General features: G+C 38.4%; 2 protein-coding genes, 1 long non-coding RNA gene and 1 other non-coding gene across 13 annotated transcripts; 1 reads left to right on the top strand and 3 right to left on the bottom strand.

The window, feature by feature from the left end:
- Nucleotides 1-43,548: 43,548 nt before the first annotated feature.
- On the bottom strand, nt 43,549-107,964 carry Ap4e1 (adaptor related protein complex 4 subunit epsilon 1). 2 transcript variants are annotated; one of them, XM_020184826.2, is made up of 21 exons: nt 107,594-107,964; nt 105,491-105,562; nt 101,736-101,859; nt 97,128-97,201; nt 95,473-95,594; nt 93,502-93,661; nt 91,888-92,054; nt 87,969-88,042; nt 83,533-83,655; nt 83,321-83,430; nt 79,569-79,708; nt 78,501-78,613; nt 78,292-78,410; nt 75,318-75,620; nt 72,707-72,821; nt 56,667-56,790; nt 53,392-53,644; nt 51,191-51,748; nt 49,411-49,601; nt 47,587-47,744; nt 43,549-46,567 (listed from the first exon to the last, which is right to left on the bottom strand). In XM_020184826.2, the coding sequence occupies exons 1-21, from the start codon at nt 107,741-107,743 to the stop codon at nt 46,407-46,409; spliced, it is 3,411 nt and encodes a 1,136-aa protein (XP_020040415.2). In that variant the 5' UTR covers nt 107,744-107,964; the 3' UTR covers nt 43,549-46,406. The 2 variants fall into 2 exon arrangements, with proteins under 2 accessions (XP_020040415.2, XP_073922040.1); XM_074065939.1 differs by having other exon boundaries at nt 51,335-51,748.
- Nucleotides 107,965-116,185: 8,221 nt separating this feature from the next.
- On the bottom strand, nt 116,186-193,662 carry LOC141420808 (uncharacterized). 3 transcript variants are annotated; one of them, XR_012445461.1, is made up of 3 exons: nt 193,590-193,662; nt 164,572-164,654; nt 116,186-116,546 (listed from the first exon to the last, which is right to left on the bottom strand). It is a non-coding gene; the product is annotated as an uncharacterized lncRNA (long non-coding RNA). The 3 variants fall into 3 exon arrangements; XR_012445460.1 differs by lacking the exon at nt 193,590-193,662 and adding an exon at nt 185,297-185,380; XR_012445462.1 differs by lacking the exon at nt 193,590-193,662 and adding an exon at nt 173,989-174,107.
- Sppl2a (signal peptide peptidase like 2A) lies at nt 193,232-240,770 on the top strand. 7 transcript variants are annotated; one of them, XM_074065938.1, is made up of 17 exons: nt 193,270-193,391; nt 200,561-200,649; nt 208,570-208,689; nt 209,034-209,216; nt 209,846-209,935; nt 210,631-210,764; nt 214,392-214,543; nt 217,289-217,385; nt 217,794-217,895; nt 218,857-218,938; nt 219,469-219,543; nt 223,518-223,574; nt 223,770-223,823; nt 224,253-224,355; nt 228,173-228,247; nt 229,963-230,123; nt 240,460-240,770. In XM_074065938.1, exons 3-17 carry the CDS (start codon nt 208,639-208,641, stop codon nt 240,532-240,534), a joined length of 1,491 nt encoding a protein of 496 aa, XP_073922039.1. In that variant the 5' UTR covers nt 193,270-193,391; nt 200,561-200,649; nt 208,570-208,638; the 3' UTR covers nt 240,535-240,770. The 7 variants fall into 7 exon arrangements, 5 of the variants coding, with proteins under 5 accessions (XP_020040384.1, XP_073922039.1, XP_073922036.1 ...); XM_020184795.2 differs by lacking the exon at nt 200,561-200,649 and having other exon boundaries at nt 193,232-193,391; XR_012445458.1 differs by lacking the exons at nt 193,270-193,391; nt 200,561-200,649; nt 240,460-240,770 and adding exons at nt 207,419-207,574; nt 224,933-224,985 and having other exon boundaries at nt 229,963-230,007.
- LOC141421112 (small nucleolar RNA SNORA42/SNORA80 family) lies at nt 197,519-197,658 on the bottom strand. The gene has a single exon (XR_012445788.1). It is a non-coding gene; the product is annotated as a small nucleolar RNA SNORA42/SNORA80 family (small nucleolar RNA).
- Nucleotides 240,771-262,432: the final 21,662 nt, after the last annotated feature.

The following is a 262,432-nucleotide window of genomic DNA, read 5'->3' as shown; positions in this document are numbered from 1 at the left end:
AAAGAATAACAATATTGAGAGGAAGAAGAAAATGAAGTGCAAGAGCTTGGCGCTCTGCCCCCTAGGGGTAGCAACCCCAGAGAGGCGCACATTGTGGGTCTTCAAGCTGGTCAGTGGGGAGCTAACGCATAAGACAACAGACAATCTGAATATCTCAGCCTCGCTTTCATACTGTAGTTTCGGACATCTTTTCATCAGTCTTAACCAACCCCAGCAATGTACTTCCACCATTACTATGTGGTGCCATATTGAGAAGTTTGCTTCTCTTCCACCTTGCCTCCAATCCCATTATGAATCTCTTGAATCACAGCCGTGGTTCACCCTACCACGTGACTTCTCTCCAGCAGGAGCACTGAGAGATGGTTTGTGGGAAGGTGTGATTCCATAGCCACTGAGCCAACTTCAGCCTCAACTGGGACTCATATCAACATTGTGCAAAGCATCCAGTTAAGCTCTTTAGCCACAGCACACAGAATTAGTTCATAGGAGGGATGTTCAGTACAGAATATAACCAAGCTAAGTCAGCTCCTGCGTTCTCTATATTTGACAGACGTGGCCTTGTCTTTCTTTTAGAGTTAAGGCTGAATGATGACACCCTGTGCACATCTGGGCTGGGGTGGATGCTGGCCATTTGGCTGTGCTGGTGAGAGTTGTAGGTGGCTGGTCCCCTTCCTGCCTAGGCATCAGTCTGGCAGTAGCTATATTTTCCCAGGCACAGTCCTTAAGGCCTGACTAGCTGTAATCATCTAAGGACTGCATTCTAGTTTTAAGACACCATGCTGGAAGTAGGTTCATTTTTATATCAAGTAAGTGAACCATTATGGAGACCTCCAACCCAAGAGGAATGGGTGAAACAGTCTCCTGTCTATCTGAGGTAAGGGGAGAAGTCAGGACCCCAGTCAACAAAGGTTGCTGGTCCTCTGCAGGCCACAGGCATAAACGGTGGCAGAGGAAGGCTGAATTGGGTTCCAACAGCCAAGTCTCTAAGGAAACTGTGTCCTTCCTGCTCTGGTCAAAGAAGGATTAGCATTTTCACCGCAGGTCTCAGCAAGTCCAGAAGTGTGCACTTAGGCTCCCCCACTGAGGGAGACAAGTGGCTTTCTACTACAAGACCAGCTTGTCAACAGCAGCCAAAGAGTGAGCTGGGCTACCCAGGTGCAAGTGCCTCCACCCCACTCCTCTAAAAATACCCAAAATAAATCCTATGCACATTTCAAAGTACTAAATTCAAGGGAGTTTAGGCAGCTTAAGGGAGTTTTATCAGGCAGCTGAAAGGACTACAAATTTAAAACACTTAACAATCTAGTGATTAAAGAAGGATTGTCATAACACAGTTGTATTGGTTTATCCTGAGGACTTCAACTGGATCATTTAGTGCAAAAGCTATTTTGGCTAACAAAAAGGTAACAGAGGCCAACAGATACTTTGAAAAGCAGTTGTTCTCTGTAGATATAAATTTATGCTCAAAACACTACAAAATTTTTCAATAATGAGAACCACAAAAGTGAAGTTAAAATATTTACATTTACACATCATCAATAACAAAGACTATCATTTTGCAAAAGTGATGGGAAATGATACCAATTTCAAAAAAAGCAACAGTTCAGAATCACTCAGCTGATGAAGCCCTACACAGTCTTCAAAGAGCAATGCTTGGCTCAGCAAATCAAATAAGGGATGTGACTCATTCTTCAAGGGTGTAGGTGGTGGGAACAGCTTGCATCAGTCATCTGGAAACACCACTGGGTCTTAAACCCTCCCTGAATACGCATCTGTGGTCCCATAGGAGCCTTGTGCCAGTGATGCTCCCTAACCACCCCTTGGTACATGGCCTTCCTTGTGTATCTGAACCCTGCAGAAGCACATTCTCTGCTGGCTGCCACCTCCCATGTGTCTTATATCATTCTTCTCCCTGGGTTTGCATCTGGGAGGCTTGACACCCTCAATGTCTCCAGGTCTCTGCTCAGTGACAAATCAAAATGAAAAGAACTTCTCCATCTGTGCATCTCCTCCAAACTCCCATCTCCCCCATCTGTACATTTTTCAGAAGCAAATCAGTACATTCATTGGCTGTTCCAATGAACTTGCATTCATTTACATGAGAAAGAAAGCAAGCTCCAGGCACCAGTGGCTCACACCTAAAATCCTGGCTATTGGGGAGGCTGAGATTGGGAGGATCCTGGTTCAAGATCAGTCCAGGCAAATACTTCATGAGATCCCATCTCCAAAATGCAACCAGATCGAAATGGACTGGAGGTGTGGTGCAAGTGGCAGTGCACCTGCTTTGCAAACACAAAAGCTCTGAGTTCAAAACCCCAGTTTCACAGAGAGAGAGAAAGAAAGCAGCTCAAATCATGCCTGCATGCCTCTGCCCCAATATCTTTGGGGTTTTTTTTTTAATTCAACATGATCCCAGAGGTCAAGAGCACAGTCAGTGAAAAATTTTTTATCAGCCCACTTCTGACTATAAAGATAGCATATTATTAGGAACTGAGATGCCAACAAAAGCCATGAATCATCCCAACTACTCAGGAGGCAGAGATAGGAGGATTGTGGTGCCAGACCAAAAAAAAAAGCAAGACCCTATCTCAAAAAACAACCTGGGCATCATGGGACATTCCTGTAATCCCAGCTACTTGGGAGAGATGAGGATCTCAGCCCAAAACTGGCCCAGGCAAAACTAAGAGACTTCATCTGAAAAATAACTAAAAGCAAAAAGGGCTGGAAGTGTAACTCAGGTGGTAGAGCACAAGGTCCTGAGTTCAAACCCCAGTGTAGCCAGATGCCACTGAGGAGAGGCCTTCCCAACTTAGAGTTGTGTGGCCAGATAGATTTCCCTCATTTAGTCTCATCTGGTGGGCCCTCTGGGCCCAGCCTTATGCTGTCTCCTTAAATAAAGGTCTAGCTTGTTAGGGGGAAAGACTTCTACAGCACTGTTCCTCAAAACAGCATCTACAAATCCTGCAGAATTACTGAGGCAGGCAGAGGAGTGGAGGTGGAGTCCATGAGTTCCAAAGTAGTTTTTCATTTTTTATTTCATTTTGGGGTAAATCAAGTAAGTACATCTGAATCATGTGGAAATGACCTTAGAGCCGAGTGATGCCATCTGTTTTCAGCGACTGAGTTTCTCTTTGTGCTATAGTGTCATTTGTGATAATTGAGTACCTCGTGTGAAAGAACAGACTTTAACTTACTGTGTTTTTCAGTCTAGGTCTGACCTCCCTGAGGGGTCTATGAGAATAACTTTGGAGTCCATGGATTCTCAATTTTGAGAAACACTACTACAACACATGAGAGGAAGGGCTGCAGAGAATGGATGGGTGTCACCCTGCCCTTGGCAGTGACTCATTTGCTGGAGCTCAAAGATTAAGGGGTGAACCTTTGTCTAGGGTACACACAGGTCTGCATACCATATGCAGGTGGAATTCTCTTGTTCTATCTGCCCTTTGAAAGAAAACTGACCCAAAAAAGCTACCACTTATAAACCAAATCCAAGAACTGACCAAGCCATCCTGGCAATCCCACACTCAGTCTAAAAGGCATATTATTCCTCACTGGCAATGCAGACACAGTCCTCCTAGGAATGGAATAGAGGAGAAACCTGTGAAGAAGAGAAGTCACTTGCAAATGCTCACACTGCCCAATTCCAGCTCATCTACTGGAAGGCCCTAGGCCTCAAGAGTTTGTGTAGATTCAGAATCTCACAGGCTTCTTCCCGAAGAAAAAGGTACATAGCACTCAGATCCTAGTGGCATCAAATTCCTTCCAGTCCCAGAAAAAGGAGGGCTTGGCCAGAGCAGACACTCGCAGCCTCTCTGTACACTACTAGCCTTCCCTTTCCTCACTTGTCCTTACTTTGCTGAGTTCTGTCTCTACAGAGGGTCCTGGCAGCCCACACAGGCAGCCAGGCCTCCCAGGCTGTGACATACATAGCGCTCCTCTTAGCTGACTACTAAGGGCTTCTGGACCAGTTCCTAGGACAAGGGAGTCTGGGGTTTGGCTCTGGGCTTAAGGAGAGACTGGGTCAGAGCCAGAGCTTGGCACAGATTGAGTGCAGGAGGCTAGCTCAGCAGCGATTAGGTTGTGCTAGGGAGAGGAGCACTTTTTCAGGCTCTCTGTCACTCATGTGAAAGTCTGTGGACTGGTCCTCAGAGAGTGATTTGGGCTCCTTCCACCTTTGAGCAGCTGGTTTCTCTGCTGAGAGGGTCATATTTCCTCTCAGCATAGCACTGGCTGCCCCTTTGTGTTTCAGAACGTTCCAACTTGGTTTCAGACATAAATTTGTTGGATTTGGGTTTCATAGCATGGGTATTTTGAAGTTCTGTTTTCTTTTCAGCTTCTGCAGACAGAAAGAATGGAACATGAATGAGTCATGAGTTAGAAGGTTAACACTACCTGGTGATTTCCACTACCTGCCTACTACCTGGTGATTTCCTTACAGTGCACCTCTCTGGGCCTCAGTTTCCTCAACTGCAAAAAACAGAGTTGTACAAGGTCTGGAAGAATCCATAGTTCTATGTTATGGGAACCATAGAAGAGAAGCTCTGGATATTTCTGCACTGTGGGTTTCTTAGAAGAGAAACTACTCATTATTCAAGTGAAGCAATTGCTTCCAAATGACTCTTCAATGATCTTTTTTAGCAACTTTGAATGTAGATCTAAGTCTAAGCCAGAAAATGCAAAGCAAAATCGAGAGTCCATAAAGACCAGAGAACTGCACAATATGGGCCCAGGAGTCAGCCAGTCAGCCAGACTAGCAACACCCACTGGGATTCAGCATGAGGCACAGCCCTCTGCAGAAACAATACATTTCAGATTGAAATTGTGTCAGACTCCGGTAATCTCCCTGCACAGATAACAGGGTAATAAGCAAAATCATGAATAAGTTATTACTGATTTGAGTCAAACAGGATATGATCAGAATTATTTTAAAAATATATTAAGAAAGCCATTCTTCCAATAAATAAAGTATTTTGTGGAGATCTCAGACCTTTTTCTCTAAACAACTTTATTGAGATATAATTCATGTAACATACAATTCACCTATTTAAAGATTCAGTGGTTTTTGATATATTTACATAACCACAATCTTTGAACATTTTCATCACTTCTTAAAAAATCCTGATGCCTTTACCCATCACCTCCCTTCCCTTTCAGGCCTTATTAGCAACAAAAAAGTTGACCTTTCCCCCAAAATATAAGAATATCTTAATGATAAGATAAGAATTTCTCAATATTGGAATTTCTCTGTGATCTTAAATTTAGAACAAGCAAATCCCAGTTACATGAGTGAAAGACTCACTGCTAAACTGTATCCTAGGATGCACATCAAATACCACCTGTGTTCCCCACCTCAGCAGTCCATGAGGCGAGAACCCTTATCAACCTTCTCAAAGGGGAGGCCTCTGTGGGTGGGAAGTGGATGCTGCCAAGTCAAGCTGCCCAAGGTTAACCATTCCCTCACCTTCCTCTGCTCCATTGCTGGTTGCAAAGTCAATGACCACGTGCTGAGGATGCCAGGAGGAATTCAGATATTGTATAAGGCAGAGGACCTCAAAATATGGGCCATAAACTACCTGCATCAGAATTGTAAGGGTCAGAGGATGGTTCTGTTTCAAATGCAGAATCCTGGGTTCCATCCCCAGGCTAAATGTTCCAAGTCTCTGGAAGTGCAGTTTAGGAATCTGCTTAGTTTAAAAGTTCCTGCTGATTTTTAGATATGTTCAAGTTTGCTAAATCCCAGTAGAGGATTTGACTTGAAATTCTCTGCACCTCAAATTCTTTGGGTTTCAGAGAATATAATTTCCTCCTGAATTGTTTTTCAATTTTTTTTTTTTTTTTGCAGTACTGGGGCTTGAACTGAGGGCCTACACCTTGCACCATTCCACCAGCCCTTTTTTGTGATGGGGTTTTTGAGGTAGGGTCTCTTGAACTATTTGCTGGGGCTGACTTCGAACCTCGATCTTCCTGATCTCTGCCTTCTAAGTAGGTAGGATTACAGGTATGAACCACAAACTGGTGCCCAGTCCTGAATTGTTTTTACCTCCTGCCTTTTTGAGCTTTGAAGTTGAGTCTATCCACTTCCTGCATCTAGGAGGCACCTCATAGACACTGGGCTCACCCCCACACTGCTCTTATTCTCAAATTTTCAACGGGTGTTCAGCAAGCCTAGTGTCTCTCCCCAACCCCGCTGCAAGTGCTGAAAGAACAGCCCCCTTCTCTGCAGAGCCGTGGGCACCAGTGCAAAAAGTGACACAAATTGTCCTAGCAATACCGTGAGTTTCACATTTGCTAAATCTTTTCCCATTTCTCATCTCTCAATTAATTAATTCCCTTCTAAAGCAAGTGTCTGAAACTTTTCTTCTAAGGACACTTACCTGGATGCTGATCTGCACATTCCATTTCCAGAACTACATTTGGCGCAGTTTCCCCAGGAAGAATATACACAGACCCCACTCCTAGAAGTAAGCATCATCTTCTACCAGGCCCCTCTTCGGGCTTTTCTTTCCAGTGCCTCTTTTCTAGTAATGTAGGAGCATCTGGTAACTCCAACATAGGGTAGGATTATTCCTGGAAGCTAGAGATAAAGGGGAACAGAAAGAGCCCCTCAAGTGATATGCCTTTCACCTAAAGGAGAAGCAGAATCTAAAAACTTGAATCGTAGCTCAGATCAGCCAGCCTTGGGACTCCCAAGCAGGAGGGAGAATAGGAGGGCATACAGAGTCCCAGGAGAGAGGCCTGCAGGCATATGTACATTTGGTTCTAAATGGTTCCAAGTAGATCAGGGCCACCCAACTCTTCCAGTGCTTCCTATCCAAGCTCTCTTTGAGCAAGGAGAAGAGAGCTTTATCTCAGAGAGGGAGCTTACAGCCAACGAAGGGGGGGAAAAAGAAATGAGGCTGAAGCATATTGCGGGAGCAGGCTCACGGGCCTCCCCAAAAGGCCAAGTCCCCTTTATTGCAGGTCCCCAAGACCAGGATAGGACAACTAAGGCTGGTGTGCAAGACTTCCGGCCAGAATTGAGTGATGCCCTGCAAAAATGCAGATTTGTCCCAGACTTCATGAATCTCACCTGACAATAGGCATTTCTGGAGAGGTCAACCAGCTGCTGGTTCAGGTTGTGAGGCCATAGGCCATTCCCCAAACTCAAGTACCCAGAGCTCAGCAGGCTTCTTTTGTCCAGTTTATGCAAATGGAAGCCTCTTCCCTCATCATTGTTTGGAAGGGGCAGAGAATTCAGTGTTTCCTTCCCAGTCACTCAACACAGTAACAGGCACATCCACTCTTGGGTCTCCTGCCTACTGGCCCCTGACCCGACCAGCGATGCACTATATGTATGACCCCTGCTTTCCTGCTCCACCCCTCTTAGACATTCAACCCACTGAAGAAGATGCAATGAAACCTGCTCAGCAATGGGTGTCAGTCACATATCAGGACTCATTCGTCCAGGAGAACCAGGGATGCACTTCTCAATCTAACTCCTCTCCTTCCTCCTCATTTTTTAATCACATATCCTTTCGTGCTTTTGCCTCACTTTTTACCAATGAGAACAAAATCCCAAGCAAAGGAGTGGGACTCATACCGTGTGTGCACATGTATGTGGAAACACAAGCACTTTTCAAACTCCCAAAACCACAGCAAAAAAACCTTTATTCCCCTTTTTTTGATTTTTTTTTTTTTTTTGGTGATACTAGGGTTTGAATTCAGGGCCTTGGGCTTTTTTTTTTTTCTTTTAACCCTCTTTAAAAGTTAAATCTAGTTGATAAATTTCTTCAAACACTCACTGAGTTCACTGAAGATAACATAGGATTGTGTGAATGATTCCTAGCTAGACTTTACATCCCCAAGAACTTGAATGTGGAGAACTGGCCCATCAGCACACATACTTGTTGCCTTTGGGCCTGGAGCAGGTCCTGCAACCATCACCAGGGGTGGAAAGAAGCAGGGATACTTCATCACCCATTTCTCCCTTTCCTTCCTCTCACCTTCTGGGTCATGGTGGGCTCATGGGTTGACTAATCAATGCTTGGTTGGTGTGCTAGAAGAGACATTGCACGTATTGAGAGAGACTCCTTCACCCAGGAGTGAGCTACAGCTTAACCAGGCTGCTGAACTTGGCCATTGTAGGGAATGGGATTCCCCTGGCTCTCCACCCTGACCTTGCAACTACCCAGGGAGAAAAGGCCCACAGGGGAATGGGTGACCCCCACAGTCAAGGCTGGCCAATTTCTCACTTGCCTGTGAGTTCCCAGAGGAAATGCAAACAAATCAGAACACACTTGGCTGCTAACCAATGAATCTTTGAGCTTCTTCAATAAAGTCTTTAAAACTTTGGTTCTGACCCAAATCTTTTGCTCCAACATAAAAACTGTGGGGCCTCAGGTCTTTCTGTTTAGAGAAACAGTGTGTTTGTGGCATTTGAATAAGGGTATTTATCTCAGAAATGGTTCCTTGAGTTCCACTGTGTGCTATAAGTTCACTGTGTACCTCACTTTCTGCCTTCAAAGTTTACTGAATATCTAGCATGTGTACCTATACCTCTTGCCGTAGTTACTGAATATATTTACTTGTGAATATTCCTAATCATCTTCTTACTTTGTAAGCTCCAAATTGTGGCTTGTAAAAGGCCCAGAGGCTGCTGAGTTTCACTGAAACCAGGATGAGAGAGAGCAAACTAGCAGAAGCAGTTTTTGAAAGTACTGGTCACCAGTGTTCACTATCCAATGTAGTACTGGAGCTACCACCATTTAAAAAATAAATAAAATGCTTGAAGAACTGATGATGTAATAGGCGTATCTTTTTTTTTCTTTTAGACTAACTTGTACTCTAGATTTTTTTTATTCTTTCTTTGTTGCTATCTTTCATAGCAGATTATACGGCAGATATCTACGGTCCAAAGCCACAAATCCTACCTTCAGTCCCAAGGAAGAGGGAGTACCAGGTTTTCCAAAACTAGGCATTCTTCTTCATCCCATGAGTTCTCCAGATTAATATCCTTACCACATTCACTTCCACACTCCCCTGTATACAATTTTATTGAATCCACTTTTGAGTCTCTAAGAGGAAGACTATATGAAATCAGAGCAGTTACCAGCACACCATTAAACAAGTCCCCCTTTTAATCCACCCTATTACCAAGTAACCCAAACAGGAACAATCAACAGCTGAACCCTCCCTAGTGTGTCTCCTGGAGATAGACTTGAGCCTCCTCAGCCTGAAATCCATCTGCTCTCAGCCTACAACACATGGGGAAATCAAAAAGCATCAGGAAAGTTCCAGAGTCTCAAGTCACTGGAAAAGTAACCTGAGAGCAGGAGAGGGTTCCAGACTCAAGAAAAGAAGAGAGAATCACAGGTGATACTCAAGGCGTACTTTTTAGAAAACTGGAGTAATAATTGTTAAACTTTTTCTATAACTGCTCATTTAGCTGGAGAAGTAGCTCAGTGGTGGAGCACTAGTGTAGTATCCACAAGGCCCTGGGTTAGAGCACAGCACCAGAAAAAAATTACCTTTTAAAACTGCTCTCTTAATTAACATCTTCATGGAACACAAACTGTTCATTTTTCAACCAGTTGACTTTTAGTGACAATAGATGGGAACCCACTCTTTCGGAATTAATTTTCTTTACGGCATACTTCTAGAAATGTCACATTCTAGAAATGTCACAGGGTACTACATGTTGTAAAATAACATTTTTTGTTACTCTTGCAGGGCCAGTATAAATTTATATGAGCATAAATCAGGACTGCACCACATCATTTGTTAAAATGGACATCACTAGCCCAGACCTCTCCATAAAAAAGAGGTTAAAAAGATGCCTGCTCCATTCCATATTTAGGCATCCTGTCTTTCTAGACAGGCAACAATACACATAGCATCCTCTCCCACACCTCTGCCAAAAATAAAGATTGACTTTAGCACCCGTTAAACATTTTCATAGTCTATCATAATATTTGTGGATTAAATGTAATACTTGACCTGATTTTGTTTTGTTTTCATTTTTTCCCTACCATTTTATTCATATATTTACATGGAAACTTCTAAAATTGGCCAGAACCATGTTAGAGCAGGAAAATTATGACAGCAATTGAAATAACATGTTCATAGATATTTATGATGTTGTAACTTTCCAAGCTTTATGAAGCCAACTCCTCATATCGAGGTAATATTGCTAGTGCTTGTGTTTATGGCAAGTCATAAATGAACATGTTGGGTGCCTATTTTTGGGTAATGGCTGATTTTAGGGCCTTAGAAGAATCTCTCACTGTGGGTCATTCTGCCTGACATTACGTATTCTCTGGGGAAGTTCTGGATGTTTAAGAGGAGGCTGATCTTTAAAGGAAGGTGGCAAGGCCATATAAAAGGGTATGGGCAGTATCACCTGCCAGGTGAAGAGTGGTTTCATTGTTATCAGTATTGAATCGGTTGGGGATTCACAAACCATATATTTGCTTCAGCTTTTCTCCTCATCCTTCTCTTTTCTCTGCCTCCTTGTTCTAGTTCTCTCTGCAGCATGATTGCTTTTGATCTCAGACACAACCACCTATCCTATCACTTCTGCATTTGCTTCCATGCCCTCTCCCCAGTGATGAAGCCCAAACTCTTCCTCCATCTTACATGCATTCCTCTAGAGAACAGGACTTAGCTATCCTATTGATTGGCAAGTCTTACTTAGAAGTCCACAGAAAAACAAATGGAAAAAAAATTGTTTTCTACTTTCAATCTATGGCTTCTGTAAGCCCAGCTTATTTCATGTTCAGCTTCCCAAATTCTGATCAGTTAGAGAAAATGAACTGTCTCAGTTAAAAACAACAACAACAACAAAAAAAAACTGCATGCTTAGTGAAGTTTCAGGAATTCTCAGGAAAAGCCTGAAATTCTAACATTAGGACCACTTCTTTTGGGTAAAAGCATCATGTGGCCACGATGGAGTTTGAATACTCCTGAGAAGGATGCACAGTAATGATTATCACGCCCTCAAACCTTGGCCTCACAACTTGTTGCCAAATAGCAAGCTGTTTTCTTGGGAAATGGGACACTGCACAGCAGTGGGACACTGATGTGGCAAATTTTGATAGGCATTAGAAGATGAACTGTATAGTGCAGCAAACCCAGAAAAGGATGACTCAATCCCACTAAATATATTATTAAAATGGGATGAGGTGGGCAACATTAAGCCCAAGGATAGTGACAAAAAGAAAATAGGGGAAGAGAGCTGAATCTGATCGAATAAAGAGTCAATCAGAAAATAGAAATCACTTTAAAATTTCAAACAGAATTTAATTCAGGGAATTAATTACCAAGTTGACAAAAGGGCTAAGCAGCCTATTAGCATACAGTGATGCACCCAAGAAATTAGCAATAGTGGGTAGCTGCTACCAAACCCCAGGGCTGCCAGGACTGAGGAGACATTTATTTGTTCTGAGGAGCTTGGCTGTACAGATTAAATCAAAACTTGAACTAAATTTTACATATTTCTGTAACCCTCTTTTTAGAATCTCACCTGAGGGTTAAAGATTTCTCTATATAGATTGCTTACAAGATTAAAGAAAGCCACTGAATTCCATGGAACCCAGTCCAGATTCCATAGGGCATCAAAGAAATCTTTTAGTCTTTTTCAGGTCTTTTTCAGGTCTTTGAGGAATGAATGCCATCAACCCTCCCCTCTGCTCTCTTCCTAGCTCAGAGGGCTCTCTCTCCCAGACCATTAGAGACAAAATACCCTGAGTTTCCAAAGACAATCTCCAAATCCCACCTTGTTCAGCTTGTATCTTGGAATTTCCATCTTATAATGAAGTATTATTATTATTAAAAGTTTACTGAACTAAACTGGGATAGGTTTGGTGAAAACCTTCCACCATAATTTCAGCTAATGGTATGTAAGACTCTTGTGCATGAGGAGATTTCTTATTCTAACACATCTGAAAGGCAACCATCCATAACTTGTATCTCCTTTCTCAACTGCCCAATCCTTCTCTGATATAAGAGAACTAACACATCCCTTTCAAAGATGGTTTGCAGAGTGCTCTCTGATTAAACTAAGTGCACCAGTGACTGGGACCAGCCACCCAGGCTTGGGTGATTGTGAAAGAAATATTTGTCACTCTTACTATCCTGTTCTGCTATAACCTTTCCAAGACACAAAGTATACCAACCACTAATTGGAAGGGTCAGTGAGAGGTTGTTGGGGTTGGTGTAGATGAAATATGAGGAAAACGAAAGCAGAACACATAAAGAAGGTTTTCTGAATGTGCTTGATATTATGGTTTTAGCACTTATTATATGATGCTAATCTACAACTGTTTATTTTATTGTTTTGGTTAATACTTTTATAGTTTGCAGTAAATACTTTCAGCAGCAATGACCTCAAAACCTGAAAGTGTTTAATAAAAAATTAAAGTACCAAATTTCTACTTCACAAGATAATTGATGATGGATCTGTAACTTGAACAAAATGTTTGTCGATATTTACCACTTGTCACTGTGATCTGATTGACTACCCAACACTGAGACACAGCATCAGCATCTGCTTCAGAAGTTAGCAAGTATTTTAAGAAGACTGCACCAACGACAGTGATTTATCATGGGCAGCTAACTGTACAAGGTGTGCTTACATTTCACCCTGCAAAGCAGAACTTTTCATTTAAAACAAATGTTTCCCTTCTTAACTGGGTTTTGCTCATTTTTTATCCCAAGTTTTCTCATCCACAAACAAAAAGTAAATTAATAGCAGAAGAACATTGCCAACAGTTAACTAATGCTATCTTAATACCCATGTTATCAGATGCTTCAAACAGAAAATCAATTAATTCCAATAATGCCTCAATTTTTCATCTAATTAAGAGTTTTTAAATATTCTGCCAAAAGTGAAACACTTACGATTGTGAATGTTATTGATTCAATTAAAAATTTGACACTGAAGACAGAATTATTTACTTTTCAATGGTAATACTATTACAAATTCAGTAGAGTTTATACATGGTAGTGAATGCCAAATGAAGACTCTAGTGAACAATAATGTACTTGGAATGGATCTTGTGCACATGTAATTTGTAATTCAATATTGCAAATTGTGATATGCTACCAATCGAAACAGCTGCTATACTTACTAAAGTTTACATATACTTTGTATACGCTGACTACAAAATTTCTGTGATAAAGATGATGTTGAATTTTTTTAAATAATGTAGTATACTTTTTACAATCAATTATATAGCAAAATAGCAATCAATTAGATTTCAAAAATGTCTGAGCTTTGAAGCATTTTTGAAGTCAGCTTAGTATTCTAAGTGCACAAGGAGTTTTTCTAACTTTTAACTGTACTTTGCTCAAAGTCAGTTGCAAATCTTTAATCAGGACATACTCAAGTAGAGTGCCAAAGCATAAGTTTTTGAAGCTGTTATCAAAGTATGGTTATCAATAGATATAGAAAAAATATTTGACAAAATTCAATGCTATTTCATGACTTTATGATAAATAACACTCGACAGATTAATGGAAGGAATCTTTCACAGTCTGATAAAAGAAATCATGAAAAACCCACAGTTAACATCATACTTAACAGTGAAAAACTGAAAGTATTAGTGTTCCCTTGCCATGAGAAATACCTAAGAGAAACAATGTAAAGGAGAAAGATTTATTTTAGCTCATAGTTTCAGAGGTTTTAGCCCAGAGTCAGCTGACTCCATTGTTTCTGGGTCTCTTGACAGAAGGGTGTGGTGCAGTAGGGCTGCTGCCCTCATGGTGGCCAGGAAACAGTGAGACAGAAACTGGAAAGGGTAGGGCAAGATACACCCTTCAACTCAATTTTTTTGTGCTTTGTTTTGTTTTGTTTTTTTGGTGGGACTGGGGTTTAAACTCAGGGCTTCATGCTTGCAAAGCAGATGCTCTATCACTTAAGCCACACCTCCAAGATAAATACTTCAAATACACACCTCTGGTGACCTACTTCCTCCAAAGAGGCCCCACCTGTTTAGTGCTCCAATGATCCAGTCATCTCTCAGTAGTGCCACCAGCTTGGGACAAAGCCTTGAACAATAATTCTTTTGGGGGAATACCTCATATCCAAACCACAGCACCCTCTGAGATCAGGAGTAAAACAAGGCTGTCCACTTTCACTATTTCTATTCAACACTACTGGACGTTCTTCTATCAGGGAATTTAATCAAGAAAAATATTAAAAAAATATAAAACCATATTTGCAGATGACATGATCTCATATATAGAAAGTTCTAAAGAATTTAAAAAAAAAGACACCAGGCACCAGTGGTTCATGCCTGTAATCCTAGCTACTCAGGAGGCAGAGATTAGGAGGATCATGGCTCAAAGCCAGCCCCAGCAAATAGTTTGTGAGACCCTGTCTCCAAAAAACCCATCACACAAAAAAAGGGCTGTTGGACTGGCTCAAAGTGTAGGTCCTGAGTTCAAACCCAAGCACAAACAAACAGCAACAAAAAAAAAAAGACATTAAATTTTGCTTTGATGTACATATATTTGTGGGAGTTTTCCAAAAATCTGTTGAAATCAGCTTTTTATTTTATTTACCTATTTTTATTGATTTACCAATATAATAAAACCAATTTTTATTGATACTTAAGAAATTATATAATTTAAATTATATATAAAACTCTAATATACTTCCAAAAGTGTCTTAGTTTCTATCAAAATTATATGGCTATGCTACTCAGAAAAAGTCCAGAGTGACAGGTAATAGCTCCTGTACCCAAATATGAGGGCACAGGGGCTGGGATGTAGCTCGGTGGTACAGCGCTTGCCTACCATGCGTGAGGCCCTGGGTTCAATCCCAGCACCAAAAAAGAAAAAACAAAAAAAAAAATATGAGGGCACAGGAAATTCCATACCTTTGCCAAGGGATGATCTCTCTGAGCACCCAATAGCTCCCAGAGTTACTGGTGTCTCTGCAACCAGCTAGACTTGGTTATTCAGGAATGCACCATCAAATGATTCTCCTAAACTATGAGCTCCCCAAGATTAAGTGTCATTGTCCAGGATCAAGACTGCAATAAATGATGAAAGGAAGGAAATGACAAAGAGAAAGGGAGTGAAGGGAGTGACGTCGGCTCTGTACTCTGGTCTCACAGCCCTAACCCCAAGGGTTTGTGTCCCCTCTGTTCTCTACTGTTGGGTCCCTTGAGAACCTAGCATGGGCTTGGCATTTCTCCAAGCTTCTGGGACTGGCAGCCGGTTGGTCCTGGATCAAACAGTAGAACTACATTTCCATCTCACGCCAGCCTCAGACCCAGCCTCGGATAGCTGGCCCTGAACTCCACCGTTCTCCTTGCTGTGGGCTTCTTGCCAGGACTCTGGACAAGAGCTGATTTTTTTCACACATTCTGCTCTGTTGGAGCCAGTCATGGCACTTTGACTGAGAAATATTATATTCAGAAGGTCTCAACTGATGTGGTTAAAACAATTTATTAATTTGAAAAAGATGTTTCACAAATATAAATTAAATGGTTAATAATTTCAAACATGTTTATTTCATTAAACATATATGTGCATATGTGGGTATATGTGTGTATGTTGGATTTATCTGAGCATTCATTTTGGTGATGATTGTTCTAATAAAATACCATAAAAACATAAGTGAATAATCACCAATGATTAACTTGTTAAAAATAATTTTCCTCCAGCTTCACAAATAACCTACTTCAAAAAAATAATCATAGCATTGTTTAATTTCCTGACCCAACTACCAAATTAATCTAAAATAATAAACAAGTTACTGTAATTTCTCAATTTTCTTTATTCTAGCTGAACTTTTGGCAGTCAGGAAAACTTCAAATTTGCAAGTAACCAAGAAAAGAAAAGGCAAAATATGTCTCTCCAATAGAAAAAAAAAGAATCCTTTCCTGTGACAGGCTGCAACTTGTCAATCTGCTCACAGGCGTTATGACACTCTCTTATTGGAAGAGCTCCCAAACAGCCAGCTGCTCCTCACCAAAGCCAAAAGGTGTGGAAGAAAAAAATGCAATAAGAAAAAGGTAGAGGATATTCAAGGAAGATCATGAAATCCCAGTGTAAGTCCTGACTCCACTGCTAGATACTTATGTGACCTTAGGCAAATCACATAAGCTCTCTGATCCTGTTTCCTCATCAGTGAAATAGGAAGATAACAATGATAGTGTTTAGAACAGCTTCTGATCCAGCTGCACGTGTTTCCTTCCTGTTGTGAAGAGAAATTACTGCTCCTTGGAGGCCTCGTAGATTTCATTAGAAATAGAAAGTCATCATAGATAGTAGATATACCATACAGAGAAGTGGGTCTGAAAAGTAATTGCAGTCTACAAGTTGAGTACCCCCAGTGTGACGGGAGTTGTGATAAGGCAACTTAAAACCAGAGGACTAGTAGTTTCATCTTGGGTGGCAGTTCAGATTAACTAGTAGTGGGCACCTGAAGTGCTATGGTAGGACGATTCTGAAGCTGAGCCTTGAATTCAAGGCAAGAGAGATGTGACAGACTGCGATACCTGCCATGATCACAGAAGAAGTGGTGGCATCTGGTCCTGACCTTCCATACACAAAAGATACAAGTGCAATGAATTTTATAGCCAACTTCATAAGAGAAACTCAGACAAGTAATAATACTCTTAAACCAAAAAATAATCTGCTGATTACCACTTCATTTAAAAAATTTAATCATGAAAAATGCTAGTACCAATTCTATCCATGGCATTTTAGGGACAACTCTTTAGAGATATCCTATTTTACTGACTTGTACCTTTGACATTGAGGAAAGAGGTAAGGAAAGGAGACATTGTTGGACAGCCCAAGGGTTGGCAACAATTTTCAACAGATAGAAATTTGATGTCCACAGAAGGAAACATTATTTAAGAAATAGCAACCCTATCTCCTCCCTACAAAAATCAATTAAACAAGCAAACAAAAAAGAACCCCCTACTATTATGCAAACAGACAAATCAGTAGTACAGAGTGTACAGTATTCTCCCACAAACAGCATTCCCAAATACCACTCACAATTCTGAGGAGAGTTCAGTTCAGACTGGCCAACCACAGAGTTTTAGACATGGGCTGCTCCAGAAAAGGCCTCTGCTCTGTGCTTTCCTGCCCTGAAGTATCTGTTGCTGCAAATCTTCAGGGGCCTCATTTTGATGGAAATGAAAGATTTAAGAATTCCTCTCCTTCACTCAGCTTTCTTTTCTTTTTGCAGGGGTAATGTGAGGAGGAAGAGAGTGGAGGGAGTGCTGCAGATTGAAACCAGAGCCTCACATGTGCAAAACACAGACAGGCTCCACCAGTAAGCTATACCTCCAGTCATCTACCCAGCTTTCTTAACCCGACACTTAGCCTGTCACAATCAGGGGCTCTTCCTTTTAATTAGAATTTACCCCCTAATTGTAGTTTCATTATCATAATAACCTGGTTATTTATCAAACCTGGCGTGATAAATATTCCCCAAATGCCCATATTTTAAAGGCTTGGCCACCAGCCCATGGTGTCATTGAAAAGTGGTGGAACCTGAAAGAGGTATGTCCTAGTTGAAAGACTTTAGGTCAATGGGGGCATGCCCATGAAGGAGATATGGGACCCAGCTCTTTCCTCTCCCCTTCACTAATCCCAGATGCTGTGAGATGATCAGCTGTTCCACTACACACTTCCTACCATGATATGCTGCCTCACCAGAGGCCTAAAAGCAACAGAGCCAATTGGTTATGGACTGAAAGCATTAGCTAAAATAAACTTTTCCTTCTCAGGGCTGGTGGAATGGCTCAGGTGGTAAGAGCACCTGCCTAGCAAGTGTGTAGGCCTTGAGTTCAATCCCCAGTGCCATCAAAAAAAAAAAAAAAAGGAACAAACTTTTCCTTCTTATAAGTTGATTGTCTTAGGCATTTTGTCACAGTGACAGAAAGCTAACACACTTGCCAAAGCCAAAGCATATAGAGAAGGGTTGTATCTACACAGAATGACACATACCTTTTCCTTCCAAATTCTATACTGAATTTGATCAAGTTTCTCACGGATTCCTGGAATAGGGTAGGGATGACTCTTCCATGAAATTAAAACCTGGTCAGGACACTTGTCAAGAATGACAAGAACTGGATTTACTCTCCTGTCTTAGACAACTAGAAAACTGGAGAAATTATATGAAATCAAGATTTTTAGACACAGAAGAACAACCAACACATGATTTCCCTGAAAGAAGGAAACCAAAAAGAAAGCAAGCTGTATGGTTGCCCAGGTTACTGCCTAGAGGCAGTTTTAAGGCACAGCCCAGGGAAGAGAAAACCTACAAGATCAGGACAGCCAGAATGTATAGAATTTGGGAGGGAAATAGTTTGTTTCCACTAGTCAGAGTGCCCTCATGATACAGAGGACATCTAGTATGTCCACAGAAGGGTGTTGCCATAGTGGAGATAAATTAACCCTGGACTACAGACTTCTCTGGACATAGCCCAATAAAGCTTAAAGTCAAATCTTGAAAGGGATTCAACTGACTGTGAATAACTAAGTGTGTACCTGAACAAAATCCAATACCACATAAAAGAACATGGAAGTTTAGCATCCAACAACTTAAAATTCACAATGTCTGGCATCTGGTAAAAAAAAAAAAAAATTACCAGACAGGAAAATATAACCAGTAATCAGGAGAAAATGCATCCATAGAAACAGACATAGAAATGACAGATGATGGAATTATCAAATGAGGATATTAAAACAGCTGTGAAACACAGTCCATATGTTCAGGAAAGTGCAGGGAAACATGAGCATGAGAAACTGAAGACATTGAAAAAGTACAAATGTAACCTCTAGAATGAAAAATACCCGAAATGAAAGCACATTGGATCAGATTGACAGTACATGAGATAGACAAGTTAGATACAAGAAGGAGGCAAAGAAAAATATGTAGATTTTTCCAGAAGTGAAGGGAAATTCTTCCTTTTAAAATATAATTTTAATTTATAAATTCTTCCTTTTAAAATACAATTTTAATTCTTTTAAGATACCTTAAAAGCAACTGAGGCCAATAGGAAAAGGGGACCAGGAACTAGAGAAAAGGTTAGATCAAGAAGAATTAACCTAGAAGGTAACACCCACGCACAGGAAATCAATGTGAGTCAATGCCCTGTATAGCTATCCTTATCTCAACCAGCAAAACCCCTTGTTCCTTCCTATTATTGCTTATACTCTCTCTTCAACAAAATTAGAGATAAGGGCAAAATAGTTTCTGCTGGGTATTGAGGGGGGGAGGAGAGGGAGGGGGCGGAGTGGGTGGTAAGGGAGGGGGTGGGGGCGGGGGGAGAAATGACCCAAGCCTTGTATGCACATATGAATAATAAAACAATAAATAAATATATATATATATATATATATATATATATATATATATATATATATATATATAATTCTCTCTGAACTGCCATTAATGTTTCAAGGATAATACAGATTTAGGGTTAGAATTAGTAGTAAGGAGAGATTAATCACTGATTTTTTTTTTTCTAGATTTGATCTTCATAGGACTGTAAATTAAAATCTTAATTGAAAGTTAGGTCAGAAACAATCCTGTCCAATAGAAATACAATTCAAATCACATACGTAACTTTATTTTCATTCAGTTTTGACTGTACTGGTGTTTGAACTCAGGATTTTGTGCTTGCTAGACAGGCCTTCTACCACTTAAGCCATACCTCTAGCCTATAACTTTAAATTTTCTTGCGACACATCAAAAATAAAAAGAAATCAAAACTTATTTTATTAATATATTTTGTTTAATATATCTAAAATATTAATCTGATGTTACTATAAAATTATTAGTATTTTCCATTCTTTTTTGTACTTATGTCTTTGAAATTCAACTTAGAGCACAGCTCAATGCTGACTAGCCATATTTCAACTGCTCAGAATTTCAGAACTAATGAGGATTTGAGAGAGCCTGTCTACACCAGTCCTGTCTCTCTTTTTACTTTGCTGGGCTGAAAACTGACTCCCAGAGAGAAAAGATGACTGTCCAAGGTCAGAACTAATTAGGTCAGATTGTAAGTCACAACTATTGATTTCAAGTCCACTTGGCCTCTGGAATTTTCCAATCTTGACTTTACTGATGGCAAATTTGTGGTACAGTTTAACTTGTTCCTCTGTCTTCAGTATTTTGAGCTGTAAATTGGCAAGTTGATCCAGAGACTTAAACTCAGATTATTCAATTATTTTGATAAGACTATGAAAGGTTTACTTCTTTTAACAGGAGGGACAAAGCATCTGGTTATCTTTCTTTATATTAGCAGTCATTGATGTTCAATGCCTAGACCCATTAATTCAATAAAAATTGCAAAGTAAGTATGAATATCCTATCATTTACTTTTCACTTATTAGCAAGAATAAGAATACTAAGAGATTTCTATTAATTATTTGACTACTCTGTGGTGGTTTTATCTTTCCCTAATTAACTAGTTTTCAAGATAATAAATTTATTACCTATAAATTTCCAAAGATAAGCATATTTGGATTTTGATACATTGCACTATTACCAGTATTGAAGCTTAAATGTTCTCATTTTGGGGTAATGAGAGCCTCTTCAGGGTGGCTATTGTGTCCTTTGTTAGGGCGTTGGTATTCTTTGATGGTATAAAAGATGGTCCAGGCCCAGACCTGGACCCAATCAATAAGTCTTAATTTCTTTTACTGGGATATGGTGTTAGAGTGTTCCAAGACGCTAACCTGGACTACTGGGAATTGTGCTGCATGAACATGGGAGTGTAGATGTATTTTCAATATATTAATTTCATATCCTCTGGATTCATACACAGTAGTGGGATTACTGGATCATATGGTAATTTTTTTTCAGGAAACTCCATACTGTTTTCCATAGTAGCTGTAATCATTTACTTTGTCACCAACAATGTATGGGTCCCCCTTTTTTACATTTTTATCAGCATTTTTTAGTTTTTGTCTTCTTGATTATAGCCATCCCAACTGGAATGGGGTGATAACTCATAGTGGTTTTAATTTGCATCTCTTTGATCTTTAGTGATGGTGAGCATTTTTTCATATACTTGTTGGTAATTTGTACATCTTCTTTTGAGGCGTGTCTATTTAGTTCTTTTGCCCATTTCATTTTCTTTTGCCATTTTTAATTGGTTTGTTTGTGGGCTTTTAAATTTTTTGCTGTTGAGTTCCTTATATATTCTGGAGATTATTCCCTTGTCAAATAAGTTTGCAAATATTTCCTCCCACTCTATAGGTTGTCTCTTCATTCTGTTGATTTTTTCCTTTGCTATGCAAAAGCTTTTTAGTTTTATGTATTCCCAGTTGTTTATCTTTGCTTTCGTTGCTGGTACTTTTGTTTTTAGCAAAAAAAAAAATCTATGCCCAGACCAATGTCAAAAAGTGTTTCCCAAACATTGTATGCACATGTGAATAAATGAATAATTAAAAAAAAAGTTTTTTCCTTATGTTGTCTTCCCTTATGTGGTGTTATAGTTTCCAGTTTTAATTTAAATCTTTAATCCATTTTTAAATTCATTTTTGTATATTGTGAAAGATAGAGGGTCTAGAACCATTCATTCTTTTATATGTAGACATCCAGTATCATTTATTGAAGACAGTATCCTTGCCCAAAAGTGTTCTTAGTACCTTTGTTTTAAAAAAAAAAAAAAAGCATTTGAATGTAAGTGCATAGTTTAAGCGCATTTTATTCAGTTCCATTGATCTGTGTCTATGTATGTTTTTATGCTGCTTTGCTCACTACAGCTTTGTGAGCTATTTGGGAGTTAAGAAGTCTGATGCTCAGCTTTGTTTTTTTTTTTTTTGCTAAAGATTGGATATTCAGGTTCTTTCATGGTTCCATATAAATTTTAGGATTGTTTCTTCGATTTCAATTAAGTATGACATGGCTGTTTTGTTAGGGTTTGCATTAAATATGTAGAACACTTTGGATAGCATAGACATTTTAACATTATTAATTCTTCCAATCTATGAACATGGGCCATCTTTCCATTATTTGTGTCCACTTCATTTTTTATCAATGTTTTCTTGGTTTTCATTGTACAGATTTTTTAACCTCCTTAGTTAAATTTACTTTTAGGATTTTTGATTATTTGTTTGTTTGGAGTCACTGAAAGTGGGATTGCCTTCTTGATTTCTTTTTCAGACAGTTCACTATTGATACATAGAAACACTACTGATTTTTCTACGTTGGTTTTGTATCCTCCAGTTCTACTGAATTTATTATCTTTTGATGGAATCTTTTGGACTGTATGTAAGTCAATTTGTAAGTCATCTGCAAACAGGGATAATTTGGATGCCCTTCTTTCTTTTGTTTAATTGTTCTGGCTGGACTTCCAGTAGTGTATTGAATAGAAGTGGTGAAAGTGGGCATCTTTGTCTTGTTTTAGACCTTAGAGAAAAAAAAGTCTTTAGTTTTTTTCCCATTTGGTATATAGGTTTGTCAATATAGGGTCTTTATTTTGTGGAGATTCATTCCTCCTATACCTAATTTGTTGAGAATTTTAGCATGAAAGGATATTAAATTTTATCAGTTTTCTGTTTATTAAAATTATCATATATATTTTGCCATGTTGATTCTGTTGATGTGATATATCACATTTACTGATTTGTAGATCTTGAACCATAGTGACTCCCACTTGACCATGATGAATGATCTTTTTTCTTCTTAAAAAAATTTTTATTAGCATATGATAGTTTTACAGGGACATACATTGTGTTGTTTACATATGTGCTTACAGTATATCTTAGTTAGATTTATCTCTTCCATTATTCTCCTTCACCCACCTGTTCCCTTCTTAGAAAAGTTTCAACAGGTTTCATTCTTCTATTTTCATATATGAAAGCAAAATACATCTACCATATTCACCCTTTCTCTTTTTTTGGTTTATTTATTCATTATTCATATGTGCATACATTGTTTGGGTCATTTCTCCCCACTGCTCCCCTCCCCCTCCCTCTACCCCCTACCCCCCTCACATCCAGGCAGAACCTGTTCTGCCCTTTTCTCCAATTTTTTGAAGAGAAGACATAAGCAATAATAAGAAAGACAAAGCATTTTCGCTAGTTGAGATAAGGATAGCTATACAGAGAGATTCCTAGCATTGCTTCCATGCACGTGTGTATTATAACCCACATTGGTTCATCTCTACCAGATCTCTTCACTACTTCCCGGTCACCTTCCCATAGTGATCTCTGCTGTTTTTACTATATTCGTTCCTCTGCAGCGAGCACATCAAACACTTTGAAGTTTTGGGTTTCCTACCTTTCCATATTCCTCCTGTATGTGTTCTTCCCTTAGTGTATGACCCATGTCCAATAATATTACTGCATCTGTTTTAGGTGTAAAGTCCACATATGAGGGAGATCATAATGATTTTTGGCCTTCTGAGTCTGGCTAACTTCACTTAAGATGAGGGTCTCCAGTTTCATCCATTTACTTGCAAATGACAAGATTTCATTCTTCTTCATGGCTGAGTAAAATTCCACGTGTATACATTTTCTTAATCCACTCGTCAGTATGGGGCATCTTGGCTGTTTCCATAATTTGGCTATTGTGAGTAGCGCTGCAATAAACATGGGTGTGCGGGTGCCTTTGGAATAACCTGAGTCGCATTCCTTTGGGTATATTCCTAGGAGTGGTATTGCTGGATCATATGGCAGATCTATGTTTAGTTTTTTAAGAAGCCTCTGTACTGTTTTCCAGAGTGGTTGTTCTAGCTTGCATTCTCACCAGCAGTGTATGAGGGTTCCTTTTTCCCCACATCCTCGCCGACATTTGTTAGTGGTGCTGTTTTTGATGATAGCTATTCTAACAGGGGTGAGGTAGAATCTTAGTGTGGTTTTGATTTGCATTTCCTTTATGGCCAGAGATGGTGAGCATTTTTTCATGTTTTTGGCCATCTGGATTTCTTCTTTTGAAAAAGTTCTGTTTAGTTCAGTTGCCCATTTCTTTATTGGCACATTGATTTTGGGGGAGTTTAGTTTTTTGAGTTCCCTGTATATTTTGGTTATCAGTTCTTTGATGTGTAGCTGGCAAATATTTTTTCCCACTCTGTGGGTGGTCTCTTCAGTTTAGAGACCATTGCTTTTGTTGTGCAGAAGCTTTTTAATTTCATGTAGTCCCATTTGTCCATCCTTTCCCTTAGTTGCTGAGTTGCTGGGGTTCTACTGAGGAAGTCCTTGCCTATACCTATTACTTCCAGAGTATTCCCTACACTTTCCTGTACTAACTTCAGAGTTTCAGGTCTGATATTAAGGTCTTTGATCCATTTTGACTTGTCACTAGTACAGGGTGATAAACATGGATCTAGTTTCAGTTTTTTGCAGATGGATAACCACTTTTCCCAGCCACAGTTGTTGAAGAGGCTGTCTATTTTCCATTGTATGTTTTTGGCACCTTTGTCAAAAATAAGGTGGGCATAGCCATGTGGATTCATATCCCAGTCCTCTATTCTGTTCCACTGGTGTTCATATCCGTTTTTGGGTCAATACCATGCTGTTTTTATTGCTATTGCTTTGTAATATAGTTTGAAGTCAGGTATTGTGATAACTCCAGCATTGCTCTTTTTGCTGAGTATTGCCTTGGCTATTCGCAGTCTCTTGTGTTTCCAAATGAACTTTAGGGTAGATTTTTCAATTTCTGTGATGAATGTCTTTGGAATTTTTATGGGAATTGTGTTAAACACGTAGATTGCTTTTGGTAGTATAGCCATTTTTACTATGTTGATTCTGCCAGTCCATGAGCACAGGAAATCTTTCCACCTTCTGTAGTCTTCCTTAATCTCTTTCCTCAGTGGTTTTTAATTCTTCTTGTAGAGGTCATTCACATCCTTTGGTAAGTTTACTCCTAGGTATTTGATTTTTTTTTGAGGCTATTGTAAATGGAATTGTTTCCATATACTCTTTCTCAATTTGTTTGTTATTGGTGTATAGAAAAGCTAATGATTTTTTTAAGTTGATTTTGTATAATGCCACCTTGCTGTAGTTGTTTGTGGTGTCTAGGATTTGTTGGGTAGAGTTTTTTGAGTCTTTAAGATATGATCATGTCATCTGCAAATGGGGATATTTTTAAAGTTTCTTTACCTATTTGTATTCCTTTTATTTCTTCTTCTTGCCTAATTGCTCTGGCTAGGAATTCCAGTACTATGTTGAATAGTAGTGGGGATAGTGGGCACCCTTGTCTCATTCCTGATTTTAGGGGAAATGGTTTCAGTTTATCTCCATTGAGTATGATGTTGGCTATAGGTTTGTCATATATAGCCTTTGCAATGTTGAGGTATATTCCTTCTATTCCTAGTTTTTCTAGAGCTTTTATCATGAAGTGCTGTTGGATCTTATCAAAGGCTTTTTCTGCATTTATTGAAATGATCGAGTGGTTTTTGTCTTTGCTTCTATTAATGTGCTGTATTACATTTATAGATTTGAATATGTTGAACCACCCCTGCATCCCTGGGATGAAGCCTACTTGGTCGTGGTGAATAATCTTTTTGATGTGTTGTTGAATTCGGTTTGCCATTATTTTGTTGAGGATTTTTGCATCAATGTTCATTAAGGAGATTGGCCTATAGTTCTCCTTTTTGGAGGTGTCCTTGTCTGGTTTTGGGATGAGTGTAATACTGGCTTCATAAAATGGGTTAGGCAGTGTTCCTTCCCTTTCTAATTTCATGGAACAGTTTAAGGAGTGTTGGTATCAGTTCTTCTTTAAAGGTCTGATAGAATTCAGCAGAGAATCCATCAGGTCCTGGACTTTTCTTTTTGGGGGAGACTCTTTATTGCTCCTTCAGTTTCATTTTGTGTTATAGATCTATTCAGGTGATTAATATCCTCTTGGTTCAGTTTTGGATGGTCATAAGTATCTAGAAATTTGTCCATTTCTTCAAGATTTTCAAATTTGTTGGAAAACAGTTTCTCAAAGTAGTCTCTGATGATTCCCTAGATTTCCGTGGTGTTTGTTTTTATCTCCCCCTTTGCATTTCTGATTTTACTGATTTGGTTTTTTCTCTCATTTTAGTCAGGGATCTGTTAATCTTTTTTACTTTTTCAAAGAGCCAGCTTTTTGTTTCATTGATTCTTTGGGTGGTTTTTTGGTTTCTATTTCATTAATTTCAGACCTTATTTTTATTATTTCTCTCCTTCTGCTTGTTTTGGGTTTTGCTTGTTCTCATTTTTCTAGGAGTTTGAGATGTAGTATTAGGTCATTGATTTGAGATCTTTCTGTCCTTTTAATATATGCACTCATGGCTATAAACTTTCCTCTTCAGACTGCCTTTGCTGTGTCCCATAGGTTCTTGTAGGTCATGTTTCATTTTCATTGAATTCCAGTGACCTTTTAATTTCCTCTTTTATTTCATCTGTGACCCACTGATCATTAAGCAATGTGTTGTTCAGCTTCCAATTGTTTGCATATTTTCTGCTGTTGTTTTTGTTGTTGAGTTCTAGTTTTAATGCGTTGTGATCAGATAAAATGCAGGGAATTAGTTCTATTTTCTTATATTTGCTGAGGCTTGCTTTGTGCCCTAAGATATGATCAATTTTGGAGAAGATTCCATGGGTTGCTGAGAAGAATTTGTATTGTGTGGGTGTTGGATGAAATTTTCTGTAGACATCAGATAGGTCCATTTGATCTATGGTGTGATTTAGTCCTAGAATTTCTTTATTGATTTTTTGTTTGGATGACCTATCTATTGGTGATAGGGGGGTATTAAAGTCCCCCACTGAGAAAATATTTGCCAGCTACACATCAGACAAAGGACTGATAACCAGAATATATAGGGAACTCAAAAAACTAAATTCTCCCAAAATTAATGAACCAATGAGGAAATGGGCAAGTGAACTAAACAGAACTTTCTCAAAAGAAGAAATTCAAATGGCCAAAAAACACATGAAAAAAATGCTCACCATCCCTAGCAATAAAGAAAATGCAAATTAAAACCACACTAAGATTCCACCTCACCCCTGTTAGAATAGCCATCATTAGCAACACCACTACCAACAGGTGTTGGCGAGAATGTGGGGAAAAAGGAACTCTCTTACACTGCTGGTGGGAATGTAAACTAGTACAATCACTCTGGAAAAAAATTTGGAGGCTTCTTAAAAATCTAAACATTGATCTACTATATGATCCAGCAATACCACTCTTAGGGATATACCCAAAAGAATGTGACACAGGTTACTCCAGAGGCACCTGCACCCATGTTTATTGCAGCACTATTCACAACAGCCAAGTTATGGAAACAGCCAAGATGCCCCACTACTGACAAATGGATTAACAAAATGTGGTATTTATACACAATGGAATTTTATGAACCATGAAGAAGAATGAAATGTTATCATTCGCAGGTAAATGGATGGAACTGGAGAACATCATTCTGAGTGAGGTTAGCCTGGCCCAAAAGACCAAAAATCATATGTTCTCCCTCATATGCGGACATTAGATGAAGGGTAAACACAACAAGGGGATCGGACTTGGATCACATGATAAAGTGAGAACACACAAGGAAGGTATGAGGATAGGTAAACCACCCAAAAAACTAGATAGCATTTGTTGCTCTCAACACAGAGAAACTAAAGCAGATACTTTAAAGCAACTGAGGCCAATAGGAGAAGGGGATCAGGAACTAGAGAAAAGGTTAGTTTGAGAAGAATTAACTTAGAAGGTAACACACATGTACAAGAAAGTAATGCAAGTTAACTCCCTGTATAGCTATCCTTATCTTAACTAGCAAAAACCCTTGGTCCTTCCTATTATTGCTTATACTCTCTCTTCAACAAAACTAGAGTTAAGGGCAAAATAGTTTCTGCCTGGTAGAGAGGGGTTGGGGGGGTAAGGGAGGGGGCGGGGGAAAGGGGGGAGAAATGACCCAAACATTGTATGCACATATGAATATAATAAAAAAAAGAAAACAAAAGTCTCTCACTACCACTGTATTGGAGTCTATATGTGCTTTTAAATCCTTTAAAGTATGTTTGATGAAATTGGGTGCACTGAGATTGGGTACATATAGGTTGATACTTATTATTTCATTTTGGTGTATTTCCCCCTTTTATTAGTCCTTCTTTATCTCATTTGTTCAATGTAAGTTTGAAGTCTACTTTGTTTAAGTAAGTATTGCTACTCCTGCCTGTTTTCAGGGGCCATTGGTTTGGTAAATCCTCTTCCAGCCTTTCACCCTAAGTCAGTGCTTGTTTCTGTCAATGAGATGGGTCTCCTGTAAACAACAGAGTGTTAGATCTTTCTTTTTAATCCAGTTTGTAAAACATTGTCTTTTGTTGGAGGAGTTGAGTCCATTGACATTCAGTGTTAATATTGATAGGTATGTAGTGATTCCTGTCATTTAGTTGTTTTTGTTGTTTAAGGGTTTGATTGTGTGCAGCTGAATCAGTGTTACTCTCTGAGTCCTTGTCTTGTCTTCTCCTATGGTTTGGTACTGCCTGTCCTTTCAAGGTTTTATATGCTTTCATTTTCTGTGTGCAGGATTCTTTGAAGAATCTGTTGTAATGGTGGCTTTGTGGTCACATATTGTTTTAGTTTCTGCTTATCATGGAAGACTTTTATTGCTCCATCTATTTTGAATGTTAGTTTTTCTGGGTAGAGTATCCCAGGGTTGAAGTTATTTTCATTCAGTGCCCAGAATACCTCACTCCATGCCCTTCTTGCTTTTAAGGTTTCTGTTGAGAAATCTGCTCTGATTTTGATGGGTTTACCTTTATATGTTATTTGTTTTTTCTCTCTTACAGCTTTCAATATTCTTTCTCTGTTCTCTGTTTGTTGTTTTAATGACATGTCATGGGGAAGTTCTATTTTGGTCAAGTCTGTTTGGTGTCCTGGAGGCTTCCTGTACCTGTATGGGCATAACTTTCTCTAGATTTGGGAAATTTTCTGTTACTATTTTATTGACTATATTACGAATCCCTTTTTGCTTGGACCTCTTCTCCTTCTTCAATGCCCATGATCCTCAGGTTTGGTCTTTTGATGGAGTCATTGAGTTCTTGCATATTCCTTTCACAGATCTTGAGTTGTTTGACTAACAGTTCTTCAGTTTTTCCTTTAATTTCTATTTTATCTTTGAGTCCTGAGATTCTGTCTTCTGCTTGTTCTAGTCTGCTGGAGTGGCCTTCCACTGTGTTTTGTGTTTCTGTTTCTTTTTCCTGAGGTTTTCCATATCATGGGTCACTTCCTCTTTATTTTTCCATTTTCATCTTTAATTCATTTATCTCTATTTATAGTGTTCTCTGTGGTGTTTATTTAGGGCCCTATGAGTTCACTTATTTGTTTCTGTGTCTTCTCGTATTCTTTATTTTTGGTGTCTTGAAATTTCTAGAGTGCATCTTGTACATTTTGGTTAACTGTGTCTAGTATCATCTCCATGAAATTCTCAGTGATTACTTGCAGGATTTCTTCTCTGAGGCTGTTTTTGTGGGCATTGTTTTGTTCCTTGGTGTCATTTATTTTTGTTGTGTTGGAGTCCTTAACTCGGTATCCATTTTCTTCATTTCCCTCTGAATCCTGTATTAAATTATTTTTGGGGGGACAGTGGTTTCCATCCCTTTTTCTTCTACCCATCACTCCACTTGGTACTGTGCAACTATGTTCTTGATAGGCTAGTTGGTGGTTTTAGTCACCTGTTTTCTTTCCCATGATTTAATTTTTGTTTTGTGGCTGTCTTGGGTTTTTAGCCAGATTGGTGTGTTATTTCTGTCCCTGGTCTGGGTGTAATTTAGTAATAACTAATTCACAGGTTTAATACATGACCAGTAGTTTATATATTATATAGAAGACCTCTTGGTGGTAATATCTGTAAGCAGTGGGAGTTGGGGAGCTAGTGTAAGGCTAGCTATAGAAATTTGAGGAGATGGATAGAGTAGCACTAAAGGGGGAAGTGGGAAGTGGAGTCAGTGAGTGGGGGATGCAGCTCAGAAGATGCTGGTTTTTGTAGTCCTTGTGTGTGTTTGGGTGTATTTCTTTGTTGTAATAGAGGGTGCTTGTGTTAGGGATTGAAGGGGGTTGGGGTTGTATAAAGTTGGTATAGTAGGTTGGTCAGCAGGTGATGAGTGTGTAGGAGAGAAGGGTAGTCTGGTGACAGGTTGGGGGAGAATGGAAGGGGAAGGTGAGGGCTGGGGGAGAGAGTAGGTGAGAAGGGGCAGAACAAGTTGTTGGGGAGGGGAGCAATGGATTTTAGCACAGGAGAAGGAGGGAGAGTGAAGGGGGTGAGAGAAAGAATGAGAAGATGATGATGGTAAAGTTGACAGTACAGAAAGAAAAAAGATAATAGGAACAGAAATAAAAACAGAAAACACAATAACAAAACAAACAAAAAATCAATGGTAAAAAAAGAATGAAAAAAACAAAAACAAAAGAAAAGAAAAAATAACATAGTAAGAAAAAATTTAAAAAGGAAAAACATGAGTTCAGGAACAATAGACTTTCAGTCTTAGTTTAAGCTCTGGAGTTACTGCTCTGGCATCCCAGTCCTGGTATTGGCATATAAGCAGAAGCTCTGACGCACACCCTTTCCTTATGTCCACACCCTCCCACTGGTATCTATCTACAGAAAAGAACAATTATGCCCTCCTCTCCTTCATTTTTTAAAAGTATATTGATAGTCCAAGAGGGTTTTGCCTTGGTACTTCAGGCCCATATATATTGTACTTTAACCAAATTAATCACCCAATTATTTCATCCTTATCACCTAATATTCAACAGTTTACATACAGTATGTTATATTATATTCATATATAGATGAGTTGTTTCAGTAATTTTTGTCCTTTCTTTTCTTTCCCTCTCCTCTCTCCTATAGTCCCCTCAGTCTCACTAATACAATTTTGTTCTCTTTCTCTCCCTATATATGTATATATACACATACACTCATATATTGTAGCGATATTATATGTATTTATATATACATTTAACTTGTAAGTCTAGCTTCCACATAAGAAGGGAAACATGTGACCTCTGACTTTTTAAACCTGGTTTACTTCCCTTAACATGATGTTCTCCAGTTCCATCCATTTACCTGCAAACAACATAATTTCATTCTTCTTTATGGCTGAATAAAAGCTCCATTATGTATTTATACCACATTTTCTTAATCCATTCATCAGCCATGGGACATCTGGGCTGTTTCCAAAGCTTGGCTATTGCAAATAGTGCTTCAATAAACATGAATGTGCAAGTAGCTCCATCATATTCTGGAGCACATTCCTTCAGATATATGGCTGGGACTGGTATCACTGGATCATATGGTAGCTCTATTTTTAGTTTGAGGGACTTCCATATTGCTTTCCATAGCAGTTGCACTAATTTACATTCCCACTAACAGTGTAGAAGTGTTCCTTTTTCCCCACATCTTCACCAGCATTTGTAGTTGTTTGTGTTATTGATAATAATTGTGACTGGGTGAAGTGGAATCTCAGTGTAGTTTTGATTTGCATTTCCTCTATGACCAAAAATGTTGAGCATTTCTTCATGTTTGCTGGTCATTTATACTTCTACTTTTGAGAATTGTCTGTTCAGTTCAGTTGCCCATTTATTCAGTGGATTGATTCTTTGAGCTCCCTGTATATTCTGGTTATTAATCCCTTTTCAGATGTATAGGTGGCAAAGATTTTCTCCCATTCTGTAGGTTGTCTCTTCCACCTACATTTCCTTTGTTGGTGATTATTTCCTTTGCTATGCAGAAGCTTTTTAGCTTCATTCAGTCCCATTTGTCAATATTTTCTCTTAATTGCTGAGCTATTTGAGTTCTATTCATAAAGTTATTACCTATGCCTATGTGGTCCTGTGTGTTCTCTATTTTTTACTGGATTAATTTCACCATTTCCAATCTTACATTAAGATCTTTGATCCACTTTGAATCGATACTAATACAAGGTGAAAAGCTGGGATCTAATTTCAGTCTTTGGCAGGTGGAAATCCAATTTTCCCAGCACCATTTGTTGAAGAGCTACTTTTCCTGCAATGCCTATTTTGGGCTCCTTTGTTGAAAATCAGATTGCTGTACTTGTGTGGGTTTGTGTTTGGGTCTTCCATTCTATTCCACTGGTCTTCATTTTTGTTTTTGTGCTAATACCATGCTATTTTTATTCTATGACTTGTAGTATAGTTTGAAGTCAGGTATCGTGGTTCCTTCAGCTTTGCTCTTTTGGTTCAGAATTGTTTTGACTTTTTGAGGTCTTTTGTGCTTCCATATGAACTTTAGGGTTGACTTGTCTATCTCATTGAAGAATGTCATTGGAATTTTGACAGGGATTGCATTGAACATATAGAGTGTTTTTAGTAGTACAGTAATTTTCACAACACTGATTCTCCTGATCCACAAGCATGGGATGTCCTTCCACCTTCTGATGTCTTTATTGATTTCTTTCTTTACTGACTTGTAATATTCATTGGATAGATCAGTCACTTCCTTTGTTAAATTTATTCCTAGGTATTTTTTTAAGCTATTGTGAATAGTATTGTTTTCCTCATTTCTCAGACTGTTCATTGTTTGTGTATAGAAATGCTACTGATTTTTGTGTATTGACTCTGTATCCTGTTACTTTGCTGAATGTATTTATGAGATCTAAGAGTTTTTTGATTGAGGTTTTGGGGTCTTTCAGGTATAGAATATCATCTACAAATAGGGACAATTTCACTTCTTCCTTCCCTATTTGAATCCCTTATATTCTCCTCCTCCTATCTTTCTAGTTCCTTTAGCTTATTTGCTTGATATCAATTTTTTACATAGGTATTTTCCCACAGGTTTTGATTTGTTGTGTTTCTATTTTCATTTGTTTGAAGAAACGTTCTGATATCCTTTTTAATTTTTTCATTGACTCATTGGTTGTTCAGGAGCATGTTGATTCGTTTCCATGTATTTTCATGACTCCCACCTTATTTCATTGTGGTCAGAAAAGTTACTTGATTTTCAATTTTTACAAATTTGTTGAGGCTTGTTTTGTGCCCCACATATGGTCTATCCTGGAGAATACTTTGTGTGCTGTTGAGGAGAATGTGTATTCTTCAAGTATTGGATGGAATTTTCTGTAAATGTCTACATGGTTTGGTCAATGCTACTTAATCCAGAAGTTTCTTTGCTGATTCTCTGTCTAGATAATCTGTCCACTGCTCAAAGTGGCATAATGAAGTCCCCTAATACTGTGTTGCCATTTATCTCTTCCTTTGGGTCTATTAGTATTTGCTTTATATACTTAAGTGCTCCAATGTTGGGCATTGAAATTGTTAAAACCTCTTGTGTATTAACCTCTTTATCACTGTACACTGTTCTTTATCACTTTTTAGTTTTTAGTGTTCCTCTGTAAACTCTTCCCCCATTTTTATTTAACGTGGTAGTCTTAACACATTCCCAGGTCATTAAATATTCAATAACACTGCGGGTTGATTTTTTTTTCTCCTTGAGTCTTGTTATTTTCCATAGGCTGCCCTTGATCCCAGTCTCCTGAGTAACTGGGATTATGGGATACACATCATAAAGCCCAGTTGTTGTTTTTTAATAGGTTTTGGATTAAGTCTTATTTTGTCAAATATATATATAACAAACTAAATTAGATATAAAAAATATCTAATGCAAACGTGTGTGTGTGTGTGCGTGTGTGGACTCCTACTCTGGCTTGGTTTCCATTGGAATTATTTCCCCCAACCCTTAAGATTGTCAGTGCATTTCCATATAGGTGAAGTGAGTTTCTTATAGCCAACATATGGTTAGGTCTTGTTATTTTTATTTATTCAGTGATTCTATGTTTTTAACTAGATAATCCATTTATATTTGAGGTAATTAATGATCAGGTCTGACTACTGCCATTTTGTTGCTTTTCTAGATGTTCTGTAAATCATTTTTCCTTTCTCCTCTTACCATCTACCTTTGTGATGAGGTAACTTCTCTAGTAGTATGTAGTGATTTCTTGGTTTTTACTTTCAGTGTACCTACTGTAAGTTTTTCTCTGTGGTTAATATGAAGCTTATGAAAAATATAGCTATAAGCTATTCTAAACAGATAGCAACTTAAGTTTGACCACAAAGAAAGGAAACAGAATAAAACTCAACACATTAGCTCCATACCCCCATACATTTTGAACTTTGATGTTACAATCACCTTCTTCCTATATTGTCTCTCTTTGACAAGTTGCTATTGTTATAATTCTTTTGAATGGTTTTGTCTTTTAGTTTTCATATTAAGTATATAAGGAGGTATACTATACCATGGTTACTTTATTGGAATGTTTTGAATTTGTCTACACAATTCTTTCTACCAGTGTGTTTTATACTTTCAGATGTTTTCTTTTTACATGTTAGCCTCCTTTTCTTTCAGTTTGGAGAACTATTTCCCTATTTAGTATTTCTTTCAGGACAGGTATTGTGGTAAGGAATTCCCTCAGCTTTTGTTTGAGAAAGTATATTTCTTCTTCATTTCTGAAGAGTAACTTTAATAGGCACAGTATTCATGGCTGAGGTTGTTTTGTTGTCAGTTTTTGTTTTTCCCCTTCAGCACTCTGAATATATTATCCCATTCCCTCCTGGCCTGCAGTCTCCACTGAGAAATCTGGTGCTAGATATATTGGGTGAACTTTATATGTTACTTGCTTTTCTCTTGTTGCTTTTGGAATCCTCATCTGTCCTTGTTTTTTGAGTTTGATTACAATATGTCACGGGGTGGTGATATACAGGTTGAATATTCAGCTTCCTATACCTGGACATTTATGTATTTCTCCAGTTTTGGAAACTTTTTTGTTACTACTTCTTTGAACACTTTCTACTCCTTTGTGTATTTTCAACTAGCTTGTCTTTGAGTTCACTGATTCTTTCTTCTGTTAAATCCCATTCTGCTATTGAGGCTTTTCACTGTATTCTTCATTCATTGTAGTTTTCAGCACCAGGATTCATTTGATTTTTGTTTTGTTTTGTTTCTATCTCTGTAAAATTCCTTTGGTAAATTTCTGTGCTTTCTTGGAGATCTCTTCATTCCTTAAAACAGCCATTTTGTCAATCCCAAAGACCACAAAAACAAAATACAAAATCAGAAAGATAACTAGCCATTTTGAATTGTTGGTCTGGAAAGTCTCCTATCTCCATCTGATGCAAGTGAATCACTGGCACTTGTCTGTTCTGTTTGGTGAGGTCAGTGTTCCCTGTTTGCTCTTGATTCTTTGGTTCTACTTCCTTGTCTATATATTTAAGAATTAGGTTATTTATCTAAGTCTTCACTATCTAGCTTACTCAGTGATTATCTTTTTAAGGTTACATCTTTTGAGAGGTTGTGAGCAGACTATCTACTGAATTCTCTTAACCCAAGGTCAATGTCTCTTTTCCTGCCCTAGATAGTGCCTGACGCCCAGAATTGACAAGATGTATGTTGGGCCTGAAGGGGACCCAGACTGCCTGTGAAGTTCAGCCTGGGACTCTTGCCGGGAAATTCTTTGGAGCATGTCTGTTATGGCATGACTCATTGCTTTTAAAGCCTCTCAGATGTGGTGTTTTCCTAGCCAAAATGGAGTTGTCAAAGGTCAGGGTTTTGCATGCTGGCTGGCACTAGTCCCACTCCTACTGTTTATCTTTAACTGGCTTCAAGAGCTGCAGACATACAGGTACTGGTGACACTTCTGAGTTAAGGCAGGCACATTTTTCCTGCCAAGGGACTCATAATGGTAGGAAAATCTCTATCTCATTTTTCCCAGTCTAGAGACTGTGAGCCTGGAAGGACTTCTCCATGTAGTACCTGTTGATATGGAGGAGGGGTATAGTGGATAGATGTATCTGCTATTTTATCATCTGCTTGCAATTTGTTGTTTTTTTTTTAAAGTGTTTTGCAGCTCAGGAAATCATCATAGTTTCAATTTTGAATTCTGGAATACTCCAGGTGATAACTATGCCATGGACAGAAAGTTGGCTTTCTGATGTTTCCACTCTGCCTCTTTGGTGATGTTCTCTGTAATTCTAAATTGTGGCGCACTGACAGAATTATCATGCAAATCAGTGTTTTTCAACCTGCTAATCAAAATCCATCACTTGGTCATGTAATCAATCTAAGTGGTTGCAATTAGTCTTTTTTTTTTAAGTGGAATACATCAGAATAGAGTATTAAAGTATATAATACTTGTATTGTTTAAGCTTTGGTTTGTGCAATTTTCATTTCAGTTATATACATAATATAACAACTAGGTCATGACATACAATGTACTTCTTACTACAGGATGCAGTCAATAACGTTTGAAAGTCTTTGATACTGCTTTAATACTTTTTGGGATTTGTTAGGCTGAATATAATTCTACCTGTATAATAAAATTATTAAATATTGTAAAGACTGACCTGCTACACTCATTTCAAGGATCCTTTCATTCAAATGGACCCCTATTCTTTCTGACCACAAATTCTCAGTCTTGCATCTCCTTTTTAAATCTGTTTCCAAACTATGCTATCTACTGTAACTCAATTATTCTATTTTCAGTTCCTATTATTTAAATTTGTTCTTGATGCTGGAGATGTATTAGTGGGTGGAGAAAACACATGTGAACTCATTAAAATGACACATCTCAGGCTAAACAATATCTCACCAGCATTTCCCATGTCCCATCAAATCTTCCTGGTTTTGTTCCTATGTCTACTCTGCGAACCTTCCTTTTAGGCCCCCAATCTTCTCATACAATTGATAAATTCAGCAACATGGGCAAATCTCAAACACATATACTGACTTAAAAAGAGCTCAATACAAAAGAATATCCTGAGGGGGGTTCCATTGATCTAAAGTTCTAGAACAAATGCAACTAAAGTAGAGTGAAAAAGAGAAAGTGGCTGCCCTGGAGCAGGATGATGATGGAGCAAGGCATTGACTCAGAAGAGACAAGAAGAACTTCTTGGTATAATAAAAATGCTTCACAGCTTCGTAGGAATGTGAGTTAGATAGATGTATCCATGTGATGAAGTTAAGTGATTGTGGGGAGCCAACAGGTATATTGAGTAAGCTTCGTGTTTGAGTTTGGCACAGCCCCAAACTGCCCAAGGGAGCAAGTATAGTTATATCCAGTAATTTGCACGCTTGGATTGGCAAAACCTCAACTGCAGAAGTGGGCAAGATGCAGTACAGCTGTTTTTCCTAAGATGTTTACATTCAGAGAAAACCTGTAACAGGTTCCTCCTGTTCCCAAGGATCACAGTGTCACGCCCCCTCCCCCGAGAATTACCTCTCCACCTCATGTTGCCACTGTGTATAATAAACTCACTGGAGGTGGAAGGGCTCATGTGTCTTCATCCGCGCACCCAGCCCACCTGGTCCCAGCTTTATGCGTGTTTTGTCTTGTCTGTTGTCTTTTCTAGCATCACCTGTCACCCCCAGTTAGGGTTATAGGACAAGCTCGTCCAGCATACAAAAGCAGTGAAGATTTATGCATTTCCGGGGAAAAAGGAACCCTCTTACACTGTTGGTGGGAATGTAGACTAGTACAACCACTCTGGAAAAAAATTTGGAGGCTACTTAAAAAGCTGGACATCGATCTACCATTTGATCCAGCAATACCACTCTTGGGGATATACCCAAAAGACTGTTACTCCAGAGGCACCTGCACATCCATGTTTATTGCGGCACTATTCACAATAGCCAAGTTATGGAAACAGCCAAGATGCCCCAGCACTGACGAATGGATTAAGAAAATGTGGTATCTATACACAATGGAATTTTATACAGCCATGAAGAAGAACGAAATGTTATCATTCGCTGGTAAATGGATGGAATTGGAGAACATCATTCTGAGTGAGGTTAGCCTGGCCCAAAAGACCAAAAATCATATGTTCTCCCTCATATGTGGACATTAGATCAAGGGCAAACACAACAAGGGGATTGGACTATGAGCACATGATAAAAGCGAGAGCACACAAGGGAGGGGTGAGGATAGGTAAGACACCTAAAAAACTAGCTAGCATTTGTTGCCCTTAATGCAGAGAAACTAAAGCAGATACCTTAAAGCAACTGAGGCCAATAGGAAAAGGGGACCAGGAACTAGAGAAAAGGTTAGATTAAAAAGAATTAACCTAGAAGGTAACACCCATGCACAGGAAATCAATGTGAGTCAATGCCCTGTATAGCTATCCTTATCTCAACCAGCAAAACCCCTTGTTCCTTCCTATTATTGCTTATACTCTCTCTACAACAAAATTAGAGATAAGGGCAAAATAGTTTCTGCTGGGTATTGAGGGGGGAGCGGGAGGGGGTGGAGTGGGTGGTAAGGGAGGGGGTGGGGGCAGGGGGGAGAAATAAACCAAGCCTTGTATGCACATATGAATAATAAAAGTAAAATGAAGAAAAAAAAAAAGATTTATGCATTTCAATGTATGCAAGTAAAATAAGTATAAAAAAATCTAAAGGGGCTGGGAGTAAGGAGGTATAAATAAAAACAGCAAAACTGTAAGAACTGAAGCTGGATAATGGCACATAGGGTTCATTATATTACTGTTTACTCGGTATCTATTTGAAAATTTTTAAAATAAAAATGTTACCTAATTATTAGTTTAATATTTCCAATTAGGCCACTTTAACTCATGGTAGACTAGTACAGGAAACACAAGTGATATTCAATGTCCTAATAGTCTTCAACAAAGTCTGAGTCCATAAGAAAGCAATGTCTAAGAAACATTATAAATGATTTATGTATAAAGACCTATGTATTTCTGGATTCTAAGATATATTTTATGTAGATTGAAGACAGCTCAGTATTTGACTTAAAATCATTTTCTCTTTCCTATAACTCACAATAATTGTTTTATTTAACCACACCAAGCATTAACCAGTCCACTAAATGAAAAACTAAATTCTCATACATTGACAAGTACCATCAATAGGGACCAGCTTGTTCCAGTCATTGCTTATGTCCCTAAGTTCATTAAATTATGTGGTAGCAATTAAGAACAACTGCCTCCTCTAAGAAGATATATAGGTGTGTATAATATATATATCTTTCCTCTGCTCCTTTCTACTTGTCACATAAGGGGTGGAGAAGATGTATAATACAACAGATTTCTAAGCACTCTTCTCTCACTGAAGCAAAAAATAATCTCCAGGCTGTAGTACCTCTTCATTTGCCAAACCCCATCAGAGAAAAGCTTCCTAAGGTCAGCCATGAGTGGCACTGGCAATTTAACATTTTGGGGAAGAAAAGCACTCATCCAGTTGGGAAAGTAGTTTAAACTAAAGAAAATTTATTCTCTCCCTTGGGACAAGTCCACAATCTAGCTGCAACCACTTATAAGGCTCTACTATCTTTTCTATATTAATGGAGTTCTAGGAAACGAATAGTGTGGTATCATCTGTACTTTCCCCACACCCACAACCATCTTTTCTCTATACCCAGGCCACAATCTTTTAGTTCAGAGTTCTGAACAATTAACTTTTTGGGTGTTCTCCCGCCTAGGATCCATGTATCTACCACAGTTTCTTCTGTGATATGTATGAAACACATTTTCTTTCTGCTACTTTGTCTCAGAGGGCCTGCTCTTTCCTGCCATTAATCTTATTAAAAATAGCTGTCCCTCCTATTATCCTAGCTCGCTTTTTAAAAGAAACAGGCAATGCTGATTTAGTTGATAAGCCTGCCTTATCATACTCATTTGATCTTAAACTGCCCTGATTAAATGTCCACTACCTTCCATCCAATAACAAGTTCTTTTATATTAGTAAAATTTATGGACATCTACCATAATACACAAAACTTGTAATTTCTATCTGTAATCACACTGTATCTTCTGTTATTATACAGTGTGACATGTCTTTATAAGGCAGTCTTCAATCTCGATAAAGGTCTACTACAGCCTCTTTCCAATGACTTATATCTAAAAACCAAATTAATTTTCTTTCCTTTTAGACAGAATTACCAATATCAATAACTGGCTATTATCTGGTCCCAGATATCAGGTTGCTTTAGTAATTCATACAATAAAGTGAGTCTTTATTGTACATCAGACAAACAAGATATAAAATACATATATGACTAAGAAAAAGAGAGGTCACAATTATTAATATCAGAACATAAGGAAAGGCCATAACTATAGATCCCAGGAACTTTGAAAGGAATACTATGAACAATTCTGTTGGCAAATTTGATAACCTCAATGAATCAAACCAGTTTCTTGAAGACACAATATGCCAAAACTGACACAAAAACAAGCTTGAATAGACTTATATCCATCAAAGAGACAGAATTAATAATTAATATGCTTTCAAAACAGAAGGAACCAGGTCCAGATGAGTTCACTGATGAATTCTACCAAACTTAAGGAAGAAATAATATCAGTTCTCTACCTCTTCCAGAGGATAAGAACAGAGAGACTACTTCTTAACTTAAGTCTATGAGGCCAGTATTATCTAACACCCAAAATCAGACAGACGTTATAAGAAAACCATAGGCCAATACCTCTCATAAACACAGATGAAAAAACAAAAACCTCAACAAAATATTAGGAAATAAAACCAACAGTGTAAAAAAAATGAATTATACAATATAACCAAGGAGGTTTTATCCCAGGTACACAGTGCTGGTTTAACATCCAAAAGTTAATAGTGTAATCCATCATATAAACAAACTAAAGATGGAAAATTGCATAGTCATATCAGTAACTGCAAAAAAGCATTTGAGAAAAATTCAATGGTCATTTGTAATAAAAACTCTCAGTAAACTAGGAATAGAGGAGAACTTCCTCAACTTGATAAAGGCTATCTACAAAAACCTACAGTTAGCATCGTATTTAATGGTAAGAAACTAGAAACTTTCCCTCAGAAACAAAGCAAGAATGTTCCTTCTCATCAATGCTTGTCAACATGGTGGTGGAACTCCTGGCTAATGCAATAAGGACAAAGAAAGGAAAGGAAGAAAGGTAGAAAGAGGAAGGAAGAAAGAGAGGGAAGAAAAGAGAGAAGAGGGAGGGAAAGAAGAAGAAAAAGGCATACTGGCCAGAAAGAAAGACAGCTGTCTTTGTTTTAGAAAACATGATTGTCCATGCAGAAAATTCAGATGAATCAATAATAACAACAAAAACTCCTGGAACTAATGATTATAGCAAAGTTACAGGACAATATACAAAAGTTAATCAATTTTCTCCATATAAGCAATGAACAAGTGGAATTTGAAATTAAAAACAGTATCATATACATTAGCATTCCAAAATGAAACAGGTATAAATCTAACAAAATGAGATCTATATGAGGCAAACTGAAACTATGATGAAATAAATCAAAGAAAAACTAAAGAAATGGAGAGATATTCCATGTGCCTAGATAACATTCAATACTACAAGATGTCTCTTCTTCCCAACTTGATCTGCAGATTCAATGAAATCCCAATCAAGATCCTACCAAGTTTTTTTTTTTTTTCGGGGGGGGGTGGCGATATTCTAAAGTTTATATTGAAAGGCAAAAGACAGAATAACCACACTATAATGAAGGGGAACAAAGTTGGAGAATGACACTACCTAACTTCAATACGTCCTATAGAGCTACAGTAATTAAGGCAGTGTGGTATTGACAAGAGAATAAACAGAGATAGATTAATAACATAGGAGCAAATCTACATATACTTGGGTTTGGTGATGACTTCTTAGATATAGCACCAAGACATATCTAAGAAAAACAATTCAGAAATGGGGCTTCACTAAAATTAAACATTTCTGCTCTGCAAAAGACACTATCAACAGGATAAAAAAACAAACTACAGGCTGGAAGAAAAAACTGGCAAAAGATACATCTGTTTTGGATAACAATCGTTATCCAAAATATACAAAGAGCTCAAACTCAACAACAAAAATTTTAAAATGGGCCAAACACCTCAACAGATACATCACTAAAGAAGATATATATGAATCGCAAACAAGTATACAAAAAGATGTTCAAAACTGTGTGTCAGGGAAATGCTAAATAAAATGGAGTGTCACCACATATTTATTAGCATGGTCAAAATCTAGAACACCACTATCATCAAATCCTGGCAAGGATGTGGAGCAGCAGTAACTCATTCTTTACTGGTGGGAATGCAAAAATGGTGCAGCCACTTTGGAAGAGTTTGGCAGTTTCTTACCAAACTAAACAAACTTTTACTATGCAATCCAGCAACTGTGCTCCTTAACACTTACCCACAGAGTTAAAAACTTAAATTCATTCAAAAATCAGCACAAGATATTAACAGTGGCTTTATTCAAAATTGTGAAAACTTGGAAGTAGCCAAAATGTTCTTCAGTAGGTGAATGGATTAAAAAATGAATTCTTCAGCACTAAAAAGAAATGAGCTACCAAGCCATGAAGAGACATGGAGGAAATTTAAATCACTAAGTAAAAGATAATTTGAAAAGCCTACATACTTCACTATTCCAACTATATAACACTGTGGAAAAGGGAAAACTATGGAGACAGTAAAAAAAAGCAGTGGTTGCCAAGGGTAGGAGCCGGGGTACTTATAGGTAGAGCACAGAGGATTTCTAAGGCCATGAAAATACTCTGTATGTTATTATAATGCAAATACATATCCTCATACATTGTCCAAACTCACAGAATATTTACCAAGTGTGAACCCTAAAGTAATTATGGACTTTGAGTAAAATGATGTGCCAAGGCAGGTTCATCAGTCATACACAATGTACTGCTCTGGTGGTTGATGTTAACAACAGGAAGGCTAAGCATGTGTTGGGAGAAGAGGGTAATGAGAAACCTCTATGTCCTTCTCTCAATTTTGCTGTGAACATAAAACTGCTCTAAAAAATAGTCTTAAAAAATAATACAGCATATTTGTAGAAAACACTCTCACATATGGTTTCTAACTATAGAAATGTTCTTAGTCTCTCATTATGCATACACATAAACAAATAACTGTAACACAATCACTAACCCTGCCCGATTTGGCTGCAGGCCACCCCTCCCGTTTTTTCTTTTACTAAAGTGGGTATGGTGTATTTAAATTGTTTTTTCCTCCAATTCTCCAAAGATGGATTTCCAGATTCAGAACTTTTTGCCTGCTATACATTGTAGTCACTAAGAGGCATAAATCAGTGGGATTTAAACTCCATTTCTGATCTAGCTTTGTGTTTTAGGATACACAATTTAGAGATGATAAGGACAATTATTCTTAGGTTACTAAGTTTATTCGTGATTTACTGTGTTTCCTGCACCTTGGGGTCTCCATAAAGGGCATTATAGAAATAGAACACTACTTTGAATATGGTGGCCAAACTAGTATTAAAAAAAAAAAAAAGCATGAGTACCATGAGAATTAATCCATGGTCTAATCTGTCTGAAATCACAAACTTCTCTCTGACATCATACAGGATAGCAGTATCTTTAGACCAATTAATCAGACTACAGGCATGGCTCAAGTATGCAAACACTGCCTACTTTGCAAGTATGTGCTTTGCATGTGCAAAGCCCTGAGTTGGAACCCCTGTTCTATCAAAAAACAAAAACAATCAGATCAGGTTGTTTGGTGCTGTAAGGAGCACCATTCTAATTGCTTCTGTTCTTTTTAGCTAATTTCTACCAAATTACTGATTAAATAATAATTTACTATGTAGCTATTTAAATAATAAGAACATGCAGACCAAAGAAAAGCAGGTATCACTTTGTATTTATTACATTTAACTTTTTCATATTACAGAATTTGACTCCAAAATAAGGTAATAAATGCATATTAAATTGTTAAGTTGCTTGCATTTTTATCTCCTAAAATTCTGACACAGCAACATTAAAGACACATGAAAAGGTTCAGTGCACTTTCAGTGGCTCACAATCATGAGACAAAGACAATGTTTATCTATAAAAAATGAGACAAGTAGCTCAATAGTTTAAAAAATTACTTGCATGAAGTAAAATAAAGGAAACATAAAATACTGCATTTTTACCACAATCTTTAGGTAGATGATGGAGAAATTTTTTAATAACGCTCTTCTGCAGAGCATATGCTGTACTTGGTAGGCTTGGCACATGAGCACTCAGTAACTGCTCAGCATCCTGCAGCTTCTTGAGCTGGACCCTAACTGGGGTCCACTTTCAAACCCATCTCCTCGGGAACTATTCTGATGGGAGCCTGACCCTTCTTCCTCCACCTGCCTGGCACAAAATGTACACAGCCGAGCAACCCTCCCAAATCTGTTAACCCAGATGTTTTGCCCCTTCACTTACAAAAGTATAGCTATGAAGAGAATGAGTCTATTTTCATACATCATTCTCCCTACTTTATGATTATACCCCTTATAATGCAAAAAAATGATGATGCCTGATTTAGAACTTAAAATAGTCAATGAGCTTAGGTAGACTATATACTGCTCTGAATTTCTTTAATATCTATTGTAAACATTCTACTGAACATTTAGTAGAAAACCCATTATCTTATTTTTTTTTTAGTGGGTTCAGAAAGAAAAGTGACACCATAGTCCCTTGGCAGACCCCAAATCACACTCCTAGCCCTAAAACTACCATTATACATCTACCACTAGACGGCTTTCTATGCCAAGCATGTCCTGTAACAACTGCTGTTGCCACTCATGATCACACCTTATACCAAGGCAGCAGAGAAACTGTGACCTTCTCCCAACAGCAGGCCATGTTCTTCCGAGGCATCTTACCCCCACAGCTCAACCTGTGACTCAGCCTCAGTGATCATGCAAGCATAGGGAAGAACACAAAAACAGGAGTGCCTCCTATGCCAAGAGCTCATTGCTTTGCAAAGTGAGAGCATTTCCTTTCTCTCTGTCAGAACAACAGGTTTAGGTGTATGAGTAGGAGAGGCTGCCACCAGGCAGAACGAAGAGGAGACTGATGAGGGAAGCCGCTGGTGTCCCCACACCCCCAGTCAGCACTTTCCCTCCATCATGACAATGCCGGGAACATGAAAATGAATCTGATCACCTGTCAAAAGGAGGGATCTATTATGTAGGAAATTCCAGTCACTTCTTGCTCTTTTAGCAAGGGTTTACCGCATGTTTTACAAGAGTAAAATTAGCAAGATGTTACATTTTTAAAATAAAGATTAAGGAAAAAAATACTGCTTTAGCTACAAATGACTAATGAAAGCCTTAGCATCTTTATCAACTATGATTGATGAATAATCCAAAACCAAAACACCTGACCTCGATGAGAAACAGTACCAATTAACTAGACTATTAACACAATGACTTAAAATTGTATTACCCGAATAGTCTCCATGGTGACATGTCAGAAAAAGTAAAATAATAAGTATTTTCCACAGTACCATAAGGTTGTATAAAATACTACTTGAGTTAATGTCTCAAGATTTTGGTCTAACTTTTTTTTTTGGCATAACCTCTTCTTTTACTGAAAATAATTCTGACCAGCCATGTAGGCACAACTCTAACATGAATATGATATATTTTACTGAAGAATTTGTATGGCATACGTATATGGTCAATGCTTCAACTACATCCATTGAGTACAAATGAAATCAAAGGCCAGGAAACACAGTTTTGCTATTTATATCATAGTCACAAATTTTAATTTGCCAAAAAGTCCTTAAATGGTAACAAATATTTATCATACCAAAAACTTCTTTATATTGGTTTGTTTTCATACTGTGCTCTTATGGGTTCTGTTTCTATATGATAACATTTTGTAAATGGCTCTGAGTTTTTAAAATAAGAATATAATGACTCGCTTTAAATTTTAAAATAAATGCAAATGGAAATCAGACAAATTCTATAGCCAAATTATCTGGAATTCTGTGTAGCAAGTTATCCACAGTAAAAAAAAAATATATCACAGACCAACTCTCCCAAATATCCAGCATACTCATGGATCCCCAGTGTGTGCTATGCCAACTTGGTTCAACACTGACCTAGGCAAAACATAACTGAAAGTATTAATTTACCTACCAACAAGCACACTGCATTCCAAAGTCAAATTTGAATTAGGTTTGGGATTATCAATTTAATGTCTTCTCTCCATTAATGCAGAGAACTGAGTCTTGGCTTTATTGAAATTTAGCTAGTGCTAGAGTAAACTTACTATAAAATTATTTATAACAAAATAAATATTTTCAGTCCCTCTACACTAAGTGATATATAAATCATTAGCATTTTATAACATTAGCTTAGGTCACTTTTTTGAGACCTAAACATACTGTACAATCCTGAGTAAAAGGTTAGGCATACAGTTTCCTGGGGATCTTTCTTGATCAGGAATCAAAAAGAAAACACAGAAACCATAATGTGTAATAATCCCCATTTTACATTAGAAGTACCATGAGTTCATACAAGTACCCAAAAATCCCCATTTTATATTAGAAGTACCATGAGTTCATACAAGTACCAAATAATCCCCATTTTACATTAGAAGTACCATGAGCATAGAAGTATGGTACATAGAAGTACCATGAGTTCTTTTTACTTTGGTAAGTAAGTTTACTTATGTAAACCATGTATCTTGATAGAGTAAAAGTAGACAGAGCTTCTGCTAGGCTCCCTCCATCACCTTTTGACACTGATATGATAAATAGTATGGAAGAGTAGAGCAGGAGGATCTGAACCACAGGGTTAGTGTATCAGCATGAACTCGGCAATGCAATAAGCAAGGGATGGATGGGAGCCGCTGACAGGCCAAAAGCCCTTCATTGCCTACAGTAAAACAAAAAGGAGAGAATATTTAATGCCAAAGAACTTCAGCACACATTTCTCCAAGAATATATGCAAATGGGTGGTAAGCACAGGAAAAGATGTTTAACATCATTAACCAATAGGGAAATACAAATCAAACTTCCAATTAGATATTACTTCACAGCCATTAGGATGGCTATTATTAAAAAAAAAACAAAGTAAGTGTTGATGAAGATGTGGAGAAACTAGAACCTTGTGTATTGCTTATGGGAATGTAAAATGGTATAACTGCTATGAAAAAGATATGGTAATTTCTCAAAAAAAGTCAAATTTGGAATTAACATATGATCCAGTAATTCCACTTCAGGTATATAACAAAAAGAACTACAAGTAGGGACATGAGTAAATATTTCTATACCCATGTTCATAGAATATTATTCATATCAGCCAAAAAATAGAAGTAATCCAAGTGCCCACTGACAGACAAACAATCAAAATGTGGTAATTCATACAGTGGAATAGTCAGACTTAAGGAGGAAAGGAATTCTGATACACGGTACAACATGGATCAATCATGAAGACATCATACTAAGTGAAAAGTGCCACATACCAAAGGATTTCAAATATTGTATGATTCCACTTATGTAAACTACCAAGTAGTCAAATTCGTGAACAAAAAAATAAGAATGGCGGTTGGCAGGGGCTGAGGGGGAAGGGGAAATGGAGAATTAGTGTTTGATGGGTACAGAGTTTCAGACAGGAAGGTAAGAAAGGTTCTAAAGACAGACCACGGTGATGGTTGCACAACAATGTCTGTGTACTTAATGTCACTGATATGCATTTAAAAATGGTTAATGTGATCAATTTTATTTTTCAATAAAAATTCCTTAATATAGTCTGAAAAACACACTTATCTGAAAAATACTCATAATAAGAAATATAGCTCTTAAGAAATCTGACACTTAAAAGATTTGATTTGTGTTCTGGTTGTGACAAAGTTCCTATAAACACAGAACTGCCTTTTCATAAGTCTTACGAACCTATAACGTCAATAACATGAAGTCTCAGTTTCTGCTGCAGCGGTTTTAGGGCAGAAGGCAAAGAAGCTTGAGATTCGGAGGTTTTTATATTTTGCTTCACATCATTTGCAAAAGATAACCAGAGTTTTCCAAAGTCTTCAGTTGAGATTTTTAATGGTCTGAAAATAATTTTTAAAATTAGATTTATGTCCATAAGAATAAAATGATGTAAACAAATGTATTTTAAATGACTCATGGAGATAAAATATCACTGTAAACCTGGGTGACACAAATTTATGTTTTTAAACCAAATATGGTTAGATTGCTCAGTGTCATCCTCCAACCTGATGAAAATACTAAAAGCAGAAGATACTGAATTGCAAATGTCATTTCTATAAATCACTCAGTTTTCTCTCTTTCAAGGTATTAGTCATTCCAATAAGACTGTACCAAGTAATTTCATGAATCATTTAAATATAATTTAAAATCTTTCTATCATGTGTATTTGGATTTGGGAATAAGGTATTCTATCAACATTCTGTCAAACAGAATGAATCCAAACACCCAACACCTTAAATAAATTAAACCAAGAGAAAGAATTTTAACAAACATATTATTTAAATAGCTATGAAGCTGGGCATGGTGGTACACACCTGTAATCTCACCTCTCAGGAGGCTGAGGCAGGAGAATCACCAGTTTGAGGCCAGCCTGAGGTACAGCATAGTAATTTCTAGGCCAGCCTGGGCTATCTAGTGAGGACTTGTCTCACAAAAAAAAAAAAAAGAAAAATGAGCCTAAAGATCAATAGTTAGCATGGGAAATATCTGGAGGGTGAGATTATAGGCACCTTTCATATTCTATTTATATTTTTCTATAGCATTTGAATTTTATGATGAGTATGCACTGATTCTATAATCAAGAAAAATACATTTTTAAAGACACAAAGAATTTTATTAATATACACAAACAACTATTTGTGTTATACATCTTATTCTTCTTTAGGTTACTAATTCTTACCATGGGATGCACACTCACAGTCACAGAACATCAGACTTTTTAAGGTTGGATTTTATCTTCTATAGCATGGACAAAAACACTCTGACAGATTGATAGACATGTTTTTACTAAAAGACTTTACAGAGTGGACAAAAATTACAGTTGTGTAACATATGTAGATGTGTGGAGGTTAAAAAAAATTGTACAAAATATTCATTTTGCATTCTTGGTTCAGGTAGCCTTCATTTTAAAACTGTTCAAATACAATATGATACTCTTTTAAAACTAAATGAGAGGAGAAAAATAAAGAAATTGTTTTCAATTATTTTGGTAACACTGCATAGTGCCTAATATAAAGGCTAAAAATACTGTATGTTTTAAAAGTTTAATAACTTATTTATTGTATAGTTAATAAAGTTCAATAATTTTCTTACAGATCTCAAATGCTTAATAAGCAGATTTTATGAAAAAATAAATCAAATGAATAAAATGCAAATAAGAGCAACTTTAAAAGCTTAAAGTCATGTAAAATCTTTGAAGTTATTTCAATTTAAATATTACTTTCTTTCAGAAATTTCTTACAGATCATCAACAACCTCCACCTAAATCAGATCTCAAAATATACTGTCTCAGCATACCACTTATTTCCTCTTCATAGCACATTCGTAACTACATGTATGTTTATGTGACTGTTTAACACCTCTTCCCTAGACTGGAAGCTCTCCAAGGTAAACACTGAGTCTAATTTTAAATTGCTACAGTCCCTTACAACTAGCATAGTGGCTCTATCTAGGAAAAAGGCCTAGAAAGAATGAGTAACTTAAATTAACATCTCAGAAAATACTTACCTAATAAAATCTAATAACAATAAGTTCATGGAGAATCTCAACTGAACAGAATGCATATCCATCATCTGATAAGTTATAAAACCAGAAATAGTCCCTTCTGTAAAAGGTTTTTCCATCTGCACATTATATTGAAAGTTTGCAGTGCTTTCTGCATCCATTGTAGGCAGACAGCATCCAGGTTGCTCAATGATCTGTAAATAAAAATATTGAAGAAAGAATCGATACACTCTATTATATGAATACCAATTTTCTATTTAATCAAAGTAGTACAAAAGCATACAAATGTGAGATGTCAATAAGTTACATTATGAAGATAACCAACAAAAAATTCACCAGCACAGACCAGGTACAGTAGCTCACAACTGTACTGCCAATACTTAGGAGGCAGAGATAGGAGAAACGCAGTTCAAGGCCAGCCTGAACAAATAGTTAGCAAGATCCTATCTCAAAGAATAAGGCAGGAGGCACAGGTGGTGCTCATCTACAGTCCCAGCTACGCAGAAGGCATGGGTAGGAGGACTGTGGTCCAAGGCAACCCCTGGAAAAAGTAAAACCCTACCTGAAAAATAACTATACCAAAAATTGCGACTCAAGTGATAGAGCGCTTGCCAAGCATGCTCAAGGCTCTGTGTTCAATCCCCGCACTGCAGAAAATTCTAATATGGTACCAGATTTATTTTGCTTTCAGTTCAAGGGATTGGACCCAGGGCCTTTGCATGCTAGACAAGTGCTCTACCACTAAGCTATCCCTGCAACCCCTATCAACAACAACAATAATATGGTTGTCTTGCATTCTCACTTGGTACCCTTACTCAAGTTCTAATGGTAGAGTTCAGACAACTGGGTTTTGTCTTGATTTTTAAGTTCCCTGGGTGATTCCAATGGACATTTATAGTCAAGACCTTCTGCCCTAGTCAGTGGCCCAGACAATATCCCATTCGACACATTCTAGGTCATGGGAAAACCTGGGTCGGTTTTCTGGAAGATGGATATTTGGGTTAAATCTCATCAAAACTTCACCAAGGCCATCCATCCAATAATGCAAGTAAACATACTTTCAGAACTCACAGTCTCTTGGAGATAGGAAAGAAACAGAACTGATCTGAGTACTCAGTATAAAAATAATAAATCAGTGACAGAAGGAGACAGTATACATATTTATCCTTCAATATTCTTACTCCTTAATGTTTCATTCTGTTCTGCTAAATAATTTGAGACTTTAGTTTCAGTGGTTGTGATAAGAGTAAATGAGACATTTAAAGAGTGCAAGAAGAGAACACAAATACTTACGGAGAATAATAACAGAACAATACTCACTGTATGCCATTTCTGCTTGTACACATTCTACAGATGCTAACTCATTTAATCATGATGGCATCAGGTACACGCTATTAATGCCCTCATTTTAAAAAAAAAAAAGAAAACAGGCACAAAGCAGTTAACTGATCTGACCATGTAGCACAGCTAATAAGGCAGGGAAGCAAGATTAGAGCCAGGCAGGCAATGTGTGTCAAGAGCCGAGGTTCTTTACTGTGCTCTATCGAAACTCACTTTATGTCTACGGCCTTCTCAATACAATGGTCAATATGCTCCCTTCTTTGTTTCTATGAATAATTTGTCCCTACTCAAAATATCAAAAATCTGTCACATCTCTTACCTATTTTATTAAAGAAGTAAGAAGGCTGTAGAAGAAACTTACAGACTTTAAGAGCCAACAGCAGAGACACTAAGTAAGCACTGTCCATTTAAGGCAGAAATAATAAACCATTCATTGTCTTACCTTGAAGTTTTCTTCAGGAAAAATTTCTAAGTTAGCACTTTTCAACTCTGAACCACTCTTATTAGTGAGTGACCAGACCACCAATAAACAATCATCTTTCCAAATTTTGTAAGATGACAATGATATGATTTCATTATCACAAACCTCCAAAAGACTTGAATGCATATACTCAGTACTTCCTTCCAACAAAGAAGAAGCTAAAGTGATTTCCTTAGCATCTGAGGCTGTAATAGAGGAAGGAGGGTGAAAAATTTCCATGTTGTTATCAGCAAACAAAGAAGTTGCAGCAAGACTACAATTTGAGAGTTTTTCAACCAAGGGCAGTTCTGTGAGAGACTCAGAATCCAAAAGTTCTGAACTAGGAGAAAATATCTTTAGTTCCTTATCTCCTCTATCCTGCAAAGTGTTCAAATAATCATCATCTTCATAGGCCACATTTGACAAAGAACTGAGGGAAGACGATCTCATATCATGAGCACTGGCTGCTTCTTCATTTTTGGCTTCCTTGACTTTTGGTTTCCTTCTGAACTTGTGAGACATCATGTCTGCTTTTCCCAGCTGCAAAAATAAAACATAATAATATAAAAAGAAACTATTTTACTAGTCATGCATTTTAAACATTCTTCTCTCATTTCAAATGAGCAATCTGCAACCTTACTAAGGTTCTATCTATAAAGCATAGATTAACAATGATCAGAGATGAATAAAATGTTAAATCCTAAAATTCTGACAGCTATCTAACTTTGAACTATTAGCTAAATCTTATTTCTCATTAAAATGCATAAAATCAGAAAAATAAGGTAAAAAAAGAAGTCAGCCATGAACAATTCTAAAAACTTGTTCCATTTCAGTATACTAGATTACAGAAGTGGAGAAATGAAAAACAGCAAGAAACTTAGCCATATTTTGAGTTTCCAGAGTTTTCGTATAGAAGCCTAAGTTACTCTTGAGTATTAGGATAACTAAAAGTCTGTTTTAGTAATCTATAATAATTGTGATTTCATAGTCTATGAGTTAATAAGCAGGGAAGAAAATCTGATTTTACTTCAAGAATTAAATGGCACAGGCTTACTGAAACACTGAACAGGAAAGAATGCTACAACTGACTAGAGATGTTTGCCATATACTCAGGAGACAAGAAGGACAAATTTGCCACAGCTATCAAACCCTAAGGAATGGTCTATGAATCTATGTAAGAAGAGTCATGGTACTGGTGTTCCCTTGCCTCACAAGTTCTATCTAGAATCAGTTGAGCAGACTGGCACTATTCTAAGTACATATCTCCATCCTCCTGTGGGCTTTGAGAATGCATGGCACCCTTCACATGATTCCACTTAACTAGAATTCCAATTCCCTTTTCATGCCTTCTCCATTCTCCTCAAGTCTCAACATCTTACAACTCTCAACAGATGAGTGTGTCTCTTATCTCCCATTAAACAGAATATTCTACTAAAAAAAAAAAGGAAGCAAAAGAGGTGAGGAAGAAAGCAGACTATGGGGCTCAAATTAGACTATTTGTTACTGTCCCTCAGGTCACTATTGTGCTATTCTTTTTGTTTTGGTTTTTTTCCTCTCTCTCTCTCCATTCTAGATAGTTTCTGCTACTTTGTCTTCAAGTTCGATAACTTCTTCTACACTGTCAATGTGCTATTAATCAGAAGCTAAATATGTCAGAAGACACTGTAATGACATCTTTGTTAAAATATTAAAGAACATTCAGCATAGTATTGCATACCCAGACAAAATGTCTTTTTAAAAAACTGAAGGTTAGAATACAGTAAAGGTGAAAAAAGTAAATAAATAAACCTTGACCCTTACCGTGAACTATGTAAAAAATTAACAATCGATCAAACCTAAAAATAAAAGCAGTTAAAATGGGGGAAAAAAATCAATATACCTTATCTATGTAACTGAGAACCTTAAACATTAGAAAAATAGTAGAATAGGACCGCTGGAGAAAACCGGTCATTGAAAGCAGCATGACACAAGGAAGCACATCCCAAAGCTGGAGAAAACACGTGACTCAAGTTGCCTGGATATTCCCTTTAGGGTGGTGGCTCTGGAGCCAAGAGATGATGGTGAGTAAGAGTTGAGGAAGCCTTTCCCCACCATGTGAACCTGAGAACCAGGAGCATCTAGAGAGCCAGTTTTTAGTACAGACAGAGGACACAGATTCTTAGAGGAACATAACAATTACTTACCAAATTAATTGTATTTTCTGATCCAAGCCCAACGAATAACGATGATGCCAACAGCTGCTTGTCTTTCTCCTCTTTAGACTGGGTAAAGACTTGATCCTTTTTCCTTATAACTTGATCTAGATTGTCCATTATGGCACTTTCTGGAGGAATAGGTAGAGCTTCTGCTTCATCCCCAGTCTTGCTCTCCTTCCTAGGGAGATAGCCCTCTTTCCCCCACAGTTTCTTTATACCTTCCAGCTTCAAGCTATTTGTCCTGAGGAGATTGATGAGAAAATTGAGCCAACTTAAATAACTGCAAAGTCACTATCCTGAGGCATTTTTTTCAAAACACTTTATGGCCCATGGCCTTTAAGAAATAGCTTTCATATTGCATTTTATATACCAGAAGCAAACTTAAATCCTTATACTTTATTTTCATTACAGCCAACTTCCCTAACCCTCTCTCCAAAGAATTTAAGACGGCAGAACTCTAAACCTAGTTTAAAAATCTCAGATTTAATTCTCACTTAATTGCTTGAATAAGTTGTACAAAAATAGAACTATTGTAAATCAGTTCCTTTCCTCCATTGACTTTTAAAAGTACCTTATCTTTAATTCTCATGGGCTGAAGACCATAAATGACTCAAATTTCTTAACTATATAAAGTTTAACTTATAAAGTTTCAAGTTTCTTAACTTAAACCTAAATTCATAAAATAATAACTGATAAACATAACTTCATTAAATAAAAAGAATTCCATTGAAAGTAAATACACTCCTAGGTGTAAATTTATTTTTAATCCAAAAAGTTTTCTTAATGTTAATACTAACTACCATTTTCAACTATCATAAATGTACTCTTATAAAAATGAAATTAGCTAGGCATGGTGGTAGATGCCTGTAATCCCAGCATTTGGGAAGCAGAGGATCAAAAGTCTGAGGCCAGCTTAGGCTAGCTAGCAAGTTCTAAGCCAGTCTTCACTCTTGGGCTACACTGTAAGACTCAATGTAACTATAACCTGTCTCAAAATAACTAAAAAACTAAATAAGTAACGCCAAAAAATGAGGTTTGATCTAGAAACAAAAAAGATTTTAGGAAAAAACATGAGCCATAGGAGGGTTTTTGGTTGTTGTTTGGTTTTGGTTTTGGTGGGACTGGGGTTTAAACTTGATGCTTCGTGCTTACAAAGCAGGCACTCCACATCTTGAACCACACCTCTGGTCCATTTTGCTCTGGTTATTTTGGAGATTGGGTCTCATGAACTTAAGCTCAGGCTGGCCTCGAACCATGATCCTCCGGGATCTCAGCCTCCCAAGTAGCTAGTACCTAGTAACCAGTACCTAGTACCTAGTACCTAGTAACTGGCCTAAGGAGTTTTTTAAGAGCTGAGTTGAAGGAGAACTAAAGTACTAAGTAGGAGCAAAGTGACCAGCCCAAAAAGCCAAGGCAAACATCTATGCAAAAAAAGAAAAAAAAAATCCAGACCCAAATTTAGAATATGGACTCACCTAACGGTATTCTAAAAGTTAGAGCTGTGAATCTGGAGTGACAGGCAATCATGAGTGCTGGCTGGAACAGCCAAGGATAGTCTCTATTGTTCTTATTTAAACCTGTATGTCTGAGCCAAGTGAGGTGACACACAGCTGTAATCCCAGCTACTCCAGAGATAGAGACAGGAATTGTGAGTTCAAGGCCAGTCTGGGCAAAGTTAGCAAGAGACTTTAATCTCGAAAAATTTAAAATGGGCTGGAGACACAGCTGGTAAAAGCACTTGCCAAACATGTGCAAAAGCACTAGGTTCAATCCCCAGTATCCCAAAACAACCCAAACAAAACAACAAACAAATAAAACCAAAATTATATTAATTGGTTTGCCTGTGGTATTCATCTCACAATATAAATGTGTATCAAAACATCACATCCTATACCACAAACCTTGCTTAAAACACCAAAACTAAATGTCTGGGAAAGAAATTAAGAGTGTTACTAGAACAGGAAAAAAAAAAAAAAAGGGTAGAAAGAGAATTAAAATTCATGTCATTTTATACAACATATCATCCTACATTCCTCATAATCTATTTGCCATTCTTTTGATAAACACTTCTCATAACCATCCCATTGGAAGAATGACAAACACAAGTATGGAAATAAATGACTGACTTCTTAGTGAATATACAAGATCTTAAAATTCAAATGTCATCCTTCAAAGATATCACCTCATTTACTCTAACAACACTGCCATTACATTTTAAACTCTTTTTGATATAGCTCATTCACAAAGAAAGTCATTTTTCGTTACTTTATTTTCATATCAAAATATTGACCAAAATAATTAAGAATGGTCACTATTTTTATTTAGTAAATCACTTTTTGATAGTGATGGTAATAATTATCACTAACAATAGTAGCTACCATTGATCAGTCACTTAGTATGTAATGGATTGTCCTATGTACTTCACACACATTCTCTCATTAACTTAGTCATGCTCCTAAAAGCTATTTAATCATATTTCCAAAATCAAAATCTATTTTAAAAGAATGAAATTTGGCTCCAAATAAGGTATTTAAGCAAAAGTATCAGCAGTTTTCCAAGTGGCTTAAAAGAAGCTCTGGAAGCACTCTGAGCAAAGTACACAGCTTCATCAGGTGAAACCAACCTTTTATTTTATGCTCATTTCTATCTGCCAGTCTTCCAATGGGACAGTTTGAGGAAGTATTTATCAGAAGAATATAAAAAATGATTCTGAGGAATGTCAAATAATATTCGTAATATTTACCTGAGTACATAAATTCTGATATGCTTCTTAAAATTTACAGTATGTAGCAATAGCAATAACGCACATATTACCACAATGTGTAAAGTTTACACCCATCTTTTCCTGTCTTGGAAGGTAAACAAGCTCTTACAAGTATCAATACACAGTATCAATACTTGAAAGCAATAAACAAAACAACTGGAAAGAGTCCATACAGAATTTAGCTTTTAGGAACCTTTGAAACCTATTAGACTGAAACACATTGTCACAAATATGCCTCTCCTTTTGAATTAATTGAAGACCACTGAAACCATAAACTTCTTCAAAGCTGTAAAATAAACAAAGATCTCAATGAGACAAATATGAAGCAAAAACCAAATGGAATGTTAAAAGACATTTAAACACTCCCAAATTCTCAACTTTAATAAGAAAGGAACTGGGCTGGCAGCATGGCTCAAGTGCTAGAGTGCCTGTTTAGCAAGCACAATGCACTGAGTTCAACTCCCAGTATTGCAAAAAAAAAAAAAAGAAAGGAACTTACTCCTTTAGTCCTGTCTCAGCACTATTCCCAGATATATCTGAACCAAGAGAAATGCCAGCAGGAGACTGTCGTCCAGTGAAGCCAGATGAAGAAAAGGAGAGTCCATATGGTTCAAAATTGAGTACTAGAATTTTAAACAATAAAAGGTTCATATTTAAAAACAAAGCAAAAAAACCCAGAAATTATGAGATGCCATTCACTACTAAAATAATTGAAAACTGGAATCCAGATAATTTTTCAATGGTAAAGGGTTTGGGGGATAATCTAGTCAAATATTTACAGTAACATTAAAGCAGCTAATGTTTATTGGAGTCTCCACAGACTAGGTGATCAGAGACAGCTGTCCTTCACTGTTACATTTTCACCTCCCTTACAAGCAAAAAAGAATATTCAGTTAGAAAAGACAACTGATAAATAAGGTCTACTGAAAAGTTGATATTTTCATACAAAAATATTTGATGAATTATAAATGAAGAGATGACCATGTTTTGCTTAACAAAAGTTCCTAGGCACATTCTTATACCAAATGAATTGATGAAGCCTTTGATGTGAAATCTTCCTCATAAAGAACAACGTTTACTGGGGTTCAGATTCTTTTGAGTACATATAATAACTTAAATGAACTCAATCAGAGCCATGTAAATTCATATTGGTATTTAGCAGAGCAGATGCCAAAATTCTAAGTAATACACCTTTCATTCCTAGTTAGGTACATAGCAGCCAGAAAAAAGACACTTACAAACTAAACTCCTTTGCCACATAACTAAGTTCTGGCCAGTGAAATTATACACACATTTTGTATGCAACATTGGGAGAAGTCTTCCCAGAAGGGAAAACAATCTCTTCTCCTCTTTCCTGCTATCTAGATTACAACTTGTTTGCTGGAATATCAGCAGCCATACTGAAATGAAACAGCAAGGATGACAGAAGAGCAAGACAAGTGAAGCTTGGGTTTTTCATAATCATGGCATCTTCAATCCTGGACTATTTCTTAATTTCTTTAATGAAAGAGAGCAATAACCACGTTGCCTATTTGTTTTTTAACATGATTAGCTAAACTTCATCTTAACTGGTAAATTTATCTTTTTGGATGGTTTAGATTACAAGAAAAAGGATCTTTTTTTTTTTTTTTTGGCAGTACTGGGGTTTGAACTCATACCTCACACTTGCTAAGCAGGCACTCTACCACCTGAGTCACTCTACCAGCCCAAAAAGGACTTAAATCATAAAAAGTATCTTAGAAAATATAAATGTCAACTTCTGAAATTAGTACCCACATTTTACAAATGAGGGTACTATTACTGAGTTTGCCACAAACTTACACCAGATTACAAACACAAGAAATGAGAGCCAGGTACAAACTTGGACACCTTGGTTTCAAAGATGTACTCTTATACAGCTTTCTCCAAAGGTAACAGCACCTAATCCAAAGAGTACTAACTAAATGTCTGTTAGGTAAAGGAATATTACAGAAGAGGAATCCATGTGCAGGGAAAAATGGGAAGGTGGCTAATTATCAAGAGAATTGAAAGTGTGTGTGTGTGTGTGTGTGTGTGTTTGTTTGTTTGTTTTACAGGAGACCAAACTCATGTCCTCATACATGCTATGCAAGAGCTCTACCACTGAGCTACATCTCCAGCAAAACATAATTCTTCATGTAAGTCTGATATTAACTAAGTATACAAACTAAACCTGTAAAAAAAAAGGAGTAACGTATCAGTGTTAGGAAGAATATCAGAGTATCAGTGGAAAGTAAGTGAAGAGTATCCAAGTGCTGCTCTGATAACCAGGACCAAGAAGACTTCACAGAATCTCCCAAGAATCTTTTTATTCATATAGCTGAGCCTTCAAAAATGCAGACAAAGAAGGTATATGAATAAGGCTCAAAAATCTGCCTCATTAAAAAAATAAGATTCCAATTCATGACTATGTTTAGAAACTACTTGTCTAAATTTGTCTAAGATCCTTTTCAGCTAGAATATCCTCCCTTTATAAGCCTTTCAATCATCTAGTTTAACCTACTATGCCATATTAGCCTCTTCTTAATAGCACCTAGGTCAATCAATCATCCAGCATCCGCATTAACAATTTGGGAACAGTGCCTTGCTCAAGAAATGTTTCCCATATACTATTAAAAATAAAGAATTTAATCCAAAGAGTGGACAGAAGTTCAAAATGAGAGGTAGAAAGTTTGAGAGTAGACAACAAAAGAAATGGTCTCTAAACTGAAGAGACCACCCACAGAGTGGGAGAAAATATTTGCCAGCTATACATCAGACAAAGGACTGATAACCAGAATATATAGGGAACTCAAAAAACTAAATTCTCCCAAGATTAATGAACTAATAAAGAAACGGGCAAATGAGCTAAACAGACTTCCTCAAAAGAAAAAATTCAAATGACCAAAAAACACATGAAAAAATGCTCACCATCTCTAGCCATAAAGGAAACGCAAATTAAAACCACACTAAGATTCCACCTCACCCCTGTTAGAATAGCCATCATCAGCAACACCACCAACAACAGGTGTTGGCGAGGATGCGGGCAAAAAGGAACCCTCTTACACTGCTGGTGGGAATGCAAACTAGTACAACCACTCTGGAAAAAAATTTGGAGGCTTCTTAAAAAATGTAAACATAGATCTACCGTTTGATCCAGCAATACCACTCTTGGGGATATACCCAAAGGAATGTGACACAGGTTACTCCAGAGGCACCTGCACACCCATGTTTATTGCAGCGCTATTCACAATAGCCAAGTTATGGAAACAACCAAGATGCCCCACTACTGACAAATGGATTAACAAAATGTGGTATTTATACACAATGGAATTTTATGCAACCATGAAGAAGAATGAAATCTTATCATTCGCAAGTAAATGAATGGAACCGGAGAACATCATTCTGAGTGAGGTTAGCCTGGCCCAGAAGACCAAAAAAGTATGTTCTCCCTCATATGCGGACATTAGATCAAGGGCAAACACAAGGGAATTGGACTTTGATCACATGATAAAGCGAGAGCACACAAGGGAGATATGAGGATAGGTAAGACACCCAAAAAACTAGATAGCATTTGTTGCCCTCAATGCAGAGAAACTAATGCAGAAACTTTAAAGCGACAGAGGCCAATAAGGAGAAGGGGACCAGGAACTAGAGAAAAGGTTAGTTCGAGAAGAATTAATTTAGAAGGTAACACACATGTACAGGAAAGCAATGCGAGTCAACTCCCTGTATAGCTATCCTTATCTCAACTAGCAAAAACCCTTGGTCCTTCCTATTATTCCTTATACTCTCTCTTCAACAAAATTAGAGATAAGGGCAAAATAGTTTCTGCCTGGTAGCATGGGGGTAGTGGGGAGAGAGAGGGGACGGGGTGGATAAGGGAGGGGGTGGGCATAAGGGGGAAGAAATGACCCAAACATTGTATGCATATATGAATAAAAGAAAAAAAAAGCAAGTTTGAGAGTACAGAGAAAATAACTAGATATGGAATGGGACAGAATCTGGAGAGCAGGCAGATAAAATTTCCATCCTGAGACGAAAGAATTACCTTGTCATCTGAAGTCTGAAACAACTCAAGGCAGAGAATGAAATTCAAATCGCATTACTTTCATTCTTTAGTGAAAATTTCCCTCAAGATCCACACACATATTTTGAAGAGTTAAGTGGATGTGCACGTGGGGCACAGAAGGATAACAACATGCACAAAGAGGCAGAAGGAAGAAGGCTGAACTGCATCTGCCTGACATCTAGAAGTTAACCAGATGAAGAATGAAGACAAAGGGCAGTCCATGCAAAAAGGGGAAGTATAAGGTGAAGTAGAATCCTTGGAATTAGGAGTCACTGAAGTAATGCAGATGTGGGATAATGCAGTATCAATGATCCTGCATAAGTAATTCAGTATTAACTTATTTGTATCTGTCATTACTTATAGATGCCTGGCTTAAACACACACTCCTTTATTTTACTTTGTACTGCAATTCTTTTATGCCTTGCCCATTTAGCTATACTTCCCTGACCATTCTTAGTGGTTATTATTCATTAAATTACTTAATAATTCACTTAAACTATTTAATTATTATTTTATTTTGGGGGAGATTAACAATTTCAACTTGACATGGTTTTCTAACTGCCATAGGCAATTACACTGCCATTTCCCCTTACTATTTCTGGTATCATTCTATACTGCAGCTACAACGTTTTTTAATCCACACTCTTTCTAAATGCTTTTCGCGACTGGAAGCTAGTGATAAAGTCTGTTCCCTACCACCTCTTCTCTATTTTTGTCAACTCTTAGCACCTTGGAATATTTCTTGGAGTTTATTTTTGTAAACTGGACATTTCTCTACCAAAGACAGCTAAGTATCATTTGCTAAAGTTATCTTTAATTACTTTTCTCTGCAAAGGACTCACAAAATCCCAAAGAAGAGCAGTATCAGAATTGACTGATATTTGAAAGATTCCAAAATTAATGACTCTTTATGCAGAAAATACCTATTTTCCCTAATCCTCTCTTATACCCAGTCATAATTCTAAGATATATCATTTTTTAATTTATTCCACATCTTCTATGTCCTGTTTGACAGCCAATTTCCTTTTGTATAACACACTTATGAAATTTCAATTGTGCTTTAAAAACTCTTGAAAACAGATTTCCAAGTCAAGAGGAAGAAGCTAATTTGAGAGTTTACTCTCATTTATAATGAGGAGTCTATGGGAAAATGTACTTGGCAAAGGACTGCATCAGCTCCATGAATTCAGGACCATCTATTGTATTTTCATCAGCCACTTAACTGACTTTGTTGTGGCAATATAGTCAGAGGAGAAACCAAGCGACACTCGGAGGAGTGGGGAACTCAGATTTTAATTTTACGCTACTGGGCCCAGACGTGTACCTGTGTCTAAAAGAGCCCTGAACAAAGGATTCACAGGATATTTAAAAGGCAGTGCAGGGCATCAGGTTACAACGAATGTACTCTCCCATAAATTAGGGGCTAGTAGTGGATTAGAGACCTAAGGTTTAGATAAGAACAGCAGGGGAGTCCTGCTTTGGAAAGTTTATTTACAAGTGGAGACATAGGAATGCAGGAATGAGTGTTTATCTCTGTATGGTGCCCTTCACCTGGGTCCTGAACTTTTGCGTGGCTCTAATGGGCAATTCCTCATGTTTTACAGCTCTGTCTGAGGTTACAGCTTTTAATTGACAGCTTACCATGTTTTACGACCCTGTTTCAAGGCTATCTTCCTCTTCAACTTTAAGAAAGGAAACAGAAAGTATCAGGAATTAGGTTTCCCATCCTACCTCTCCCCTTTCCTACCCTACCCCTGACTTCAGTAATGGCAACTGATGGCCTCCAGGAGTTTGAAATAAAGAAAACAGAGCAATGGACTATGCCTCCACTGTGGAACTCCACGAAATTTTTCACTCCAGGTCCTTATCACAAGTATAGTAACAGATTGGGCAACTGTAATTCAAAACTTCGTTCCCCAACACATTCTATCAATACATAAGGAGTCAGTGAGAAAGAAACCAGCTGAATTTTCCAGGCCACTAGGTATCACTAAATAATATATCAAAAGCCTTAAAAGATAGGGATTGCATTGAATTTGTAGATCACATTGGATAATATGGACATTTTAACAATGTGAGTCTTCCAATCCATGAACACAGATGTCTTTTCATTTGTTTATCTTGTTTGTTTCATCAATGTTTTGTAGTTTTCAGCATATAGGTCTTTCACTTCCTTAGTTAAGTTAGGTATGTGATTATTTTTACTGGTATTATAAATGAAGTTGTTTTCCTAATTTCCTTTTCAGAGAGCTAGCTGTTAATATATGTTGATTTTGTATTGTACAACTTACTGAATTTGGTGATTAGTTCTAAGAGTTTCTTTATGGGGACTGGGCATTGAGGTTCACACCTATTATCCCAGCTGCTTGGGAGGCTAGAGGAGGATCTGCCTGAGGCCAGTGCAGTCAAAAGAACAAGACCTTATTGGAAAAACAAGAAGAAAAAGGACTGGAGCATGGCTCAAGTGGTAATCCCAGTACTGCCAAAAAAAAAGGTTTCTTTATGGAGTCTTTAGGGTTTTTTATTTGTAAGATCAAATTGTCTGACTGTCCTAAAGAAGAGTAATGTTACTTCTTCTTCTCCAATTTGGATGCCTCTTCTTTCTTTTGCCTAACTGCTGTGGCTAAGGCTTCCAGTACTGTGTGACTAGAACTAAGTTTGAGCATACTTTCCTTATTCCTGACAGTCACAGGAAAGCCTTCAGTTTTCATCACATGGTGTTACAATGTTAGCTATGGACTTCTCATACATGGGCTTCATCATATTGAGCTATTTCCTGCTACTCCTAGTTAGTTCAGTTTTTAGCATGAAAAGGTGCTGAATCTTGTCAGATGCTTTTTCTACAGCTATGTAGACAATCATATGATTTTTTTTATATCCTATTTTCATTTATTGGAAGCACCCTTACTTACCAGTGGGATTTCCCTTGTCATGGTGCATGATCCTTTAATATGCTATTGGATTTGGCCTACTACTATTTGTTGAGGATTTTTGCCTCTACATTCATCAGGGACAGTGGCCTATAGTTTTCCTTTGTTGTAGTGAAGAGGAAGATAACCTTGAAACAGGGTTGTAAAACACTGGTAAACTGTCAATTAAAAACTGTAACCTTGGACAGAGCTGTGAGGAATTGCCCATTAGAGACATGCAAAAGTTCAGGACCCAGATGAAAGGCATCATGCAGAGATAAGCACCCATTCCTGCCTTTCTTTGTCTCCACTTGTAAATAAACTTTCCAAAGCAGGACTCCCCTGCTGTTCTTATCTAAACCTTAGGTCTCTAATCCACCACTAGCCCTACTTTATGGGAGAGCACATTCCTTGTAACCTGATGCCCTGCACTGCCTTTTAAATATCCTGTGAATCCTCTGTTCAGGGCTCAGACACAGGTACACGTCTGGGCCCAGTAGCGTAAAATTAAAATCTGAGTTCTCCACTCCTCCGAGTGTCACTTGGTTTCTCCTCTGACTATATTGCCACAACATTTGGAGGCCCCAGTGAGATTCCAACCAACTGCCCCTTGTGCCACCAGCTGTTGGCTGGGCTGCATCGGAGTAGGAGTAGGGAGGGACACGGGACCAAGCGAGGTGGCGCGCCACCCGATGGTATTCCGGTCCTCCTTCACCCCGGTGCGCCAATTCTCTGAGCAGTCTTGACTCAGCTTGGACTCCAAGGAGAAGTGGACCAACTCATTTGGCAGTCTCATAGGGACTCGGTAAGCACCACCCCTTGGAAATCAGTCCTAAGTCAGGTCCTGCCCCACTGGACAGAAGGGGAGCTTAATCCACTCCTGGGAACCTCCTAGAGGAGTTCCACAGGTCAGGGACTTCTCCCAGAGGGGGGAAGAAAAACTGTTATAACTTCCATGTGAGAGAGAGAGAGAGAGAGAGAGAGAGAGAGATAGAGTGTGTGTGTGTGTGTGTGTGTGTGAAATTTGTTTAAAGCATGGGCAAAATTTAATCTGCTCCTGGAATTCCAGCTCATTTTATATGCGCTTAAGTTGACATTTTTTCTGGCATGCTTAATTTATAAAACTTTTGTGTGTGTGTGTGTATGTAAACATCTTCAAAATGGTTCTTAAATTGCTACTATAAAGTTAATATGATACTCAAGGTAACAAAAACCAGGATATTTGTTTTAAAGATCTTTGTTATAAACTGCTTAGGCTTTTACATTTAAATATGTAAACATCTTATGGATGATTCTTATTATAGAGTAAATGTAAAAGTTATTACTCTGTTCTACTGCTACCTTAAACAACAACAACAAAAAAACAGGTTTTCAAACTTATTTCAGTCAGGTCTCACTAGGATGCACACATTCAGGGGTTAACACTCTGGCTTAGCCAGGAATTAAATAAAAGAGGCTACAGTCTGCAAAAAGTCTTGGAATTTAGGTAGTTAAAATGACCTTAGCCTGTTTCATTCTGTCATAACTAAAATCTGGGATTTAATTCTCTCTTATAATATATGGGTCTATTAACAAATGAGCATTCTATAAATTGCTTTTATACAAAAAATAATTTCAGGGTTGCTTTCTTTCTTGTTTTTTCATGCAAATATAAGGCTCTAAGTTAAAAGATTTTATGAGTTATTTTCAACAAGTAACAAAATATATAAAAGGTATTAAGGATATGGTTTTTTCAAAATAAATAAAGGGTTAAATGTATACTTTTAGATAAAGAGGAGGATAAAGACCAGCTCACCAGAGAATATAAAATAAATTGCCACAAAGATACAGAGTAAATTGTCATTAAATGGTACAGCTTATAGATGGTATATAACTGGTTAAGTTAACTACAATTCAGTTACATTAAAGGTTTTATAAGGTCCAAATTTAATTCTTAATTCTCTAAGCTTAATGAGCTTAGAGAGCTTAATTCTCTAAGCTCCTAATAAGGCTACCTTAAAAATATTATATTGGTCTAGATAACATTTACAAAAAATATGAGGGTTAAGACAGATTTACTTATGTGAAGCCAAAGTGCACCATCCAGACAGGATAAAAATAAATAAATAAACAAAAACTCCAAAAGGAGCACGACATTGGAAGTCAAGACCTCCAGACACAACAGAGTGGGGATGTTAGTCCTACTCCTTCCACATGGCAGGTGGAGGGAATTTCTTCCCAGGGATGGCCAGATTAGGCCTGTTATTTTAGGGGGGCTCCATTGACTACAAGTTGGTGGGATCTTACTGTATGTCATGGGCCATATGTTAATGTCAACAATCTAGAATATGATCCGTTATCAACATCTGAGCCATGGTTCTTGGCCACTATGTTTCCTAACTCCACAGTTAGTGCCCATAAATATTTACCTGTGTTCTCTGGTGATTTTTGTCAGGGTTTTAACTACTAAGGTAACTGAGTCATGTTCATTTAAGAGTTGGTTTTTGTTGGGGTTAACAAGGACAGCCATGTTAGGACCAGACCCCTCCCCCTTACAGGTGGCTTACCTTTATCATCCTGGATATATGCCAGGGACAGCTGGACAGACAGTGACCTTCCTGGTACTTTTCCACTAGCCCCCTCTGTCTAGCCCAAGCCTGTATATGGCAATGGGCTCTTGCTCTTTTGCTGGGGTCCCCCTCCCCAGGCCTCCTGCCTAAACAATAAACCCTGTACCAGTGTTTCAGCTGTCTCTGTGCCTCTTCCATGCCTCTTATTTTCTAAAAGTTACATAAACCTTTCTGGATGACCTCATGGTTAAACAACTGTTGTCTTGGATGATTCTAATACAGTTTGTACCCTGGGCTAGATTGTGACTGGGCTGTTTGGGTTTACTAAAACTGTTCTTTCCCCCTACAACTGATAAAAATCTAAAGTTTTACTTCAAGAACAACTAAACTAATATGTGTATTAACCTCTAATACACATATTAGAGGTTAATACACGTATTAGCTGTTGCTGGTTCCTATGTATTAAGTATATTGTATTTTTCAAGTATATCAAGCCTTCTATAATACAAAATTTAGATAAACATGGTAACAAAAAGTTAGTGGTACTGATGTACTTACTGTTCTGTTAGTTGCTAAATTGTCCATCAAAATTTTAACCATGGCTCTTTTAAGTTTTTGTCATTTCAGTTCTGATCCTCCTGGGACATTTACAATCAAGTCCACAAAAAATAACTCTATAAGTGCTTATGTTTCAACCAAGCTAGCTCTTTAGACATCTGCTTTTGTTAGATTTTGTTTTGTATTGTCCTTGTCTAAAAGTCCACTGCCTAAGAGCCCCTCCTTCTAAGCCTCTTTGTTGCTTAAATTTGGCCAAAAGGGTCTAATTGGCACTGACTCCCACCTGATCTGCTCGTTATTCCCTCCCAACATGGGACCAAAACCAAACAAAGAGAATCCAGGAAAAAGCAGCCAATCAAGAAGGATCTTCAGTCTATGGCCATACCACCCTGAACGTGCTGGATCTCGTCTGATCTTGGAAGCTAAGCAGGGTCAGGCCCGGTTAGTACTTGGATGGAAGACAGATCTTCAGAAGAGACTGTTTAGAGACTAACAATTTGGAGACAAAGGGGGGAATGCCATCAAAGTTCCAGTGGAGTCATTGGTGCCAGACCCTTCAAAGATAACCAAGGCCAAGAGGATTAAAAAAATGGTTCTTATGCATGTGTGGCTATCTGACATTAAAGCTTTTCCAGACACAAACTCGTATTTTTAGACAGGGTCGTCTACTAAAATAGAGACAAAATAACTATTTTTACTGGATCTAGACATGTCCTTTAATACTTAAAGATGGTGTTTTTAACTTTTTAAAAAAAAATAACGAGTTTTCTTGGACATATATACTGACCGTATATTGTTTCCAAGGTAATTCTACTCAGTTTAAAAAAAAAGAGAGATGATACATAAAAGATTAAAAAGAAACTACTCCAACCCAGTTGGACTGGCCCCATCTAGTAATGTCAGCAGCTCTTACAGCTGTTGAAGTTACACGTGTCACTCCCGGGACTCATCACTCCTGGATAAAAGGACAGCCGCCCCTGCAGAGCCCAATGTCTGACAGGCTGTCCGTGCCTCAACTAACCCCCCTCAGATTAAGGTTCCAGAGAACGTAACAACAGCATGCCATCACTGGAGAGATCTCCAGCCCTGCCCCAGCCACATCCTGGAAGCTGGTTGGTCAACACACGGTAGAAGCCTGAGGATTCATTCATCAGGACACAAACGTATCCTCTTCTCTGTCATCCATACCTTATCCTAATGATTAGCATTGTGCAATCTGTTTGCACTAGGACTTGCTGTCTCTGCAAGATTGGAACATAAGCCAGAGACTACCGCTGTCCTTCTGTTATCTTCTCATAGTAGGAAGCCTTACTGCTGTTTGGTGTTGTCTGTAGCCCAGACCCCAGTCTCAGGCATGAGGTCTCTGATGCGTTATTGCCTTCTGACTCTGCTACATTTTGAGGTTGTCCAATTGGGAGGCTGAGATGACTGCTCAGCCTGCGTAAGGCCGCTTTCCTTCCAGGGAAAACTTAGGTATGCCTTCACCTTTTATCAGTATCTGTCACCCGTGTGCAGCATATCAATCTTTGAATGCACCAGGAGAGGGATGATTTACTATAAAGAAAGGTGACAGGCCTAACTGGGTTGCAAGAACAAAGACACTATAGGGCATTTGCACATTAACATTCCTCACCCCAGATAAACATAGTGCCTAACAGTCAGACCACCCCACACACCTTTAATGGCTCATGTGCAGTCAGAGAGCTATCCAATTCATACCTTTATTAATAGGACTGGGGATAATGACTGGAAAAGGAACAGGCATAGGAGGGACTGCCTCTTCAGTCACCTACTATAATCAATTATCTGTGGACCTAACAAATGACACAGAACAAGTGGCTAGGTCTATAGTGACCATGCAGGACCATATGAACTCTCTAGCATCAGTGGTCCCCCCAAAAAACCAGAGGGCTTTGACTTTTCTTAAAAACAGAGTATTGTTTTATGCAAAGCAGATAGAAATAGAAATACAGCTGATTCCATTATCTGGCCCTCTCCTTATGCTTCTACTGGCACTTGTGTTTGGTATGTGACTTAACGCCATAACTAACTTCATTAGCTCGCAAATGGAGATGATAAAGTTACAGCTCCTGGTAACACAATATAGGTCTTTGGGACAAGAAAAAACCTTGTAAGATTTCTAACGTCTATTGCTGATGCTTGTCCAAAAGTGGAAAAAGCATCAAAGGGGGTAATGAAGAGGAAGATAGCCTTGAAACTGTCAATTAAAAACTCTAACCTCGGACAGAGCTGTGAGGAATTGCCCATTAGAGACATGCAAAAGTTCAGGACCCAGATGAAAGGCACCATGCAGAGATAAGCATCCATTCCTGCCTTTCTTTGTCTCCACTTGTAAATAAACTTTCCAAAGCAGGACTCCCCTGCTGTTCTTATCTAAACCTTAGGTCTCTAACCAACTACTAGCCCTACTTTATGGGAGAGCACATTTCTTGTAACCTGATGCCCTGCACTGCCTTTTAAATATTCTGTGAATCCTCTGTTCAGGGCTCAGACACAGGTACATGCCTGGGCCCGCTAGCGTAAAATTAAAATCTGAGTTCTCCACTCCTCCGAGTGTCACTTGGTTTCTCCTCTGACTACACTGCCACAACAGTAGTGTCTTATGTCTAGCTTTGGTACCAAGATAATGCTGGTAAAAAAGAAATGTGGAAGGACTGATATTAATCCTTCCTTAAATTTTTGGTAAAATTACCAGTGAAGAACCACAAAAGACCACAAATAGTTAAATCTATCTTGAGAAACAAGAACAAAGTGGGCTGGAGATGTAGTTCAGTGGTAGAGCACTTGCCTACCATATATGAGTATGTGGGGAAACACACAAGCAAAAAAAAAAACACCCAATCCTGGAGACATCGTACTCCTTGACTTCAAACCATATTACACAACTACATTACTCAAAACAATACAATGCTAGGATAAGCATATAGACCAATGGAACAGAATAAGAGTCCAGAAATAAATTCATGCATATAGGGCAACTGATTTTAGACAAAGGTATCAAGAATACAGTAGTCACTGGGCACCAATAGCTCATGCCTGTAATCCCAGCTACTCAGGATACAGAGATCAGAAACATCACTGTTCAAAGCAAGAGTGGGCAAATAGTTCATAAGACCCTATCATGAAAAAACTCATCACAAAAAAAGGGCTGGTAGAGTGGCTCAAGGTACAGGCCCTGAGTTCAAACCCCAGTACTGAAAAAAAAAAAATACAGTAACCACTCCCCCGCACTGTCCATAGTATTGCTGTGTGCAGTTTCAGTTACCCATGTCAGCCATGATCCAAAAATACTAAATGGAAATTTCCAGAAATAAACAATTCATAATTTTTAAATTGCATGCTATTCTAGTACATGATGAAATCCTGGACCATCCTCCTCTGTCTCACCCAGGACGTAAATCAGTGTATCCACACTATATACACTTTCTACCATTAGACATTTAGTAGCTGTCTAGGTTATTAGTTTGACTTTCATGGTATAACAGTGCTTGGATTCCAATTATCCTTATTTTACTTAATAATGGCTCCAAAGCACAAAGGGTAGTGATGCAGAAAAGACAACAGGGCATCAAATACGTAAGAATAAATTAATTCTGATATTACATAGCAATGTTATACAAATTATAGGAAAGAACACAGTATATAGAGGCTGGTACTATTCATAGCCTCAGACATCCACTAAGGATCTTGGAATGTATTTCCCCATGGACAAAGGGGGGACTAATGAACAAAACAGAAAATGGATAAACTCTTTAATAAATCATAGTGGGAAAACTGGATATCCACATCTTAACATCATATACAAAAGTCAACTCAAAATGGAACAAAGACTTTAGTGCAAAAACATAGGGGAAAAGTGTCAAGACACTGGCCTTTGCAATGATTTCAGGGGTATTATCAAAAGTATGGCCAACAAAAACAAAAACAAACAAGTAGGAATACATCAGACTAAAAAGCTTCTGCATAGCAAAGGAAACAATCAAGAGAGTGAAAAGGTACAGAAAGGAAGACATTTGCAAACTGTGTATCTGATAAGAGGTTAATCTCCAAAACATGTAAGAAACTCCTATGATTCAATACCAAACAAACATAGCTTGATTAGAAAATACGCTGACATTTTGGGTGTGACGGTACATGCCTATGATCCTAGCATTTGAGAGGCTGAGACAAGGAGATCGTGAGTTCAAAGCAGACCTAGGGCTACCTGCTGAGTTCTAAGCCAATACTAGATTGCTCAGCAATATAGCAAGATCCTGCCTCAAAAAAAGGCTAAGAACTTGAATAAACATTTCTCCAAAGAAAACATACAAATGGCCAATAGGTATATGAAAAACTGCTTTATGTCACTAGTCATCAGGGAAATGCTAATCAAAGCCACAATGAACCTCCTACCTGCCAGGACAGCTATTATGAGAGTGTGGAGGGAGACAACAGCCCGGCACTGGTGGTTCACATTTACAATCCCAGCTAATCAGGAGGCAGAGATCAAAAGGATCATGGTTCAAAGCCAGCCCAGGCAAAAAGTTTACCAGACCCTATTTTAAAAAAAAAAACCCTTCACAAAACAGAGCTGGCAGAGTGATTCAAGTGGTAGAGCACCTCCTAGCAAGCGTGAGGCCCTAAGTTCAAACCCTAGTGCTGAAAAAAAAAAAAACAACAAATGTGGGCAGAAATGTGGAGAAACCAACCCTTGCACACAGGTATGAATGGAAAACAGTGCCGCTGCTATAGAAAATAGTATAGAGATTCTTAAAAAAAAAAAAAAAACTTTAAAAAAAAGGCCTGTTTTATAATCCAACAATCCCATGTCTGGAAGTTTATTCAAAAGACTTGAACTCAGCCTCTTGAGCTGTGCCAGCATTCCCATATTAATTGCAGCACTATTCACAAAAGGCAAGATGTGAAAACAACCTAAGTGGCCATCAGCTGATGAATGGATAAAGAAAATGTAGTTTAGGGCTGGGCTCAATTGGCAAAGTGCTTGCCTAGCAAGCACAAGACTGAGTTCAAACCTCAGTACCACCAAAAAAAAAAAAAAAAAAAAGAAAATACACAGATAAAATGGTATACTATTCAACCTTAAAAAAGAAGGAAATTCTGCAAAGTGTGACAACATTGGTGAAATGTGAGGCTATTACACTAAGTAAAATAAGCCAGTCCCCAAAACACATATACACTGTAATCCTATTTATATATAGAGTATCTAAAACAGTTAAATTCATACAACTGAAGGTGGGGAGAGAAAATGAGGAGTTACTAACCACAGGCATAAGGCTGAAGTCAAGTAAGACAAATAAAAACTAAAGATGTGCTGCACAGTATTTTATCTACAAGACACCAATAATGTATTTTACACTGAAAAATTTATTAAGAAGGTAGATCTGAGCTGGGCACCAGCAGCTTACACCTATAATCCTAGCTACTTGGGATGCTGAGACTAGGAGGATCAAGGTTCAAGGCCAGCTCAGGCAAATAATTCTTGAGATCCCATCTGCACAATAACCACAGCAAAATGGACTGGAGGAGTGGCTCAAGTGGTAGAGTGCCGCTTTGCAAGTGCAAAGCCCTGAATTCAAACCCCAGTCCCATCCAAAAAAAAAAAAAAAAGAGGGTAGATCTCATGTTAAGTGTTCTTATCACAAAAACATAAATGTTTAGAAATTAAAAAGGCACAGAAGAGCAAATACATCCGTAAAAACACAGCATCAATCCTATTACTGGTGTTTATAACTTTTTGGTCTCATTTTAGCATCAGCTGTTCAGTTGTACTCATAACAAAATATGGCTAGTACAAGAGCCTGGAAAACAAAATCATTTGAATGATGAATAGAAAAAAAAAAATCTTTCAGCACCAAACTTTTCAGCATTGACATCCTGAACTCCTACAGAGATAAAATCCACTGTTTTCTCTTTATTCATTTGCATCTTTCCCATACACCAAGCATGACTTTCTCTTTGCCAAAACCGTGACATGAGTCTTTCCCTGACAGTTTGTATTTCTTAAAGTATAAAGTTACTCTTTCCTTTCTTAGCTCTTCCTAAATTCAGATATTTTTTGGAGAAAGTATTCTGAAACACTTAAGAAATACTAGATTGCACGGTAACCAGGATTTTGGCCTAAAGCTTTCCCAAATACATGCCAGCCTTCCAGCACAGTGAGCAGCAGCGTAACTTCACCCTCCAGTGAGTCCTTTCAAAATACCAGGGTGGTGGTCACATCTAGGCACTTACACATGCTTTGGGAATACTTCAAGGTTGGCTTTTTTTTGTGTGTATCTGAAAACCTAGTCAGAGTAAACAAATCGCGAGCAGGTTTAAAGAGGGAAAATAGAAAGTAAATGACTTTAATCATTTACCTACATGACTAGAATATCAACTGCATAAAAAATTATGTCCCTACCATCTAGCTTATTATAAATCAATGGAAAACTACCTTTTTCCTGAGAAAGCTTTTCCTCCTGACGTTGGTGGGGAGGTTTGTAAGGTGCTGCCCCCCGACTGAGTCCTTCAGCCACAAAACCATCCAGAAAAGATAAGGATGCATCTACCTGTTTAAAAATTAAGCAAAAATTAGGAATTAAAAAAAAATTTACTCTGAACAGTAGACTGTACATTCACATAATTTTAGCCCACACATTCTAAAAAGATTTAAGTGAAAAACAGAAGCTTCAATTCTAAAATTACTACCTAACTCTAGCTTTCTGAAACATCAATAATCAGATCAGAGTTAAGAATCAAACCACCTAAATCATTTGCAGTTAATTTCACTGCATTACAGAACATACTTCTGAGCATCTAATATGTTAAGGAATCCTATCAAGTGCTATGATTGAGACAGGGAAGACACAGTGTCTACCCTCAAGAACCTATAACTTCCCTGAAGAGACTGACATACATACTACAAGGCAGAGCAACCACCGCTGGGGGCTAAAATCAAGGTGTTGGCAGATCTAGTGTCTTTTGCAGTGGAGAATCCATTCCTTGTCTTTTCGGCTGCTAGAGATGCCTGCATTCCTTGGTTATGCCAAATTTTCCAATGTTTGCTCCTATTGTTACTTTGCCTCTGTCTGATCTTTGTGTTCATATATATCATGATGACCTAGACAACCCAGAATAACCTCTCTATCACAAAATATTTAACTTCATTACATTTACAACATTTTCACGCTTAAGGTAACACATGCCCAATTTCCATGGAGTAACATGGACATCTTTGGGTGGCCTTTATTCAGCCTTCCTCAGTGCCTTTAATTATCCTTTTCCCTTCTATATGAAAATGTTTCTACACTAGCCTATAAAGAATTGTTTAATTTCAGGGAAATAGAAAACACAAAAAAATAACTAAATAAAAAGATGAAAGAGTAAAGGGAAAAGGAGAGAAAAAATGATACATGCCTAAGAGAATATAGCAGAGACGACCTCAGCAACCACAGATTTTTGCTTCTCCACAGATCTGCTTGTTTGATTTAGCCAGCTGTATGTAAGCAGCTCAGATAATTTAGAACAGCAGATAATTCTCTAACATGCAAGTGCCACCTCACACACTAAACCTGGAAAGGTTTAGCTTCATTTAGTAAGATTCTTAAGAGATGGGGCCATGTCACTATCAGTATCTTTTATTGGGGGAAAAGGGAAGTGTGGCTACCTCCTGTCGTAATACTGAGTACAGCATATTTACCAATCATTTTAATGAACATATCTGGAATGATAGAACAATAATGTCGCCATTTTGTAAATCAGCCAAAATGGCAGCCCCACCCTTAAACAAATTCCCATGCTCTAAGACAGCCCCATCCCTACCAGAGACTACTGTACCTGTACTAACTTCCTACCCTCCCCCTTCTATAAAAGCCACTGCTCGCCCAGGCTCGGGGCTGCGCCATCTTTTCCCCGGCCAGCCTGGCAGTTTGGGCCTGCCATTAAACTTTGCTCTATGGACGTGAGTTTTCTCGTGAGCTTTCTTTGAGAGCAGTGTTTTTCCTAACATAGAATACCTACTAAACACTAATACAAGGCCTCACCTCTGAGGAGCTTTTGAAAGAACCAATGAACAAATATTCAAAATGAGTACAAGACATAAAAACCTAAGTCAAAATTGGTGGAAATATTGTCCATCCTCTTCTCTTTTTCAACTATATGACATCTAACTCACAAAAATCTGAAAATCAAGGTGCCATTGGCTTAAACTTGTAATCCTAGCTACTTGGGAGGCTGAGATCAGGATGATCATTCCAGGCCAGACCAGGCAAAAAAGTTTGTGAGACCCCATCTCAAAAGAAAAAAAAAAAGCTTGATTGTGGTATGCAGCTGTTATCACAGTAACAACGGAAGCTTAAAATAGGAGGATCACAGTCCAGGTGGTTCAGGCCAGCTTATGCAAAAAGCAGACTATCGCCAGAATAATAAGAGCCAAAAGAGCTGGCGGTGTGGCTTAAATGACAGAGTGCGTCACTAGCAAGTATGAAGCCCTGAGTTCAAACACAAGTACCTTTCAAAAAAAATTTTTTTAACTAATTTGGCTTCTTTTGGGGAGTTTTCTAATTCACACCAAACTGATGGGAGAGGCTGATATAAGTAGTAACTGACAACTTTAGGTTCAAAGGGGCAGTGGCTGAAAGTAGGCAAAGTAAAGGAAGGTGATGAAATTCTAACTAAAGCAATAAAAAAATTTAGATAGTAGATAGACAAAATTAAATTGAGATTTATTCTCAAAGAAAGCAGAATATGAATAAAATGACTTATAGAATTTCAAAGAAGTTGAAAACAAGTTTCCAAATTATTATGTATTAAAGGAGAGTGTCACAGGATATAAATGTCTACTGCTGTTTCCCAGAAAAGATACTCCTCTGTTTCTGACTATTTGATCAGTACAAAATGAAAGCTCTCAAATTCTCTCTTCCACTAATGTGAGAAAAACTACAGCCTTCAGTGTAAATGCTATAGAAACTGTAGTTTCATATATTCCTTACACATCACAAATGCATAATGCACTCTATGCTTAGACAACAACACAATTTTAAAAAGATGGAACACAGATGTCTTACCACCATGTCTTCACAACTCTTATCAACTGGAAACAAGCTCTTCATAGCCTCTACATTCTCATGCAAATGTTTTAATTCAAATGCATGCTGTCTCATACAAGTATTCAAAGATACAGTAAATTCCTGGATTAATCTCTCCACTATGTTAGAAGAATGTGCTTGGGGTGTCAATTTAGTCACAGCAGCAATTAACCAAGCCTTTGTTTCTGAAGAAATGGAGTCATTCATAAGTAACTTGTAGAGCCTCGTTATGACTTCCTCTGGTGCTTCTTTATGTAAAAGGTAGGAATACTCTCCTAACACCTATGAGCAAAACAGAGATGTTGTACACGTAACTATCAAGTTATACAGTAAACTATACTCAGGGCCCTAAACAAAGTGCCTACTGCTAATAGTGAATTTAATCTACATTAAACATACTCTCATGGTGAAGAAAGTACTTAAGAAACAATTGTAGATTTTAAGTCCAAAATTATACCACAATTTCTATACTCAATACAAAAACATTTTCTACATCTTTACTGTTAATAATATAGAATACCTTTACAAGCTAGCTTTCCTCTGAATCCAGAGTTAGTTGCTGATTTTTATAATACTTTCACATTCTGTTACTATTTCCTAGTAAGAATTTAAACAAGTGGGTCTCTCATGCTAGTATACATAAGAGTTCATAAAATTCAGATTTCTGGTATTTCATAAAATACAAATTTCTAGTCTCTATCGAGGATATATACCTTGGACAAATATCAATTGATTCTGATACAGATGGTCCAAAGAATAGACTTTGAGGAACACTGATCTATGTTACATATACTTTCTCTTAACATTAAACTTACTCAAGTGTCATACAATTTGATTGTTTTAAGAATCATTTTACAAATGATAAAACTATCATTTTATAAATAATGACTCAACGAGTGTAAGATTTTTCCTAAATAGTATTTATAGTGTATCTTTATGTCTTTAATGTAATATTGGCAACACCAAGAAAAGAGAGATGGGTTGATAGGAAATGGAAAATTTATAGCTACTAAAAAGGACATTAGGAAAAAGAAATAGGGTTAAATGAATTCACTCCTTTAATAGTACAATAATTAGCTCAACATGGTGGCATGTGCCTGTAGTCACAGCTACCTACAAAGCCAATGCAGGAGGATCAGTTGAGCCCAGGAGTTTGACGTTAGCCTAGGCAACAGTTAGACCCTGTTTCAAAAGAAAAAAATACATATAATTTTAATAAAAGATGGAAAGTAGATCCAGCAAAGCAGATAACCTGAATTCCAGTTTGTTTAAATTAATGGTTAATTGACTTTTGCTTCTGGGAAGACAGAGTAGGTCTGTTTTCCCCCCACTCTTCCCAGTAAGAGCCCTTACCATTCTATGTAAAACATACATTTTTAAAAAGTCTGAAAGGTGGAAAAAAGAAGGCAGACTGCTAAAGACCTTGGGACCTAAGGAAGAATAAGTGCATTATCTGTAGGAAGGAGAAAAAAACAGCCATAAGGGACATTTTGGGGGACAAGAGGATAAATCTGAATAGGTGGTACTGATGAACTAATGTTGTATTTCTTAGGTATGATAATGGTTTTACCTAGACAGTGTCATTCTTAAAGAGATTCATATTATTTTTTTAGGGTGAAGTGCCATAATGTCTGCAACTCAACTGTAAATGGCTCATCAAGTGCACTGCATATAGGCAGAGCTAGTAAAGCTAGCAAAGATGCAGATAAAGCAAAGCAAGTGTAGTTAAGATGTTAACTGGGAAGCTAAATGAAAAGTTGTCTAACTTTCCTGTTGAGGTGAAAAGAGAAAAAACAATTTAATGAAGTCTGAGGAAAATTAAGTTACCATGCTAACATTTCAACAATATAATAAAACATTAAAGGGTGTGTATCCTATAACCCAGCAATTGTTCTTCTCTAAATCCCACCTAAAGAAACACTCACACACGGGAGGCAAAGATTAGAGGATCATGGTGTGAGGCCAGCCTGGGCAAAAAAATCAGAAAGACTATCTCAAAGAACAAACTGGGTATGGCCCATAGCACACAGCTCCTACCTATGCTTCCTCCTATGCAGAATGCATAGGTAAGAGGATTATAGAGACCAGTCTCAAGTAAAGGCTCTATCTGAAAAACAAACTAAAGAAAAAGAACTGGGGAGCAGTTTACACTTGAGCACTTGCCTAGCGAGTACAAGGCCCCAGAGTTCAAAATCCCCATACCGCTGAAAACAAACCAACCAACCAAAAAGAAAACACACAGAAGTGCATAAGATGATACAGGATGTATGCAATTATATGTGATTATATTACATGAAACTGTGGCCTTTATCTTGCAAAGCTCTGATCTCTCTTTGCTGCTTCTGATGAAACAAGTGGCACTGTTGGGAGGCCCACATGGTGAGAAACTGGGTGACTCTAGGAGCTAAGGACAGCCTACAGCATGAAACTGAAACCTCAGCCACAGGAACTCAGCTGCAAGAGACTGAATGTTTCAATGACCACTAGTAGGCTCAGAAGTGGATCCTTCACAGTCAAGCTTTAGTTGACACCTTAACTGCAATCCTGTGAGAACCTATGCAGAGAGTCAGCTAAGCCATGGCTGAACTCCTGACCCACAGACACTGTGAGGTAATAGATTTCTGTTGCTTTAGGCCACTAAGTTTGGGGTTGCATTGTTATGCAGCAATAGAAAACTAATATAGCACAGCAGTCACATATTCAAATATGGACTCACATAAATACAATAAACAAACTGTAAACACAAACACACTTAAACAAACACCTATATTAAAAGCCTACACAAGTGAGATGGTAGAAAAAGAACAGATAAGTAAACAGTTAAAAGATAGAAGGTAACCACTGGGGAAATGACAGCTGAAGGAATTAGCTGACTAGAAATGAATGATTTCTGGAGGAAATATGGTAATATCCAGATTTTATAAAAATTTATGATGGAATGCACTTTGCTTACCCAACTCATAACTTGAAGAAATCTCTGTGGATAGAATACATTTTCCATATCTAGTAAAGTGAGATAAGACTGAACTGCATAGACTCTTAATTGTTGATCTTCTGTCTCATCATCAAAACCTACAAAGAAATTGAAATACTATTTTAATTTCCACTAAATTTCCTAATATCTGTAATAAAAAGACATTTAATTTTAAAATCTTTACCAACCTTCTGCTAGCAGTCTCAGAAAGTTATTGGGAATATCAGGATGTATTACATCTCCTCCCACTGAAAATACAGCATTCATTGTCTGAATAAACCATGCATTATCAGGAGCATATGTGTCCACAGTGTTAAGAACAAGAATACTTCCAAATGCCACTTACTAAAATTATCCTTTCTACACCAACTTTTTAAAAGAATAACCCCCAACTCATCCTACTGTGGCATTTTTTATCTTTAACTTCTGCCATAAAATGTTCCACATTCCAGTTTTATATAATTTGGGTGTTCAATAAACATTTATTTAATAAACTAAGTTTACACAACTTTATCTGGCATCAGGCTTACACATAATGGGCATCCAATAAATAAATACATACAAAATAATTTAGAGAAATGAACTAGCTAACTAGGGACAAATAAACAATTGAAAATATATCCACTTCAGAAAGGCTAAATGTTGTTATGTCATCTTGAACAAGTTATTTAATGTCTTTTCTAGTATGTTCCTCATCAGTTCTAAAATTCTATTATTCTCCTGGGCCAGAACTACAGCACTATCCAGAACAAAATTATACTTATGCTATTTCCAAGATAATTTGATTAACATTATTCATTCATTCTTTCTTAGCACTGAGCAGATGTCTTTAAAAAAAAAAAAGGTATTGTCTTTATGCTGTGTAAAGTTCCCCAGACTTTAAAAAAAGGTGAATAGTAAACTGTAAATGGAGTTTCCAACTACATTATTGCGACAATTTCCAGTATAAACAATATCTTAAAGAATGCATTTTAGAATCCTGATTTGTACTCTTCATTCTCCCTCAAGGCAAGGATTTTACTCAGAAAGGAAACTACTCAAAATATTGACAAACTGAATGAAAGAAAGCAGGAAAAAAGCCATCCCCCAAGAACCTACACAAATTCCTGTTTTTTAATAATAAGAGGCTTGAAATTTAAGAATGCAAGTTATTGCTGGGTCCCTAAATTCAACTTGCAAGTAACCATGTCTGTAGCAATCATTTTAAAGTAACCGTATAACAGTATTTTCTGACACATGGTAGAAGCAAAGGATATTTCTCAGCCAGCTCAGCTATTTTGCCAACCAAATTGACAATGATATACTCTTCTTTGCTCTGATGTAAATATTCAAGCATTTTCTGTACAATAACTGTTACATTCTGTGCATTTGTAATTCTGTAAAGAAGTTCCAGAGTCTATTTAATAAAGAGAAATAAAAACAGTATTATAAAACTGTGCATGATAACACCAATAAAACAGTTTACAATACAGCTGATTGCTCTACTTTTATGTAGATCTACTGGATAATCAGTTAATAGGTGATCAAAAAATCCAAGTTTTAAGAAAAAAACATTTAAGTAAAATTATTGCCCAAAAGTAAATTGTGATCAATTTCAAAACCTAAAAATTTTCTATTGAGATAATTAAGATTTGACATTTCTTACCGAGCATCCTGCTTTTCCTCCTAACAGTCATTTCCCTTCCCACATTCACAAAACTCCAGAGCTGCATGTAGCCAACACAGACCACATTTTTTTTCTAAAACACTTTAATCTAGTAGGTTTGAGAAAGCTACACAATTCCCTAAGTATGAGTAGTGTTAAATTTGTTAATAAATTAGTTTCCTGCAACTTTCTTTGAATAAAATATATATCTCTCAAAAAAAAGATTTGACATTTCTACATGACAAACATGTAAAAACTATAAAGTTTAAACATTTTTAATGTTTTCTAAACATGTAACAGCTTAAATTTACATTGTTTTGTCTATAGGATGTATGTAAATCCAGTCTTACAAACTATTTCCTGTACTACCCAAACAACAGAAAACAGTACTTGGGTGGGTTTGGCAGTTGAGAGCAAACATATGTAATGGGTGAACAAGGTTGGTAGCTTAAGCACTTCAAAATCTAGCAAGACCTACACTCAGAATCTCAAGTGTCAAAAAAGAACTACTGAGTAGATATTTTCTAAGTGCTAAGCTACGCTACCTCAAGTAAGGTGAGGGAATTTCATAACCACAATAAGCTCCCATTTGACCAGCTTCCCAAGGCCTGGATTAAGGCTCTAAAAATATCATAGTCCCAGAAATCGTTATGCATCAAAGGGCAGTACTGAGAAAGGAACATTTACTGGTGTTTCAGAATCAACAATATTAGCTGCAAAAGAATTTCACCTAATCTAGTTGTCAAACATGTTCAAAATATCTTTGTGGGAGGAAGAAGGAGAAAGGAAAAAGATGAAGGGAGTGAATCTAATTAAGATATACTGTAAGGGCGGGGGAGGGTAGGGGAGGGGGGAGAAATGACCCAAACGTTGTATGCACATATGAATAAAAAAAAAAAAAAAGATACATTGTAAGCACTTTTGTAAATGTCACAATGTACCCCTGGTACAACTATAATATGCTAATAAGTTTTTAGGAGTGAAAAATCCAGAAAAAAATAAAATGTATGCTGTAATACCCCCAACACACAAAAAATATCTTTAGGATTCTCTGATTAATTCTTTCAGCCAGTGTTTCAAATATATTTTGAAATATTCCATTTTAAAAACTGTTTAGTTAATGCTTAATTCCACTCAAAAACTTTAAACATCTAAGTCTCTCCCATCAATAGGTCTGAATTTATGGAGCTGTTTCAGACATGCATTCTGTGAGCTCCAAACTACATTAGTAAGGAAATCCCACCTCAAGCAACACGTCAAAGTCCTTGCATGTAACCCTAATTGAGGTTAAAGGTGACAATGGCATTCTGAAGACAGTACAATAGTACCTTCTGTGGGTACTACTGATACTCAAGCAGTTTCCCCAAAGAATTCAAACTACTTTTCTCATTGCAAGCAATGAATAAAAACAGAGCAAACTTGATATTTTTCAAGATGCCTATTTCCAGACTCTCATTTCCACATGAGAGTTCAGTAATTACAAATAGCAATAAGAAAACTATACTTAAGTTAACTAGGTTCAACTTACCCTGATAGTCAACTGAAAAAAAAGAATGGTAATGCTCTGTATCTGGTAAAGTGGAAGACTGTATAAATTAGTTTTTACTGACCTCAGAGCCTTCTTGTTTTTCTACAATGCCTACATACAGAAATTTATACACCTGCAAACTTCCCAGGCTCATTCAAGGCAGGTGGCAGGTGACAATTTTCAGACGATTAAAAATATGAATATATACATGTATACAAAGACAAATTTTGCAATGATATTTTTATTTCAAAAAGGTCTTTTAAAATTCAAAATTCATGAGCTTTAAAAAATTACAATTATTAACTGTAATACAGGATTTGCCTAAGCTCTCCTACTTTTACTTCCTTGCTTTTAAGATATTTCGGTATTTATTATTCACTCTTCTTATCTTTATTAGCTTTACAAATCAGAAATATAAATTTTTAGCCAGGCATGGTGGTGTGTGGCTATAATCCCAAACTACAGGGACGGCAAAGGTAGAAGGATTGCAGTTTGAGGCCAACCCAGGCAAAAGTTGAGTCCCCATCTGAAAAACAACGTAAAAGCAAAAGAAATAGAAGTGTGCCTCAAGTGGAAGGCAAGTGCTACACCCTAAATTCAATTTTAATCCTAGCACAACCGAAAAGAAAAGAGAAAGAGAGAGAGAAAGACAGAGAGAGAGAGAGAGAAGATGAGAAGAGAAAAAGAATTTTAGTCCCATATACCATTTTAAATGAAGGTATAAAGTGGATTTCTCTAGGATAATCAATAGAAATATTTATATAGACATCCAAATGGATACTGAAGCAATTTTACCAAAGAAAAATATTGAAACAAAACAAAATATAGAACCTTGTTAGTATATGGTTCCAAGGAGGGTGCTATGGAGGAAAACTCATGAATGCTCAGGATACATACAGCTTGATACTGTACTGCAGTGTGATTCGTTTTCCTCATAATACTGCCCAACTTCCACTAAAGACTTACCACCTTTCAACTAATCTAAAATGTTCACTTATCACTTAAATTAAGCATATTACATGCTCTTTTTGGCTTAGGAAGATTACCAAAACTTTTACCTTACTTTTGGGGCACCACTTGCTTTTTGGAAGTACACATTTGCACAAAATTAAGGTCAGGGAACACTCACCAGATCAAACAATTATTTAAACACAAATGACAATAGCATGGGACTAAGAGCTTCTCTGCACCCACTGAACTGAATAATACATGTGCACAGAATTTAAATTTTTTGGTTTTGAAATTTCTTTTGGCTTTTTATTTATAATTTTTCGACTGCACTTGGTGGCAGGCTTACTGTACATGATTAGACTTTCTCTTCCAAGAAGTTCAAATCATTTTATGTATAACCTTCATTAACTCTTTCAATATTCCTATCTAACAGTGAATTTATTTTACAAATATAAAAGAGAGTAATAGAAAAATATCAGCTCTCATAAATTGTATCTTATCTATAGGACTGTACCTTAAACAAACAAAAAGAGCTAGGACTAGATCAGGTCCCTATTGATAAAATGCTTAGGCCAAAAAGATGCATGTGAACTCATATATAGGCAACTAGATCTAACCTCTCCAAATCATAATTTTAAAACATTCCTGGTGGTGGTACATGCCTATTATCCTAGCACTGAGGAGACTGAGACAGGAGAATCTTAAGTTCAAGGTCAGCTTCACTACAAAGCAAGACCCTGTCTCAAAACAAACAAACAAAAAAATTCCTATGGCCATTGATTAAAATACATACGATGCCCACTACTCTAATCTCTCTCCAGAGTACCCACAAAAAGTTTTAAAGTTTTAGCATTTTATGTACACTATTCAAAATACTAGTTTACCTCTCTTTTAATAATGGGATCAGGATGGTCTAAGCACTCAATTATTGTCATCTGGTGTTGAAGAGCCAGAGTAGGATCTTGTTGGATAACATAGGTAAGAGCTTTCAGGCCTAGAAACAAAGATTACATTACGTGAAATGATTTAAAACAAATGTCCATCAAATTTCAAAAGCTCTCTATATAATTTCCACCCAAAGAGCCAATAATCTTACCTAAATATTTGAGATTTATTTTAGATGACAGAACAAATTTTCCAATGCATTTGGCAGCCTTCTCAAGTAATTCTGATTTAGGATAAATAGAATAGACTGTATGTACACATTCAAACAGAATAGCTGAAGAAGAAAACATAAAAATGGTGGGTATATTAAGACACAATAAAAAACATATTTGTATAAAACTTATGATAAACTAATTGGAAGATCAGGTTTAGTCAAAATCTTATTTATGGAAAATTTTCAAATAAACAACCTTTACTACCTTAGAATTAGACAGTTACTAGGATTAAGTTATCACAGTATAATTTAAAGAAAAGTGTATTACTAGTAGATAGGAGTGCATTCATCCCTGCAACAGGTATTCACTGAACACCTCAAATGTGCCAGACATGACATTAGTACTATGGATACAGCAGTGAACAAAACACAAAAAAAGCCTATCCTCAAGGAGCTCACATTCTAATGGGACACATACACAATATATTCATTGTTCCTAGATCTTTCCAACACTCCTTGAAAGTTTTAAAATACTTTATTTTCAAGTACTTTCTACCATTTATACACAGAAATTACATATGTAGTTTATTTCAATATAATCACTTTAGGATGCTCTAACACATTTCAAAGATAGGGTCACTATTCAAAAATCTTCAAACTACGTCTTTAAATTTAACCTCTAATATTCAGAACAGTCTACTGTACATCTAAGTGTTCACATTTGATATTCTGATACAGTCAAAAGCCTGATAAATAAAATGATTAAAGTGAGCACAAATTTTATTTTCAAATTCTTTAAAAGAACATAAGGAGCTGGAGCTTTGCCATAATAAGGAAGAATCTTCGAAATATCTTAAGTGCTATATGTGAAGACACAGTGAAGGCACAAAACAAGCAAACTTAAAAACAAAAAAAAAAGTTCTATGGGCTTAGCAATGTGGTGCAGACTGTGATCCAGCACCAGGAGGTGGATGCAGGAGGACTGCAAGTTAGAGGCCAGCCTGGGCTACATGGCAAGACCATGTCTCAAAAAACCCAAATGTTATATATATAAACACATATATGATCTTACATACATATAGGTATATACTATATGGAGAGAGGGAGGAGGGGAAGAGGAGGAGAAAGAAAAAGAGAAAGAGAGAGAAAGAAAGAGAGAGAGAGGAAGAGGAAGAGGGGAGAGGAGGGGATAAGAGATGACTGTACTAGTGGGCCTGTCTGAGGAGGCTATAGGGAGGCAGGAGAGGGAAAGAGAATGACAGTGAATAATACTGAAACACACTGCATCTGTGTGTGAAGATAGCATAACTCAATGCACTGTAAGCTGTTGAGTAACAGGGGTGCAGAGTGATAAAGAGTAAGTAACAGAGGGTTAATCTGATTAAAGCATGACATATACATGTCTGAAATTCAAAAGCAAAACCCCCTTGAACAATCAATATACACTTAAAAAATGAAGGACAGAAAGGCTAAACAGATCCTGTCAGGGGGTGGGAACCAGTGCGGGGAGTGTCAAAAGGAGAGGGAGAAGGAAGGCGAATATGGAGGATGCACTTTGTATTCATGTATGAAAATAGAACAATGAAATTGTTCTAAGAAAGAGGGAGAGGGGATGAAGGAGAATGATGGAGGGGGTAAATCTAATTATATTATATCATAAATACATGTTAATGTCACAGTGTATCCACCCCCTGTACAACTACTATATACTAATAAATTTTTAATTTTTTTTTAAATTGCCTTACCAGGTGAAGCATGTTGAGTATGGACAGAATCTCACTCCTTCTCTATTTCCAAAAGCTTAAAACATAGTAACCAGACACTTTCATTTTGTAGAAGATATATCCTGAATTATCCAACTAGCTACATTTACATTATGCCCATCAATTAATGCAGATAAATTTTGTAGAGAAGAAATTAAATAACCTCTGCCAGTACAGAGGAAAAATAAATCAGAACCTGAAATACTATTTAAGAAGGGAGCTGATTTTCATATAAATACTACATAGTTAAATGAACTTAAAGATATTAAACATACATCCAAGTAATACGTCATAAAGTATCTTTACTTTCTACCATGAAAATCGGTGACTTTCTGATTTTGTGACTAAACAAACTAAATAAAGAGCTACTAACTAGCTATGGCAGGAATGGGTAAATTACCTCAATCCAGCCTTTGCAAACCTATGGACTAAGAATAATTTTTATATATTTAAAAGACTGTAAAAAAAAAAAAAACAGAAAGAGAACATGCAACAGAAACCTACGTGACCTACAAAGCCTAAAATGTCTACTATCCTGCCCCACCATTCGAAACTACGACAGCTTAAAAATTGAGATGACAATGCTCCATTCTCCATCATAACTGACATATTTTTCTCCTAGTCTTCTGCCATTCTGAACTCTCCTGGCATCAAATTTGTTTTGCTAACAAAAGCTTGTCAGTACCCATCTAAAAATCTAAGCTTTTATATTTAGACACTTAACAAGTTTTCTGGGATGCTAAAAAGTTAATAGTTCAAAATTGCACTTATTGTAGACTCTAGGCATAATTGAGCTGAAAATTAATTTAATTGATTTTTAAATTATTTTCCCCACCTAGTGCAAAGTCCCTTTATTCTACAACTCTTCAAAAATGTAAGTATAAACCATAACTAAAGAGAAGCTACTCTATTATCTCCTTTCTGTAGTGGTTAAAATGAAAGTACTTCTGAGGATTTCTAAAAAAATATATATATATGTGTAGATATATATAGAACTTTGTAGTCTTCAGTAGCAACCCTGATCCTAATCCAAATACCAAGTATAAAATACTAAATGAAAAATTAATAATGTTTTAACATTCATGACACTATTTTCATCATTGATATTTTAAGAAAGATTGCACTCAAACAAAACTAGAAGTTCTTTTGACACTTTCTCCTTCAGACTGCACTTTACCTTCACTTTATAAGTTCTGACAGAGGAGAGGAAGGGACTGCCCAATTGGGGGTAGAAGTCTGAAATCTGGGTTTTCTACTCTGCCACCTTTGACACTTGGAGAGGGAGGGTCTCTTGCTCACTGCTGGGTGAATCTATGGAAGGGAAGTGATACTACCTCATTACTGTTTCCTGTGCGGCCTCTGTTGACACTGGCCTGACTCTCCACTAGGCCTCCTCTAACCCTACCCCATCAAAGAGAGGAAGGGTACCTCATTACTCTCTACTCCCAGGCAGGTGTGAAATCCAACCTTCCACAGACCTCCTCAGATACTGCAGAGGAGTAGGATCTCCCTTATCTACGGGAAGGGATAAAATTCCAGCTTCTCTTCTGGGCATCTCTACCTCTACCCTCTAGTTGGAGGTATGATGAGTAGGGTCACCAAATGACACCTGGTGAGAAAGGAAAGCTTGGCTTTCCACATGGCCTTTGCTGATCAAGGCAGATCAGCACTTTTTTCTGTGTTGTACTTGGCTGGAATAGAGGGGTTATTGTCTAAAAGTTTTCCATCTTGCTAGTTTGCACTTCTTAGTTCTTTGGTTAAAGATGCCTGTTGGCATTTCCAGATTGCTGGCTCTCTAGTACCCATTCAAGGTATATAGGCAAAAAGAAAACACAGGGTATTTGTTACCATGTCATCCCTTGTGTCCCAAGGTCCCTAACCAGCCAGATCCCTTTTTTCCACCATCCTGAGTCATGTTTTTTATATATAGTAAGTATCCAGGTTTTTTAAATGAAGTTTGCAGGGGAAGAGACAAGGGAAAAGTACTTATTTTCCATGGTTTTGTGCTTTATACTATACTCCATTTTATGTAATTCTGATTTTCTAGTTCACTAAAATTGCTCTCATTTTGTCAGTGCTCTGCCCAAAAATCTCCTTGACAATACCTGTTCCTTCTGCTCTATCTAGTCTGTAAGCCCCATGATTCTGTTTTATTCACAGCTGTATTCCAAGCACCTTGCATAAGACCTGACAGATAAAAGAAATTTAATAAACACTTGACTAATAGATTTATTTAAAAACTGTCTTCAAATGTAAAATTTTACAAAATCTGCAAAAAAATTTTTTCAAAATAACCAACAGGCTTGAGTTACCTTTCCAGTCAATTTGATACTTGACAAATGTTTTCAAAAGAGATAATTATAAGAATGAATTTAAGTCAGAATTAGAAAATGCCATAATTTCAATTATTACTATTATTATGTAGTGTTTACATTAACCCAAAGAACCACCTAAAAATTAATGCATAAAATTCTACTAGAATTTACAGTATTCTAGCATAGATTTATGGAGAGGGTGAATATAATTGAGACATATCATAAGCACATATATAAATGTCACAATATCCCCCTGTACAACTATTATATGCTAATAAATTTTAAAGGCCATAGATTTAGCTACAATACTGAAAAACACCATTAGTCATTACAATAGCATGCACATGTTACCTACCATAAGTGACATTGTGATTTAACTCGGCTCTTCGTAAGGATTCATCAAGAACATCATACATTAATTCACTTGTCCTGTTTAAAAGATATTTTATTTGCAGTAGAATTATAGTATTCTAACCCAATAAAACATAGTTTTTCAAACTTCTCTCTCTTTAAAACTGAGGATCTACAGAAGAGAAGTGAAAGAAATTCATTTATGGAGAAGTTACACAAATTTCACGTCTACAAAATTTCATTTGTTCTTTGTATGTGTTGAACTTTCTGCTTTACCAATGTTGACTGGTTAACAAATAAGGAAATATACCTAAGTCAATCAATTCATTCCTCACTTGGTCCTCGTTTACAAATCAGGCAATCATTTGAACAAGTAACATTTTTGTAATACTTTGAGATTTTTAAGGTGTTTTAAGTAATACCTCACATATCCTTATTGTTCTAGACAGTATCTGTTTAGCCAATTTGTTGTTTTGAAAATATTCAAATATTAGCCTTTGCCTGAACAGCAACTAGATTCTGTACTAAGAAAATTTTAGCACTCATTTATATTAAAAATAAACATATTTTGTGAAATTAACAGATATTTGTACCACTCATATGCCAATGTGAAAATTATTGCTTCCTAGATGGCATTTTTGTATGCTTTACAAATTCAAAACACATTACCGGAAAAAAGAAAACACCAGCAACAAAGGCTATATACACCATGTAATACAACATAATCTGGGGCTACAAGAATTAAATATCATGAACATTGTATCTCTTTTAGAAACCTTCTGTTTTTACAAATACAGAAGGAGAACATTCAATTTTAAGTGCATATACTTTTATTCTCTCTTGAATGAAGTGTAGATATCCAATGATGAGAATCTAGAACCATATTCTAAAATCTCAAGTTTTCCTGTGCAAGCATTTCTTCCACTATGGCAGGTATTACCAATCCGCCCAATACTACACCTAGATTATAGTGCAGTTTCTCAATTCTAAAAGCCAATGTGTGGCATAAGAGTCATAATTAACCACAATAGATATGGAAACATTTCTGAACATGATGGAGCTAAATGTTAATACCCTAAGAAGCACAATGCTGTAAAACACAAGAAAGTATCCAACAACAGATATAAAAGACTTTTCCAGGAAATATTTTCTTTCAATTACTTTAGAATACTCTTATGAAATAACTTAACATTTTTACTTTGCCATATTGAGTCAATAGTGTCTTATGAATTTTAGGATTTATGTTCAAATAAAATCTCAAAGTTGGGATATACCCAAAAGACTGTGACACAGGTTACTCCAGAGGCACCTGCACACCCATGTTTATTGCGGCACTATTCACAATAGCCAAGTTATGGAAACAGCCAAGATGCCCCACCACTGACGAATGGATTAACAAAATGTGGTATCTTTACACAATGGAATTTTATGCAGCCATGAAGAAGAACGAAATGTTATCATTCGCTGGTAAATGGATGGAACATCATTCTGAGTGAGGTTAGCCTGGCCCAAAAGACCAAAAATCGTATGTTCTCCCTCATATGTGGACATTAGATCAAGGGCAAACACAACAAGGGGATTGGACACTGAGCACATGATAAAAGCAAGAGCACACAAGGAAGGGGTGAGGATAGGTAAGACACCTAAAAAGTTAGCTAGCATTTGTTGCCCTTAACGCAGAGAAACTAAAGCAGATACCTTAAAAGCAACTGAGGCCAATAGGAAAAGGGGAACAGGAACTAGAGAAAAGGTTAGATCAAAAAGAATTAACCTAGAAGGTAAAACCCACGCACAGGAAATCAATGTGAGTCAATGCCCTGTATAGCTATCCTTATCTCAACCAGCAAAAACCCTTGTTCCTTCCTATTATTGCTTATACTCTCTCTACAACAAAATTAGAAATAAGGGCAAAATAGTTTCTGCTGGGTATTGAGGGGGTGGGGGGGAGAGGGAGGGGGCGGAGTGGGTGGTAAGGGAGGGGGTGGGGGCAGGGGGGAGAAATGAACCAAGCCTTGTATGCACATATGAATAACAAAAGAAAAAAATAAAATAAAATCTCAAAGTTGGGACAACAAAGGAGAAAATAATCGTTATGTCCTACAGCATTACAAGAGTTCTACTCTTTCTATATTGATTTGAGACTGGTTGCTATTTCAGTGAACTTTTGAACATAAGGACAATCTCTCACTCATCTTTATATATAGTCTCCAAATCCATCCAAGAAAAGGATAATAATGACTTAATGAATTTAGTAAATAAATTCACTAAATGCCTCCAAACTTACTTCTTGACAACATATGACAGCATTAAGTCTTTCTTAGACAAGTAAGATATAATACATCAATATTAAATTAATGGTTTTAAAAACGATTCCAGTGACCTCAAACTAGAGCTCTGTATTAGGATGGGGTGGTGTTATATAAAATAAAATACAAATAGGAGTCTGCTCTATCACCTCCAGTTTTGCATTTCAGGTTTCCAGAGGGGCTGAGATTCATAAACATAGAAAAATCATAAACATAGAAAAAAGTTAAGAGAGCTGAGAGAGTAGCTCAAGAGGTAGACATCTGCCTAGCAAGCTCAAGGCCCTGAGTTCAAACTCTGATACCACCACAGAAAAAAAAGTAAAAAAAATTAACATGGTAATATCAAAAGTGAAAGAACCCAATTAGCCCATGGGGAGATGGATGCTGACATGAGGCTGATGAGCCATTCCTAAGAGCAACAGCCTAGAGGTTGGTCCCTTTGTAAAACTAGGCTAAAAAAATTAGAATATAAATGTACCCTACTACAGGACATCAATGTCAGAACACAGATTAGCAAATAATTTCTTATGACAGAATACATCAGGGACTCAAGTCAAGGTCCTTGTTCTCAAAGGAACTAAAATATAATTGAACTTGATCTTGAACAGTTCAAAGAAGTTTTAAAATATGCACATGTACATGGAAAGAGTCAGAATGACAAAGCAAGTAGACATAATTGATGATGTAGGTCTTGACTACTATACAAAGGACTTCCTTGTACTATTCCTGGAACTTTGACAGTTTTCAAGTTTAAAAAAGTATGGCAAAATTTAAAGTTACCTTCTCCCACCACCCCCCAAAAAAACTTATATCCATAAAAAAGTTTAACATAAGTTATTGGCTGTGATAAGAGTGATTCAGATAAATGAATTTAAACATCATCTTATGAAATATTCTTATCTAAAATAATGAATAAATTAATGCACCAAATATTCCTATATCATATTTGTATGGTGCAGGCACTTATAAAGGCAGTGGGTATAAAATAACAAACAGTAAAAAAAAAAAAAAGATAAATGAATTTAAAAAGTGAGGCACTCACATCCAACTGGAGCAAGAGTTGAAAACTACAACCCACAGGCCTAGTTTGGCCAGACACCTGTTTTTGTATGGCTGCAAGCTAAAAATGAGTTTTACATGTTTTAACGGTGGGGAAAAAAAAGTCAAAAGAATAGTATTTCATGACATGTAGCAATTATATGAAATTCAAGTTTTAATGTTCATAAAAAGGTTTTTTTATGGAACATAGCTATGGTTATTTATTTATGTACTCTCTTCAGGCTTTCACACTGCAAGAGCAGAATAGAGTAGGTCCAACAAACATGGTTGACAAAGCCTAAAATATTTATTAACTGGCCCTGTGGAGAAGTTTTCCAATCTCTATTAGAACAATTAAGAAATCTTCACTTCAGAGTTACCATTCACAGTGGAAAGTCTCCAGATAAGCAGAGAGACAGGATTACCCTGGCAACTTCTTACATTGGTTTATTTATCACTAGGTAAGCCAATTAAGCACTGGAAGAAACTGGTTTAACATGAAACCTGTAGGTGACTAAAGCTACCACTACCTTATGGTATGGGGTCATTAAGCAACTTACTTAGAATAGTTTAGTTTACCTTTGGTCATCTTTTCCTAGAAGTCCTAGTATTCTCAAAAGCTGAATTTGTAACCATGGTGCAGGCACACTGTGGTAATTAAAATCTACTGGGAGCTTTCCTCCAACTACTTGCTTTAAAATTGTTACAAAACTCCCAGTCAAGTCTTTATATCCAGATGAATTCTCCTACATCAAAAAAAAAGCAACTTTCTGTTAATAACAATGTCTTATCAAATGTAAAACAGACCTAGTTAAAAGCTAGAACCTAACTTAAAATAAGCTCACTTAGAAGTTTATGTTTACATTTAATGAAAAAGTGCTCTAACATGTAATTTCTTCCATGATGAAACTCCTCTGGCTACCCCATCCAAAGTTGAATCATTCCCAGAAAAACTTCCACACTCCTTAGTTTTTCCTACATGGTTTAATCACATTTCAAAAGTTCTTATAATTACATCTTAGATAGAATCCTTAATAGTGAATACTAGCAATTAAAGCATAAAGTAAAAACAATTGGCATACTGAAAAGGGGCTGTAATACCACTACTTTGGACAAAAAAATCCGGGCCTATTTGCAAAAGACCTCCTGTAAAAGAATTAAATTCATTCTTACAGAACAGCACAGCCAAGACTACTTACATTTTCAAAGCCCTAAAAATCAATGAGCTGCTGATTTAAAAAGTGACTAGCCATACAGTGTGTAAATATATTTCTATTTCTGAGTGAGAATTCCTTGACTGTCTACCTGACTAATCTCTTGAACTGGGAAAATGACGTATGTGCTCCTTACAAAAAACACTAGATTCTTCACTGTAATTTTTATAATGTGTCAAGGGCAAATTTTTGGATAGGAAATAATCATTCTTTCAAATTTTAGTAAATGTTGAGGGAAATTAAGATTTAATACCGAAGTTTTTTTTATTAACACCCAAATAATACCAAATTTATACCATACTATTTTGAAATACAATGCTTAAAACAGAAAAGCTTTGGTTCCATGATTTTGAGTTCAACAACCTATTTATTCTGTGATAGTAGGCATTTAGGAAGTCTACTACAAAGGTGTGTGTGTGTATGTGTATTTTTGTGTGGGGGCGGCACCAGGGATCAAGAATCCTTTTGAACACAAATGGTTTCAGGCAATACACTAGATTGAATTAGTATAAACCCATCATCTTCATTCAGAAAAGCATTTTACCATACCATTCAACCCTCTTTCCTTGTATGAGACAGTATCAATTATGGAGTCAACACTGCCATCTATACGTGGCACAACCCCCACCAGCTCTCCTCATTCTACAAGCTGTTATGCATCCCATGAAGCTGTATAAAAGAGAATCACTGCTTGAAAAAAACCACAATTCTGTACATTTAAATCACCTTCCATAACCACCACTTACCTATATTCCTTTAGTAACATGAAAAAATTGCAGGCATTAAATAAAGTCTAGATCTTTAACATGCCTACAACTCATGCTATCAACAATTTGTAAAAAATACTATTAAAAAGTCAATAATAACAGCCTAAAATGTTAATTAGGCATTTTACTGAAACATCTAAGTTTTCTTTTAATTTTAAAGTTTTACTTTCCTAATGGTAACTACTCAATAATTGCTGAAATTTTCAACTTACCTTAATCAACCGAAGGTATATGTGCAAAGAAGCAGCCATAACCCCAACATCTCTGTCACAAAGTGCTTTCCGAAACTTAATATGGATATGTTGTACTTGATTAGGAGCAATGAGATGGAATTTGTATAATGCCAGAACAGTTTTTCTTCGTATAATCTCCCTAAGGATAAAAAAAAAATTAAACCTAAACAAGACGATCTGAGTAATCAGGCACTTAATTTGAACAGATTATGGGCCAGATGACTCCAACACATTAGCCTTAATCTAAAAAGAAATAGAGAATGACATTTATTATTAATTTCTTTATTCTAATATACTAAACTATTAAAAGTATTTATCTTTAGGAATTAAAATCTGTTCTTTTGAGACAGGGTATCACTATATAGCTTAGGCTGGCCACGAAGTCTCGATCCTCCTGCGTCAACCTCCTAGGACTAGGACTATAGGTGTACAGCATCACTGTAGCTGGATCAAGAGGTTTTTGTTTGTTTTGCTGTTGTTTGGTTTTGGTTTTGGTTTGCATTATTGGGGTTTTAACTCAGGGCTTCCCACTTGCTAGGCAGGCACTCTACCACTTCTGCCATGTCCCCAGTCTTTTTTGCTTTAGTTACCTTCCATATAAGGTCTCATGTTTTTGCCTGAGCCAGCCTGGACTGCAATTCTCCTATTTACGCCTCCCACATAGCTGGGGTGACAGGGGCATACCACCACATCCAGTCATTGGTTGAGATGGGGGTCTTACCGCCTTCTTGCCTGGACTATCCAGAACTTTGATCCTTCCAATCTCTGCCTCCTGAGTAACTGGGATCATAGCTGTGAGCTACTAGGCTCCTCAAGAGGCTTTGGCTGCCCATGTTATATATTTCTCTGCTTATGGATTTTGGGTGTTTTTTGGTTTTTGGTTTTTTTGCAGTGCTCAGGATCAATTCCAGGGCATGCAAAAGTGCTCCAATACAACTACATTCCCAGCCCTGGAACTGAACTTTTTAATAACATGCATATATTACTTTCAAAAATCAACTGAAACAAGACATTTTTTAATTCCTTCATCCCTTTTTAAAAACTGCATCTCTAGAAATTGGAAAAATAGTCAATAAGTTTAAATCAGTAGTAAGTAATTTCAACTAGTAATATTAAACAGTCTCTTTTTTAATATTAAAAATTTTTATAACTCCACTGGCCTTGGACTTGAGATCCCCCTGGCCTTTGCCTCCTGAGTTGCTGGGATTATAGATGTGAACTACCACACCCAGTTAAAAATCTTTTTTTATATCATGGACAAGCACACTTCAAATACTCTAAGGATGGGAGAGCAAGCATCTTCACAATATACTGAAGTTTGCATTCATAGCATTTGAGCTTTTTTTCAGGTCTTCTATTATTTCCCTTTATCTTCAAAACAACTTTGTGAGAACTAAGAAGCTTCACCCAACCCCCCCATATAGCTAAGAGAAAACAGGGCCACCACTTATGTGTGACAGAATTAGGAGAAAAGCCAAAAGGATTCCTGATACTAAGCCTGTCTCTCAGTTTAACTTTAGAGAGCTGCCTAACATTTTTCTTTCTTTCTTTCTTTTTCTTTTTTTTTTTTTTTTTTTGCGGGGGGTGGGTTACAGGGGTTTGAACTCTAGGCCTTCACCCTGAGCCACTCCTCCAGCCATATTTTTGTGAAGGGTTTTTCGAGATAGGGTCTCACAAACTATTTGCCCAGGCTAGTTTCAAACCACGAGACTCCTGATTTATGCCTCCTGAGTAGCTAGGATTATAGGTGTGAGCCTCCAGCGCCTGGCACATTTTTCTAAACCCTCATAAAAATAAGGACAATTCTATTGGGGATTTTGTGTACTATTTGGCAGTCAAAGAGTACTCTCTATGTAGTAGCACTAATTATAATTTATTATGGTAGAAAATTTATTATAACTTTGTTTTGAAATATGTTATAAACTACCTATGCCAAAAGAATTCACTTACTTAGAATGCTGAAGTTTGTCTTCTATCAATGGGAGAACAGCTGGAATCATTTCTCGAGGGAAAATCTGGCTGACAATAGTAAGCGCCATGCATACTTCTACCAGATTAGTGCTCTGCAGGTCCTGGCATAATTATTAAGCAAAGGAAACATTCATTATAAAATTTCAAAATAACAATGGCAAACTTAACATTGCAACAGTCCTATATACTTAGTGATTTTCTCATGGCTTTGTAATTAATTTGTACAATCACACTTATTCATAGTTTACAGAACTTCTTCTATTTGTTTCATTTGCTCTAACAGAGTCAATAGATAAATATAGCTAAAGGCAACTGATACAAAAGGAAACTGTTTCGTCTCCTTCATTACAGCCTTTAAAACTTTTCCAAACCAGTAACAAAAAGAAATGTTATGAATTTCTCTCATTAACTAATTTAAAAGTAATTCTAGAATTTGCACAATAAAATATATATGTTCATATATTCTTACATCTGCACGTTTATAAACCATTCTGATATAACTTCCAAGTACATTTTTAAAAGTTTGAAAAAAATTTAAGCCACTAGTAACTTTAACATAGTAAATTACTTAAAACTCAAAAGATATAGCCACAATCTCACACATCAAAAGACTAATACAAGCTTTAAAAGTTTGAAAAAAATTTAAGCCACTAGTAACTTTAACATAGTAAATTACTTAAAACTCAAAAGATATAGCCATAATCTCACACATCAAAAGACTAATACAAGCCCAGGCACCAGTGGCTCACACCTATAATCCTAGCTACTTGAGAGAGAGAGATTGGTAAAATCACAGATTGAGGCCAGCCAGGGCAAATAATTCAAGAGACCCCCCCCCCCCCGCCCATCTCACCCAATAAAAGCTGGTGTGGTGGTACACACCTGTCATCCCAGCTACACAGGAAGCATAAATAAGAGGATTATGTCCAGGCCCACCCAGGCATAAACATGAGACCCTATTTGAAAAATAATGAAAGCAAAAGGACTGAAGGCATGCCTCAAGTGGTACAGCTCCTGCCTAATAAGCACAAGTTCCTAGGTTCAAACCCTAATACCATCAAAAAAACAAAAAAAGTCTGATAAGGATAAACAGGAAAAAAGTCAAACAATTCAATTATACTTCATTATTAATTTTGGCTAGAAGTTTAATAGAACAAAATTTTATAAGTATGGACTAAGTTATGTTTTTATTATCTGTGAAATTCAGTTACCTAATTGTATTCTATGCCTGATTAAAATGACTTTTTAGATTGTAAAAACTTCAATTATTCAGCTTACATCTATATTCCTTTAGAACAGATCCTAGAGGAAAAGACAACAGCACAGGAATAGCACCTGACTAACAGCTTGGTGATCTGTGTTATAATTCCAACTGTGTGTTCTAAAACTAGACAATAATATGAACAAGAGCAGCAGCAACAGTAGGAGCTACTACTTCACACAGTGCACTTTTAGTCCTCATAACTCACTAAATTCTATTATTTTTTACCATTTTACAGATACGGAATATGACTTAAAAGATCATTCTCAGTCCATCTACTTCCACAATTATTGAATTCAATATGACTAAGGAGAAATGTCAGATGCCAGCATGAATAATATGAGACTTCATATTAACCAACATACAGTCTTACCTTTACCACTGTATTCACAAGGAGAAGTAACAGTTCATGACTTTCATGTAGAAATAAAGAAACAGCCAAATAACCTATAAAAAATAAAGGGAAAAGTCTCATTACTAGCTACCGAAAATAAGTAAGCCTTTCATAGGAAGTTAAACAAAGCAATAATATATTTCAAATTTTAATGTCAAACATATTATTACAGGTAAACATACAAACAAATTGCAAAATATGAGGTTAAGAAATCTTGGTAAGGAAAATTTTAGGTGTTCTTCATTCTGAAATTTTTCAGAATTATGTATTTCATAGGATGTGTATCAACTTAAAAGTCCTGTAAAAGACATTAAATGTCTCCCTTCTCTCCTCTCCTCCCCTCCATTCCCCTCCTCCTTTCCTCCCATACTAGGGATTGAACTCAGGCCCTGGAGCTTGCTACGCAAGGCTCTCCCACTTAAACTATGCCCCTAGTCCATCTATCTCTCTTGTACACATCTCTACATTATGAATGAAAACATTCTCTATCTTATAGCCAAACATATCATCATTCAAAAATTAAGTTACTATAGAGCCAAGCACGGAAGTACAGGCTTGTAATCCCAGTACTTGGGAGGCAAAGGCAGGAGGATTGAGAGATTTGAGTGCAAGCCTGGGTTGCATAGCAAGTTCAACACCCTGTCTCAAAAAAAATAGAAGACAGGGCTGGGGATGTAGCTCAGTGGTACAGCTCAGGCCTATTATGTGCAAGGCCTTGGGTTTGATCCCTAAAACTGTTAATGGTGCTAGTGCAGTGTGTGATCAGATGATCTTGGTTTTTGTGCTCCAAACGAAAGAATCCAAACAGAGCACATGGATGGGTTGAGGTAGAATAGCTTTATTGAATGAAGGGGAGTCACCCATTCTGCAAGGTGAAGAAAGGGAAGAAGAAGAGGGCACAGTGGACACAGGTAGAGTCCGCCAGCAGAGAGAGCTTTTCTTTTTCAGGTACCTTTAAAACCTACACTATCTCATAGGAGGGCAGGCCCAGGAGATTCCCACCCAATAATGAATGAGTGGGGAGGGCCATGGGTAGTTCCCAGCCAGGTGAGGGTGGTCTGACCCATCCCTAGGCAACCTACATGAGCCCCAAACTTTTCCTACTTCTAGCCCACCTCATAAGGTCTTAACTTTGTAATGGTGTATAACGCTTCACATATTTTAAAAATGAAGTTAGGGGCTAAGGGTATATGTATGCATTTAGCATGTACAAGACCTTGGGTTCAATTCTCAGAACCAAAAGGATAAAAATAAAGTAAGTCTAAAGGGCAGTATACAGCAATAGTTGTACAAATATAACACCAACTAACCCATATTTATTGACAATTATTTTCAAATTTTTCTGCTTATCACTATGGAAACGAGGCAAGTGATGAGAAAAAGCAGGTGAGTAGGGCTAGGGCTGCTGCTCAGTGGCAAGAGGCCTTACCTAACACGCACAAGGCCCTAGGTGTGACCCCACCACCATAGAAAACATACGGTCCATATCTCCATGAAGGCCATTACAAAGTAATAGTGTAAACACTAACTGCTGTGTTTGCCTCCACCCCTCCCTGCCGACTGCTGGGACTCTCAAAATGAAAGCAATGAAAGTTATTCACCTGCATGTGACTGTAGCACCTGGCATACGGTGGGCACCCATCACACATATTCCACGAATACTGAATATATTGTGTAAGTATGATGTGCTTGAGAAGACTTTCTGCTAATAAACATCTTTCCCACTCAAGCAAAAATCCCACTATTGACAGTTTATTTCTTTGGATCTGTCTTCCAAGTCCTTAACAAAATAGCTGTCTCCAAGAAAGGTGTCACTATTTTCTCAACTATAAGATAATATGCAAAGGGAATAAAGAAAAATGGGTCAAAATTGAGCAGAAATGTTAGAAAGAAGAGAAATAGTGAAGATTTAGAAGCAAAAAAGTAAAGGAAATGAGAAGAAAAGATTCCATGGGAAGGAAGCAAAGAAATACCAGACTTTTACCTAGCATCTGCCACCACTATCACCTCTCGTAACTGAATTTTTCACATCTAACATGCTTTTACTTGCAAATGAAAGGGATGAAACTGGTGTCACTTTTCCCAAATGTTCAACAACATTTGAAAGTTCTTTTTTGATCATTTACTTCTTATGAAGAAAACTAAGCAAAAGAGAAAAGCACTCGAAATACAACCTTTCAGGAGATGAAAGAGCAACATCATTAGGAAGACTTCAGATGTATGAAAACCCTCAATGAGATGAATTTTCAAGGTGCAGAATGACAACTAAAAATAGTGAATATTACAGAAAGGGCTTTGCAAGACTATAAGAAAACACTTGCAGAATAAAATTCTGCTTTTACATAACCTTTAACAAAAATCAAAATTTTAAGAAAAGTAAGTTACTGATAAAGACTACTTAACTTTGTTGTTGTTATCTGTTTTATGGGATAGGGTTTTGCCACATAGCCCAGGTTGGGCTCAAATTCACTATCCTCCTGCCTCTGCCTGTTGAGCACTTAGATTATAGGCATTTGCCACATGCCCAGCCTTAAAGACTACTTTAACAAAAAAGAAAAAGTCAGAATTAATTTAAAAACCAAGATTTTTTTTTTGGCAGTATTGGGGTTTGAAATCAGAGCCTCACGCTTGCTAGGAAGGTACTCTACCACTTGAGCCACTCCACCAGCCCTGTTTTATGTTGTGTATTTTTCAAGATAGGGTCTGCAAACTATTTGCCCCGGCTGATTTTGAACACGATCCTCCTGCTCTCTGCCTCCCAAGTAGCTAGGATTACAGGTGTCAACCACCAGTGCCCAACCAAAAGACAAGATACTAATATATGAAAAGATACTACCATAAAGTAACAGATGGCAGGAGTCACATGAGTGATCTCAGAAGAATTAAAACTTCATTTGGAAGATGGAAAGGTAGAAAAAGGGTGCTGCAGAACATTCTACTTGGAGAAAAGAATATAATAAATCTAGGACATAGAAGAGTGTTTGGGATGGACTGGGGTTCAACAAGAGGAATGTTATGTGCATATAATTGCAGAATCCATATGAAGAGACTTCTCCATTCCCACTTCATCATCTGACAGCATGGTCAATGTAATTTGTGAAGAATCCTAGTCCTTAAGAATATGACATTATCATCCCCACTGAATAAAGAATACATCCATCCCTATACTACTCTATAGTCCTTCCTTCTGGGGATTCTGATATAAAACAATCTATGAAATGGAAGGTTTAAGTCCTTCAAAGAATTTAGCCTTATAATCCTAAAGGATGGCTACAGACAAGATTTTTAAAAAGATACCTCTAATCTTCATAGTTAACATTTCTAGAAGTGAGAGCAGGATATTTAAAATTATTCTACTGAATTCTGGTTTTATTTTATTGGCTGTTTTGTCAAGTGGACATTGAATGAAAACCCTTCTTAGAGTCCCCTGATATCCACCAGCCCACTCCTATTCTCGTTTTTATTTTATTTATTTATGGTCAGTGTTGTGTATTGAAACCAGGGCCTAGTGCATGCTGAACAAGCACTCTATCACTGACTACATCCTCAGTCTTCAGCTTCATTTATAAAGAAACATTTCTCAGTCAGGTGTGGTAGTACACACCTAAAATTCCAGCGCTTAGGAGGTAGAAGCAGGAAGATTGCAAGTTTGAGGTCAGTCTGGGCTACACAGCAGTGCAACCCTGTCTCAAAAAAATGAAAAAAGCTGAGTGTGGTGGTACATGCCTGCAATCCCAGCACTCAGTAAGCTGAGGAAGAAGGATTTCCAGCTCAGGACCAGCCTGGGCTACATAATGAGACCCTGTCTTTAAAAAAAAAAAAAAAAAACTAATGCCATTAAACTGATGAGGTTAGTCAGACTTCTTAAAATCAGTTTTTTTAAGGTACAATTTACATACAAGAAAATTTACCCATTTGAAGCTGGAGGCATGGCTCAAGTAGTACAGTGCCTGCCTATTATGCACAAAGCCCTGAATTCAAATCCCAGTACCAGGAGAAAAAAAAAAGGAAAGACAGAAAGAAGAAAATTCACCCATTTTAAGAATTCAGCTCAATGTTCTGTGAGTTTTGACAAACATATGTAGTCATCTAACCACTATCACAAGATCAGGCAGTCTTTAATCTCTATAACTCCAAAATACTATAAATAGGAAAAGTGACTTCATTTGTACACTTTAGTTTCTGAAGTGCTAAAGTTTTGGAAAATATAATGCAGTGTTCTAAAAACATACTCTGTATCTGCTGTCATTCTTTTTTTTTTTTCCTTTCTGGTTTGTATAAACACATTTTTATTAAATTATTATTTTTTACAGTCTCACTCACACTCAGGAATTCATCCCATATACATAACTCATTTCTTACAAACAAAAACCAGACCCATATATATCACTACCTTGTTTTTCCTCATTCATATGCATTTCCCTTTCTGAACTGTGCCATATTTCTTTTTTTTTTTATTTTTTTATTATTCATATGTGCATACAACACTTGGATCATTTGTCTCCCCTGCCCCTATGTCATTCATTTTTATAGCAGTTGAATCTTAAGGACAACATTAAGTATGAAAGTCTTAAAACACATACATACCTACTCTTTTTTCTAAGAGGGTTCCTTGTTGGGCCAACTTGATTGCATGTATATAGCCAAAGGAAGCATCATATCCAAGCATTTCACAATATATAAGTCTCACCATACATTCCTTCATCATTTTCTGAAAAACAAAATATCCAGTCACTGGAATGTTTTGACTTTCTTGTGTGTCATAATCATTTAACAGGAGAATCCTTTAATCCCTGAAGACATAATATATATACATTATAAATAAATCACTCGGGCTAGTGGAGTGCCTCAAGTGGTATGCATGCCTAGCAAGTTTGAGGCCCTGAGTTCAAACAAAGCCCAGTACCACCAAAAATAAATAAAAATCAGACTATATAAATAAAATCTCTCAATCTTAATTATAACAGTATTAATTTTAGTAAAATTATTTCAAATATTTTGTGGTAGAAACACTATAAATCACCTATAGCTATTTCTTTTTGAGGAGAGAGGGAAATAGGGTTTGAACTCAGGGATTTATGCTTGCCAGGCAGGTACTCTACCATGTCAGCCACACCCCCAGCCCTTTTAGTTTTACATATTTTTCTAATAGGGCCATGCATTTATCTCCTGGCCAGCCTGGGCTATGATCCTATTTTTGCTTCCAGCATAGCTGAGATAACAGGCATGTATTACCATGCCCAGCTTTTATTGATTGAGAGAGGAACTTGTGAACTTTTTGCCTGGGCTGGCATCAAACCTAGAGCTTCCCAATCTCCACCTCTGAACAGCTAAGACTATAGGTGTGAGCCACCACTTTCAACTGTAGCTAATTTAAATTCTATGTTTCTATAGTGTAAAATTTGATTATAATATGAAACATGTAGTCTTCAGACAAAACTTCATCCATAATAATCTTATTTGGCATCTGAAATGCAGTACATCAATTTTAATACACTTTGTCAAATGAAAACATCCTTAAAATTCCCACAAATAACAATTTCTGTAATGAAAATATTTTTCACATTTAAAAATCAAATTGCAAGGCTGCTAGAGTGGCTCAAGTGGTAAAAGCTCCTGACTAACAAGCATGAGGTCCTGAGTTCAAATCTCAGTATTGCAAAAAAATAAATAAAAATCAAATTGCAAGTCAAGTGCATGCCTGTACTCCAAGTATGCAAGAGGATGAGGTGGGAGGCTGCAGAAGGAGGGTCATTTGAGCCCAGGTGCTCAAGACCAGCATGGGCAACATAGCAAGAACCTGTCTCAAAAACAAAAAATCAAATTCCACCTAAGTCTTTGTCAGAATTGTTGTGCTACATATAATATGCAACAGTCTGCTTTATAGATACTCTTTTTTGATAACTCTTGCAACTCCTATGAACTAAGAGGCATGATTTCATTAATTGGATAGCCACTTCAATAATATTTAATATTTAATGAGCTCTCTCAATATTTGCTATACAAGCTACAAATTTCAGAGAGATTCTATAAATCTGTTTTATTAAGACAATATCTGAATTCTCAATAATTTCAGCATATTATCATCAAAGATAAAAATATAAAGTGTTTCAAAATAGAGAAAAGCTAGCCAATTATGGTGGCACATTCCTGTAATCCCAGAACTTGGAAGGTAAAAGCAGGAGGATCTTGAGTTCAAAGACAGCCTGAGCTGCATAGTGAGACCCTGTCTAAAGTAAAACAAAACAAAACAAAACAAAAAAAAAATCAGACTTTTAAATATCTAAAAATTAAGTAGAAGAGAATAAAAGAAAAAAGTAGGGTTAACAAATTATAGAATTTTTTTCTTGGTGGGTCTGGGGTTTGAACTCTGGGCATCATGCTTGCAAAGAAAGCTCTTTACCACTTGTGTCATATACAATCCAATCCATTTTGCTCTGGTTATTAGAGATGGGGTCTCTCAAACTGTTCTCTAGGGCTGGCCTCAAATCAGGATCCTACCAATCTCAGCCTCCTAAGTAGCTAGGATTAAAGGTGTGAGCCACCACACCCAGCAAATAACGGAAGTATTAGATCACAAATACTTAAGAAACAGTAAAATACAAATATTTTAAAGATATATTTAATATTTTGTGTGAGGGTATGTGTGTAAATCTTAGGGAAATGAGGTTTAATTTAGGTCACTTGTGCTTAAAGCAATAAAGTTAATTAACATATTAGTTAAGACTATTAAATATTTCTTTTAAAAAACTGAAATAATACTGCAAGTCTCTCTTCAAAGACTTCTACATCAATTAGGAACAAAAGTATTAATTTAAGTTTCAACCCTGGATTTGTAAGAGTATCTCAGAGTTTTTTAAAGTCATTATGAGCTTTATTTAAGTAAGATTATGCACATATTATTCTCTTGTATTTAGAGAAAAAATTGCATTCCCCAATGCAGGAATTCTCTGTACAATTTCTCTAGTCATCCTACCTCTACATGACCACCTACTCAATGAGACATGCCCAAACTGGATGGCCACAATTATACAATTTTCCTTCCAAACTCTGACTCCCTAACTTCTATAACCCGTTAATCTCTTCTACTCAATACCAGGTTTATGACTTATCACAAGAAAAAATTATATACAGTGACACCAATTATACAAAACAGAAATCTAACAAAGTAAAAAGAGAAACAATTTCTGCTTAACATTTCTATTAAGTGCCATGAAGCACAAAAATTTTACATACACAGATACACATCCACATAATTATAGACACATACACAAACACAGATATATCAGATTAACAACATCTTAAGTTTTATGTATCCACATCATATTATGACCACAAAGGAAATACATACATTCTCTTGGACTTTACAAGTGTTATTCATGTTCATGATCATGTACTCAAGCAAAAGGATTACTTTGATATTTTTATTGGCGGGAAGTAAAACATTCCCACAGTGACTTGTACATAAATGGCGCTCACTAAAGGCTAGCTGAACAACTGTGGCTAGAGAAAAACCTCATTTAAAAACTGGCATTACACATTGTATACAAGTACTGAATTATCACCCTCTACCCCTTAAAGATGTACAATTATTACATGTTGATAAAAAAAAATCCTAAGATCAGCAAAAGCCTAAGTCCTACTCTATGTGTGCATAGCTTCACAGTGGCCTGCATAGGATAGCCACTCATCAAATAGCTGTTGAATGAATGCTGTTTGAAAACACAAATTATACGGAACCAAGCTTAAAAATAATTCGGTGTTGATTTAGCTTCTGTACAATATACTCAGTTTCCTAGCAAGATAACAATTATTCTACCTTGCCAGCCACTCTATATACCAAAAGGTACAACACAAAACTAAAAAATCTACAATAATAGTGGCTGGGGATGTAGTTCAGTGATAAAGAATTTGTTCAGCTATATATAAAGCCCTATGTTCAATCACTAGCACCACGGGGTGCCGGGGGGGGGGGGGGGGGGGGAGGGCGGAGCAGAAAGACCAATAATTTATCATTTCAGGTCTAAAAAGACTGTGTTACATGACATTCCTAACTTTTCCAAGTATACATTAAAATAATAAGATCAGTACTAGAGTCCCAGTAGGATAATTTCATTTAATAATTATCATCACAGTGGTCCTGACTTGACATAATCAGGCAAGTCTTGTTCCAGTTCAGCCAGTCAATGATAATCCTAAATTGATGTCTGACTTGCTCCCATCTGTAACTGATTTTGACTATAATACAGTAAAATTTGGAAATCATTAGTTAGATGCCACTGTTGAGTTGACAGTGGCCCAGATTCCAAATTCAATGTGCAGGACTAACTATGCAAACTTACTGGAGTTGTAGTAGGAGCAGAAATAGTTGCTTTCAGACAGTTCAGTTCTTGCTGGATTAATTTCTCTTCTTCCTGAAAAAGTGAAAATATTTCAATGCTTGAGTATCTTTTTAACTGCAGCAGTAGTTTAAAGGGGAAAATACAACTTATGATGCTTTCAATTAAAAAGAAACATAGCTATAAAAGTTATAAATATCATGTGCTTAAGATCTGTCTAAAGGCATTTCTCCAAGCCTCAGAATCATCCCTGGAGAGAATAAGTATTTCCAGACTAACCCACCATTCCTCTTTTCCTTGTACAGTTGCTATCTCTTTTAAAGACTATTTGGGAGAAAATGGTTTCAAAAAATTAAAAGTGAAGAAAAAGTAGAAAGAATTTCTCTATAATACTGGAAAACTTCCCCTAAGAAGTAAAAGGTCTTCATGGAGATATCTTACACGACCTACAGGGAAGCACAAAGTCTTTTTCCCTTAAACTCTATTCTTATTCCCTGCCCTTTCTTCATTCTTTCTCACACATTTTATCTCACAGACACACACACCAATGTGGTTACTTCCAATGTCTGCACTGTATTTTATCTCAAGCACTTAAAAATCGGCCCCACTTTGGGCTAACACTGTTCTATCTTTAAATTACAATCCTAATTAGGTGGTCATAAGATGGCTAAAAAAGAACTATTAGTGAAGTACCACCACATTTGGATACCTATTGTCAAGAGACAATTTAATACCCAAAAAATGACTGCATGAAGCCCTGAGTTCAAATCCCAGTCCCATCAAAAACAAATAACAAAAACCCTCATTCAGCATGTCATACAAATTAGCAAAGAACAAAACTATGAAGACAAAGTATTAAGTTCACAAAAAATAATTTTGGAATGTGTAGCAGACCCTAACCAGGGTAGCATTAACCTTATGCCAGCTTACCCCCCCCCCAAAAAAAATAGTTTTTTAAATCTTTAGAGCATTTGGATACTTTCTTTTTTTCAGTACTGGGTTTGAATTTGAGGCCTCATTTCTTGCTAGACAGGCACTCTATCACTTGAGCCATTCCACCAGCCCTTTTTTGTGGTGGGTATTTTTGAAATAGGGTCTCACTTCCCCACCCACCACTATCCCCAGGCTGGCTTCAGGATCTTCCTGATCTCAGTCTCCCGAGGAGCTAGGATTATAGGCATGAGCCACCCAACACCTGGCTAGTTATGTTTATACTTAGCTTAAGCCCAAAACAGATGATCAATTCCTTGAGAGAAAAAGAGTGTACTTTATGCTATTTTCCTCCGGGCTTAACACATAACCTTGTTCTCTAAATATCTGTTGGACAAATTATGACACAACGCACGTTAATGTGCAAACTCCTTAAGGCTTTGAATCAAAATCTTACACAATCCGTGCAATAACCAAAGGTCTATGGGAACTTAATAACTACTATTCTTCCTTTTTTTTCAGTACTGGGAGTTGAACCCAGGGTCTTCTGCATGCTAGGCAAATGCCCTACCATTTGCACCACGCCCCAGCCCTAATACTTTCTATGAGAACTACTCATTCCTGAAGCCACCCAAGGCAAGGGCTTATTCAACACATTTGACTTCTTGGGAGAATTTTGTTTTTTCTATGCTTAACCCATGGGTCTAACCCAAGAACCTCAAGCTTCCCAAGGTGTCAACAGCAGATTCGGTAGCAGATCTGTTCAGGTGCGTGACATCTTGCAGGTGGCAGAGGAAGAAACTGAGGCGGGGAAGAAACTCTGTAGGTCAATAATAACTGCCACCTGCATATCACCGGATGTTTACACACGCTTGACATCGCATCAAATCCGCGAAACCATCTGTGAATATCTGCACCTGTGAAATATCCCTCCTCTTCCACGTTGAGGTCAGAAGTCAAAAGAAATTAGCCCCGGATCGGAATGAGTCAGTGTCAAGGGCCAAGGTTGGAAACCTGGCCTCCCCGCTGTCATTCGGAACAAGGAAGTGAGGCTCCAGACAGACAGAAGGACAAGTGGCCACACCAACAGTCCCTGAGCGGGGCGACAGAGATCTCACCCATCGGCCAGGGCCTCCCCGGCGCGCCCCTGACCCTCCCGTCCCGCCGAGCACCTACGTGCTTGGAGGTGAGTGCGGTGATGCCGCGGATGAGGCCGCCCAGCCTCGACGACAAGGACGTCTTGGCGGCCGTGGGCCCTGCCGCCGGCTGGTTCTGCAGGAAGAGTCCCGGCAACGCCGTCAGCGTCTTCTCCACTATGTCGCTCATCGCCGCCGCCGACGGCTCTCCTGTGGCCGCCCGGCTTCATGCCCAGCTCCTGCAGCCTACCCGGCCTCCATAGGCACCTGCTGTGTTTTGAAGAAGAAAACTTTATTGGAGTCCTGCGTGCGTACGCACAGCGTCGCTCTCCTGTGAGGCCGCCTAAGGGCGCACAAGCCCGCGAGGAAGCGCAGCACGCACACGCTCGGCACGGAGGCTGACTTCCGGCGCACGGCGACTGACTTCCGGCGCACAGCGACTGACTTCCGACGCACGGCGACTGACTTCCGGCGCACGGCGACAGCGCCAGAAGTTGGTGGGTTGGGCAGTGGATCCGGAACCCATGCAAACTGAGAGTCCTCCAAAAGAGAAGCTGGGTGGGGCGCATCTGGTAGCTTAGTTATTGAAGGCCTCGGTTTTTCTTCAGTTCCCTCCTCGCTGCTGTAATAGTCACTCCATTATCTCTCAACCGGAGGTACTCCCGCCTGCTGTTGCCTTACTAGGGACAGTCTTCAGTCCATGCGGGTTCCCTGCGCCACACTCGTGGTGTTGAAAGGCAGCGCAGCCGGCCCAAGCTCTGCGTGCCCGTAATTCACGGACATGTCGCCTCCCGCCCGACCCAGACCCCGCGTTTCCGGGACTCGGCATCACGGTCGCCTCCTGTGCACCCCACTTATTCCAGGGATGTGGGGAGATGGGCGGAGGCCATCGGCAACTGCTACTCTGCAGCTCGCAGTTGAAGGTCACTTTCCTGGAGCTGACTAAACGTGCTATAAAAGATGATGGGGGCGGGCGCCGGTGGCTCACGCCTGTAATCCTACCTAATTACGAGGCAGAGATTAAGAGGATCGCGGTTCAAAACCAGCTCTGGCAAATGGTTCGCGACACCCTGTCTCGAAGGAAACATCATAACACTGGTGGAGTGGCTCAAGGTGTAGGCCCTGAGTTCAAACCCCAGTACCGCAAAAATAGTAATAATAACAGTGGTAACATAAATAGCAGAGAATGGGCTGACACAAGGAAAAGAAGAAATCTGGGCAAAACTGTAAGAAAGGGCTAGGCGAGGTGATGCACGTCTGTAATCCCAGCATTAAAGAGGCAGAGTTCGAGACCAGTCTGGGCTACATGACACCCTGTCTCAAATTTTTTTTAACAACCTGTGAGAATGGGAAGTATGACAACAGCTTCTTTCTTTCCCCTGGCTTTGGACATGTTACCTTACCATATCTTCCTCAACACAATACGTGGAAATAGTATTATGGTGCCAGTTCTGATGTGGCATCTTTTTGAGTCCAGTAAATTTCAAACAAAGGGAATTGAATGTTTTAAACATAGACATGATAAGCTTTAGAAAAACCAAGACTTTGTTGATACCACTTTTCAAAATAGTACTGAAGAACCTTCTGAAGCATCTTAGTACAATACAAGAATTTATTGGAGATATTGGAGAAGGGCATTCTAAGGATGAAAGACCTATAAAACCTTGAGAATCATTGGGTGAATGCTTGCTAAATGAAAAACGCAAAAGGAATGATGGTGGTGCACCTTCTAACAGTGTCATAATTTGCCAAAAATTACTATAAATCTCCAGTAATCAAGATAGTGCAGAATTGGTGTAAAGATAGGCATGTATCAGATAAGCATGAAACAGAATTGAAAGTCCAGAGAATAAACTCACACACATTTGTTGCTAATTAATTTTTTTTTTTGAGGCAGGATCTTGGTATGTAACCCAGGCTGGCCTTGAACTCATGCTCCTCCTGCCTCCACCTCCTGAGTGCTGGGATTACAGGCCCAGTACCACCATGCCCAACTGGACAATTAATTTTTTTTGGAAGTAACCCAACTGGAAAATTGGTATTTTTTTTTTCATGAAGTAGCTAAGACATTTCAATGGAGAAAGGGCAGTCTTTTTCAGCACATAGTTTAGGGACAATTGGATATCCATATGCAAAAGTGAAATTAGATTCTTACTTCACACTGTACACAAATTTTCATAGCAGTATTATTCACAATAGCCTGAAGCTGGAAACAACCCAGATGTCCATAATCTGAAGAATGGATAAACGAAATGTGTATAGCCATACAATGGACTATTATTCAGCCATAAAGAGGAGTGAAGCACTGATACATGCCACAACATGGGTGAATCTTGTAAACATTACACTAACTGAAAGAAGCCAGTCACAATACACTAAATTTTATATGATTCCATTTGTATGAAATGGCCAGAAAAGGCAAATGTATAGAGAGAAAGCAGAATCATAGATGCCTGAGGCTGGAAATAAAAGTGAGAATTCAGATTCTTAAGAAAGGAACTAATCATTCACCATATATTTGCGAAATGGTTGAGGCTTTACTGGTATGTAAAATACATTTCAACCAAAAAATTTTAGTGAACTTGTAAAGTGCTTACATTGATTGACAATTTGCTACAGAATCCTTCTAGAACTTAGTAACCAGAAATGCACATAGAAATAGAAAGACTTTGTTTACAAAAAATACATTGAGAACAGTCCATAGGAAGTGACCATATTTGAGAAATAGAAAGAAGTTGGTCAGGAAGCACTCCAGGCTGAGCCAAGATGTAGGCAGGGAATGCCATGGTCTGTATTTGGGCTTTAAAGAATACAGTTCCACTCTTATGTCCCTGGGGGTGCCAGAGGAACAAGCTACAGTCCTGGTTGTAGAGGTTCCCAGGGGCTCTAAGGTAAAGACCCAGGTTCTTCAGAAATCCAACTCTCCATTTCCTTTTTATTTTCTTTCTTGAGAAGAGGAAGGAATTAGCTTGAAGGTGGTTTCCTTTTAAGTCTGAAAATGCAGCAAGGAGAGCCAAATGAAGCTCTCCAGAAGAGAAGCAACAGCTATGACGAAAAGAAACTTCCCTAAGAAGATCTTTTTCAGGATGACACATGCTATTTTCTCCCTCTCCCTCCGTGACTCAGACTCATTTCACACAGACCTTTGCCTGTGTTTTCTTTCCTCTGTCTTGACCTCTAGCCAGTACACTGTGTCCACAATGTTTTCCCAGTCCTGCTCCCCAGCCTGAATCAGCCTGGTAAAAACATTAGTTGGAAGAGTTCTGTGTTTACTGGATAAATTCCTCTACAACAAATACCTGTGCAATGAAAATCTCTGTTTAGCCAAAAGTCCTCCATAGCCCAGCTATGTCCAGTCTAGTTCAATCCATCATCCATGGAACAAAATTCTGTTCCATACCAAGTATTTAGACAGTCCAGTTGAGCTACTTGTAAAGGGATTTGACCTGTAATACTTCCTTTTCCCCAGGGAGCTTAAGAAATAAGTAGAAGCAAAAACAGAGCCCACTCCATACTTGGAGAATATTTTCCCACATGCACTCATTTTAAAAATCCAGTTCCCAAGATTTCTTTTCCCAATAGTCTACCAGATCAAGGACAAGACAAGGAGATACACTCCAGATAGGACAAGCATGGACCTTCCCAGAAGAAAAGGATGGGAACTCATCATTCAAACAGGCCCTGATCCAGAGTGTTGTAGGAAGTGATCATGGGATCAGAAGTGAATCAGTTGAAAGAAACATTCCAAAAGGGCGATAGTGCAGAATATGAACTTTGACTTCACAGGACTTATGAAAAATGCATTTACCTTCCTTGTGTTGTCCCCTTTTGGTTCTTTCCCAGGACGAAGTGATTCATCTCACCAGGTCACTACGGAAGAAGCTGAGCATACTCTTAGCTTTTGTATCATTTTCCTGGGGCTAGCTTGTCCTCTCAGCAGATGCATCCCCACCCCCACCCCAGCCTCCAGTGTACTCACACCTGCTCCCCAGAATGTCTAGGGACAAGTATTAGGAAGTTTGATTGTGAGCCCGGCTCTGTGGTTTCTCTGCTTTGGTCTCACTGTGAATAAAGCTGAGGCTTTTATCTCCATCCATCTGTTCTTCTGCTCATTCTCAAGAGATTCTGAATTCAGAGAGGCTAAGAGCTGTATTTATTGGTCTCTTCAAAACCCGCAAATCAAGATTTGAAGTAGAGCCAGGCATGAGGTACACATCTGTAATCCCAGCATTCCTAGGCTAAAACAGAGGATCTTGAATTTAAGGCCAGCTGGGCTAGTGAGACTCTGTCTTAATCTCTTACACACACACACACCAAAAAAAAAAAAAAGAGAGAGAGAGAGAGACTTGAAGTAGTACTGGCACTGAAAACTTTGAAAACCAATGATTAATACAAAGAAATTGTTCTGGCAGGAGACGAAATTCACCGTACACCCTTGAGTGAGGGTTGAGCTCCTCCACCAGGGAAAGGAGCCTCGTCTTCCAGAAGAAGAAGAAGAATGCAGCTTGAGGAGAATGCACATGGGGCAGCAAGGCAGGAAGGGACAGCTTCCCAGAAGCTTGAAGTGGGGGGACCAGCATCACTTCCAGATTCACTCATGTCTGAAATGGGAAGTGATGTCAAGAGCCCCAAGTTGGGACCCAGAAAAATTTTGTGTCAGTCTCAGCTCTTAAAAGATGCTTTCCCTTTGCCATTTTCAGTCTTGTTAAATGAGCATAAACATCAATTGTGCCTATACCTTAGGATTGCTGTAAGATCACATAATAAATATATAGATAGATAGATACACACACATTCATATGCACTGAACCTTAGAATAAAAGAACAATAGAAGTATATGGTAGCATGGAAAAACAGTGATAAGGTACACGAAGATATTTTGGGGCAGAAGTGCTAGGTATTTTCCATTTGCTCATTCATCTCCACTCCATGCTGATGTGTATCCTGGAAGCTAAATTGCCTCAGCTCCATCAGTGGGTTCCCTTGCCTTTGGACAAATAGTTAAATTGAATCAATCAGGAGCAATAGAAGGAATTGGATTAGATTACCTGATGTCCCCTTCTGGTTTATGTGTCCTGGCTCCATCTCTCTGTGGAGGGCACAAGTTACTTTCTCAATCCCCAAAATTTTCTCCCCAGACCAGCAGTATTGTCATCCATGGAATCTGTGAAAAATACAAATACTCTGGTTCTATCTGTGACTTAGTGAAGCAGGAACTGGATGTGGAGTGGGGGTGTGTTTGAACAAGTTCTCCAGGGGATTCTGATGCACACTAAAGTTTGAGAACCATTGCTATAAGGACCCACCTCTGTTCCTTTGCTCCCAGTAACACAGCCTGATCCTGTGTTGCTTTCCCAGAACTTTACTGACCTTTGTAAATCATCTTTTATTATACTCTCCTTAAGTTACTCATTTTGAATGTTCCAGCATTTCCTGCAGGATTCTGATGTTGTATACTGGGGGCTTCTTGGGATCTCAAAAATAAGACAAGTAACTGCTTTGTATTCAACCTGTGAAACAGATGAGTCCACGGACAAGTCGAAAGAAGAGATGTGTTGATGGGAAACCCAAAGAAGGAGATGGAGTTAGACATCATCATGGGTTGCAAACTCCCCAGATCCTTCAGGCAGAAGCCCGGAATGGTTCTCCATGTTTCAGGAAATGTCTCCATTTAGTAAACTCAGAAATGATGTCACATCCTTAGGAGACATATGACTAAAACCTGAGGTTTTGTGTGGGCTCAGACCTTTGCGTTGGTTTGTATCAAGGGCTTTAGCCTGAAGAGGGAAGCTGCTAAAATAAGTTGCTGCTTGCAAAGGAAAGCTATTATTTCTTTACTTTGAATGAGACCAAGCAAAATTCATACCATTTATTTTTCATCCAATATAAAACTTGCATGCCATGCCATGACATTCAAGCAGCTGTAGAAAATAAATAAATTCAAAGGGTCATTGTGACTTGAGTGTATAATGCCCAAGACAAAGAGAGACTGTTCTAGGTGTTTGTTTCCTCCTGTCTCTTCTCACAGGGACTCTCCTTGTTTTCAAGGCATAAATCCAAGGCAGAAATATTTAACAGAGTTTGGGAAGGGAGCCTAGAGTAAAAATCGGGAAGCTCAACTCCAACAGGTCATTTCCTTTAGAAATATAAGGGTTCAGAAAACTAGAGTCAGGGTAAGAAAAGGTGTCTCTGGGGAAATTCAGGCCAAAGTGCTACCCACTGTTTTTTTTAACCTTGTAAATTGAGTCCATTGCTTTTGCCTACAAATAAAACTGTTTTCAAAGTGGCATCTCCTGTTTTCACCTTACAATTTATTAACTTAACCAGTAAGAGCTGGACCATGTTGGGGAGGGGGGTGGTTGCGGAGAAATGTGAAGCAGTTTAACTTTGTCTTCAGTTTTTTCCCTTAAGTGACTTTTAAAAACAATTTCTGCTGGGCATGGTGGCTCACACTTGTAATCTTAGCACTCAGGAGGCTGAGGCAGGAGAATGGGAGTTCAAGGCCAGCTTGGGCTACAACTACATAGCAAGTCCCTGTCCCAAAGAAAAAGAAAGAAGAAAAGGAGGAAGGAAGAAAGAAAATCCAGAAATACTACTGGAAGCCCATGCAGACCTTCCAGCCCCCCAAGGGTAACCACAATCCTGACTTTAAACCCAGGGATTATATAAGTGGAGTCAAGTAGTATGCACCTTTTGTGGTCTGGCTGCTTTTCTCAACATTGTAAAAATCATCCCTGTGTGTAGCTGTGCAGTAGTTGGTTCATTCTCCATTGCTTTCTGCATACTTTAAAAAAATTATGCTAAAATACACATAGTATAAAATTTACCATCTTAACCATTGTAAGTGGCAGTTCAGTAATTTTAATTAACATTGTTGTGCAGTCATCATGACCATATATCTCTAGGACTTTTTCATCTTCCTAAATTGAAACTCTGTACTGTAAATAACACTTCCCCATTTACCTCCCCCTACTCCAGGGCCTGGAAACTATTTCTGCATTCTGTCTCTATGAACTTGATTACTCTAGTTACCTTATGTAACTGGAATCATACAGTATTTGCCCTGTCATCTCTGGCTTATTTCACTTAAAAGTAATGCCCTCAAGGTTCATCTGTGTTGAAGCATATGTCAGAATGTACTTTTAATAGCTGAATAATATTCCATCATTTGGTTATACCCCTATTTTGTTTCTACTTTGTGCTTTTCAGAGTATATTGCCTTATACAGGACTCAGTGACCCCAGGTCAGGCACAAGCAAGCCTCTGACTACTCTTATACCCTCTTTTTTGGTTGCTCCAAATCTGCCTCCAATTTATACAGAGTACTCCTTGTGTTATCTTTTTTTGCTTACTCAGCACTAGCTAAAACAATATTTCATAACGAATGAAGTGTAATGAAGTCATCCACTTTCCCTCCCTGGACCTGAGTTTCCTCATTCTTGAAATAAAGGGTTTGAGCTACTAATTTCTCAAGTCTTGCCTACCTTAACATCTTTGATTTCATAACAGACTCACACTTAACAAAGCTCTTCAGTGGCCTATTCCAAGGGCTTGACTAACAAAAACAACAGTAATTTTTTAAAAATACATTGATGTGTTCCAGCTTATGTAATTTCATCTTATCTCCTTGGTAACCCTGTAAGGTAATGGGAGAACTTAAGGCTTTATGTGAGAAATGCTTGCACAAGGAAACAGGAGACAGACTTGCAAAGTGTTTCTTGAAGGTGGTCTCTGTCAGGGGAGGGTTTTCAACCTAATTTATTTTGTTCCAAATGTGAATTGATGGAACAATTCCCCAGGGGCTAGAGGGAAGCTGCAGTTCCCAACCCAGTCACTAGATGACTGCATAAGTTCATCCAGAGGGGAAACAACTCAGTCCCAGAGCTAGGATCATTCCAAAGTGACAGGAAACCAAATGAGGGTTTTTTTCCAGGAGCCTTTGCAGATATAAAATGGTGAGGAAGCCCTGAGTATTCTGAAATACACCAAGACTGGAATTGGACTTAAAATGCTATTCATTCTGTTCCTGTATAAGTTAAAATAATGACAGTGGTAATTTTAACCTCCATCTTGTGACTTCTCAATCTTATTCTCTCCTGTCTTCCTTCTCTTTCATCAGCAGAACTCATAGGAGAGGCAAAACCCAAAGTTTTTATAGATCCATAATCGAAGTATCCTGACTTAGACAATATCAAGGGACAGAAGTTGACAGGCAGACCAGCAGCTCTCCCCTGCAACTTATAACACTCTCACACATATTTGAAGAATGTTTGGAAACTCCTATATCAGACCAGGAGCCATACCAAGATAAACACTCTTCTTGATAACTGATGCTAATATAATGGTGTTGGTATATGTGCCCATTCTTTCCTAAGTATATACTAGCATTTAAAAATAATCTTTAGCCAGGCACCAGTGACTCATGCCTGTAATCATAGCTATTCAGGAGGCAGAGATCAGGAAGATCATGGTTCAAAGCCAGCCCAGGCAAATAGTTCGCAAGACCATATCTCGAAAATACCCAACACAAAAAAGAACTGGTGGAGTGACTCCAGGTGTAGGCCCTGAGTTCAAACTCCAGTACTGCAAAAAAGGAGAAGAATCTTTAAAACTTTATTATAAAAAGGGCTATTTATTTGATTAAACCACAACACCTCAATATTGACCTCAGTGCAAATCTTCTCTTACTTCGAATATCTGAGGCAAAGTTTATGTAGGCCTCCTTCTGCATCCTTAAATGTATTGGTATTTCTGCTACAAAAACATTCTCACCAGTTCCTACCAACTTCCTCTTATCTTTTGGAATTGCACATTTGATTTTAAAGATTGATTTATCACCTTTGAAACATAGGTTAATTTGTTTTATTATTGTTCTTTGTTTCAAGCTGTATTAGCATTAGGTTAATTAGCACACTCTATTGGTTTTAATTCTTTGATCTTCATGAAAGTTCTGGCACATTTCCATAGTGCCCATTCTTTAGATTTGTAATGCCCTGATGGGATAAAAACAGAAAAACAGAGAATAAATAAGTAACTCTTTTGGAATCCACAAAGAACAGTTTCAGCCACATATTAGCATTATATATGGATAAAATAAAATAATGTGAAACACTTTGGAAAGTTCAAATTAAACCATGCAAATGTGAAGTGAATATAATATTTGGCTTGACTTCAGATGGAAATCAAGAGCTGCTGAAATAATGCCTTGATAGGCATTACCACATACCTGGAGTTGAATATCTGGGTTAAGAGTATAGAGACAGAAATAGCATCACTTCTTAAACTAGTTAAATACTTTTTCTATTGTTTACTTGTAAGTGTTCTGGCTACTATTGTGACTCTTAACACATTAGTAACAGAGTAATGGGAGAATACATTTTTATTCGTAACTCAGAAACTCCAATGAATACCAGGAGACATAAATCAGAACCAAGTCTTAAAAGTGGCTGTTTGACAAGATGGAGCCAGTGTAATGTGGCTTTTCTATTAGCTTGGCTATAAAGTTGGCTATTAACTGAACACTTAATTGTATCCTCCTGCAGTGGAACCACAAGAGCATTCAGTCCTACAGGCTAAAGAACATGTTGTGCTTGTTGAGTACTGTTTAAAGCACTTTAAAAATCTGATTATAATTGAGTAATGACTAAACACAACCTTATTATAGCAGATTTTTAGAGGTGGCAAGCATGGTATATACCTACACAGAATTGTGTCTGGACAGCTGAGTCTGAGTCCTTGCTCCACCATTTATAAGCTGCATGATTTTGATCATGTATTTTTGCCTTTGTGAGCCTCAGTTTCTCCATCTAGATAATGAGGGTACCAGTATCTGTCCTTCTTACTTCATAAAGTTACAAAAATTAACACAAAAGAACTTTGGAGACATAAGCACGACACAAATATTAGTTATATTTGCCCAACGCAACCATGATATTTTACAGATCAGGAAACTGAGGCCCAGAGAAGCTAAAAGACTTGGCTAAGGACCTCTTGTGGCTGAGATAGATCTAGAACGCAGATCTCCAAGATTTCTTGTCAATATATCAGTCAGTACTGTTTTTTGACATTTTATATAAACTGCGGTTTCCATCTATGACTCATTTACATACAATTTATTACCCAGCCATTAAAATTTAACTTACTTAAAAGCTACATTTAATTACCATGTATATGTCAATGCATTACTGAACTTCCAACTATCCCTGAAGGAAAAAGTTTTGTTTTTATTTCACATGTCAGTGCTTGGCTAAAACTTCTCTTTTTATGAGAGTCACATGAGATAATCTGAACCCTAAATCTAATTACAAAAACCTACAAAACAAATTCAAACCTTGTATGAAAGCCAGAACCTTCACTGTACTTTCACATTCTTCTTAAAATAACTTTTTTTACCTTCATTCTACCAAATGTTTCAAACCTTTAACTTTACTATTAACATAAAAAGGACCAAAACTCAGAATTTAGTTTTAGGAATCTAGTTTTAGGAAGAAACTAAATCCGTATTTATTTTTCCAGCTAGAATTGTGTGGAGATTTGAGGCTGGTTTCTTTCTACAGAAAAAAAAAAATTCCAGGGGTATGTTCAACCTTGAGGCCTTACTAAGGAATGTCTTTCAAAGTCTTTGTAAGCTGATAGTTGTTTAATTTTAACAGTTTTCTACAATGGAATAGAATTTACATGTGAAGATTTGGCTCATGTCCTGGCTGGTTGATCTTAAACCTCTCTAAACCTGTTTCCTAATCTTTTAAATAGAGTTGTTTCAACAAAATGCCCAGATTTAAGTGTAAGATTAAAGGGGCAAGAGGAAAGGAAGGGGCTAAAAATGTAACAGAACTACTGTTGCAAAGCTAGTGAGTTTTTCAATCTAGAGAGAGGTAAAAACTTCACTATTCCTTATAGTCACAGTTCTGGGGAAATGATTCAACTGGGGTCATTTATAACAAGTAAGACTCACAGTCCACCTAAGTCATGGAGAGCACAGTGAGAACTTAAATGCATATGTTTGCTGCAAAGAAGTTAGGTAGGGATTCTCATTGGTAACCGATTAGTACAAGCTTCTAAGCCAGCACAATATATCCAGTAGGATATTTCTGCCTGCTTTATCCCTTAGAGGCAGAGGCAATGTCTATTTTCTCTGCCCGAGTGGCTGGAGGACCCTCTTGCTTGTGCTTGGGGAAAGTGTGCATTGTTCTCTGAGAAGGTACTGTGCAGAAGTCTGAAGCTGCAAGGGAAGAGAGAACAGGTGTTCACTTGACACAGAATGACACTCCAGCCCCAGGTGGGGCTGTTCCCCATACGCATGCTGTTTAAACTTCAAACTTACATAAGCTTCAGGTTCCTTCCTTTCTCTGGAGATGCCAAAACAGAAAAGGTAAACCAAGATAACAGCTGGAATATCTTTATGATAGCAATTTTTTAGCAGAGTGGTTGAGATAAAAACTTGAATTATAGTTCAACACCAACAAAATTCTTAATCACAAACTTTGAAATCACTTTAAACATTCTTTTCCAATTTTTTCAACCCAATTTATGTCCTTCATTCTCATTCCAGGAAAGTAAGGAAAACATATTTTTAGGGTGAAAGAGTAAGCAAGTATGCAACAAGTGTTTGTGGAATGAGGAAGAATTAATTAATCCTTCTAGAAACAAGTGATGGGAGACAGAATGCTGTGTGGTACAGGGCAACTGACAAGAACTGGCTGATTCTGATAGCTATCTCCATGTGGGAGGAGCTGGTGTTGTAGCTCAGTGGTTTAGTGTTTGCCTCACGTGCACAAGGCTCTGGGTTCAATCCCCAGTACCACAAAACAAACCAACAAAAAAATCCAGTTGGGTTATGTTTAGGGAAAGTTCTCATGGAATCTGCCTGAATTCCTGGTTTCCTTCTTGTCTTAGTTCAGGCTGCTGTAGCAGAAGGCCATAGACTGGATGAATTAAACAACAAGCATGTATGTATATGTGTATGTATTGCAGTGCTAGGGATAAAGCCCAAGCCTTGTAATGGCTAGGCAAGTAGTCTACCACTGAGTTACACCCCCAGCCCCACAAACATTTATTTCTATAGTTCTGAAGACTGTGAGGTCCAAGATCAAGGTGTTACAAGATTCCATGGCTGAGAACCTACTTCCTGGTTCAGAGACCTCTATCTCCTTACTACGTCTTACCATGTCAGAAAGAGGGCTAGAGAACTCTCTGGGGTTCATTGTTTTAATTATTATTTTTTAATGTAAAACATGCTGATGAGTTTTGTTTTGGTTTTGTTGGTTTGTTCGTTATTTTGTTGTGGCTGTTGTGAGGCATTGTGCTTGCTAGAGAGCCATGCCCCCAGCCCTATCTTCTTTTCTTTTTTTCCTTTTTTATTAGCATGTATTGATTTTGCAAAATAATGGGTTTCATTATGACATTTTCGAAAGCATATATACGAAACTTTTATTATGTCCTCCCCATTACCCTCTCTTGTCTACCTTCCCCCTCTCTATAGTACTCTTCCCCTTCCAAAATATTTTTCTTTCTTTTCTTTTTAATCTAAATTTTCATAATCTAGATTCCACAAATGTGAAAAAACATGCTATATTTATTTCTGAATCTGGCTTATTTTGCTTAACATGATGTTCTCCAGTTCCATCCATTTTCCTGCAAATGACATAATTAATTTTGAGGGGTTTTTTTTGGGGGGGGGGCAGGGTCTCACTATGTAGCCCAAGCCGGCCATCCTACTGTCTTAGCCTCCCAAACTCTGAGATTACAGATGTGTACTACCACATCCAGCAACTTCATTCTTCTTTATTATTTAATAAAACTCCATTGTGTGGAATTTTACTCAGCCATGAAAAAGAATGAAATCTTATCATTTGCAGGTAAATGGATGGAACTAGAGAACATCATTCTGAGTGAGGTCAGCCAAGCTCAGAAGACCAAAAATCATATGTTCTCCCTCATATGTGGACTTTAGATCTAGGGCAAATGCAGCAATGTGGTTGGACTTAGATCGCATGATAAGGGGAGAGCACATTTGGGTGATACAGAAATAGGTAGAAAACCCAAAACATGAAAGCATTTGATGTCCCCACTCCAGAGGAGCTAATACAGAAACCTTAAAGCAACAGAGGTTATCATGAGAAGGGGATCAGTAACCAGTGTAAAGATCAGTTAGAGATGAATTAACATGGGTCATAACACATGTACACAAAAGCAATGCTAGGAATATTTCTGTATAGCTATCCTCAACTCAGCTAGCAAAAACGCTTTGTCTTCCTTGTTAGGCTTATCTCTTTTCTTCAACAAAACTAGTGATAAAGGCAGAACAGGACCTGCCTGGAACTGAAGGGGGAAAGAGGAAGAGGGTGGGGGAGGGGAGAAGGGGGGAGAAATGACCCAACAATGTATGCACATGTGAATAAAAGAACAAAAAACAAACAAAAAACTCCTTGTGTGTATGTGCACACGTGTGTGTGTGTGTGTGTGTGTGTGTGTCCATCCATCCATTGATAGGCACATTGGCTGATTCCATAACTTGACTACTATGAATAGAGCAGCAATACATTTATGTGTGTGCAGGTATCTCTATTGTATGCTGTCTTAGATTCCTTTAGGTATATATCTGGGGTCTGTTTTAGAAGGGCACTAATCCCACTCATGACCTAATCACCTCAAAAGGTCCCCACCTCCTAATACTATCACATTGGGGGTTAAGACTTCAAAATATGAGTGTGGGAGGGGACACAAATATTCAATCCATAACACTCCTAGTCCCTTTCTTCAGTGGTTAGTATGTATTACAGAAACAGAACCTTCTTCCTTCCTCCTTGAAGGTATACTTCAAAGGGAGAGCAAGACTAAAGTATTTTAGACCGTTCCAGATGGTGTGTCTGTGAGAGGGAGTCCCATAGGCATAGGGTATTTAACTTTAATCATTTCCTTTTTATGCACTGTTATGTTTAGAAAAACCAAACTTAGCAAAATAAATTAAACATGCATTTAATCAACAAATATTTATTGTGGGCCCATCTTAAGCCTCATACTAGTTCAGAAACTACAGACGTAGTAATGAATAAGACAAAGTCTCTGTCCTCCCACAGTTTACATTTCACTGGGAACAGAGAGATAAGGAAGAAATAGGTAAATACAGGTGGTAGTAGGCAGGTGGTGATAGGAGCAACGGAGGAAATTAAAGCAAGGTGAGGAGAACAGAGTGTTGTATTCCTGGGAAGGGGTGCAACTTACATGTATTTCCACTCCAGTATTCACTGTGGCACAATGAAATATTTTAAATCCTGTTGATTTACAACACAGTTTATTATTATTTTGTAGGTTGACTGGGTGGTCCTCACTTGGGAACATTTATACAATTGCAGTCATATGACAACTGAGGCTGGAGTTATCTACAATGGGCCAGACATTCAAAAATATCTTTTTTTGTGTGTGTGGTACTGGAGATTGAACCCAAGGGTTTACACTGAAAATGTCTCCTTAATTCATCCGTATGGTCCCTCAGCTGAGAAGACTGGAGCCACTGGAGTCTGGCCAGGCATTGCTCCATGTCCACATGACCTTTCCATGTGGCTTCCAAGGTTTCTTATGAGCTAACCTTGGTAGTTATGCAGGTGTCACTTCTATCACAATCTATTGGTCAAAATAAGTCTTAGGGCCCACTAGATTACGGGAGAGATTAGTAGGCAGTGAATACGATGTGGCTCATTGGGGAGCCATTTTTTTGGACGGGAGCTACCACAATTATTATAGAGATGACCTCACTAATAAAATGATATTTGAGCAGAGATCTAAGGGAAGTGAGAGAGCAAGCCATGTGGGTATATAGAGTAGATCTCATAGCGGAGCGAATAACAAGTACAAAGTCCTCAGGCTTCCATATGTTTGAGGAAACAAGGAGACTAGTCTGGCTAGAGTAAGTGAGATAAGTGGAGAGACAGACACAGGAAATAATTGAGAAAGGGAGTGAGTCTCAGTAAGATACATATGGCTGTATAAGCCATTATAAGGACTTTGGATTTTATCTTGAGTAACATGAGAAGTGATCAGTGATACTGAGCAGAAGAACGATATGACCTGACCTTTGTCTTAAAAACTTACTCTGCATTGTACTATTGAGTAAAAGCTATTAGGTGGTCAAAGAGCAGGAAACAAGTTATTGCAATCATCCAGGCCAACAGAAAATAAAACTTGGGTTAGGATAGAAGCAATAAGAAATGGATTCATGGCAGAACAGGTTCTGCCTGGAAGCGAGAGGGTTAGGGGGGAGAAGGAGGGGACGGGTGGGGGGAACAGGGGGGAGAAATGGTCCAAACAATGCATCCACATATGAATAAATTGAACAAATGAATAAAAAATCTGTGCTCTGAAAAAAAAAGAAAAAGAAATGGATTCATTGTGTATGTTACAGAGATATAAACAACAGAGACTTATTTTCTATTTCTAGTTCTGGTGGCATTTTTAATATTTTAAAGGTGGAGTATTCCAAGATTTCCTGATGTTTTGTAATAGAAATTAAATATTTCATAAAGTTCTTTTTGCTGAAGTTTCTAGAAGATTGAAGTTGCCATTTATTAAGATGAGGAAGACTGTGGTCATGGTGGTACCTGCCTGTAATCCCAGCCATGGAGAGACTGAGGCAGAAGGTCAAAAGTTAAAGGCCAGCCTGAGCTACATGCTGAGACCTACCTCAAAGGAACAAGGACTGGAGATGTAGCTCAGTAGCAGAGCACTTGACTAGCAAGCACAATGCCCCAGAAAAATAAAAAGTTAAGGAAGATTATGTGAGCTATATAGGCAGGATGGACTAGTCCTCAGGAATTTAACTTTATATAGGTTAGTTTTGAGATTACTATTGGAGATTCCAGTGAAATGAAAGTAAATACAAAGTTTAATTTGCCAGGTCATATTTCTCCTAGTTTTATATAACTGTACACATTAATACATGCTGTGAAACTTGGAAGAAGACATAAAAGATCTGGGTAGCTCACAGCATTGTGGGAAAGCTGGAGACCTATGCACAGGGTCTTTGGTGAACTCTTAAGTTCTCATTTGGACATAAATGAATAGGCAGTAGTGTTGTGAAAGCAGTACAGGCTTTGAACTCATGCACACTTGGGTATGAATGCAGGCTCCTCCCTTTATTAGCAGTGAGGCTTCAGTGGATTACATGGCCTGAGCCTTAGTTTTCTCATCTATAAAGTAAGAATAACAAAACTCACCTTGGAATGCAGTTTGGGGAATTAAGTGAACTGTGTAAAACACCTGGCATATAACAGATTCTTGATAAATAAAAGCTATTATTTATATGCCCAGTATTGTTTTCCTCAGACCTACCATGCTTCTTCCCAAAGACATCAGAAGAGATGGCAGAAAGCAGGGTGGTACTCAGTGGGTAGCCTTACACAGGTGCTGGCCTGTGTGGTTCCACCCTACCCCTGGGACATGCACCTGCAAACAGGCATGTCTGGTGGCAGCTGGACATGATTAACAGCAGTAAAAACCAAAAGCAGTCAGTATACCTAGCATCCTTCCAGGCTGGCCCAGTGTCATGTGTGAAATGCAGTTCAGTAGAAATGACACGGGATATATGTTCAGGTCTAAAAGACAAGTTTGCCTTCACTTTCAAAGTTTTAAACAAAGAGATACAGCGATGCAAGACAGAGGAACACTAAAGCCACAGAGTCTGCTCAGGTCAGTGCTATATTTTGTTTTGTTTTTTGAGACAGAGTCTTGCTGTGCAGCCCAACTAGCCTCTCACTGTATAGCTCAGTTTGGCTTTGAACATTGAATCCTCCTGCCTCAGCCTCCCAAGTGCTGGGATTCCAGGTGGCAAGTACCATACCAGCTCCAACAGTGTTACCTTGATGTTCACTGGTTATCCAGTAAATATGCTACCCTTGAGGTGAATGTCAAAGACAGTAGGAGCATGTAGACAACACTGCAAATCATCTTCCAACTGCTTAACTGATGCAAGTCCTTAGGGAATTGGGGTGGTGGGAGCACATGGAAGATGGAAGTTTCCTTTGATTATTCAAACTAAGAAAATAATAAGCAAGATGATACACTGAGTAGAAACAGATGTGACTAGCCATCTAGGGAGTAGGCGATATGATGGCATAGCCAGGCTGCATGAAGGGCTGCAGGACGTTGGTGATCATGAGCTTACAGTGAGTCTAATCAGTGGAGTTGTGTCCTCCCCCCATGCACAATGCTTCCATGCATGAAGTAGGCAGAGCTGGGCTCGAGTACAGTTAGGATCTTGCCAGACACATACTGTGAAAGTAGAGAGACAAGGAAGTTGAGGGTGAACAGAAGCTGGGCAAGGAGAGAAGTAAGGACATCATGAGGGTGAAGGGCGATGGAGGTGTCAGGGTCAGTGGACTCTAGGCCCCAGTGGGTTTAAAGAAATTCTTTGAGCAAATCTTGGCATTACATTCTTTTTTGGGCTGCTGACACAGCTCAGAGGTAGACCACTTAACTAGCATGTACCAGGCCCCAGGTTCAATCACCACCATCACAAAAAAAAAAAAGTCACACAATTCTTTCTCCTTTTTTCAAAGGTAAAGTTAGACATTTCCTCACCATCTTCCCATTTCTCCTTCCTTCTTCACACTTTTTTTTTTCTCTTTACCTTTCCATTGTAAGTTCATGCAGTAGAGTACTGCAATCTGCTTTGCTGCTAAGGATGACAGGGGCAGAGAGCTATCCCTCCCAGTGTAAAGAAGTTAAATGGTGTTATTTCTAAGTCCTTTAGCATTACCCAGATTTGGCATAGAGATAGGATTATGCTGCTGAACTTTATTTTTCTCCTTAATTTACAAAGAGCTCTCTTACCTCAGCCATTCCTGTGCTTTGTTGGAATTTTCTGTGGATATGCAGCCTGTTGCAGAGCAAGCTGGGTGGAAGGAACTGTAACCTGATTCCTGACTTGGGGCAAGATACTAGCAAAATAGAGGCCTCCTGACCAGAACTTCTTGCTCAAGTTCCTAAAGGGACTCTCTTCTCACAGAGTGGCTGCAGGAGATGAGATGACAGGCCGTTTTTATCAATTTGTTGTGCTGGTTTTCACCTGCCTGAAAACTATCTTAAAATAATTGCTTTCCAAATGTAATGACACAGCAGTCTGTTTTCTAGAAACCTTAAGTTCAATACGCAACTTGTTCAAAGTTTTGCCCTGGTGATTCCAGAGGCCCTTTAAGGTAGAATGAGCACCTCAAACAACACAGAAAGGACAAAAAAAAAAAAAAATAGTGTCCATTAGATTTTGGAATCACAGAAAGTGAATCCACCACCCAAAGAGGGAAACTTGACAGGTCCCCATGTCCATCTTCCTGCCTCTCAGTGGGATGCAGAGAAGCTGTTCTGGAAGAAAGCTCTTTGCCCATTTGACATTTAGGTCCCACGTGCCGTCAAAGCCTCAGGAATTTTAAAATGTTATATTTATCTTTCAGCACACTCCTCTACTCATTGTATTATTCTCCACTCACAGATACTCAGTTAGGAAATTCACTCCTTGCTAAAACAAACAAACAAACAAAAAACCAGCCTAATTTAAAAATAATTCTTGTACCACAATGAAAATTGATTATGACAACCTAAGGCTTAAGTTTTTTTTGTTTTTTTTTTTAATTTGTGAAAATCATAGCTTTTGAAAGCAAATTGAGTTCTCCCTGAGTTCAACCAGCTCATCTTTGCTGGCATTTTGAATTGGGAAGAGAGAGCTGAAGTAGCTGCATCATCACAGTTTATATTATTCTCAATTTATAGCCCCATTTTCCTCATCTGAAAAATGTGAAGAAGCATATCTATGCCTACAGATACATAGGTAGCAAATATAAGAAGCAGTTTGTAAGCAGGAAAATATTAAGAGTGTGTTTATTTTTAGAACATACTCCAAAATACTCATATTATCTTGTTTGGGATCCTGCTTGGGCAGCTCTTTTCTCCTCTCTTTCTTTCCCCAATTTCCCTAAGCAGCCAGGTTTCCTCCATGAAATATTCCTTAGAACAATGCTCAGAGACTACACAAAAGCTAAAAATATAGCCAAAAAAGAAATTGGATTGCAGAGACCTTCCAGCTCAACATATTTCTTAAGAGGGCGCTGTAAGACTGGGCAGAGGAGGAACAAGGGGATGCAGATTGGAGAAACCAGTGCCAAGAAAGCAGGATGGGAGAAGAGAGTCAGGAAAGGCATCAATTAGAAAGAGAGATCTTTAACCTTGGTTGGGAAAGGAGAGGAAAGGGCAACAACATGCCAACAAATCCCAAAAGTATGTGAAAGGAAGTTAGTACAGAAAAGAGCAAAGTAATCACAAGAGAAGATAATTTTTTCAAGGAGGGAGCTTTAAGGTAGCACTGCAGGTAGGCACTGTAATAGAATGGAGTTATAAAACTTTAAACTGCTGGGAAGAATTTAACAAGAATATGTGGTTTCTATAGCCAATTACTGGAAAGAAAGTGCACTCACTATTACACTACATCATAGGTAAAATTACACTGTGACCAGTAAAATACAGAAAAGAGATTGTCTTAAAACACCAGAGCTCTGCATGTGGGGGAGGGTGTATGGAAGACCAGCTTGCAGCAATGCACTTTCACATCTGCATGCTTCCCACTCCCAAGGAATCCAGAGCACACACAGAAGCTCAAGAGGAGGATAGGTTTTTGATAAGCATCAGGTGTGGAAATTGAACGAGAAACCACCATTTGGGTTTTGGCTGGGATTGCTCTCTCTAGTGGATTTTTTCATTCTTTTCTTTTTTGAGATAGGCTGTTGCTATGTAGCTCAAAATGGCTTCAAACTCTCCATCCTCCTGCCTCAGCCTCTGGGATTGCAGTTGTACATCAACATACCAGCCTCTAATGGAAATTTTTTCAACAGGGTAATTGCTAACACCTAGTCTACCTTGTCATTTACAGGAGGCTGCATACACCTATTTACAGACCCAGCTTCCTGTCCAACATTACCAACAACTCTCAGTCTCCTCTACACCTAATAAAATGTCTTCTCTGAGCCTAGAGAAAGGCAATACCCTTACAAGACTGTTTCAAAACCAGTCATTAGGGATAGCCACAAAGCTCCCCAGAGAACAAAATCAAAAATTTCAATTTATTTTTAAGTTTTCTTTTAAAATGTTTTTCGTTTTTCTTTGTTTTGTTTTTTTTGTTGTTGTTGCTGTTATTTTTGGATGTACTTGGGGTTTGAATCCAGGGGTTCATGCTTGCTAGGCAAGTGGTCTACTGCTGAGCCACACCTCCAGCCCCCTTTTTTGTTTTGGTTTTTGAGATAGGGTCTCACTATGTAGCCCAAGCTGCCTTGATCTTTGTGTAGCTTAGGCTAGTCTTTAACTAGCAATCCTCCTGTCACAACTTCCAAAGTGTTAGAGTTCTCATGAGCTAGATTCAGCATACTTTTTTCTTTTTTTTAATTTGTCATTCCTAGAGTTTGAACTCAGGGACTTGTGCTTGGATTAAAAAAAATGCTACAAATGCACAATGGAATATTATTCAGCCATAAAGAAGAATGAAGTTTTGTTGTTTGCAGGTAAATGGATGGAACTGGAGAACATCATGTTAAATGAAATAAACCAGGTTCAGCAAGACAAGGTCATGTGTTTTCTCTCATATGTGAAAGCTACATACAAATACAAGCCTTATAATGTATACATACCTTTATATATGTACACACATACTCACATATATATATATATATATATGTAGAATATGGTTTCAAAAGTGGAACTGTTAGAGAAAACTAAAGGAGGAGGAAAAGAAGAAAAGAATAGTAGGGAGGGGGTAGGAGGAAAAGGGTAAGGGAGAGTAATGGAAGAGGTTGAATGGACCAAAGTAAAGTATACCCACAGTGGGCATACATTGAGACACCTCTTTAAGCAACAGCTTAAATACTAATAATGAAAAATAGGACTGTAAAATAGGTACAGTGGGGGGTTCTAGTGGGGGCGAGGGTGAAGGAAGGAGATTAAGGTGATGGTACATGGTAGATGGACTTCATACACCTATATGAAACAGAACTAAGAAACCTCTTGCAATTGCTTTAAGTGGGGTGGGGAGGGGGGAAGGGGGGAGAGACGATGAGGGGCAATGTAAATAATGTATAATATAAGTCTAATCAGAATTGTCACTATGAATTCCCCCCATATAATGACTATATCCTAATAAAAATTTATAAAAATAAATAAATAAAAAGAATGTTAGGGAGTGAATAATATTGAAATCTGTATAGGAATAAGACACAACAAAATGTACTGAAAACTGTCAAACAGTACAGGGTAGGGGAAAAAAGATAAGGAAGAGTAGTAGAAGGAATTTGACTAACGTACCATATATTTACAGGTAAATATACATACAGGAGGGTAAACAAAGGGTAAAGGAGGGTGAATATGGTTGAAGTACTTTCTCTACATGTATGAATATGGAACACTGAAACCTGTTTAAGTTATTTCAAGAAGGGGAATGGGAAAAGAGGGAGATTAATGGAGGAGATAAACCAGACCAGGGAACGATATACATACATACAGAAATGTCACAAGAAACCCCCTGTACAACTGTCATATACTAATAAAAATGTGGTTTTTTTGAATGTCCTTTGATTCTTCCCACCCTTTTCACTTGATTGGTCCTTCTCTTTCTGATGACATACATCTCATCTCAGGTAAACCTGACCCACTTACTCCACTGTGAACACCGGGATGGGTCTTCCCATATTGTATTTATTTGGAATTCACCAAGTTGGTGACACTTCTACTTTGGCTGTTCTGAAATCAAGCAAGGGACAGTAGCTGAGAAAAACTCTACTCTCTTCCACATGGTTCAAGGAACACACCCGCTGCCTGACTACTAGACAGCTTTCACAGCCATAAGGTCTCTGCTGATACTCCATGGCCAACAGAAACAGAAACCAACAAAAGAAATTCTTTTCTGCCTCATGGGCCTTAAAACTAGGACTCAGTGACTTCTCAGGTCTGACTTCACTTGCAGGTTCAGAGTCCTAAGGCTGGGGCTTCTACCTTCACATGCATTCAAACAAGTTCAGCAATATCCTCTTCCTGTTTTCCTAGGTCATGGTGTAAGGGAAAGCAGGATTAAAACCTTTTGCCATAAGGGAAAACTCCTTCAATTTCCACTTCAGGTAGAGCCAATGAGACTGAACAAGAAAACAACTGCCATAGGAAATTTCCAGATGTTTTAACAGGGGAAGGCAGGAATAGATAATTGATTTATTTTATTTATTTATTTATTTTGAAACAGAGCCTTACTATATATTCCAGACTGGCCTCATACTTGCAATACTGCTGCCCCAGTGCTGGGATTACAGGTATACACTACCATATCTGGTCCTAACTTAAGTATATCATCTATTTCCTGTCAGGAACCTGATTGAAATCATTATGAACAGAGGACATGGGGGAATTTGAAATCCAAAAGCTAGAATTTTTTAAAAATACACAGAAAAAGACTTTGAAATGACTAGGTTTTAAATGTTCAAAGAGCCAGGCGCTAGTGGCTCACGCTTGTAATCCTAGCTCATTAAGAGGCAGAGATCAGGAGGATCATAGTTCCAAGCCAGCCCAGGCAAATAGTTCATGAGACCCTATCTCAAAAAACCCTTCACAAAAATAGGAGTGGCTCAAGGTGAAAGCCCTGAGTTCAAGCCCCAGCACTGAAAAAAAAAAAACCCACAATGTTCAAAGAGATAAATGAAGTAACAGATGACATAAATCCAGACAAGATCACACAAAGCTGGGTGTGGTAGCACACACCTACATTCCTTGCACTCAGGAACCGGAGGCAGGAGAATCTTGAGATAGAGGCTAGCCTGGGCTACACAGTAAGACCCTGTCTCAAAAGAAGTAAAATGGAAAAGTTCAGGTAGATGTTTCAAAGAACTAATAAAAATTTAGAAATAAAAAATATAGGTGAGAATTTAAAAGAAGTCTAAATAGGCTGGGCATGTTGATGACACTTGTAATCCCAGACTCAGGAGGCCAAGGCAAGAGGATTGAGAGTTTGAGGCCACATTGAGCTACATAAGAATATCATGTCAAAAATTTTTTAAAGGAAGGGAAATAAATAATAATAAATAATAAATAATGACAAGTAAAGTCATTATTAACACATTAGAAGATACATGTGAGATACCAGAATCCATTACAGAGAGAAAATATGAAAGAAATAGCTAGAGTGAATAGCTTCACATATTCAATAGGAGATCCAGAAGAGAGCAGAAAGAATAAGGGTGTGAGAGTAACAGCTGAAGAGAAAATGGCCAAGAGTATTCCACAATTGAAAAGAGATGAATCTTCATATTTTAAGCGCTATACTGGGCTGGGGCCATGGCTCAAGTAGAAGAACACCTGTCTAGCAGGCACAAGGCTTTGAGTTCAAACCCCAATATGGCCAAAAAAAAAGAAGTGTGCTGAATACAGCTCGTGAGATCTGATTATTAAACTTCCAAAAAATTTGCAAGCCAAGTGTTATCCATTCTTAACAATTAAATTGCATAAGCTTGTAATTAAATAATTATATAAAACAAAGGTAATAAATATTTAAAGCTTATCACTTCCCAGTTATTGTACTACATTATACTATTTTCTGTGCTCTTAAGGTTATTCATGTCTGTCACATCTGTGTGACTGAAATACCATGGTGCACTACTCTGCATCTGTTCTTAATTTCACAAAGATGTCACATTGGCACCACTAAAAGAAAAAAGGAAAAAAAAAGATAAAACATTGGTGACTTGTAATAAGCCAGAGTGGGAATATTTATATCATAGAAATTGACAAAGTCACTACAAGTCAGCCTTCACTCCCCCTCCACTTGCTAAATATTTTTCAGCACACCACTGTTCAAACATTAGGCATATTTAAACAACTGCAACCAATACTCCTAGACAGTCTGTGGTAAAACTGAAAAACATTAAGAAAATAAAATTCTTTAAAAACTACCAGAGAAGCCAATAAAATCAAAAATAGGAAATCAGTAGAGAAAATCAACAAAACAAAAAGCTGGTTATTTGAAAAGATCAATAACATCAACAAGCCTCTAGTCAGGCAAAAAAAAAAGTGAAAACACAAATTACTTGTATCAGAAAAGAGTTGAGTCTATGGCCACACCACCCTGAATGCGCCTGATCTCATCTGGTCTCAGAAGCTAAGCAGGGTGGGCCTGGTTAGTACTTGACTGGGAGAAAAGAGTTGATGTCATCATAGAGTCCATGAACCTTGAAAGTATAATAAAGGAATGCTATGTACAACTCTATGTCCACAATTAATAACCTAGTTACAATGAACCAACACTTGGAAGACTGCCAAAACTCACAAACAAAAGAATAGACATTTGACTAGGCCTACATTTATTAAAGAAATTGAATCAATAATTAGCAACCTTTGAGAAAAGAAAGCACTGTGCCCAAATGTGGTCACTGGTGAATTCTACAAAACACTGAAGGAAGAAATGATACTAATTTTCTATAATCAGTTCCAGAAAATAGAAGCATAAGAAATACTTCCTAACTTATTTTATGAAGTTGGCATTATTGTAATACCAAAACCAAAGACATTACAAGAAAAGAAAACAGAGACCAATATGTATCCCTCATGAGAATTGCTGCAAAAATTCTCAGCAAAATATTTGCAAATTTAATCCAATGGTGTATATATAAAAAATTACTTGTCATGACCAGGTAGAATTTATCCCAGGTACACAGGCTTATTCAACATCTGAAAATCAATTAATGAAATCTAACATAACAATAGGTTAAAATTTTTAAAATCACTTGATTATACCAATAGATTCTTAAAAAACATTTAACAAAATTGAGTATTCATTCATGATTAAAAAAAAAACTCTCAGCAAATAAGGAATAGAGAGGGAACTTCCTCAACTTGATATAGACCATCTACAAAAAACTGCAATTAAAATCATTCTTGCTGGTGAAAATCTTGAAGCTTTCTTGCATTAAGTTAAGGAACAAAGAAGGATGTACTTTCCTGTCACTGCTTTTCAATATCTGGAAATCCTAACAAGTTTCTTTTTAAAAAAGAAAATAAAAGCCAGGTGCTAGCTGCTCATACCTGTAACCCTAGCTACTCAGGAGGCAGAGATCAGTAGGATCACAGTTCGAAGCCAGCCCAGGGAAATAGTTCTGCAAGACCCTATCTTAAAAAGCCCTTCACAAAAATAAGGCTGGTGGAGTGACTCAAGGTGAAGCTTCTGAATTCAAGCCCTAGTACTGAAAAAAAAAAAAATGCAGAGATTGGAAAGGAAGACATCAGCTGTCTTTCTTCACAAATGACAGGGTCATCTATGTAGAAAATCTGAAAGAATCAACAAAAAAAACTTTACTACTGAGACTAGAAATTTACTATATCATGTAATTAGTATGATTGCAGAGCACAAGATTAAAATGTAAAACTCAATCACTAAAGTACCTCAACATTATAAAAGCTATATATGACAAACCTACAGCCAGCAATTATACTTAATGGAGAAAAACTGAAACCATTCCCTCTAAAATCAGGAACTAGACAAGGATGCCCACTATCTCCACTCCTATTCAACATAGTACTGGAATTCCTAGCCAGAGCAATTAGGCAAGAAGAAGGAATAAAAGGAATACAAATAGGTAAAGAAACTGTCAAAATATTCCTATGTGCAGACGACATGATCCTATACCTTAAAGACCCAAAAAAACTCTACTCAGAAGCTCCTAGACACCATCAATAGCTATAGCAAGGTAGCAGGATATAAAATCAACATAGAAAAATCATTAGCATTTCTATACACTAACAATGAGCAAACGGAAAAAGAATGTATGAAAACAATTCCATTTACAATAGCCTCAAGAAAAATCAAATACCTAGGTGTAAACCTAACAAAAGAAGTGAAAGACCTCTACAAGGAAAACTATAAACTTCTAAAGAAAGAGATTGAGGAAGACTAAAGAAAGGAGAGATCTCCCATGCTCATGGATTGGTAGAATCAACATAGTAAAAATGTCGATACTCCTAAAAGTAATCTACATGTTTAATACAATTCCCATCAAAATTCCAATGACATTTATTAAAGAGATTGAAAAATCTACCGTGAAATTTATATGGAAATACAAGAGGCCACCAATAGCCAAGGCAATACTCAGTCAAAGGAACAATGCTAGAGGTATCACAATACCTGACTTCAAACTATATTACAAAGCAGTAACAATAAAAACAGCATGGTACTGACACAAAAACAGACATGAAGACCAGTGGAACAGAATAGAGGACCCAGATATGAAGCCACACAACTATAACCAACTTGTCTTTGACAAAGGAGCTAAAAATATACGATGGAGAAAAGATAGCCTCTTCAACAAAAACTGCTCGGAAAACTGGTTAGCAGTCGTAAAAAACTGAAACTAGATCCATGTATATCACCCTATGCCAATATTAACTCAAAATGGATCAAGGAGCTTAATATCAGACTCCAAACTCTAAAGTTGATACAGGAAAGAGTAGGAAATACTCTGGAATTAGTAGGTATAGGTAAGAACTTTCTCAATGGAACCCCAGCAGCACAGCAACTAAGAGATAGCATAGATAAATGGGACTTCATAAAACTAAAAAGCTTCTGCTCAACAAAAGAAATGGTCTCTAAACTAAAGAGAACACCCACAGAGTGGGAGAAAATATTTGCCAGCTACACATCAGACAAAGGACTGATAACCAAAATATATAGGGAACTTAAAAAACTAAATTCTTCCAAAATTAATGATCCAATAAAGAAATGGGCAAGTGAACTAAACAGAACTTTCTCAAAAGAAGAAATTCAAATGGCCAAAAAACACATGAAAAAATGCTCACCATCTCTAGCCATAAAGGAAATGCAAATTAAAACCACACTAAGATTCCATCTCACCCCTGTTAGAATAGCCATCATTAGCAAAACAGGTGTTGGTGAGGATGTGGGGCAAAAAGGAACCCTCTTACACTGCTGGTGGGAATGTAAACTAGTACGACCACTTTGGAAAAAAAGAGGCTACTTAAAAAGCTAAACATTGATCTACCATATGATCTAGCAATACCACTCTTGGGGATATACCCAAAAGAATGTGACACAGGTTACTCCAGAGACACCTGCACACCCATGTTTATTGCAGCACTCTTCACAATAGCCAAGTTATGGAAACAGCCAAGATGCCCCACCACTGATGAATGGATTAAGAAAATGTGGTGTCTATACACAATGGAATTCTATGCAGCCATGAAGAAGAACGAAATGTTATCATTCACTGGTAAATGGATGGACTTGGAGAACATCATCCTGAGTGAGGTTAGCCTGGCCCAAAAGACCAAAAATCGTATGTTCTCCCTCATATGTGGACATTAGATCAAGGGCAAACACAACAATGGGCTTAGACTATGAGCACATGATAAAAGCGAGAGCACACAAGGGAGGTATGAGGATAGGTAAGACACCTAAAAAATTAGATAGCATTTGTTGCCCTCAACGCAGAGAAACTAAAGCAAATACTTTAAAGCAACTGAGGCCAACAGGAGAAGGGGACCAGGAACTAGAGAAAAAGTTAGTTTGAGAAGAATTAATTTAGAAGGTAACACACACGCACAGGAAATCAATGTGAGTCAACTCCCTGTATAGCTATCCTTATCTCAACCAGCAAAAACCCTTGGTCCTTCCTATTATTGCTTATACTCTCTCTACAACAAAATTAGAGATAAGGGCAAAATAGTTTCTGCCAGGTATCGAGGGGTAAGGGGGGGAGAGGGAAGGGACGGGGGAGGTGTTGAGGGGGGAGAAATGACCCAAACATTGTATGCACATATGAATAAAAAAAAAAAAGTCAATCACTAGACCAGGCATGGTGGCACACATGCCTGCTTCCTAGCACTTGAAAAATGGAAGTAGTAGGATTTTGAGTTCTTCAAGGTAGCTGAGGCTACAAAATTAGTTAAAAGCCAGCTTGGGCTACAAAGCAAGACCCTGCTAAAAAACAAACAAACAAACAAACAAACCAGGGCTGAGTTTGTGTTTTCAGTGGCAGAGCACTTGTCTACCAACTACCAAGACACAAGATCCTGAGTTCAAACTCTAGTACCGTCAAAAATCCAAACCAACAAAAAAATCAATTACTTTCCTGTACATCAGCAATGAACAGTGGAATGTAAAAATAAAACACATGAACATTTGTATTATCACCCCAATGAAATTCTTAGATATTATGAAGGTTAATTTTCTGTGACAACTTGACCAAGTCAAGTATAGCCAGATATGAGATTGTCTGAGATAGCGTTTCCTAGAGATTAGCTTATTTTTTTCCCATGGTACTGGGGTTTGAGCTCAGGGTCTCATTATTGCTAAGCAAGTGCTCTACCACTTGAGTCATTCCTGTATACTTTTTGCTTTTTAGTTTATTTTTCAAATAGAGTCTTACATTTTTTGCCTGGGATGGTCTCAGACCACAGTCCTCCTATTTATGTCTGCCTTGTAGCTGGATTATTGGCATTACCCAAGCGGCTGAGATTAGCTTCGAATTGGTGACTTCAGTAATGTAGAGGGTCCTCTCCAATGTAGGTGAGCATCACACACTCTGTTAAGGGCTTGAATAGAACCAATTAGTGAAGAAAGATTGAATTTGTTCTTAGCCTACATCATTCTTCTTCTGCCCTCAGCACTTCTGAATCTCAGGCTTCAGACTTGAACTGGAAACTATGCTACTATTTCTCCAATTCTTGGATCTTTGAACTACACCATTGTCAATCTAAAAGGGAACTTGAGGCACACCCAGCATGAGAACAAAGAGTTTGAGACAAAATGAGGATGACCAACCAGAAAGAAAACACAAATTCCAGTTGCCCTGAATAAGCGCTCCTGAAATGGCATCTGAGGGGTCTGGGTTTTTGTAGATATTAAAAAAGAATAGGAAGGAGGTTATACCAAACTGGTTGTTGCCATTGCATTGGTCAACAATAGCACAGGATGTTAGCGTGTCATCAGCCACTTACGTTATACATTCCTGATAACAATGTAATGAGCAAGAAAAGACTTTTACTGGGGTTGTTGTTTTCATGGTGTCAGGAAGTCTGCAGAAACCTGCCATGATAGGTTAGAATGACCTGAATTACTGCAGTCTCATGTTACCCTCAGGCTAGAGAATTTTGTAACTTCATTCTTATGACATTTTCAATCCTTTCTCACCATCAGTATTCGTAGGTCTCCAACTTGCAAGCTGCAGATCTTGGGACTAGGTAAAATGTTTTCGTGAGTATACTTCTATATAAATTATGTTCTATTGATGCTGTTTCATAGGAGAAATGGATTGTGGGTGAGAATGTTTCTCTTCTTAGAGAATACAAAAGTAATTACATACAGAATATTGGTAGAGAGATGGACAGTAAGGCCACTACAATGAAGTATCAGATGGAAATGAGAAGCATGTTATTTAACAATAGAGAAAAAGCTAACATTATTGTCATGAGGCAAATAACCTGACTGAATAGTGTTCATGTTACAGTGTTGTGTGGAAAGCATAATTTATGAGTAATGAAATGGGATATTTAGCTAAAGAGATTTCTAAGCAAAGTGTTGAAGGAACAGCTTCATTCCTTCTTACTGTTTATGGTAAAGTGCAAGTGGAGAGGAATGAACTGAAAATGGAATTGTTAAGCAAAAAAGGAATGAGAGTTTAAAGATTTGGAAAATTCTCAGCAAGTCCATTTAAAAAAAATGACAAGGTGTGTTCAGAAAAGAACACTAACATTGTGGTAGACTGACAATTGGATAAGGAGATTGGTGTGATGTGAACCATGGACCTAAGAAGCCATCTTAACAGAAACAGGAATGATCATGGGTGTGTAGCACAGAAACACTGCCAGCTAGGACTAAAGGAAGGAAAACTGTCAGACTGCTTAGACCATGTGGGATTTTTTAAAACAAGGGAAGGACACCCACAGATAATTCAGAGATCATCAGGGCTGCCACTTCCACCACAAAACCAAACTGCATGGCCCAGGGTAGCGGACTGCCTCCACCTCAAATTCAAAGGGCAGGATCAATATCCAAGGGAGGTCAGAGCCAAGCAGAACATTAGAGGCACAACCCTGTCTAAGGGTGCAACTTCAGTCTGACAAAGTCATGGACACTGACCACCACTCAAGAAGAGGCATGGACATGTAAGCCCTGCTGGACAGAAGCAGGACCACCACCCCAGTGGGTGCCAGAAAGCAGAGCTTTGAACCAAAGAGGTTCAGCAAAACTTAACATGGAATAGATATATTTTGTATGTGAGAAGGATAGGAATTTTGACAGATCAGAATGCTATAGACTGAATGGTTGTGTCCTCCCAAAATTCATATGTTGAAATCTTACCCCCATTATGATGGTATCATGAAATAGATGCTTTGGGGAGGTAAGTCATGAGGATAGGGCCCTCATGAATGGAAATAGTTCTTCCTTTTTTAAGACAGGGCCTTCCAGACTGGACTCGAACTCATGATTACAGGTGTTCACCAGAAATAGTGCCCTTCTAAGAAGCGCTGTGAGAGTTTGAGCTCACCATTTCTCCACCAAATCAGGATTCAAGAATATTGCCCACCTACAGACTAGGAAGAGTGATTTTGCCCAACCTCCAGGACTAAAAGAAGCAAATTTCTATTGTTTAACACTCCCAGTCTATGGTATTCTGTTATAGAAGCCCAAACTAAGACAGGTATAAATATAAAAATATGTATAAGGAAAACTATAAAACTGATGAAAGATATCAAAGAACTAAGTAAATGGAGAACTATTTTATGCTAATTGATAGAAGGACTTAATACTGACAAGAGTTAAATTCCTTCCAATTTGAGCTACAGATTAAATGCAATCCCGTAAAAATCTCAGCAAGTTATTTAGTGGATATTGAAAGTTGATTCTAAAGAAAAGAGGCAAAAGACCTAAAATAGGAATTGGAGGTGTGTCTCAATGGTAGAGTGCTTGCTTTGTAAGCATGAAGCCCTTAGTTCAAACCCCAGTCCCAACCAAAAAGAAAAAGAAAAAAAAAAACACCTAGAATAGCCAACTTAATATTGAAAGAGAAGAACAAAGTCAGGACTAACACCACCTCACTTTGGGACTTACTATAAAGCTACAGTAATTAAGGCAGTATAGGAGTGGCAAAAAAAAAAAAGTAGATAAGCAGATGAATGGAACAGAATAGAGACACCAGAAAAAGACCTATATAATATACAGCCAACTCATCTTTGACAAAGGCACAAATGCAATACAATGACAAAGACAATCCTTTCAACAAATGCAAGAAGTGGACATCCACAAAGGAAAAAAAATCTAAATATAGGTCTTATACCCTTCTCAACAATTAAAATAAATCATAGACCTTAATATATAAAATACAAAACTATGAAACTCCTAGAAGATAACATGAGAGAAATTGTAGGTGAGCCAGGTGTGTTAGTACATGCCTGTAACCCCAGAACTTGGGAGGTCAAGGCAGGAGGATCACAAGTTTGAGGCCAGCCTGGACTATAACAAAAAAAAAGGATTAGGGGTGCATCTCAATGGTAGAGCACTTGCCTAGTATGCCCAAGGCCCTGGGTTTGATCCCAAGCATTGCAAAAGGAAGAAGGAAGAGAAGAGGAAGAAGTATAAGAGGAGGAAGATCAATCAATCAATCATTCCTATGTGAATTTAGGAATAACAATTGCTTTTTACAAAGCAGGCACTATACCACTCGAACCTACCTCTAGTCAGACACTTGGTTTTTAGATATAAGGCCATGGACTAATCCATGAAGAGGATATAACAATTGTAAACATACATGCACTGAAGGTTACCACAATAAATGTCATAAACACGACTACATAAAAGCACAGATAGACCCCAAGATAATAGTGAGTGACTTCAGTATCCCACTCTCATAAATAGATAGGTCATCCAGACCAAAAAAAAAATGAATAAAGAAACCTTCAATTAAAAGATATTATAGATCAACTGGACTTAACAGACCTCTACCAGATATCCCACTCAGCAGCTGAAGAATACACATTCTTCTCAGCAGCCCATGGAATTTTCTCCAAAATAGGTTATATTTTAGGACAAACAACAAGTCAACAAATACAAGAAAATTGAAATAACTTCCTATGTTTTATCAGACCACAGTAAAATAAAATTAGAAATCAGTAGCAAAAGTAATTACAGAAAGTATCGAAACACATAGAGATAATCAGTGCATCACTGAAGAAACAAAGAGGAAATAAAATATTCCTAGAATCTAATGAAAATGAAAATGTTATGTCCCAAAAGGACATAGCAAATGAAGTGCTAAGAGGAAAGTTTATGCCTATGAGTGCCTACACTAAAAAAGCTAGAGAAAACTCAAATAACTTAATGACACACCTGAAGCTCAGAAAGACAAGAACAAGCCAAACTCCACAGCAACAGATGGAAAAGAATAATAAAGATTGGGGCAGAAATTAATGAAACAGAGGCTGAAAGAACAATACAAGGAAGAAAAGAGTTGGTTCTTTGAAAAGATAAACAAGATTGGTAACCCTTCACCAAACTAACCAAAAGAAAGAGAAAGAAAACCCAAATTAATAAAATTAGAGATGCAATGGGGGATATCACAACAAATACCAATGAAATTCAGAGAAAATTATTAAGGAATATTTCAAAAACTTATAATCCAATAAGCTGGAAAATATAGAAGAAATGGATAAATTTCTAGATGCACATGACCTAAATTGAACCAAATTAATCTAAGCCACTTAAGCAGATCTTATAATAAGTAATGAGTTTGAAGCAATAATAGTTCCTCAGGAGTAGATGGATTCACTGACGAATTCTACCAAACATTTAAAGAAGAACTAGCTGGGTATTAAGGGGGGGAGCGGGAGGGGGTGGAGTGGGTGGTAAGGGAGGGGGTGGGGGCAGGGGGGAGAAATAAACCAAGCCTTGTATGCACATATGAATAATAAAAGAAAAATGAAAAAAAAAAAAATAAAGAAGAACTAACATGGGCTGGAGGTGTGGCTCAAGTGGTAGAGTGCCTGCCCAGCAAACATTGGGCCCTAAGATCAAATCCCAGCACCACCAAGTTATGGAGTCAGTCTAGGTATGCATCAACAGATGAATGGATAAAGAAAATGTGATATATTTACACTATGGAGTATTATTCAGGCATAAAGAACCAAATTATGTCACTTGAAGGAAAATGGTTAGAACTGCAGATCATCATATTAAGCAAAAAAAAAAAAAAAAGTCAGAATCAGAAAGACAAATACCACATATTTTTTCTCATATCCAGAAGCTAAAAATGGCATGAACATAAATGGGGGACTATGTTGTCCTATCCCAGTGTGAGCCGGGAGAAAAGAGAGGGCAAGGGGTGGGGAAATATGATCAAAGTATACTATGTATACATGGAAATAAAACAGTGAAACCCCCTACATTATATAATTAATATGCACTAATAAAAACGTGGGGGAAAATTTTGCTCAATGTCAAGAAAATGAGAAGAAATGCCACAGACTGGGAGAAAATATTTGCAAAGAACTCTTAAAATTCCACAATATAAAAACAACCCACTTTAAAATTGGTCTAAAGAACTGAACAGACACCTCCTCAGAGAAGGTAGACAGATGGAAAGTAAGGATATGAAAAGTTGTTCAACATCATATGTCATTAGGAAATCACAAATTAAAACCACAAAGAGATATCACTACAAACCTTTTAGAATGGCCAAAATCCAAAATATGGACAAAATAAATGCAAGGAACTCTCATTCATTGCGGTTGGGAACGCAAAATGGTACAGCCACTTTGGAAGAGAGTTTGGCAGTTTTTTGTTTGTTTGTTTTTGGCTGGAGAGCAGCACTGGGGTTTGAACTCAGGATCTCGTGCTTGCTAGGCACATAGCTGGGCACCAGTGGCTCATGCCTGTAATCCTAGCTACTTGGGAGGCTAAGATCAGGAGGTTCACAGTTCAAAGCCAGTCATGGCAAATGTTTGCGAGACCCCATCTCCAAAATAACCAGAGCAAAATGGACCGGAGGTGTGGCCTAAAATATAGTGCTTGGTTTGCAAGCACGAAGCCCTGAGTTCAAACCCCAGCCCATCAAAAAAAAAAAAAAAAGATTAGCCATCACAGTAAGTTAATGTCATATAAAAAAAAAGAAGAAGAAGAAAAGGAAGAGGGTTTATACTAGGTCAGTGTTCACTACCAGAGGTGATTTTGACTTTCAGGGACATCTGACAATGTGTAGAGACATTCTTTATTGTCAGGGTGTGAGAAATGGGACTGGAATCTAGGGAGCAGAGGTCCAGGATGCTATGAAACATCATACAATGCACAGTCCAGATCCCTCCAATTATCTGGTCCAAAAGTCAACAGTGCCTCTGTACTAAATTAAAAGAGATCGGAAAAAAGTAATAATCTCAATGTGTGGCTTTGTATTGACTCTGATTTAAACAAACCAAAACCACAAAAAAGGCATTTTTGAGACAATTGAGAATTTGAATATAGTTGAATATAGTTTGAATATAGTTGATATTAGATGACACTGAAGAATTGTTGTTAGGGATGTTAGCATTCTGCGTTGTATGTAAGAAAATGTCTATTATTTTTAAAGATAAATGCTAAAAGATGTAGGGATTGAATGATATGATGGCTAGGATTTTCTTTAAGATATTTCCACAAAAAAGTATACATCACATAAATATGGGAAACGATTGATAATTACAAAATCTTGGTCCTTATTTTTGTGAGAATTCCTTATATTTTTGTACATGTTTGATAAAAAATGTTCACTTAACCACAAAGGAGAGCGGTGCCTGTTGTCCTAGCTACTTGGGAGGCTGAGATAAGAGGACTGCTTGAGCCAAAGTGTTCGGGGCCACCATGAGTAATGTAGATAAGCTTGTCTCAAAAAAAAAGAAAACCCCACAAAAGACAGCCTTCAGAAAGGACTTTAATACAAAATGGAAAAGGAATGGCAAGAAACAATGTTTTCTGTTCATGGAGGAACTGGATTGGATTGGATTGTGAGGACCCTCTGTCCAGACTTAAATGAACACGGTGAGCAGTTGGCGCCCAGGTAGCATCTCAGTGTGACTGACTGCAAGGTGGCCAGGTACACTGGGTCACAATTCAGTGAGAAGAAGCAAGGTCTCGCTGCCCCTGCATCTGAAAAAACATATGTTGGTGGGTTCATTTTCGTTCACAAATTATGATATATATATATATATATATATATATATAGAACAATCTTTCTGTCACTTTTGTAGTAGAGGCTTTGAGAAAATCAAAGACTAAAAAATTTAGTATCAGGAAAAATTTGAGTTAATGGGAAAAGATTCTTCTAATATGCTTTTTTGTTGTTTTTTTTTTTTTTTTACTGACTGGGGATTGAACCCAGGGCCTCACCACTTGAGTTACCCCTCTCACCCTTTTATTTTTATTTTGCTTTTGAGATAGGGCCTCACTAACTTTGCCCAGGCCTTGAACTCCTGTTCCTCCTGCCTCTGTTTCCCAGGTAACTGGGACTATAGAAGTGAACTACCACACCAGCCCTAATGTACCTCTTGTTTCTCTGTCTTTTTTTTTTCTTGCATCTTAATTTACTTGATGACAGTGCCTCTCAAAATATTAGGACAAGATGATTTTCTGTTTGTGATTTTCCATAGCTTGTTATCATGCAAGGTCTAGACACCTAATATGCTTGTTAATGTTGACTGCAGAGATGGGTGTGTTCCTTATGATTTGTGGTGACACTGATGGAAAATCAAAGCCACACTTGCACTGGCCAAATAGAATCCTCCTGTCTGCTGGAATGCAAGGGTGGAAAAAATTATTCACTTGTAGGATGTAATTGTGGACACAGTAAAAGTGATTTTCACTGGCACAGCAGGTTGAATGGTGACCCCACAGAAGATATGTCCTCACTCCCAGTACCTGCAAATGTGACCTTATTGGAGGTAAGGTTTTTGCAGATGTAATAGAGAATCTCAAAATGAAGTCATCCTAGGTTTAGGGTGCACTATGTCCTTTCATGAAAACAGAGGGACATTCAAGACACAGAGAGACACAAGGGAAAAGCTATGTAAAGATGGAGACAGTTATAAGTCCAGGAATGCTGGAAGACAGGAGAGAGGCATGGAACAGATTCTAGAACTTCCAGGAGGAGCCAACCTTACTAACACCTTGATTTTGGACTTCTGGCCCCAAGAACTATAAGAAAGTGTATTGTTGTATTAAGCCACCCAGTTTGTGGTGATTTGGAGTGGCAACCTCAGGGAACTAATTCAAATACAACTGCTATTATCTTCTGGAGTCTACATAAGATACTTTGCATTCCACCTAACAGCTGGTTACTAAATGACAATGAGAAGTAAAATAGGATTTTTGTAAGAATTTCACCACAAGTTGGAGAGAACAGGCAACAAATGCTCCCACATTTATAGAAAAGGTACTAGATATCTTCTTGCAGGATTTATAAAAAAATAAAACCCTTATGTATGCATAATTTACATATGAAAATAATCATTAGCAACAGAGTCATTGAAGGGAGTCATTGAAGGGAAGTCATAGAAGCAGAAGGTAATGAGATTTTTCTTGTTGAGAATACTCCTTATAGGAAGTATGTATACATTGCACAACTCCAGGGGGCACCACTCATTACAGGTATTGGAGATTTTCATAGTGTTACGAGAATTTTCCAGCAGATGGCAGCAAAGTCTCTTGAAGACTAAGATCCTTTTAGTAACTCATTCAAGGTCACATGGGTTAGTAGCAGCTCTGCTCCTTTTCCCTCTTGCCCTCTCCCCATACCATTCCCCAAACCAAGTATGTAGAGTTCTTCGGAGAAAACCCTGAAAGATATCGATACTGCCTGAAATAGGAGAGGTTACATCCTGCCCCCTGAAGAAACTCCGGCTAAACTACAGTAATTCTTAGGCCTGCCTCAGGCTACTTGCCATTAAAGCAGAGCCTGGATGTCCTGGGAGAACCTAAGTATCTCAGGAATCTTGAGTCATATGATAGCTCCTTAACTGGAGAGTGTGAATCCAGGAGACTGGCTAGAGCAACCATGGAAGAGCAGTCAGTGCTGGTCATGCTGCACTTCCACCAGTTAGCTAGAAAGGACTGTATGCGTTCTCTGGGTCAAATGGACACTGGCCAGGCACAAACTAATTTAAAGAAACCTGTCTGAGAGAACTGATCACTGAGTAACAGTGCCCCCACCCCCTTCAAAAAAATACACAGCGAGAAAACAGGTGGGAGAAGATCACCAGAGGTCACCAGGACAAGGGATTGACTTTGGCACAAAATAGTGTGTGAATGTCCTTAAAAGGGTTGACAAAGAACTCATGAAAGTGCTCCACAAAGGAGAGAGAATGTGACTATATACGATTACACAGGGCATCCCATGCCAAGAGAAAACTATAAACAGTACCATTCTTTGTCCATTTACTTGTCATCTATTTATCCCTCTCTACCCTGTTACAAAAGAGCAGAAGGAGAAAGAAAATAAATAAGTCAAACCATGTCCCATTTCCCTTTTCCCAAGAGACCAGTCAAGCCTATAGAATTACTTTTCAGGATAATGTTCTGTCTCAGGAGAACCTAGACTATTTCTTAATAGCCTCAGATACCTCATGAAACTCTTGTGCATTAGGAGAAGTTGGGTCCCCTGTGTTATCAGCAACCTACTCTTCACCACCCTAGCACTGGTTTTTATACTCTGAAAACTACAAAACATCATTTTAAAAAAGTTTCAAGAATAAAATAAATGGAAAGATATCCCATGCCCATGAATCAGAAGACTCAACATTGTTAAGAGTAAGCAATACTCCTCAAACTGATTTGCAGACTCAACATAATCCCCATCAAAATCCAAGCTGGTTTGGTTTTTTTTTTCAGAAATTGATCCTAAAAATTCTTGTGGAAATGCAAAGGACCTAGAATCAACAAAGAAATCTTTAAGAAGAACAAAGTTGAACTCACATTCTGATTTTAAAACTTACTACAAAGTTATAGTAGTCAGATATTGTATTAGTGGTATAAGAATAGACACATAGATTAGCAGAATAGAATTAAAGCCCAGAAATAAACTCTCACATTTATAGTCAATTGATTTCCTTTGGGGGAACTAGACAATACAATGGGGAAAAGAATAGTCTTTTCAACAACTGGATAGGCACATACAAAAGAATGAAGTTGGAACCCTTTCCTCACACTATACACAAAAATTAACCCAAGATGGATTATAGACATAATTGCAATAGCTAAAATTACAAGACTCTTAGAAGAAAACATAGCGGTAAATACTCAAGACTTCAGGTTTGGTAAATGTTTCTTAGATATGACAACAAAGCACAATGACAGAAGGAAAAATAAATAAAGATTAGATTTTGGAGGAAGGGAAGGTGAATAGAAGGACTTCCTTGAGATTCAAAATGCCCAAGAGAGGCTCCAAATTGTTTACATTAATGTTTTTCAATACAATTTTTTTGTAATGAAAATGCTTTATATCTGTGCTGCTCAATACTATTGAACAAGTGAACCTTGAATTGAATGTTGTTGAAATTGTGATTTTTTTTGTCATTTTTATATTTACTCACATGGGTATACATTGTTTGAGCCACCTCCCCCCACACCAAGATTGTGATTTTTAAATTTTATTTAATTTCAATCAATTTAAACTTAGACACCCATGGCTTCTACATACTGCACTGAACTGTGCAGATCCATAGGCAGGGGTCAGCTATGTCAATGCACCATGGCACCTGGATAGAAACCAAAATGCACTAAATCTCACACTGCTCATTTTACACTATTGACTAATCCTTCCTTTTTCAACTGCTCTTTGTATTTGGGTTTTGAATTACTATACTTTTCTGGTTTTCTCCCTACTCCTCTACCTATTCCTCCTCATTCTCTTTTGTAAGCTCACCTTCTTTCCTTGCCCCTTAAATGTTGCTTCTTGCCACATGAGGACCTTTTGGTCCTCAAGTAATAGAAAACTCACCTCAAAGAGATTTTTTTTTAAATAATAAAATTTATCTCATTTATAAGAAGTCCAGAGTTCAGGTCAAGTGTTGGTTAATTCTGCAGCTTAGCTAAGTCATCAAGGTCCCATGTTCTTTTCTATACTTCATTTTTGTCCTCTTACCCTGTCAAACCATTAAAGATTGTCTAGGTGAAGGAAAAACCATTACAGTTCCTATCCCTAATTCTTTTTTTGGGGGGGAGGGAATGAAGCAGGGCTTCATGCTTGCTAGGTAGTCACTCTACCAATTGAGCACACTTCCAGCCCTTTTTGCTCTACTTATTTTTCAGGTAGGGTCTCATGTTTTTGCCAAGGGCCACCTGCCTCCCAAGTAGCTGGGATTGCAGCTGTGCACACGACTCCTGGCCTTTGAAAACTTAACCTGTAGGGAGCAACTATTGCTCTATTCACCTCATTTTTCAGAAATAAACATAGTTACAGTCACTCAATCCTTTTGTGTGTGCAGGATATTTTCCATTTGTCCTCCACATCTACCCTCTACTTTTCACCATTGTGCTCTCTACCCAGAGAGGCTGACCTACAACATGGAATAACCCTATGGCTTCCTTCCTTCTTGTTTCTAATTGTGCTTGGCCAAGGGGAAGAAAGAACAGGAGGTCAATGGGCGGAAAGAGAGACTTGCTCACTGCAGGAATGCTGCACTGGATTGTCCTCCTATCAAAAGTCTCAGACCCCAAGCAGGTGGCCCTCATCAAATATCCCTTTATCTGTAGGATCCCTCTATCTTGAGCCCCTCCCAATCATCACTGTAAGCCTAGGTGTAGTAAAGGAAGCCCTGCTGCTAGCCAGTCCTGGAGTACTACACTCTCCCTTGTGTTTTCCTATCCCCTGCCTAGGGCATACCTTTTAAAAATAGTTCTTTATTGAACTCCTGTTCCAATTATTTTAACTGGAGTGTACTGTGGAAGCCTAATAGACTTTCTTACATTCATTAATTATCCAAGAAAATGGGTCTATAAATGAGATGACCAACTGTCTCAGTTTGCCCAGGATTGAGAGCTTTCCCAAGATAAGGTACATTCAGTGCTAAAATCAGGACATTCTTAAGAAAATCAAGATTGTGATTGCCCTGGCTGCATCTTTTAATGATATTTACTTCCATGACAGTCTTTAAAAATTCCTGGGTTCAAATAATTATCTCTTCTTTATTAAATTACCTACTTAATTTTTGTTCCTCTTTACTTTCTTGATTTTATCTTGAGAGCTATTGGCTTTTGTCAGGCTTTTTCCATCTACTTCTATTCAGTGCCCTTATTCGTCAATATTTTGTGCTAATGGTATTTCATCCAGTGTGGGAAGGAGCCACATACAATTTCTATTTGAAGATATAGACTGCATACCAGTTCCGTAAGTCTGTAGTCCACGGAAATAAATTCTAAAGCTGGATGTGGTGGCGTGCCCCTCTGGAGGCTGAGGCAGAAGTATAAGAAAAGCCTAGGCATCATATCAAGATCCCCATCTTTTAAAAAAGAAAAAAAAACCACAAAACTCTAGGTTATTTTCTTACAAATGTCTTTCTTGGAATCTGTAAATGACCTTTTATCCAGAGTGAGTAGGGTCAAGAATTTCCCAATTATTTCTGGTATAGAACAGAAAGAATACAATAGTTGTCTTGACATTAATTGTAAGTGGTGACTTCTGCCCTCATCATGTATCCTTCAGGGAGCTGGCTCCTGGTTAAAAGCTGACCACCCTCTAAAAGATACCATGCTTCCCAAGAGCTCTTCTAAGGCGCAGAGTATGGTTTTGGCCTCAGACCCTAAGACCTTTAAGAGAAGCTAAACTGGGATACATTGCTGCTTTTGCCCTAAAGGCGAGTCTTGGGTTAAAAGGATTGAGAGAAGTCCTGGGATGACAGTCGCTCCCTTCCCCGGAGTAACAATTCCCTGACTCTCCCTCAAGCCGCAGGGCCATTGTCTACTCAAGAAGTCAAGTCACTCTTCTCTGCAGAATTTCCCTTAGAAAGACAGCTTTGTCTTTCTACTGTGTGAAACCCCCTTTAACTTTTCCTTCCCATTCTTAAGTAGAGGTTTTTTGTTTGTTTGGTTCTTGTTCCTTTCTTGCCTTCTGGTTGCTGAATCTTCTACTACCATCAGGAAAGTTGATGAGTAATCATCTCTATATGTGGTTCTATGCAGGGTAGAAATATGTCTAAGCAGATTTCACAGAGTTAGAAACCTTTCTCATGGGCCACATTTGCAGGTAAGGGGGGAAATGGTTTTTCCTGGTAACTCGGTACAGCTGAATTTCACTCACAGTTCAGGTTACTTTCCCACTCCATGGTGTGGCTCCTAAACTGCTTGTTAGAATCATCGGAGAAGCTGCTCACTCACGGACAATTGAGTAAGACTACCTGGGATCTGAGGCCCCCAGGGTGATTAGTTCTGAAAGCTCTCCAGGTGAATTTAATATACAGACAGGGTTAAGAACCCCAGCCTTAGTTTCAAGGCAAAAGTGCACGTGTGCACAGTATGACGGTGTCTACTGCGTAAGCAGAAATCCCTGATGTACCGAGAAACACACCAAGACGCTTTCATTCTCTTTGTCTCTCACCATGTAAAAAACCCACCCAGGCTGATCCTGTTCAGCAATGACACCAACTGGCTGACAGAGCACATTCCTCAGGACCATTATTACCCCAAGTTCCCCGTGAATCATTGCAGCTTTTTCACTTGGCCCAATCTTCCTCACACATGCAAGTGTGGGAACACTGTCTACGGCACAATAAACAGTAGATTAGGAGACAGAAAACGTGGATTTTAACCTCAATCTGCCCCAAATAGTTGTGGGGCATGGGGCAGGTTACTTGATATCTTTGACTTTATAGACTAGCTATTAATTTTATTGCCTGGCCTATCTATGTCACAGACATATATACATATGTCAAATAAAATATGAAAGCGATCATAAAAACTACAAATTGCAATGTCGAATTAACAAACTGCCTATGTACTTATGAGCTTCTGAGTCAGAGCAGAGCCCTTTCTCTATTTTCCTGAGTTAGCCTCGCACCTGCAGCTTCCCCTTTAGTCTCACAGGCGGGCATGTGCCCTCACAGAAAAAGAGATGAAGGAAGACAGGTGTATGTATGTATGCAGACACATTTAAAAGTTTTTATTAGAGTGTATTATATAAAATGATAGGCTTGTGTTGTGATAATTTCCTACATGAATATAATATTTGGCCATATTCACCCCCATTACTCTCTGTTATCCCCTTGCTCCCCTTTCCTCTTCCTTAATAGTGAAGGGCGTATTTTTTTTTTTTTGCAGCATTTACAAAGAAATACCATGTACCCATTGAAAAAAAGAAGATGTGGGGGGAGGGGAGCAATGAAAATAGGATAGAAGGCATGAACTTGTTCAAGGCACACTGGAGCATATATGGAATTATCACAACAAAATCCCCTTGTATTATGAATACATGCTAATTCAAAATACAGTGCTATATGACTCACACAGAACCATGTTAGTGATATATTGTTAGGTTAGAAAAACTAAGTTCAGCACAATATGCTGGCTATGATATCAGCTCAAAAATTTTTAAAAAGTGTTTATTAATGCATAAAAATGTCTTGAGGAAGCATTCCAATCCGTTCACACTGGACACTAGGATTGATTGGGAAAGGGACTTATTTTTACTTTGTAGATTCCTGTGACAGTTGTCCATCATATTTTTATGATGAGCACTGTCATAATTTTAAAATGTATAGTGAAATGCAAATTAAGGGGAACAGTGGTGAGGATCTACAGCCTAATGTAATTACCTTCAAGTTGTTTCAGTACCCAAGCCCACAGCATGCAGTGGGAAAAACATGCAGCTTGCACGAGCTATGACCAACAACTTCTGAGAACTCACAGAAAAGATAAGAGGTGGCAGAGGCTAGAAATGCTCAAAGGTTCCAATTTTTAAAAAGGAAAAAATCATGGTTTCCAGAAATTGCAGTCTACAAACTTGAGAGTTATCACTGGTCCTGGCACCAGTGGCTCACACCTGTGATCCTGGCTACTTGGGAGGCTGAAATCAGGAGGATCACAGTTCAAGGCCAGCTGAAGAAAATAGTTTGTGAGACCCTATCTCCAAAATAACCACAGCAAAATGGATTGAATGCGTGGCTCAAACATTGGAGTACCTGCTTTGGAAGCTGGAAGCCCTGAGTTCAAACTCCAGTTCCAGAGAGAGAGAGAGTGTTATCACCAGGAAAAGTTTAGAATGGATTATTAAACAGTTGGTCTGTGAACATTTGAAAAGGCCCATGGTGGTTAATAGCAGCTGACATAAATTCATTAGGAACAAACTGTGACAACAGTAGCATAACTACTTTTTGGTAGCATAACTAGACCAGTAGCTCAAGGGAATGTCAGACCTAGTAAATCTTAATTTTTGCAAAACTTCTCACAAAGTCATTTCTACAATGTTATTTTGGAAAATATGTGAAACACAGGCTAATGTGATTTCCAGCTGCTTATAAAACCATATATATTTTGATACTATATTTGGATATATGTGTGAAGAGTACTGCCTATCTTTGGCCCTGTTCTCTTTCACATTTTTACCAACAACCTATATAGACACATTGAAGGCAGCCTTCCTAATTTCTCAGATGATGCAAACATGGGAAGAATAGCCATTAGTTAAAGCACGGAGTCTATAGTCAAGCTTTTTTATGGAGACAGAGACTCCCTGGTAGTCCATGCTGAATTTGAACTTGCAATCCTCTTGCCTTTGTCTTCCAAGTATTGGGATTACATACATGCACCGCCATGCCCCACCTTGAGATATTCTTATTTTATTGGACTATCAATCTGAATCCAACAGTGGGGCTAATGGGTTGTAAAGTGAGAAATTTGGGTTCCATGCAAGAAAGAACGTCTTAACTATAGTTATCTAACAAGGGAATGGATAGTGTTCAGTCTAAACTGTTTTGGGAGGGTAGGAGATTGACCCATCAAATGTCTCTGCAAATGCAAAAATTAATAGACTCCAACTGGAAAATTAATAACAGACACTAAGTGCCAACAGATTTCAAAGATAATGTTAGTCAATACAGGGCATAAAGTTTGTTTTCATAGTGAAACTGAATCCTGAGCAGGAACTCGAAGAATCAGTAAATGGGTACAGAGTTAGTTGTTCCAGAAGCAAGACAATAGGTCAGTTTTCAAAATCAGGAAGTGACCTAGTTGGCTGTGGTTTTGATGAAGGAAAATAAGCCTGGGGCCAGATAATGGATGATCTGGACCAAGGAAAGACGTTACACTTTGTACAATGAAGAAAGGATCAGTAGAGGTGGGTGACCCTGATGCTTGCAAGCACCAGAAAACAGTTCAGGAAAACTGCAAGAAAGGAACTTACTGGAAAGATACCAGGAGATCCCAGAGACAATGGGAGGCTAGAGAACTAGGTGTGGGTATGTTAGAAAGCAAGAAGGTCTGTGCTAGAGGTGTGGCTCCAGCAGAAAGCCCTGAGTTCAAACCCCAGCACCATCAAAATAAATAAATAAATAAATAAGCAAGAAGGTCTTTAAAGCTAAAACGTGGAATACAGTAGTAATCTTAAAGCAGGCACTATGCTAGGGTGATTGTTCAGTCTTTTTATCAGGCTTCTAGGAATTTAAATTCCAAAGTCCTGGCTTAAAATCATGTGCCCTTCCCTTAGTTGAAGGAAAGTATGGATTAATTTTTCCAAGCTATATCCAATGGGAAGATAGAATTCCCCAAAAGGGAATAGGAATATGGAGAAATAAATGCTGACAGCCAACAAACATCAAATGCTCACTAATGACACCATTGGAAGTATTTTTTTTAATTATTGCTTGCTGTTTGTTTGAAACAGCATCTCACTATATAGCCCAGTCTGTCTCAGAACTCACAATCCTCCTGCCTCCTGAGTGCTGGGATTATAGAAATATACCACCATGCCTGTCCCACTGGAGGTTTTGAACAAGGAAGCAATGTAGTAAAAAAACAGTGCTTAAGGGAGATTTGGCAATTTGTAAATTCCTGAAAATCTAAAGGCAGATAATGAGTTCTCTAGGTTTAGATGGTGGTAATGGGAGTAGGATAGCAATGTTGCTCAAAGTAAAAATAGCAGGTCTTTGATAAGAAAAGGAGAAGGAAGAGTCAAAGATAACTGAATTCTCAGAGAGACCAAAGTAATGACAGGGGTAGAAGTAAGACAGCTTGGAAGAAGAGCCACACCTAGGTTGGAGGTGAAGATAAATCTTCTGGTACAGTTTAGCTGGTGGGGAAACATGCAGGCAGTCCAAGGGGAATTGGTAGAAATTCAGGAGGATTTGGCACAGCAAGGACAGCTGAAGTCGGACCAGGCTGTCTTACAGATCACAGACAATTATGAAGGGAATAAACAAGAACTGCCCCCCAAAAAGGATCAGAAGAAGAGATTTGGGGACTTTCAAGTGATAACTTCTGAACTATGAACTTTTTACCAAAAGTAGCATTGCATCTCCATTTTTATTCCTGGTCCCAGTTTATCCTTCCCCTCCAGACCGCTGTAATTATATGTCCTTAAATATGGATATGTCCTTGTAAAATACGTGGGGTTTTGTTGAGTTTGCGAGTTCGAATTTAAATAAATGGCATTATGCTACAGACATCCTTGTGTTATTTTCTTACTCACCACATCAGGATGCAGGAAGTTCAAGAATGTCAAGCACGGTGGTGCACACCTGTAGTCCCAACCTCCTCAGAAGGCTCAGGCAAGAGGATTGCTGTGGCCAGGAGTTGAGACCAACCAGAGCAACATAGAAATATCCCATTTCAAGAGAAAAAGAAGATTGCAACAGTTCAAATTTCTACCAGCAGAACACAAGAGTTCCATTTCTAGGTACTCTTACAACCCTGGGGTAATAGCTAGTTTTTGCCAACTGACAGACCAAAAGTTATACCTAGTTGTAAACTTCACTAGAAGTTTTCTTTTTCCTACTGAGATGTCATGTCTCTTAAGATTTCAGGCTTCTTCAGTTCAATAAACTACTGATTGTATCTTTCCCCCATTTTTCCTGTTAATTTTCCTTTTTGTTATTGATGTGCAGAACTATCATTTATGTCGTAGAGTTGGTCAGTCCAATACATTAGCCACCAGCCATTAACTACAAAGCCTCGAGCTCTTGAGTACTTGAAATAAGGCTAATAATACCAGATTTCAAAGACTCAACACAAATGCAAAAATGCAAAATACCGCTTTAATAATCTTTACAGAGTGTGGTGACTGACACCTATCAATAACCCCAGCACTCAGGTGACTGAGGCTGGAAGATCGAGAGTTCAAGGTCAGACTCTGTCTCAAAAAGAAAAAACACAACTTTACATTGATTACATATTGAAGTTAGATATACTGTAATAAATAAAATAATTAGTTTTTACTTTTTATAATGTGACTACTAGAGAATTTAAAATGACATGGCGGCTTCCATTTGTGGTTTGTGGTACATTTTATTTCTACTGGATGTACTGTTCTGTGCTGTTGTAGATACTTATATGTTGTCATTGTTGTTTTGAGGTCTCATTGTGAAGTGCAGGCTGGCTTTAAAACTGTGACCCTCCTGCCTCAGTCTCCAGAGTGCTGGGATTACAGACATGTCCCACTATGCCTGGTTAGATATTCATTCTTAGTTGCTTTTAGACATTGAAAATATCTTCTCTCACTCTGCTCTCCATATACAAATTTGCATATGTGTCTCATCAAATCTACCCATTTTTCACCAGGCCCCCACATTGTACCACAACAAGATTTAAGCCCGTGGCTCATGCTTGTAATCCTAGCTACTCAGGAGGCAGAGATCAGGAGGATCAAGATTCGAAGCCAGCCTGGACAAATAGTTTGCAAGACCCTAGCTCAAAAATACCTATCAAAAAGAAAAAAAGAAAGAAAGAAAGAAAAAGGACTGGTGGAGTGGCTCAAGATAGGCCCTGAGTTCAAGCCCCCAATACTGCAAAAAAAAAAAAAAACCAAGATCTAAGAAAATGACCCCACTAAAGTTGTACAGTAAATAACAGGCAGTCATATGTAGCCCTCACTTATATTTTGTGCATATTATTTGATTTTAGAAGTTCTTCCCCACAACTAGATCACAAAGATATTTTCCTTATATTATTTTTTATAATTGAAAAAGAGAAAAAATGTAATATTGTTGTATTATAGAAGCCATGAAAAGAGTAGTTTTTAATGTCAAAAAGTTGCAGATTTTAGCCAGAAAGGATGATGATAAGGAAAATCATCTATCCTGGATTTTATGATTTTTGACAATGTTATTTTTTTAATTATGATTTGGACAGGCAAATGTTAGAATTTACATTCCACAGAACACATTAACAGATGGTGAGGAAGGCAGGACACAAGCATGCTGAGTGACAGGCTGACTCCAATTTTTAGTCTAAATGTCTGCTGGAGTTCATTCTCATGATAGATAAATAATCTTGATGTGGGTAATAAAGAACTGGCAGTAATTGTGAAGATCATAAGACGACATTTAGATTTATACATATATCATTCTGAAACTTGATTTTGAGAAGTTCAGTTGCTTACTGTGGAAGACCAACAGTTCTGCATTCCGTATCAGCTCAAGTCCAAGCTGCTTGAACATGTCAGTTGAGACACCAATAAACTGGCCCTCTCCAGTTTCCCATGACTCGTAACCCCAATAAGCTGCATATTCCACTGAGGGAGGTACCACGTCTTACATTCATACCTTCTCATCAACCTCTAGGGAGATCTCACAGTTAAAAACAGCAGCCTAAGGAAAACAGAACTGTATACTTCTTAAGCCAACTAAAATTTCCTAAATTATTTGAATAAATGCTCTGTGCTTAGCATCAAGTGGCTGAGATTCATTTGAGCAACTGCTTTCACCTTGACGTAACTCACTTGACTTCATACAGAGAAAAATGCCAATGGCAGACGCAAGAAGGAAATAACATGTTCAAAATGAGATATCAAATGATAAGGTGTTTAAAAGCTGAGGTCAACTTCAGACCTGCTAATATGCCCATTTCAACCACAGAAATACAGGTTTGCGATCATAAGTATTGTAATTGTCTTCAAACCCTTTAATTCAAGAAAGAAGTTGAAAGTTTACAAAAAGTCAAAGGTAATGAGACCACCTCACCTCAGACGAAGTTTAGGATGTTTAGAGCTTGAAGTCATTTCTTCTGGATTAATACAGAGAATGTCATCTCATTTTGAGCATTAACACTTACTGGAATTTAAAACAGTTAATTATAAATTAAAAGCTGATCCTCCTTTTTACTCAGCCCCTAACTATAAGCTTAATTACGACTGCGCAAATGTATAATTTTCATTTTTTAGAGTTTGTGATACTTGTGGTCAAGTCTGGGCATTACAGTAAGAAAGCCAAATGTTTTTGATAGGTGTTATGACAGTTATAACTTCAATGTCTACTGGAAAATTTTGAAGATGCAAGAATTTGTCTCTCAATATTATAGTTGGCATTAAATAGAAATGTATTGCCAAAGGAAAACTTAAAAATTACATACTTTTAAATTTTCATCTGCGATTTTTTTTCCACCCAAGTTCAATGCTTCTCTGTGTCCACCCCTCCTTCTATATTCATCTTCCTCCTTCAGTGTTCTTTCAAGTTATCTCTGGATAATAAACTCAGTATTTGTACATGTGAAAAAGTCTTTTGTCCTCACTCTTCAATGATAATCAATCAGGGAACAGACTTTAGATAGCCATTAGAAAGAAAATAATATTTTCAGTTATAATGACACTTCAGCACATTGAAAGTGTTATTCTACCATTTTCTGACTTTTTTCTGATGAAAAATCTAATTGCCTTTTCTGTCCACTTAGCCTCATTATAGGCTTCATTTTTTATTGTCCTCTCATGTTACTGTAAGTATTGAGCTGTTAAATTGTTTTTTGTAAAGTCCAACTTGGGCATGGCATTAATGTTATCCCTCTCCCCTCTCCCGGCGGGACTGAGGGTTGAACTCAGGGCCTTGCCCTTTCTAGGTAGGTGCTCTACCACTTGAGCCATGTCCACAGCCTTTTTCCCCCCGCTTCTGGTTATTTTTGATAAGGTCTCACATTGAGATCAGGCTGGCCTGGACAGCAATCCTCCTATTTATGCCTCTCATGTAACCGGGGTGACAGCTGTGTGTCACCACACCCAGCTTTTTATTGGTTGAGATGGGGGTCTGGTGAACTGTTTGCCTGGGCTGGCCTTGAACTATGATCCTCCAGATCTCTGCTTCCTAAGTAGCTAGGATTATAGGCTTTAGCCACTGTGCTTGGCTATATTTTTTGTTTTGAGAGTTTTTCTTCAACTAGGATTATAACTTCTATGGTATCCATGAATGAATGGGTGATAGAATAGTTTGTTGTTAACTTTCATTGTCATGTCATGGAGCCCTGTGAATTTCACAAGTTTTTATGTTTATTTCTAGGTTTGGGACAATCTAAATGCAGGGGCCTCCCCACTCTTGGGGAGTCCCTGAGAACCGCATCGCTTGCAGGTCAGCCTGTTTCCATCCATGCCAAGTTGGCTCCCACTTGCAGCAACTCTAGGAATTAGGGCTTTCCTGGTTCCCATTCTTAGCTAGTGTGGGGGTTTTGCAGCTGCAGGTAGCACAAGGCACAGGACAGTAGCCTCAGCTCCCATCCCTAGATTTGTCAGTCAGTCTGACTCCTTCTATGAGCAGCAGGTCTTCAGCTGCTCCTTGCTATGACTATAGGTTTGTTGAGAATTGTTTTCCTTGCTGTGAGCTTAAGTGTATATTCTTAAGTTATTAATTTTTTTGGTAGTACTGGAGTTTGAACTCAGGACTTCACACTTACTGCTTGAGCAATGCTTCCAGTCTTTTAAAGTATTATTATTATTATTTTACTATAGGATTTCTGTGTATGGAGAGGGGCAAAAAGGATTCTCCTCAGTTCACCATCTCAAATCAACTGGACCCTTCCTTCCACATTACATTTTTTTTTTTTGCTTTGGTACAGATGTTTCTAAGAAACCAGAGAGTAAATTCATCCAAAAAAAATGTTAACACTTTGCCTGTCCTTGCTGGAAGTTCTTAGTAATTAGAACCATCAAAAGAGATTGGAAGAGTTTGCTTTATTCAAAAGAGGTAACTTCAGGACCATAGTAAAATCTGAAGACATCCTAATAAAAGTGACAGTGATACCTCAGTAAAAGTGCACAAAAGCATTAGGTTGGTCTGACCAATTGTCATTTCATCCTGACTACTGTTAGTTATGACAAAAAGAAAACAGAGTAAGAGCCAGTCAGGGTGGATCACACCTGTAATCCCAGAACTTGGGAAACCAAGATGGGGGATATAGAGTTTGAGGACAGCCTGGGTTACACAGCAAGTTCAAGGTCAGCCTCAACTACAAATCAAGATCCTATCTCAAAAGAGAGAGAGAAAAATTTATGAAATTGTTAAGCATGAAAAAGACAAAGAAAGCATAAACTTTCTTTGGAAAGAAAGAAGCAGTGAGGAAGGGACCAGGTCACACCAAGTGCTGCCGAAAAACATAACACAAGAAAACGCAAGCGCTCTTGGTGTTAGCATGCTCATGATAAAATAACAACTTATAAAAAGAAAAATAGGGCTGGCAGAATGGCTCAAGTGGTAGAGCACCTGCCTAGCAAGCATGAGGTCTGGAGTTCAAATCTCAGTACCACCAAAAAAAGAAGAAGAAGAAGAAGAAGAAGAAAAGAAAAAACAACAAAATGAGATGTGCAAGAGAGAGACTGCAGAATTTAGGAAACAAATTAATACTGTACTCACCAGGATCCAACTGGGAGCCAGATATCATACTAGTTATTACAACAGAGAGAGTTAAAGAATTGCTAGTTAGGTACAAAGAATTGAAAAAGAGTAAGAGAACACTAAGATTTTAGATAAATATATATATATATGAAAAAAAGGATCTCCTGCTCCCAGGGCTGTAGGGGGAAAATGGAATAAATTATAATAATTAAAACTGAGAAGTTTTGAGAAGGGACCCCAAGAAAGTGGGGGGGTCAAACTGCACACTGTATAAAAAGCCTCAAAGCTCAGAGAAGTAGCTCTGTGGAACCAAGATCCAAACCTCTAAAGAAAGAGGTACTCCTCCTGGGGCATGGTGGTGCATACCTGCAATCCCAGCTACTTAAGAGGAGGAGGTAGGAGGATTGTTGCCAGCCTGGGCAAAAGTGTGAGACACTATCTGAAAAATAAACCAAAGCAAAAAAGACACGTGGCTCAAGTGGTAGAGTGAGACCCTCAGTTCAAGCTCCAGCATCACCACCAAAAAAAAAAAAAAAAAAAGAAAAGAAAAGAAAATGAAAGAAGAAGGGTTGTGACCAGCTGATGCTGGGGTCTTTGGGGAGTGATGAGACTGGTTCTACAAATGTTAAACTACTGTGACTCTATAACCTAGAGCTGGCAGTGCTGCTACTGGATCTGACTGACTCAGCAGGTACAGAGGTGAGGCTTCGTGCCACTGAAAAAGAGAGGACACCAACAGAAGAGGAGGAGGAAGTGCCTCTATCCCTCCTAGCCTGTCAGTCTCTCTCTGATTCTCTCTGTTGGAAGCACCTGACAGAGAGCAATTGGCAAAGCAGAAAGATGGTCTGCACATTCCCAGCCCCAGCACTGGTAACAAGAATAAGAGCAGAGGTGGAGTTCAGAGGATATTTAGTAACTGGCATGAAGGCCCAAACCATCAGAACAGAATGAACATAGGTTTTTTTGTTTTTTTGCTTTTTGGTTTTGGTGGGATTAGGTTTTGAATTCAGGGCTTCATGCTTGCAAAGCAGGTGTTCTACCACTTGAGCCTCCAGTCCAAGGTTTTTGAAACAGCAAGAAAACAGGTCTAAGCCAGCATGATGGATCACTCCTGTCATCCCAGCTGTGCTGGAGGCTAAGATCAAGAGGATCACAGTTCAAGGCCAGCAGAGCAAAAATTTGGTGAAACGGGTCTTAGCAGAAAAAGCTGAGTGTGGTAGCACACACCTGTCATTCTAGCAAAGGTGGGAAGCATAAACTAGGAAGATCACGGTCCAGGCCAGCCTGGGCAAAAAGCAAGACCCTGTCTCCAAAATAACCAGAGCAAAAATGACTGGAGTTGTGACTCAAGCAGTACACCTGTTTAACAAGCACAAAGCCCTGAGTTTAAACCCAATACCACAAAAAAAAAAGAAAAAAAAAAAGAATGGGGTGGAGGTTTATTTTGCTTAACACTGTTATATGCGCCTCCTACCACAGTGCCTGGCACATAACAGGCACCCAGTAAATACTGAAAGAAGGAGGGACTTCAATTGATTCTGACATGAAGTTGCTTGAATTTTTTTTTTTCAGTACAGGGGTCCGAACTCAGGTCCTACATCTTGAGCCTCTCCACCAGCCCTTTTTGTGTTAAGTATTTTAGAGATCCCAGGCTGGCTTCAAACCTTGATCTTCCTGATCTCTGCCTCCTGAGTAGCTAGGATTACAGATGTGAGCCCCCAGCCCCCGGGGCTTAAATTTCTTTTTCACAGTTTTCTTTGGCAATGGTGTCTCCTGTCATGCTGGTAGATCTTCTAACTTGTAAATAGTCATCAGTTATAATCTGGACTTGAGTAGCCAGTATAAACCACACTAGACACTTAGAGCTTCTGTGTCAATGGAGACAGAAAAAAGTAAAACACAGTTTCTGTCAATAACCTACAAAGTGCTCATAGAATCCACCTTCTACAATGTCAGTCAGGAATGTTTTTGGTTTTGTTTTTGTTTTACTTTTATTTATTTATTATTTTGCAGTACCGGGGCTTGAACTCAGGGCCTACACCTTGAGCCACTCTGCAAGCTCTTTTTTGTGTTAGGTATTTTCAAGATTGGGTCTCACAAACTATTTCCCCTGAGCTGCTTTGAACCACAATCCTCCTGATCTCTGCCTCCTTAGTAGCTAGGATTACAGGCATGAGCCAAAGGGGCCTGGCCAGGAATCTTGATACAACAGAATATTTCAAAACTTTTTCTGTGGTGTTCTTTGCCATTATTCTAATATAAAACTATTCTCTTTTTTTCTTCACTAGGATTCGTACCATTTATTGCTATCTAAATGACATCTTCATGATCTGTGTAAGAAATTAGGGATCACTTTTAGAGATTACTTCTTTGTGTGTATTTTTAGACTTGGGAGTTTTGGCATGACTCCTTGTGTTCAGATTCAAAACTAAACTTTTTTAGAGGATGTAAACCGTAGACATAAGGAAATGCTTCATTGCTCATACTGAAAACATTTCATATGCGGAATCTGTTAAGGGTTGGGATCTGCTTCCTCACCTATTCAGAAAAAAAAGCTAAAATAGAAATCATACTTTTTATATTTGATTGGTTTTTTTACTAATAAAATCTGAGTAATTTCTGTAATTCATACAAATTCTGTAGGCATTGATTTTTTACTTTTAAGTTCTTCTGTAGAAAAATGATGTGTATCTTCCTTTTGTTCTTTTTATTGTGGTGCCAGGGATGAAACCAGGGCCTTACACATGCTAGGCAAGGGCTCTACCATGAGCTACACCCTCAGCCCCTACCAATGCTGTTTTAAACAGGTTACCTTGACAACAGAATGTTTGGGGGGAAAAGTCATCACACTCAAATATGCAGTTATATATTTTATCAAATGATGATTTGAAAAGAAAAGCTAGGAAGAGAAGGAAACTGGGGGAAGAAAAGAGGAAGATTGACATGGATACTTTTAACACCTTCTCCTCCCACCAGCACTTTTAGGTAAAGACAATAATTTGCTGTGAACCCCTTCGCTACTTAGCTTTGGAGCTCTTTGAAGGATAGGTGGGAAGTCAGTCACGTCCACCTTTTCCCGTTTGCCCGGACCTTAGAGGATAAAGTCACAGCCCAGATCCACTTAATGACAAGCACACCTAGAACACTGCCCACTTCTCTCTGAAACACTTTCTCTCCCTTTCCTAGTTTCTGTTACTTCTAGAAAGAACTTCTTGGAATGTCTCTTTTGGCCCTTAAAGTTGTGGGTGTTGGCAGGCATAGGGAATCAACATTTTGTAGGTGTCTCTCCCCAAATTCTTAAATGCCAGGGGTTCATGCAACTGGGTCTGTCTCCAATTGCCCGTTGTTACAACCTGGATGAAGGACAGACACTAGCATATTGGTGAACTTGACATTTCTGGCAGACTCCTGACCACTTGAAGGTACATTGGTCATTCATGGTCAGCAGATCACCGTTTCAGAGCTGTTGCTAAAAACTACAGCTCACTGCTAAGGGCAGGGACCCCATCAGTACCTATAACCATGCCTGTTATATATTCAATGCCCAATAAAGTTTTTTTCTCTTATCTTTATTTTTTAACAATGAAATTTTACTTGCATGTTCTTTTTTTAATTTGAGAGTTCCCTGAGGCTATGAGAATGCTATCTTCTAGAATATTCATAGTTCTTTGTGTATTAAATCCATGAGGTACTCATTAAATATTTGTTAGTTATTGGACAAAATACAAGGAAAATAAAATTTCCATATTATAAATAATTATTTTTAAAATATTAGCAACAACAAATAAGGAATATTAAAAATGTGGTCCAAGAAAACTCCATGGTAGTTCCTCAAAAATTAAATAGAAGCTGGGCACCAAGTAGCTGTGATCCTAGCTACTCAGGAGGCTGAAATCAGGAGGATCGTGGTTCAAAGCCAGTCCAAGCAAATAGTTTGAGAGAACCTATCTCCAAAATAACCAGAGCAAAGTAGACTGAAGTGTGAGTCAGGTGGTGGACTGCCCCTGAATTCAAACCCCAGTCTCACCAAAAAAAAATAAATAAAATATTTTATATATATATATACAATGAAATATTATTCAGCTCCAAAAAGCAGTGAAATTCTGACACATGCAACAACATGGATGAGTCTTGAGGGTGTTATGGTCAGTGAAAAAGTCAGAAAGCAAAGGACAGATCTATGTTCTACTCATCCGAGGTGTCTAAGGAGTCAGAGTCACAGACAGAAAGCAGAATGGTGTTTCCCAGGGGCCACGGGAAGGGGGAAATGGGGAATTATTGTTTAATGGGTAAGAAGTTTCAGTTAGAGAAGACAAGAAAGTTCTGGGATGGATTGTGGTAAGAGCTGCACAATAGTGTGAATGTGCTTAGTGCTACTGAACTATATACTCAAAGATGGCTAAAATGGTAAAATTTTATGCTATGGATATTTTACCATAACAAAAATTTCTGAAAAAAAAATTTAAAGAATATAGGTCAGGTTTTTTTGTTCACTGCAGAATCCTCTTTCTTCCTGCTTATCAAAACAGGTAGGCAGGGTCCTTAACCCTGACTCTAGGATTCCCAAAGAGGTTGTGGAGAGGATTCCGAGTATCAGTGAACTAGGATGAAAAAAGTTATATATTTGTTTTCACTGACCTTTCAGTGAGATTTAACAGTTCCTTCCAAGGGGCAAGGGAAATAAGAACGAGTATTAGGGGGTGAATATGCATGCATGGAAATATCACAATGAAATCTCTTTGTATAATTAATAGATGCTAATAAAAAGTGAAAATTAATTTCTTTCCATTATAAATGTAGGCTTCAAGCCAGTACTGTTAGCATTATGTGTGATTGAAGCATCCAATAAAACTGTTTCATATTGCTTGATGTTACAGGCATCTTAATGCGTTATTTAAGCTCATCATCTCTTCAAAATTACAGCCATTAGATCTGTTGTTAGATCTTATCACTTAATGCCTTAAAAAAGAAGTATACATAAAAAGAATATTGGTTATTAGAAAGTATTATATCTGACATTATTTCAACTCTTTCATACTGCCTATCACTTGCTAGGCAGGCACCCTACCCCTTGAGCCATGCTTCCAGCCCCCGCCTTTTATTTCTTTCTTTTTAAATCTTCATTCTCTCAAGTGCACATTGGAGTTGTGCAAAAGCAGAGAGGAGAACTCAGTTGGGTTCTGTTAAGCCACATGTTTAAGAGACTTGCAAATGTGGGAAGCGAAGCCAATCTTCTCATGTTTTGTTTTTGTTTGTTTGTTGATTTGGGGAATTTTTTTTCACAAAATGTTACTTATGTTAACATATAATGAAGTTATTATTTTAATGACTTAATATTTTAAAAATTTCTCTATTTTTGAGGAATGGGGATGAGCTCAATGGTAAGACATTTGCTTTGTTCAATCTCCAGCACCATATAGAATTTTTTTCTCCCCATCTTAATTTTTGAAATGTAAATAGTAATGGTTATAACCCATAAACAAAATTTATTTGGGGTCCTCAATATTTTTTAAGAGTGTAAAGGAGTCCTAAGACCAGAAAGCTTAAGACTTGATGGTCCAGTTTATAAAGTGATCAGACTAAGATGTTAGCAAACTGACATTTTCTATCTTAGAATTCTACCCATTACCTCAAGTTAATCAAGGATTAGCCTACCTCTTCTAAATTCAGATAACCCCAAATTGTCTGTGAACATAAACAGTTGTGTCAAATGTGAGTTAAGTAGTACCTTCTGATAAATAATTCAGAGTCTGCAAACTTCTGGGCCAGACTTCATTGCTATTGGGTCAAAATTTATGCCTGCACATAGAGGATGGTAATTGAACATCCTAACACAAATTAGAGGTTTGGAAGAAACATACCCTGTAATTGTGCACCTTATCTATTCTGTGGCTTCTTAACTATAACCCACTAACTATAGAGTTCTTAGTCTACTTAAACATGCAATTTAAAATCCATTATCCAGCAGTATAATTCGCAAAGCCTGTATAAAGACTAGTTACGCAATAGTAACATCAGAAATACAGTCATAGTTTAAGATAGGTAACTCCATCTCCTCTGCAGTCTGCACAACGTTTTGCTTTCTGAAAGTTTCCTAAGGAGAAATATCACTGATAAATGCTGACTGAAATGAAATGTGTTAATTTTTTTCCTTTGCAGGATATCAGGTCTTATCAAATCACTTACTGTCAGCCAGGCATGGTGGCACATGCCTGCGACTCCCAGGACTCTGGAGGCGGATGCAGATGGATCGCTATCATAGCAAGACCCTGTCTCAAAAAACAAAAACAAAAATCACTTACTAGCATAGTGGTTAAGAACATAAAGTTGGGAGATAGATGCACTTGCATTCAAATCTCAGCTCAGATACTCAGCACCCGTGTGACCTCAGGCAAATTGCTTACCCTCCTTAAATCTCAGTTTACTCATCAACAAAGTGGAGATACTAAAACTTTTACTCAATGGACTTAAAAAGAATTAAATTAAGTAATGGGTAAGAAAGAACTAGTCACAAACCCGATCCACAGTGAGCATATGATAAATATTAGCTACTATTTCAAATACTGTTACAGGCTCATTATATGACTGCACTAGTTCTAGAAGAAGCAGAAGAGAGAAACCAAAAGCCTTCCTGTACTTTTTCTCTCTCCTTGGGAAGTACAGAGACTAATAACACCAGGTAAGATGGATGGGGGAGATGTAAGCATGTTTCTGTCTGTCTGATAAAAGCAAAGGAAATTGCAAATCTCATTTTATCACTTAAAAAGGAATTCTACTATTGATGTCTTTTTTTTTAATGTCTTACAATTGATGGTATTGCATTACTAAACTGGAACAGATGTTTTATAAAATGAGAAATAAAATGGTGGCATATCTTCCACTCATGTCACTTAGATCCTATTAAATACAGAAATTCAACTTTTTTTGTGTGTGTCAACAGTAGGGTTTGAACTTGCTAGGAAGGCACTTTACCACTTGAACCACTCCACCAGCCCTTTATTATGTTGGCTATTTTTGGGAGAGGGTCTAACAACTATCCGTCCGGGGCTGACTTCAAACCATGGTCCTCCTGATCTCTGCCTGCTGAGTAGCTAGGATTATAGATGCAAGCCACTGGCGCCCAGCTTGAACTTTCTACTGAAAAATAATCCTGCACCCATATAACGTCCCAAAGTGTTTCTTCTGTCACTGTACTTATCACACTATCTGTCATCTGCCCCTACCACAACTCCAGCTCTCAGCCCTAACATCCTTATCTTCTGGCACAGAGATATCTCTTAGATTTGTTGAAAAATTGCATGCACAAGCTTGATCTGACCTCATTCACCATCATTCTGTAAGTCTCTGAAAAAGTGTAACCAAAGGATGTCTATTTTTCTTCTCGGAATGAACTGTCTTTAATTATAGTGTCTGGTTTCTTCATGCGTGTGAATCTAATCTAGTCAGCTACAATATAAGCTTCTCAAGGTAAAGATGGTGTGAGTCTGATCAATGTTTGCCTTTCTCCGCAGTGCTGGTGGCATGGCATATGTTTACTGATCAATTGTCTAGATGTTTTCTAGACTACATAAGGAGATATGACCATATTCCTGCTAATTAGACTATCCTTGAATTCCTTAGGCTACCAGAAGAGTTTAAACCCTAAGAGTTTCCTCCACAGCTACTGATTGTTTATGGAGCCTCTGTCTGCTGATGGGGAGAATCAGACCTGTGGTAAAAGAGTCACAAACTATAGAGTAGATGGTTTGTGACCTAGCTGTTGATGTCAGTACACCCCTCACAGCCCCTCAGATCCTTTTTTTTTTTTTCATCAGTTCTGGAGTCCATCTCCCAACTTTTGTTTGTTCTGCTTCCAAAGAAGCTCCCAGAAACCCAAAATTGCTTCCGGGGAACTATAGCCATTGCCTGACTGGTGCCTGAGCACATCAAGCCCAGCTCCTTTGCCCCAAAGGTAAAGTTGTGAGGTGCAACTTATGTTCCAGGGTTCCAGGGCTCCCCTCAGTATCAGGCCAGGGCTTCATCTGAAACTGCATTTGTTTGTTTGTCTTTGCGGTACTAGGGCTTGAACTTAGGGCCTACATGGTGAGCCACTCTGCCAGCCCTTTTTTGTGATGGGTTTTTTTCAAGATAGGGTCTCATGAACTATTTGCCTGGGCTGGCTTCAGACCAAGATCCTCCTGATCTTTGCCTCCCAAGTAGCTAGGATTACAGATGTGAGCCACCAGCACTGGGTCCATACTCTTTTTAAGCACCTAGTGAAACAATTAAGATCTGGACTTAGCATTAAAATGGAAAATATCTTGGGTCATGATTTAATTTTAATTTTTTTTTTTTTGTGGTACTGGGCTTGAACTCAGGGTCTATGCCTTGGACCACTCCACCAGCCCTTTTTTGTGGGTTTTTTTGAGATAGGTTCTCTCGACCTATTTGCCCAGGTTGGCTTTGAATCGATCGCTGCCTCCTGAGTAGTTAAGATTACAGGTGTGAGCCACCGGCGCCCAGCGTGATTTTAAAATTTTACAGTATAATAAATCCTTGTTATTCACTGTAGATATATGTTGAAACTCACTCTGAGTAATATAAATGATGAATGATGCCAGACTGTGGAGACTTTCTTCCCTGACTATAGGAAGACATATTTGTTCTGCCTTGAGCAGGATGACAGGAATAAGGAAATGAACACGAGGACAGCAAGCAATAAGAACTAACCAAACATTTCACAACCAATTCTAATTTATTTACCCATGATATTTAGCTAATTCTGTTTTTAACGACATCTGGCTTTGTGGATGAGCACCTTACTGAAACTAAAAAGAGAAAGTCATTTGAAGAGTATCTCCCTGTGTTTAGAGAGTTGCATTTATGGGTTTCAAGAAAGTCAGGGGAAAAAATGTGCCTTCCCCCTACACAGTAGCTGAGTCCAGGGCCTCTGGTGGTGATAACTGACCTGACAGTATGTTACATCTAAGAGGGTAAAAAGGCACTAGACTTCATGGTGGCTAAATTTAGTATGGATCTTTGACTCAACCTTTACTCAGAAGTAGTGAATCATCCACCCATAAGGACAGTATAACCTGTAAATAAGCTTCTGCCCTGGGTTCCACACTTAGCTCTGTCCCTCCTGGGCTATGTCCATCTTTGTGAGGAAAAGTAACTGCAACAGACATTTCTACTGGGATCCCACAACTCACCCTTCTAGACTGTGCTCCTCACAATGGGAGCCCAAATGGTCTTGAACTGCTGAATCTGTTGTAGTCACCGATAACAGAAAATCCAGGCAGGATATGTGGATGTAGTGAGGATAATGATAAAAGTTTATTAATGGTTAAGAGAAAAGCTACAAAATAGCCATGCTGGGCCAAGTATGAGGTAGATGAGAGGGCTCTTCTGGTACCCAGGTGCTTTTAAAACCTGTGCTAAACTATGGGAGAGAAAAACCAGGGTGATTCTTGATCACCGATAATGGAGGAATGGGGAAGGGTTTGGGTGGTTCCTTGGCTAGGGCATGAAAAATCTGCACATGTTTGCAATTGAAAAGAAGGCTCAGAGAAAGAGAGAAAAATGTTCAATCTGAAATACAATATTAAGTCATGTATGTGTTAAGAGTCCTGTACTTTCCCTATCTTGGCCTGCCTCAGATCCTGAGTCAGCCTCTTTCCAGGTTCTGTCTTCCTGAAGGCAGTCATTCCCAGAGCAAACCCTGAATTACTGTTAGCCTTTAGCTATGCCGCTTGCTTGCAAAAGCTAAGACCTGGATGCTGATAACCACATGCTCCCAGTGGCTGGCCATCCAGTTATCACATACTCCCAATAGCAGAGGGGCCCTCCAGACGAGCTCAATCTGTTCAGGATGCCATGGTGACACTCCAGATGACCTCAAACTCCCTATAATCTCATTGCGATAAAATAAAAACACCATACCCACTGCTGCCATGACAGATCCAACCATGCCCAAATTAGGGAAGAAAAGAGGTGGCACCTTGATTCCTGGAAATCTCCTCCCTCTTCCTTCTCTGTGAAAAGTTGGCTCTAGTGACAGCATGCATACCACACCCCCTCCTAATCCAGTTAGTTAATAGAAATCCAGACCCAGATCTGCTCAGAAAGAAGCTGCCTTTAGAGCTGAGTTCCCCTACTCTACATTGGCCATTGAAACCAATTTCCTGCCTACTCCTGGAACCTGCTAGTTTTTTGCAAATGGTATTGATTAGGAAAGAACCTGCAATTTCAGTCACATATACACACTCTCACCTGAAGAAGAGTTAAAAAGTGACTTTTTGGCAGGGATGAGGGGTTGTATGGCCAGAGCCTGGATATTCAAGTTGGACTACACACACACATGCAGCAATTTCCCTTATTGTGCAAGACAGAGCTAGGGTAGGAAGAGAAAGAGAGGAGATGGAAGGAGGAAAAAAACAAATGTATACAGAAAACCATTTTCCTCTATATTCATGCCACTCTCAACACTTGACCCAGTTGTGTGGGAATTTTCTCCACACCAAGCAATTCTCCAATTCTCAATGCACACCAATGGGGTGTCCTATAACTTAACTCAATTCTGCTACAAACTACCAGGAACTAGTGCATACTCCACAGGTAAAAGGCTCAGTCCGACTAGACTGCCTTCTCACCAAATACCCATGAAACACCAAGTTGTTACCTGTACTTCTGACAGATTAGCTCTAAGTGGGAGGCTGTAAAACCTCTTCAGGTTCAATCATTTGCTAGAATGGCTCACAAAATTCAGGGAAACAGTTACGTTTACCTGTTTGTCATAGAGGATACAACTCAGAAACAGTCAAAAGAGGTAGGAAAGGGGCACTTATAGCTCCTTTACATTCTGGACAGAAAATTCCAGCAGCCACTGGGCAACATGTGCTTATCTTTTTATTCCTCCCATGGCCAAGGTTGAGCACCAAGATCTGGCCTTGAACCTTCTCTATAACCTGCATCTGGATTAGAGTTAATCCACACACTCAGGACATTGGTATCTTGAATCTATCCTATCCTGTTTCTGTGGATTTTTTTTTTTTCAGTTTCTGGGGTTTGAACTCAGGGCCTACACATTGAGCCACTCCACCAGCCCTTTCTTGTGATTAATTTTTTTCAAGATAGTGTCTCATGAACTATTTTCCCAGGCTGGCTTCAAACCATGATCCTCCTGTATTCTGCCTCTTGAGTAGCTACGATTACAGGTGGAGCCACTGGTACCTGGCTTTGCCTTTGTGAATTGTTAAGTTTCACTAAGAAACAACCAGAAAAAAGAAACTAATTTATAAATCTGTTTCCACTGTAAAACAAAACAATTAAAGTCTAAAAGTCTCTGAACATCCTACTGGAAATAAGTATTTCTAACTCAAGATTACATTTGATGATGCTTAGTCTTAAGAGTCACAATGAATTCATCCGTTGTATGGTTGGGTCATTCAGAATTACACAACTAGATCTTTCAAGCAAAAAAAAAAAAAAAATCCTATTCAACACCACTGAATTGAACTTCCCATTGCAAACATTTGGCCTAATGGGATAGTCATGTTACTAAAAAGAAGTTGAGACTGTTCTGGTAGTGATGGCATATTGTGTGCCCAGTAGCTTTTTTTTTTTCCAGTTGTTGGCATTATAAACTAGAAGTGCAGGTTCAGCCACTTCCCTGGCACTTGAAAAGTTGATGACAGGAGGCAGAAAGACCTGTCACAGCTGATTTCATGTCACAGCCTGTTATTAAGCCCAGCCAAACTACCGTACTTGCAGTGGTTCAGGGATTTAAAAAAGGATTCCCCAAGGCTATGCAGCAAGAATATTTCTAACATGGGAAGACTTAAATATAATCCATAGAAGTAATTTTTTTTTGGCAGCCCTGAGGCTTGAACTCAGGGCCTCACGCTTGCTTCAGCCACTCTATTAGCCCAGGAGTAAATTTTTTTCATCTACCCTCTTTGTCAGTTGTCTTGCTGCTTGCCCTCCCCTTGTCTACTGAAAAAGTAAACCTAGAAAAAGCTGTGAGTTCTGAAATCAGTCATCCTGGCCTTAAATCCCAACTTGATGTCTGGGCCAGGTTCAACATTTCATTTTTCTCATCTGTAAAATGGAAATATAAATGAAAATATAAATCTGAGGGGATTTTTAGTGGGATTAATTGAGATTTTCAAATTCTAAGCACAGTGACTGACCAGTAGTGCGTAGACAGGAACTGTTTTGTTGCTGTGTTACTGTTAAAATAAGATTAAATCCACTGGGCATAGTGGTGTATGCCTGTAATCCCAACACTTGGGAGATAGAGGCAGGAGGACTGAAAAATTCAAGGCCAGCCTAGGCTACACAGTGAGGCCCTGTCTCAAACAACAACAACAAAAAGATAAAAATCAAGCTAAGATACAAGTTTGGAATGAAAAAGCCAACAAATTAATCACAAAACTAGTAAGAGGAGAGTTTAATGGCAAATAATCCATTTATCAACCTCTCAGTTTCTTCTTAATCTCCTCACACTTTTCTAACACTACACCTTATACACACAGCTTCGAAATATGGTATGGTTTATCAAAATATATGACTTTACTGCAATAGACACTTTAATGCTGTTATTACTTGATTTTACCATTTGTTTGCTATTAAAAAATTTGCCTATTGAGAGATTTATAGACACATGAAATAAAAAATCATTTTATTTTCATTTTAAAATTAAATTATCATAGTATGAGAAAGACTTTAAATGAAATTACATAAAACATCCTGAAGTTATAATTTAACACACTTTTATGTGGTCTAAAAGGGATTTAGCCCAGTTCAGTTGGATCTGTGTTTTCTGTCCCGTTCAGGATTTAAGGGAGCTTGGGTCTGAAAGTCTGGTCCTTTCTACCAGCTCAGAGGGATTCAAAACCTCCAGAAATCTGCCAATGAGAATGTACCTGAGACAAGTAAAACTCAGAGCAGTCACCAAGGTCTAGGTCAGAATCAGGATTTTCTCTGTGGTGCAGACTATCTTATTTGAAAGATTAAAATAAGTGCAAGGTGGAGCAGGCAGTAACACTCACATAGCACTCCTACTTCTTCATATGCTGCCCGGCCTGTTTTGGTTGGTTGGGGCCATGTGACTAGTTCCGGTTCATGGGCTGTAATGGGAATTGATGTGTGTCACTTCCAAGTTTAGGCAGAAAAAAACACATTCTATAGAGTTTCTTCTTTTGTCACTCTAATCTGAGTGGCCTCGTGACCCCTGAGTGAGTGTGGAGGAAAATTTCACTGGTACTGCATGCCAGTCTGGATTCACAGGTGAACACTATTTTTGTTTTTGTTGTGTTAAGCCATTGGGGTTTCAATTGTTTGTTACTATACCTTAATTTAGTCTGTTCTAATTCACAGACGTTGCCTAAATGTCACAGTTCAAACATGGTTCAAACACCCATCACTTATGAGCTAAAATTTGGGAAAAATTTTAATCCTTTCTCTGCTCTAGTTTCCTCATCTATGAAGTGATGGGTGTTTGTCAGATTAAATAGCATAATGTGTGTAAATGGCTTGGGTGCATAGGAAAAAAGCTCAAGAATGCCAACTGTATTGTTATTCCCAGGTCACCACAACCCCAACTAAACTGAGATGTGCTTTTCTCTGATTTCCTATAGCACCTCTAGAGTATACTTCAGTGTCTTACACCATATTTGTATCTATATCCCCCATCAATCTATAAATAACTAGAAGCCAGTGGCATTGTCATATTTCATTTGCAAAATCTGAGCACCTAGAACACTATTTGTCAATAGTAAGTGCTCTACAAACATTTGTATTAGAGATAGGCCAACAAAAATTGTTTTTACTATACTCACAAACCATTCAACACAACACATCTGATAATATGTGTAGATTTTTCCCTCCAACACCTACCAAGCAATTCTGGAGCAGATACTGGGTGGTTGTCCTCTAATTTAATTTGGTTCTGACACTATCTACCAGGAGAGAGCATTAGATCCCACAGTTTGAGGGCTCAGTCCCACCAGGCTGCCCCCATTTCAGATGTCAGTTACAAGTTCTGACTGACAGCTGTGAGTCAGAGATTCCCAGATGCCCAGGTTCCATTGATTTACTAGAATGGTTTGCACAGAACTCAAGAAAAAACTTTACTTGCATTTACCCATTTATCACAAAGGATACAGGTGACCAGCCAGATGGAAGAGGTGTGGAAGGGCAAGGTATGTGGGAATGGGCACAGAGTTCCCAGGCCCCTCGGGGAGCTCCACTCTCTGGGAACTTCCACGCGTTCAGCTACCCAGAAGCTCTCTGAATAAGTGCTTTGGGGTTATTTATGGAAGGTTCATTACATAGGCATTATAGAATCCTTGGCTACTGGTGATTAACTCAACTTTCAGTCCCACTCCCTTCCCTAGAGGTTGGGAGATAGGGCTGAAACTCCTAACCTTTTAGGATTGCCTTGGTCTCTACTGATACTATATATTGGTCCCCAGCCACCAACCATATCATGAGCACACTGAGGACATCCATAGCTCAGGAGATTCCCAGGGTTTTAAGGGCTACATGCCAATAAACAGGGATGATATCAAACATGTGCATATATCTTCTTAAAAATCACAGTATCACAATTCATTAAATAACATTCATTATATACTCAGTACAGTATATATAGACTACATCTATATAGGCCTTTTGCTGATTGAATTAATAAGCAAATGCATGATTATAGCTTATCTTTCCTTATAAGTAAATTAACTTTTAAAAAGGTAAACCCAATTAACCTAGTGCCTACAAACACCATTTCATTCCTTCTGCTACTATCTCTGTTTTCTTCTCTCATAGCGGAATGTCTATCTGTTTCATTTACATTTGTGTTCTCTTCTGGAAGGAAGGAAGGAAGGAAGGAAGGAAGGAAGGAAGGAAGGAAGGAAGGAAGGAAGAAAGGAAGGTAGGAAGGAAGAAAGGAAGGAACTTAATCACTGAAATTTTGGATTGTTGATTATATCCAGAACACTATATTCGCCCTAGTTCCCTCAGCCCATCCAGGACTGGAATAAAAAGCACTTAGGCAGCTTTGGATATCCCAGTCACCCCACCAATTTTTGAGGGCTTGGAAAAAGCAGCTCCTTTGAGTGCTGACCGCTAGACTACTGTGTTGTCCACACTTCCTCCCTGACACAGATGTAGCCTGGGACTTGGTTTGTGCTATCCATGTGAGGACTAAAAACTTACAGTCTTTTATGCCCAGGAAGTGGCCTGTCCCGGTAATAGGCACTGCCTCCTGAGCCTTAGTTCTGTTTCTGCTTGCACAGCATACTCCTGATTTTGGAGTGTTTAGCTTAATTATACCAAGAGTTGCTAGGAATAAGACCTTGCTTTGTTTTGCTGGGTCCTGTTTAGAGCTAAAACTCCTACCACAGATGCCCATTCCACATTAATTAACCCTGGTAAGCATCCTAAGGCCAGTTTTCTGTCTCTATGGAGTCCTGAGTCTTTATGCTCTGCATCTCACACCCATGCTGGGGAACCTCGCTGAACCCTGTGCTCTAGTTGGCAGGCAAACCATTTGTTTTAACTATGCCCACTTTCCTTGAAGTTCACTGAGGCCCCTTTGCCCTGCTGAGCTGCCAGAGCCCTTACCTTCAGTTGGGCCCATGGCTGTCTTCCACCACCTGGTCTGGGTGGGTGTGCAACCATGTATCCTCTGACCTTCCTCTCTAGTCTAATGTCAGTGGGGTGCCTCACAGAGCAGTTCTGAGATGGCACAGTTGAGAGGTCACTGGAGTTATTTTGTTTCCCCATTGGCATTTAGTACTATAATGACTGCTTTTTATTATGATAAGTGTATTTTAATTGTAGAGCATCACAAATAAGTTAATGGTGTTGGGACCTTATATTTTTATGAGATATGGGCATACAGCAGTGCACTTAGTGCATACACATTACTTTATTATGTTAAATTAAACCTTCCCCGTACCTTAGCTTAAAGTTTTGATGACTCAATATGCAGGTTTTCAAAGGTCCTAGCCAGTTGCCCTATTGTAAAGTTACCCTGTAAACAAGCTTTAAACTACCTTCCTTCTTGGATCTTACTTTTGTCCTCCAGTCCTTCCTAATATATTTTGCTTTCATTGGCTGGCCTGTATCTTTACTGTCCTGCTAAATAGATGGAGTGATTTCTAAACAGTGACTTCTATTATTGAGTTTAAGGAAGTTGGGAGGTAAAATTAAACCTGCTGGTTGTAAGTACAATTGTCAGTTCTCAGGAAAGCAGCTGCTGTGAGGAATCTATCCCATGCTTCTGGCAGCAGCAATGACCATAAAGCTTCACCTTTCAGATGTCCTGGAACACCCAGATGCCATCCCGGAAGTGGCAGAGCATTGCACTTGTACTCAAACAACCATCTTCACTAAGGATGCCCACAGGGCCCAGTAAAGACAGCTAACGATGACTGTTTAATATGTGTCAGGCATCGTGCCCTGTGTTTTACGTACTTATTTAATCACTGTAGTGTTTTGGCAAGGTACATAGTATTATTATCACCCCTGTTTTACAGATAAGGCAGCTGAAGCTTATGTGCCTTTAGGTAACTTGGCCAATGTCACAGCACAGTGTCAATTAGGATGGATTCAACTTCAAGAAAAAAAAACTTCTGAGGAGTGGCTTATCCTGGAGCTTCTACAAAGTTAATGAGTTTAAGACTCACTTGGGGCACTCAGAAACACAGATTCTAACTCACTAGGGATGAGGTCATGCATTATAAGGGACTAAAGGATGCCTGAACTTGTCAGCAGACCATACTTTGAGTAGCAACTGTGCAAGCCACAAGAATACTTATTGCCCACCTAATGAGAGGTTTGGAAGTAAGTGGTTCCAGGATTGATCCAGCAGCTCTTCAATTTCCTTCAGGACACAGACTCTTTTCATCTTTCCCATGTGCCATCAGAAGCAAGCTTACTTTGTGATCTTAGGCTATTTCCTCATGGTCACAAGATGGCCACTGTGCTCCAAGCATCACATACACATGTGGCTACAAACATGATTCATTCCCCAAGACTGGGCAAATTCCCAGCTGAGGGAAACCTAACAAGAAAGACATGGGGATGTTATAAATGAGATGGGAGAAGTGGAAGATAAGAAAGCTGATGGGTAGGCATTACCCAGTGTCTGCCAGAGCTGAGGAAGAATTCAAATCTATCTACATCCGAAGCTATATTATCTCCCATCTGCTAAGTTACTCATAGCTGAGGTAGCTTGGAATTATGTCAGAAGGCAAGTTTAGAATGGGATTGTTCTAAACATATTCAACTCACTCTGCCAGCATGAAGAATGATTGAACTATTTTTAAAAGGAGGGGAACATGAGCTGGGCATGGTATGGTACATGACTGTAATCCCAGCTACTCGGGAGATCGAAATCATGAGGATTGTGGTTAGATGCCAATGGGGGAGGGGTGGCAGAGTTAACAAGACCCCATCTCAGCAAAATAAGCTGGGTATGGTGGTCTGCACCTGAAATCCCAGCTAGGTAGGAGGCAGAGGTAGGAGGATCATGGTCTGAGGCTGGTCCAGCAATCCTACTCAAAAATTAACAAAAGCAAAAAAAGAGCTGAGGATGTGGCTTAAGTGATAGAGCACCTATCTAGCAAGCACAGAGGCCCTGAGTTTAAATCCCCCAATACTTAAAAAGAATAAGGAAGGAGTCAACCATGGTGGTTCTTGCCTATAATCCTAGCACTCGGAAGGTTGAGGTAGGAGGATCAAGAGTTTAAGACCCCTCTGTGCTACATAGCAAGTTCAGCCTGGGCTACACAGTGAAATCCTGTCTCAAAAAAACAAAAATTAAAAAAAAAAAAGGAATGGATCTGTTTGGAGCCCAAAGGCGAACAGCCAAAGAACTATCCTTATATAAGGCAGAAATTATTCATCTGGCTTAGATACACCCATAAGAATATCCCCTTAAAAGATTTAGCTTGATCATGTTTGCCAAGAACATTTGTGATTCTTCATTTGATTTGTCAGGTAATTAGACACCAGAAAGTGAGGCGGGGCTCTCCGGTTAGGCTACACAAGCTTTTGTTTCCCTGACAGTACATAGTTCCCACTGACAAGAAATACCTGGACAGAGAGGCAAACTGAGAGACAGACCCATGTCCAAATTGCAATTTAATATGCTATAAAAGTAGAACCAGAAGTCACTGTGAAACGAGCAGAATTGTTTAGGAGATGATGGGAAAACATGAACATATGGAACAAAATAAAGCATAATCTATATCCAACATCACATACGCAACCTAATCATTTCAGAACTAAATGTGAGTGATAAAGCTATGAAGTTAGCAGGTAAAAATACAGACTGGCCAGGCGCAGTGGCCCATGCATCTAGTCTCAGCACTTGCAGGCTGAGGCAGGAGGATCAGTTGAGCTCAGGAGTTCAAGGCCAGCCAGGCAACATAACAATGCTACCAGAAAGCACAACTATCTACCTTGGTCCTTGCATCCAGTGACAGAAGAATTCAGGCAAGATGTGAAAATGTAGTGAAAGTGATAACAAAGTTTATTAGGAAAAGAATACACTTTGAATAGACTGAAAGCGGGTCATCTCAGAAAGGGAGGTGGAGAACGAGGACAATTATTTTTACCCTGGTACAAGTTTTTATTGAAGTGGAAGAGGCATGGAGCCCTAAATCCCTTCCTAGGACCAGCCCACAAAACTGGATTGTAAGACTAGGGTAGGTCTACAGATTTACTAAATGTACTATTATTGGATAACCACCTGAGCCTTAGGGTCTGGTTTACAGGTCTTGGTCTTGTTTTATTAAATAAAGATCTATTATTTCAGGAACTGATTGATGTCAACCCTTCCTAGCATGAGTAGGTAACTCAAAATTATTTTGTATGACAGCCTATGACTTGGTGGGCTATTTTGATCTTAACAGAGGCTGTTACATGTTTTTTTCTCCCAGAGAACTTGAAAAATCCTCCATTTTAGGTTTTCTTTGCATATCCCCATCTCTCATGCTAACTGCTATTTAATAGAGAGACCCCATCTCAAAAAAATATATATATATATGTATCTATATCAGTGTATATGTTACTTAGAGGCAAAAAAGAGGTTTTTTTTAAAGTTTTTATTTTATTTTATGGTACTGGGGTTTGAACTCAGGGCTTCACACTTACTAGGCAGGTGTTCTGCCTCTTGAGCCATTCCACCAGCCCCCTTTGCGTGTGTGTGTGTGTGTGTGTGTGTGTGTGTGTGTGTGTGTGTGTTGGGTACTTTCCAGATAGGGTTTCACTTTTATTTTGCCCAGGATGGCCTCAAACCATGATCCTCCTGATTTCTGCCTACCTAGTAGCTAGGATTACAGGCATGAGTCACTGGCACCCAGTTTAGAGGCAAAGAATGAACTTTTAAACAATATTTCAAGAACACAGTGAGATACCAGTTTACATGATTAGACTGATCTCTCAGGGAGCACCTAAGAGGGTAACCAGTGAAGCAATGTTTGTGGTTCTGAGGAGTTGGAAGCAACTTGGGTGGCCATTAATGAGAAAGTGAATAGACTGGAAACAATGAATTAGACATGCCCCATAAAAATATGAATAGATCTTTATAATATAGTACTTAGTGACAAAAGATGTATAATATAATACTTTATGTAAACACTAGAAATACAAGCATATAAAATGACACACAGTTTACATAGCATTCAAATAAAAAGAAACACATGAAATATGCTGAATTGTTTATGGGAGTGGAGTATGGTAGTGAAATAGAATGGATGGATGAGTGGATAAATATCTAACTAGGATGGGGTGGGTCTTCATAGAACCAATAGTGATAGTGTGTCAATAACTGAAGAATGTATTCATTCAACCCTCTGCATCTAAGGTCCAAGTATGTCATAAATGAACATATGCAGGTATGCAGTATTCAGATGTACTTATCTATATATACATATATAGATGTAAAGTTTTTAAGTTAAAAAACAAATGCAGGAAGATTCTTGTTCACTCATTAGTTTTCTTATGATTTCTTTCTGATGTCCTGACAAAAATTGAGTCTTGGGATCTGCAAAGCTGAATCAGTGCCTAGGCCTGCGCTCCACTGAATAATTTTAGTTCAGGAACATCACGGCTCTTTCTAACTGCAACTGGGAGTTTCTTAGGTAGCAGTTAACCACGAGTGATGGGGGAATGCAAAGGGAACCTAACATGAGGATTTCTCAAGGTCTTTGAGAGAAAGGCATTGTAATTAAACTTTCCAATTCTTAACAGCCTCTGTTAAGATCAAAGTAGTCCACTGATACTGGGCTCTTGTCCTGGTGTAGTCAATGATTGAAGATGCCAGAACAGGAGTTAAAAGTTAAGACAAGCACAAAGTTTATTGAAAGAATAGCAAAGCACCCTGATGGGTGGGACATAGTGAAAGAGCTAAGCCAAAGAAAGGCTGAAGTCCAGATAATATGGGGCATTAACTGACTTAGGTCCCAGTATTCTGTATTTGTGATTGGTTGGCACCTAGTCAACTTCTCATTAAATCTGACCACCTGTTCATCCCTCTCCTTATGGAACTGGACATTCCAGGAGTGTCTGGTCGGCTTGTCCTGGCCTTGGAAGTTGCCCAACTCATCCTGGCCATGGGGCCCACTCCCCACATTGTGCAGCTGCATCTTGTTGCTGTGGTGAGAGGCTTGTTATTTCTCTGAGAAGCCGGTTGTTTCCCATGCCTCTTTAGATGTCTGCTTTTAAAGTGCCTCCCTCACCCAAAATGGAGTCACCTCTGTCATTGCTCCCCTTGAGGCCATGGGATATCACAGGACGCTTTTAATTCTGCCATTCACCTAAATTTCATCCCTTCTTTACTCAAGACTAAGCCAATCAGTGTGGAATCACAGTTCCTGGGATTGAAATCATTTAGGGGAGAAATGAGGCAGAATAGATAGATGAGGAGACAGGGAAATTATTTTTAATAAGTATTAAAAGGGCCAGATTCAGACATTGATATGCGAAAATAAAATCCAAAAAGTCAAAACAGCTAGCCCCATCCCACATCCTTCTGGATGCTAACTTATAAGAAGATATAAAGGGACTCTCTGCATCTGCCTTCTTTGAGAAGTTAACAAGTTGCAAGGCTCCTTAAATGGCTAGAGTAATTAGAAGAAGAAGAAGAAGGCAGGTCCCACAAAAGAAAGACCTAAAACTCACCATTTTCCCTGTGTTTTGGGTGGGCCTAGATCACATCTCCATGCTGTAGCACCCATCTTAGCCACCCATATCCACTGTCTATGATTAGGGGTTGCTAGACATGACTCCACCTCTGAAAGTGTAAGACTACAGATAAGGACCACCATTTTGAGTCTTTACTCCCATTTCCTGCATGGATACAGGAAATGTTTCTCCCTTTTTACCCCATTTCTCCCTGCTTTTATCCTGTTATACTAAAATGAACCCTTGCTAAAACTTCCACCTGTGAGAATCTCCTTTTATATGTGAAACATCTTGAAATTCCTTTCCTAATAAACTTTACTATCACTTTGACTACGTTTTCAAGTCTTTCCTGAATTCTTATTGCCTGAATTCTTCCTTGAATTTTCTCCCCAGATACAAGAACGAAGGTAGAAAGCTGAGTTGACTTTCCTATAACAAATTGGAAAGATTTTAGCTATTAAAGTTGGTTTACTCTTTCTGGTTAGTTAGCATTGTCCTCCCTTTCCTTTGGATAGGAAATGATGCATTTTCATGCTTGGTTCTACTCATTTACTGTTTCTTTGTCTCCATAAGTTCTTCAGTTGGGAGAGTTAGATAAACTCACTTGAACTGATAGTTCTCCTATTGTCACTATTGCTACTGTAGATAATTTTCTTTTTTCAATGTAGGTTTTTTTAAATGTAGGTAGCCTTTCTTGTGTTTTAGAAAGAACCCTTGATATTTGAGGGATAGCATTTAAGGTGAAGATACTATAAATAGAAAACTAGCTCACTGACTTGTAAACTGGCATTTCAAATGGAAAAAAAAGTAGAGTGTGTCTGTAAATGGAAGAGAATGTTTGCACAGGAGCCAACTGTTGTTTTTGAATTGACCTTGATGCTAGGATTTAACCCTTTGTTCCCAATGACATTAAATGAATTGGTTTCTAACCATTTGGAATCACAGGGAAACAGGCAAAGTTCTAGAAATAAAAGAACAAACAAAGCAAAGCAAAAAAAAGCAAACAAAGGCAAAGTTATAAAATCCCAGGTCAGCCTGAATTTGAAAATTCCATAATCTGAAGGGCAAAACAAAAAGTCAAGACATGTCCTTTTTGGCCTGGCTTTTTATAAAAGCAAGTTATAAGATATATAACTAATGTATTTCAGGAAAACAGCTACAAGTGAAAAGGAACTGTTAGAAATATCTTCCTGATACATAAAAATGTCTAAATGAATATACACGTAGTTTCATAATACCAGCAGGGAACTTAGGGCAGCTACAAATGTGTCTAAATTATGTGCTTTTTAATACTAGCCTAGCTCTAAAGGAACATTATGACTTTGACTTTTTGCCCTCTACCTCTTAAAATGCTATTTGTATGCGTAAGGTGTAACTTACTGTTAGTGACTAGTACTCCAGTTTGCCTCTAGGCTAGACTAGCTGGGAATGAACTTGGCAGAAGCCAGCTACTCCGGTCCCTTATCTCCCACAAGATATAGGACCTAAAGGCAAGGTTGGAACAAATTTTAATTGCATGCCCATGGACGAAAATCCCTGGACAAAGCCACTGCAGTTCTAGAAACAGAAAAATGGAATTAATCCAATCAAAATGCCAGTGTTGAGGAAATAATTCAGTAAAAGGAGTTCTCAGAGGAAGAGCATTTTCCTCAAGGAAGTATTCAAATACAGCATTACTAAGTTGATAAGGAGTAGCCTTGAAAAAAGGCACTTCTTTAGGGTTTTATTCAAGGATAAAGATTAATTAAGTTATGTAATCAATTTCTGGAAAAAAATTATTCCAGCCACTGTCATGTGTATCCTGGTATATTTTCCAGTTTGGGAGTGGAATTTGAAAAAAGGAGAGAAAGGCATGAGACCATGAGGGGTTAGAGTTTTATTCATTCCCTTGACTTTATCAATTGATTCCATAAAATTACGTATGGAGGAAGTAAACACTAAGCCTTATCAGTCATTTATATCTAACATGAGCTTCCCAGAGGGCAAGTTTAGAGAGGTCTATAGAACTCTGACCTGTTTTTGATTGAGGGAGGAGGTAAAAAAAGCAGTGGTGAGAGAAGCTGGAGGAGTCTGAGAATGTCCTTGGCCATTTAGACTCACCTCAAACCAGAGAAGTACCCACAGATGACAGCCAACCCAAAGGATCTAGGTTCACTCTATATGCACCCAGGCCAGGCATATACATAGTCCCTACAGATTCCATTTCTAGTAGAGAATAAGCTTCTAGCTTTCTACTCTACATAAACCAGTTTATAAACTCACAGGATAACTGCCATTTTACTGCTTGCCCTTCACTGGAGAACCAGCAAGAGAAAGGGCCCTGCTTAGGCCGGGTTTTATTGGCCAGGCATCCCATTCATGGTGGGCACATAGGGAAAGAATTGGGGGAAGTACCAAGTTAACCCTACAAAGCATCCTATCTCTCAGAAAAGATTATGGGGTTGCTTTGCAATCCTTGACTCTGAGCAATTTATATCTCAGATTTAATCACTATTTAACATGAAAATCCATAGTATCAAAACCAACCACAAAATAAATAAATAAATAAATTGAAGTATCTAGTCTGTAATTTGGGCCATTTTTGACCAGTAATTTACATCAACCCCATCCTTGCTTTTCACAACAACAGGTTATATGAGCAAGGTAATAGCCAGTGACTACTACTGACTTTTTATGAATATATAAATGAACTGGAGGATGTTTCTGGAGAAGATTATAGGTCTTATGTACAGTGGCTTTCAGAAATAAGGTCCTGAAATAGAACCTTACAATCTAAGCAGAAATCAAATGGCTCCAGGATTCCTGTACCAAGGTGTCCTTGCCCAAAGGTCTGCTAGGGCAAATGCACCTTTCAGGAACAGGTGAAGAACCAGGACTTAGCCTATAGTCAGCCTCAACAAAGTTTTCAACCCAAAGTAGCCAAGTTCAACAATGATGGATATGCCTCTTACCTGTCCTGTCTAGTGGGTAGCTGTTAGCCAAGTATGGTTATTGAACACTTGGGATGTGACCAGTGCAACAGATGAACTGAATTCTTCATTTTTATTTTGTCTTAATTCCTTTACATTCTAATAGTCACATGTGATAATGGCTACCTGGTTAGACAACTCAAGTCTAACTGCTAAACCAGCAGAAGGAAAGCAACCCAGAAATCATCTTTTTAACATCTGATACCTTAATGTTTGAACTCTCAATGTTTCAGCACTTAATGTTTGAATGTCAAGAAGTCCAATTGCCCCTATTAAATTCTCTCAAGAGTTTACAAGGCCCTTTTAGGCTCTTCACCATCTAGCCTTCTACTCCTCCTAACCTTTCCCAATCACTCCAGTATCTCAGCTCCTCCTGCTACCCTTCTTCACTTAGCTTTGGTTCTACTGGAACTCTAGTAATGGTTCAGGAACTCTTGCAGTATTCCTGCCTCAGGATCTTTGCATTTGCTGTTCTTTCTGCCTAGATCCATCTCTTAGCTACATGCCTGGTTTGTTCCCTTTTCTTCCTTCAATAAAACATTTCCTGACCACTGAATTTAAAATTGCAATACCCAGCACCCCCCACTCTCCTTATCTCTTTCTCCAACTTTATCTCTCTAGTATTTATCTCTTAATATACTTCTGATATAGCCAACTTACTTACTTTGTGTCTTCCTCTAGAACATGAGCTCCATGAGGCAAGGATTTTTGCTTGGTTGGTTTACTTCAGTGGTGTATTCATAAATGTTAAATAACAGGCTCTTGTGGGGAGAACACCCTGATTTGTAGCATTTGCCAATTTTTTTGTGTAAATAATCCCACTACGGCCAGTTTCAAGCTATCAAGAAGTTATTGAACATGGAGCCTGGGAACCATCAGCTTGCAATTTAAGGCACCTCCAGGACACCCCCAGCTGTGTCCCAGTTCCTAAAGCACTTCTAGTAGGAATAGCATAAATATTTATTAAAAGAATGACACTCTAAAGAATTACTCACTTAAGTGGGTCATGTACTTAAAATTTTGCTATACACCAGGCAACTCCTAAGTCTCCCTGTTTCCTCTTGCCATAATGTAAATACACAGGTCAAATGACCTTTCAGTGCAGGGGGCCAAAAGGACATCTGTTCACTTTGTGAGTCATAAAGAGTTCTTTCTGACTCCTCTGCCCCCTGAGACCTCCATTTCTAGCTACATGGCGGGGTTTTGTTCAGAAGAGGAGAACGAAGGTTGGAGAATGAACCAAGAGGTTAAGAATTTAGACCTTCTTAACTGTTCTAGTATCAGCCCAATGGCTTTACCTACTTAAGTGAATCAGTAACTAAGGAGGAAATGTAGTCAAGCCATCCCCATCCTCCTGTTACCTCCAGATGAGCCCAAATGCTCTGACCTTTGAATATATTTCTCCACCCTTTTTTCCAAGAATAAGAAAATATATATTCCCATCAGTAACAATTGCTCACTAGGACTTTGATCTTAAAGGGAAGGAGAGGTGTTTGAGAAAATCCCTTATGTGGTTTGTATATGGTCTCTCTGGCATCTCCCCCTTTTGCATTGCTGGGCTGGAACCCTGGCCCTTGTATATGCTAAGCAAGTATTCAACCACTGTGCCACAGCCCAGCCGTCCCAGGCTTCACTCATGATAAGAATTACTGGGGACTCTTAAAACCTAACAGGGCTGACAGCTGGATAATTGCAAGAGAGCTACTAACTGGACTAAGAGATGGAGAGGTAGAGTGGAGATCTCCAGCCATAGAGATTCTGATTCAGGGGGTCTGAAATGGGGGCTGCACATTTGTATTTTTAATGAATATCCTAAATGATTCTTTTTTGGTAGGAAGAGAAAGGATCTTGTTGACCTCAAGCTCACAATCCTCCTGCCTCAGCCTCCAGAGAACTGGCTCCATGCTGGGTTCAGCATAGCCCAGTCCACCCCCACCCCCAGCCCACAGCACAAATTCACTCTCTCTCTCTCTCTCTCTCTCTCTCTCTCTCTCTCTCCTGGGTTAGTCCCTCCACACCTGAAGAGCATCCCTGAGTCAGAGGAAGTAGAGAAGCCAGTCTATCATCCAAAGGAAGGCAAAGGCAGAGGGAGAGATAGGAAACACCGAGGACCTTTCTATACATCTGTTTCTCTTTTACATCTTCTCAAACAACATGGAGACAACTCATCACGGCAGACCTGCTTTTGTTTTTATTTTGTTTTGTTTTTTTGATGCTGGAGATTGAACCCAGGGCCTCACACATTCTATATAAGTGCTCTAACACTGAGCTACATCCCTTGACCTAATGCAACGAAATGGCCAGTCTACAACTATGTATATGGATCAATTTCACAGACATGATATTGAGAGAGAAGCAAAACACAAAAGAGTACAAACTTATGATTCCATTAACCTGAAGTTAAAGAAGAGACAAAACTAAAACTAATATGTGTTGATAGGAGTTATAAAACAGTCATTTTGGGAGCAATTACTAGCCTAGAATACAGGGGGGTTTCTAAGAAGCTGGTTATGCTTTTTTTTTTTCTTCTCCTTTTCTCTCTTTCACTCTCTCTCCCTCCTCTCTCCTTTTCTCTCTCTTTCTTTCTTTCTCTCCTCTCCCCCCTCTCCCTCCCTCTCTACCCCCTTCCTTCCTTCTTTCCTTTCTTCCTCCCTCCCTCCCTCCATCCCTCCCTCTCTTTCTTTCATTTCTCTTTTCTTTCTTCTGGGGATTGAACCCAGGGCCTCACATATGCTAAGCATGACCTCTACCACTGATCCACCACTCACCCCATCCTGCTACTTCTTGAGTGGGTGCTGTCACACAGGTGTGTTCAGTGAAAGCTCATGAAAGCATATACTTACAACATGCACACTTTCCTGTCTTTAAATATTTAAAGAATATATACTGCTCTTTTATTCTCATAAGTTGTAATACACTCCCCCCACCCCTTCCTCCTGCCTGAGCTCCACCCTTTTATAATGGAATTTTAAGTCTGTACCTTGTGACAGTAGGTCACCTCCCTAAATGCACTTTCTTTTAAACTCACTGATCCATGTAGCTGGAAATAACCGGCTGCACTTGCTGACCAGGTCATACACGGAAGCCTAGACTAGGCTGGGGAAATCACATGACTCCTGTCATTGCCATCTCTGGCATGTACAACTGTCACATGTAGGTTAATGATTAACAAGAAAAAGGAGGGCATGGCTAATAATGGCAAGGCTTGTTACATGATAAAATACAGTTATATACTTTCAATTTTCAACCAGGCACTCATGTGGGGATTAGAACCTACATCTTATTCTGAATATAGCATGCCTGCCAAAACATACACTTGATAAAATACTGATTTAATCTTTTTAAATTTTATTTTGGCAGTGCTGGGGTTTGAACTCAGGGCCTCATGTTTGCTAGGCAGGTGCTCTTACCACTTGAGCCACTCGTCCAGCAACATACTGATTTACGATGTTAATTTATCCCAGCACTCAGGAGGCTGAGGCAGGAGGATTGTGAGTTTGAGACCAGACCTACATATTGAGTTCCAGGCTAGCCTGAGCTACATAATAAGACCCTGTATCAAAATTTTTTTAAAAAGATGTTAATTTTTTTTTATTAATTTACATCTTTATAGATCTGGGGGGAAAGAACACTGGTTTATCATCAAAATGTTCTTTATTGCCGGGTGCCGGTGGCTCACGCCTGTAATCCTAGCTACTCAGGAGACAGAGATCAGGAGGAACAAGGTTCAAAGCCAGCCAGGGCAAATAGTTTGCAAGACCCTATCCCAAAAAACCCTTCATAAAAATAGGGCTGGTGGAGTGGCTCAAGATGAAGGCCCTGAGTTCAAGCCCCAGTACCACACACACACACACACACACACAATGTTCCTTATTTGCTTTACACATAATGGGAGCTGTTATCTGAATTGCAGTGTTAGAGATTCTATTTCCCTTAAACAGGCAATAGTTCACAGAATTGTAGTAAAATGGAGCAGAAAGGTCATACAGAAGTGTACTGTTGTGTAACAAATGGTGCCTTAGGAGCCTAAAAGTATCCTTGACCATCAAAAGACACCTGGGGACTTGGGGTGTGGATCAAGTGATAGAGCCCTTAGTTAGCAAGTGCAAGGCTGAGTTCAAACCCTAGTACCATCACACACTCTGAAAAAAAAAAGAGAAAGAAACCAGGAATGGTGATTCACATCTGTAATCCCAGTGCTTAGGAGGCTTAGGCAGGAGAAATGAGAGTTGGAAGCTAGTCCCTCCTGTGTTCACTTCTAGGCTAGTAATTGCTCCCCCAAAATAACTGTTTTCTAACTTCTATCAACACATGTTAGTATTTGTTTTATCTCTTCTTAAAGCCCAGATTAATGGACTCATACAGTTTGTAGTCTTTGGTGTTTTACTTCTCTATTGATATATCAAGACCCTGTCTCAAAAAAGAAGAAAGGAGAAGACACTAGCAGCATTTACTTGTTTTGAGTGATAGTTTATTCATTTCAAGGCTCCTGTAAATGTGCATCTTTGGTTTTAAAACCTCAGAGTAATTTCAACATACCAATATATAACACTATAATGTTCAACCAAGAAAACCATGTCAATTAATTAATCTGGAGTCAGAGAGGGCGTTGGGTAAATAAGTGAGTCCACAGCTATGCCTGAGAAATTTGGAAATGGAGCAGGCTTTTCCTTTCCCATCAGCATTAAAACAACCAGTGCACCTCACAGTCACACTGACCCATACAGAAAATACTGCCTCTGGTTATGTCTCAACACCAAGACAATACACCCATATCTTACATTAAAAAAAAAAAAGGATATATATGAGCCAGGCACCAGTGGCTCACATCTGTAATCCTAGCTTCTCAACAGACTGAGATTGAGAGGATATTGGTTCAAGACCAGCCATGGCAAATAGTTTGCAAGATCCATCTCCAAATTAACCAGACCAAAATGGACTAGAAGCATAGCTTGAGTGGTAGTGCCCCTGCTTTGCCAATGTGAAGTCCTGAGTTGAAATCCCAGGCCCACCAAAAAAAAAAAAAAAAGCAGTTTATAAGATATTATTAAGTGTTACATGGCTTTGCATTTAAGAAGTGGCCTGTTGAGAGCTTACAAGATTCCCTAAAGGAAAGCAAGGAAAGAAAGCCTGAATTGGTCTATCACCTTAGTTACTGTGCTGCTCTCCATCTGAAAGGTCCAGAGTCCTTTTCTTCCAAACTCTCTGCCATTCAAGTTCACACTTCAATTCATCTCTCTCTCTCTCTTTCTCTCTCTCTTGATCTCTCTTTCTCTCTCTCTCTCGGTGATACTGGGATTTGAATTCAGAGTTTCATGCTTGCTAGGCAGGAGCTCAACCACTCGAGCCCCAGCTCCAGCCTTCAACCCAACTCATACAGGAAATGTCTACTATGTTCATCAATTGACACACTTCTGAGGGGGAGGCTGCTCTGTTCAGAGCAGCGCCAAGTATATGTGAACTGCAAAACAGAGGAGATGGTGAGGAACCACAGCTGGTGGCTTGTCTTTGTCACGACTGTGAACCAGAGGCATTCAAGTTACATGTTCTGCTCAAGGAGAAACACCTCATAAGCAGGCATCAGAGGATGAAAGGATTCAACCAAAGCGAGAGAGTCTCTGCCGAAAAGCAATGCCAGGAAACTCTGAGCGGCTATTTCATTTAAGGGCGAGATAATTACTGAGACTGAGAGGTCAAGTGGATTAGTCTCACCAAGAGTAATAAGCACGTGGTCCCATAATGGTTGTGTGCAGAGACTGACACAGACCCATGCATCCAACCCCAGCAACACAATTGCTGTTGAAAATTGGGGGCCCAGCAATCTCACTGTGGACACGTACCCAAAGGAACTGAACTCAGTATGTCAGAGACATCTGCCTTCCCATGTTAACCACAGCAGTGTTCACAAAGTGCCTATAAATGAAGAATATATTTTAAACTACCATATATATACACAATGGAAACCAATTCACCCTTTAGTTATTTATTTTGGTATTGGAATTTGAACTCAGGGCCTACATCTTAAGCCACTCCATCAGCCCTTTTTTTGTGGTGTTTCTTTTTTAGAGCTATGATCTCACAAACTATTTTTGCCTTTGCTGGCTTCAAACCTTGATCTTCCTGATCTCTGCCTCCTGAATAGCTAGGATTACAGGTGTGAGCCATCTGTGCCCAGCAAATTCACCCTTCATAAGGGAGGAAATTTGGTCATTTATGACAGCATGGATGAACCTAGAGCACATTATGTAAGTGAAAAAGCCAGACATAGAAAGACAAATACTGGATTGGGTGTGGTGGTATATTCCTATAATCCCAGCTGTAGAATCCAGGTTCCAATCCAGCCCAGACTAAACAAAGGTAGTGCAAGACCCACCATGAAAAGCAAACTAAAAGCAAAAGGGCTTGGGGCATGGCTCAAATGGTAGAGCATTTGCAAGACCCTGAACTTTAATCTCCAGTACAGCAAAAAAAAAAAAAAAAGGAAAAGAAAAATGGTTACCAGAGCATGGGGGTGTGGGATGAATAAGGAAAGAGGGAGAGAAGATGTTGTTTCAAGAGTACAGTTTCACTTAGACAGGAGGAATAAGTTCTGTGCTATATTACAGCCTAGTGACTACAATTAATTAAAATGTGTTATATATTTTTAAATAGCTAAAAGAGTGGATTTTAAATGTTCTCAACCCAACGAAATGATAAATATTAGAGTTGTGGATGTGTTCATTACCCTAGTCTGATCGTTCTACATGCATATATGTATTGAAACATCACATTATATATAAAGCAGAAAAGAAGACAGGTGAGCTACTTTCCCCTACTTGTAGGGAAGAGAGAGAGAAAAAAATGAGATATGTTCCAACTCTTTGGCTGAAAAGTCCTAGAAATTCGTTGAATTTGGTAACAAGTTTTTCAACACCAGTACTTCCCTACTCTGAACGCACAGAATTATCTCGCTTTCAACATACAACGAAAACCAGGCACAGTGGCACGCACCTGGTCAGCTACTCTGGAGGCTGAGGCAGGAGTAGCTCTTGAGCTCAGGATTTTGAGGCCAGACTGAGAAAGACCTTAGCTCTTAAAAAAGATAGATAGATAGATAGATATGGTGATGAGGTCTGGGCAAAGGATCTTTTTCATTGTCATTTATTGTTTTATTTTTTATAGCTTTATTGAGGTATATTTAGCTGACAATAAACTGTACATATTTAAAGCCTACAACTTGATGAGGTTTTATGTAAGCACATAAACATCACCTCTGCAAGATACCAAATTTTTCTATTTCTGTCATCTTCTTGCATTTTGTTATATACCCTGGAATCCCATCCCTCCTTCCACAACCATCCTTAGGAAAACATTTATTTGCTTTTGATGACTGTAGATAACATTGGATCTTCCAGTTTTACATAAATGAAATCATATAGAAAATGCTCTTTTTTGTGTGTGTCTGGTTTCCTTTACTCAAAGTAATGATTTTGAGACTAATCTACTTGTGATGTACATCAATGCTTAATTCCTCTGCATTACTGAGTAGTAGTCCTTGTATGTATATACTACATTTTCATTCAATGGTTGGTGGACATTTGGATTGTGTATTAGTCAGTTTTCCATTATTATAATGAAATACCCAAGGTAAGGTAACTTTATAAAGAAGAGAAATTTATTTAGTTCACAGTTTTGGAGGTTCAAAAGTCTGGTACTGGAATCAGCTAAACTCTGATGAGGATCCCATGGCAGATGGCACAAAGGTGGAATTACATGTGCAAGGAAGAGATTACATCACCAGAAAGGAAGCCAGCAAGACTGGAAAGTTGACACACTTGTTCTGTTATGACAATCTTCTGGGGGAAATTAACCCAAGGATGCCACAAGAATGACCTTAATTTCCTTCAAGGGCAGGCCCCCCATGACCCTGTGATTGCCTATAGGCTGCCCTGGTTTAAAGGTCCCACCACCTCAACACTACCACACTGAGGAGAAAGCTTCCAACAAACACATGTCCCTTGGAGGACTAACCACATCCAAACCAGCAAGTTGTTTATAGTTTTGGACAATTACAAATAAAGCAGCTTCCGGGGCCGGTGGAGTGATTCAAGTGGTAGAGTGCCTGCCTACCTAGTGTGAGGCCCTGAGTTCAAACCCCACACCCAAAACAAAAAACAACCACCAAAAAAAAAAAAAACCAAATAAAGCAGCTTTATACCATCATGTCCAAGTCTTTATTCAGACATAAACTTTCATTTCTCTTGCGTAAACACCAAGAAATGAAATGTAGAAACCTCAAGTTTTCTTTTCTTTCTTCCTTCCTTCTTTCCTTCCTTCCTTCCTTCCTTCTTTCTTTCATTCTCCCTTGGCAACTTTCTTGAAAATCATTTGGCTATATATGTGCAATTCTAATTACAGACATTTCTATACTTGCGAGTGTAGAAACGTGACTGCCCATGTTTTTTCTATGAAAACCTACACAAGTGGGGCACCTGTAATCCTAGCTACTCAGGAGGCAAAGATCAGGAGGATAACGGTTTGAAGCCAGCTGGGCAAATAGTTCAGGAAACCTTATCTTGAAAAAACCCAACACAGAAAAGGGCTGGTAGAGAGGCTCAAGCTGTGGGCCCTGAGTTCAAACCCCAGTACTGCAAAAAAAAAAAGAAAGAAGGAAAATCTACACAAGATAAAGAGAGATCACACAAGCAACTACCCATAACACAGACAAGCACAAGTTTTTCAACCAAGGAGAACAAAAATGCAGGCATAAAATCAGAGAATTTCATCAGCTCAGGAGCTACATTAGAGACTCGCTAGGCAAAGGACCACAGGAATAAATATGCCAGAAGAGAATATTAGCAATGAAGTCATCTAGCCCATCGACCATTTTACAAAAGGGAACCTGGTTTTGTCTTTGGCAGCCAGAAAGTATGAAAAAGAGTCCAGGATTGACCTCAGTTCTGCCTTCCCTGTGCCTCTAAGCTTTTGATCAACACACATAGCCATCAACACACATGTTTACACTCAATGCTCCACAAGAATTTCAAACTTATGTCCAAAAGTATTTCATCTCCCACATCCACCCTGTCCCCTTCTCCTGTGGCATCCATCTCAATAAATGGTCCTGCAAAGGATCCTGGGACTCATCCCTCCCCTTCTCCCACATCTTCTCAGTTACCAAAATTGGCTACAAATCTTCCATCACTTCCTCCTCACTTCTTCCACCACACTGTCTCAGATCAGTCCCTCACTCTCTCTGCCCTGCCTGGGCTGTTTCTGTAGTTGTCTGACAGGTCTCCCAGCTTCTGCTTCTTGACCTGTTTCAATCCATCTGCCACCCTGCCAGCCACAGAAAGCTTCCAAAACGGAAATTGTATGTCATTGGTTTATTATTCATTTGCTCTCCGCCACCCACAGGATGAAACCTAACGTCCCAAGCAGTCCCAAACTATTTATGATTTGGCCTCTGCCCTCTTCTCACACTTCATCTTTCACCACTCAACTGCAGCCAACCACCTGTGTAGTTCCTCCAGTGCAACCTTTGGCTGTGACAAGAATGCTTCACTCTTCCTGGAAGTGCCCCCTCTTCCTCTGCCCTTTGCCTGGCTAAAATTAACCTGCCTTCTAGATTCAGCTGAGGCTGAAATTTTTTCCGGCACCAGTTTTATACCTCCTGTTGATACTTCCATAGCATCTTATGCAAACAAAAGTCACTATTCACCCCCACGGTGTTTGTTCCTGTTCCTGTGTCCTTATGAGCTGTGCGACTGCGGAAATACTGGCCTAGTTGGTGTTTAGTGTTAAATATTCATCCAACAACTATCTGAGGACAGATACGCTGCATATTGTTAAGTGTAAGAGGCAGCATCGAACAAAGCAAGTGGGAGGCAACATAATAAATATAATGCCACATTGTAATAAATGCATAAATAAACAAGAGACTGTAAGAGAATGAAAGGTGCAGTGAAGAAATAAATCATGGTACGAAAGTGACTAGAGGGTGACTTTAGATTAGGTATTGTCCTAGGGAAGTGACATTAAAAGTGGTAAGTGCAACAAGCCCTGCATTCTGAGCTTCAGACAGAAGGGCATTCCCTAGCACAGAAGAGTAGGAGCAAGGGCCAGAAGGACCCAAAGGAGGGGACAAAAGAAGACCCAAGTGTCTTGAAGCGTGGGAAAATGGTGAAGACACACAGAGGAGAAGGCAGGGGTCAGACTGTGTAAATTTCGCAGGCCAGAGCAGTTTTCATTTTGTTCCAAGCATGATGGAGAGTGATATGGTCTGATTTGTACTTTTACAAAGATCACCATGGGGCTATGTGACAAGGCCGTCTGGAGGGGAAACTGAGTCTAGGAACAATGGCTGCTTGGACAGTGTGGTCGCATCGGTTTGGGGGGACATGCGTTCATCAGAAGGTGCGGGAGCTACTGAGGGGCCGAGCCTTAGGGACGGGGGTGTGCATTCTGGGCTCCCGCACCCGGGTGGGCAGTGGCGAACCGAGCTGTCGCTCAGCCACTTTAAGAGGAGGGCTTGAGCAAGTCCCCGCGCCCACCGCTCAGGCGACGTCCCCGTGCAAATGCTGGAAGCCGGCGGGCGGGCGGCCAGCGCCGGGACGCGGGGACGCGGGGACGCGGGGACGCCGAGCGCGCGCCGCCGGGGCTCTCCGCGCCCCACGCGGGGGTTTCCGCGTCGCCCGGGCGGGGCCGGAAGAGGAAGTCGGCGCTGCTGCGGCGGTCCCAGCCGTGCCGGCCGCCGCCACCGAGGCAGCGCCGCCGAGGGACCCGAGCCGAGCTCCGCCGCCAGCCGCAACCGCCAGCTGAATGGGGCCGCAGCGGCTGTCCCCGGCCGCGGCCGCGCTGTTCTGCGGCTTCCTGCTGCCGTTGGTAAGGGGGGCGCGCGGCGTGGCCTCGGGGCGGGGCGGCGGGCGGGGGCGCCCTGCCCTCCCTTCCCCTCCCCGCGCGCCGCGCGGCCGGGCCCCTCGCCGTCCCGCCTCTTCCCCGTTACCTTGTCTCGCCAGCTCCCCGCTTCCTCCTGCACCGCCACCCCACCCCATCCCGGGAGGTCTGCGGTCCCCCCCTTACCTGTTCCCATCCCCTCTGTAGCTATGGAGTCCCCCACTGCCTTGACCTTGGGGCTGGCACTTGTAAACCTGACCTCTGAGTTTTGCTGTCTGCCCTTCTTAACACTGCTTAACCTCTTTTCCTTGGAAAGAGAAAATATCCCAGTCCACAGCGTTTAGCCGGTCAGGGACCGGGCTTTAGTTTAATTGCACTAATACACCAGGTGTCCATTCATTCAATATATAGACAGACATATATTCCTATCTAGATACAGCTTTATCTGTATATAGACGTATTAGTCTATATATAGATATACAATCTATGTATAGATTCTCTATATATAGATATATGTATCTATCTTTAGTTTTTCCTTCCACCTCTGTAGTTTCTGCCTTGCCTTGGGGCTCATGCAGTTCCATGAGTGAGGCTTTGTTTCATTTTGTGGTTTTTGTTTTGCTATAGTAATAATATAAAAGAACTTTTAAAAGGAAACACCATAGTGTAATACCTTTAGTGTTTTTTCAGTTTTCTGTCTAGTTTAAAAGGATCGAGGGTTGGTGAAGAAGACATAACCAATATGTGCTCACACATTTGTTTTCGCAGTTACGGAAAAGTAGTGATGTTTTAAAATTTGGCATCAGGTGATTTGTGCTGATCAGCGTTTCAGTTTTTGTTTCTATTGACTTTCACTTAGGGCGTTTCAGGCTGGGAACTGTTAAGAGTGTTATTTACACAGAATTGGTGCAGTTCTTTCCATGAGAATGTGTAACTTTTCTGAAAGAGTATGCTCTGTTTACTCTCCAGTTTAAAGGATTAGTATTAGTATCTTCCGTGTGACTGTGTCTGCAAAAGTTATTAAATTACTAAGCTGGCAGGAGGGTGGTTAAGAAAGAGTAATGTAGATTGGGTGAATTTGATCAAAGTACATTACATACATGTTGTAAATATCACAGTGAACCGCCTCTATACAATTAATCTGTGCTAGTAATTAAAAAAAAAAATCTAAGCCAAAAAGTGTTGAGTACTTTTGTTGTACTCACAACTTAACCAGGCAGCATCAGGATCACAAATGAGAGAATGCATTTAAAAGTTGCTGTGAGGGTGAGGAAGTTCCCTATGAAGAGAATAACAAAGTTGAGTCTTTGAGCTGTTTCTCTGTAATAAACAATACTTGGGTCCAAAAGAATAATTCAGAGAGTATCTAAATGTACATAAACCTATAACCTACATAGAAAAAGTACCGAAGTATTTTTGCACTCATTTTCATTTGAAACTGTTCAGCTGATTATAGGAATGTGTGTGTTACATTCCCACTAATTCTTTCTCAGCATAGTATTTAGCCCAGTAATATATCAAGTCCTCACACTGAAACTCTTATTAAACACTCTGGTCCTCTCACCAGAAAAATAGAAGCAGAATACTCATGATTTCATGGGCTTCACAAATCTACAGGTCATCCCGTTCCAATTTGTAGCCAGCTTGTCTCTCTCCAATTCTGTATTTAGGCTTTTTATAGTGCACTTGCATATTTGATTGTATTTCACTGTACTAATCTCAGGCTCTGTACTCTTGGGGCCCTGGAATAGGGATTAAGTTACATTCTTTTACTCTGCATTTAAACATGCTGATGACTGAATAAACTGACTCGGTATCTAAAATGTAAAGGTCTTTTTCAGTACCAACTACTATTCTTGGTTTTCTGTTTCTTGCTATCTCTCTGTGGATAGATTTTCTTCTTGACCCTTCCTTTAAATTCCCTTCATTTATTAAGGAACTTGGATAAGTCTGGTTTCCTTTTCCTCAACTGGAGTACTCTCTCCTTTCTCCTGCTTCCTGAATGCCTGGTCTTCAGCACTATCTGAAGTCTTACCAGTGTCTCCCTGAAGCCCCATGTGTTCCCCTTCTCCAAGCGCACAGCTTCAGGTAGCCTCTCTGGGTTTGTCTGAATTAATGAGGACAGCTCAGTCATCTCCTTTCTCCCTTCCAGGCTCATGAAGCTGGCGCTGGTTCCCTTAGTCATGTGATAACAGGACCAGCGTCTTCATCTAGACGTAACACGTAATTTTCAAGAACTGCTGCCACATCCTTGTAGAGAGGCAGAGATGTAGCCTTGCAAAGTCCCTCAAAGATGATTTAGCCTGTCCTCCCTCACCTTGTCGTCTTCACATCAAAGTGATCTCACTGTGTATTTTGAACTCCAGCTGCAGCACAGCTGGCTGTTCTAATGTCTTTTAAATCCATTAAGCATTTGGGTCTAGAAATAAAGAAGTGGTCAACTCTGTCTCAGCCTTGTCATAATTCCATTTCATGACTTTTATTCCCTGGCCAGCCCTATCCCAACTGTTCGATATTTATTTCACAGTGTGGACATAGTCATGAGGTTCAGTTTCAAAGAGAATGAGTGAGGTTTAGTCTGTGTCTGTTTCCTAAAATTGCTTGAAAATCTTAATGTTTTTATAAATGTTCTGTTCAGTTTTTCTTTACTTCAAAGAATTTGAAGCATTATAAAGCTGCATCTCAGATTTATGAAAATGAGGTGATAATCAGGATACCCAGAAGAAAAATCTCTTGCTGAAAATGTGCACTTTTTTTGTACACTACATCAACTCAAAGCATCTTCATCAGTTCTGTCTCTCTGCCCTCTTTTCTCAAGCTCTGGGGGAAAGCAAGTACGTGCTGGTGCCCAGGCCATCAGATATATGCTAGGCCAAGGGGCATTGTAATGAATTGTGCCCCCACCCAAATTCATTACACGGCAAATTCTTGACCCCCAGCATGATGATATCTGGAGATTGAGCCTTTGGGAGATAATTAGGTTTAGGTGAAGGCTTGAGGATGGGACTCTTATGATAGGATTAGTGTCTTTATGAAAAGAATCCAGATAGCTTGTCTTTCTCCTTGCCATGTGAGGACACAAAGAGAAGGTGGCTTTCTGCAAGCCAGGAAGAGAGCCCTCCCTGGAAACTAAGCCTTCTAGCACCTTGAACTTGGCCTTTTGGCCTCCAAGACTGAAAAAATGTAATTTCTGTTGTTTAACCATTCTATGGTATGGTGATATGGCAGCCTGAGCTAAGACAGCCTTCAGTGTGGTGAGTGGGGTGCTACTGTAACAAATGCCTAAACATACGGAAGCGACTCAGCTGGATAATGGGTGGGCACTGAAAAAGTCTGGAGGTGCATGGTAGAAATACAGAAATAAAGTCCATTCTGACCAGGTTTCAGCTGGAAATGGGGAGCATGTTATTGAACAGTGGAGAAGAGACGATCTTTCTAAAGTGACCAAGAACCTGGTAGGGTGGAAGGTAGAAGCTGGTGAGTGAGAAAATTGTCTCCCTGAGATTTCTAAGAGAAGTGTTGAAGGGGCAGCTTATTCCATTCTGACTCCTTGTGGTAAAATATAGAAAGAATGATGAAGAAGGAGTTTGTAAGCAAAAGGAACCAGGACTTGAAGATTTGGCCAGATCTCAGCCATATTTTGAAAAATGAGAAAGCTTGTTCTGAAGAAAACACATGGTGAAGAGTTTATAGGGTTACATGAGCAGAAATACTGCCTGTTTGAACTGAACAGGATGGAGACAGGGATGAAACGAAGGAAGACTGATGTTTTGGATTTGACAGGACAGGACAATAGAGCTATTTGGCTACAAACGTGTGTTATTTTTCAAGAAAAGAGAAAAATGAACCTGAAGGTGGTTCAGATCATGAACTCTCCCACTCTGGTTTCAACAGGCCATATGGCTTTTGCCCAGGGCCTTAGAGGTGGAACAGCAGTGTAACAGAGTCCCAGAAACCTGTTTTACACCACAAAGGCAGTGTCCTGCAGAGCTAGAGCGGGTAGGACCACGTTGTAGAGCCATGGCCTGGAAGGTGGAGCAGCAAGCCCAAGGGTGATGATGGTGGTGGTGGTGGTTATTTTGGTAGGACTGGGTTTTTTGGGGTTTTTTTCCCCCTACTGTGTAACCCACTTCAGTGCCAGCAGCCTACAGGTAGAGGGGGCCAGGCAGTGGTTCAGAGCCACAGCTTGCTCTGGCATGGGACACTATGAGAGGCCCAGAGGGACTGGAGTTTTATCCCAGGGCTTCACACTTGCAAAGCACGCTCACTACCACTTGAGCCATACCTCCAGTCCATTTTGCTGTAGCTATTTTCAGAGATGGGATGTCATGAAGTATTTGCCTGAGCTGGCCTCAAACTATGGTCCTCCAGATCTCAGCTTCCCTAGTAGGTAGGATTCTAGATATAAACCACCGGTGCCCAGCCTCAGGATTATTCTTGAGCCTTAAGATAGAGAATTTGCCTTGCTAAAATTTGGGTTTGCTTGATATCCATCACTGCTTTCTTCCCTATGATTTTTCCCTTCTAGAATGGGGATGGTTATACTGTACCTTTCCCACCACCTACTTTTATGGTTTCATGGTTCACAGCTGGAGAGAAATTTTACCACAGGATGAATTGTACACTGAGTCTCACTCACATCTATCTGATTTAGATGATGTTTAGATAAGGCTTCAGGGTTTAGGCTTTTGAGTTGGTGCTGGGATGAGCTAAGACTTGGGCTGTTGAGGTGGAATGAATATATTTTGCCTGAAAGAAGGACAGGAGGGGAGTGTATGGAGTGAATTATGTCCCCCAAAATCATATATTAATCCCTAAACCCCATTGTTAATATTTAGAGATGGGGGCCTTTGGGAGATAATTAGGTTTAATTGAGAATGGAGCCTTCATGATGAGATTATATCTTCATAAAAAGAAATCCCAGATTTAGTCTCTCTCCTGAGTACAAGAAGATAGCTGTCTGCAAGCCAGTATACCCTACACTAGAAATTGGTCATGCTGGCACTTTGATATTAGAACTCTAGCCTCCAGAACTGTCTGTGGTATTTTGTTTTGGTAGCCTGAGCTGCTGATTTTGTCACACTTTTCCTCTTCACAATTTTTAATGTTTTTGCTGGGTGCCAGTTGCTCATACCTGTAATCCTAGCTACTCAGAAGGCAGAGATCAGGAGGATCATAGTTTAAAGACAGCCTGGGCAAAAAGTTCTCATGACCCTATCTCGAAAAACCCTTCACAAAAAAGGGCTGGTGCAGTGGCTCAAGGTGTAGGCCCTGAGTTCAAATCCCAGTACCACAAAAAATTTTTTTTAATGTTTTTATTTTGAAATAGTATCTCACCATGTAGCCCAGGCTGGCCTCCTCTTGGTCCTCCTGCCTCAGCCTCCTGAGTGCTGGGATTGTAGGCATGTGTCATCATGCCCAGCTATCACATTTTTCTTTTGACTTTCAAGTTCTTCACAATTTTTCTTTTACCTTCTTGTGCCTGAGCTGTTTAAATTTCTGCATCCTATCATCTGTTTTCTATGTCACTGTATATCTCCTTCCAAAAGTACAGTATCTATACATAAATCACCTTTGAAATTCAAAATAATCCTGAGACGGTTCAGGAGGAGTATGACTTGTCACAGATCATTTAGGAAGTCATGCAAAATAGGACTAAAACTCAAGTATTTTGATTTTTTTCCATAAATTGTACAGTAATAGTTTTTCTAAATCAAAAATAGAATACAAGACTGATGATAAATTTGCAAATTTTATTTATAAGAAAAGTTTTAAAGATAGGAAAAGTCATGTTTATGTTTGATAATTTTTTTGTTAAAAAAGAGATTAGGGCAGGTGAAGTGGGTCAAGTGGTAGAATACCTGCCTAGCAAGCTCAAGCCCCCAGTACAACAAAACAAAACCAAAACAAATCAAAACATGTCTGTTTATGAAAAAGTGGGCAATAAAGTCGTCAGGTAAGATGTTAATATCCCCTAAGATATTGAGCATAAACATTTTTTCTGTTTTTGATTGCCTTTCACTCAGAATTTGCTAAGCTTATCATGCTGTCCCACCCTGTGGTCTTAAATATACTCTGATTTGTGCATTTATATTACCTGTCTGATCTTGTAGGCTAGTGTAAATCCTAAATTCTGTAAAACTTGAGTTAAATCTTTAAGTAGGAGGATTACTACATAAAGTTGTGAATGCCAGGAAGGAGGCTGGGATCTAGGTAACGAGTAGAACATAAGCCCCAGGAAGGGGGAACCTGACCTGACTCTGTGCCATATTCCCTGGCATCTCTTACACCACAAACTAGCAGATGAGCAAATGGCTACCTTGTCTGAGTTGTGTCCCCAAAATTCACATGCTGAAATCGTAACTCACAAAGTTAACTATGTAGAGATTAATTGTCTCTGGAAGTGCCCTCACAGACCCACTCAGAATGGGATTGAGGTGTTTCTCAATCCCATCAAGTTGACAGTCAAGATTATCACAATACCTCTTAGCCTTTGCATTAGATGGACCATATTCCCCAAATACAAGGAATGAGTCTAGCCCTCATTTTTCTCATGGTCCACGGATTCTGACACCCTGTAAACTATTTGATGCCTTAGCTCCCGCTCATTTACAATGTAAATAATTAAGCATAATCTTAATTACTTACTTTGTGGATCTGGGTCTACTTACTTTCAGTACATCATTTAGATAAGCCTAGAAACAATGTAGGTTTCTGGATTATTTAAGTTATTAGAGAGGAAAGAGTAAATGATCAGAGAGTTATTTAGGCCTGACTTTGGAACATGTGCCATTCAGGCACAACTCCAGCTCTGTCTTTTTCTGTAGAGGCCCCTTTCAACTTTTACCATGCCACCATTGACTAAAACTGACATTGTGTGAAAGAGAAAGATGTTTGTGAAGAAAAGGCTCCTTCCTGCATTGTTGTGATGGAACAGTAATGAGTAAATGACTGCTCCTTCATATTTACCCATGATTGCATCACTACTTTGTATATCTGGTTTATGCTAAAGATTTAATTTGACATGATCCAGGTGTGATTGGCAGACTGTGGAAGGCAATGGTATCACTGGGACCCAGTGACACATGTACTGAAGAGTTTTGAATGAGCTAAACTGCTTAATAAAACACTAACATTGGGCATGCCTCTGACTGCAGATGCAGTGTGACTCTCATCTTGGGAGAATTCCTGAGGAACTGTGATAATCTTGATCGCCAACTTGATTGGACTGAGAAATGCCTAGAAGGTAAACACACCCCAGTGTGTTTCTAGGGGGTGTTCCCAGAGACAGTTAGGTCATGATTAATGAATGGTTTGCCCCTTGATGGATTCAAAATTTGAATAGATTATTGGAGTGGGGCAAACTGGAAAGAGAGGCCTTGATGGGTGTCTTTGGAGGATATCTCTCTTTTTTTTTTTTTTTTTTCAGTACCTGGGCTTGAACTCAGGGTCTACACCTTGAGCCACTCTACCAGCCCTTTTTGTGTGAGGTATTTTCGAGATAGGCTCTCGCAAACTATTTGCCCAGGCTGGCTTTGAACTGTGACCCTCCTGATCTCTGCTTCCTGCATAACTAGGATTACAGGTGCCTGGCTTTGGAGGGTATATCTTGCATTGATCTCTTTCTTCACTCTGCTTCCTGTCCTCCATGAGTTAAGCAGCCTCCTCCTCCACATGTTCCTGCTGGCATGGTATTCTGCCTTACTAAAATCAGCTCAGAATCAACCCAGCCAAGGATGATGGACTGAAATCTCTGAAACTGTGAGCCAAAATAAATCTTCCCTCCCTTAAGTTGTTTAAGGCAGGTATTTTGTCACAGCGATGAGAAAGTAATACAGGACCCCAGAACTACTTAGAAGACTAGTGATTTTCATTGCTATTCACAATAAAGTCTACAACTGGACCAACATCAGAATATCATGTGGAAGCCTGTTAGAAGTGCATAATTGTTCTTGGAAGATGTGTGATTAACACCTGCTGAATCAGAATCTGCATTTTGACAAGAATATTAAAGTTCAGGATGCACTCACCTGTAATAAAGGGTAGTAAATTACTGCGCAAATTACAAAGCATAATCTCCAGGAAAAAGGAACACCATGCTTGACTAATCCGGTAGAACTTTTAAAGTGAATTTTATGTACAAAGGGTAAAGGTTAACGGCTTATCTTGATTAGGTAAAAATGGGCCAAGATAGAGCACCCTGGAAGATCTAAAGGATGGATGGATATAGAGGAGGGGCAGTATGTTAAATATTTAGCTAGAAAATTGTTTTTAATCTCCCCAGTAAGACTATAATTTCTTGTCTTGTGTGTCTTTTGGGTTTTTTGGAAGCTTTGCTGAGATACAATTCACATGCTATGTAGTTCACACATTTAAAGTGTACAGCTCAGTGGTTTTTAGTATATTCACAAGTATGTACAAATATCACCAGAGCCAATTAAAAAAATATTCTGAGGGTTGCTGTGGTGCACAGGCTGGGCTCACACATGTGATCCTTCTGCTTCTGCCTCTTGAGTAGCTGGGATTAAAGACATGTGCCAACATTTCCAGCATCACAGCTAATTTTAGTACATTTTCAAGATCTCAAGAAGAAGCCCAGTAGGTAAAGTACAGAGGATTTTCAGAGCAGAAGCTGTCCAGTCTGATGCTATAATGGTGGATATGTGCCATTATGCATTTGTCAAAACTCAGAAAATGGATGTTGGACAGCTTCCATCACTGTGACAAAATACCTTAGAAAATCACCTTATAAAGAGGAAAGATTTATTTTGGCTCATGCTTTCAAAGGTTTCAGTTCATGATCAGTTGGCCCTGGTGCCTTCAGGCCTGTGGTGAGGCAGTACATCGCAACAGGGAGTCCATGGCAGAGGAAACTGTTCACCTTTGCAGCCAGGAAGTAAAGAGAGAAAGCAAGGAAGTTATCCGGGTCCCAATTCCCCTTCTAGGGCATGCTTCCAGTGATCTAACTTCCGGTAGACTTCATCTAAAGATCCTACCACCTTCCCTCCAGTTGTGCCATTAACTGGTGACCAAGATTCTGTCATACGGACATTTAAAGGAACTTTTAAGATCTAAACCACAACATTCTGTCCCTGGTCCCCAGTCTTACATCCATCTCACAATACAAAATGCATTCAGTCCATCTTCAGGTCCTCAGTCTTTACTATTTAGCATTGCTCAAAAGTCCAAATCCAAAGTCTGAGACTCAAGGCAAATTCTTAACTGTGAGCCCCTGTAAAAATAAGAAAAAACAGCAGGCTGGCAATGTGGCTGAAGTGGTAGAGTGCCTGCCTAATAAGCAAGAGGCCCTGAGTTCAAACCCCAATTCTGCCAAAAAAAAAAGCAAAATTAAAAAGCTGCATACTTCTAAAATGCAATGACCAGGGTAAACATTCCTGATCCTAAAAAGAGGAATTAGGGACATAGAAAGGAAGGATTGGACCAAAACAAGACCAAAACCCAGAAGGGCAAATATTAAGGCCAGTAGCTCCATGCCTAGCATCTGTTGCACATAGTGGTGTTATGTGAGCCCCTAAGGCGTGGATGCTTATGGCCTTGCTGGCTGCTGCTCATGTGGCCGCTCTCTTGGGAAGGCTGTGTGCTCATTGCCCAAGACAGGTGTTCCATGTTCCTGGCATTTCAAACTTCCCGGGGTTTTCATGGCAACTTTCACCTGATTCTCACAGCATCACACATCACCCTGTCAGCAGCTGCTTACAGGGACTCTGATCCCGCTGCTCAGGCTTTCCTTTGAAATCTCAGTAGAAGCCTCCATGGCCCTATAACTCTCGCATTCTGCATGTCAGGAAAACCAGCACCACATGGACAACGCCAGGGTTTGTCACAGGAGCTTTACTGGGCTCACTTGAAACACAGCTGCCGTTGTCTCTGAGTGTCTTGATTGCTGAACATGACCTGATGAATCGTAGGCCTCCCTGTGCAAGCAGGGATGCCCTGGTGCTCTCTTCTCAAATGAAAGGTCTACACTTTTACACCTTTGAGCTGTGTTGGTTGGCATCCTGCTGATTCCTGAGATGCCCTCAAGGCATCTTGTACTTGGCTTCTTTTTAATTCTAATCTTTTTAGCAATTGCACCTTCGTTGGCTACAACTTTAAATATTCTCCTTTTCTGGCTAAACTGCAAGTTTTTCAAATCTTTCTGCTCTGCTTTTTGCTCCCAATTCTCCATGTAAATCTTGCTAAAATCAGCCAGAAATACCCATGTTGTGTTGCCTTGAATTTTCATCTGTCTGATTAATTGGTTCATCGCCTTAAAACTCAGCTTCCCACAAAGTCTCAGGGCATGAACAAAAGATGTAGACAAGTTCTTTGCAGAATGTAACATGAATGGCCTCTAATCCAATTCCCAGTAGAGCTTTAATTTCCATCTGAAACCTCTTTCTGCATCCCTGTCAGCATTCCAGTCTTCTGAGCTTAATGGCCTCTTAAGCTCTGATTACAGCATTCTAGGCTTTCTCTAGTCTACTTCTTCAGACTTTTCTAGACTCCTGTAAACCAATTCCAAAGGCTTCTGAACCACATCATCAGGTAGAGTCACAGCAACAACCCCACTTCTTGGTACCAGTTTTTTGTGTTAGTCAACTTCTTGTTGCTGTGACAAAATACCCAAGAGCATCATCTTATCTAGAGGAAAGATTTTATTTTGGTTCATGGTATCAGAGGTTTAAATCCATGGTTTTGGTTGGCCCTAGTGCCTTTGGGCCTGTGGTGGGGCCATATATCATGGCAGTGAGCCCATGGCAGAGGAAACTATTCACCTATGGTGGCCAGGAAGCAGAGAGAAGAAAGGGCCAGGGTCCTAATATCCCCTTCAAGGGTCTGACCCCAGTGACCTAACGTCTCTTCACTAGGCCCCATCTCCTAAAGGTCCCACCACCTTCCAGTAATACCACAAGCTGGCACCAAGCCTTGACAACACCAAGAGAGAACCTCAGTATGAATTGCAGACTTCAGGTAATGATGTGTCAGTGTAGACTGATCAGTTGTAACAATTATACCACTCTGGAAGAGGGGAGTATTGATAGTGGTGAGACTGTACTTTGTAAAAAGGCAAATGTAGAGATTCTGGGCTTTATGCTCAGTTTTTCTGTGACTCTAAAGCTGCTCTAAAAATAGTATGTTAAAAAAGAAAGAAACCTCATAACCTTTAGCTATCACTCCCCTTCCCTCACATCCCACCATGTCATAAGTAACCACTAGTCTTCCAGCCATTAATCTTTCTATATTTCTTTTGCATTGCACACATACTTGGCTAGATGTATTATTAATAGTTACTATTTATTAGGACCTAATCTCTGCAAATAATCATATCATCTGTCTTAATCCTCATGATAATTCTATAAGGTCCAGGTGTTCATTGTCATCTCAAAAGTGGGGATATTGAAACTTAATGACTTATAGCCAGCAGATGGTGGAACTGGCATTTTATCCTAGGCCTCTAATTCTAAAACTCGTAATTTTAACTTTTGTACCATAGTATCTAGTGTGTTAAATTCAACTTTTTTTTTTTTTTGGCATTACTGGGGGTTGAACTCAGGAGCTCACACTTGTTAGGAAGGTACTGTATCACTTGAGCCAAGCCCCCAGCAAAACTGAATTTTTGAAACTATGCAATCTCTACTGGAAATTTTACCAAATAAATAATTATATACAATATAAATTTATATTTATATATTAAATAAATATATATATTTGGCAGCACTGAAATTTGAACTCAGGGCCTCACGCTTGCTGGACAAGTGCTCTTACCACTTGAGCCACTCTGCCAGCCTAGGGCTGGCTTTGAACCCTGGTCCTCCTGATCTCTGCCTCCAAAGTAGCTAGGATTATAGGCCTGAGCCACTAGTGTCTGACTGGTATTTTAACATGTAGTGGAAATGCTTAGGTTGGTAGGCATGCTATCTTTCTCATGAAATTTTCTGCATGGTCTGCACTTAACACTAGCCATTTTAGAATTGTGTGTATCTGTGCTTTCATCATTTGTATAGTCTTCCACTAAGATACGTGTTTTGCCCTAGTAATTCCCACATCCATGAGATTTGCTTTTATTGTTGATGAATTTTCTACAATTGTAGAAAAGATTGCAATACCTTTTAACAGTAAATCATACTCAATTTTGGACTTCTTTGTACTTCTGTGCACATTTAAGCTTTTTTTAATTCCTTAGGTTTTTGTAATTATAAAAATAACAGAATACTATGTAGTTGTATAAGAGGCGGTATTATATATGTATCAGCATTGAAAATCTAATACATCAAATTTAAGGAAAGCTACAGAGCAGCATGGGTAGCATGTCCTTACCTGCCTAGAACAGACTTGTGTACATTTATCTTATTTACTGATAGTGTCCAGAAAAATACAAAACAAATCCCTAAGAGTGTGACTGTAAAGATGAGAGGAAAGATACTTTATACTTTTCTGTTTTGTCTGTTTTCCTTTTTATTAATTTCTTCTCCTCCAAACTTTGTGTGTGTTTCGTGGTGCTGGAGCTTGAGTCCAGGGCCTTGTGCATGTACACATGCACTGTGCCACTGAGCTACACCCCAGCCCTACCTCTAGTGTTACACACGCTCCCGTTTGCTTGTCATTCTCTCACTCTTTGCTTTTAGTAGCCTCTGGTTTTACCTCTCCACATCTTTCTTCAGGCTCATGCATACAGACACATGTAGGGATCTTAGGGGCGGTCATTACAGGGATACACCTGTAATCCTAGCTACTCAGGAGACAGAGATCAGGAGGATCACAATTTGAAGCCAGCCGTAGGCAAATACTTCATGAGACCCTATCTTGAAAAAAACCCAACACAAGAAAGAGCTGGTGGAGTGGCTCAAGGTGTAGGCCCTGAGTTCAAGCCCCAGTACCGGGGGTGGAGGGGGGGAGTCCTCAAAAACTAATGAAGTCTTAAAAAGTGAATATAAAGACCTAACTGGGCTGGGTGTGGTGGTTCATACCTGTAATACTAGCACCTGGGAGACTGAGCCAGGAGGATTTGAGTTCCAGTCCAGCCTGGGCTACACAGTGAGACCCTGTCTCAAAAGAGCAAAAACATCAAAAACCTTCAAAACAGAACTAAAAACCCTAACTGGAAGAGACTCTAGTGGCCAAATTTCGGACAATTCGAATATCAAACAAATAATTTAAATTATATCACATTGTATGTTTTTAAATCAATGAATCTCTAGAGATACTGAGCAAAGGTAGAGGACAAGAGTAAAAAGCCCTTAAGAAAAAAAAAAAAGGAAACTATTAGCTAATGCAGAAGGAAAGGCAATACTAAACCTCACCACCATTTGCTACCTCCAGTGTAATACGTAAAGTTAAATACAGACAGTAACTGTCATGGAGGCTAAAACACTAGTGAGAGGTCGCTAGGCTATTGGGATGGGGACACAGATTAATTACTTACTGACCACAAAGAAAGAAAAACACCTTTACACTAGAAATCCTGTAGTTACCACTTTAATGAAATGATCAAAGTCAGTCATGTGCTATTTTGTTGGGTGCACTAAGAAGTACCCAATTCACTTATGAAGTACTCTTTCCCAAAAATGTCTGACTAAATCTAATCAGCCCTTGTGTAAATGTAGCACTGCCTTCTGCAGACAGAAGAGTACATAATTCTATTGTATGACTTTAGGTAGGTTATGTTTAAACCTTTTGTGAGTCTCAGAATCCTACATTTGTAAATCAGTAACATTGAATCAGATAAATTTCTGAAAATAACTTGGCTTATATTTTGATATATGCTAAGCATGTAACCTATTGATTCAGCTTTGCTGTCAGAATCCATTCATAGCCACCAAGTATGTAGCTAAAGAAAAACTACATTTCTCTTTTCTACATCTGAGTTTCTTACCTACTTATTCTGTAATTCAATGACATGTCTCATGAATTCCCTATACTTGGCTTAAATCCATAAGCAGTCGAAATCCAAAGTTGCTGGGGTATTTTAGGTAGGAGGGCATAGCTGAGAAGATCGCTATGCTCACTAGAAGTTTAAATTGACTTGAATGAAATTACTAATTTTTTACATCAAAAATGGTCTCACATCAGCAATTTGTCATGGTATTTTAGTGATAGAGGCGTGGTACATCTTTGTCAAGGAACCTCTTTTCTTATGGAAGAAAGAGAGGAAAGACCCACGTAAGAAGGTAATGGTGATGTGGAGTGAGTAGCATTCTAAACATGAGGCTGTTTCTTCATTTCATATTCTCCCTCCCCCGAACCCGCACGTATAATAGTCACTCTTTTTAATCACTTCTTACCTATTGCCTTTTCTTTCCAAGTAGTGGGAAATGAGGCAAAAGGAAAGACAATTGGGCTGCGGATTAGCTCAGTGGTTGTTTGCCTAGCATGCATGAGGCCCTGGGTTCGATCCCCAGTGCCACAGAAAACCAACAAAAGAAAACAAAATTATTCTAGCTCTTCTTTTTTTTTTATTTTATTTTTTTTCTTTTATTATTCATATGTGCATACAAGGCTTGGTTCATTTCTCCCCCCTGCCCCCACCCCCTCCCTTACCACCCACTCCACCCCCTCCCTCTCCCCCCCTCTAGCTCTTCTTTTTCCTCACTTTAAACTCTGGCCTTTTGAGTAGGCAGCAGCAGAGTCTTGAAAACTTGAATGTAATTTACTTCAAGTTCCAGCTGGATCTTTCCTCCAGACAGTCCTTAGAAATAATAGTGTTAACTTTTGAACCCTCATTACTAGTAGAAACGGAAGGAAAGACAGGTTGGGGGGCTTTGAGGGGATAGTATCAACATGAACATGAAGATGAAGTAATAACTCACAGGAGATGGGAGAGAAGGCTCTCAGAGATGATTGACAGTATCATATCACAGCAAGAATCCTCCCAGGGAAGTATTATATATGTAATAGATACATAAAATAACAAGGGCCATAGTTATTATTTCCATAAGAAAGTGATCTGTCTTCCTCAAAGAATGAGTTCTGGGCAAATGTGTATAGTTTCACTATTGCTAAATTTCTTTTATTTATTTCTTCAAATAAGAAGGAATAAATTCTTTGGAAGACTTACCCTCTTCAGGAAATGTGATCAAACTTATATATAAATAGTTTTATGAAAATCCTTGGTTTCTGGCAGGCCCAGTTGTTGCCAGTGTGAACATTACCTTTTGTGTCCTAGATAGCTGCTCAGGAGGCAATCCTGCACGCATCAGGAAATGGCTTATCATTACCGTCTAAGGATTACTGCATGCTGTATAATCCTAACTGGACAGTGCTTCCTAGTACCCTGGAAAATGCAGTAAGTCAATCACAGCTACTATTTATTCCTAAAAATAAAAATGCTGAAAAACGAGAATGAATATTAATTATGTTCTAGTGTGTGAACTAAGTTCGATATCTGGTAATTGGGGAGCTTTTAAATAACTTGTCTCTAAGTCTGGTTATTTGTCATAAGATGTTTAAAAGAACATTGTTTTTGTTGGTGGGAATGGGGACTGAACCTAGGACTCCCATGTGCTACAACAGAGCTAGGCCTCCAGCCACTAAAAGATCATTGAATTAAAACAGCTTTGGTACCCCATCCCTAAATGCGTTTGGGTGAAATTTGGTATTTGTCAGACTGAAGACATTTCTTATTTTCAGACTTCCATTAGTTTGATGAATCTGACTACCACACCACTATGCAACCTTTCTGATATCCCTCCTGATGGCATAAAAGACAAAGCAGTTGTGGTACAGTGGGGACCCTGCCATTTTCTTGAAAAAGCCAGAATTGCTCAAAAAGGAGGTGCTGAAGCGCTGCTGGTTGCCAATAACAGTATCCTTGTAAGTTACAAAATTATAACTTCTTTTGAGCTCACGTATCAACTTTCTTAAGAATTATCTCCTTTGTGTGTGATTTAGGGGTTGAATTTTGAATAACCTCATAGTAGGATTCTTTGTTAATAAGCATTCTGGTTTTAATAGGCATTGAATTGGAAAGTTTGGTAGTTTTTGTTTTATTCCTAGAGCAGAGGAAACTGTTTTTAGAAACAAGTAGAAGCAAGTATGTACACACATGTATGTAAGTATAGGAATACACATGTATATGCACATATATGTCATCTATGTGATGTCCTACTTTGTATATATCACTTTATGTTCATGTTAAAAAGATTTGGTGTTAAGAACTTAATATAAGAAAGAATACCTGAACTTTTGTTTTGTAACTTAAAAGATGTGATATTTATACTTAGTGGAAAGAAGTGTATTATTTTATTCTGTGAAAATTTTTTTGTTTGTTTTATAACTTAAAAGATGTGATATTTACACTTAATGGAATAGTATGTATTTTTATTCTGTAAAAGTTTTTTTTTGTTTTATTCCCATATTATTGTACTGGGAGCATACTGTGGCATTTACAAAATCTGTGAAAATGTTAGTAGTAAAAATTTTCATATTTTTTTTCTTTTAAGCTTCCTCTCTCAGGGAATAGATCTGAGTTTCTTGATGTGAATATAATAATTGGATTTATAAGCCACAAAGACTTTGAAGATATGGCACAGGTAAATTAGTAATTACATATTATATGAAATTTATTTATTTATTTTGGTGGAACTGGGGTTTTGAACTTAGGCATTTGTGCTTATAAAGCAGGAGTTCTGCTGCTTGAGCCATACCTTCAGTCCCTTTTGCTCTGGTTATTTTGGAGATGGGGGTCTCGTGAACTATTTGCCCAGGATGGCCTCGAACCTCGATCCTCTGGATCTCAACTTCCCAAGTAGCTAGGATTACAGGTGTGAGCCCCTAGGCACCCAGCTTAGATGAAATTTATAAATAGTACAACTCTTTGCTTTTAATCACTGATCCTTAATTTTGACTATGATGTGTGCTTCATTTGCTAACAAGAAGCCTAAAGGCTTAGTAAACCTTTGAGAAGTACTGACTTCTCATTTGGCACAAAGTGTCTCAAAGCCTGGACTTTACAAAGGGTATTTATTTGTTTTGAATTCTTTTAAAATCTCTGGTGTCATGTATCTTCATTTTACATCCTTGAACAAAATGTGTTTGGAATGGTGTCTTCAAGATTTTATAAGCAGAGTGTATCCTCCTATTTTTGACTGAAGGATATATCGTGTTGCCTGGTCTTCTTGATGGCTGTTGAAGTTTCCAGCTCAGGGTGACATGTGGAATATTGCTGCCATGCTCTGCAGTAGAGAGAAAATGCCTTCCTGTGTGTAACTCTCATTTTGCCCTTCAGACTCTTGGAAGTAACATTACCGTGAAAATGTATTCTCCGTCGTGGCCTAACTTTGACTATACTATGGTGGTTATTTTTGTAATTGCTGTGTTCACTGTGGCATTAGGAGGATACTGGAGTGGACTCACTGAGCTGTAAGTTCAGTTAAACTTTTGTGTTTTGTGATAAATGTTTTGTAATCATTTTAATCATATAGTTACATTTAAAATTTTTAGCTGACTTCAGAAAATAGTGCCATTTAGACCAGATTGTAAGGCTGCCTTACTTAGGTCATTCCCTTTCCACTTTGAACAAAAGAGTCACAGGTTCCTCTAAGTATTCTGTTGATAGGGAAGCATTAAAGTCACTGCAAAGACTCTTAAGTTAATGTGCTCAATTCTTTCTCCAGGAAAGGTGGAAGATACTTAATACACTTACATGCCCATTTATTTGCATTGGAAGAAAATAAGCCAGAGAAGGAACGGTTTTCAGCTCCTCCTGCACTGGGTCATTAACAGTGTGGCTGCATCAGTCTGTTCATGCTTTCAGAATTCTAAGGATATTAGGCATATAGAAATTCCAAGTGTACATAAAATTTGGATTTTCCCATTTAATTGCAACCTAAACCCAGTCTCTGTACAGTTTGGTTCTATGTTAAAATAGGCAATGTAGTATAGAAAGATCAGTTCGTATTCATAACTCCAAATGAAAAACTATGCTAAAAGCATGCTATCACATATAAAGGACAATACACTCATTTTTGAACGGGCCTATATAGGGTCCATTAAAAAAGGCTTATTTGTGACTAAGTTTACTTGTAGTTTCTTATGTACTAAGATTTATTGACTTACATCAGGAGTAGATATTTAACAAGTATTTAACAAGTGTAGATTCCTAAGGAGTTGAGCTATAAATATTTTACCTATTTGGAATGCATGTTTCAATATATATCAGTCACATTTTTCATGTTAGTAAGTCTGGGCTTTTATTTATCATTAATATTTATACAGTACAGTTTGTAAGATCGCCAAGATCCCAAGGATCATATTCTGTATTACTTGGGAAACTTTATAATTTTCCACCCAGCACCAGTGGCAGAGATCAGGGGGATCACGGTTCAAAGCCAGCCCAGGCAAATAGTTTGCGAGACCCTGTCTCAAAAAACCCATCACAAAAATAGGGCTAGTGGAGCAGCTTAAGGTGAAGGCCCTGAGTTCAAGCCCCAGTACCACAAAAAATAACAATAATAAGTTTCCAAAAGCTGTTGATTCATTGAAGACATTATCCCATTTAATATAGATTCTTACCATACTTCTAGTACTTTGTAAAGTTTTTCCTTTCTAGAGTAGTGACTCGAACTATAACCTGCATGCATACTGTCTGGCGATCTTGTAAAAATACAAATACAGATTTAATACATTTGGGGTGGGGCCTAAATTCTGCATTTTTAACAAGCTCCCCAGTGATTTGCTGGTCCCTGGGCCACACCTGAGTTGGCAAGCTGTGTTAGTCAGCTTTCCATCACTGTGACAAAATACTTGAGATAAGCAACTTAAAAGGAAGGAAGGTTTATTTTGGCTCATGCATCCAGAGGTTTCAGTCCATGTGGCTTGGTTCTATCACTTTGGCTCTGTAGTGGGGCAGAACATCGTGGTAGGGAGCACATAGTTTAGTAAAACTGCTTACCTCACGTTGGCAGGGAAGTGGGGGGGTGGGGGAGCAGCATCTCAATATTCCCTACAAAGGCACTTGTTGCTACTGAGGACAACAAATTTTTAAATGGGAGGGAACTGATTCTAAGAATAAAATAAAACCAGAAGTATATGTTGGGGGAGGGTGACCATATGGAGAAAGGGTATATGAGTCGGCGATAAAAAGGAAAAAATCCTGTAAAAGTTATTATTGAAAAACATAAGGACTGTCATTTAGTAAGTAGAGACAGATGGGAAGAGAATACAGCTTAGGGAGAACATGCCAGTACGGATCTCTCAATCCAAAGTTACTCTATTGAATGAAAGATAGACCTTATGCAGAAAGGAACGATGTCTTGGTTCCAGACAATGACTTTCAGCAAAGTGTTCAGATCTTATTCCAATGAGATCACCGATCTTCCTGCTTTATGACATCCTGATGACATGGAAGACAGCTTAGCTTCCATTTCATGTGGCCCTCAAGCTGACTGAGAGTACAGTTTGGGGGTACTGGGGGCATAGCTCAGTGGTAGGACACTTACCTAGCATGTGTGAAGCCCTGGGTTTGATCCCAGCACTGCAAAAAGACTACAGTTTCAAAAAACTTAATTGTTATATTTTCATGTGATATAAATTTCCTTTCGAGAAATTACCTTATGCTTTTTAATATTCTGAATATGAATACGTAAGTCATTGTTATGACTTGTCTGTATGTTATAGCAAAACTGTCTGTACATCTGCAGAAACAGCTACCCAAAGTTGGCACCTTTTCCCATTTAGGTACCACATTTACTGAAACTTCTGTTAATGCCCTGCCTTCTAGCTCTACATTTCCAGGGGAGGTGCTGGCGTGTCTCTGCACCAACTCTGCACCACCCCGCCCTCTTTCCAGGTCACCTGTCTAGAGTCACAGATGATAAATGTAGTGGCCGTCCTGATCAGTAGTTCTCTAATAAGAAAGTGGCATGTTTGTAGATAAGCAGCTGGCAAATGTGCAGTTTGAGAGAAATAAGCTTAAATTTTTTTTTTTTTTTACAGTACTGGGGTTTGAACTCAGGGCCTCATGATTGCCAGGCAGGCACTCTACCACTTGAGCTTCTTCGCCAGCTAAACTTAAAATTTTTAACCCAAAGTTTGCATTGAGCCTAGACTTAATGAGCAGTGCCAGGACATGCACAAGAGGAAATAGAGTTAAAGGGACTAGAGCTAGAAAAGCATGTAGTAGGTTCCATATAACCTGGACGGGACCATGAAGTTGACAGAGCAGAGACTGATCAACAAATGACACTTGCTGCTCTTTTCTCTTTGACTTCTGTCTCTACCTTTTATTAGCGGGGTAACATAATGAGGATTGTTGGGAGAATTAAAAACAATTAAATGAAGGTAGGATGAAGCTAGGTCTTGTACTTCTAAATCCTTCAAAATAACAGAACAGGTGTCTAGTAAACACTCATTGGTTGATAGGAGAGTCACGTGTTTACATTTAAGAAAAGCTAACTCAGAAGAACTTTACTGTCTGTAAGTTCATAATAGTAACTGCATAAGAAGTGTTGGTTATCACCTGACATTTATTATGTTAACATAGTTTCCAAGTTAGATTACATGGCCCTTACAAACGTTAATGTTTATATAACAGCTGTCATCTGTTAAAACATTTTTGTTAAATGTCTGGAGGGCAGAATTATAAGGATTTTTTTACCTTCTAGATTAAATATTTTTTTTTGGTATTCAGTTTTTGTTTTTTTGTTTTTGATGATACTGGGGTTTGAACTTGGCCTCATGCTTGGGAGGCAGGTGCTCTACCACTTGTGGTACTCTGCCAGCCTTTTTTTTTTGTGTGTGTTGGGTATTTTTTGAGATAAAGTCTTGTTTTTTGCCCAGCTTGTCTCCAACTGCAATCCTCCTGATCTCTGCCTCTTGAGTAGCTAGGATTATAGGTGTGAGCAACTAGTGCTTAGCTGGTATTCAGTTTTTTAAAAGTACATTGCTTTTGTAATCAGAAACAAACAAATTGGTATTAGAGATAGATTTTAGAAGTAATTGTGCTAGGTAGAGAGAGATTTGCTGATTTTTCTGTGAATGTTTATACAGAGAAAACTTGAAGGCATTAGCAAGCACAGAAGATCGAGAAATGATGAAAAAGAAGGAAGAATATTTAACTTTCAGTCCTCTTACAGTTGTAATATTTGTGGTCATCTGCTGTGTTATGATGGTCTTACTCTATTTCTTCTACAAGTGGTTGGGTAAGAAGTCATATTTTATGTTTGCTTTTACTATGCATTCTTTTCATTTACTTCGCTAGATTTTTTTTTTTTTTGTAGCATTCTACCTGGGAAACAAGTAAATAACTTGGTTAACTTGCCAGAAGTATTAGGCCTCTATTACTCTGAGATGTAAAAAAAGAAATTCAGATTAAAAATACACTACATCTTGAAATAAGAGCACTCATTCATGAATTAACTGAAAGAATTGCTGTGGTCCCTGTTTCCCCCTATACAGATAAAGAATAATAGCCTGTTATGTAAGGTGTGGACTAAGGACTTGTGGGGCTATACTTATTTACATGTAATGGAAGATTTACTCAGGTTGCTGATTTATTGTCTCTGCTTATTCCCACAGTGTAGGGTTTTTTTGTTTGTTTGTTTGTTTTTTGGTCACTTTGTAAACCAAGATTCTCTGTCACTTGGGATTTTGGTTTACTTGTACAAACAGGATCACACATATATGAAGACACACAGGTACTTGCCTGTGGTTTAGAGAGTAACTTGTGTCCATGCCTTTAATCCCAGCTACCTGAAAAATACTAAAGAAAAAGGAATGGGTAAGTGGCTCAAGTGGTAGAGGCCCTGCCTAAGAATCATGAGACCCTAAGTTCAAACCAAATACTGCAAAAAAAAAAGGGTAGAAACTATACTTACTTGCCCATCCCCTAGACAATCTTACTAATGATCTGATAGCATGAAAATTTGCTATCCATAGCCTGTATACAGTGTAAACAGGAGAGAGACCAGAGAAAGGGGAGTGTATCTGATGAGAACTAGCCAAATACACTAAAGGCTACATTGCTTATTTGGAGAATATTAGTATAAATTTTTGGACTAGAAAACTGAGGTCAAGTCAAGCACCGGTGGTTTACACCTGTAGTCTCAGTGACTTAAGAGGCTGAGGGCAGGAGGATCAAGGTTCAAGACCAGCCCAGGCAAATAGTTTGCAAGATCCCATCTCCAAAATAACCAGAGCAAAATGTACTAGAGGCCTGGCTCAAGTGGTACAGTGCCTGCTTTGCAAGTGTTAAGCCCTGAGTCCCACCAAGAAGAAAGAGAAAATAAAACTGAGGCCCTGGGTTTAGTTTCAGTTTATTTTTTGATTTCTCCTACCCTTGACAGCAATTAAGACTAGACCCATGACATATGTTTCTAATTTTAGAAAAACCATCCTGAATATAATTCATGTCAAAATGTTGCTGACAGAGTGAGTACAAGGATGGTCCTTATATTATGTAGACATTGAGTAGCTAATTTTAGTGATCTTATGTTCATCCTTCTATTGGCTCATGTATATCTGATCCTCCATTGGTATATTAGGTTTTTTTATTTAAAAAAAAGAGAGAGAGAGAGACCTCTATCCTATCCTAAAGCATATTTTAATTTTTGGTGAGAAATTTCCTTAAACTCATTGTGTTTTAAAAGTGTTTATAAACATAATTTTTGATATAAGAGAAGATCATTGAACTTCATGGATATCCCAGGACACAGGGCTCAATTACATCTCTGGCAATGCCTTGTGTGATTCAAGACTTCCTTTATCTCAAATGGTTCCTATGGCTGAAATGCTGCCATCTCTTAATATATTAACTAACAGGGCTGTACTAAGTTTTTAAGGCTCCCCTGCTATTTTATGATTACAACATGCTTAAGAAAGTAACTGAAGATGAGTTATGTTAACCAAATTCTTCCCCATGACTAATTATTTTCTAAGATGTAGTGCAATATTGAATGAGACACTAAAACTCTCCGAGGGTCTCAAGAAACATGGTGGGCGACTTTTCAAAGTCAGCTGAAAGTCTGTAACTATCTGCTTACCTTACCACACAAAACCAATAATAAAAATAACGCATACAAAGCCTCCGTGTTCTAAAGTATATGTGTGTGTATATTCCTCACAATAACCCCAGCATAGATATTATTACATACTATACTTTACACATGAGAATCAAGGTGCTAAAAAAGTAATTTGTCCAGCATCACCAGTCAGAAAGTGGCTCTCCCACATTTACTGTGTCCAGATTAGTCTTCCTTTCTGACCTATAGAACAGAGCTGTAGTTTTCTGAAATTAAGCAGTGTTTGAAAAATTCAGATACAATTTGTCTTTCTATGGTGAGATTTTAAAATAAAGTTCAGAAAAGGAATATAAGCATAATAACTCCCCCGCTTTATAACAACAGAGAGGTCAAATGTCTTTAATTCTGAAGTGAGTTTGGATAATATAGAAAAACACCTGTTGATTTTAACTACCTTGATATTGTATCACCATGAAGATATTTGTTCAAAGGGTTTGGTTTTGCCACAGGTCAAGTTATTATAGATAAATTCTCCATAGGAAAATACAAATACCATGATTAATGTCTAACATTAGTTCTTATTCCTAAGTGGCATTTCTAAAAATGTTTCTTAGTGGGTTGTTAATACTTCTATTCCTTACATTTAAATATTCATAAATATCTGTAATTCACTTCATAGAAATCTTTAACAAACATGTATTACCGAATGATAGAAAATGTAAGCTGTCCCACCAGTATAGAATGGAATGCAAACAACACGTTCTTAAAATGCCCACTCTTAAAATTCAAGATCTGAATGATATAAGTAACTGCTTTGAAAGTACCATGATCCAATAAAGAAAGCTGAAGAATTGATACAGCGTGTATAAATATTTTCTTATCACATTTCCTTCTGTTATGTAATTTGGTGTCTTGGTTTTTTTCCAGTTTATGTCATAATTGCAATTTTCTGCATAGCATCAGCAATGAGTCTATACAACTGTCTTGCTGCACTAATTCGTAAGATACCGTGTGGACAGTGCACGTATGTATCTCTTATGGGGGAATATTGTGATGTTGATATTTGTAATTTAATACAAGGAAAACTAAGAGTTATTTTAAACCTGTGCAGTCCAATATGCATTAGACTTATGGATGTTTATATTTAAATTAATTAAAGTTAAATGAACTTTTTGGAAATTTTAATTTTAATTCAGTCTCAGACATGTTTTAAGTATTCAGTAGCCACACGTGGCTTGTGCCTACTGTATGGGACAGCACAGATACAGAACATCACTACAGAAAGTTCTGGTGGGCTGACTATCATGTCATGACTTCTAAGTTGTTATTTCAGTCACTTCCTGTGACAGGTTTATGTTTGGCACTTTGTATATCAAGTGAACATTGTATTTTCTCTGCAGCATAAATTAAACTACTTCACTCTGTTTTTTAGGATTGCGTGCCGTAGCAAAAGCATTGAAGTGAGGCTTATTTTTCTCTCTGGACTCTGCATAGCAGTGGCTGTTGTTTGGGCCGTGTTTAGAAATGAGGATAGGTATGGATACTCAGTGTAGTCAATTTTAGATTTAAGGATGGATTGTTTTATATTTTTTCCTTATACTTATTCATTATGATAATTACGGAATTTTTGTTGCTTTTATCTCAGAACACATCTTGAAATAAGCTACTTTTTAAATGAGTAGGTCTTATGCTAATGACTTATACTCATATAGACAAGGAAGTGAGTTATGATTTAAACACCTAGACCTTGAAAATATACTTAATTATGTATATTACAGTGGAGCACAGTACAACCCTGAAAAATAGACAATATTCATGAATTGATACGCAGACATTTCCAGGATAAATTTTCTTTTTGTCGTTTTTGGTTTATTTCTTGTTTTGTTTTAATTGGATTTCCTGTTTTGCTGCTGTGTATTAATATAGTTTCTGTTTTCAGTTGTGTTTGGAGGATGGTGGTGTAGGCACCACATCAGGATATATTTTCAAGTGTAAAAAGCAAAGTGCAACCAAAGTGCAAGTGTAGAGTATGCTACCTTTCATGTGAGAAAGAAGGGGTGTACAAGATACCTGTCCATTTGCAGAGAAAGGGATATAGAAAGTATCTGTCCTGCAAAGGATAATCTGAAAAAATATATACTCAGGTTTATTTAATGGCTTATTAATAATACTGGTGACCTAAAAGATTTAATGGCCAAAAATTTGAGAAGCAAAGTTCATACAACTTTATGCAGCTTCGTGTTTGACCATCAATTGTAATTATATATGTTAGTCTCTAATAGTTACGTCACCTAGCTGTCACTTCCTTTATGTGTAAGCTCTCTGGATGTGTAGTAACACCAGTGTCCTTTGTTCATAGCTAACTTTCAAGAAAGGCACTTGTGTAAATTCACCAATTAAGTAATTGGATATCATTACTATAATAATGTATTCTTTTTGGAAGTTTCATCTAAAAACAGCTGGATAAAGCAATGTGGTAATATCTTTTATTTTAGGTGGGCTTGGATTTTACAGGATATCTTGGGGATTGCTTTCTGCCTGAATCTAATTAAAACACTGAAGTTACCCAATTTCAAGGTAAAATATACTACTTTGCTAGCTAAAATGATTTTTTTCTTCTTAAAATCACTTTATTGGATTATCATTTATGTAACATAAAATGCACTTATTTTAAGTGTACTGCTTATTGAAATTTTAGAAATCTATAACTTTGTGGTCACCATCCCAATGAAGTTTAGAACATTTCTCATTACTTCACAAAGCTCTGTTTTGCTCTTTTGCAATCAATTCTAACCCCCAAGAAAAGGCAACTACTGATTTTCTAGCTAAAATATTTTTAATCATTCATAAAATATGCCCAATTGATAAAATTCTTACAAGACTAACCAATCACTTTGATTCAGTGATTTTTTTAAACAAACTGGTTATGATGATACAGGCTTTAATGTGGTTTTGTAGAGTAAAACAACATAGTAATAACTATAAAATGCCTTTAAAAATAGTATTCAAATGTACGTTCCTATTTTTATTTGTATTTGCAAAATACTTTGATCGCTTAATTTAGATATGGGGAGGTTGACCTTTACATTTGTTTCTTTCTTCAACAGTCATGTGTGATCCTTCTAGGCCTTCTCCTCCTCTATGATGTATTTTTTGTTTTCATAACACCATTCATCACAAAGGTATGACCATGTATTTATTTATTTAAACGCATGAGGAAGCATGCTAAAAGCTGAGACTCTTGACCTGCCCTTAGATTATTGACTCTGCAGGTGTTTATTCCTGAATGAATTCTGATTCTCTTAGGAGAATTGCCTATTGTGTTAGATTAAAAAATGTCCTCTGACTGATATAAAAATGAGACTGCCTGTGATCTTTCTTCCCCTTTAAAAGTAATTTTTCCTTCCAAGTAGCTAGGATTACAGGTGTGAGGCACCAACGCCGGCCCAAAAAGTAATTTTTCCAGCCAGGCATGTCATCCCAGTGCTCAGGAGGCTGAGGTAGGATGATCATGAGTTTGAGGCCAGCCTGGGCTTTATAGTGAGTCCCTGCCTCAAAAAAAAGAAAAAAGAGAGAGAGAGAAGGGGGAGAAGGGGAAAAAGGAAGGGAATGAAGAAGAGGAAAGAAGAGGAGAAGTAATAAGAGGAAGAAGAGGAGAAGGAAGGAAGGAAAGAAGAAAGGAAGGGAGGAGAGAAGGAAGGAGGGAGGGAGGAAGGAAGAGAAGAAGAGAAGGAAAGAAAGGTGTCATTGCTGTTTTCATTTCTGAAGTCTTAGTTTGAGAGCACACTACAAGTGGGGAGGCCTGGAGTGTAGCCTTGTAACCTTGCATCTGGAGCAAGTTACTGAGGCCTTTCTGCTTCACTTTCCTAATCACTTTGTGAAGAAGTATTTCTAGCTTTCCTCTCCACCATACATGTCAGTACAACTCTTAGCTGTAACTGACCCAAGGTCATGTGCTCGCTCCCTTTTCACTTCTGTCCACTTGTCCATTCTTCCAAAATGACTGCTTCTATGACTGGCAGCTCCTAGGTCTTACCAGTCCCAGCTCTGCTACAAGCTCCTTAATAAAGTGAGGAGAGGTATTGGGTAAGTATGGTAACCCTTCATTATTTGTCCAGTTTTTCTACCTTGACCTTTCCTATCTTTTGAATATATTACTATTATTTAGTTATCCCTCTTTCTCCACTTTACTTTGAATCTTGCTTTGTGATTTTATGTCATTCCTTTATTCTTTGTCATTCTCACGTTTAGTATTTGATACCTACTCTTTTCTTCCCTTTGTTTTTGTTTTGTTGTTGGCAGTGCTGGGGATCAAACCCACATGTTCCAGACAGACACCACCACTGAGTGCATCCCCAACCCCACAGTGATTCTTTATCCATTCTTTAGACCCCACCATCTATGGAGCCACTATAAAAATTTGTGCTTCTGATTGTCTGTAATGGCATAGGACAAACCTGTATGTACCAAATACAGTGAACCACCCCTAATTATATTCCCCAAACCATCTTAGTAGCACCTTTCCATGCCTTTGACAAGCTGTTTGACTCAGTGACTTCATTGAGCAATAGTAACCTAAAAAAAAAACACAAGAAAAGTAAGAAAAAATTTGAAAAACAAAAAATTAAATTATAGAATTAGTATGGGTTATAACTAAAATTGGACATTTACTAAGGCATTTCATTTCTTTTTTTTTTTTTTTTGGTGGGACTGGGGTTTGAACTCAGGACTTCATGCTTGTAAAGCAGGTACTCTACTGCTTGAGCCACACTTCCAGCCCATTTTGCTCTGGTTGTTTTGGAGATGGGGGGTCTCATGGACTCTTTGCCCAGGCTGGCCTCGAACCTTGATCCTTCTGATCTCAGCCTCAGGTGTGAGCCACTGTGCCCAGTTTACACTGTTTCATTTCTATCTAAATGCTGTCCGGGTGTGTGTCAGTTTACTTGATTCAAAAAATGTTGTGCTAGGGGCATGATACAAGTGACATAGCACCTGCCTAGCAAGCTCAAAACTCTACATGCAAAACAGCAGTACCATCAAAAAATGTTTTTAAGGGGTACTCCATGAGAGATCTCACAATGAAAACAAAGTATTTCCTTTAGAAAGCTCCTCCTGCAACTCAGAAATTAGTTCACTGCATATGACCTGTAGATTACACCGTGGATTGAACTGAAAACTGTAACTAAACTTTTACCACAGTGTCACTTTATGAATGTTTCTATTCCATACACATAAAATGTTTTAGAATTTTTTTTTTTGACAGTGCTGGGTTTTGAACTTGGGGCTTAGCATTTGCTAGGCAGGCACTTCATTGCTTGAGCCACACTTCGAGCCTTTTTTGTTCTGGTTATTTTGGAGATGGGGGAGGGCATCTTGATTTTTGTCCCTACCAACATGGACTTCAATCCTCCTTTTTATGCTTCCCACCATAACTGAGATGACATTTGTGTGCCACTGTCCTAGCTATTGGTTGAAATTGGAATCTTGCTAACTTTTTGCCCAGGCTGGCCTCAAATCTCAATCCTTCTGATCTCAGCTTTCCAAGTGGCTGGGATTACAGGTATGAGCTACTGGTGCCCAGCTTAGAATCTTAAAGATATAGGATAATAATAAAGGTGTCTGTTAGCCTTTCTTTCTTACCTGCTTAGGAAATTTTTCATCTTCTTTTTTCCTTAGTTCCTACTGACTAAGAATGTGATTTCTAGCAATCTAACACAGTAGAAAACCTGGAGTACTCTTTGGAGTTCATTGTAGGTTTGCATGACACTGTCTCAGTCTGATTTGTTTTTATTCAGGCTGTAGTCCTACCTTAGTAGGTAATTCAGAATGAAAATCAGATATTTAATTGGTGATTCTTGTGATTTTTCGATATGCATTTGAAAGGTTAAATATTGGATATTTCTAAACATGTTCTTGACCTAGGTACAGTGGACTGGTAGTGAGTTGGTAGGGTGGTGGCCATTGCCATACAGCAGTAAGAGCCTGTCTGTCTATACTTGGTTTTTTTTCCAACATTGTACTCAGTGTAGTATTTCACAAATAGCAGTTACTCGGGTATCTATGACTGTCTGGGAGGAAGCAGTGAGGATCTTCAGCTAAATGTTGTAAATATCAACTAGGGAAGGAACCAAGTTAACTCTTTATCTGGAAGTTTTTGGGACTCTTCGCTGAGGAACTGTATTACTATCAGTTTATCTTGCTAACCTCCTGTGATTTAACCTTTCTGTCATGAGGAAAAGATTTCTGTAGCTAGAGGTTCTTTCTTTTTACTCATCTTAGGTATCATTGAAAAGCTTTTAAAAACTCTCAAGTGATTTCCTCTGTGTACCCCACCCACACAGAAAAGATTGTAGTTAGGCAATAGCATTTTCCTAAAATTCAGCATTTATCTCCCCTCTACCTGTTTTGCTGATCCATTTATACTATGAAACATAAAATGCCATCTTAGTCTGCTGCCTCAAATTGTTTCCCTTCTCTACAGCAGGTGGGATTATCAGGAGAAACATTTTTAATAAACTCACATTGCCCACATAAAAGACTTAACAGACAAAAGAAGGGAAACTCAGCTAAGGAAACCGTTTTGATATATAGACAGCAGGCAGGGCTGATACTGGACAGGAGTCGGGCTAGGGATACTTCTCAGATTCTAGAGAGTTGGATCTTTTCACATTTGGCTTCATTCTTTTGTTGTGGTGATGAGCAGCCTAAAGATCAAATGGATATTTATTCAAATATAGTTGCCTATATTTGTCACAAAGCTAAATTTAAAAGATTTTACTATGTTCTTCCTCACTGGTATTGGTGAGAATGACTAAGAACCACAGTACTTTACATAATAAATAATTAAAGGTCCTTAAAAATTACAACCATTACAAATGTTAGATGTAATACGACAATACAATCTAGAGTTCAGGGCACTTTTGAACAATCTGAGCATGGTGAATTTGTCAATTTCTGAAAAGCATTAGCTCTAAAAAAGTGGAGCAGTGTGCTAGGTGAATTTTGATTTAGATGGCTTCAATGTTTGCTGTCTACAGAGACTGAGGGAAAAAGCATTCAGTTTACAGTAGCCATATACATGGGACCTAAATCATTCTTGAATAGTGGCAGATTGTCCTGTTTGAATGACTCCTTTCATCTTCTTCCTCAACTTTAGAATGGTGAGAGTATCATGGTTGAGCTTGCAGCTGGACCTTTTGGAAACACTGAAAAGGTAGGGATGGCAGTAAAATAGAAATGGCTGCCCAGGGTGTGTACATGTGTCCAGTTAATAACTGTGCCTTCCTGTGTAACTCATTGGTCATGTAGTACATGTTAAGGTATTGTAAAACTCATTTCTCACAAAATATAGCCCTTTGCTTAGTTATCCTAGATTATTAAATACCTATTGACTTGGGTTTCATCCTAGAATGATGGAAACTTTGTGGAAGCCACGGCTCAGCCCTCAGCTCCCCATGAGAAAGTAAGGACTGTATTTCAGATATGTTCATTGGACTTTAAATAATACCCTCTGAGACATGACTCTTCTTTGGGGGAAAAAAAAATCCAGATTACAAATATCTCTATCTCTATCTCTTATCTATATGTTACAAGGTCTGAGTCCTATTCTTAGTAAAAAGAAAAAAAACAAAAGGCTAAATATGGGGATAGTATCTTAATACTGTTAATCCCACAGTATTCATTTGTTCAAAATTTCTGTACATGCCGAGTGTGAACATATATTCCTAGTTTTTGTCCTCTGATTTCAAGATTTTTTTAATGTCAGTTTTAAAATGTTGAAACCATTCTAATGTCAGTCCTTCCCTTTCTAAAAAGAATGATTGGGAAGAGGTTTATCGGTAGACTTTCTTTTCTCTTTCTTTTTTTCTCTCTTTTTCTTTTTTTATTACAGTTACCAGTAGTTATCAGGGTGCCAAAGCTGATGTATTTCTCAGTAATGAGTACGTGCTTCACGCATGTTTCAATATTGGGTTTTGGAGACATTATTGTACCAGGTAAGTGATTGTAATAGTTTTAGTAAAAATATACTGATGGCTTAATTATTATTATTTATATTTGACAGTACTGGGACTTGAACTTGAGTTTTTGTGCTTGCTAGGCAAGCACACTGCCATTTGAACCATAGCTATAGTCCTATACTGATGATTTAAAATAGTCCTCTGTATGATGTCTGTTAAAGATTATTACTCTATATTGTGTGTTTCTGTCTATCGATAAAGCTGGGATCACTGACAAAGGAATTTAAAAAAGCATTTTTTGAGGGGAAGAAAAGGCCCAAATGGTAACAACCAAGGAAAAATCTCTGCTAGTGCAAAAAGTGTCTTAAAGGAAGCAGCTAGGATCTAGTTTCACTTTCTTCCCTAATAAAGTGTATTTTGTGAGCCTTTTTAAAAGTAATAATGCCAAACATACAGCTTCTATTTTATAATAATAGTTGTATCTAAGGAAGTGGTTCAGAGAGATTAGCAAGGTTGTGTTCCAAAGGGGAAGCAGTAGGACACAGCTTGTCTGGCCTTATAATACCCTAAGACAGAGTCTAGGAAAGGATTTGCCTTCTTACTGTTCCTGCAGATCTGCCTGAGTTTCCTCACTGACCTCACTGCCTGCAGATAACTTCACCTCAGGCAAGTAACAACATCGATTAGCTTTCTGTGCTGATAGCCACTTCCATGAGCATGGTGGACATTGCAAAAGTTGTCAGAGTTTCTATAACAACAGTGGTAGACACCAACCACAAAGTGGCACACCACAAGAAGGGCCAGAGCTCTGTGTGTGACCAGGGTGAGCAGTATTGTGACTGAAAGCCGAGAGGCGCTGGGCCACCTAAGTCAATTTTCTGGAAAAGGCAAAACTGCCTAGAAGATTGTGCTTCGGCTTGAGTGTGTTGAGCACACCTGCACATCCAAAAGAAAGCTGGCTGTTAGAGATTTTCAATTGGGAGAAAATAACAGAAAGGGCCAAGTGATCCAGTTCTAAGCTTCATCCTTTATTATGAGACACCAAAGTCTTGAGGTTATGTTCATTAACAAGTAATGTAGTTTAAAAGTAATTAGCTGGGTGTGGTGGTACATAGCTGTAATCCCAGCACTCAGGAGGCTGAGGTAGCAGAATTGTGAGTTTGAAGCTAGCCTGGGCTAAATAGTAAGATCCTGTCTCAAAATACCCGAGCAGTAATTAATATTAATCAGCCAGTATTCCTCATCTGTCATCCATAGGCTGCTTGTTCTTTGTCACTTTCCCACCCTCTCCCTACATACTAACTGCTTGTAAATGGGTGAGGAATAGTGACTTTTCAAAAAGCCCTGTTTACATAGCAAAGCCGCACAGAGAGAGAAGCTAACAGAGTTCCCTGGTGAGTTGGCATGGCAAAGTCCACTTAGCAACTCTCTTAGTTCAGTGAATCTCTACTCATATAACTGATAAGGCAGGAAGAACTGTCGAGTAACCTTACAGTTCCTTGAATATCTTTAAATTGACACTGGAAGATCCCTTATTTTACCAGTGTCACAGTAAGTGCTACCTAAGATCTACACAATAGTCCTTGGCATAGAACTAGTAAAAATAGTACGCAAACTCTTAAATTCTTAAAGTAAATGTCAGAGATCTCAAAGAGAAATACGTTTGAGTAGAGTTATTGACAATATGTGACGTAACAGTAAGAGCTAAGTTTTGACTGGGGGAGGGAGTACCATATTTTTCAAGCTATGGAAATGTGATTAAACAGCAAAAGGATCAGAGAACTTACTTTATTAGTAATATACATATCAAAACTAATTAATCCAAACAACCTGCAAATATAGTCAAATTATTTTATGATTTTTAAGGGGCTTTTATTAATGAACATGATTTTATTATGTTCATTAATAAATGAACATAATCTGAGACTTCTTTGTAGAGGTTCAACACATTTTTTACAAGAGGTAGGTGTTAAATGAGTCATTGATGCATATCTGCACATATACAAATGGGAGCATGTATTTCATTGTGTACAAACTCTTTACATTAAAACTCCAGTCATTTTGTGCTGTTAGAAAGGGGACTCTTTACCACAACTGGAAATTGCCTTCCGTGATGCCTTTTTTCAATATAGTTTAAACCATAACACTTAAAATCTGCCCTTAGGAAACTTTAAGAATATAACACATTGCTATTAACTATCATCACTGTGTTATACAATAGATCTCTGGAACTATCTAAATAGCATTTTGTATCCTTTGAGCAACATCTCCCAAAGTCTCCATCCCAACCCCCGCCCCCATTAATCACATTTTCTGTACTTCTGTGAGTTCATCTATTTAAGATCAATGAGATCATGCAGCATCTGTGCCTGGCTTATTTCACTTAACATAATGTCTTCAAGATTTATCATGTAACAATGATAGGACTTTCTTCCCCCTCTCACTACTGGAGTTGGAACTCAGGGCCTCACACTTGCTAGGCAGGTACTCTACTGCTTGAGCCATGCCCCCCGCCCATTTTTGCTTTAATTATTTTTCAGGTAAGGCCTTTCGTTTGCTATGGCTGGCCTCAGACCACTATCCTCTGACCTACAGCTACCCATGTAGCTGGGATCACAGGCACACGCCACCATGCCTGACTTAATAATTTAAATGGGGTCTTGCTAACTTTTTAATGGGCAGACATCAAACTACAATCCCCCTCATCGCCACCTCCAAGCAGCTGTGATTACAGGTGTGAGCTACTGTCCCTGGCCCAGGACTTCCTTTTCTCTTTTCTTTTTTTTTTTTTTTTGCCTGGGGTTTGAACTCAGGGCTTGGCATTTACAAAGCAGTTGCTCTACCTCTTGAACCAAACCTTTGGTCCATTTTGCTCTGGCTGTTTTGGTGATGGGGATCTTATGAACTATTTGTCCAGGCTGGTCTTGAACTGTGATCCTCCCAATCTCAGCCTCTCAAGTAGCTAGGATTACAGTGTGATCCACCAGCGCCCAGCAGGACTTAGTTCTTTTTAAAGAATGACCCCTTTTGTACATGCAGCTCATTTTCTTTTCCATCCATTCATCGATTGGGTTGATTTCATGCCTTGGCTGTTGTGGATGATGCTAAACATGAGAGTACAAGTATTTCTTTAATACCTGATAGTAGAATTTCTGGGATATATGGTAGTTCTATTTTAATTTCTTTTTACTTTTGAGGCAGGGTCAAAAAAAAAGTTTGGCTGACCTCCAAACTTGAAATCCTCTTAGCCTCCCAAGTGCTGGGATTATAGGCTTCTGCTACCACACCCTGCCTATTTTAAATTTTTTGTTGTTTGTTTTTGTGATGCTGCAGATCAGGCTCTAATGCATGCTTGGCAAGTACAAGAAATGTCTACTCAAATCCTTTGTCCACTTTCTAGTTAAGTCATGTTTTCTTACTTTTGAGTTTGAGTTACTTATGTATTTTACATGTATGGTTGCAAATACACCCATTGCATAGGTGGTGTCTTCACTGTGTTGATTGTTTCCTTGACTGTACAGAAGTTTTTTGTTTTAGGTTATCCCATTTGTCTATTCAATATATTTTAATGAAATATTTTCTCCATGATATGGAATATTGAGCATCTAATGAAAGTTGTGTTTTAAACACTGTTTAGTGGCTTGGGGAAAATGTTTAAAATATGGCATTAAATTTTAAAATTCAGCATGTAAAACTTTGCCCAGAATTTAAGGTACTTTAATGATCTTATTAATGCAAAAAGAAAGTTTTATACAGTACAGCATATGTTGTTGCCAGTAGTTAACGGCTGAATTTATATTAATGTTGTTGTTTTAAGAAAGTAACATGGAGTGTTTTTGTTTTCTTTTTTAAGGCCTGTTGATTGCATACTGTAGAAGATTTGATGTTCACATTGGTTCTTCTGTATACTTTATTTCATCCACAATTGGTAATTTTCTTTTTATTATGTTGAACTGTACTATCTGCAGGAAAAGATAGAGGCCTAAAAATAAGTGGTCCTAGATTCTAATTATTCATTATAAGTTAATGTTACATTTTTCCATCAAAAAAAGATGACTATATTTTACAATTTATATCACAAGGTTTTAGACTTTTAAAAAGAAAATTAGGGGGTTGGGAGGTATGGCTCAAGTGGTAGAGCACCAGCCTAGCAATTGTGAGGCCCTGAGTTCAAACCCTAGTACCACCAAAGGGGGGAAAAAAAAAAAGAAATTAGATGTGAAGTTAATTCTTGTTAAAATACCTAGTGTTTAAGTAGTCAGTAAATTGTGTATACTTTTCAAATAGTATATGGATAACTGTGTATTTATAGAAATGAATTTGTGGCATAATAACGCCTCACCAGGACCACAAAGGTAATTGTCACTTGAACCTCTGTTTCTACTATTGAGGACAGAGTTGATAATAAAGCAAGGCAAAATAAACCCTATAACTCCTGAGCATCTCAAAATCCATACAAGCAAAGTTCTTTATGCGTACATAAATGGTCTATACCAGAGCCATTTAGATACATTATAGCAAGGCTTTCAAGTCCACAATGGAAGTAAATCTCGTAAATTAAAATGTACATTAGTAGTAGAGAAGGATGTTGTTAGAAATAGGTATCTCAACAGCAAGAAAGAAGTTGAGTGGAGGAGGTGAAGAAGAGAATAAAACAAACTCTACAGAAATACATAAAGCAATCCAGGCACCAGTGGCTCATGCCTGTAATCCCTGCTACTTGGGAAGCTGAGATTGGGAGGATTGTGATTTAAGGCCAGCCCAAGAAAGTAGTTAGAGACCCCATCTCCAAAATAATCAGAACAAAATAGGCTAGAGGCATGGCTCAAGCTGTAGAGTACCTGCCTGGCAAACTTGAAGCCCTTAGTTCAAACCCCAATATCACACAAAAAAGAAAAATAGTCTGAAGCCACTAAGTATGGCACTCTTCAAAGGACATTAATGCCCAGTGCTAATCAACATGATAGAATAGAGAGCACTCAAGGCAAAGGCAGATTCTCGAGTATTTTTCAGTTCTGCTTGGTAACTGTGAACAACGCACTCAAACTCCCTGACCTTCCATCACCTCATCTTTAAAATGAGTAGCTAGACTTAGTCACCCATAAAGGTCCTTCCAGGTCCAGTGATCTGAGATCCTGTGTTCATGGTGAAGCCTGAATTATTAAGACAAGTACAAATGATGTTTGCTATACACTTATTTAAAAAGCCTAGGAAGTACGTAATCAGTACTAAGAAGATGTTTTTCAAAGCCACTTTAATACCTACAGGTACAGATTTAGGATCCTTAATAGTGACAGATAATTGATACTTTTAAAAATTATGCTGGCAGAGCCGCTTAAGTGGTGTGAGGCCCTGAGTTCAAACCCCAATTCCCAATATCCATATATATGTATATATATATATATATATATATACTTTTCCATGATTAATGGTTGGATTGAAATACTAACACAGTTTTCAGATTTTTCAAAAGCTCTGTAGAATATCTCTCCTAATTATTGTGTAGGAACAAAAGAAATTATGAGAAGACATATTGCAAAAATATGTCTTCAGAAATATTTAAAAAGCAGTGCTGGAATGGCGGGGGGAACAGTTTTCTTTTGTAGTGCATGGAAATGACTGACAGTTGGAATTCTCCCACAGCCTATGCCGTTGGCATGATATTTACATTTGTTGTTCTGGTGCTGATGAAAAAGGGGCAACCCGCGCTCCTCTACCTAGTCCCTTGCACACTTATTACTGCCTCAGTTGTTGCTTGGAGACGTAAGGAAATGAAAAAGTTCTGGAAAGGTAGCAACTATCAGGTATGTGCTATACTTTATAATTCACTGACTGAATTGGACTGGAAACAATCCATATACATCAAAGCTTTTATACACCAAAAAATTACCTTACGTCTGTCAGGATATCTTAAGTTTTCCCCACTACTGTCCCTTATTCAGTATCCCCCTGCTGTGACATCAGTGCTCACCTCTCGTTGCTGTCTAATGCCAGAAGCCTGGTGTCTCAAGACAAAGCTACCAAGAAATGGGGTGGGAGGAGGGGAGGGGGCATTTGGGAAAACATATCAGCATTTAACATGCACTTTCAAAATCCTTGTAAAAGTAAATTTCATGGAACTATGTTTAAAGAAAGTACTGAATTCTGGGACTGACATCAGCAATTTATATTGAGTCATAAGGTTTTGAAGAGAAAAAGATGTAATTCTCCCCAGCATTTGAGTATTACAGGGTAGGGCACTCATTTCAGATTTAAATGAGTCAAGATAGGCCTTTCTTCTTCTTTTTGTTTTTTTTTTTTTGGTTTTTTTTTGGTGTCACTGGGGTTTGAAACTCAGGGCCTTCATACTTGCTAGGCAGGTACTCTTACTGCTTAAGCCCACTCTGCCAACCCTTTTTTGTGATGGGTTTTTAGAGATAGCGTCTCCCTAACTATTTGCCCAGGGCTGGCTTTGAACCATGACCTTCTCGATCTCTGTCTCTTAAGTAGTTAGGATTACAGGGATAAGCCACCAGTGCCTGGCAAGATTGGCCTTTCTTTAAGATTCCTAGAGCAAAGAAAATCTGGATTTCAGATCTGTTATGTTTTAGTTCTTTCTTCATACATGTTAAACTCCTTTTGTCTTTTTCTAAATGTCCTTGGTATTCCAGTTAAGTCTATTTGCATTGAAAGTAGGAGGATTGAGAAACCCTTGGCTGCTGAGGTCAGGACCATGGCATTGACCCCTTCATGGAAGCACTTTGTAGGGTAGTTATCTCTGCTTTGCCCTATTATAGCAAACTACCCTCCTCCATCCACCCTCATGCATGCATGACAGTGGTCACATGCATAGAAAGAGAGTCACTTTGAGTGGGTGGCTGCAAATTTGTTACTAGAGAAACTGTTCAAAGTTCATGTTCATCTTGTGGTTGGTCTGTAGTGTCTTTTTTGTAGTGTTATTTATTGAGAAGTGGTTAACAGATTACATTATAGGCTACTAAAACTAGAAAAAGCACTGATTTAGAATTCTTTCTGGTATCTTTAATTTCTTTGAGATTTGGATAAAATAATAATACATGCCTTGCTTAACCTTACAATGCTATTGTCTCAATTTATTATTAATAAATATATACAGAGAGAATTTTACATATTTATGGCCACAAGGTCCTTGACAAAACTAGTAAGACAGCTTTCAACTTTTCATGAAGATGGCACCCACATTAATTGATAGATTGCTTGTTTGTTTTGTTTTGGGCACTGGGGATCCAACACAGGGCCTCCCACATGCTAGGCAAGTTAGGATTTTTTTCATTCTCATGGATTATACAGTCTCCTACTAACCTTTGAATACCATATTCCAAAAAAGGGCTCTGTAGCACTTTTAATAGTTTTGTGTTTCTTCATTTAACAATGCTATTGAACAGTTCTGTGAAGTAGGTTCTATTTTAGGTACAGTGATAAAAGATGAGCCAGTTAGAAATAGGCCTGTTCTGATGGCCTTCTCAAAGTTACACTCCCAGTAGGAAATGCAGGTAGTGCCACTAACAGTACAGTGTGATAGATGTATTGTAATGGTAGGTTCCATGCAAGCTAGAAATGGGACATCCAGTGCCACAGATGCAGGACAGGGTCATAGGTGATTTGGGAGGCTTGCTAAAGAATGTTAAGTTTATGTTGATTCTTTAAGACTGATCCATGTGTTCACCTTGAAGGAACCTTGTCCTCAGTAGCTCAGAGGGAAGAGAACATGGCATGTTGTAGGAACTGAATGAAGCTTAAGGTGGTTATAATGTGAAGGAAGTGGGGCGGGGGGCTTCAGAAAACTGGAGAAAGAAGTTTGGGTAGGAGTCTAGAGGGTCTTGTAAGCTACATTAAAATGAAGTAGACAACATCAAGAGAAAATTAGAGGCATTAGTAATAGAGTCTGGTGATGGATCCAGTGTGGGGAAGAAAGGAAGTAGAGTCCAAGATTTCTGAATAAGGGGCAACAGGTTTGGAATAAAGGTAATGTTATACATTTCAGAGTACTTATAGGAGCACCAAAAAGAGACAAACAGTGGCCACTGAATAAGTGAGTCTGATGGGCAGGAAACACTGCTGACTGTAGATGGAAGTTTTTAAATGTCATGACATACCAAACAAGGAAGTGAGGGCATTCAGGGAGAAGACTAGAGCAGAGCTGTGAGCAAGAGGTTTCCGTTGCTAGGGGCATGTACCTGAGTACTGTGAGGTACATCAGACCAGGAAGCCAAATGATATGGGGAAATGTTGTGTATGGTTGACACTAAGTCTTTAAGTTAGAATTTAAATTTGAGACTGTTGGTAACAACACTTATTCTATCTTAGAGAATTATCTGTGTTGCTCTTACTTTCATCACTGCCATTTTCTTTTTACTTGTAAAAAAAAGTCCTTCCATTCAAGTTCAGCTGTATTTTGTTATAAGAAATAGGTGCTTATTATAGAAAGTTTGGAAAATATTTTTGAAAATCAAGAAGAAAATGAGGCCTACCCATAATCCTGAGCTAAGGTTTAAGTGGTTTTTCCTTCTGTGCCTTCTGGATGTAAATGGACAGGTGGATGGACAGTGCCAGCAGTGGTTCCTGGTTTGCTTTTTCACGTCATTTTGTGTGAGTTCGTTTAAAATTCTTCATGAGATCATTTTAGCGCCTGTATAATATTCTCTTGTATGTATGTGCTATATTTTATCACTTATTTTGACCCAGAAATTTCTTTTAAGGAATTATTCAGAAAATGATGGGGAAGGTGGGTGAAATTGGTAGGAAAAGATGTTCACTGCAGAACTTCAGGTCTTTGTTTTTTATTATAATGACTTAGAAGTTAGTATTATTGCCAGTTACTACTCTAAAAAATCTGTATGTAGACCCTAACCCCATTTTCACTTTAATAATTTTTCTTTTTGTGTGTTTTAATTAAAGAGCAATGCATCTTTACATTTTTTAAACAAGAAACACAAGGTCTGTATTAAAAGGTCAAAGACCCTTTTCTAACCACTCTACCCCTTTCCCAGTCTTTAAAATTTATTTTTCTTTTCTTTCCTTTTTAAAACACATTTTTATTAGCATATGTTAGTTGTGAAGGGGGGTTAATTGTCACATTTCCATATATGTTTACAGTGTACATTGGTTAGATTCATCACCTCTGTCATTCTCCCTCACTCCCTCTCACATACTTAAGATAATCTCCCCAGGCACCAGCAGCTCATGCCTGTAATCCTAGCTATTCAGAAGGCAGAGATCAGGAGGATCAAGGTTCGAAGCCAGCGCAGGCAAATAGTTCAAGAGACCCTATCTCTAAAAACCCTTCACAAAAAGGGCTGGTGGAGTGACTTAAAGTATAGGCTCTGAGTTCAAGCCCCACTACCGCAAAAAAAAAAATCTCAACAGGTTTCATTGTTCCATGTTCATACAAGTGCATAAAGTACATTGACCTTATTCCCTTCCTCCATTCAGCCTTCCCCTCCTCCTTTCCCACTGTTAAGGAGGAGAAGCTACTTTGAACAGTCTATGTGTCACCTCCAAATCTGTTATGCTTTCTCTTGATGGAAATAGTTGAATGTGCAGAGTGTTGTATACATTTATGTATGAATGTTGCATCTCTCTGAAAATACTCTATAGCTCATGTGCTTCTTGGTTTATTCTAGCACATTTCCTCTTTTTTCTCTCCAAGATGTTTATTGAGAGAAAAGGGAATGGTAGATAAGGAATTCAAGCAGGGACGTATTCCTATTCCCTATTGCAGATGCTCTTCCCTGAAAACATCTAAGTTTCGCTCTTAAGAATATGATTCTGCTTCATAGCAGCCACTATAAAAGCAAAGATCACAGCAGCTATGTAATATCCCCAGAAGCGCAGGCTTCAGGGTTCACCCCATGACCCACTAGCTAAATAAGGCAACTGATTCTGGGAAAATCCATTTAAGAGTATCTGAAAACATTTGCTACTTTGTTTTTAAACTTCTCCTTTGTGCAGCATGGATCATAATTGCATTGCAAAAAGACACTCAGAACACAAAATAAACATAGTGAAAAGGAACACAGAGTCTGGTGCCTCAATTTGAATTTGGGTTTTGATTAAGCATGTGACCTTTGGCAAGTTACTTCCTCCAATGTAATAACCTGCTTCAGAAGATTGCTAATTTAATTGTTAGTAATTGAATATGTTAAAATACATGCAAATTGCTTAGAATAGCATCCTAAACACTGTAAATATATTTTTTATCATTTGTAGGAGTCAGGATTTTGTGTGTGTGTTGGTTGGTTTGGTTGTTATTTTTTAGTTCACTAGCTAGATTTTTATTTTCCTTGTTTGGATAACATTAACTCTGGTTCCTTTAACTTACTTGTGAAAGTACAAATCCTGAGCTGCCACAAGCCTTGGAGAAGAACTTCTGTTTAGATTTGTTAGACATGTTTTCCACTGTGTACCAAATTTTAAATATGAAAGATGGAAATTTTAGAAAAGTTAGCTGCAGAATATTAAAGATTAGTACCAAGAGAGAGTCTAATTTTCCAGACAGCTAGCAGTTTTGAAAATTATGTAATGTTTTGCATTTACAAAATTATTTCCTTGTTCATGTGCTAAAGAAAATCTCTCTGTGCTTATGTCCATCTTTTAAGTTCAAAATCAGTTTAGCTTAAATGCTGTTATTTGGGAGAGACAACATTGTTTAACACCAGTTCTGGCAAGTTATTTAATCTTTGAGAACTGACTCTGTCTCCACGTCCATGAAATGAGGTTGGAACTGGGGCAGATAAGAGCAGAACTAATCCACACTGATGCGTTAGCCCAGACTTGGTGAGGCAGGTGGATGTTGCAATCAGACAAGGCAAGGCGGAGTCTTTGAAAGGAAAATAAAGGATTCAGCAAGCCTGGTCAAACAGGCAACCTGGCACGACCTGGTGCGGGTCCCTCAGCCCTGCTTCACAGGCTCCCTCTGACCCCCTCAGCTGCCACCGTCCAAGGCTTTGTGCACCCTTTCCAGAGAATCTCTGTTTAACTCAAAACCTGTCTCCATGCAGACCTCCAGGAAATCAGAAGAAACTGGTCCTCCCATTGGGATAATTACTTTTCCCTGTAATTTTAAACATTGTGTTTTGAACACTCACTAACGTCCTCCCTGCAGGGTAGGGATGTATGTCTCCCTTGCTGTGATACTGGCTCCAAAATGTTAAGAACCCACAGTGCTGGTAACACTTTCTTATACACCGTGAATTCTCGGTTAATTTTACTGAAATTCTTCATTAAAATGCATTATAACATTCAGTCCTTCACCCACTGACCTTTAGTCACTTTGATAAGTGTGTCTGCAAGCTTCCTGGTTGGGTTTCAGCAGCCCTCATAAAATTACCATAATTATTACATGCTTTTTTTTTTCCTTCCCCCGTAGGGGATTGAACTCAGGGCCATGTGCTTGGTAGGCAGGTGCTCTACCACTTGAGCCATACCCTGGTCCTTTTGATTTTAGTTTGTTTTTTAGATGGGGTCTCATTTAACTTTGTCCAGGCTGGCCTCAGGCCACTGTCTTCCTACCTCTGTCTCCCAGATAGCTGGCATTACAAGCATGTGCCACCACCCCTGGCTTGTTTTTGAGATGGTGGGAGTGTGGTAGTTTCACTAACTTTTTGCCCTGGCTGGCCTCGAACTGCAATCTTCCTGTCTCTGCCTCCCATCTCCTGAGTAGCTGGGATTAGTACCATCCCCGGCATTATGCTATTTTGAGAGTGAGGTCCTTTTACATTAGACTAGGTGTAATACCTCTGCAATCTATACATAATAATTTTTGTAAGTCCCCAAAATTTTTGCTACTGTTTTGAAGTAATCAAACACAAAACAAGCACTATAAAATAAAGTTAAAATCTAAGGTGATGGCAAATGTGCTTATACTATTAATCATTTTTCTTTCTAATACGAGATACTTGCTGGCAGAGTTGGCTAAGGTGGTAGAGCGCCTGCTTAGTAAGCGTGAGGCTCTTAGTTCAAACCCCAATATGGGGGTGGGATGGGGGTGGGGGTGGCATGTGTGGCCCAAAGAATGTACATACATGTGAGTAAATGTAAAAACGATAAAATAAAATACAACCCCCCCAAAAAAAGAACCCAGTTCCACAAAAAAAGTTTTAAATATCATAAAAGTAGTCAGTGCTCTATTGTGAAGCATTTGGAAGATGCAGAAAGATAAAAGGGAGAGGAGCCATACTTAACTCTAATACAAGATACTTGAGTTAAGGAAGGACAGTGGCGCATGTAGACCAGCCCTAATCCAAAGTCCAGGACGCCTAAAGTTGGAGGCTTTGGGGTATCAGCAATGTGCCACAAGTAGAGGACGCCACATTCGACCTCATGTGGCGGATCACAGTCACAGCGCGAGTGCACTAAGCACATTGCATACAATCACCATAAGGCTTTCTGTATATGAAACATACATGGATGTCATGTTTAGGCTTTGGTCCCGTCCGCAAGATATCCCATTATGTATAGGCAAATATGCAAAACAAACAAACAACAACAAAAAAAAAACGGGGGGTGGTGGTTAAGGAGAGCAGTGGAGGGGTGAGTTCAAGTATGATATATTTGATATGTCATAAGAACATTTGTAAATGCTACAGTGTACCCCCACCCAGCACAACAATTTTTTTTTAAGGGGAAAAAAAAACCCGAAATTCAAAATCTGAAACCCTTCTGTTCCCAAGCATTTCTGACAGAGATACGCAACCTATAATAAAAAACAGGACTTTCCACTGGAGACTCCCCACCTTCCGGGATTGAACCCAGGGTCTGTAACACGGAGCCATGTCCCCAGCCCTGCCGTGGAGACTTTTAAGATCTCATAGGTTTGCTTTGTTGTTCTTGTTTTGATCCTGGGGCTTGAACTTAGAGCATAGCAAGTGGTCTAACACTGGAGCTACACCAGCCCTTTTGTTTTTATTTTGTTTTTGAAATAGGATCTCCCATTACTTTTTGCCTGGTCTGTCCTCAGACTCAAGATCCTTCTGCCTCTGCCTCCTGAGTAGGTGGGATTACAAGCATGTACCACCACACCCAGCTTATGCTGTTTTCAATGGACAAATATAACTCATTTGTTGCTGTAATGTGGAGACTTCATAGAAATACTTTAGTATTTTACTTGGAGTCTTTCAGCCTTTTTTTTTTTATGTGAAATTCACTGATCAAAAGTAACATTTCTATATGATTTCACTAAAATAGTACTAATTTGGAAATATCAGTTACAAATTCTTTTCTGTTGTTCAAGGCCAATTACACTGTATGTCTTTTGAACTTTCTTTCTGGAGTGCTTCAACAGGTACAGTACCCAGTTACACTTGCTTGATTTTACTTGAAAAAAAATCAGGCAGAATCCAAATTCCTTTGACATATAGAATGATAATTGGAATAATTTTGGGGACACTTTCTGTTTCTAACACTAGGTCAGTGGCTGCTCTGGTTTCTCCAGGTCATACACTCCTTTCGCCTTTCACTAAATTGGCGGAGTTAGGTTGATGCAGCTCCCCTCCAGTGGGCTGTGACTCTGGGTGGGTAGTAAGTTGTCAGTAAGCAGTGAGTTTATCTCTGTTAAATGTCACTAGTGCTTCTAATTATTTTTAGAAGTCACAAAATGTAACTGACAAGTCAGAGTACAGAGATACTTAGGGTGGACTGCTTGAGAGTCAGCAACTCTTGTTCCCTGCTCTAGTGACCCTTTGTTAGGTGTTTCTGGACATTGGTTCAATTCTACGTGATCAGAGGTGTTGGTAAATGCCAATTTGCCAATTTCAGAGGACACCTTTCCAAGTTGAGATTGTTTAGTTACAAATATGGCAATTTATATCAATTTACCAATTAACTTATTATCTATATTGATTTGCTATGTTAAAAAATTGACTTTCAGATTTGCTGTGTCTCTACATTGTTTTTATTGAAAACTCAGTGCAGAAAAGTAAATACGGAGCAGAGATGCTCACTTCTCAATAAGTTGACTTTGAAAGTGTTTTCTGAGGGGCCAGGTGTGGTGGGGCATCCACATAATCATAGCTATGAGAGACGTGGAGAAGGAAAGATTGTGGTTCCAGGCTGCCCAGAGCAAAAAGTTAGCAAGACCTCATCTCCACAAAAAACCAGCATGATGGGGGCAGTCCAGTAATCCCAGCCACATGGGAGGCGTAGGTAGGAGGATCATGGTCCAAGGCCACCCTGGGCATAAAACATGAGACCATATCTGAAAAACAGTGTAAAACCGAAAGAGCTGGAGAGGTGGCTTAAGTGGTAGAGCATCTACCTAGCAAATGTGAGGCCCTGAGTTCCAACCTCAGTGTACCACACAAAAAAAAGTGTTTTTAAAAATCATTTATTTCTCTTTTTAGGAATTATAGTGCCATATCATAACGGGGCATTTGTAGCTCTGATCTCTGCAGGGATGGCTGCCAACATAGGCAGGGCATAGGGAAGGAGAGTAGGCCCACATCCGTTCTACCACGGCTGCTTCGGTTCTCTCTCCTCACAGCTCTGGCTTCTCGACATCCAGAGCTTTAAACTATCAGAAGAAAAGGGGCTTCAGTTTGTCTTACCTGTTTCTCCTTTTTCTCCGTCATTTAACTTGTGATTAAAATGAACTTTCAGCAGCTTCATCTTGTGTGTCACGTGGAGAAGTACCTAATAAATGTTACCTGCATTGATTTGGCACTTATTTATTTTTGAACACGGACATCTGACAATATGTAAGACATTCAGTATCTCTGAATTGAGATTTTGTGATTCCACATCTTTTAATTTATTTATTTTTGTGGTTCTGGGGATCAAACCCAGAGCTTCCACTTGCTAGGCAAGCACTCTACCACTGAACTACATCTCCAGCCCTTCCAGAAGTGTCATGACCATGTAACTACCTTAACCTAGAGATTATATGTAGCACAAAAGTAGCACTGACCCATCCTCAAGATGACTGGTGGAGTACTGTAGGTGTGGGCTTGGTTATAAGCTGTCTCCATTGGTTGAGACATTTGTCAGCTGACATCTCATTTGCATCCACTCTTCCTGTCTGACAAGTCCAAAAGTCCCATTTGGAATGATTCCTCTGTCTTCCTTTTCTAAAAACATTAAAGCTTTTAGAACCCATTTATAAAGATAGGAACATTTATCTTCCTGTTCTTTGCATCTTCTAGTTCTTGATAAAGAAAGTGGAAAAGTGCATCATAATATTGAAATGTAATCATTAAAAGTCTTTGACAGTCTTCACAAAGACAGTAAAAACATTTTTTATTTTTTAATAATTTTATCTGACGAACAGAATAAAAACACTGAAAGTATTTAAGCAGTTATTTTTCCTTCATTCCAAAATATAAAAAGATTTTTATGGGAATATAGACAGAGCTGAAGTAACGATTTGAGGGCTGGACATGTGGCTCAAGCAGTAGAGAGCCTGCGTAGCAAGCTGAGGCCCTGAGTTCAAGCCCCAGTACTAGCAAAAAACCAAACCAAACCAAACAAACAAACAAAAACACTTGTTAAAATAACCATTTGAGAAAAGTTGCACTGGTAATGCCTTTTAAATACTTTATAGAAAATGTATTCTTGATTTTGTTTTTCCATATCTTGACTTTTAAGTACCTTCAAGTTTGTTTTTTTAGCGGAAATTTTTGTTGTATAATTTTCCAAAATTTCAAGTACCATTCTTAAATTATCTTAAGGTCATTTCAGATTATCAGTAAGTTTACATAGTCCCAGAGCTAGCGGGCATTCTCACAGTGACTTCTAGGCCCATTTCATCTTTTCTACTTATACAAATGAACATTGCATGGAACAGTGTCCTGGAGTAAATGTCAGGGCTATCTTCCTTTTGGGGTGGACTTCCCACTTCATGAAGGGAAGTAGTCACATTAAGAAGTGGAGATAATGGAAGATCCAGAGAAAGCAGTTATTAATTGGTCCTAAGTCACATGATTAGGGCTCCTGAAAAGTTCAGTGTCACCCTGACCATCTCCTGAAGAGAGCAATACTGAACCACAACAGTGCTCTGAAAGAAAGGCAGGCTTGATTGTATGGAGCACTCAACGTCTTTTATAAAAACTGAGAATCCTTTTGCTAAATTAATGAATATTGGGGCAAGATAAACATTTGCATTCTCTAACACCTCTTGTTTATGCCTAGATGATGGCCCATCTGGACTCTTCAACAAATGAAGAAAACCCAGTGACTTCTGATGAACACATTGTCCAACAGTAATGTTACACGGACCTGCAATAATGGGTTACTGATTTTCTACATGTACAATTTGACTTTTTAAACCAACTTTTGAATTGACAATCTGAAAGCATTTTCAGTGATATGTTTGCAAATATATATTTTTATGAGTTGATACTGAAAATTACATCATAAATAATGAAAATGTGTGTGCTTTTAATTATGTCAAAATTGTGCCTTCACATGAAATAAAAGCATATGGTTTCTGTGCTTTCCAAGACGTATTATACACGGCATATTTTTCTAAAACAATGCCTTGATCATCCTCCCCATACTTTCCTAAGGAAGTGTATTTCTTTCATCTCTAATGATAGATCAAAGTATGACTGTCAAAGCGAGTTTATGAACAGATGTTTTTGTTAAAGAATTATGTAAATCTCATCTCCTCTACAGAAATAATCACTTAAATCCATGCAGGAAGGCAGGTCAGCAGTGGAAATTTGGACCTTATGTCATGCAGAGGTTAGAAATATATAATTTAGAAATAAATATAAATAACATATTTTTATAGTAGAACTTTTGAAAAATTACAGCTCTTTTTTAAAATTTGAGAACTTAAATTGCTTTAGACAGCATATATATTAGAATATTTTTTCAGGTGTACAGAACTAGATATCTAGTTTTTAGTCATCCACTGTTTTCTTGACTTTCAGTTTCACTTTGGTATTTCCGATCTTTGAAATTTGGTTCTGCTGATGGCAATTTGATCTTTAAAAAGATTTTCTTACCCACGTGTATGTATTAATATTTGTGGCTCATGTTTGCATAGAACACCCCCAACAATACCCACAACGCCTCTTTTCCCAGTTTCCATCCCTTTCCTCCATAGGTGAACACTGTTAACCTTAGAGGAAGTTGGCGTGTTAGCGTTCACAATGCAAGTGTACTTCTGTATCTCAGTTTTCTTGCCCACAGAATGAATGGTTTAGATCAATTAATCACTCTGGTAACTTCCAACTTGAAAAAATCTCTTTTCTTATTCTTTGAGAAATCTCAGGTGTGACCTTGAACATTTTCCTGGAAATCAGAGATCAAATTGTCTTTCCATTTTCTTTGAGAAATTCCCAAATGACAAGTGATTGCAAAAGCAGCAGGATTTTGTATTTCTATGTAAATAGTGCACAAAATATGTGAATGTATCTAGTCTTTCATTCTAAAGCCAGTTTTTTTTTTTCATTTTTCTTTTATTATTCATATGTGCATACAAGGCTTGGTTCATTTCTCCCCCCTGCCCCCACCCCCTCCCTTACCACCCACTCCACCCCCTCCCGCTCCCCCCCCTCAATACCCAGCAGAAACTATTTTGCCCTTATCTCTAATTTTGTTGTAGAGAGAGTATAAGCAATAATAGGAAGGAACAAGGGGTTTTGCTGGTTGAGATAAGGATAGCTATACAGGGCATTGACTCACATTGATTTCCTGTGCGTGGGTGTTACCTTGTAGGTTAATTCTTTTTGATCTCACCTTTTCTCTAGTTCCTGGTCCCCTTTTCCTATTGGCCTCAGTTGCTTTAAGGTATCTGCTAAAGCCAGTTTATTAAAAGACAAAACCAATGCCTTTTCAAATGGATCAGACAGACCTTTGATGTTAACTTTTGCTGAGTAAATTGCAAATGCTACTTAATACTTAATACCCTACTTAATTGGGTCCTTTTGTTTATGGCAAGTGACTTACATGACAAGTAAGAGTTATTTTTCCCTCCTATATATCAAGTTTTGAATTTTTTCCAAGGAATTTAATTTATTTGGCAGATTCCAAATAGAACAAATTAAGTGCCATTTTAAAACTCCCAACTGTATTTTTACTTATGTCAATAAATGCTTGTTAAAATACAACTTTTCTAGTAAAAACCTGCAGTCTCATCTTTATGGTATTCAAGCTACAACTACATTTTATGAAGAAGGTTAAAGAAAATTACTATTTTTTTTTTTAAAAACTACATTGAAATAAGACAATCTCTCAAAGGACTTGGGTTTTATTAATTAGTAACTAATATTTTAATTTCTTAAACCAGATTTTTTTGCAACAGAACATTAACTAGTAGATCTAGAAGTCTGAAATCTTGACTTATTTGAAACAGATTCTACTTATCTAACCATTAGTTGTCTGAAAGTAAATCTTGTTCCTAGTTAGCTATTAAAATCTTATCAGTAGGCGGGGCTAGAGGTATAACTCAGTGGTAGAGCCCTTGCCACCATGCACAAGGCCCTGGGTTTGATCCCCAGCATGGAAAGAAAATGTTATTAACTAGAAATAAGAAGTAGAAATGAAATTCCTAAAGTCTCTCTATCCTCAATGTCAACTTAATACTGTACTTGCACAATCTTAGCAACCTAGTTGAAAATAATTATCTAGAGAAATATTTTATAAATCAAGATGAACAGATAAGGGAGATGAAAATTAAGAAGAAGAGAATCTGGGTTTGTTTTTTTTTTTTCAACACAAGTCTTAAAAACAATAAGATATATTGTATTTTTTTAATACTTTGTGAAAAAAAAATCACTTGCTAAAAAGTTCCTGTGAATATTTTTGTGACTTATCAGACAGAATCACTAAATATCTCAAACTGTAATGTAGATGATTTTTTTATCTATTTAGTTCAGCAAAAATAAGAGCCTATGAGGAAAGACTTTGATGTCCTAATACATTATATTCTTCTTGTAGCTCTTTTTAGAGGAGCATTTCCTTGTTAGTAGAGTGATGTTTGGATGGATTGGAAGTCACAGAGGCTCTTGGTCTGTTGGATTTAGGAGAAGGGCTTTGGTTTGTTAGAGAAAAACAGAAGTACACTCTGAAGACAGGGAGAGCAGGAAAACTTGGGAGCAGGCAGCTGTCCTGATGGCTGGTCCTCAGGCTCCCAGGTGCAACCCACAGGCAAGGCCCAGAGCAGCTCAAGTTCACCCAGGAGTCGAATCCTGAGTGCTAGGGGCTTTTCCACTCTATAGGGAGGGCTTTGGTGGTGGGAGTGCAGGGAAGACTTGGGGTGGGAGTGCAGGGAGATTTGGGGTGGGATTAAATACAAGTAGGCTTTGCAGTTTTCTTTGCTCTTTGAATTTGGTTTTTTTTTTTTTTTTTTTCCTTTTGTGACACCAGAAGTCCAACCCAGGGCTGGAGAGTGCTCTACCATAATAAAGATCCAGCTCTTCAGTTTCTGCTTCAGGTGTAAAACAGTGTAAATTTTACATTTGAGTAAAACATATTTGAACTAAATTGTTTAAGCTTGTTTTCTGCACTTTCAGTTGGATCTCGGCCAGTGAAATCTCAGAAACACAGGACTTGGATTTCAAACGAGTGCAATGTCCTTTAAAGCCAATTTCTAGCTTCCTCTCAATAAGAAAAAGATTAAATTTATTCAAAATGATACTAAATGACCAGTTCTACAGCTTTAAAAAAATTATTTTCAGTGTCCTGTTTCTCAGGTTGATTCTAAAGTAGGCCGGTAAAGGTAATGCAAATAAAACTAAAATACTAATATGAATCACTTGATGCTTCCTGGAAGAAAATATCCTGCTAATTCTCTACTGAAGACAAATTTTCAGAGTAAAAAAAATACAATCATATATAGGCCATAATCTAATAAAGACCATAAATAGGTCTTCATATTTCTATACTTTGTACATGAAAATGTTCATTAGGGAACAAATTATTTTTGAAATTAAAACCTTAAAGTCATCCTTATTGGCACTTAAGGGGCAACTGAAGGAAGGTAGAATATTTAATGTCACATGCTTCTATAAACAGCTTTTTTATCCCTTTGAAATATAGGTCCTTTTTTTTAATAACTAACATTTATCTAGTTATCTTGTGACATTTCCCAATAGGACAAGTAAATGTAAACTAGGATGTTTTTGCATATTTTTTTACTTTATGTTGTATTTCACTCAAATGAGAACCATTTTTAAAATACATGATTTGATTTTTACTTATTAGTTGATTAGTTCAAGAATGAGATTCTTTTTTTTTAACACTTTGGTACGTTAGTGTAAATTGATACTTTTATAACACTACTAGGTTTTATTTTTTTAATGGAACATGATTTGAAGTGTAAAAATCTCTTGTGTTAATTTGCAGTACTTTTAAGTTGTCATGACAGTACTGAAAAAAATAATTTTAATGTATTGAATTCACTTCAGTATTCAATAAATTCTGTTTTCAAATAAAGTTTCAACTTATTTTGTATGGTACAAAAAATCCTTGAAAATGAACCAAAAGGAGGAGTTGGGGGAGGAGGGAGAGGGCCGAAACAATGTATGCACATGTAAGTAAATGTAAAAACAATAAAATAAAATTTAAAATATATGTATGTGTTTTAACACAATGCAAATAAATAAATTACACCTAAAAAAAGGAAAAGGAACCAAAAGCCTACTGATCATATTCACGTATCACAAAAATGGTGATGATTTATGAAATTATAAAATTTTTTAGGTTTGACGAATTATCCTTAAAACTCAGATTACATACGTTATAGTTACTAGAAATTTATATTGATATGGAGTAAAACTTAAATACTAATGTTTGGATGGGCTTTTTTGTTTTTTTGGATGAGCTGGGGTTTGAACTCTGGCCTTTGTGCTTGCAAAGCAGGTGCTCTGCCACTTGAGCCACACCTCCAGTCCTTTTTTTTCTTTTTAAAGACAGTATCTCACCCCTTGTGAGGAACACTCCTAATGTCTGCAGCTTTGTTGATGTTCCCATAAATTACCAAGGTGCTTGCTGCCATTGTACTCGTGTTTCATTTTTGGTTTTGCAGTGCTGGGGATTGAACCCAAGGCATCACACATGCTAGGGAAGCACCCTAGCACTGAGCTACATCTCAGCCCTAAACTCTTTTTAACTCAGAAAAGATTCGTCTGGGGCTGAGGTGGTGGCTCAAGTGGTAGAGCATCTGCCTAGCAAGTGTGAGGCCCCAAGTACAATCCCCAGTACACAAAGGTGCCTGTTTATCTTGAGGACATGAAGAGAGTCCTTACCTTGCGTGCAAGCCCTGATGCACAGGTACCTTGCTTCATCACATGGGTCCATGTATCTGCAAAGATGCAGAGGAGCTGTCTCTAGGGACAGGGAAAGACAGTGAGGGCCCAGGGGGAAAAGAAGACTTTTCTCTCCTGGATTCTCTTGGGCCTTTTGCATTTTCTATCATAGGCTTCTGTTAGTATTCACAGTACGAGTAATCATAGAAATCCATTGGATTATTTTTCTTCCAGCAGATATTCATTCTACTGACTGGATTATTCATATTTCCTTTAGGTTGTAAGCCTTCATAGTCAAATATGTGTGGTAGGAATAAAGGGAGAAATATTTAGTCAACTGCCCATTTTTTTTGTCTTTAGGTTTGAATAAGAAATAAAAATTAGACTGGGCATTGTGACTCAAGCCTGTAATCCTAGCTCTACTTGGGAATCAGAGGTCAAGAGGATTGCAGTTTGAGGTCAGCCGGGGGCAAAAAGTTCACAATACTCCATCTCAGTGGATGGCTGGCCACGGTGGTGTGTACCTGTCATCCCAGCTATTCAGGGAAGCTCAAATAAAAGGCTCACAGTCCAGTCCAGCTGGACACAATGCCAGACCCTATCTCAAAAGTAACCAAAGCACAAAGGGCTGAGGGTGCGGCTCAAGTGGTAGAGCAACTGCCTCACAAGAGCCAGACGCTGCGGTCAACCCCCAGTACCACTACCAACCCCCCAAAATGACATTTATTAGTTTGAAATTCACCTTGTTTTGCTAGACAATAGGAAGTAGGACTAAATTTTATATTTAAGTCATTTCCATTTTTACAATCTTAGGAAGTCTAGAGTCTAAGTAGTTTTCAACTTTTTTGTTGAGGCCCTTAACCAAAATGGCCCACAACAAATTAAATTAAAAACAGGAATTGGGGGTGTAGCTCAGTGGTACAGTGAGTGTTTAGCATTTGCAAGATCCTAAATTTGATCCCCAGCACAAGAAAAAGGCAAAAATAATGTCAGTCCCCTGCACAACAAATAATTATGATGGATGGTGATTACAGTGTGCCACAGGAAGACTTCAGTAGTAGCAAGTGAAAACAATGACCAATTTGAGGCAATGCTGATGATAAAATAGCCTTCCTAGAAAGAATTTGGTTGCCAGGCATGGTGGCTCACTGCTGTAATCCCAGTTACTCGAGAATCATGGTTCAAGACCAGTCCCAGCAAAAAGTTAGCAAGACCTGGGGACTGGAGCTGTGGCTTAAATGGTAAGAGTGCCTGCCTAGCAAGTTCAAGTTCAATTACTGAGTTTAAACCCTATTACCACCACCACCACCACCAAAAAAAAAAAAAGTTAACAAGATCCCATTTCAACCAATAAGCTGGGCATAGTATTGCCAGTTGGGAGAATCGCAATGCAAGGTCAGCAAAAATGTGAGACTCTATCCAAAAATAAAAAGGCTAAAGGTGTAACACAAGTGATAAGAGTGCCTGCCTCACAAGCACAAGGCCCTGAGTTCAAACCCTAATATAGCCAAAAGAAAAATGGAAATCCCAACTGCCTGAATATATGAGCTGTTAGAATAGCGGTTCTGCACTTAAAGCAATAGGCAGACTTAGCAGAATTCTGGAGAGATCTGAGTAGTGAGGTGCTGTCTTAGAACATTTTGTGCTGCAATAATAGAATATCTAAACTGGGTAATTTATAAAGAACAGAGATTGATTTCTTACACTTCTGAAAGGGACCCACGATTGGCCAAGGCTTTCTTACTGCTTCTGGTGGAGGCAGAAGGGCAATAAGGGGCTGCACTTGCTTTTATAGCAAACCCACTCTCATCATAACTAACCTGCTCCTAAGAGAACGGTATTAATCCCCCTCATGACCTAAAGGCCTCTTACTAGATCCCACACCTCCAACAACACTTGCACTGAGGACTGTTTCCAACACATGCACTTTGGGGGGGACACATTCAAATCACAACAGGCACTAATTAATTTCATTCAAATCTCCTCTCTCGCTTTTTTTTTTTTTTTTTTTTGTGGTAGTGGGGTTTGAACTCGGTCTTGTACTTGCTAGGCAGGTTGTCTACCACTTGACCCACTCTGCCAGCCCTTTTTTGTGTTGGATATTTTTGAGATAGGATCTTGTGAACCATTTGCCCAGGGCTGGCTTCGTACTGTGATCCTCCTGATCTTTGCCCACTGAGTATCTAGGATTACAGGTGTGAGCTACCACCATCCAGCTAATTCATTTAGTTCTCTTGGTTGGGGGAAAAAATTCATAGTCTTAACTAAAAATGAAAGTCTATGGTTTGGAGTGTCACTCTGTTAAAAACAAGTTTCCAGTTTAGATCAAAGGTATCCAACTTGTCTTTGACAAAAGCGCTAAAAATATACAATGGAAAAAAGATAGCCTCTTCAACAAAAACTGCTGGGAAAACTGGTTAGAAGTCTGCAAAAAACTGAAACTAGATCCATGTTTATCACCCTATACCAATATTAACTCAAAATGGATCAAGAATCTTAATATCAGACCACAAACTCTAAAGTTGATACAGGAAAGGGTAGGAAATACTCTGGAGTTAGTAGGTATAGGTAAGAACTTTCTCAATGGAACCCCAGCAGCACAGCAACTAAGAGATAGCATAGATAAATGGGACTTCATAAAACTAAAAAGCTTCTGCTAACAAAAGAAATGGTCTCTAAACTGAAGAGAACACCCACAGAGTGGGAGAAAATATTTGCCAGCTACACATCAGACAAAGGTCTGATAACCAGAACATACAGGGAACTTAAAAAACTAAATTCTCCCAAAATTAATGAACCAATAACGAAATGGGCAAGTGAACTAAACAGAACTTTCTCAAAAGAAGAAATTCAAATGGCTAAAAAACACATGAAAAAATGCTCACCATCTCTAGCAATAAAGGAAATGCAAATTAAAACCACACTAAGATTCCACCTCACCCCTGTTAGAATAGCCATCATTAGCAACACCACCAACAACAGGGGTTGGTGAGGATGCAAGGAAAAAGGAACCCTCTTACACTGCTGGTGGGAATGTAAACTAGTACAACCACTCTGGAAAAAAATTTGGAGGCTACTTAAAAAGCTAAACATTGATCTACCATATGATCCAGCAATACCACTCTTGGGGATATACCCAAAAGAATGTGACACAGGTTACTCCAGAGGCACCTGCACCCCCATGTTTATTGCAGCACTATTCACAATAGCCAAGTTATGGAAACAGCCAAGATGCCCCACCACTGATGAATGGATTAAGAAAATGTGGTATCTATACACAATGGAGTTTTATGCAGCCATGAAGAAGAACGAAATGTTATCACTTGCAGGTAAATGGATGGAATTGGAGAACATCATTCTGAGTGAGGTTAGCCTGGCCCAAAAGACCAAAAATCGTATGTTCTCCCTCATATGTGGACATTAGATCAAGGGCAAACACAACAAGGGAATCGGACTTTGATCACATGATAAAGCGAGAACACACAAGAAAGGTATGAGGGTAGGTAAGACACCCAAAAAACTAGATAGCATTTGTTGCCCTCAACGCAGAGAAACTAAAGCAGATACTTTAAGCAACTGAGGCCAATAGGAGAAGGGGACCAGGAACTAGAGAAAAGGTTAGTTCAAGAAGAATTAACTTAGAAGGTAACACACACGCACAGGAAATTAATGTGAGTCAACTCCCTGTATAGCTACCCTTATCTCAACTAGCAAAAACCCTTGTTCCTTCCTATTATTGCTTATACTCTCTCTTCAACAAAATTAGAGATAAAGGCAGAATAGTTTGTGCCTGGTAGCGAGGGGTAAAGGGGGGTAAGGGGAGGATAAGGGAGGGGGGAAGTGGGGAAAAATGACTCAAACATTGTATGCACATATGAATAAAATAAAAATTTTTTAAAAAAAGATCAAAGGTATCAATGAGATTCTAGTTTATAGTTATCTGTGAACAGGCTCTGCTGCCTCTTTTAGTTAATATGGAAAGCCAGGTAATATTTTACAGATGTGAAAAATACTTCACAAATTCACCTTATGTATGTGAAACACTTTTCAATTCAAGCTGCACCCATTATTTATTCTGCAAAATCTACTCCAGCCCTAGTCAGTGCAGAGAAACAAAATATACAAATGCAGTTGCCAGCTCCTGCATTCTATAGTCCAAATGTCTCCCCAGAACATTCCAAGCGCTTGCCATACCCACCGCCACTAACTCAACTTACCGCATCTCCACTCTTTCTACTCTTCATTGGTCTCCCAGCCACTAATTTTACTATCATTTCCCTTTCCATGTCATAGCCAGTGATTTTTTTTTTTCAAAATGCAACTCCAGTGCTTTAGAAAAACCTTCAGCATCACCTAATTTATCTAAGAGTAGTCTGGAATTCTGAATTTTTTGTTTGTTTGTTTTTGTAGTACTGGGGGATCGAACCCAGAGCCTCATGCATGCTAGGCAAATAATCACTAAACTACATCCCCAGTCTGAATGCTGTTTTTAAGGTCTTAGTGGAAAGAAGAAACTTACCCAAACTCAATGATCTACACAGAAAACTTCTGTTACCAAATATGTGGGGAGGTTCCCCACACCCTAAGCAAGTAGCACTTCAGCAGTGGACATCAGCCCCCCTAATTCAGTTTTATTCTGACACTGTCCATCTGGAGATAGCATGGGATCCCACAGATTGAAGGCTCAGTCCCACAAAATGGCCTCCCACTTCTAATGCCAATTGCAAGCTCCAGGTTGCTTTTGACTGACTAGCTATGAATTAGGGTTCCTACAACCTACTCCTTGGGTTCCACTAATTTGCTAGAGCGATTCACAGAACTAAGGGAAAGTTACTTAAGTTTGTTGGTTTATAGTAAAGGATATTACAAAGGACACAGATGAAGAGATGCAGAGAGCAAGGGATGTGGGAAGGGTGCGGAATTTCCATGCCTCTTCAGGTGAGCCACTCTCCGGGAGCATCCAGGTGCTCAGCACTCCAGAGGTTTTCTGGATCCAGTCTTTTTGGGTATTTATAGAAGCTTCATCACCTAGGCATAATTGATTAGATTACTGGCCAGTGGTATACAACTCAACTTTCAGCTCCTTCTCCCCTCCTCCACTCTAATCATACCATGGTCTTCCCAGTGATGGCCTCATCCTGACGTTATATAGAGGTGACCAGCCTTATCAGTCAACTAATTGACATATAAAAAGACAGGATTTTGGAGTTGTGTGAGGAAAAAGGGTGGGTCACTAAAGGATTGAGAACTGCATTGCTAGCCATTTCCATTGTTGTGCGAACCTACCTGATATAGTCTACCACGCCTAAGCTGTGTTAGAATCAGATGGGACCACCATTGTGTATTTGAGCCATCACTGACAGAAATGTTATTACACTGTGCATGACTGAACACACTACACATTATCAAAAGGCCTGCCCAGGTTAGCCTCTGTTCATTTCCAACTTAATCTCCTATCACTTTCCTCTGCTTCATTTTTCTCCCTTTCTTTTGTCTTCCTAAGTAACTCTTCTGTGCACAACCCCCCCCCCCACCCACCCACACTCAGCATCTCCTTGTGCTCTCAGCTCAAGTATCATTGTTTGGAATGGAGAGAGATAAACACGAAACAAACAAGTACAAGCAATTCCTTTGTGGAGTTTTATAATACCAGAAAGGAAAGAAGTGGGGTGGTAGGTAGAGAGGGGATATGAGGTCAAGAAATGAGTTTGTGGGTTGGAGTTTTGGGGCAGGAGGGGAAGATAACAGCATGGGTGAATACTGATGAGGATCCAGTGGAAAGGAAAATTTTGATGGTGTAGAAGTGAAGTGGAAAGAATTAACTACATTTATTTCCTAAAGTGGGCCAGAGGTGACAGAATTCAGTGCCCAAGTAGAAGGAGTGTCATTAGACAGGAACAGGGAGGGCTTCTCTGCAATAACTGCAGAAATAGTAGTCGTGAAGAATACATTTGATCTTTGTCCCTAGTTCTAGGCACAGAGGTCCCCAAACGCTTGGAATTTCCTGAATGATAAAAGAGCTCCAAATCACACCTGAGTGATGAGACAAGTTAGAATGGGGCTTCCAGATAGCTGATTGCCTGGGGGGGAACCAACCTTGTGATTAGAACTTGGAACTTTCAGTTCTAGTGCTAGCCACTGGGGAGGGGAGCAGGGCTGAAGATTGATTTAATTACCATTGGCCAATCAGGCCTCCATAAAACCCAAAGGCTGAGGTTCAGAGAGCCTCCTGGGTTGAACACATGGAGTGCTGGGAAGATGGTGTACCTAGAGAGAACCCCTCCCCCTACACCTTGTCATACACATCTCTTCTATTGGCCTGTCCCTGAGTTGACTCCATCATAATATACCAGTAAATGTAAGAAAAGTATATTCCTGAGGGTTTTGGTTTTGTTTTTGTTGTTCGGGTTTTTTTTTTTTTTTTTTTTTTTTGGTGGTACTAGGGTTTGAACTCATGCTTACTAGGCAGGCACTGTTACCACCTGAGCCACCCCACCAGCCCTTCTAAGAGTTATCATAGCACATCATCATTTGGGGCCATGAGAAGCCCTGATTTATATACAGCCAGCTGATCAGAAGTATGATGACAACCTAGGACTTGCAACTTGGATCCAAGTGGGGTCTTCTTATGGGACTAAGCCCTTTCAATTATAAGATCTAAAACTAACTCCAGGGAGTTAATGTCAGAATTGAATTGAATTGTAATATACAAAGTTGTGTCTGCAGAGAATTGGAGAATTGCTTGTTGGTGTTGGAAAACACCCCAACAGTGTGTACAGTGCAGATGCCGGAGGTGAGGCAGATATCAGAGGTGAGGCAGATGTCACTGTGAGAACAAGGGAAGTTCTAGTTTGATTGCTTTGATTTTTTTTTTTTTTTTTGCCAATAAAGTACCAAGTGGGTTTGTCAGCTGAGAGTCAGTTTTGGGAGGAGATATAGGAGGTTTGAAGAGAATGAAAAAAGAATATGTAAAAAATTGTTTTAAAAAAGAGAACCAAAAGAGAGTGATTGGTCTAGGTTTTCAATGTGTGGTCCCCCGATCAGCAAGTCATCACCTGGGAACTTGTCAAAAATGCAAAACCTCAGTCCCAACCCAAACCTGACCCAGAAATTCTGAGAATGGAATGGAGGTATCTGTTTTTTTAACAAAATTTACATGTGATTTTGTTGTTAGGCTCAGACTTTCTAATTTTTTTTTGTAGTACTGGGTTTTGAACTCAGGGCCTCAAGTTTGCTAGGCAGGCGCTTTACCACTTGAGTCACTCCACCATCAGGCTTAGAACATTAGAAGTTGTACAGATGGTCAATGATGGTTGTTGAAAATTGAAATTATGATATGTTGCCATTATTGATCAAAAAATGTTGTCAGATAACATATAGATTGCCCGATTAAATTTGAATGTAGGATAATGTCAGATTCTTTAATATAAGTATGTCCCAAACTACACTTAGGACATACATTTTATATATTTGAAATCATATGTAATTCTACTATATGTATATATTATCATGGCTATATATATATTTTAAAAATGCCTTTCTGACTGGAGGGTTAGTTCAGTGCTAGATCATATGCAAGGCCTGGGGTGTGATTCTCAGTACCACAAAACAACCAACCAAAGCACAAACACACACATAAAAAATCCTACATAAAAGTGTCCTTTCTTGGGCTGATGGAGTGCCTAGCAAGCAGGAGGCACTGAGTTCAAACCTCATGGCACCAAAAAAAAAAAAAAGGTCTTTCTTACAGATGGATGTTGCACCAATAATGAGATAATGTCTATGATTTACTTTAAAATCCTTCAGCTAAGAAAATAAGAAAAAAATGGAGGGGAAAGAAAAATTAAAGCAAATGCGATAAAGCCTTGATAATCATTGACTCCTGCTGCTGGGTGTGTTCTCTCTATCTTGTATATATGACAATTTTATTATGACATCTTTGAAAACTTCTTTCATGGAGTTTCAGGAAGGAATGGAACTAAATGTGTGTTTAATTCACCCTTTACCTGCATCTCTTCTCATGTTTTTACTCTCCAACTCTACAGTGTAATCGTTTGGCATTAAGCACTTGCACTTCAAAACTATTCAAAGCACAGGGCCAATTACTCCAATTAATAGCTGGTTGCTTAGTTATTTGTTGTTTACATGTTTTAGTTTTACTTAGAGGTTTATTCATTGTGTAATTGGTCTTCAGAATCTTAAAGTACATCAGGCTAAGATTAGTTACTTGAATGTTATTCCTTTGAGGCCTTCATGAAACTTGATGAAAACCTCTTAAGAATAATGAGTCAAGGGTTGTAAACCTAGCCTCTGAGAGGAGGCAGATATCAGGACGATCATGTATCGAAGCTAGCTGGGGCAAATAGTTCAAGAGACTGGTGGAGTGGCTCAAGGTATAGGCCCTGAGTTCAAACCCCAGTACCACAAAAAAAAGAATAATGAGTCAAGTACATACATATTAATACACATCAACACACAAATATAATAACTCCAAATTAATGCAATTTAACTTGCATTTTAGGATATCCCTTAGAAAACCTTACAATGTTAAAATCTTTGACAAATCAGTATTAAGTTAAAAGATTGATGTTACCAATGTTGATGTGTAGTAGAAATAATGATATCCAGTATCAGAAAACCATATTATTTATTTATGTGCGCTAGGATTGAACCCAGGACCACCTATGTGTGAGTGAAGGATGCATTCTACCACTGAGCTATACCCTGGCCTCAGACCTTTTTTGAAATTCCTTCTTTTCAGCTTTATACTAATATCCTATGTCAGAAAAATCTAATATTCTATGTTTAAAAAACCATTTATTTATTTACTTATTTAGTTATTTATTTGAGACAGGCTCTCACTATGTAGTCCAGGCTGGCCTTGAACTTTCAATCCTCTTGACGCAGCCTCTCAAGTTGCAGGCATTACAGGTATTGCACCATCACGCCCAACTCAAAACCTTTATTTACTTATTTATTTATCTATTTTTAAAAATTTATTTATTACAGTTCGGAATAACTATCAGAACAAACAGCTTAAGCATGGAGCTAGGTAATTACCTCTGCTTGGGTTTCTTAAAAACATTGATGTGTCAATGTGAGTGAATAACAATTCAAAATTAGAGCTACTGATTAATAATTTTAAAATAGACAGTGAAAAAAAAATCAATAGCCCAGTCTCATCATCCTTAACGCCTAAAATCCTTCAGTTTTAAGTGGTCAAGTCTCTGCATCAAATGAAATTTAAGAATTGAATTTTTACATAAATGACATCAGTTATTTTTTTCAGTTTCTCAGGAAATAGATGATTTAGAACTATAAATGAATTAAAACTAGCAAAATATCATTGCTTACCACAGTGTGATGCTTTTATTTAGTCTTAGGGTCTCCTGAACTCTCCATCCAGCCCCCTAAATCATTCTTTATGTTCTCACATGTGTTTCAGAGACATCCATGCAGCTCCAGCAATAACATTCTTCATTAACACCAGGGCTTTTCTAAATTCAAAGGGGAATTTTTCTCTGTGGTTACTAGTAATTTGTTCTAGCTTTTGCCCAAATCTAGTCACTGGGGGCAGAATTTTAAAACTTTAGGGATAAGGCTAGGGGTGTAACTCAGTGGTAGAGAGCATGGTCAGCAAGTGTGAGGCTCTGAATGCAATCCTCAGGAGTGAAAACAAATAATCCCCAAACAAAAACACCCCTCCAAAACACCTTGACGTTTTGGGTTTTTTTTTTTTTTCTCTCTCTCTTTAAAGATAATCCAGAGCCATGCACAAGTGGCTCATGCCTATAATCCTAGCTACTAAGGAGGCAGAGATCAGGAGGATAAGGTTCAAAAACAACCTGGGCAAATAGTTTGCAAGACCCTATTTCAAAAAAAAAAAAAAATTACAAAAAAGGGCTGGTAGAGTGACTGAAAGTGTAGGCCCTGAGTTCAAACCCCAGTTCCACAAAATAAATAAATAAATAAATAAATAAAGACAATCTAAGAGACTGGGGGTATGGCTCATTGGTAGAGTACTTGCCTAGTATTTGTGAAGTGCTGGGTTCGGTAACCAGCACTGCAAAAACAAAAAATCTAGTAATAAGGAAAAGGATATAAAAATGTCTTCTTGCCAGGTGCCAGTGTCTCATGCCTTTAATCCTAGCTACTCAGGAGGCAGAGCTCAGGAGGATCATGGTTCGAAGTCAGCCCAGGCAAATAGTTCATGGGATCCTATCTTGAAAATACCCATCACAAAAAGGGCTATTGGAATGGCTCAAGGTGAAGGCCCTGAGTTCAAGCCCCCAGTAGCACATACATAAAAAAATGTCTTCTAGAATTAATTTAGAAGGTAACACACATGTACAGGAAAGCAATGCGAGTCAACTCCCTGTATAGCTATCCTTATCTCAACTTCCTATTATTGCTTACACTCTCTCTTCAACAAAATTAGAGATAAGGGCAAAATAACTTCTGCCTGGTAGCGATGGGTTAGTGGGGAGAGGGAGGGGGTGGGGAGATAAGGGAGGAGGTGGGGGAAAGGGGGAGAAATGACCCAAACATTGTATGCACATATGAATAAAAGAAAAAATTTAAAAAAAAACCAGAGCCAAAAAAAGTCTTCTAGTTGCACATTGAATCAGTAATTAGTATATTCACATATAAAACAGTTGAAGATTTTTATCTTCTTGATTATTCAAGAAATATTTATATATTTACCATAGCTAGTCAAGAATACCTATGATATGCCACATGGTGTATGAAGGTACTGGCATTAAGGATTGAATTAAAACATTTCAAATATTTTTAGTTGGCATTTTATAAGCTTTCCACTTGTGACTGAGGTTAATCCTTTTGAGAGAATGTCTAAGAAAAAAATCCATTAATCCTCTATCCAAAGTACAGCAAAATTTGTTGGAACTCATTTAATCGCCCTCTGTTTATATAAACAAAGGATTCTGTAATGATTTGCCAAACATTCATGCGTATTGAATTTTAAGTGATAGAGATTGTTACATAAAACGGACATTTCATATATTGGCTCTCTTTTTCTTTTAATGCTCTAATCAATTTGAATTGTTTTAATGTTGCCAGCATGTTCCTTTTCAGTCTTCATGTACAGTGGCGCCCTCACAGTTACCCACAGACTCTCACTGGTGGCAAATCATTCAGAGAGAAGTCTGAGGCATGATTAATGTGGAAACAATTACACGAGCCAACAGTGTGGCCCTAGATCTTTGATTAGCTGATTAAATGGGTTATGGAAAAGACTTTATGAAAGACTGAATCATGTGTAATCTATTTTCTCTTATTAGGGACATTTCTTAGTTGTGTCTTTCTGTCATAAGCGGTAATGTAACACAAGACTTAAAGGACACAAACTCTGGAATTAGACTCTACTGAGTGAAAACCTGGCTCTGTCCTCTGTACAGTTCCTCCTCTGGACAATGGGAGTGATCATAGTATCTGGCTCATGGAATTGAGAGGTCAGAAAGAGTTAATACATAAGTGAGTCGAATAGCACCTTGCAAGTAGAATCCTCACAACAAATGCCAGCTATGCCATGTACACAGAGGGTTCTTCTGCTTTCCGATCATTTTTCTGTGAATCCTGCTTTCACTTAACTGAGTGTCAACTCTCCATTGTCAAGGCTTGTGAAACAAGTTTCGAATAATTGTGGGAGTTTATAAAATCTGGCTAGTGTAAGAAATAATGATCACTCACAAATTTGACTCCATTTTAGTCATTTCAGATATAACTTAACCTCATTGCTTTCAAAAAATATATTTTGTGGGGGTGGGGAAAGAAAAAAATATATTTTTTTATGGGCAGGGGGATTAGCTTAGTGGTGTAATATGTACTTAGTATGCAAAAATAAGGTCCTGGGTTCAATCCCTAGCACCAAAAAAAAAAAAAAAAAAAAGAAAAGAAAAATAAGAATATATTTTGTAAGCATCAAGTCTCCTTATTATTTAATACCTTAAAATCTCAGTAAAATTTCTAACGTGTAAAGTGATATTTTTAGGGCTGGGAGAATGATCTAGTGGAGAGAGCTTGTCTAGTGTGCCTGAGGCCCTTGGTTTGATACCAGCACCACAAAAATAAATAAGCAAGTAAATAAAATGATTGCTTTCCAATTTTCAGGGATTGAACCCAGGACCTTCTGCATATGTTCTAGCATTTAATTACATTTCCAGCCCACAAATTTATAAATTTTAAAACTTTTATTACTTAGAGTCTAAAACCATAATGATTCAATACTCACCATCATTCATAAGAAACTTAGCACTGGAGGCTCACACCTGCAATCCTAGCTACTCAGGAGGCAGAGATCAGGAGGAACATGGTTCAAATACAGCCCAGTTCCAAAACCCATCACAAAAAGGGCTGGTGAAGTGGCTCAAGTGGTAAGAGCACCTGCTTAGCAAGTGCAATGACCCTGAGTTCAAGCCCCACTATTACCCAAAGAAAACAAAAGGAAAAAGAAAAAAATTAGGAAACTTGGTGTCATTTTCTTTGTCTTTAACTTGTCTTTCTATTCTACTTTTCCAATATGACTTTTTATTTTTTAATTAAGCTTTTTATTTATTTGGTCAGACTCGGGTTTGAATTCAGGGCTTCACATTTGCAAAGCAGGTGCTCTACCACTTGAAATGGACCAGAGTCCATTTCACTCTGGTTATTTTGGAGATGGAGGTCTCAAGAACTATTTGCCCAGGCTAGCTTTGAACTGTAATCCTTCTGATCTCAGCCTCCCAAGCAGCTAGGGTTACAGGCGTGAGCCACCAGTGCCTAGCAAGCCTTTATTTTTAGATTTATTTAACATTTACCAAAAATGGAGCAGAAAAGTTTCCATTAACTTTTTCCCTACATTCTTGCTCTCTTACACACACTTTCCCCTTTTATTAACATCTTCCCTTAGTGTGTTGTACTAAGAGTTTGTTTTAACTGATAAGCCAATATTGATATGATAACTAAAGTCCAGAATTTACATTTGGGTTTGCTTTTCAGGTGTATGTTCTGTGGGTTTTGAAAAATGTACAATGACATGTACCTAACATTGCAGTATCATATAGGAAGGTAAAATTTTCCTCCACCCTTCTAGGGCTTCCAGATTAACCAGAGAAAAGCATATCAATTTTATTCACCTATAAATAAAAGCCCTCACAAGAAAAATGGAGACACAAAGGCTAAGTGCTTATCTACTGGGTTGTGGGGAAGTAGTGGAAAGATAAGGGTCATTAGTTTAACAAGTCTTGTTAGTACTGATTTCTTTCAGCCACAACTTCCTGTCTCTCCTGATTAGAATATTTCTTTCCTCCTGGTACAGGAGGGCTCTTTCACGTGGGAGTTTCATTTTCTTCCTTCCTTCAGAAAGGAAAAAAAATTCAGAATGTCCTTCTTGCACTAAGGATTTCCAAGAGCCTTTGGCTCAAACTAATCAATATACCAAAGTGGCATAGCAAGGGTGGCAGATCCTGAAGTCTTCACTTAATAGTTTTACAGCCTTAAATACACTCCATATGCCACCCATTTCTCTTTTCCTCCCTCCTTCTAATCCCAGAAACCACTCATCTTGTCTCCATAGTTTTGCCTTGTCCAGAATGACATATAGTTGGAATCATGACTCTCAGATTGGCTTCTTTCACTTAACAACATGCATTTAACGTTTGCCCATGTATTTTGTTTTTTCTTTCAGTATTGGGGTTTGACTCGGGGCCTTCATATTGAGCCACTCCACCAGCCCTTTTTTGGAGGGGATAGGTTTTTTTGAGATACGGTCTTGAAAACTATTTGCCCTGGCTGGCTTCAAACCTTAATCCTCCTGATCTCTGCCTCCTGAGTAGCTAGGATTACAGGCATGAGCCACTAGTGCCTGGCTTGTCCATGTCTTTTGATGGCTTGGTAGCTCATTTCTTTATACTAATTAATAATACTCCATTGGGTGGATTACCACAGTTTGTTTATGCATTTGCCTGCTGAAGGATAGCTTGGTTGATTCCAACTTTCCATAATTATTAATAACTTAAGTATGCAGGGTTTGTGTTATATAAAATTTCAACCCATTTGGGTAAATTCCAAAAACACAATTTCTGTATTGTATCATAAGAGCATGATTAGTTTTGTAAGAAACCGTCATACATATCTTCCACAGGGTCACTAGCAACAAATGACAGTTTCTGTGGCTCCATATCTCAGTATTTGGTATTGTGTTTTGCATTTGGCCTTTCTAACTAGCGTGTAGTTGTATCTCCTGTGTTCATTTGCAATTCCTTGTTGGCATAAGATGTTGCATATCTATTCATATGGTCATTTGCCATTTGTATACGCTGGTCAAGCATTTGCTCAGAGCTTTGCCTTCTTTTCAGATTTTTGGATTAATTTTGTAAAGGGTATAAGTTGGGTACATAGGTTCATTTTGTTTCCAAATCAATGTGGATGTTCAATTGTTTGAGCACCATTTGCTGAAGAGTATCCATTCTCTATCCCTTGCTCTTTTGTCAAATACTGGTGGGCTATATTTGTGTGTGACATACTTCTGAGCCCTCTACTTTGTTCCATTGATCTATTTTGTCTATTCTTTTGCCAATACACACTGTCTTTATTACCATAGCTCTGAAGCAAGTCTTCATGTCTAATAGTGTAATGTCAGTTCTTGACTTTATTCTTCTTGGATATTGTGTTAGCTGTTCTGTGGCTTTTGTCCACACATAAGCTTTAGAATCAGTTTGCCAATATCCACAAGGTAATCTGCCAGGATTTTGGTTGAGATTGCATTGAATCTATAGTTCAAGTTGAGAAGAACTGGTAATCTTAACAATATTGAGTCTTCTTATCCATGTAGGAAAGAATATTTCTCCTTTTAGAGCTTCTTTCATTTATTTTTATCAGAGTTTTATAGTCTTCTTCTAAATTTTGTACTTATTTTGTCAAATTTACATCTAAGGTTTTAATTTTGATGCCAACATAAATATTATTGTTTTAATTAAAGTTTTCAATTATTTCCTCCTATGATTTTTATCCAGATAAAAAGTATCCCCTTGAAAATAATGTATTGACCACATAATTCTTCTCTATAACAAAATTCTGCATATGCTAGTAGATTGAGACATTATGATGGAAGGAGTGTGGCACAGTATGTGTTCTAAGGCAGTGATCCTCAGACTGGGGGATGTATGCCATGGTGACATACAAAGATTTTCCAAGGGATATGGGTATCATTAAGGAAACTGATATTTAGGGAATTGATTTCATAAGGAAAAGTTAATTTCCTATTTTTCTAACTTCTACTTTCTTTGGGAACATCTCACAGTTGTCTCTATAATACCAAGAGCAGTAGGGATTGCACACTTACAAATCAAGGCTGATCTGCCCAGCCAGGTTCAGGAAAAAGACCCAAACAATAGCACCAGGCCTAAGCCATGAAATGGAGGATCCTAGAGCAGCATGTGTGGGCTGTGTAGATGTTCAACAGATATGCAAAGTGAAAAGGTAGGGCTAGCTGACTATCAAGCAGTTGAATGTTTAGTGAAGGACTGGCACGTAAATTGGTAGATTACAATAAGGTGGGTGGTATAATGTACCATATACAGAGCAGAACTGGAACATACAGAAGAAGCTCCTAACCCAAATTGTGTGTGTGTGTGTGTGTGTGTGTGTGTGTGTGTGAAGGGAGGGTCTAAAACAATTCTTGAAAAAAGGGATGAATAAGTTGAGTCCTGATAATGGACACTTGAAAGGGATAGAAAAGAGGGCTGGAGACGTGACTAGAGAGAAGTCTGAAAAGATAAGTTGGGGTCAGGTTCTAAGGACTTGCTTATAAGAACAATGAGAACCAGTGAAGAGTTTTAAGTACAGAAGTGACTTAAGGTTTACTTTTACTAAATTATTTCTAGTTAAATTTTTGTATTTCCAGGCCTCTTATCATGTAGAAGGATTAAAATGCCTTGTATATGCCTTTCTGTTTTTTAAAAGTATTCCCTCTTCTTGGAATGCACTCCTTCTATGTATACCCTTCCACTCTTACCACCTGACACAGTTCAAATTCCATTCCTGTAAAACTTTCCAAATATCCCTGATTATGATCAGCTTGTACCCCTGCATAAAGATTTATACCACAACTTTATCAGCTATACATTGCTACAAAGCAATATATCCAGAAACCTACTGGCTTAAAATAACAGAAAGCATATTTTTCACAGTTTCCATGGGCTAGGGTATTGGGAGTGAATTAGCTCGGAGATTCTATTTCAGAGATTTTTGGAGGTTGGGAGATGTCAGCTGGGGTTCCAGTTACCATGGGGCTAAAGACTTTCATGATAGCTTATCCTCATGGTTGGTAAGTTATTAGGAGGTCTCAGTTCCTTGCCCTGTTCCCTTATTCTTTGAAGACCTGCTGGGCAGCTGGCTTTTTAAAAGAGCAAGGTGAAGCGATTATGTCTTTTGTTTTCAAGCCTCAGAAGTCATACATTGTCATTTCTACAGTATCCCACAGGTCAGTCCTATTCAACTATAACATGAGGGGATCTACACAAGGGTATGAATAACAAGAGATGAGAAACATTTAGGGCCTATGGAGGCTGGTTAACACACTACTGTAACATTTATCTTCATTGTGAGTTAACCTCGAATCTGTTTCTATTGCACTAGACCAGTGTTTCTCACTACATGTCGTTTTGGACATGTTTTTCCTAATTGCAGACTCTCATGAAATTTTAATATCATAGATACACTGCGTATTAACCAGTTGATCACTGCTATAGTGAAATACGTAAGACAGCCTACTTATGAAGAGAAAAAGGTTTATTGAGCTCACAGTCTTTTGTTTTATTTGAGGATTGAACCCAGGATTTTGTGCATGCTAAGTATACCCTCTACCACTGAGCTATACTCCCACTCCTTAGTTTACAGTTTGGGAGGGC

The sequence above is a fragment of the Castor canadensis genome, chromosome 2, assembly GCF_047511655.1.
Source record: "Castor canadensis chromosome 2, mCasCan1.hap1v2, whole genome shotgun sequence".
NCBI classification, from domain to species: domain Eukaryota; kingdom Metazoa; phylum Chordata; class Mammalia; order Rodentia; family Castoridae; genus Castor; species Castor canadensis.
Note: the sequence above shows the minus strand (reverse complement) of the source record. Positions and strands in the feature narration are given on the sequence as shown.

What these genes read in the sequence shown, in the direction of transcription:
- Sppl2a (XM_074065935.1), top strand. Translation starts at nt 207,434, where the DNA reads ATGAAATTACTAATTTTTTACATCAAAAATGGTCTCACATCAGCAATT. An exon ending in ACTTTGAAGATATGGCACAG is followed by an intron (nt 209,936 to 210,630) that starts GTAAATTAGTAA and finishes TTTGCCCTTCAG; the next exon opens with ACTCTTGGAAGTAACATTAC. An exon ending in TGGAGACATTATTGTACCAG is followed by an intron (nt 224,356 to 228,172) that starts GTAAGTGATTGT and finishes TTCTTTTTTAAG; the next exon opens with GCCTGTTGATTGCATACTGT.
- Ap4e1 (XM_020184826.2), bottom strand. Translation starts at nt 107,743, where the DNA reads ATGAGCGACATAGTGGAGAAGACGCTGACGGCGTTGCCGGGACTCTTC. An exon ending in CCTCTTAGAAAAAAGAGTAG is followed by an intron (nt 97,202 to 101,735) that starts GTATGTATGTGT and finishes TATTTTTTATAG; the next exon opens with GTTATTTGGCTGTTTCTTTA. An exon ending in TTGTTATTAGATTTTATTAG is followed by an intron (nt 47,745 to 49,410) that starts GTAAGTATTTTC and finishes AATTATTTTCAG; the next exon opens with ACCATTAAAAATCTCAACTG.